This window comes from Rhipicephalus sanguineus, chromosome 3 (assembly GCF_013339695.2).
Source record: "Rhipicephalus sanguineus isolate Rsan-2018 chromosome 3, BIME_Rsan_1.4, whole genome shotgun sequence".
Lineage (NCBI taxonomy): Eukaryota > Metazoa > Arthropoda > Arachnida > Ixodida > Ixodidae > Rhipicephalus > Rhipicephalus sanguineus.
In genome coordinates this window covers 200,508,258-200,792,052 of record NC_051178.1, presented here as the reverse complement: position 1 = coordinate 200,792,052, position 283,795 = coordinate 200,508,258, and the positions used below count along the sequence as shown (strand labels likewise).

The window sequence follows — 283,795 nt, the reverse complement described above, 5'->3', positions numbered from 1 at the left end:
ATGCACTGCGTGCTACACAACGAACCCATATTCCTAAAGCCAATTGATGGCATTTCGATTCGGTTGTTGCGTGCGTATCAGCGCAACACGTCGTCATCAGCGCAATATCTTCAAAGCTGTGAACATTTTTTTTGCGCGAGACAGAACTAGACAAGACACTGTAAATAGTTTTGGACATTCAAGGTTTTGCTTCATCACCACATTCATCCTCATCATGAACACCTTCTCTCTCCTCTCTTTTCCACTCCCTCCCCTTTCCTAACGCTGAGCAGCAGGTCAGGAAATTGATTGACGCCGATCTCTCAGCTTTCCCCTCATAACAAACCTCTCCCTCTCTCTGTTAAGATGCCTGACTGACAGGCTGGTGAGTAGATTGCGTGCGGCGGTGTAGGTTGTTGTGCTGAAGCTTTGTTATATCTTCCGATGTGAAATAAAGGCTACAGAAGAGGACACGTATTCTACAACTAATTCAATATTTATTAAAGATTTATCATCCATGAGCGTTGTGGTAAACTAATTAATTAATTAATTCATTTGTACTTGCTTTCAATGACGTGATTTATGGTACGACAGATAGGCACACTGGACAGATAAAAAAAGGGGGGGGGGGGCAAAGTTTCATTGCAGTTCAAAAACCTGCGTGGTCATAACACTGCTCTTTAAACAGGCCAGTCTTCGCGCCCCATCGCCCCCCATGATCAGGTGATTAGGTGACGAGGGGGGCAGAAGGGGATGCGTACCCCCCCCCTCCTACCTCCTATGATTAGGAGGGCGGCACGCAGAGCGAGTAGTAACTATCGCATGCCATCGCGTGCTTTCTCCCATGATTCCTTCTCGTGAAGTCATGCGGGGTCGGCTCCCGTAAAATGGAAGGACGTGACTGTTCTCCGCAAAGCTGGCAATAATCAATGCAGTCGAACGTAGAGAAAAGACGCTGCACGCACGTCGCCGGTGCGTACAGCCTCCCAAAAAGCAGGCTGAGAATGTTATTGAAAAAATTACACCATTTCCCGCTAAAGAGGACCGTGAGGCGATGCGAAGCCGGCGCACTTGCACGATCGCGTTCCGTTGGCGTTCGTTGGGCATGCTACCGACCTCGCGTCGTGGAAAGCGAAGAGGGACGCTACCCGCGTCTTGTCTTCCCTCTAGCCTGGACGTTAATTCTCACAGGGCGAGCGGGGAACGCGGTCCACAGGCGTGCGAGAGGGGGGCAGCGTAGGAGAGGAGAGAGAGGGGAGGGGACGCGCATGCGCTGGTGCTCATCGTGGCGTTGCGCAGGAGAGAATTTCGGCATGTCTAGCTCGCGTTTCAGAGGAACAGTGGAAAGAGGGAGGGGAGAGGGGAAGTGGCGAGGGGTAAGGGGAGGGTAAGTGGAGAGGGGGAAATGGGGAGGGGAAGTGGATAGGGGGGGGAGAGGGTGATTGGAGAGGGGAAGGGGAGAGGGGAGGACAGGAGGAATGGTGAGGGGGAGTGGAGAGGAGGTGTGTGGAGAGGGTATGCGCATGCGCAGTAAGGGTGGTCACGCCGCACACCACCACCATTACCGGATTGAACTCCGCCATAAGATACTTCGCATCTAAAACAAGGCCGACATTAGTGCCAGTGCAAACTAGAGGCTTCCGGCGCCAGACGAGCACGCACAGCTGAGTATTAAGATGTTGAGTCGCTGTTTACATCGATACCGTACTTTATAACCTACAACTCGCGCCTGCATGTAACTCGCATATTCAACTGCAAAGCGCGGAAAAGTAAAAACTAAAAAAAAATTCCCCGAGTATCGCCGTAAGGCGCATTCCTTGCATTATCGATAAGCCATACCGTGAAGCCAACTTGCGCACCAAAATACGGTATATTCCTTAAAAGTTTTGTGTCTAATTATACGATATATAGAACTAATATCCGTGCTCTAGCGAGTTTGATGTATGTGGGTTCCACTGTAGTCTAAAAACTGTAACATTCATAAATTTGCGTAGCAGCGGTGTCGATGTCACGTGGCAGTGCGCAAATGATAGCTTCAACACAAGTTCAATTTTTCTAGTAAACTCGCATATTCAACTGCAAAGCGCGGAAAAGTAAAAACTAAAAAAAAATTCCCCGAGTATCGCCGTAAGGCGCATTCCTTGCATTATCGATAAGCCATACCGTGAAGCCAACTTGCGCACCAAAATACGGTATATTCCTTAAAAGTTTTGTGTCTAATTATACGATATATAGAACTAATATCCGTGCTCTATGCTGATTCTGTCTCTGGTGTATTCAAGACAAGACATGCTCCAACATGTATGAACAAGAATGGCACTGTTCTATTTTAATTTTAACAGCGAAGCTATTTAACCCTTTGTATCCCAGCGTCCACATATGTGGACAAAACATATCGCTGAAGTGGGATCAGGCTAGCCAACGCATTGCCTTAAAAATCGATTTGAAGTGTTCGCATTACTTCAGCATTTCATAAAAACATCTATATGTGTCAACTTCTGTGAACAAACAGCGGTAAGTGCGCACAGAACAATAGCGCTCCTCTCAAGTCGCCTGCAGCCTACATTTTTTGATACGTTCATTCCACATTCGCAAGAGTTTTTAAATTATTGTGCTCTACTCGGAAAAGGAAGGGTTTATCTTGTTTTTATGTGACTTTTGTTCCACTGTGAGCGACGAAAGTTTTGTAAGTTGAGTTGTCGCTGCGGCGTCCACGCTTGTGGAGGCAAGGCATACTGAGTTCGCGCAAGAAGATGATAGAATGCCACATGGTAGTAGGACCCGCTTCACTGCCGTGCGGCTCTGCACAAGACATTATCTGCAGTATAGCTAAATAGGCCTTTTATAGGTTGTTTAGAATTTTTGTGCTTTATTGGGGACGTGGATTAAGTGATGAAGACATACATGGCATAGTTTTCTAGCTGTCTAACGGAAATGAATGTTCCGATTTGGAGAGCACCGATAATTAGCACGTTGAAGCAGAGTCATCAATAAGCAAAGGCCTCTTGAACTGCTGATGATAAAGGCATTCGGTTTGCGCGTAACCATGAACGCATTGGTAATGATGATCGATGATAACGGTGATGACAAACACGTTGAAGTACAGCTGTGGGCAAGGAAACCGGCCTTGAGTGGTGATAATGATGGTGACGATGAAGGTGTTGAGCATGAGGATTAACGCGTTTATGATGGCGACAATGAACGGTGATGATCAAAGTGTTAATTCGGAGCCGTCAGCAAGCGGCCACGTGACGTTTATGATGATGGTGATGATATTAATAATGAACGCGTTGAACTGATGATGAAGGCGTTGATTATGGTAAGTCATGATGATAATTATAATGCATTGAAACAAAGCCGTTGGCAAGCAAACTTTCCATGTACAATGAAGAAGCATGATGGACCCCGTGTAACTGGCGTTCCCAGCGTCCACATATGTGGACACTTGTTTTCTTATAGAACTAACAATAAAATTTCAAGGTATTTGGTTTATTCCCACTTTCGTATGTATTGTAATTGCATATACGCAAGAAAATACTTACTTGCGCAACTGTATTGACCATGGGATACGAAGCGTTAAGCTAGCCGTAATTTGTGCGGCCGATAAGAAAACTGCCATCGTCATGAACGGGTATGTGCCACAGAAATTGGGCAAATCCCACTGCTCACCACTGGTTCTCAAAGAGAGAGCGAGAAAGCTATAGAAAGAAAGAGAAAATTGAGGGAAATAATGGAAATAAAGACATAAAAAGACACACACACACGCACACACGAACGAACGCACACGCACACACAAACACACACACAGAGGGAGAGAGAAATATATAGAAAGAGAGAGAAAGCGAAAAAAAAGAAGTAAGAAAACAATAATGAGAAATAAAGAAGGCCACCCAGCTGTACTCTTCCCTTAGGCTTGGCACGACTGGTGCCAAGCTGCTATACTACAGGGAACGGGAAAGGCAACGGCGGCTGCGAGAAGAGCCGCCCGAAGCGAGGGAAGCCCTACGACAGCGACGACGTGCCCGTAGATCTATGAGAGGTGCGAACGCTCGGTTCTAGAGATTGGACATCCGTGTCTTAGCTAAAACCTAGCTAAAGCCTAGCAAAAACCTAGACGCAACCAGATTAGACTTCAGAAACGTCCAGTTTTGCTTTTTCAAGCCTTGCACCAATTTTTTATTCTTTTCTCGCGCGCCTTCGAGCTCTCCCCGTACATTCCTGCTTATATGGCAAGTGCCTTAGGCCCTTGCGAAGCTTGACACGTATAACATCTCTTTTCTCCTCTAGAAGAGTACAAGAAATCGCTAAAGCCTGCTGATTATTTTTTACTAGTATCTGAAGCTCACTAAAGGGCACTAACATTGGTGTGGTTGTCGTGGATATCTAACTACATACATGTCATGTCGCAGCTTCTGATACCAAATTATTAATATAGCTTAACCAACCCTTCTTACGCATTTTAAAAACAAATTTTCATTCTGATCATAAAGGTTTTTCCGCACCTTTCGTTTTCTATGATGCTTTTTCTTTTACTTCAATGGAATTTAGTGCCTAATTCCATCCGGATACGTGGCTGTTACAGCTGCCCAAACTGGCGAAGCTTCGTCTTTTTAAGGAAGATAATGATTAATGTCACAACAGCGTGGGAAAGACGGGCGTGTTTCATACCGCGTTAATCATGCCTGCATCCTGATTGGAAAAATAATAAAAAGCGAGCAGGGAGGAGCAGGAAACCGAACGCCATCCCTCCATGCCCCCATATCATTTTGCCTCGACGAAGACAGATCACACGTTTCTAATTAGTTAATTGGCAGGACCGACGCCGAGTGATGGGAGTCTGAAAAAATGGTTTCCGCCTTTATGTTGAAGCGCTCTTGTCCATGGTCTAAGAAATACGATTAGAAAAGCTATCATCCTCAGTGAAAAAGTTAAACTGGTTAATTAATTACAGCAAGGCTGGACATTTGGGACATTTAATGGACATTTAATGTACATTTAATGGACATTAAATGCACATCAAATGTACATCAAACATGTGTACATTTTATGTACATACATGTACATTTATGTACAAATGTGTACATTTGATGCGCATAAATGTACATCAAATGTACACAAGGGACATTTAATGGCTGGACATTTATTTACAGCAAGGCTGGACATTTGGGACATTTAATGGACATTTATTGTACATTTAATGGACATTAAATGTACATCAAATGTACATCAAACATGTGAACATTTGATGTACATACATGTACATTTATGTACAAATGTGTACATTTGATGCACATAAATGTACATCAAATGTACACAAGGGACATTTAATGGCTGGACATTTAATTACAGCAAGGCTGGACATTTGGGCGAGCTGATGTGAATCCTTGTTGAAATGATGGCAGCGTGACAAATAGAGCGAACAGACACCATAAACTCCAACGTGTCTGCCTTTATCACTTACTCTTACCGCTGGACGGACGGACGGAAATCCATCCATGCGTACAGCCGCTTTCGGCGAAGTACCTGGCGTATTAATGATTAATTCTCGGTTACTCTTGCGAGCTATGTCATCATGATCGTAAGCAGCAGCAAAATCAAGTCTGCTACAAGGCGAGCCCAGCAGTCTTCTTCCTGTTCCCAAAGCTCAAGGGAAGTCTGAAAGGTGACCGTTTCGACGGGGCTCCAGCCATCCAAGGGGCTGTCTGTCCAAGAGTCCCTGAAAGTGGTCACGGCAGCTGACTTTCTTGGACCCTTTGAAGCGTGGGAATCGCGTGGGAAGCGGTATATCGACACCCAAGGAGACTATCTTGAAGAATTTGATTAATATGTACCGATCGGATCAATATTTTTTTTAACCAGAACCAGTCTCACTACGTTATGGAAAAACCCTGTTCTCCTCTATACCGCCCATTCTTCTTTTAGCAGCCGTTACGCAGCTCAAGTAGGCGGCCAATTTTGCGATGGTCACATTACCCAACGTGTCTTTCCTAATTTGTTATTTTTATACTAAAGTATAATATCATCTACTCTCTATGTGCATTACGAAACGGCGTACAGGTACAGCAGTCTGGATTAGACAGCGATCTCATTAGCGCTGAGGCTCGCGTCATTCGCAGAATGATATATAGCAGCGTACATGTACGCAGCCGTAGCTTCCAGCGTCTATGGAAGAGCGCTACATATGTTTCCTAAGCACAAAAACCACAATCCGTATGCACATGCATGGTGGATTACCACAGGCCGCTGTTAATCCCTTTTGCCATTTGGCACAAAGGTCTGCATCGGTTCTTTTTTTTATATAACAACATATATTTGTTCATTCGTTCGGAACCAGTCTGCAGCCGCGCTTTCATGCTTCGCAACAGTGTTCTAATAAAAATCATCAAGGGCAACAAGACAGAGAGTGAAAGCCCTTGATTGAAGCGCAGAGAAATCTGCCGGCGTATATAAAGGCGCCTACATGCAGCTCTGTAAGGGGAACCTTCATGAAAATCAACAGACAGTTAAGCCAAGGAGGGTACAGGGGGCGTTATTTGTCGTCTTTTCAATGTGCTTTAGACGTATGAAATCAATACGATTAAAGCAGACGAAAAGACAACTTGCCGCCGGTATAGGGACCGAACGTACAACCTTCAGATAACGCGTCCGATGCTCTAACAACTGAGCTACAGCGGCGGCCGTCCTCCCGCCCACTTTATCGGGTATTTCTTGTGCGTGTAAGCCTGGAAGTGTTAAGCCAGCGCGGCTCGCAGCCATGACGGCGAGTGCGGAACACTACTTTATTTTTTTGCAAAAGTGTAATCAGCTGGGCCCGTTGTTATGAATCCATGGTAGTAAGCAGCGCGAAAAACTAGACGACGCACACAGGAAGCGCACACAGCGCTTGTTCTTGTCATTCCTTTCTGTGTGCGTTGTCTTGGTTTTCGCGCTGCTTACTACCGTGACTCCTTTTTTTGCCAGCTGGCAAAAAAAAAAGAGAGTTCCGCACTCGCTGTGATACACAAGTGCAGAAATTCCTAAACAAGCACTGAAATTCATGCGCCTGTGTATGTCTTTGTTTCATGTCGTCCTTACAGCCGGTATTTGCTGCCATATATTATAATGCCCCTTGAAGTTCTCGGAATTGAAATAGTCTAGGATATATCCTCCCCTTAAGCTCCATGGCCCAAACAACTTTTTCCAGTATTCTCTCTCTTTTTTTTTTTCCCCTGTCGCCCAATTTACCCTGAGCGTGCAGCGACTAGAGAAATTGAAAAACGAAACAAAAGGAAATGTTCAATGGCACGCGTCGCTGGGCAGCGCCAGGGCGCGTAGAAAAAAAGAGGGCCCTTTGTAAACGGCGCACGTTTTCCGAGAGTTCAGCACCCCGAACTCGAGATTTCTTTTTCTTCGATAATATTAGCGTGGACGTGTTTGAACGTAGCCTCGTAACACCTACACACGTGCTACATCGCAGTTATGCTGGACAGGGAACATACTCGATCGTCACGAAATCTTCCGTCGGTCCCGTCGCAAGGGATTTACGCGCAAAGGGTCGCCGAGGACAAGTAGAGGAGTCCATATTGAGTGCTGATAATCTTCAGGGCGTGGACCCTCGCTACAAAAAAGAAACAAAAAGGCAAAAGAGAAGTTTATTTCTCGGAGTCGAAGCCCTGTCGAACTGAAAAGACCGACATATCCCGCCGTATATCCCGTACGTACAGGATACACTCTAGAACTCGAAACGAACTCGAAATTGTTCTTCTGCCACAGCAACACGAGAAACCTCGCATACCTACAGTCACTTCGAAGCTTATTTGCAATAAGAATACAAAACGAGCTCGAACGCTAGTTTCGAGTTTGTCCTGAGTTAAAAAACTGAGATGTTTCGAAGTGAACGCGAGGCTCCTCATGTTTCTAGGGCACCCAGCAAAACAAGTCACGTGCCGCGTAAGCTGTCCCTGCGGCACTCACGTTTTTTTTTTTTTTTTCTGGAAGCAATACGCCTGCAAGACGAACAAGCACCGTGAGATCGAAGAGTAAGCAAACATTATGCCTGCAGTTCCCCACTTTTATCTTTTAAAGCGCGTGGTGTTTATCGGTGTCATATATGAAACCGCATTTTTCTGAATGCCAGGCTGAATCCCTTTTGGCGACCGTTCTCCGCAGAATCTTCTTTAACCTTGGATATTGTTACTTGGTAGCGACGGACAGTGGGAGGCAGGCACGAAGACTACGTAATTTGGGGCAGGAGGTAAAAAAAAAAAGCTGGGTTATTTCTAAAGAAACCGAGATTGAAAATGTTAGAGGCGACCTCGTCTTCCATATGCCTAAACTTTCAATAAAGAAAATAAAACTGCGAAGTGTGCGCGCTTGTACTCATAAAAACAAAACAAACATCGCAGTAAAAGCGATGATACCGGCTGCACAGCTGGCCACCATGACATGTGTCGACCTTCAATGGTTTTCCTTCCTTACTTAGTCGGTATACTACTTATCGTGCGCGAACCTAAACTCCAGATCAATCAATGGTGTTCGCGTCAATTCGACGCTGTGCTATTCTGTTAGATGCGCCCGTACAAATCAAGTTAAAAACCAATACGCCTCTTTCTAGAGCATGCATTACGTGGGAAAATGGCGCATTCTAATCCGGCCACATCGCCTCCGCCGCGATGGAAAGAGAAAGGTATAATCATTGATATCTCGGTCAAGATTACAACCGGCGCAAAGGTTAATCAGCACGCATGCATTTCAGAAACTTGATGATGCCCACTATCTCGTTTATCAAATGGTGAATCACAAAGGCTTGCTGCGTAGCAGAGAAAGTTATTACGAATAAGCCTGCACCTTTATGCCTAATTTAGCGAGGACGGAATCTCTGCGTTACTATTAGCGCGGTTCTTTTTTTTACGGCGCACCCTCTCTCTCTTTTTCTGATTTTTCTTGCTACTATCTCGGGTATGCTTCGTCATGTTCGACGGTCTTCATAAACTCCGAGTTCGTGAATGCACGTTATGCAATCTAGCCTTCAACAGTTGCTTAGAAGCATATATATATATATATATATATATATATATATATATATATACATTTCTTGAAACACCCTGTGTATATATATATATATATATATATATATATATATATATATATATATATATATATATACACAGGGTGTTTCAAGAAATGTGTCCAACCTTCTCAAAAAATCAGGAAAATGCGATATTTGATTGCTGCCTTCAGAATTGGTTTTTCTGTAGAGGCAGGGATTTTAAGATGGCTAAAGAAATTATTTGGGTCTGTAATTAAAAAAGTTAAATTAATTAACTGTTTAATTAGTGGAGTTAGGGGGTTGTGTCAAATGGGAGAATTGAAGTTCTTCATGCGAGGAACCCAACCCAACTTTGAGATTTCGAAAAAGTGGCATCTAATAATAATTACGAAGTAATGAAATTCAACCAAATTCAATGGCGGAACCTAAACAGAAATATGGAAGAACGCAACTGCCATATTCATCTGAGACGTCCAAAATGAGTGAATGACTTTTTCTGTAGCGCCAGGCATCTTAAGTTGGTTAGAGGAATGACTTGAGACAGTAATTAAGAAAGTTAAATTAATTAACTTTTTAATTAGTGGAGTTAGGTGACTGTGTCAAATTGGGGAATTGAAGTTGTTCGTGCCAGAAACCGATCCCAACATTGAGATTTCGAAAAAGCGGCCTCTAGTAATAATTACAAAGCAATGAAATTCAACCGAATTCGATGGCTTTCGCTGTTGAAAGCCGTTGCATTTCGTTGAATTTCATTATGCCACAACAATTACTAGAGGACGCTTTTTCGAAATCTCAAAGCTCGGATGGGTTCCTCGCATGAAGAACTTCAATTCTCCCATTTGACACAATCACCTTACTCCACTAATTAAAAAGGTAATTAATGTAACTTTTTTAATTACTGTCCTAAATGATGTCCTTAACTACCTTAAGATTGCTGCCGCTACAGAAAAAGCTATTCTCAAAGCCCCGAGCAAATATCGCATTTTCCTGATTTTTTGAGAAGGTTGGACACATTTCTTGAAACACCCTGTATATGTCACTACACGCACAGTGCTGAGCAGAGGGAAGGAAGCATCAGGTGCGGCAAAGAACGCACTCTTTGGCAGACCGCATTGTTTTCGCAAGTGAGAGGCCCTTGATAGGCTTCGTCACAAAATTGGAGCAGCATTGATTCAAAAATTCGTCACAAAATTGGAACGCAGTGCCCATTCCGCGTGAAGAGACAAAAGATGGGCGCCAGTGGGTCGTGCAATTTATTCGACAGAGTGGAACACATTAAGCCCTGCTGATCCAATTATACGAGGTATAACCAGACCCAATCGGCTGGGAATCTCATCTGGTGACGACGCCGTTGCACCGGCCGGCTTAGCGGTCGCCATGCAGGATGCGCCCCAGGTGCGGATGCCAGCCCACGCGTAAGCTACTCAGATTATACCTCCGTCTAACATTTGTTGATCTTTTCGTTTTTTCGTCGGCTACCGCGAATGCGATGACGATCCAAGGGAAGGCGCTGAGCGAACGAAGAAATGGCTAGAGCGCCCGGATTCACTAAGCTTTTCGTTAGTGACAGCTCTTCCGGTGTTGCCCGCCCGTTCGTTTTCATTCCGCTGGCGACCCTGCTACGATCTTCCGACGATGCTGTGCCAATTCACACGGACCGCGCATGCGTAGAAACTATTTCGTAGCCTTCTGCGTCCGGGATTGTTGCACGTGTCGTACGGTCAGAACTCATGTGCCACATAAAAATGTGGCACGTCAATCCTGAGGGTGGGCGGCTACGCACAAAGAACTTTTGTGCGTCTTTTAATGGTAGCATCATCATCATCAACAGCAGCAGCAGCCTCTTCCATGTGCACCGCAGGACGAAGGACTATCCCAAAGATCTCCGACGTAACCTGTCTAGTGCTGACTCATTCCGTATCGTTCCCGCGATCTTATTCCTTTCATTATCCCACCTAACTCTGGGCCGCTTTCAACTGCGTTTCCCATCACTGGGTATCGATTACACCGTTCTCACTGACAATCTATTATCTACCCTAGCATTACATGGCACGCCTTACATGACTATTGAATGTGGTGGTGGTTGTGTGGTATATGTTCATCTGTCCTCGATAATAGTGGGACGCATGCACTCATTTTTTTCGCCTATTAACAAGGGGCCGAATTCACAAAACTTCTCTTTCGTAAGTTCGTCTTCCCATTGGTCGGACGGCTGCACTAATGATATGTCCAGCATCGTGATCGGCTGAAATATTATCTCACGAAAAATTTAGCGTGGGATGTCTTTGTGAATACGGTGCAAGAATAAGTTGCTCCGAGCTACCGCATCCTGCTGTTTTTGGACGACACTAAACCAGGAATAAACATTTCCTTTCCGCGTGTTTCATAACGACTTTCGACACAACCTGTCTGCGCTTCTTCGGCTAGGATCATCTTTTGACCAGGTTGGCATATTTCTCTCCTCTTGCTTCGAATACATTCGCTACTTCAGTACTCACTGATTTAACGACTCTTCTCTGCTCAATGACCCTTTATTTTTCAGTTCCTTCTCTCGTCCCTTTGATCCTTTCGTGCTTTTTTATTTCATACTTTAACTCTGTTTGCGACGCAATGGTTTCAAAGAATCAACAATGCGACTCGTGCTCATTAGGCGTACGCTCACGAAGCTCGCCTATTTCCAACAATCCGCCGAATATTGTTTCATATTCGCAATAGGTAATTCGACACGTACATGAAAACACGTCATGACTTTCTATTTTATTTTCTCTTAATATCGCTCACCGCTTTTGCCGAGTGCATTTTTCGCTAACGAGATGAATGCTTCGTTTATTTGGTCGTTCATACTTAAATGGCAAACAAGCAACATAAAAGAGCACAGAAGAGCCGTCCCCCGAGTTCTCTTGTTATTCCTTCCTTCTTTCTTTCTTCTACCGTCTTTCTAGCCATACCTAACTTCGCTAAGCTTTGATGCTCCTGTATACGCTGTTTTCGAATGAACTCTTGACGAACGGTCTCTAGAATGTCATAGGTCATCGATTTTTGCCGTGGATGTATTTTAAGTTTCAGTTCTTCTCCTTCAAGGCTGTCTAGCCGGCAGCTTTTACTTCTTTCCAATCTCTTGTTTGCTTTAAAAGGGTATGGTAGGTAACAATGTAAAAACCTGATTTTTTTATGTCGTTACTAAAAAAACAATTGGCCGCCATCTCGTCCTGCGAACGCGAAGGTCCAGCGAAGCTGTACCAAACACCACACATGCTGATGCGGGGGGGGGGGGGGGGGGGGGGGGAGTATATTTATTTTAGAGTAATGGTAGTGATAATCGCTTTGTGCTCGCTGTGGTAGACCGTGATTGGTTCCGCGACCATCTTCAGCACGACGAATTTTTTTCTTTAGTCAAGCATTGTATTCCCGCTGTTCTTCTGGTGTCCTTAATTTTCGTGGTCCACCCATGGCAGTATTAAAATGAACTGAACGAGTTGCTAGAGGGGTCTCCTTTTTATATATGAAAGAGGGAAACACACGCGGGGAGGAGGAAGGGTTTTGACGTCATACGAAGCCCTCGTGTGAAATTTAAAGCAGCTGGAACCTAATCTTTACCGGGAAAGCGTGGGAGGGTGTTCCCATTGTTCACACGCGCCTTATCATCCATCATGCAGTTTTGATGCTTGTTTTGTGGTTTCCTTTATTGAAATGAATACTGAGCTTTATGCTGTATGCTTGAGTGCAAAAAAATGTATGTCGTTTGCATTCAATTGTTAAAGGGCCCTTAAACCACCCACAGGTCAAAATTTAGTTGTGGCGCTGCAGTTGTGCACGAGTCTACAGCGAGTTACACGTGCGTAGTTAGACACAATTGCTCGTTTCGCTCTTTCCTTCGCTACACTGCGTTCGTCGGCTCGTCTGTCCACCTCTCCGAATGCCATTCATCGGCGTCCGAGGTGCAAACGCAAGGAGCGCGCGCATCTGCTGGCGGAGGAGCACGCGAGCGTCTATGGTGAGTACTGGGATTTGCCCAATTTCTGTGGCGCATAAGTGCTATAGGAGTTTTTGTGCTGACGGCACGAAATTCTCACACCAACGAGACGTATAGCTTCGCTGTAAAAATAAAACACAGTTATGAGCAAAGCCATGCAGTGGCGAGTGCGTAGGAGCGTTCGAAGACATTTAGAAATGGTGCCGAAAACTGCGCCTCCTGAAGGATGCAAGGGTTTATTTAGATGTTGTTTTCCATCATGATTTCGGTGTGTATGTATTTTTAAAATAAATATGGCCAGATAGTCATATTCTGCCATTTTAATAAGTTGTGATGGAAAGATTTCGCACCAGGGGTGAGTTTTGTAGCGTAGTCATTAGTTTTTTCCGTGAGTCCTTTCTGGGCGTGTTTTTTTAAATGAAATGGTGTTTTTTCTCAACATCACTTTTTCCGGAAAAATTTTAATTTTGATGCACTTTTTTTTAAATTGTCCGACCGATTACGTTGAAGCTTTCCGAGATTATACCGAAATTCCTTCAAAATAGTCTGAACCTAAAACTTAACGAAAATGTTTGTGTTATAATCCAGAAAAAAAAAAAGATTAATTGGAAAGTTTCTCACGGTGTGTGATAAGTGAGGGCAACAACTTTTTTTTTGGTGAGGTAATTGTAGAAACCCATTGTTTTTGTTAGGGATTAAAGCCATTACGGCTTGGCATTAATGGAAAAATTTAGCGGTCACACTGTCTTTTGTTTCCGAGAAAAGGTACATTAAATGTACACCCCAGCTTAATATTTGGTTCCTAAATTTAAAAAAGTAAGAAAGGTTCCAGAAAAAAGATTACGCCATGTGAAGGCCAAAAGAATTCTTAGTCGACATGCAAAATATTATAATAAAATGTATAAAAGTTTTAGAGATATAAAGCTAAAGTCAAGATGGGCCCACTTACCCTACCACGACCCTTTAAGGGGGGATGCGGGGCGAAAAACATGATTTTCAAAAAAAAATGCATTTTCAAATTTGAGTTGTTTTGGATGGATGGTTCATTATATAACATGCTCAGCAAGTTTGGTTGTCATCTGTACAGCAGAAAATAATAAAAAAAATTTTTTTTACCAGAGGGTGGCGCGAATTTGCTAGGGAGAGCGTCTCTGAAACGCCCCTTTCAAGACGCGGCTGCAAAGCAGGCAGGAAGCCGAACGCGAAGTGAATGCCCATGTTAGATTGCTTGTTGTCACAAACGAGCGCGTCAATAAAATGCGCGCGCGGCCACTTTCAAACGGCAGCGGGATAGCACGGCGACAGCCGCTCACCCAAGAAGCGCGAGCAACGAAAAAACAAGTATCAAAAGACGCCGACGCGCCTCATCTTCCTCGCCCACTAGCAGTCTCAGATCAAACGCCCGGCAAAGCCAGGAACTTTCTAGAAGAAAAGCATGACGCGACGCCGAGTGACGCCGCCGCGTGCAGAACTGGCAAGAGAAATCTCGATCCTTCCTTAGCCTTGGCTGTGCTGCACGCTGGAAAACGCTCCCGACGCTTCTAGAACCCGGGGGAGAGGAGATAAAAGCGGGCACCGGAGTCAGGGAGTCAGTCGGTCCGGAGATGAAGTTATGCCGAATGTGGCTCCGCCAGCCAAAGAAGACGTGTTTGTGATGTCGTGCGGTCAGTCGATCGTCGATCTGGAAGAATCGGATGACGACGCCGTGTGAGCCGTGACAAGTTACGTCGACGGAAGGAACAACGACGATGCGCGCTGGAGTAAGCGTGAGTGTTTCCTGGAAGAGAAGCATTCAAGTACCGTCCAAGAATTCTGGACTGGATACGCAGTTGAATATTCAGGACTAATTGTTCTTGAATAGGTTGTAATGCATGAGATTGCATTTGTAGCGCGTGATCTGTTTGTTTAGTTCCCGTTGTGTTAACACCATCTGAGTTATATTGTGAAGTTGTAACGGGTACCAGCCGAGTGTGCATGCGTTTGTGATGTTGTACTGCCTTAACTGAGAATATATTTCGTGTGTGTTATCGACTCTCGGCTCTGACTCGGTCTTTGGACCACAACCGGCGTTCGCTGGCGCACTAAAAGGACCAACTCTAAATTGTCCACGCTTTCGTGGTGCGTTTCGGGAGGCCGATAGGTCCGCCCTTGGAATCCGCCCGGCGATTGCCATCCCCGTTAACGGGACCAGTGACATTTGTTTTTAGCCCTTCTTTGTCACAGAAGACCATCTGTCGAGAGTACACTAGAGGACAGACAGACAGACAATGAACTTTATTAAGATAGTCCTGAGGAGCACCGCAGCCGTTCAGGGCGGCAGCGCCGCGGGCCGCTCCCACGAGGACAAACAAATAAATTAAAAAGGCACATATATTGAGCCGCGCGCCGACAGCAGAATCGCTGGAAAACTGGAACTGACGCTCAAATTGGCGGAAACGTATCACATGACCATCCGCCGCTGCTTTCGCGCCAATTTTGAGTTACTCCTGCTCTATTTGTGTGCCACTCGGCTTAGGCTTATATGTTCGTTTTCCTGGGAGTTCACTGCGATCAACGCGTGGTCCGTTTTGTGACCAACACGTGTTGTGAAAACGCAAAACTCACAGCTCGAAAGCTGCGAAAAATTGAAGACGATTGCATGAAATTGTCACACAACAGTATCATGTTGATGAGGAAGGCCGTATTTATGCAGGAAGTCACTTTGATAATTTTTTTGACCATCGAAATAATTAGCATGTTGTGAAATCTTTAAACTTATTTTTCTCAGTTCGTATATTGGTGGCGGTGGGGGGGGGGGACGTTCTTTTAGGAAAACTATCATATCCAAACTGCTTCGCCAAAATCTGCTTACGAGGTTCATTCTAGACTAAAATTTTGTCAGGAACAAGGTAAGGTACTTTTCTGATCCCAAAGTGGTTTCTAACACCCACAAGACAATCACTAGTCTGACATGCAGTGACAAAGAAAAAAAATAATATTCGCTTTTAGAGCGATGACATTTTTACAGAAATGTCATAAAAAATACGTGACTGGCCTTATCCTGTACTACAATAACCGGTCTTTGAATCGGCTAACAAGGCCATCGCAATAATCACACAGTTTCTATATATATATATATATATATATATATATATATATATATATATATATATATATATATATATATATATATATATATATATATATATATATATATATATATATATATATATATATATGATCGCTTGTTTTTAAGAAGGAGGGGGATGAAAAGACGAGGTCAACCAGAAGCGAACCAGGTTTGCTATCCTACTCTGGAGGAAAGAGAATAAGGGATGAGAGGAAAGAAATAAGGGTAGGAAGGTGTTATCACGTGTGCCAGTCCATTACACGTCGACAATCGATCCCTAAGCCCGGTCGATTTTAGTAGCTATACCCGCGTGGCTTTGCTGGACTGTGACGCTAGGGCCATGGTCGGAGGTTGTTTTATTCTTAAAAGGGTCTATCGTCTAATTGGTTTGATTACTTAATATACGGGGTATCTGGTGCGACTCAGTTTTCACAACATAATCGGAACTGTACCATTAGTTATTCCAATGCCGCCGGGGTCAGTCCTCGCATTACTGCCACGCCATTTCATAGGTTCGCTTTAAGGACACTGTATCTGGGGTCGGTCCACATTTATCAGTGAGAACAATACCGATAGAAAATTTTTTCCTCTTCTTACCTTCCCCCAATGAGGGGTAGCCAAGCGAACACGCAACGATGGTTACTTGTCCCGCCTTTTCTGTTTATGCTTAAGCATCTTTACAAGTGCACGCAAGGGTAAAATCAACAACAAAAAAAGGTCGTCTTTCTCACGAGCGTGCGTAACATTTTGAAAAGACCGCAATGCGGACCACTCCTAAAGGCGTCATTTTTAGCAACAGGCGCTCGAAAGCAGAAGCGGAACGAGGCACTTTTTTTCTCTCGTTATTTACAAACAATGCTACAAAATATGTCCCTTGTTTGGTATGACTCGCATTTTCTTTTTTATGTACGTTCAGGAAACAAACTGAGCCCCGCCTGAAGGCTTCAGCGTGGTGGAACCGTTCGGAATTACTTCCAGACCGTTTGCTGCCCTGGGATGTAACCACGTGTGAAATGGTTCTCAACGGGCGTCTAGCACAACAAAAAGTTCTAAAAGCACTTTATGCGTTCACTAAACACCGTTTACCTTCATTCGGAAGGCGCAGCGCTCCCCACGGGTTCTAAAAGGGTCGCATCGCCACGATCTGTGAGAGCTCTCCCTTTCTCTCGAAAGCGCAACGCAACGCCCGGCGTCTCGTAGGAAATAGTACTGCAGTTACAACAGTGTGTATCGCGCACCGGTGAGCACTACACTTTGGACTCGTTAAAACGAATGCAGCTACACACATACCACGGGGCTGTTCAGAAATTCCTTGATCCGGCCCAGTGGCTGCATTGTCATGATGAAAACAAATATGCAGTACACTAATTAACGCGCCGAAGCACCCTATCACGGCCTTTTTTTCTAACATAGTCGGAAGCTCCAACACTCACGTTCGTAGAAGTACTGTCTGCGTCGTCAGTACTACCGCTACATTCTAAAACACTTTTACCATCTGGCGTCTTTGCCGTTGCACAGCAAGAATCGTCGTCTATATTGCGAGCCTTTCTTTGCTTCAACGCCGCGGGCACCGTACTCTCAGGTCCCGAATGGCGCGCTCGATATCAGCGTGACCTAGCGTTGTTGACAGGCTAGCGGCGAGCACCGAGTTTTCGAGAAAGGAAACCCAAGCAAACAAGCCAGATGGCGATTATTGTTCCGCGGCAGAAAGACTCCCTAAACGGCGAAAGTGTTTATAGTGTACATGTTGTGCGGTGATCAGCATCAGGCCTGTAGCCAGGAATCTTTTTCGGGCGGGCCCACTTGCTGAAAACCTTGACTATTTAAGAAAAACACATATTTTCATTATTCACTTTTGGTAAAAACACCTACTTCACCAAAATTTCGGGGGGTCCCGGGCCCTAGCGCCCCCCCCCCCTATCTGGCTATGGGCCTGATCAGCATGTTGCAGAAGGTTCACACATAGAAACATACGCGAAAACATACGCTCCCCGTTGAGGCGACACTAAAGCGAAACATTGAATCAGCTTAGACAGATAAATTATTGTTTCAGAACTCTACCTTCATTAATTTCGCCAACATAAGATGACCATTAGAAGGGGAAATAAAGGTCAAATTTTCATTTCTTGAATATCGCGCCGGTACTTCAGCCCATGGACGTCAGAGTGACATCATGGCTTTCAATGTCATCGTGTGTATTTTGGCCGCATTGGTGTAAAAAAATGTTCTGAAAATGCTCATGTTAAAACCATGGGTCCCTCAGAACACAGTGTAAACATTTTCTACCGATTAACTATTAAGTAGGCCCTAGCAGACGCCGTAGCAATCTATGACGTCACGTTTCCAATAGAGACGGACGTACGTGCCCGAAAAAAAAAAGGAAAGAAGGAAAGGTAGTTTACCTTCCCTTTTAGGGGCTTTAATTCTACCAACATCTGTGCTCGCGAGAAGTCATCGCCCGGATAATGAAATTACGACAATCCAATACAGCTTAGTCGAAATTCATTTTCGCAGCTGTATACGGTAGTAGTGTGGGTTTTGAAATAGTCATCAAAACATATGACCCCTCGTTCTCCAACGTGATTCTTTCGAATTATTCTTCTCGATTGCGGTTCCCTTAGGCATACCATTGTGGTGAAAGCTTGACTCAACCTGTAGCACGTATACTCGCCTTTCCGACTTCGTGCAGACGCTAGGCTGGCAGCCTGCGCTCGTGTCAACACTCTTCCTTATATAATATACACATCTGAGTGCTTTGTTTTCTCAGGCTGTATGTGCGGCTAACGACCTTCGGGGCGTTTGCTTATTTCTAGAGCTATAAAGCAAGAAAGACACTGAAAGCTTAGAGATATATAGCTGGAGAAGTTAAGATAGCAACAGGCCAGGCATGACTTTCCAGGTGAGATTGCGAGGGGTGAGTGAAAATGATTTAAATAACAAAAAACAAAGATAGTACACACATCAGCACATACTCACACACAGTATGTAATGAAACAAAAGTGATTTAGTGAGTCTTATAAAGGTAGGAGGCACAGAATAGGCACAACAGTAACAACAGCTGCGATGGTGGGTTTATAGGGTTTAACGTCACAAAGCGACTCAGGCCACGGGAGACGCCGTAGTGGGGGGCTCCGGATAATTTCGACCACCTGGGGGTTCTTTAACGTGCACTGAAATGGCACAGCACACGGGCCTCTAGCATTTCGCCTTCGCCACAGCTACGACTGTTCAGCAACTAAGAAGGCCACGTATCTATACGACAAAAAACGACAGGCCTGCGCGGAAAGCGCAGCACAGTCCCAACGAAAGATGGAACAGCGGCCTTCCTAGAACTCATTGTAAACTCTCTTGGAGCTACTGGTACAAGTACACTTGCAAGGTACCTAGTACGCCATAAATCATAATTTTTGTGAAGTTATTATTCGCCATTATTCTTCATTCTGCGGAGAAGCGAGGCGTCTGCTAATCATCTGCAAGGCATTATGTGCACTTTGTTGATGCGGTGGGAGATGACGATGAAGAATTGTGGCTGAGCCCTTTGTAATATGTTGAAAGCTTTAAACGATCCACTGGTTACGTAATTGGCATTGTGCGACGCCCGGCTGTTATTTTACTCTCCTACCACGCTATATTACATATGTCAACATGAGAAAGAGAGATAGAGAGTGAAATAACTCTATTGAGACCCTGAGAAAGTTGCAGCATGGGGTTCTTATGTGCTTCCTTGGCATCTAATAAACGTACATTTGCGAGGTAGCCACTACGCTATAAATTATCATAATTTTTGTGAAGTAGAGAAGCAACCATGCCATTTTTCATCATTGTGCGGAGAACCGTGGTGCCCGCTACACACCTGTGCGCCATTACGTGCACTTGTTCTGTGCCTGATGACGACAAAGAATTGTGGTTGGGCCCTTTGTAATGCGTTGGAAGCATTCAACGGCCCACTCGTTGCGCAATTCGCATTGTGTGACACCTGGTTGTTATTTTGCTCTTCTACCACGCTGTGACGTAGTGGCGCCATTTGTGAATGGCGCGCGCACTGAGAGTGCGCCTTAGCGTGTTCTAATGTCGGCAGATGTCGTCTGTAACGGCACACGTGATGGCATGCAGCCAATCGCGTGTGCACGCGTGTCCGTTGTGTCGTCTTTCGAATAAACGGCCGCTGGCCGGCTCAGTCTTTGTCGGGCTTCCGCGGGCTCCGGACTCACTCACTTCTCCTGCTCGTGTCGCGGGCCGTGCCGGCGCACGTTGCGTCTCGCGTCCAGTCGTCGGGCCCTCGCCGTCGGTCACCGCCCGCCGACACAACACACGCTATATTACATATGTTAATGTGGTTACATATGTTAATGTGGGCTGCCACGCAGACGTAGGCCTGGCGTTTTTCTCTTATTTCGTGCGATAGCGGTTACGGACACCGGCGGCGGACAACTACGGCGCCAGAAAGGGCTCTTGTGATCTCATAACAGCTTTCGCTGTAAAAGCGAAACAGGCACGCGTCGCGATATAAGGCATCGCAGCCATGGCAAGTGCTTCATATCCAAGCTCGTCCGTGCCAACGCCAACGCTGTTCTTGCCGGATCCTTTCTGTACGCCACAGTGGCGCGTAAGGCATGCCGTTACGTTTACGAACTCGGGGACACCGACTCAGAACGAGGAGAAAGAAGCCGCGTCCATACGATACACCTGAGCGGCGGTAACGCAATATGGCGCCATTAGGATCGTCCCGCCCGCACCTTTGATTGCACCGCCCGCTGGATCGGATCGCGTTACAAACTACATTAAGACCTTAGCGAGGACACGTGTCCTCCACTGACGTTGGGACGGCCAACCAGCTCAGCGCCTTTGACAGCACAGTCTCGCACGATTGAACCAAGTGCTGTTGTGTGTCTCGCCTCCTGGGTCAGGCCACGTCACTCCGCGAGGATCCCAACTGTGCCAAAAACCGAACGAAACGTAAGCCGCAAAAAGATCACGTTTAATTTGGGGATTCAGGCTTCACTCGAGGAAGTAAGCTATGCTCTATATTGGCTTACGGTGATTCCATTACTTTCGCCAGAATATTATTTTTATGTTGATACAATTCTATGGCACATACGTGGAACATTTAGATTCAAGCTGACATTTATTGCTTCGTGAAACAGCTCACCCTGAGGCCGCTCAAAGTGGTAAGTAAGAAAAAAAACATTTCATGCTCCACGGTTCTTTTCTTTTTCGTAATACAGAGACACGCCTACGCAGTGTTCGTTTGCCGCTATCCCTGGAATCTTAATGCACTTGTGTGTTTCGGGATTATCAAGTTATGATACATGTGCGTCTACATCACGTATCATTCATCACATTATGTTAATACCTTGCAATTTCAAGCACAGTTTTCTTCGTACACATATGTGCGTTTGCTGTGTATCTCCCACTCCTGCCTAAAGTCTTTAATGACACTGGTAGTAAGTGTAATGTAGAATAAGACAGTAATGGGCAGCAGACTAAGTCGCTCTCCAGCACACGGCAAGAGCAATCATAGCATGGACGACTCGAAACAGCTAGTCGCAAAGCAGCGGCCCCGCGCAACATGGTGCGATTGACAATTATTGCAAATAATTCTGAAGTAACTTTATGCGTCACAAGAACTGTACTCAAGTCCGTTCAGCCACTTCACATTTACACTTTTATTACCAATATTCTTGCATCTCCAACTTTATCACAATAATAACGTCTGGGTTTTTACTTGTTAAAACCACCATATGATTATGAGGCCCATCGTAGTTGAGGGCTCGGGAAATTTTGACCATCTGGTGTCCTTTAACGTGCACTGAAATCGCACAGTATACGGGAATCTATTATTTCGCCTCCATCGAAATGCGACCGCCGCGGCCGGGATCGAACCCACGTCTTCCCGGTCAGCAGCCGAGTACCGTAAGCACTGCACCACCGAGGCGGGCCCAAATTAGGCTCTTAGAGGCGCCATAGATTAAGAAAACTATCGCATTATTCCGTACTCTGATGGTAGCGCATTTTTGTAGGCTGGTGTAGTTTATAAATGGACATCAGCTTTGCATGAGTAATGATATCGTTGCGAAGCGCGTGCAAACTGTGCTATTACCTCGAAGGGCCTACGACATTTATTAGAAAGTTCGGAGGAACGGGTTAGGCACGAAATTATCTCCCTGCGACGTGGTAAACGTGCAGTGCGGGAGGCTAGGACAATGCCCATTGTGTAGCCTCGTTAGAGACGTCCGGTGTTAGCTAACTAAGCGCTAATGATGTCAATAAGGAGGAGATCCCATTTCGTCGCACACAGACTTCATTAGCGAAGCATTCGGGCTCGTCTAAACAGTGTTTCAAACTCTCTTCGAAGGCATTCTTTGTTTTGTTTTTTGCTTTTTTTTAAATCTGAGATTCTTGCGCACTCGGTTCTGCCAAATCCAGACGCAAACTGTTCTTCAACTGTATAGAACCAGCCCAGAAAATTGCTTCAATCATTGAGAACAGATCTGTAATCAACCCGTACCGAAGTTTCCTAGAAATACCTTTTTTTTTAACTATATTTGACTGGGATCAATATTTCGTATAAAAAAAGGTGAAGGAGGCGAGTTGGCCCTTTGAGAATAATAAGTAATTTGAAAAAGTAAGAAAAATAATATGTAAGAACTGATCTGGTCGAAAAATATAAGCTTCATTACATACTTAGAGCTTAAATCTTATTCAATCTATACCATAAAATCTTGAACGAAGTGCATCTCTCCTGCCTGTGTACCTAAGAGTCAGTGAGTGTAGAGAGGGAGAGAGAGAGGCAACGGAAATTAAATTCAAAGGAGTTAAAACCTTGTGACTGTATCGTCCAATCACTGAACACCTAGAACGAACTCATTCATTATGGATCTTCTTCTCCGCGGTCAAAATATTCAGTTTTACTGCGATAGCAATTATATGGACAGTCTCGGCTGGTTCTTGCCGTCGCCGTCGCCGCCGTCATGCACCGTATATGTATAAGTATGTGTATATACATAAAAATCCCAAAGAAAAAATAATTCAGAAAAATGCTTGCGAAGCGCGGAATCGAACCAGCGACCTCTCGCTCCGCAGCGCGTGGCGCAAACCACTACGCCACAAAACGCAGATCCTTCAGGTAGCTAACGGCGAGCGTCATATACACAGCCTTAACCGCTGGCAGTACTCCGAGACGGCAGGCGCTTATAAGCATTTCTTCATTACCAGCGAGATGGCGCGAGGAGCGCAACTGGCGCATTTAAAAGTCGTCGGCCAGCTCGCTCGCTTCTTCTTATATTTCCGCAGGGAGAACCTTGCCCTTCCGCTGTCTGCTCGCGCGGTTATCACGTGGTGAGGGGAGGAGGGATGTTTCGAGCTTTCACCGTGATGTCCGCGCTCATGTTACGGAGCGTACGAAAGTCACTCGAGCTCAAGGGACGCCGCTAAACGAAAAAACAGAAGATGAGCGCGAGCTATCAAGTGTCACAGCTCGAAACTTGAAGCACGCTAGTTTCCTTCGCTGCTTCGGTCGCTTTTGCAACAGGAGCGCTGTTCAAACTGAGAGTATCTAATGGCGAGCCTGGCTTCGTATAGCATTACAGTTTCTTGCTATCCCATTCATTGCTTCGCCGCTGCGGCGAAACTGACTTTTTTTTTCTTCTTCTTCACAGTGAATAGAATATAACTGGTTAGAATTTTTTTCCGACGACATAAAATCAACTTTTCTCTCACTGCTTTTCTTTGAAGGCGATGCCTCCACAAATTCGAAATGTGACCATCAGCATTGGCGTCAACACGGGTGATACAAAAAATCATCACATGATCACGTCACCCTATGACGCCATCGTGACGTCACAGGTCGCCAGAATTTGTTCCGTCATGACATCACTATTACGTCACCTAACGTGACGTCACATCACGACATCATAGCATGATATGATCACTTGGTCAAAGGTGGGCCGATCCCGGAGGCACTGCAAAACTACGTGAGGTGCAGAAAGCTTCCAGTGCCTCCGATCCCGGAGGCAGTGCAATCCCACGTTGAGTACAGAAAGCTTTCGACTGAGAAGGAAAAGAAGATGGCTTTCGCCTTGGAGTCGTCTTACGCAAATGTATAAGGGACCATGTTTTCTTTAAATTTCTATAGTTAAAGCAAAATTTTCACTGACTTCTGTGGTCAAACGGCTAACGCAAGTGTTGCGCCATATAACTGTCTTCTCATCGTTGTTTTTCGTCGCCCAAGTGGGTCATTCCAACTGTATTCAAAAGGCTAGGAAGACGAAGAAGAATGTTCCCGGTAGCACGGTTGCAGCGTAGTACAGTCGTTAAACTGCTGCTGACTGCTGGCGTCATACTGCTTTCAGCGCGATGCAGTCACTTCTCGCCTTTCGATTACAGCGACGGCCTCTTCCTGGACACCCGAATTTTGATCGACACGCCGGGATGCAGAGTGCAACTACGAGAGCGGCATTCCTCCGAGCAATCAATGTCGACGCACAGCCACCAGGTATGCGTGGGCCGCGAGCCTCCCGTGCGCTTCGCCCTAGACCGCGTATTCTTGGACAGCGCCAGGCTGGACAACACGTACGGAATCCGATCGTTTCGCGAATTGTCCTGCTTCTACGCCCCACTGGACACTTTGGCATCAGATCGACGGCCGCGGCTGTTCGAAAACACGTGGCGCAAGATAACGACTAGAATAAGGCTCGATGCCGAGTACATTAAGCTTCGTTGCCTACACAATGTGACCCCCATCTACGAAGGCCTACACCTGGTAGCCAGAAGGCGCAACCGGTCAGCGGATGTGGAAACAGCCGCCGAGCCTGGAAAGAGGCACAGCGTTCTCGTGATCTCCGTGGGCGCCTCATCGCGGAGCGACTTCGAGCGAAACTTCAGGTACACGGCAAACTTCCTCAGACACTCACCGGACACGCGCGAACTGCGTGGCTACAGTGCCGTAGGTGCCGGTTCTTTCCCGAGCGCCGTGGCGCTGCTGGGCGGAATGACCGGCGGCGAGGCGTGGTCCCGTTCTTCCGGCAGTTATTACGACGACCTGCCCCTTCTCTGGAACGAGTACAAGAAGCGGCGCCACTGGACGCTCTACGTCGAGGAGACGCCATCCGAAGGTGCGTTTGTCGACCCCGTCGATCGGGGTTTCTTTCGCAAGCCCACCGACCACTACCCTTCGGCAATGGCCTCCCGGATGAGCGAACCCGACGAAACGGCCCGTTCTCCAGAGGCTGACGTGGGCATCTCCAACGAACAGCCTTCAGTGTGCTCGGGATACCGGCTGCGCAGTAAGGCACTGCTCGATTACGCCTCGGAGTTGATCAAAGCGGGCAATGTGCAGCCATTCTTCGCATTCATCAACCTGAAGGACTCCTCGCGGAATGGCACCAAGGCCCACGTCTTGGACAAGCCGATGAAGACGTTCCTCTCGAACCTCGAGAGGAGCAACGTGTCGTTCGAAACAACGCTCGTGCTGCTCAGTGATGTCGGAAAGAGTCACTGGGACACCAGGATCACTGGCGACGGCAGCGGCATGCCGTTCTGCTTCATCAAGCTGGCACCACTTTTAGTCAAAAGGTTTGTCAGCGTTTCGTAATTGTTACTTAAGTCACAAAACTGCATTTCGTGCCGTGTCACAGACACTCTTAGTATTATTCTAGAACGTTTCATCTAATCAACACTACAGTACAACTATGATGATAATAATTACCTTTAGTAGATCCATCTCTGAAACGGGGTGTCTACAGTAGCAGCGTAGCCTGTTTATCATAATAAGGTTTTAGTTATGATATATCGTCCTCGCTATTTCTTATGCTTTATTTATTTCTTTTTCATATAAGCCTTTGTTACCATAATGTAGTATTATCCACGTCTGTAAGGACTCCGGTTCTATCAATCTCGTACCTGTTTCTTTTTCACCTTGACTCCAAACGTTTCTTGCTTGTCTAAGCAATGACCAGGCAATACTTCCATCCGCTTTCAAACCCAGAGTCACCGAAAAGATGTGTGCTTTCCACTGGTCTTGCTGAGTGAATATCCTGTCGTTCCATTATAATATGCCGAGGGGTTTCGGGACGACAACTGCATCAGGTTCATGCCTGATTTTGTTGGCGAATATTTGTTCCGCTGTGTTTTTGTCCTGAGGCAGCTAGCATGCGCTTCAAATAGCAAAGCGCATCTCCCTGTACTATCACGCAATTATTGCCTTTTTATTTATTTCGCATTTGTAAATCTCTGCGGTATATTCTTGTTTTTAGCGTTCGCATTTAATTTGCTGCCTCTGTTACTCCCGCTTTCTCTTTTACAACTCCTGGCTTCTTATTTACACTAGAGAATGTCGACAAATCGAGATTCTCCAGCGCTGATCCTCGACAAAGGTGCTCATTGCGCTCCACAGACGCTCCACAAACGAACCTTTAGAAGCGTGGTTCAGTAGAGGGCCGACGCTGTGTTCGCCACAATAGAGTGCAGAGAATGCTTTGAGTCGAGGATTGTTTGACAATACGGTTGTTAGGCTTTCATAGAAGAAGAGCGAAAACAGCAGCACGAAACGACACACGCGCGCGAGCGCTTAGCAACGACTTGCAAAACGTTGTCTAAATGGCCCTTATATTCAGATTTCATTAGACAGGCACATTTCGTTGCTAGGGCATGGCCACAAAGTTTTTCAAAAGCGGGAGGGGGAGGAGGGAGTCAAGGGGGAGGGGGTTGTTAACCTCTGTTTATGTATGGTCGTGCGTGTGTTTGCATGTGTTCATGTATACCCATGCAAAGCTGAAAATTTCGGGGGGGGGGGGGGGGAGAGGCTGATTAACACCCCCCCCCCCTTGACTACACTAGTGCTTCGTTGCGTAGTTGCTATATAAAGTTACTTCGCAGACTGATCCAACAATATATATATATACTTTTTTGTTTCATGTATACCATCAGGCTTTTGCTTGATTGATTTGTTTGTGTAGTTTAATGTCCCAAAGCGACTCGTGCTTTCGAATACGCCGTAGTGGAAGGCTCCGGATAACTTCAACCACCTGTGGTTCTTCAACGTGCACTGATATCGCACAGTGCACGGGCCTCTAGCATTTCGCCTCCGTGGCCTAGATGAAACCTGCGTCTTTGAGATCAGACGATGACCGCCGTAACCACTGAGCCACCGCGGCGGCTACCATCGGGTTTTCAATCACACAATATGCATCAAAAGAAACGTTTCTAAGTTCTGTAGATTCAACTGTGAAAATCGAATGCTGCGATTAAATACGCAAAATAATTTGCAAAAAGCAAAGCTTACTGACGAATGGAATGCATATTCACAATGTTACGCCGATGAGATAACGGAATCATAAAATTTTGAGTGTTTTAGCTCATAAAGGCGCGTTGTATGCATGATAAGTGCTTTCTGCCTTTTGTAAACAATCTTTGCAGTAGTGCCACATATATATCCCTGTACATCCCACTCTGCCGGGCTCGTGGCTTCAAACTTCAGTTATATGTTATCCGAAATACTGAAATTAAAGGATTAAACTGTCAATATTTCTACATCGCAGCCGGCGCAACAAATCAATCCGGGGGAAGTCATTAGCGAATTGTCTTTTGCCAACGACGGGATCAATGGTCATGGGTAGCAAGCATGAAACGGCACTGTAGACTAATACACGTAAGTGTTGTTTTTCTTAGTGGCGATGGCGTTTGGAGATGGTTGAGTAAAAATGACTAAATTTGCTGCAAACCAGTCTATTGCCTTGCAAGTGTATTTGCACGAAGCCGAAAACTACCGAGTATTGCTACTCTATCGTCTGTAATCACTTTTTTTATAGATCTCAGACGGCCTCGACAGCTTGCCTAACAGAGCAAACACTTCGCAGGTATCCTTCGGCAGCCTCAAGTTTGGCCATAAACGAGCATCGCCTCACCACGCCCTACGACGTGCACGCCACGCTCGAAGCCTTAGCCATGCTGCCTGGCGAATTGAGCCTGAAGTTCACGCGCCGTGGCCGCAGCCTCCTCGCCCCAATCCCGGCTAACAGAACCTGCATCGACGCTTCTGTGCCCAAGGAGTACTGCGCATGCGCTGGTACATCACACACGAACTTTCCGCAAGTCAGCCCCGAGACGCTGTCGCTTGCTCGACGAGCTCTGGAATACGTCAACAATGCCACCAGTTCCCTGTCGCGACTGAAGAACCAGTGCGCGACTTTCGTACTTTGGAGAGTCGAGCACGTTGATGTGAGTCCAGTGAACTCCGGCGCTTCCACGCCTAGTACCACACTGCTGATGATTGTGTCGACTGTTCCCCGAGCCATTTTCTCTATCCGAGCTCGCACGGTCACTGCCAGCACTGAGGCCGAAGCTGGCAGAAGAAGCAGCACTAATCAAGGATATCATGAATCGGAGATAACGGACGTCGATAGGATTGACCGGTACGCGGATAAAGACTCCAAGTGTGTTCAACTTGTCAATCGCAAACTACGCAGATACTGCTACTGTAAGGATATAGCTCTTCAATCGACAACGTGAAGTAAGGGAGAGATGATACAAATACTGAAAGTATGCTACTGCAAGGATATAGCTCTTCAATCGACAACGTGAAGTAAGGGAGAGATGATACAAATACTGAAAGTAACTTCAAATGCTGTTAACTGTTTTTTAACCTTAAACAAGAGGTAGCTCTCCAGAGGAGCTGTTTGTGCCTTATTTTGCGGTTGAGTTTTTTTTTTTACTTTACACACTGTACCTATATAACGCAAGCGCTGTGAGCGCATGCGGATGACTTCGTTCGTTCGTTTCGAGTGTTCTGAAGAAATGAACAGAGCAAATCTGCAAGTCCAAATAAAGAGCTCTAATGTAGCCCATTACTGTTGGCAGGTTTATATAACGGTTGCCTGAATACTATGCCAGCGTCTGTGACGCTATTGGGGCACCAAATTTGCGTTGACTACGTTTCACCTTTACGCGTCACGCATTTTGATGTATACAACCCGTATAAGAGCTACGGAGGCTTGCAGGCCGGGATTTGCATCCATGAATGTGTGCGATAGTATTGTTCGAGAATTCTTTTTATAATGGCGAAACAATCGCGCAGCGAACACGCGCTTCTCTCAAGACCCTTTACGATACTTTAGTAACAATTTCTCACGAATCTAAGTTATCTCATCATCATTTCGTGCTGCGCGCAGCTCTTCCTACGAGTCCAATCGGCCTCGCTGATTGCTACGCGAGCTACACCACCGCGGCAGCATGTAATGTGATGAGCAAAGATACTCGGTGATATATTTCGGCACATATTCCTCGTAACAGAATGTGGTGCCAGAATAAACGAAGAAATGAGAGCAAGACGCAAGGTAAGGTGATGACTACAAAATCTGCAGGCACGTTGAGATCTCGGCTATCCCAAGACAGGATCAATTATGGCTACGAGTATGGCCGATGGCGATGACGGTGATAGTGTGAGCCTAAGGTCACACAGGGACAAGGACTTTCAGAGTAGCAGAGAGCAAGCAACTCCCAATACCTACTGCATTACCCGCGGAGGTTTAAAATAAACAGCGAAAATTACGTCATGAAGCCTGCCTTTGAAAACTAATTCCACATAGACGCAGCCCTTTAGCTGTTTCTATTTTTCTTCAAAAATACGTCGGCCCAACAATTTGACACAGAGCTTGGCAGAAGCCCCATGCACTTCATTCACGGCACATTTTAGCCGTTACGCAGTTGTTCAAGTCTCTCTTTAGTATTTTTTTCATCCCACCGTATGTTGATTCCCACCCAATAATTGTGTGCGATTACCGATTGTGTCACTCTATACAAAATACATTTATCATCTCCCCAGAAATACCCTTCTGCGGGCAGCCGACGTTACCCTTAAACTTAATTTTTTTTAACACGAAACTTTTATATGCCGGGGTCCCTCAAGTACTTCCGTTACGGATATGACGTTGATAAAATGGACGCCAACGGGTGAGAAAGAAACAAACCAAGAAAAAGATCCGCCGCTGGGAATTGAACCCACGACCTTGCGGCCGCGACGGTAAGCGCCTGACGCTCAACCGACTAAGCTACCTTGGCAGATGCTGGATATTTCACGAACGCGCCCTATATCTTTCACACATTCTCTCTCGCACGCTGCTCTCTGCTCGCGGTGTAGGTAGGCGGGGCGGGGCGGGGCAGTGCCGCCCTCTGTGAGAGGTGAAAAGAAGTAATGCGTCACAATCGACACTTACGGGCGCTTGGTTAAAGGTCATGGTTAAAGCGTCTCGATACCAGCGAGGGACACTGACCGCGCTGGCGTCGCCGAGGCACCCTAGACGCAGTTACGTTCTTTGCCTTTCGCTTCGTGTTAGTGTGCGCCGGCTCATCGGCGTAGTGCAGCTTCCACACGCACCAACGGGATTTCTCCGCCGCCGACTGCTTCGATTGCGAGAGAGAGAGAGAGAAAACATCTTTATTATGAGATCACCGACTAACAAAACTGCTGCAATATGCGTTGCAGAAAGGACACGTTTTCGACGGGCGGATATCGTGCCTTGGAGGAGCGAGACAGAGGCCAGAGGGACGCACGCGTTTGCGGCTCAAGCTGCGAACCTCTGCCTCCCGTGTTGCTGAAACGCAGTGTGGTAGTGTATGCATGAGAACAGGCGTCGGTTACCCATTGCTAGAAAGCGCACACCATGCCGTTTCTCTCCTTAATTGACGACGTTTTGAAGAAGTGCATATCGGGTACCAGTGTTGATTATGAGCTTGTTGATGTCATCTTTACGCGGTATTCACGATTCGCTGTGTCCAGATATATGTTCACAAGTTCAGCTACCACAACGGTTTAATCATGATCATGGGCGTTAGTCACCGCGATGGAGACATGCCACTAGGCGTAAACATGGGTGCATCCACGTCAAACGGTGCTATAGCTGCCAAACACCAATAGACATTGTAGAAGCTCTCATATATCACTACACAATAAGCACTACTTCTGTGAAGACACGTTTCACTTTCGTGTTATGCCGATTCCTATGACGGAGGGATCAGCCATGTCTTTTTTTTTTAATATGTGTCGAGCTAATGCGGTAATGAAAGACACCGAAAGTCCCCGTGAATAAATCACGTGTTCAGTCGACGTCTTCGGGCTCCCATTTTCCTCCTTGACTCAACAGTTCTGACTTCCCACTCGATGCTCCCAGTGATCAGCTCTCTTTACAAAACGTCGCACAGATTATTTTCATCGTCATTCAATCCCATTCGAAGAGAGATTTCTTTCACCCGATATGTGAGATGTTTACCTTATAGCAATTTAACTTATTTCCGGCATCGAATCTCAGCTTTTCATTATTACCTTATGTGAGGTTCAACGCTTTGTGCTATTTGTGAAAAACAGCCCACCTCTGTTTCAATTACTGCGCAAATATTGGGATGTAGTCAGGGCGCCTTTGATTTACAAGAGAAAAGCGGTGAGTGGAAATCGAGAATGTGAGACTACAAAGGAAATAATTGGAAGACACCGTGCTGACATTTCCTGTTTCGACAAACACTATTGTATGGTGCTGTCTCCCGGGGCGCTTTTCGAAAAAGCAAATCAGAAGGACGGGCACTATTTGTTCGCGTTTCTTCATTTTCTTCTCTCTCTCTCCCTGCCCCTCTTCATTTGAAGTTTACGCTGGCCACTGCTCCGCTCTGACATTTTACATGGAGAGATAAAATATCCTTGGAACACGGGTTGTCGCTGGAGCCAAAGTTTAGACAGGCGGTCTTGACTTCTTGAAGGCTACAACTGCAGTTAGTGCTGCGAATTTGGCGCTACCATAAACTTTTGTCGGCCGTTCGGGGACGGCTACCACGTGTCCCAGAGGAGCGGTTCCAGAGGAGAGGCAATATAACGTTAATAAATCGACGTTTTCTGACTCGTTCATAGTCGTCTAAAAGTATGACGAAAACAATTGGTGTAGTCATAATAACGTAAATACAAAGCTTTCGCATCGGAAAGTCGTAATAAGATGTATTTGCAATAAAATAGTGTAAATCACTCTCAACGGTCGACTCCTGATAGGGCGTGGTGCGATGACTGTATTAAAAAGACTCACAGGGTCCCTTATGCATTTGCCTAAGATAACTCGAAGGCAAAAGCCATTTTCTTCTTCTTTACCTTAAAATATTCAATCATGTTAAGCGCGGTAAAAAAATTGCAATAACCAGCCAAGGGGGCTAAAAGAATGATGGGAAAGAGCTCTCTTTCTCGTCTTCCTGGACACATTCGCCGATTTTTCCTACTGTTTACCAAGCTGTACTACCGGTGTCAAATGAAACATGAACAGCGGAGCGCGTTGCCCAAGCATTAGGAACTGTATAGTGCGCGCCGTCCTGTCATCACCATTGACAGGCCCGCACACCCGATTAGGCAACACTGGGTGATCGAAAGCATGAATGTGGCTCACGAGTGGCAAACCGCATGAGCGTATCTCTAATCATATGGGTACGAACTGTACCACGCGCACCACTGCTGGCGCTTCATTCGGAGCCTATGTGCTTTAACGTGCATCCAACTCGCCCACTCTATGCTAGCTGTCCGCAATAACCCGCTGGTCGATGATGTTATCAATTTTATTTTGTCGGCAAACATTTTGTGTACGCAGGTCCTCATGACTACGAGCAGTGTGAATTTTCGTTAAACTCAAGTCTGTTTACACAACGCTAACTTTTATTGATCGCACTTCGCTTCTAAAGCAGCGTAAGCTCTCTTTAATTCGATTGGCGGGACGTTCGCGCTTTCACGTAAGCTATTTCAACGTCATCCAGCCCAGTGAGTGACGCTACGAACTCGGGAGCATGGTCCTGACCGCGATGGCTGCGGGTATATAGAAGATACGTTAAATGCTAACGTTTCTTAACCTCCTGTAATGCTAGCAACCATCTAAATAACTAGCATTAGAAGAAAATACAGCTAGTAGTCGAGGAACGCCGTGCGACGCGAGCGAACTATAACGAAAATGCTGTTGTTCTAGCCAGAGCCTAGTAGACGACAATAGCCGAATCCCCGCCTTTGTGTCACCGGAGCGCCATTCGCAGCACCGCCATCGGTGGCGAACGAGGCGAATAGTTATGGGCCATTCCCTAAGGCTGACGTCACTCTCGTCGTCTCTTCACGGCAGGCGCCTGGTATTGACATGCGCTCCGGGCCAAAACTCATCGAGTAGTCTGTCTGGCAGTCAGCAGACCGCTTTCAGCTACTGAAGATTACCAACCCGGTTGTGCGTTACCCAATGGGACCTTCACAAAGTATTGTCATGTCAAACATCATGAAGTGCGAGGTCTGTCCTGTCCAAGCAGTAAACAGTAAAGGTCAGGCAAAGTTCTCGAAGTAATCACCGTGCGATTCGAGTTAGGTGAAAACGAGAAAACTTGTACTCGCAGAGCGGAACGTCTTAATGATACCTCACTGAAGTAATACTGATTGATTGATTGATTGATTGATTGATTGATTGATTGATTGATTGATTGATTGATTGATTGATTGATTGATTGATTGATTGATTGATTGATTGATTGATTGATTGATTGATTGATTGATTGCTTTTGGAATACAGGCTTCTTCACAAGCAACCATTCAACACTTGCTTCTTTGGTTGCACTTATAGAAAAAAAGTGAAATTAGAGCCCTTCTTGATCATAGCATAGCGAACTTCTCTAATAATATCGGCGCAAAAATGCGGGAAATACAAAATATCAGGAAAAAATCATACCCTGAGCCAAGAATTTCGGGATGCCGAAACAAGAGCACACATATCCGTTGCGTAAGCCTTTCGTAATGACCAAAAGTAGTGATGTATTGGAGATGCTAAAAAACTACACTAGTCAAACTATTAACGAACCTTATGCCGAAGATGGAAAATCAATTGTCCCGCAACCATCAATTTTCTGGCTTAACACAATCACTAGAAGAAAAAGATGGTTGATCCCTCCGTTATAGGAATCGGAATAACACGAAAGTAAAGCGAGCCCTTACAGAAGTAACAATGTTTACTGTACATTGACATAAGAGAATTTGCACAATATGTATTGATGTCTGGCAACTATAGCACCGTTTAACGTGGATGCACTCACTGTAATGATTGGTGGTACATATCCATCCCGACGACTAACGTCCATGTTAAATGATTACACAAAACCTTGTGGTAGCTGTAGTAGTTAACGGTGAACGCGTAATCAGAGAACGAGGTGTGATAGCCAGAAGAGCGTCGCATATTGGACGCAGAACTTGGTCGCCATCACGCGGCATGTTAAAACGTGATTGAACACCGCGGCCGGACTAGAGGGAAACGCAAAGCGCGTCGTGCCGCACCCCGGCCGCGATTTTAAATGCGAATGCATTTCTTAGTCGGGCTATGTCAGGCGTCCGGCGTTGTCCGCGGCGCCCTCTCCCATAGCAACAGTTGCGGGCGCGCGCGCTTATCCTCGCCCCTAGCAACCGGAGCATGTGGTGCGAGAGAGTGTAGGAGAGGGTAGGTGTAGTGCTTCGCCGCTCCTTCTCTCGCCGTTCGCTCTCTCTCCTCCCTGCGCCCCACTCTCCCGTCCGCTCGCGCCTCACTCTCGACCGTTCGCTGGCTGGGCGCCTCTCAAGAACATCCGGAAATGTGTGGTCGAGACGCCGCTGTGAAACGCCAACGCCGAGCCGAGAACGCTGGCGCCCCACTCTCCCGTCCGCTCGCGCCTCACTCTCGACTGTTCGCTGGCTGGGCGCCTCTCAAGGCGATGGCAGAAGTCGGTGAAGGCGAATATCTGACGGCAACGGTACCCTCTCTCGGCGTAAGAAATGCATTCGCATTTCCTCACGATTCCCTTCGGGGAGGTGGGGGCATTTTTCTCGGGGCGAGCGTGTGAGCGGGGAACGCAATGTAACAGCCAGGTCAGGCAGGCGCGCGTCGCAGGGCTATTTTTGGTTTGGATTAGCGTGATGCTATGAGCGAGGCCGACGCTTTTACGACACTTCGACTAATATCGCCACCTCGCGGTGTGTTAAGGCATTGACAAAATCGAACTTCTATTGAAAACACGCCGAATGGGACGGACGTGTAACGCGTTGCAGGTGTTAATCGCAGAGGCCACAGTAATGACGAATTACTTTACCGCTCCCAGAGAGCAACACAAGCCCGCCGACCGGGAGAGTGGTAGATATAAAAGACGCGTTTGTAAAGCCTCTAGAGTTTGTGACCGTGGCGCAGTGGATAGCGTACCCAGCATCTGTTGTCGCGGACCCAGCGGTCGTGAGTTCGATGCCCGTTGACGGAACTTTTTTTCTTTGTGATCTGATAGTGTAAATTTTTTCGACGTCATTTCCGTGACGGAAATACGTCACTGAAGTCTTGGTGGACCCCGGCATAAAACACTTTCGTGTTGAAATAACTAAGACACAGTGTGTTCTTGCAGGCGATATCCGATAATCAGCCTGCCTATCTTTGAAAAGCCCCAAATTTCTTCGGCCAAGTTCACCACGCTCGCATATATTGCTATAACTTCAGCGTTTCAAGTGTATTAAACCAGAGATTTGCCAAATTCATGCTTTTAACTTCAAGCCCCAGTGCAATGGCATATATTTAACCCAACATTAACTTTCACCTTTCGTCGTAAACACTGGCAAAAAACTCACAGGTTCGCTTATGCATCCGCCTCCGCCGACTCCAAGGCGGAAGCCATCTTCTTTTTCTTCTAAGTCGATTTATTGAATCTCCCGTGCCCCCTTCCGAAAGCCTTCAGCAACTGACGTGGTCTCGCTATGCTTTCAGGATCGGAGACATTGTAAGCTGCACCTCACCTTGTTACGTACTGCCTCCAGGATCGGCCCGCCTTTGACCAAGCAATGATGTCATGTGATGGCGTCACCATGTGACGTCACAGTCAAGAAGTATTTGTCGCGGCCGTCTATGAACTCGAGTCTTCGATCACATCTTTTCAACATCATTAGGGCCTTCAACGTCATTAGGGACTCAGCCATGAATGCGTCCAGTGATTATAGTCTCGTTGCAGTGTCATAACGCGCAACATTATTGACAAAATTCGGGTCGACTAGTAAGGAAAATTGTACATCCAGCGCACACGTGGGAATATATGTGGGGCAAAGCTTTAGAAAAACAAGTAATTAAACGATATGCGACTAATTTCCATTAGTAAAATTGCATTTACTTCCGTCCAGTGCAACGTGCAATGTCCTGTAATATTCAGGAGTTGGTATGGTTGCATTGATAATTGACAGCGCGGCAAAAACGACACGCGGAGAGAGTAAACTATTGGGTTAGAGCTGACTGTCGACTGAAGCTTAAAGTATGCTGAGACTTATAGAGACATCCATTAGTGGCACAGTAACTGATATTCAAATACGCGCCTTCTTGGTACGCATCGTTCCTTTTGATCCACGCAAATAAAGCTCCGCGTTAAGGAAAGAAAACCGCATCGAAATGATCGTACCTGAAGAAATTTTTCGGCGCTAATTGAAAGAGGACGAAGAACGCGCAAAACTATAGGACGCGTGCCAACGTCCAACTAATTTTATTTCACAGTGGAAAGATGACCTTAATAGTAGTCAGGAAACGTGGTGAACGTGCACGTGCCAGAAATTTGCGCCGATAAGTTTCTTCAGTTATTAACTAATACCAACTACCCCAAACCAAGATTCTTCCAGAACGAAATTATCGTAACGGCGATGTCCGTGAACGATCTCTGAGCTTCCGCTGGTTTCATTGCTGTGAAGGCGAATCGTGCATATCTTCGCAAAAATACGTCAACGGCGAGACGGCTATCCTTAATAGGGTTATATTTGCAGCTCATTCGTCGAGTGCGAAGACTCCGCAGTCAACTAACTACACACTCTAATAGCGCAAGCGAGAACGAAATAGAGCAAACCAGGCCGCCACCTGCTTTGCCTTTCGGAACCATGCATATCCGCAAAGCCTACTAACCATTCACGGACGAATAGCTAGTACACGCAGGAAATTGGTGGCGCGCTTTCGTTGCTGCTGCTACGGTTGTCCTCATTGACCCATTTTAACGCCTTCACTGAGTGGACACGAGCCCAGCATTCAGGAAGGATTGAGTCCGCATCGTCGGTGTTGATACAGTATATTGGGAGGAAACTCCGGCATGAGATTACTCGTGTGTGCGTAGTGAGCGCTGTACTACGAAAACATGTTGTTGAGCCGTATAAATATATTCTCCGCATTGCGCGGCGCAAAAGCCTCCTGCGAGAGTAAACACGGATAAGGAGACCTAGTTATAGGTTGAACCCCTCTGTCGCAAATACAGCCTTTGTCGCGGAAGACGACAGCATTATCGGCCTTCCTATTCATCGCGCCATCTTTTTATTTCGACGCGCTATCCACTTCGTTTCGCTTTATATACGGGTGAATCTCACCCAGCATTTTGTGTGCAGTCTAGCAGCGCCCCCGGCTCCGTCATTTTCACTTCGTACCGACAGAACGTATCGACTCGTCCCAGTAGCAGAACCTCCGTGCCCTCCACTTTATATATATATATATATATATATATATATATATATATATATATATATATATATATATATATATATATATATATATATATATATATATATATATATATATAGGCAGGTCAGCGCGGGTGGCGCCCGCTGCTTATAATGAGTTGTTTCTTCAACCCTTCCTCTTTCAATGAAAGCGAAGGGCCGCGCCACTTGGCGCGAACAGAAGGCGCGTGTCGGAGTCGATAGCGGGGAACCTCTCTGCATACCGCCTGAGTGTGCGCGGAATGATCCTCGAGAAACTTTTCATTGTGGCCGTGGAAAATGAATGGTTCCAAGTCGCTGTTATCGGCAACCGCTCCCTTTGCCTAGCGGATTTTCTTCATATAAATATAGACGTCGGACGTTTCTTCGGTTTGGACGCGTTGCTCAAAAGAGCGTTCCAGTTGCTGGGCGAGCGACGTCGTATCGACTCGGACGTCGTGATATCCCTTGTGACCTTCCTTCCTTTCTCGGCTGTTCTAGCATGCGTGGGGTATGCAAATGTATCTAGTAATCGATAAGGCGTGCCGGCCGGGATACAGTAGGAACAGGATGCTAGCTGGAAAGGTAAACTTGCACTAAATATGGTAATATGAATGGTGGGGCGCCGCCTCGTGGGCGCTATGGGGATCTGCTTTCCGCCACTGTCAGTCGGCACACGCAAGCGCACCGCTATAGTATGTGTAGGAGGCATGTACGCCTCCGGGTTTGTTGGTGTGTAGCGGGTTTTTGGGGGCAGTTCATTCATCTCATGTATGGCAGCTCATGGATCGTAGTCAGGCCTGTTGTGTTACAGTAGTGCGTCCAATCTGTCCTGTTTCAGGTTAAAGACGGGAAACAGCAAGCTTTGCACACAGAGTCCAACAAGCTGTGTTTCCCGGGAATGGATGTGCTGCCTGCACTAAACTTGTTGAATACGTTATTTCTTTCACTGCTAGCTTACGTAGTGAGGAAATTATATTCGACAGGTGCGTATCTCCGACCAAAATGAACGGCAAAAATTAAATCATAAGACAGTAGAGAAAAATTATCGGCCACTCTCGGCGAAGCTATTTATGAGTAAGCTAGTAAATCCAGAAAAATTGTGATATGGCTGATTAGTTTACTATACGTATAGAATATAAAAATATTTTCGCCTAACCATTTAAGCTTCAAGAAGAAAAAGATACTCTGCCGCAGCTGCGATTTCGCCCTCGTCGACATTTTGGGAAAATAAAAACATCGTGTATTAGCGAAAACACTCCTTCCTCTCCCGCCGTAACTAAGCTTATGCAAAGTGGTCAGAAGTGATCTGCAATGTCCCCTACTTTAAGTATAGTTGTTTTGGCGCGTAATACCCAAGAATTTTTGCTCACTCTGTTTGCAATCTTTGGTGGGACAGAAGAGTCCGAATTCCAGAATAGTCCGACAGCGAAGTTGTTGAAGGCTGTTGAGGATCATTTTCCATAGAGTTGAGCATATTCGCTGTACAATGATGTCAGCAGGGATGAATGTCAATTCTGAGCCCGTGACCCTCAGTGTACTTGTTCCGTGATCGGGCCACTTTTATTTCTTTCCATTGCATTGAAACGAAGAGCTAGTTTTACTGCGCGGTGCATTATTACCTGCCGAACTGGTCTTGATAAATTTCGATTTGAATACAGTCAAACCAGACTATATCGAACTCGGCTAAATCGAATTATCCTTTATATCGAACTAATTTTGAACACGACAATGCTTTAATGTAGATGCATGGAAAACTTTACCGCTACATGGAACAAAAATAGCCGGAACACTTACTAATATATCGAACATCGGGCAGTGCGAAACGCCCCAAGAAGTTGGCTTTCCCTCACACAAGGTTGGCTTTTTCTCACGGAAGGGGACTTTCCCGCATGCATTTGAGAGAGCGGGCGGTTTGATTAGGAAGGCCGTAATCTTATCGATACCGCATTTTCTCGCCTACAACCCGCCCATGTACATCCCCCCCCCCCCCCCCGAAAAAAAAATATAATAATAATGTCACGGGGTCGTGACGCTGACGAAGGAAGCAGTCGGCGTGTCCAAAAAGAAACTCTTTATTTGGCCGAAATTGCACTGATAGCGGCGAACAGAGCGTCGGCCGTCGATAATATCAGAAGCGGTACAGCGCGTCGGCTTTTATACATGTCCCATCGAACATTCCAGTGTTATCGCTGGTGTTAGCTCTAGACTATTCGCGTCCTATGCGCAACTTTAACAGAATGATCTCAAGTTATCGCGAAGCTTCTCAAACACTGCTGCGCGGCCTGCGCCGAGCGTTGCTTACAGTCTTTGCGGGTGAAACACGAATGCGTGAAAACAGAACACGCGTGAAAATAATAAGAACTAAAAAAAAAAACATGTGTTGCCCCAAGCCACCTTCCTTGCATTTATGGCGAAACTTGTAGCGCACACAGTGAAAAGACTCGAAGAAAGTGACGACAGGACGATGCGCGTCGTCACTTTCGTCGTCCGTGTCTTTTTGTGCGCTACAAGTTTCGCCATGTGCCACTACCAACAAACCCATTTTTACATCCTTCCTTGCATTATCATGAAGCAGCTCCGTGAAGCCAACTTGCGCACCGAAATTCGCATCGAAAGTACAGAAAATTATTTAAATGTTTTACATCGAATTATACGATATACCGAACTAACTCCCGTTTTTTAGCGAGTTCGATATATGTGGGTTCGACTGTCGCTTGCTGTGTATAACCTTCTATCTCGTGTGGGGTATCGTCAGTAATAAAAGGAGAGCCTATGAGTATAGCACGTGATCGATAACTTCTTTTTTAATCACGTCTCCGCTCATCCTCGAGTCGTCCCACGACAGCCCCGATGAGCGGGTATTGGGGTCCTCCGCAGCGAGCGGCGAAGTCGTCGTGCTCGGGGTCCCAGAAGCCGAGGCAGTTCGAGCCAGCCTCCTCGTGCACGGCGGCAACGAAGGACCGCGCCCGGCCCACGGACAGGAAGGACACGAGGGTGCCGGAGCCCCACAGGCGGCCCACCGATGACCAGCCGTCCTTGCTACACGACAGCAGCGTTGGACGTGAGAATAAAAAGGTTACGCAGAAACACAACCTTGATGAGCATCTATGCGAAGGAAGCCTTTTTTTTCTTAACAGCGGACCTGTTTAAGGTCGACGTTCAACCGTTCCTCTCGTACGCGAAAACTCGGCGCAGCTGGACGAGGGCTAAGCGAAGAGAGTTAGGAGACTTAGCATAGCATACCAAGGCAATAGCCAAGTCGGGAGAGGGGGCAAGTGTACAGCGAGAGGGAAAGCATAGCATAAGCCTAGTATAGTAAGGGTGAGAGAAAAGGTGAAGATAAAGTATAGTAAAGCAATGGAGTGTCACGGCAAGGAATGAGTGAGGCGAGGGAGAGGAGGAACCTTGCTTAGCTTTGCTCCTGCTTTGCTAAACCAAGCTCTTCTTCGCCTATAGCTTTGCACAACATTGCCGAGACTTCGCCTCGGCTCCGCTGGCCATTTAGTGTTTGCGATAGCAAAGCCACGCCTAATTTTCTTTCGTTCAGACACGGTGCACTAAAGCAGGACACGTGACATGTTCTACTTCGTGATATGCACAATGAGTTGATATATTTGTTTACAGACTACGAAGCGTCCACTATTCCGAGTCGTTTCTTTTCATCGCGTTCCTCAGCTCTCTCGATCTTTTCTGGTGGTGCAAATTGTACTTCACGAATGAGAGAAAAGGTCGGTTGCAGTCTGTTGCATGAAGGTCTCATAAGTCCACTACCATTCTTTTGCAAGTTGGCAGAGCAAAGTATCGATTAATAGTCATTTACAAAACTCATCTTGGTAATGGCGTGGTAGACCAGGCTAGCGATTTCTGCGCATTACATTCCCTTGCCAAGATGTGCGCGCGTCGTAAATCAGGTGAGTAAACGAGCTAATAACACACAAGAACGCGAATCGCACTAGTAATGCCCCAGGAGATGGTAGGTGAATAAGCGGCGTATGCAAACGCTGTCGCATCCCATCGAGGGAAACAAAATGCGAGACGTCTGTCGGCTCGTGCTCTCCGCTACTCACGAGCGAGACGCTACTGCCTCCTTCGTGTCAGCACGCCCAGCGAGCCCATTGCGTGGCTTGAAGCAGGCGCACCGGCAAAGTGTCATAAGTGTCATATGCGCTATATCTACTGGCATTTGATAAAAATTTCAGGTGCGATTGCCCTATTGGGAAAAGGGGGGTAGGCGAAGTTTTCCGTCTGCGTGCCTGACGTACTTCTTTTTCTTTCTTTCTTTCTTTCTTTCTTCCTTTCTTTCTTTCTTTCTTTCTTTCTTTCTTTCTTTCTTTCTTTCTTTCTTTCTTTCTTTCTTTCTTTCTTTCTTTCTTTCTTTCTTTCTTTCTTTCTTTCTTGACATCGCGCAATGCTCCCTCCTGCTTCTTTCTTCCATGCTGGGAAATGGACTCTCGTGCACGCGCTTAGCAGCGCAACACTCGAGTTAAAGGCAAAAACGACGGTCATGCGTTCATATCCAGGCAAAATGAAATGTGGCAGCCTGAAACGACAACTAACCTCGATAAAAGATCAGACTACCACATCAGAAACGCCTGATCGCCGACAAGCTCCCGATCGAGAGAGCATCAGTTATTGGAAAACTTGGGCGTTAGCCGTGCCCGTTAGCCGGATTGCTTTTTCCGAGCACAAAGAACGGAACAAAGAGGGAGGATTGATTGAGGACTCGTTTCTTTTGTTAGACACAACCTCATGAAACACTGAAACTAAGGAATGTATGGGGGACATGTTTTAGCCGTAGTACAGTCATGATGACATAAGTGGAAATGAGTTAAAGCGGACGAAAAATGAACTTGCCGCAGGTATAGCGACCAAACCTACAACCTTCGGATAACGCGTCCGACGCTCTATAAATTGAGCTACAGCGGCGGTCGTTTTCCCATCCACTTTACTGGGTATTTGAGTTCATGTAATCCTGTAACGTTAGCCAGCGCCGCTCGCAGCCACGACAGCGAGTGTGGAAGACTTTCTTTTGATGCTGTACTACAGTTGAAACATGCAAGTAATGTTCCCTATACGTTCCTTACTTCATTGTATGTTGGTTTCATTAGGTTAACAGACCGTTTGACGCTCAGGACAAGCTCACCTCGTCGCGGGCGTCCTGAGGAAGTGCGCTGAGCAGATGCGATCGTAGGGCACTAGCGTAGCGTTGGCTGCAGTCATCGCCACGCCGGCCAGGCTGATGGTGTGGCATGCGCGGACGCTCTCGTTGCCGGCCAGCTCGGCCAGACGGCTGTGCCACCGGAGAGCCTCGTAGTTGTGGTACGAATGGTACATGGCGGCTGACGAGGATGTCGGGTACGGGGCCGGAGTAACCAGCAGCGAGTCATGCCCCAAGGTGGCCAGCAGGCTGCGCAGTCGACGTAAGCTCGTCATTGTACCTCACTTAGGCACAATGAAAAAAATAAGAGTGACAGTACACAATTACTGAATTAAACTGACGTGTGTTAATACCATTGCAACCAGTCAGTGCATGCAGAAGAGAAAGAAATGTCATCTATAATACGAGAAAATCTCTGTTCCCAACTAAAATTTACAAATGTACTGAAAGTTAAAACAAAAGAAATTAAGGCAGCTTCGCACTAGGGGTGCCAAGCCTGAAGGAAGTGCGGAGCTGGCCGGCCTTCCTTGTTTCTCTTTGTTTTTCTCTTTCTTTATTCGTGTCCTTCTTTCTTTTTCTCTCTTCTACTTTTTTCTATGTCACATTTGTCTCTGTTTATTTCTATTCTCTCTCTCTCTCTCTCTCTCTCTATATATATATATATATATATATATATATATATTTCTTCTCGCTCTTTCTATTTTTCTTTCTCTTTCCTCTTTTTCTTTCTCTCTCTCCTCCACTTCCTCTTTCTGTTCCTTTCTCTGTCTAAATATTTCTCTCTCCTTTGATGCTCTTTGTTTTTCTTCAGTTTCTTTCTCGCTATTTATGTCTTTCTCCACCTTTCTCTGTTATACTTTACTTTCTCTCCTCCTCCTCTTCCTCCTCCTCACCCTCACTGCCCTTTTCCACCGCCTTGCTATACTATACTTTACAAGCCTATGTTATGCTCTGCTGCGTGCCTGGATAGCCGAGTGGTTACGATGCTCGCCTTCGGATCCTGGGTACGCGGGTTCGAATCCCGTCTCGTCAAGGATTCTTTTTCGCCAAGAATTTCTCTCTTTCTCTTTCTTAATATCTCTTTCTTTCCCTCTCTCTCTGTACTCGTTCTCTCTCCCATCAAAGTTATTGCATCCCACGCCGGAGAAATCGGCGCACGTGTTCTGGCAGCGAAGCAGAAGATGAAGAAAGAGGACGAAGACGGCGCCTGCCGGTTCATCTTCTGTCGACGCGAAACGACATAACGTAAAGCTTAACAGCTCCGCTTGTAAAAACCACGATGACGTCACAGGCAATCTCACCTGTCCGAAGCTATCTGTGTTGGCGGCAATAATTAACAAGAAAAATCAGAGGAGTGCATGACCTTAATTTTTTTTCGTTATTAACCGCCATACAAAGCCAATAGTCAAGGAAAACATGGGGAAATTTTCAAATTGTGTCTACCAATTTAGGAAAAAACGGACTTACCGACAGGTGCTCAAGTGAAACCAAGGTTTTTCGTATTTTTTCAGGAATACGAAACATGTTAGACGCATTGAATTGGTTGGTTTCATTATTGAGATGTTTACCCTGATGCACTTATTGACTATTTGTGACCGCGCACATGGATACCAACCACAAAAAGACTCGTTCTTGCGCCGCAGCCAGCGGAGAGGTTGCTTGACGCTACCATCGTTGTTGAAAACGTTCGAAGAACTTTTCTAGTGCTCTAGACCAGACAACTGGAGCGAAATCGGGACTGTGTGGAGGATGCTGCAGTACCGGTTGAGATGTATATGAGATGTCTGCGGTTGAGATGTATAATTTCAACCGAGACCCCGCAAAGCGCAGATTCTTCGTTGCACTCTATGCTGGTACACTTAACCAAGAGAACGCCCACTGTATGTCAAGCCAGACCGTCTCTGTGTAAACTGTGTGCGCGTTGGCAAACCTCACAACCTATAGTACTTGGTGTTGATGGTCTCAACAGTGAGATGAAAATTAGTGTACAAGATGTTGCATTCATTCAAAATCTTTTCGCCCTATACGTTTCACTGCTAATAAGGGCGCCTCAGCCGACATTGATGTTAGCATTGCTCGTGTAATGAGCACTCTTTGCGCTGATCGCCTGCCACTGATTCGATGTTGCAACGCTCACAAACCAGTATCTCATGAAGAGTTTACGAAAGTCTCGCTACATGGGCAGAAGAAGTTCAAAATTGCAAGTTTCCAGGAAGACCTTGCGGTCTCTAAGTGATCAATCCCAATAACGAGGGACTCGAATTCAGCATATCCAAATTCCTGTAAAGAGGATGTCGCTTGTGCAGTGGTATGTGGTCAGTATACCACGGCCATTGCTTTCTGCGGACCAAGCAATAAGATATCTTCCCCACGCATCAATAAGAACAGAGGAGAGCTACTTCGGAAATAAAAAATAATGAAGATTGACGAGGACTGCAAGCGAAAACAAGATTAGCCTAAGAAGTGCCGCTTAGACACAGCCCAGATAGACCACGGGAATGAAGTGGGCAGACATCAAACGGTGGCTTCATATGTGCTAGGAGAACGTTGCCGAGTGAAATAAATGTTCGTGGACAGAGTTGCCTAATTGATGCTGCGTTCCCAGGCGTTCCAGCTCATTCATCCCGAGCTGCCTCGCTGGGAATTTCCGCGCATTATGCAAATCCGCTAATACGGTGGCTCGTTGTGTATGTAGCCGAGCCGAGTACTTAGGCAGTCGAGACAGACCACTTGCTCACTACGTTTACTAAGTAAACTGATTAATGTACGCCTGTGGGTTTGTTTGTTTCTCGCATGCAGTACCGCGCATTCATTTACTAAGGAGCACCACAAACCGCATACGTATTCGACATTATAGGCACGCTCAACGTACTCGAGGCGTCAGCCAGAGCGCTCCAACTGCAGTGGCTGCGTTGACGTTAACAAGCCACATGGTTCAAACGACGGCAGTCTGATTGGCCAGAACTTCCATAGACCTTTGGGCTGGAGCACATAAAAATACAGATAAACTGTGCAGTAGATATGCATCGTGGATCCTCATCAGTGTCCATTACCTAAACGCTTTCAATTAAGTTTAAGGCCCGTTCTCCATGTGTGGAAATAGAGTCGGGCAATGTTAAGAGCTACCCACTTAGTGGGAGTCTCTAGACAAACACCAGCTTCGAAGCATCCAGGGATTTAAATTAAATAGAAGCTTAGTTTATATACGTAACTCTCATCGAAGGCAAACGTTGTCACCGCCATTATTCAGCGCAAGGGAACGCTGCAATCCCCGACTACGACCGACCTCACTACAATATGTAACCATTACAAATAGCTAAAACACCAGCGTATACCTATGAAATGGCAGCACGTCTTCACGAAACGAAGGCCTTGTGGCTTAGGAGAACTTGTACCAGTACTAGTTAATTTAACAAGCAGCGTCAACACGACTGCCACATGAAAGGTGTTACGGGATCAGCGTTCGTCCCTTCTTGTGTCCGCAGTGTCAACACTACGGTTGTTGCTTTATGGGTTAATAACATCATATCCCCAAACTAATCTGATTACCCACGTGCGCACGTTGAGTGCCTCGACCGTGGCAGAGTCCACGACGAAGCCGAGGCGAACACCGTAGTCCCGCAGTGCGGCGCGCAGGTCGGCTGCTAGGCGTGTGACGCGCTCCCGGTAGATGGCCGACGGCCTGCGCCAGTGCAGGTAGACGCAGCAGAACGACGTGCGTCGCCGCACGTCCAGCAGCCGCGCCGCAAACTGGCTCGCGCGCCACGCGCCGAACAGCGCCGTCAGGTCAGTGTCGGTCTGGCCGACGCCCACTGCGCCAGAACATGCATGACAATGACAATTGAAAAGCTCTAGAGGATATATGCCATTGCGTGGCCTGCCAAATACAACTAGTCCAACTGTGGCGTCATGATGACGTCATATGGAGACGTCATCACGTGATAATGATTTTTGCATCACTCGTGTTGACGCTGACGCCGCGGGACGACGGTCGACGCCGACGATCAATTTTCGCGTTTCATGAAGCATGTAAGGTTTTCGCCTTAAAGAATGACCGCCCAAGGCACAGACACGAGGAAGAGGGGATACACACGGAGAAGATACCGACTAACAAGTGCTGTATTTCACAGGGAACAACAGAATTTATATGCCACACAAACAAAATTCCAGCCAACGCGTGCAAATTTGTGAGCTGCACAAGCCGAAGAAGTTAATATATAATCAATATTTTTATGAAAAGTTTCAACTCAATTCACGCAGTGGTGCTGACATCATCAGCTTACCGATGCCAAGGTGTAATCGATAATGCTAATGAGTCTGTCAGCGCTCTTTTCTAATACATTGCAGACATGAACACCGGCCTTATCTCTTCGTACCGTATGTGTCTTACGTGCATCACCTTGGGTTGTGCATAAGAATTAAACCTAGCAGCGATAACGCATCTTACAGCTGCTCTATTTCGACGAGGCAGTAATGGTTTCGAGAGAGGCGCGTTGACCTACCGTTCAAGGTACCCCACCAGAAGTATTCAGCAGCAACCGTAGGGAAAGTAATATACCATTTCTTGAGTCTGAATTCTACAAAAAAGCAGCCTTCAAAATTGCCAAAGAATCGTACTGCTGTCAGCAGCCCGCAGGTCAACAGTGCGAACATCATTGAGAATCAGTACAGCAATCGAATGTAGCATCGTCATTTCTATGAAACGGAGCTCGCGAGCGTGCCACAATGTGTCCCATCGTCCACATATTGCGCGGCTTGTGGGGTTCTAATTGCCACATAAAACCCCGCTAATTATGGGGTTTTACGTGGCAAGAACCACGCGATATTATTGCGCGGCACGCCGTTGTGGGGGGCTGCAGGATAATTTCGACCACTTGGGCCTCTTTACAGATTTTGATAATATGGTTCTTGGTACTGGGGGTTCAACAATAAGGATTAATATATAAAATATGAAACTCACAGGGTCCCTTATGCACTCACCTAAGACGACTCGAAGGCGAAAGCCATCCTCTTTTTCTTCTCAGTCGATGTATTGATCCTGCCCCGCCACCCTCCGAAAGCTTCCTGCACCTAACGTGGTTCTCCACTGCCTCCAGGATCGGAGGCACCTAACTTGATTTTGCACTGCCTCCGTGATCGGAGCTTTGACCAAGCTACGATGTCATGTGATGATGTCATCATGGGACGTCACGTGAAGCCACGATGACGTCATGGTGACGTCATAAATTTTGGCGATCTGTGCCGTCATGACGAAGTCGTATGGTGACGTCAGCACCATACGACTTCACACGTCAGCACGTCAGCACGTGGCGTCAGCACGTGGACGTCAGCACGTGGCGATTTTTTGTATCGCTCGTGTTGACGCCGAAGACGGGAGACGCCGACGCGAAACGCGGTCAATTTCCGCTTTTGATGAGGCATCTAATGCTGCCGCCTTAATAAAAGCTTTTGGTACGGTGGTAGTACAAGCAGAAGGAACATCCGTTCACTCATACATTCGCCTCTTTACGCGGCACTGCGCAATTTGTGACCGATGACGCTATTTGCCGCGCGCCCAGGTGTTCCGTATTAAGGCCGAGACAGACGGTACGATTTTCCTTCCGATGCGACGTCCGACGCGGCGTTGCGGCAGCCAGAATGGTGGCTGTCCGATACTATGAAAGGTCACCACTCCGGCTGCCGCACCGCCGCGTCGGCCGTCGCATCGCATGGAAAATCGTGCCGTCTGTCTCACGCTTTATACAGATGACAATGTTACATTCTATTATGTCATCATGAGCAGATGTAAGCGTCAACGCATACCGAGAATTCGTACCTCTGACGATGATTGCGATCGGTTTGTGGGAGCTGGCTAACCGAGCAATGCTCTGCAACGCCTGCGTGTCTTCGGGCGCCGTGTTCACGGACAGGCAGCAGTAGGCCACTACGTGGCAGTAGGCGTACGGAAACGTGTCGGGACTGTAGCCCGGACGTCTGTTCTCCTCGTGGTACACGCACACGAACCTGCGTCGAGCCACTTCATATTACCAAGAATACGGTGGTTTATACGACACAAACCCGAATCTTGAGAAGGACAGTTCAGAGATGTCTGGCAGCTTGACGTAGCATCGTGTGGAATGGTACAAGAAACTCAATACAAAATCTGTGTCAAGCGCGGTCCTCCGTGTGCCTGAGTCACTCAACGACAGATCTTACGCATTCGGCAAAGACCACGCCTAAAACTCAGTCCCTTATGCATTCGCTTAAGACGACTCGAAGGCGAAAGCCATCATCATTTTCTTATCAGTCGATGAACTAATCCCCCCTCCCCCCACCTCCCTCAGAAAGCTTTCAGCACCTTACGTGGTTTTGCGCTGCCTCCGGGTTCGCCCACCTTTGAGCAAGCGAGGTCGTGTGATGGCGTCATCATGCGATGTCACGTTATGTGATGTCATCGTGACCTCAGGATGACGCCACAAATTTTGACGATCTGTGACGTCATTATGACCTCATATGGTGACGTCATAGCGTGATTTTTTTTCGTCACTTGTGTTGACGCTGACGGTCAATTTTCGCGTTTGATGAGGCATCTAAGCTTTTAGCCTTAATAAGTTCACTTAGATGAAGGTGTCGCGCACTATTTGGGTGCTTCCCAATTTTTGTCCCGAGTTCCAATTCACCTTCTGGCATTCCTGCTTGCCTACATTTTACGGGGGACAGTCTATTGATCGAACGCCCTTCAACACACCATTCCATGGCTTAATGTTATTCCCCTCTATAATGGAAACATCCATTCGAGAGTGAATTATTCAAAACTGGTCGAAGGACATTTTCATCGTCTCGGCGTATAATGGAAGGCAACTGGTCGCCTCACCCGCGGTACGCACGTCAATGCGACTCGGTGCCGTTAAACTGACGTTTACGACATATTGAGTTTGCACTGTCTGGCCTTTCTTGCACAATGGACACTTTTTGTAGATATCCCGCGAAACCCAGGCATCAAGGAAGTAGCACAGTTGGAAGTCTCCCTTGCTTTTTTTCGACATTTCAATACGAGTTACTTAAGAATGTCGTTGAGTGTTACGAAACCTATCCTGCTTGGAGGACCGTGCCACCTCCACAACGGATGATACGGAAACAAGCAAGGACAAACTGTCTGCGCAAGCGAACACATGCCGGCCAACGCTTCGTCCTACACGTCGTCTGGGGCTACCCATTAATTAAACATCATTCGTCTTTATTGTGAACGGGCCATGCCTCAGTTTTCCTTCTGTCACGCAGCATCAGAACAAATTATGTATTTAAATGGCTAATTTTTGTCTCGTGTAACCGAGTGTCGGCATAAATATGTCTTCCTCACGCGAATGAACATCAGTTGAGAGTCGGCGCTTGTGTTCCTGTGGCGTTCTCTGTTTTTGTGATATCTTGTGGTGCCATTTAAAAGAAATGAATCCTTACCAGCTGTCAGCTTTATTCAAAGGGACACTAAAGAGAAAAACGATTTTTCTTGTATAAGTAAACTACTATTTCATGATTTCATGATATCAAAAACACCACGCTTGCTGCGAGAAGACGCTTGGTTATCGAGAAAATGCGCAAAAAGAAAATGCGGAAGGCGACGCCACTTTGAAGTTTCCGCACCACTCACCATGACGTCATAGATTTTGACGGCGTCTGCTAGGACCTACGTAGTTCCTAATCGGTAAAAAGGAAGTACATTGTCTTCTGATGCAGCCACAGAGTTAACATACCCAGTATCGGGAAATTTCGTTGAGACAATGTGGCCAAAATACGAAAAAAAACACATTGAAATAGTGGCTCTTTAAAGTCTCAACCAGCTTAGTGGTTCTCTATAGTTTCGTTTTCTGCCCTATGTTACGTGCCAGTTATTCCTTGAAGCGGCACGCGCACCTGGTGTTCTCTGGTATGGCGGCACCGACCCCTGCGGCGGCGAAGTCGTCGGGCAGAGGGCGCTTGCCTTGGACCACTATGCCACGGACTGCGCCAAGAGCTCCGCCAGGGTGGCTTTGCCTCGCGACTCCAGCCGAGGCCACGGTTCCGACGCTGCGCATCGTGTACACCACGAAGAACGCGACCAGCACGCAGAAGGTAGAAATGGCCAGACCAATGACCAGGAAGAGCAGGCGCGACCGCGACTCCTGCGCGCCGACATTGCTGCCACCATCAACGCCGGCTCGACGAAGCCGGCTTACAGTCGACCTCGAGGAACGACCTCCTGTTTTGGCGGCGTCAACGCGTCGGTTTCCCTGTCCTTGCGCCACAGTCCCCTTCTGCGGCGAGCGGCGAGGGCTTCGAGAAGTCGCACAAATCTTCTTAGTCGGAGGTCCCATATCTCTGAACGTTGCCTTCCTCAGTTGCTCCTTAAAAAATGGTCCTTGCCCACTACGACGCATCGGCTAATAGCCTGACGAAGTAAGTATGATTCTTCGTAAGGACTGTTCCATTACGCCATCTGAGCCAAACTCATAAGTTATCTGTGCTTCCAAGCCATGGCTTTTCATATACTCCAGGTCTTGTGCTCTGCCGCTCAATATGTGATTATAAATCCACTCTCAGAATTTTGCGTGCTGACGTCATAGTGTCATAGTGGCATGACGTAATGAAACCACTTAATTAAACGGAGAAGGCCAGAAACCACAAAGGAAACTGCAAATGTGACGGCCAGAGCATCATAGCCCTACATAATGCCCACATAGGGCCCGATGAGTAACACGAGAGCAAAATAGAGTGTTAATTCCAGTTCTATTAGCAAAGGTGCTCCACTATTGCGGGTTTCGGCGGCAAGTACTTTCACAGTTTTAGGAGCTGGCTTGCCAGGTTCTTAAGCTGGGGCAAAGTCGCGCGGCGTAAGCGTAACCTTAGTTCCAGAGGTGACCGCTACAGGCGCAGCTCGCGCGAAAGTCTTCTTCCTCTTGTTCTTCGAGCGCCTTGATGATGATATTAACGCAGGCAAAACCACATATAGCATAGCCAACTGTAGCATGCGAACGCTCGCGCGAAAGAGAAGTCTTCTTCCTCTTGTTCTCGAGAGCCTTGATGATGATAATAAGGCAGGCGAAACCACATATAGCATAGCCAGCTGTAGCATACTGCCATAGGGATGCATTCGATGCCGTGTGTAATTTCATGCAAACCACTAAACGTGTACCATTTTAATCTTGCCTTCAAAAATACTAAAAATACTATATCTATCTAATCTCATCAAAATTGTTCCGATCAGGTTAATATGGCTCTCTGGAATACGAGCTCAATAGCATAATTTTTGAAGTCTTAATTTGATGTATTACTTATTATTGCCATTTCTTCTCTTACTTTTTTAAACATTTTTCATGCTTAGAATAAGATTTTAACTTTCAACTACGCATTCTTGGCCCATCCCCCAGAGTGGGTACGTGCCACAGAACAGAAGGCAAAACAAAAAAACAAGCAAAGGGTTCGCAAGGCAGCAGCAGTGCGGGCTCGCCGCCAAGGCCCTGCGGTGACAGCTCCCGAGCCCGCAGAAAGATGTCAGCGTCGTGCGGACCCCGAGATACAAGCCCGCGAAGCCCAAGCAGAGCGGAAGCGGCGGCAAGAGAACCTCGAAGAGGTACACACTTAACATTTTTACACCCTTAAGGGTGTAAAAAGGGTGTTAATGACATTAACACCCTTTTTTCATTGCACAACACCCTTTTTTCTTTATATACACCCTAAGAGAAGGGTGTGCGCGGAAAAAGGGTGTTAATGTCTTTCATAAGGGTGTTAATGGAAGAAGTGAAGGGTACACATTGAAGCACTAAGCTGCATCCATGCATGCATATTAAAATCGCGTGCATTGCGTAATGCATCTGTTGTTGTACTGCCTTTTCTAAGGTTACGATGTCAGTGACATTACGGAAACAAGGAAATGGTGGAGCCATTGGCACAATGTTAATTCTCGCGATATTTTATTTTCACATACGGTCCCTACGTGGGAGCGGCCCGCTGCGTGTTGAGACACGCCCTGCGGGACCGCAATAAAGTTTACTATACCATACCATAGACAAATGACGAAGTATCATTGCTTCACAAAATACTACAAACTCAAGAAAATGTACAAGAAAATCAGCAAACACTTTTTTTTGCACAGGCTCGAGGTGTGCCCTACCGTTTCATATTTTCCACTATACATATCAACCACATCAACATTTATACGAGGGCACATATACAAATGTAGAAGCAATTTAGAACAAAAGTTGAATTCATTACAAAAACTTTCTGGGTATAAAGCTGTAAGTGGGACAGAAAACATCCCGCTGGCATGAACACTTTTTGCAAGTTTCGGTATGAACACTTTTAATTGTTCGCTTAGCCAATAAGACGGACAAAAAAAGAATTACTTTGAACAGACCAAGATATAGGCTAATATAGTACAATTGTACATGTGGAATGTATACAACATAGAGCACGCAATTCTGACATACATAAATATGCATACATTACACACTGATGCATAAAGTTTCACGACCCACTTGTTTACGCGCGTGCAGTGGAAAATGTATCTGTGATATGAATTTTTCGTCCACAAACATTAGAGTAAGCCGAGGCCTCACTGAGGTCCATTAAACAAGATGGGACACAATTACACTTGCCTTGTGGTACTAATTAGCCAGCTAATGTAAACATTACGGAAGCTAACACTTCGATACCCGAATTCGTACCACTCATCCATGCAAGGGAAACCTGCAGGGAAATCATTATCGGTTCCATATACGATGCCAAAAACTGGCCGCACAATTTCTCCACGTTATTTCCGCACAGAAGCACTTGCAAAAGGTAAGCAAAGACTCGGAAGGAAATCAATGTCACCTTAAGGGGACACACATTAGTAACAATAATGTTAGCACCTCGCTACCGAACGAGGAAAATGAGAACATAGGCGTGCTCAGATTTCTCCATCAGGGGGGGGAGGGGCAAGTCTCACTGCACCCCCCCCCCTTTGCACTTTGTCGAGTCCTAAAGGAACAAAACAAGATCAACCATGGATGAGCCATGGATGCAAAAATGGAAATGAATCGATGGCGTGCTTCTCCCGACGGCCACCGGGGGTAAAAGTAGGAGGTAAATTGTGCTTCGTATTCACCATCGAAGGTCCTCGGTTGACATTATTGTCGAAGAGCATGCGCAGCCATAACCCTGCGCATTAAAGATGACGCGAGAGGTTCGACAGAGTAAATGTATGGGGCAGAATTGGCACCCCCTTACGGACTACTTGAGAAAGCGGCCGCACCCCTCCCCCCCCCTCCCTGCGCTCACCTTTGCATAAGAGAGTTCCTAGGACACCACGAACTCCATGCTTGTATACATGTCGCCTCACATGCTGCGCCGATTTAGCGCAGCGCGTGCATGACCGCGCATGCTCGTAAAACTTACGGCATGACAATAAGTGCAAGTCATATGCTGTAAACCCAATGATGGCTGAATGCACGGCACGGCGCACGCACTGCCAACTCCCATCCCACTGCTCAAGGGTGAGAAAAGACGAAGACTACGGCAACTGCGGGAGGGAGCGAGAACTACGCACGCTATGACATCGTATTTGAAGTGTAAGGTACACACACAGAGCGCTACTTTCAACAATGTTTACTTCGAAAACAGCACAGTTTATATGCCCATCACGCGCTGTCACAAGCGTGTGCGTACTGTCCGTCGTCGTTACCGCGCCTTACACTTCAAATATGCTAAACCAACACGCCCAGTCTGCCATTCTTACAAACTATGCCATCGCCTCCGAGATAGCGCACCTTCCATCTCGGAAGCCAAGGCTGTGCACTCCCTCCTTAGGGTGCTCCTAGCGCTCCTGGCGATGGAAACAGTCGGCAGTCACGTGATAGCACGTAGAATCACGTGGGGTGCTTTTAGCCTGGAAGCCGCGCCGGCCGCGCTATGCTGTTCGCGCTTGGCTGTGGTTGTGCGTCATCGTGCGGTATAGTTTGGTTTTCGTTCGCGTACAGCGATGTGTTAACTTATATGTTGTGCAGCTGTGATTGATATGCGCGTGGTGTGATCAAAGATGTCGCCCCTACGTTGTGCGTTAGCCATGCGTCTTCTCAGCGAAAGTGGCTGTACGCTGTCGAAAATGGATACGTCGAGATTCAGCCGTGCCATTGTGACGCCATTGTTGGCAGTATGGGATCTTATCATCACGAATGTTCCAGGCGAGTACCTGCTTTCTCTTTTATGTTGTTGTGGTTAGCGTTTGTGTCTTGCGTGAGATGTCATTGTATGTACGGAGCGGTTCACTGCTAAATGGAACAGGGAAGCTTGGCGGCCGCTTCCGCCTGCGACGAATTTCGCGCAGGCGCAGCACCCGTTGTTCTGAACTCTTTCGTCCTTTCTTTCTTTGCTGTCGCGCCGGCCGCGCTTCGAATCCGCGCCTTGTTCTCTGCCTTCGTGAAGCGAATCGTTTCAGCGTCGAAAGTGCGCCGACCGCAGTGTCGGGCAGCGGCTGTTACGCGCTTCATGTTACATTTGGCTGTGGACCGCTGCGCACAGCCATTTTGTCACTATACCTCAAAGCGCGTGTGTAATACTCGGATGTAAGTGAATGTCTGCCTGAGCTCGTACAATGCGGCGGGACACCTACCTAGGAGAATATAATGCAACAGGGTCGACAGTTGGGCTACTTTGGGACTCATAACGCCCGTGTTAAGCTGCACACGAAACAAGAAAAATATGAAAAAACTTACGTAAACGAAACACTCGCTGCCGCTGCTTGTTCGTGTTTTCTCTGCATTGTGCTGTTTCGGGGGCCCTTCCCCCCACACACACAAATACACACACATCATGATCTTTGACACGTGCAGTTTCACGTTTTCCAACCGGTTGATCCTCCCCTTTCGGCCTCTACCGCGCCCGGCGCAACTTATTTTGACGGTCCATGTTCTCAGCGTTATGGACGTTTTGCAGTCAAAGCAAATGAATTCGTGGAACGAACAATAACGTACAAAACTGAAATGGAAGTTACGTTTGTGTTTAGCACGCATCTCCCAAGGTTGCAATTTACAAACAATCGTTGCAATGTCAATTGCAAGCAATTTTTGTTCTTGTCTAACCCCATTTGAGGTCAGAACTGCCATGTCGGTCTTCAGATAGGTAGTGAAAAGAGGAGTGGGGGAGAGGTCCTGACGTTGTGTGGGGGGGCCACATAATACTGCCCCGCGGGCTTCAGGTTGCCGACCCCCTGCTGTAGAATATTCTTCGCACCCGCTCCTCTCCTATCAGAGCGCAGGTGCCGCGTTTAAGTAAGATATCACTAACACGTAATCGTTCCAAGCCTGCTAAGGTTAAGACGTAATTGCGACGAATCGCCCCTGTCGTAGTGGCTGGCCATATGCCTACCGGTTGGCGCATGCCGCGATCACGATTTGTCGCGGAAAGATTAACCGTGTCCCTCAACTCTTGATATGGCCGACGCCACGCAAAAGGTATTTCGTCCTTTGGGAAAGCGAAAGGCCTTGCGAGGGCCAGCTGTTTTAGTTTCCGCGACGGACGTGTACTTCGCGGTTCATCACAAGGAACGAAGGTGGCAGCCAATGACGGCCAGGCGCGTTTGGCTCGTCACCTATTTAATCCGCGCAGCACGCATACAACAGCGCTGTGGCAGATGGCTTCACTTTCTTATGGTTATAGGGCTGTGCTGTACTGGCAAGTTTATAGCTGGCCGTAACCGCGTTTTTCGTGCTTTCCGGTGTTTATCTGTAACGGCGTTGCCGCATGCATTCGCGCTGAAGTCAGACTTATTGATAGGCATTTCGCTTTCCCAAAGGACGAAAGACCTTTTGCGTGGCGTCGGCCATATCACGAGTTGAGGGACGCGGTTAATCTTTCCGCGACAAATCGTGATCGCGGCATGCGCCAACCGGTATGCATATGGCCAGCCACGACGACAGGGTATAGTCTTGGTTGGCGATTCGTCGCAATTACGTTTGTAGTGTGCACGTACCTCACAGGAGTACGGCCACTAGCGTGGGTTCGGACTTAGCGAGCCACAGGGCCGCGTCTGCCGTCGCCTCGCGTGAACTAGCGCGCCGCTGCACACGTACTACGTTCGAGCGCAAACAAAGGCGCCGAGCGTAGCGCGGCAAGTACACAGTACTGCTCTCGAAATCCGCAACACTTTATTGCCTGCGGCAACACCACAAAACGCAGTACAACGCCCGCTCCCAAAGGCGGCGGGAGAAGCAAAACAGGCTTAACCACGCCACGGGCGAAAGTACAACACAAAGGGTGCCGCGAGCACGTCTCCGCGGTCAAAAGGGCTCACGGGGACACGCCGCTGAGAGAAACGTTCCCTCGCGACTATGCTGCGTGCTCTCACGATCAGCGACCAAAACAGGGCCCGATCGCTCGAGCAAGGGCAAACTCCGCTCGCGTTGGCTTCGATAGGTACGGTTTCGGCGTAGTAAGACCACGCGCGAATGCACCGCACCGCTCTTCAGCCTAGCGTTCGGAAAAGGACAACGTAAGGTAAGTGCTCGCCGCTGGCGCAAGGCACCGTAAGCGAACTCCGTCCGAGCGAGCCCAAACAAAGGAGCCGACGGACGGGAAAGAAAAGACGGGCTTACCCTACGAGGTCCAGAGAGTGTCTCACTCGCCCGCCGCGCAAACGTCTTGCGAGACGCGAGCACGCGAGACTCGAACGTGGCGCCACCGTCGAGATCCGGCGCCGGGGTGAGGGGGTTTAACGTCACCCCCGCTCGCCCAGCGCCGTAGGACGGCGGAGGAGGGGAGCGACATGATCGGACATGAGGATGGCAGAAATAGGCGAAAAGCCCGCGCAATGGCGACGGGCAAGCCTCAATCCCCTCACGTTTTAACCTTAGCAGGCTTAGAACGATTACGTGTTAGTGATATCTTACTTGAAAGACATGAATGCGTAGCACTCAAGTCTTCATTTGTTCGAATTTGTCCGAATATTCCAAAAAGCGTGATTTCACATTTTTAGCCCAATATGCTAATAATTAATATATTATCGAAATACTCGATTCGTATTCGAAATTCTGAATACATGCACACTCCTATGTACTACCGATCAAGTACACAACTATAATTGTTATTAAAGGAAAGTAGTTGTTCGAGGGCTAGTTTCTTTGTTAGACAGCGCTTATTATTGTCTGTTGATTTCAATTGTTGCGTATATGACAGTTATTACAGCACAATATTTCGCCTAGGTTGATCACAGAGCTAGTAGGTGCTCCATATATTAAGTTTTTTCCAGCTCGTAAAACAGAAGCAGCTGTAGAAAAGGTTGACCACTGTGTGCGCCTTCTTTTTTTAATGCACAGGGAGACCAGTAGCGCCCATAGCATCAGCTTTGTTCCCTTTGCCGTTTGTTCCCTGCGCAACTAATTATGCATGCAATTACACTGGCACTAAATTTTATGCACTGTACAGGACATTATTCTGTAGTGAACAATATACTGTAGCGAACGGGTCTGGGGAAGTAGGTGTGTATTCACGTTGTATTAGTGCTCGAGCACACAAGGACACAATAAATAGCGGGAACGTGTTTACGATTGTGTTTGCGCTGTAGTACAAGGTGCATATGCAGTACACAGTCACAATGCATTTTATTTTTCAATGCAGGGTGACATTCTTGCAATCCCTTGTGCTCCATCCACTCACAGCGGTATTTCAGAGGTGCCATATGTTGCATCAACTAGACAGTGGTGTTCCAGTGGGTCCAAGTGCATCTACTTGCGGTTTTGCAGATTTCCCCTACCTCGAGCTCAAACGTGAACAATTTCTGTTAAGGACAATATAACGGCTTGCTGTATGAAAGCGCCCGTTTCAGTTTTGCACTTTTTAGTACAACGGGCGATTTTCGGCATCTGTTTGCTTGAATTATATTTTTTGTGTTGATATAATGCAAAGGTCTGTTAGTTTTCGAGCAGAGTAAGAATGTTTTAGATTTTTTGACTATTCAAGACATCTTAATAAGGAATTCATTATTTTAATTTAACAAATCATTTTCAAGTATCAGGCACCCTCATTGGCAGGTTCGATCAGCTTATGTTTGTTGTCAAAGTGCACATAACACGAATTTTGTTGTACGTAAAAAAAGTTTGATCATTACCCATGCCTGTTTTTTCCCAATTTTTCATACCTTTCTGTATCACAGCATACAATAAATATTTTATGTTTTTTGAAAATCAAGTGTTATGTTTTGCAGACCAGTTTGACTGGATGTGGAAGCCATATTAAGCATTGCTTTGTACATATGCTCGTGCATGATGTTGTATATACATATTTATATGTGTGTACTACTTCTGATTTCATTTCATGATCCTTAATATGCAGCACAAGTGGGTGATGACCGAATTTGAAGCTTCAGATGAACACACGAGGCTTACGCATGGATCACTGCAGATTTCACTAATTCGGGGTGTCTTTCCAACCAAGCCCTCCTTATGTGAGCACGACCTTTGCCAAACCAATATGAAGACGCGTTTGTGCAAATTCGGTAGTACACCCCGAATTAATGACATCCGCAGGAACACATGCATGACTCCCTTTGTGACCACCTAAAGCTTCTGTTTCGGCCATTACACATGACGCGAAAGGAATCGTGTACACCCTTCCGACGCCCATACAAAAGGGTGTTAATACGAGCTAACACCCTATAAAATTTTTGCTGAACACCCTTTCTTTAGGGTGTTAAATTAACACCCTAATTGAAGGGTGTAGTCAATAACACCCTAAGGGTGTCCGTCTGGCGACAAACCGATTTACACCCTTAAGGGTGTAAAAATGTTTAGTGTGTACGGGCGCGAGATGCAGCGGCCAAGCGCCGAAAGCGGTCGCTACCTGAAGTTGGTGGCGCCGACGCACGCTTCAAGCGCGATTTCCTCGACCACACGTTCGGCCACAGCTGCAAGGTCTGCGACCGCTTGTGGATCTACAACAACCTGACCACAATCGCTACTATAACAACGTGTGACGTCTTTATATGACAGTAGAGGAATTGTACGGAGCATTCATGGTTTACCCGAATATCTCCGAGCCAGCTCCTCAATCATCATTCACTTCGTGGATATGGCGTGATTTTTCCCCTTTTTTTCTGAGGGAGCCGGCTGGCTGGCTGGATGGCTGGCTGGCTGGCTGGCTTGCTTGATTTTCCTGGCTTGGCTTGGCGTGGCTTGGGTTAGTTGGCATTTGTTAAAACTATCATCCTTATGACTTCAAAATCGTTTAATTGCTGAATATCTCCGCTCAAGTATATGCGAACAAAAGTTTACCTGCGAATTTATTTTAAGTTATTTGACGTCTTCTTGCGATGCTTCTTCTGCCAACAGTAAGGTTATCGATAAATAACCTCGATACCCAATGAATAAACAACACAACTCCCGATAAATAACGAGTCGAAAGACGAGCGCTAAGAATCATTACCATTTGCGTATGCAGTCACACCGCATAATTCATCTTTCGTGTAATAACCAATGACATATTGTTGAGTCACTTGGCATAGTCGTGGATTTTTCTGGCCACGTGCGATGTTTCGGGGCAGAACCGCCCTTCTCATGCCACAAACTCGACATCTTAACTACCAGCTTAACTAGCAACCTTCTTTTCGATGGATACCTCACGGAACACTGACATTTACGCGAGTAGTTGATATTTCTAGGTGGTAGTCAAGAGTTAAGCGGGTAGTTAAGACTACCCGCTTAACTGGCAGTGGTCCGTGAGGTATATAATGTTAATATTTCGCGTATTAAGAACACTCATCGGTGGATGACAACTACCAGTCTGTTTAAGAATTTCAACACAACGTCGTGAGATGTCAAACAACGTACGCATCTCAAGCGTAGTAGAGAAACGCTACTTACTTTCCAGGAAGCTGAACGTAGTTTCATTTCATTCCGTTTCCCTTTTTTCATGGCACCTTAACGTAGTCATCCGCGTCTTCTTGGAATGGCGCCGTCGTATATCATGATATCCCAATTCAAACTTTCAGTCGAACTGAAAAATGCTGCTGTAAATCCGCACAAAGTGCATTTTCTTTATTTTGGGCGAGCACTGTAAAGCTGTAGCACCTGCGAGAGTCCCATTTTGGTTCGCCAAGACGTACGCTGCATTTTCTGCTCAACGCGCTAGTGCCGCCTCCGTATGACAACTTGTTGCTTCGTAAAATCGTTTCTGTTTATTTTTCCCTTGAGACAATAGCAGCACTTGCAACTTACACTACTGTATGGCGAAAAAAAATGAGATAGTGAAAAGAAAAATCCAATTAAATTCCACGTAGAACCGAGCGCCGCGGCACTGGGAAGTCGGAAAAACGTTAGCCATGATGTGAGCGGTGCGTCGAGTGAGAACAGCAATTTCACTCACCCGTCGGTTAGGCAGTAAAGTGGAGCCATGAATAATGGCACACTGAAGTCTACAACAATACTGACGACTGCGGTCCACAAGTTTACAAAAGAAAGCGCCTAATTAAAGATAACTTGCGTGGACGGAATTCGGAGACTGAAGAATGTGTGAGTTGCTATAACCAGCCAGGAAATGCTACACAAAGCGTGCATTCCCAGATACGTGGTTGGGCTGCATGGTAAAACGTATCGAGTGTGAGCGGTTTAGGCATGACAGAACTACACGCTGGCGATAACGTAATGTTTTTACTACACAGAAAGGAAAACGTTGTAACATAGGGAACCTATACATGTTGTCGGCCCGCTATTTACGAGACGTATTGCACTTGCTTCAATGTGGATCGACCGAGGACAGCGTGTTTACCTACCTTCATTGAAAACAGGCTCGCGGTATATATAACGGGTTCTCGACATATCCTCTCAGGAAATGGTGTCATGAACACCCCCGCAACGATAATCTGTTTGGCTGATGCGCTACTCTTTCGTTACTCACTTCCCTGACACTTATTCGATGTTTATTTATTTATTTATTTCGTTTCTTTGTTTCTTATTATTCGTAAGTTTTTGGTCGTGCGCCAACACCGACCTTTAGGAGGCGATGCATATGTAGCTTTTATTCTCACGGTAATACCCTCTTATCTTAAAATGGACTTTCATGAATGTGTAGTAGTTTGTGCAAGTATATTAGGCCTGCAGAACCAGCAATACAGCCATTCAATACAACCGGTTTTCTTTTGTTGTTTCCCGTAATACAGGCAATCATGGGCGTTAAGTATTCTCTCTCTCCCGTTAGCACGCCTGCACGCGAGTTTCGCCTCTGTAGCGCTGTTTTTGCATAGCTAAACTTCAGCAGCCTGCGGGGACATCAGGATGTACTTCTATTTTTTTTTGTCTTAATGATCAGTCATCTATCACGTATTTGTTTGAGGTGTAATCATTGGGTAAACTAGTTAACCTGTATTGGTGGCGATTTATGATTCTGAGTATTGTAATCTCAACTAGTGCGATGACTTCGGAAGCGTTGCCTTTGCAAACTCATCGTTAACCTATGCGCGCGTCTTCGTGGTATCGCAACTAGCAATATTCTCTGCGAATTTATTTGGCTACATTTTAACCACAATGTTTAATCAACGAAGCCTCATAATGAGATCATTTTCACAGTTTTGCACTCCAGTAAGTCACCATCTCAATAACTCCGCAGTACAATGTAAAAAGCATTGTTCAGTCTGATGACTAACCGTCCATTACAGTGTGTGAACTGTTAACATTGTTAAATGTGATGACATCAACATTATCATCCTCTGGGTTGATAATCTGTCCTGGCCGGAGTAAACGCACAGCTTATACAGCTCGTTTTTTTTTTCTTCAGCTCGGAATATTTCTGTAATGTTAAACACATTAAGCTGAGCAAATATGTCGAATATTTATTCTTCGATAACTCAAGAGGAGTGGTAGCTTCCTGCAATATTTCGTAGCTTCTTGCAATATATCGTTGGCTTGTTTTTGGTTAACTTAGAGGCCTTGAAGATCTGGTAGTATCCTTGCTGTTTTTAGGAAAGGCGACTAGAATTTTGTAAGGTTATATTTAATGAGTTTCGAAACTGAAAAAAATACGGTTAGCTTGTAAAAGATAGGGGGCTTTATGGTTAAATGCGTTAAACGTAATTATTCCAACAGCTTGGTTTTGTAGTACTTGTAATGAACATAGATGAGTCATGTAAGTATTTCCCCAGCAGGTAATGCAGTAGTTAATGTGTGAACGGACAAATGAAAAATACAACGACCGTAAAATGTCATGCATAAATATATATTGCGAACTCAGAAGAACTCGGATCCCGTAGGCAATCTTTTGTTTTACTTTGGCTATGTGATTAATAAACTTTAGATGGTTGTCTAGTTCTACACCTAGATAATTACAAGAAGAACTTGCTGGGATAGGAGTGGCTTCGCGAAAAATAGGAGGAATGGGGGGAAGTGCCCGGTGGCTAGAGGTGAATAAAACAAATTTTGTTTTCGATGCGTTTACGTGTAATTGGTTAGTTTTGCACCATTCCAGCAAATTGCGCATGTCTTTGTTAATGTTGGATGTGAGAGTTGTGAGACATTTGTCTGAGTTGATGACAGTGGTGTCGTCTGCATAAAGTATATATTTAGAAAAGGAGAGACAGTTCGGCAAATCATTCATATATAATAAGAACAGGAGATGACCTAATATGGAACCTTGGGGCACTCCAGCATTGGTGAACATTGTTTTGGAATTAACACCTGAAATAGTTATTACCTGAATTCTGTATTTTAAGTAGTTCCAGGGCCGGTCCGGTAATTCCTAATGATTCAAGCTTGTGAAACAATGTTTTACGATATATTTTCTCAAAGGTCTACAAGTACAGAAGCAGCATATTGACCCTCATCAACTGTAAGTATTATGTTAAATTCCAATGGCAGAGTCGGAGCAGTGGATGGACCTGCGAGCGAGCACTCGACTCTGGCGTAGAGCAACGCCTCCAAATCCGCGATTGGAACACAATACGAGCCGCTGGAGCAAGCATGGGAGCAAGGAGGAAGCGGAAGTGCTCGAGTTGCCCAGAATCCCTTGCGTGTAGTTATTCCATTCTGCTAACTCCACTGTCGAATTCCCGCTCGTACACGGCAGTTTCAGTGTCGCTGTCACTATCCGATGAATCGCTTGCGCAGGAACTGGCGTTTTCTGACTCGGAGCTGTCGCTATCGATCAGTGGAAGCAATGCCGCACGATTTGTCAAGACGCCCATGTCGTCCGCCATTACTGTCAAAACACGCGACACCAGCAGGGCCCCGAGCTGGAAAACATGTTAAAGGAAGTACGTCACGCCGAGTTCCGGTCCACTCCGCCGATTTTGGCGGAGCAACTTTTTCTGCTCCACGGAGTAACTCCCGCTCTGAATCCGCTCAGACTCTCCCATTGGAACGATTGACTCCCGCCCTCACTCTGCCATTCGAACACACTTGCTTCAAAAGGAGCAGAAAAGCTTGCTCCGACTCCGCCATTGGAATTCAACATTAGTTCATCTGTTAGTGCAATAAGAGCAAGTTCTGTCGAATCATACCCAGGAATTCGGGACATCGCTTTTAGTTCACCTTTTTTCACACCACGTGGCGTACGGACTTTCAACGTTCAAAATTCGCGCTATGACGCTTGCCGTGATCGCGCGAATCGAGAAAACCATAACACATAAAAAATGCACGACGACGATATCCGCTGCAACCAGCGAGCGCGAACCTAAATCGACGAGTGATAACCGCAGCGCGTGCCACGAACGGCTTGGTCCGCTCGACCGTGACTCAGCAGTTCTGCTGCAATGAAAGGGGGCATATACAAGTCGTTTGGCTGTGCCTGATAACGACGAACTCTCGAAAGAGCGTACTGCCCTTCTTCTCATCCCCTGCCTCTTCAATATATTTCGTCCGATTATATTGTTGTTGGCTCCCACGGGTTTCTTAAAAAGTTCTAAAGCAAGAACGTCCTTTAGTGCTGCTGTTTTTGTAGTGTGAAAAAAGCTAACTTCCACAAAATAATACAAGCTTGGGAGGCAGTGATGACGATCGCGGGTTTCAAAATGTGTAGACAAAGGCTTGCCGTCCCTAATTTCAGTTGGCCTCAATTTATGAATTCAATATTTTGCACTTTTACAAGACGTCTTGCCGTGTTATATTCGCTGCCCACGGAACATTTTTTTAAAGCTCAATTACCAGCAGAGGTAAAGCAACAATACCTTTGCAAGCACAATACTGTTCAATGATCTTCTTAAAAAGAATCATTTTAATAAAGTCACCTTAGTTTCAACAGCGCTTTTTAGTTTTTAAATAACATAACTAAAGACGCCAGAATGCACCGACTTCATTATGCTCATGAGATGCTACCCAGGCCGCGTTTTCCTCTCCGCTAAGTGTTGGTGAAAGAGGGATGAAACAGATTAGACTGATATCAAGTATCGTGAAACCCGCCTTCTTGTTTGACTGCCTATGCCGATCTGCAACCCTTCAGGGTGGTCTAGTGAATAAGGTGCTCGACTGCTGATCCGCAGGTCGCGGGATCGAATACCGGCCGCGGCGGCCATATTTTCGATGAAGACGAAAACGCTAGAGGCCCGTGTACTTAGATTTATAGGTGTATGTTAAAGAACCCCAGGTGGTGGAAATTTCCGGAGCCCTCCACCTCGGCGTCTCTCATAATCATATCGGGGTTTTGGGAGGCTAAACCCCAAAAATTAGTATTATTATATTATGGCTGGTCTGTAGAATTGCAGGAGGTCGCGGCTTGAAACCCGGTTTTTGCGGCCAGTTTTATTCTGGACAAGATAGCTTGTTTCTATTTTTACATGGCAAAGTTCGTTAAAAAGTCTCTCGTCAGGACCCATTTAATATTTTCATTACGAGTTGAAATCTTTTGCTTGTGTGAGCAAGGGACCTGGAAGGTTCTCGAAAAGCCGTTTTATTTTTTATTCGCTGTGTCGTGCGTTTGTTTACAGATAGACAGCGTAGCAACTCACGAGGCGATGTTTCTCAAATAGTGGATTACACTTAAAGTTGTTAAAGGCAAGCTGAGCAACCTCCCACGAATATCTTTCTTTTTTTTTTGGTCAAGTAGTTCACTGTTGAGCGTGAAAAAGCGCGCCGAGAGGGGACAGAAAACGAAAAGAAGCACACATACACATCGCTAGTGTGTGTGCAACTCTTACAATAGCGGGTACACCCCACAATAGTGGGGTGTACCCCCTATTATAACAGTTGCAAGGCATTGAACTGCCCTGTTACCGTGCTGCCAGAAGGTAAACATTGCTGTCAACGCAGGCCTTGTCCGCCTCGGTGGAGCAGTAATTATGCTGCTCGGCTGCAAACCGGAAGGTCGCGAGTTCGATCCTGGTCGCGGCGGTCGCATTTCGATGAATGCGAAATGCTAGGGGCCCGTGTACTGTGCGATGTTAGTGCACGTTAAAGAACACCGGATGGTCAAGATTTCCGGGGCACACCACTACGGCGTCTCACATAATCATATCGTGGTTTTGTGACGTTAAACCCCAGATATTATTAACGCAGGCCTTACCTATGCCACGGCGATGGTCTGCAAGTCAGTAAGCGGAGTTCTTTCCCTGCATTCCGTTACGTACCGTAGGCAATGTACATACTCTGTTTTTCTTACGTGATGAGCCCCACTTTTTTTCCTGTGTTGGTTCGTGGCGCTCCTACAGTGGTCGCATTGAGCTTCTCGCAATGGGAGCTTAACTGAAGCCACGTACTGCAGTCAATGACGCTGAAATCAGTGTGCTGCAGTGCGCGACTCACATCTCGCAGAAAGTGTGACCCCCCTCTTGGAGGCATGGCCTACTTTTTTATTATTTTCATACTTAGTAGACACGATATTAGCCTGCTAACCGACGGACCGAATTTTTCAGAAATCTTACGTGATGAAATTCTTCGGTTTCCTCGCATCACTCATTGCCATTGTCTCAATCGTACAGTAATGCCAATAAACACTAGAGTGTGCTAAGTAATATCATTAATTAAGGCGGCAGTGTTGTATGGCTTGTGACTTCCAAAGCTCCTAGTGAACCGGAGAGCTTGGAAGCGTGGGCTCGTGCCATACCAAGGAAAGATCGAAAGCGCACGCCTCGTGACTACGTTTGCGAGAAGTATATCTCGTAGACAAAGGCCTATCATTCGTAGAAAAAAAAACGCACTGGGCCCCTTATGCATTAGACTAAGACCACTCGAAGGTGAAAGCTTTCCTCTTGTCGTCATTCGATGTGTCTGTTCTGCCCCACCCCCGTGCAAAAGCTTTCTGCACCTAACATGGTTTTGCACTGCCTCCGTGATTGGCCAACCGATCACAGAGGCAGTGCAATGCGACAATGTCATGTGATGAAGTCACGTCATGTGACGTCATTATGCCGTCATAATTACGTGATTTTGGGAATGTGTGACATCATAATAACGTCCCGTAGTTATGTCATCACTACTTAGATTTAGGTGCACGTTAAAGAACCCCAGGTGGTCAAAATTTCCGGAGCCCTCCACTACGGCGTCTCTCATAATCATATCGTGGTTTTGGGACGTTAAACACCAGATATTATTATTATTATTATTAGTTATGTCATCACGTGATGATTTTTTGTTGACGCCGCCAACGCCGTGGAAGCAATTAACTGATAAAGTGTGGCGCTGCTGAGTAGCGAGATCGCGTGTTCTATTCCCTGCCACGGCGGTCGTATTCCGGCGGGGACGAAATGCAAGAACACATGCTTACTTAGGTCTGTTAGATGCACGTTCTAGACCCCCGGGTGTTTAAACCTATCACAGAATCTCCCACTGCTGCTTGGCGATAATGACAATGGGGTTATGGCACGTAAATCCCCTTAAATTATTATTGTTTACGTAGGAAAGAAGTGTTAATTTCAAGGGCTCGTTTTCTTTGTTATACACAATATTAATGAGAACTAACAGACAATAATGCCAAGGAAAGTATAGGGGATGTTTTTAGTAGTAAATGTAAGGTAATTGTGAAGAAAGAAAAGTGGACGAAAAGATAGCTTGCCGCGGGCAGGGACCGAACCTGCGACCTTCGAATAACGCGTCCGATGCTCTACCAACTGAGCTACCGCGGCGGCCATCCCCCCGTCCGCTTTATAGGGTATATATGTGCATTTAAACGTGGGAGCGTCAGTCAGCGCCGCCAGTAGCCATGACGGCGAGTGTGGAACACTCTTTTTCTGCCTGTTGGCGTCACGTAGCACGTGAACTTATTACGAGCGGGCAGCTGACCAATAATCCCTCGCATACTACCTGAAAGCATCAAGTCTGCCAGAACGAGACCCTCGCTATGAATGAAGGAAAGAAGTGTTAATTTCAAGGGCTCGTTTTCTTTGTTATACACAATATTAATGAGAACTAACAGACAATAATGAGAACTAACGACATTATTGTCTGTTAGTTCTCATTAATATTGTGTATAACAAAGAAAACGAGCCCTTGAAATTAACACTTCTTTCCTTCATTCATAGCGAGGGTCTCGTTCTGGCAGACTTGATGCTTTCAGGTAGTATGCGAGGGATTATTGGTCAGCTGCCCGCTCGTAATAAGTTCACGTGCTACGTGACGCCAACAGGCAGAAAAAGAGTGTTCCACACTCGCCGTCATGGCTACTGGCGGCGCTGACTGACGCTCCCACGTTTAAATGCACATATATACCCTATAAAGCGGACGGGGGGATGGCCGCCGCGGTAGCTCAGTTGGTAGAGCATCGGACGCGTTATTCGAAGGTCGCAGGTTCGGTCCCTGCCCGCGGCAAGCTATCTTTTCGTCCACTTTTCTTTCTTCACAATTACCTTACATTTACTACTAAAAACATCCCCTATACTTTCCTTGGCATTATTGTCTGTTAGTTCTCATTATTGTTTACGTAGGCCGCTTGGGGCAACAACAATAATGCGTGAAAAACAACCCCGTACACACGCGTCATCATTAATGCGGGAGTGTCACGCACAGAGTTCTGCCTAAATAATATTCTGCATGTTCCATCACAAGCATCTGCTTATCAATAATTCGGAAGTATCCATGTGAATGCGCGCATGGATACTTCGGAATTACGCATCCTCTTGCCGCAGGATAAAAAAAAATCGAGAGAGAAAGGGAGAAGGCTATGATATTCCTCTAGTCTTGCTTGCTTTATTCGCTAGGCCATCTTCTGGGGCTGCTGTCACATCCGAAAAGCTACAGCGCAGTGTATGTGTATTTTGGCGGTGTACAAGTAAAGAAATGGCTCCTCCTGGTCTCTCTCTCTCTCTCTCTCTCTCTCTATATATATATATATATATATATATATATATATATATATATATATATATATATATATATATATATATATATATATATATATATATATTGCAGTGAGATTGCAAGTTGTGATATCCACAACCAGACTAGACGCTTAATACGAGTGCGGTTTAAACCGATGCACCATGGAGAAAATAAAACAGGTTGATTATAAATGCTTCAAGCTTTCATTTGTGGTAATTCAATTTACATAAACCAACACTCTACCAGTTTCACGCCTTAGTAATTCTACTACTACTACTACTACTACTACTACTACTACTACTAATAATAATAATAATAATAATAATAATAATAATAGTAATATTATTATTATTAATAATAATCATTATTAGTAGTACTAGTGGCGTTTAATGTCCCAAAACCACGATATGATTATGTGAGACGCCGTATTGGAGTGCTGCAGAATTATTGGCCACTTAGGGTTCTTTAACGTGCACCAAAATCTAAGATTTCTTCCAGTACTTTTATATACGGTTTGTCGACGCCCTGATTCCGTTGTGGCTGAATGACTGCTGCCATCTCGACCGAATCAAATACCTTCTCGTAATCTCCGACGGCTACATACAGGGGTTGGTTATATTCCGCGCATTTCTCTATCACTTGATTGATAGTGTGGATGTGTTTATTGTCGAGTAGCCTGTACGGAATCCTGCTTGGTCCTTTGGTTGATTGAATTATAATGTGGTCCTAATTGTATTAGCTATTATATTTTTAAATCACCTGTAGACAACCGACACTAAGCAGATCGGCATGTAATATTTCAAGCCCTTGACGTCGTCTTTGTTATGAATTAGGGTGATTTCAATATTATTCCAAGATTCTCGTACCTTCATCGTCAAGAGACACTTTCTATACATGGTGGCCAGTTTTTCGAAAACAATCTGTCCACCGTCTTTCAACAGATCTGATGTTACCTGATCCTAACCAGCGCCAATTGCCTCTTTGCGTTCCCTCTAAGGATTTCTTCCCATGTCGTTACTGGTGGGTTGTCCGATTCCTCTGGCCTACTAATATACTTCTTACACTCTTAAAAAAAAGGGTGTCTGTACTGACTACCTTTGGGTGGTAATCGCCTCGCTACACATATGATGACCTTTTGGGGTGTCAAACGACTCCCTTCGTTCTTCAGACCAACGACTCCCTTCTTCACAATTTGGGGTGTCAAACGACTCCCTTCGTTCTTCAGACCAACGACTCCCTTCTTCACAAGCAGAGAGTCTACGTTACTCCCAACGCAGGAGTCTACGTGACTACCTTTTATTTCCCGCTAGTGCCTCTAGGTAGTCAGGGTGACCCCTTTGCCATGGTAACGCTGACCCCCACTGGAGCGTTCCTTTGACTCCGTTGTCCTTAAGGACAGTGGTGTACACGACTCCCTTGGCAAGAGTCAGTGTGACCACTTCGTGGTACTCAATGAGACACTCTGCAACAAATAATGCGTTTATTTTTCTTCTTGGTCGATATTGATGAAACTTGCTGAGTTTAGGTTTACTTGTGTGGCGATTTCAAATATGCAATTATCTGGAAAAAAACGCAGTTTTTACACATAAAAATTTCATGTGTCTTGATGAGCAAGCCTTTCCAAACTTGGAGTTACAAAGTAAATCGACATATCGCTATAGTTAGGGAATAAAAACTGTATGCAATAGTTTTAAAGGAGTTTACTGCGCTGTTCTGGCATAATGTTCATGAACCCACTAGCCCACATACGAACTCGCGTTTTAAACCCATTTGAGTTAAAAGTTACGTAATATTGAACTCTCGTGAGCGAATCACCAGCTAGACATACACTTACTGGTCAATGTTCAGCATACTATGACTATTGTTAAGTGGGTTTAGGACATGCATTCTGGTTATGTTGCATACAGTTCCCATTTCATATTATTGTGATATGCTTACTTTGTAACTCGTGCAGGCCTAACATGGCACATGAAATGTTTGATATACTTAACACGACATATAATAGTAGAAAAATATTTGCATTTTCAAAATCAGCGTACAAATACACATAAACTAAACAAGTTTTATAGAGATTGATCAAGAATTTCAAACGAACTTCAAATCAGAGCGAACACCATTAGGGTTTTTATCTGACAATCGACGAAAGTTGGTGCCGCTACCTCTTGTTACTCAACAAGGCACTTCCACCGGGTTTACTCAAACAGGAACACTGTGGTGGATGCATGACAGCCGCAACAAGTTTTTGTAGCAACTTTACAGTGCTGCACTCGATTCCTCTGGGGGAAATAAAATACTACTCGAAGTTTGTATAGATGAGTCCCAGAACAATTTCCGCTCGCGTAAAACAACAAAAAATGTTGATTCTAGAAGAAAGTAAGCCATGCAACACGGAAACAGAAGAGATGCGGACAGCTCAAACGCTAGCGTTTGGTTTGTCTGTGTCTTCTCTTTCACGTCTGCATGCCTTCATCCTATAAACAAACTGAAATTTCTGCGATTCGTAAAATTATTCTTTGAATCGGTTTTAAACACTTCATGCCATTTCATACATGTTCACATTGTAATGACAACCTACTGTTTTATCAGTCAGCACCTAAACTATAGGCACAACATCCTGCGAATAATGCGTAGTCCTTAGCCACGTCACCACAATTGTTAAGCATTTTATATATATATATATATATATATATATATATATATATATATATATATATATATATGTGTGTGTGTGTTTGACATTTTTGAGCGCGCAAAAGAACAGGGACGAAAAACGACGCGGACACAGCGCTGACTTCCAACATATGCTTTATTTTCTACAGTGGTACATATATATATATATATATAGACAACAAAAAGCAACGCACGCAGGTGCATTGTACAGGAAGGCTTCATGTAAAACCACAAATAAGTATGCATGATAAGCAATCAAACAACATGATACCGGATTTTTTTCTTCTTTAAGAGATCAAGCGGTCATTCCTGACTACCACTATCGTCTAGTCACCCTGTGGGCCTTGCTTAGAAAGTCTAGTTCTTTTTGGATAGGTCAATTGAAGGTGCACTAATGCACATGTCTCCCAAACTTGCAATCTTCGCCGCTTCAATTATCTCGCGTGTTGTTTGTGCCTGGCTCCTTCCTGTCGCAGTGCACTGCGAATACATGTGATCGCACCCACACTTCCTGCAGTGGAAAGCCACATGTCCCACACCTCCAGTTCGCACGTTATTTGCGTGCTCACGCAGCCTGTCATTGGCACACCGTCCCGTCTGCCCTATGTATTTCTTGCCACAGGACAGCAGTAACTCATAAACGATGTTGTTCTCACATTTAACAAAGCTTTCTTTGTGCTTTTTTTGGCACCTGGGTTTTTCAGAACCACTGTAGGAGGCCTTGCACAGATTATAAAGCTTGTTTGGTGCTGAAAGGACGACTCTTACGTTGGCGTTGTTTCCTATCTTTTTCAGCCTATGTGAGACATCGTGAAGGTGCGGTATGACGGCGCATTTCTGCTTGACAGGCTCCGTTTCTGGTGAAGCCTGCTCCTCACCCTCGCGAGCATGTTTGACAGTCTTGAGAAGACCCTCCGCCACAGATGTGACGACATACTGAGGAAACCCCGCCTTTTTCAGGCAGTCAGCTTGCGCCTGGAAACTACACGAACACTTGTGAGGACATGAGCGGCGAAGCGTATTCATTAGGGTTAATTTTGCAATACCCCTTTTAACTAGCTTGGAGTGGCCCGAAGAAAACGGCAGAAGCGGCTTATTGGCCCTAGGCTCGTACGACCAGCAGACCTGGTCTCGCTCGAAGAACATTCGTAAGTCAAGAAAACGCAAGGCGTTGTTTTGCGGCATTTCATGCGTGACTGCGAGCGGTTGCAGGAAACGCGTGAACAGATCAAGTACGTTTGAAGAATCATTGCCAAATTCGCCTGGACTTGATTCTAGAAAGACAACGTAGTCGTCTACATATCTAAACACCTTCTTTACATTTGTGCCTGTTAGCTCTGTTTCTAGTTTCTAGTAACAGGCACAAATGTAAAGAAGGTGTTTAGATATGTAGACGACTACGTTGTCTTTCTAGAATCAAGTCCAGGCGAATTTGGCAATGATTCTTCAAACGTACTTGATCTGTTCACGCGTTTCCTGCAACCGCTCGCAGTCACGCATGAAATGCCGCAAAACAACGCCTTGCGTTTTCTTGACTTACGAATGTTCTTCGAGCGAGACCAGGTCTGCTGGTCGTACGAGCCTAGGGCCAATAAGCCGCTTCTGCCGTTTTCTTCGGGCCACTCCAAGCTAGTTAAAAGGGGTATTGCAAAATTAACCCTAATGAATGCGCTTCGCCGCTCATGTCCTCACAAGTGTTCGTGTAGTTTCCAGGCGCAAGCTGACTGCCTGAAAAAGGCGGGGTTTCCTCAGTATGTCGTCACATCTGTGGCGGAGGGTCTTCTCAAGACTGCCAAACATGCTCGCGAGGGTGAGGAGCAGGCTTCACCAGAAACGGAGCCTGTCAAGCAGAAATGCGCCGTCATACCGTACCTTCACGATGTCTCACATAGGCTGAAAAAGATAGGAAACAACGCCAACGTAAGAGTCGTCCTTTCAGCACCAAACAAGCTTTATAATCTGTGCAAGGCCTCCTACAGTGGTTCTGAAAAACCCAGGTGCCAAAAAAAGCACAAAGAAAGCTTTGTTAAATGTGAGAACAACATCGTTTATGAGTTACTGCTGTCCTGTGGCAAGAAATACGTAGGGCAGACGGGACGGTGTGCCAATGACAGGCTGCGTGAGCACGCAAATAACGTGCGAACTGGAGGTGTGGGACATGAGGCTTTCCACTGCAGGAAGTGTGGGTGCGATCCCATGTATTCGCAGTGCACTGCGACAGGAAGGAGCCAGGCACAAACAACACGTGAGATAATTGAAGCGGCGAAGATTGCAAGTTTGGGAGACATGTGCATTAGTGCACCTTCAATTGACCTATCCAAAAAGAACTAGACTTTCTAAGCAAGGCCCACAGGGTGACTAGACGATAGTGGTAGTCAGGAATGACCGCTTGATCTCTTAAAGAAGAAAAAAATTCGGCAGATCCCACGTACCGTGGGAGTCGATGCTATGCGAAGCATGCGGCGGGAAGGTGACTGTGGCGTAGTTTTTTTACTGAGCGACACGGTACAAAACGACGCTAAAGATTTTTATACATTTTATACGCAAACATATATGTTGAAGAGCCTAATATGTGTTATGACCAGTTTACGGTTGGGTAACGCTGCCAATCGCAACGTGGGTATCATAATCCTCGGTCAGCATGAGGCCATCGCCCAGCCTCGTCAGAAATGAAGAGGACACTGCGTCGTTCAGGCGGACGAAGTGCACTTTACAGTGCGGTGATGTGGATATCATATGTAACTTTCGTTAATGTATTCCTCCGGCGTCGAGCAATGCTTCAATATAGCTTGCTGAATCATAGGAATACAAACGTAATGTTTATTAGACTGCTATAAAAGCGGAGCCAACACTGGAACCACAGACGTTAATCTGATATGACGCCTGTATCGTAGGAGTACACATCGTAAGAGTATCATGTAGTGTTTATTGCTTTCTTGTAAAATTAGATAGCAAGCACCACAACCACAAGTGACGTTGCACCGGTATTACCCTGCTTAGGCTGTTTTTCCAAACCAGTTTATACATCTGGCATGGCTCAGTGGTAGAATACCTGATTGCCACGCAGAATGCTTGGGTTCGATTCCTGCTGGGATCCTAATTTTCATTCTTTCCATTCGTCGAGTCAACGCTGCTGACGTTGGTCTTCCTTAACGCTCTAGCGTTTAAGTTACCAATGTCTGTCTCGCCTTGCCTAGGTAGATATAAACTGTCAATTACCTGTGGCGCATACCCGTACACCGCAGCCCGGGGTAAGCGGGTATGCGCCACACGTGTATAGTGGAAAGGGTTTGACGACGTACGCGACAGGATTTTCACATTATTCATGTCATGACCCGACAATCATATTCGTCAATTCCTCTTACCCTCCCATGCCAATTTTGGTCTACATCAAGTTAAGGAGGCGATCATGAGAGCACCCAGGCGTAGACGGCTAGATAGATAGATGGATAGATACGTAGATAGAAACGCTCAAAGTGCCAAAGGTTCGCTAAGAAATGCTTCGCATTTAATATGAAATATGCACGTAATGGGCAAACAGTGAACCCAAATTACCCGAACCAACGCGAGAATTATCGACAATCACGAGCAGGCCACGACGGCGAGTATATATTTCTTACAAAAATTGAGTACCATACAAGACAGAAAGGAAGCCGGGAGGCTTGAAGCGATGCGAAATCGTTGAACAGGGAATGCCGCTAGAGGCAATTCTTCGGCAGGCTGCTTGTCTTCGTCAGGGCAGCAGCATTGCCTTGACGAAGGAAACTCCACTTGTAAAATTCGGCAGATCCCACGTACCGTGGGAGTCGATGTTATGCGAAGCATGCGGCGCGAAGGTTACTGTGGCGTATTTTTTTATTGAGCGAAACGCTACTAAATGATGCTAAAGATTTATTAAATTTTATACGCCCACATATATGCTGAACAGTCGCATATGTGTTATAAATCAGTTGTTTACAGTTGGGTAACGCTGCCAACGGCAACGTGGGTATTAGCAACACCAGAAGCGGTAAGCTGATATGTAGTACTTGTCCGTTATCGTGGAGAAAGCACGCACGTTTCACGAACCCGTGTGCATGTGTGGAAGGGGTTCCTAACAGTTCTCGAACAAGGTCATCATCACCGTGATCAGTGAGCATTAGACGCTGGTCATAACTTGTTATCGAATCCAGTCGCGATCACGGTGGTGAGGGCTCCATGTGTTGTGAAGTATGAGTTATAGTACAGCTGTTAGAAATCGTGAATGCCTTAATCATTTCCTCGACAAATTGTCTGTCCATAGAGCCGGAGACATGTCGGAATCTGAAGTCACCCATCGCGTTGGTGAGGTTTAGGCCGTTGACGCTGGTAGGCCGGGATAGGGCTACGTAGACCAACATGAGTGGATGGCGCTTGTCGTATTCGTAGCCTACCTGGGCGTATGTGAACTACGTAGCCTAGTATAAAAGCAGCTGTCAATCAATCTCTCATCATCCTCGGTCAGAATGAGGTCATCGCCGAGCCTCGTAAGAAATGATGAGGACACTGCGTCGTTCTGGCGGACTAAGTGCACTATACGCTGCGATGATGTGAATATCATACGTAATTTTTGTTATATGTATTCCTCCGGGGTCGAGCAATGCTTCAATATAGCCTGCTGAATCATAGGAATACAAATGTAGTGCTTATTAGACTGCTATAAAAGCGGAGCCAACACTGGAATTACGGACGTTAATCTGATATGACGCCTGTATTGTAGGAATACATATAGTGTTTATTGCTTTCTTGTAAAATTAGATACCCAGCACCACAACCACAATTGACGTTGCACCGCCATTACGCCTGCATAGGCTGTTTTTCCAAACCAGTTTGTAGACCTGGCGTGGCTTTGTGGTAGAATACCTGATTGCCACGCAGAATTCTTGGGTTCGATTCCTGCTTGGATCCTGATTTTTAATCTTTCCATTCGTCGGGTCAACGCTGCCGATGTCGGTTTTTCTTAACACTCTCGCATTTAAATTACCGATGTCTGTTCTCGCCGTTCCTGGATAGATATAAACTGTCAATCACCTGTGGCGCATAGCCGTACACCGCGGCCGGTGGTAAACGGGTATGTGCCACAGGTGTCTGGAGGAAAGGGTTTGACGACACACGCGACAGGATTTTCACGTTATTAATGTCATGACCACACAGTGATATTCGTCAAGTCCTTTTACCCTCCCATGCTAATTTTGGTCTACACCAAGTTAAGGAGGCGATCACGAGAGCACCCAGACGTAGGCGGCTAGATAGATAGATAGATAGATAGATAGATAGATAGATAGATAGATACGTAGATAGAAACGCTCAAAGTGCCAGAGGTTCGCTAAGAAATGCTTCGCATTTAAAAATCCGGTATCACGTTGTTTGATTGCTTATCATGCATACTTATTTGTGGTTTTACATGAAGCCTTCCTGTACAATGCGCCTGCGTGCGTTGCTTTTTGTTGTCTATATATATATGTACCACTGTAGAAAATAAAGCATATGTTGGAAGTCAGCGCTGTGCCTGCGTCGTTTTTCGTCCCTGTTCTTTTGCGCGCTCAAAAAGTCAAACATGAATTACCAACTTGCCGATGCCTACGCTCTCTCAATATATATGTGTGTGTGTGTGTGTGTGTGTGTGTGTGTGTGTGTGTGTGTGTGTGTGTGTGTGTGTGTGTGTGTGTGTGTGTGTGTGTGTGTGTGTGTGTGTGTGTGTGTGTGTGTGTGTGTGTGTGTGTGTGTGTGTGTGTGTGTGTGTGTGTGTGTGTGTGTGTGTGTGTGTGTGTGTGTGTGTGTGTGTGTGTGTGTGTCATTCCATGCCAAGTGTCCCAGACGTGGCGCTCGCACATCACAGATTTTGCTGATAAAATTTGTGCCTTTTTCCTGTGCCACATGGAGTATTGTGGCAAAACACTTTTGGTCGAAAAAAATTTTGACAATCATGGCACCCCCTCGAAATTCGCTTCTATTTATTAAACTGTACCTAATAGAAAAATTTGTATAAAATCTATTTTTGTGTGTTGAGCTACGAAACCGCGCTTGCGCTATCACAGAGGTTCTGTTTAGTTGTCCCATTCATTATTTCCGATTTTTTTTTGTGTTTCACTACCAGCTACGTAGCTTCAAAAACTACAAAAATCTTCAATGTTCGTGAATTTTTCTTGAGCTATTTGCAACTCACCCTAACCAATATTAATCATAGCCTGATTTCCAGGAAAGTGTATTTTAGTACAGAAATGTTTAGGGGTAAAATGTACTTCAAATCTTTCCGAAAAAATTGTGATATTTGAGAAAATGTACGATTTGTCACATGTTTGACCGTATTTTTCATACTGATGCGGTCAAAGTAAAAATCCTCGTCATGTGGCTTTTGATAGAAGACTTCATCGTTAAGTAACGAAGAAAGTCTAATCAAATCATTTTTTTTGTTTTAAGGAAGAAAATAATTTTTGAATTTGGCCCTCCGATCGCGCAGTGCATTTCATTTTGCTGCCACTTCGCCGCAAAGCACGTGGTCGCCCTTACAGCTGACACTCGTCACAGGCAGCGGCCAGATGCGAGATGCATGTCAGCGGCTCGTGAGTGGTCGAAAGTCTTGTCGCGCTGTCAGGGCGACGAGTAATGAATTTGCGTTACAATGAGCATTTGCTAGGCGGGCCCAATGGGAAATATGGACGCCCGAGAGCAGCATGTGGAGTCGTTGGCACAATGTCCTAGAGGGACGTCTGCACAACTAGCATACACATACTGAAAGAAATAATGCACACGTACACACTTCTTTCTCAGGGTATACATGTTGTACAGACGGCCTCTAGCACAATGTGCCAACGACGCCATAGGCTGCTCTCGGGCGTCCATACTTCCCATTGGGCCCGCCAAGCAAGCTCACATTGTAACGCGAATACATTACTCGTCGCCCTGACATCAACGTGACAAGACTTTCGACCACTCACGAGCCACTGACATACATCTCGCATCTGGCCGTTGCCTGTGACGAGTGTCAGCTGCAAGGGCTACCACGTGCTTTGCGGCGAAGTGGCAACAAAATGAAATGCACTGCGCGTTCGGAGGGCCAAATTCAAAAATTATTTTCTTCCTTAAAAGAAAAAAATGATTTGATAAGACTTTTTTCATTACTTAACGATGAAGTCTTTTATCAAACGCCGCATGACGAGGATTTTTACTTTGACCGCATCAGTATGAAAAATATGGTCAAACATGCAACAAATCGTACATTTTCTCTAATTTCACAATTTTTTTTTCGGAAAGATCTGAAGTCTATTTTACCCCTAAACATTTCTGTACTAAAATACACTTCCCTGGAAATCAGGCTATTATTAATATTGGTTAGGGTGAGTTCCAGATAGCTCAAGAAAAATTCACGAACTTTGAAGATTTTTGTAGTTTTTGAAGCTACGTAGCTGGTAGTGAAACACAAAAATTCGGAAATAATGAATGGGACAACTAAACAGAACCTCTGCGATAGCACAAGCGCAGTTTAGAAGCTCAACACACAAAAGTAGATTTTATACACATTTTTCTATTAGGTACAGTTTAATAAATAGAAGCGAAATTCGAGGGGGTGCCAGGACCGTCAAAAATTTTTTCGAGCAAGAATGTTTTGCCACAATACTCCATGTGGCACAGGAAAAAGGCACAAATTTTATCAGCAAAAGCTGCGATGTGCGAGCGCCACGTCTGGGACACTTGGCATGGAATGACCCTTAAATATAAGAGCTACAGAAAGATCACGAAGGTCCTGATACTGTAGGAAGGCATTTGACACACGACGTACGTTTTAGCACTATGCTAATGCTAAAACGTACGTCGTGTGTCAAGTACCTTATATATATAAGGTATGATATATATAAATATATATATTTAGCGGTGGTATGGAGAGTTCTGTACAGAACTGAAATACAGAAACACCGTCCAGAAATACAGCGAGACACATTACTGTCAGAATGAGTGAGATATGAAAAGCAATAGTTTCGCTAACATCGTTCATTACTGTCAAATGCGGCAATATACTAGACCTGGCATAAACATTAGCATAGCCAGCAGTCAGTTTTTATGAATAGGAATCAATGGCCAGCCATCAAGCACTTCTTTGCGACATCCATTACATATTTTATGTGGCATACAGCGCAAAACATGCAACATGTGTAGTTCTCATGTAGTACAGGATTCTCATGTAGTCATCTGAGATACAGGACCCCAATAGGTGACACAGCTTGCGTGCATGAGCTTGGCAGTGTCGTGTTCCCAGACCATGTCAGGGTCAGGTGGCATTCTGGCGAAAAGGACAGCAGGTTGCACTGATTCGAGACCACTCACGGACAGACCTTAAGCGTGGCTATTCCGAATTCTTGGACACGTCTTGACTACCTCGAGACACGAAGTTTCCAAGGAGGCTTCCTGGTCAAATGCAGCTGTAGAGCTTCAATGTGCAGTCTTGAAGCAACCTGAAATAGTCAAGTGCACAAAAATAAACACATGATGACAGACAGATCGATCACCTTTTAATCTGACAAGGGCAGCGCTCACACACCAGATTCCATGAAGTGTCATGGCAATGAACAAAACCAGGGATACTCATTAACTTTGCTGTACTTTGAGGGTCTGTTACTCCCTTAGCCAGCTGCAACTGTTTCCGCTGCATGACCTCCGTACAATTAGAAGGATGTTTTTTTAGAGAACGCATATTTCTTATCAAAATTGTATAATAGTCACGCTCAAGATGTTTTCGCGCACACACTCTATGTCAAGAAGGAAATAGTTTGCTGCAACTAAAATGGCAATGAAGAGATTAACAAAAACTCATTAATTAACTTTTAATTCCTGACCTGGAGGTAGTTGTTTATATTAGAAAGTTGTATCGCGTGCCAATTTATGGCATACACATTTTTTTTAATCGCGAAAGTTACACGTAATTCGTGATATTCATCCTTGAATTTCAAGGACGAAATCGAAACTGATAGCGCCTGACGTGCAGGAAACGTCGCTTCTCTGTTACGTAAGCTCGGAGCTACACGTGAAAAGAAGGTGATGATAGTTTAATGAAGGTGGGCCGAAGCAGAATGTGATCAGGAAAATCTGCAAGCATTCAGAAATACAAAAGTAAACAGCTTATTATTTGGGTGCGATGTGTGGTACTTATCTGTAAACATAGAAAGAAAAGGTTGATATTACTGCCCTTTCGGATGCGCGCAACTCGAAAGAAACAAATGAGCACCAAACGCCACATGCAAAGGTAAGGCGATCCGCTGACGCAAGTTAGATGACTTGCCAGTTTTCACGAAAAGGTACGACCACGACGCGCCTTCATTCAAATTTCGTCACTCCCTTGTCGCGGGCAGCTCCGGTCTGACGTAACAGAAAAACCGCGTTTTCTGTGTGCCGGACACGATCAGTTTTGATTTAGCCCTTAAAATTTCACAATAAATATCTCTACGTAAAACTTTCATGATTTCTGAAAAATGGGTATACCATAAAGCGGCACGCACTACAAATTTCTAATATAAACAACTGCCCTCAAGTCAATAAATAAAAATTAGTTAATGGGTTTTTGTTAATTAGTCCCGTCAACGCATTTTTTGTTGCGGCAGAATATTTCCGCCTCGAACTAGAGTACTACTGGAGCGTGACTGTCACAGAGTTTTTTTATAAAAGATATGTACTGTCTGAAAAAAAATCACCCTGTATAGCATGGCAGCAGTATTTTAATAATAATAATAATTGTTGGGGTTTGACGTCCCAAAACCACGATAAGATTATGAGAGACGCCGTAGTGGAGGGCTTCGGAAGTTTCGACCACCTGGAGTTCTTTAACGTGCACCTAAATCTAAGCACACGGGTCTAAACCATTTTTGCCTTCATCGAAAATGCGGCCGCGGCGGCCAGGATTCGATCCCGCAACCTGCGGGTCAGCAGTAGAGCACCATAACCACTAGACTAGCAGTATTTTAACGAATACCTGTAGGTCGCGGGATCGAGTCCCGGCCTCGGCGGCTGCATTTTCGTTGGAGGCGAAAATGTTTGAGGCCCGTGTACTTAGATTTAGCTGCACGTTAAAGAACCCCAGGTAGTCGAAATTTCCAGAGCCCTCTACTACGGCGTCTCTCAATCATATCGTGGTTTTGGGATGTTAAACGCCAAATGTTATTATTAGTTTAACGAAGAAAACGGCAAAATGTGTATACAGCTACACGAAATATGGCGAATGTACGACAAGACTAGGCTTGCCTTCACTGCCTTCTTTCTGTCGCATCATTGTGAGCGTGCCCTTCTAGTGCCTGGCTTCAGAACAGCTGCACGAAGGTGCAGCTATTCTAAAGGCCTAATGTGCCATTTTTTCTTCAGATCTATATCAACAGGCAAAGGTCTCGTTTTTCCGTTTGTCTGGAAGGACAACCCACCAGCCAGCGTTGACCAGTATAGAGGGTTGGGCGCAAACTCGGGCAAACTGTGCAGCACAAACATCACCTCAAACCTCAAACAATCGAGGTGATGAGAAGCGGTCAAACAAAAAGGAACAGTGCTGAAGTGACTTATATACATATTAAAAACAACAGCTGATTATGGCACGAAATTGGGACAATTAAGGTGCATTGTAAAAGAATGTCAAATGAGGTACCCTGCTGTAAAAAGTGCTAAATATTCATTGCAGACTATGGCGAATAGAATTCAAATAGGATACAGCGAGTGTTTCGAGGTATAATGACGAAGCAATAAATGCTTGAGATTTATGAGCGAAAAGCACAATGCGATTAAGCGGTGCTACATAGTGGGAGATCACGGATTAATTTCAACTACCTGGAGTTCTTCAACGTGCACAAATCAGAGGGCATGGGAGTTTCTGTATCTCGCCCCCTTCTAAATGCAGCTGCCGGGGTCAGGAATAGAACCCGCGTCCTTGGGCTTCGCAGCGTAACGCTTCCAAGTCCATTTTAAAGGATTTTTGTCCACTGCCCACAACATCACTGTAGACTGTATCTTTGTGTTGAAAATAATAACGAACTGAACCACGGCTGGTATAACAAAGGCATCCAATATCCACGAAACACAGCGTTTGAGCAGTATGTTTACTGCCATTATTACTAGCCGGTGTTGTGTTTACTATTAGGTACTAGCACCACACCACATTAGACAAAGCAAGTATCACAGGAGGATGAGGTTATGCTCGTATGCAGTTTGTGGACAAAAAAAAAAATACAACTTTGAAGTGAACTCACATTTACCTTTGTTGCATGATAATTTTTAGCATCATAAGATCAAGTCACCACTGTTTCAATTAAATGAAACCGTGCTACAAAAGCTATTGCATCAAAGTTTTATAGCAGTTACGCACGCACGCGCACGCACGCACGCGCACGCACACACACACACACACACACACACACACACACACACACACACACAAACAAGCAAACACGGCGAGAAGTTCGAATATGCAGCGAATAAATACGTATTAAACGTGTTTCAACGTCTGGGTAGCAAAGGAAAGAAACACTAAATTCTAGAGTTTCACGAGCCAAAATCATGATCTGGATATCAGGCATGTTCGGGCCGGGTGCATTAGATTGATTTTGATCAGCTGATCTTACTTACCCTTCAAATATATATCGGTGCAACGTTGCTCTACGTGTCACCACACTCGACTTGCAACCGAGATTTCAACTCGCAATTTCATGTTTTTCTGGCATGTATGGAATAAGGAAACACGATATTGGCGCGCACCACTCCGTTTTACCCGCTACTGGATAGTCCAGTGCGGTTTTCGTCGTTGCCAAGCCATTGAAACACGATAGCAAAATCCGTGCAACTGGAACATCAGAAAGACAAGTGGCAAAGCTACGTGTGAAGCGAATAAAAGAGTTGTAGGCAGAAGCCGGCAGAACTCACCTGAAATCTATAACGACCGTAGGAGCGTCGTCCACAGGCTTCGTCTGTCGGTGCCACTGGGATCCGTCATGCGCTGCCATCTTGCTCAGGCAAGTTCACGACGAAACGAAGCTTACTGCAGGGACTTCTCCGTCCGGAGGCTGCTTTTCCCAAACACTGAGTGACACTGCTTCAGCCAGTCACGGCAAGCGTGAGCCGACGACACGATACTACGCCACGAATGCATAGCACGGAAGGAAAGTCACGCAAAACGATCAGCCAGACACGGCAAGAGCGAGCCGACGATACGATACTACGCCACGAATGCATAGCACGAAGAAAGTCACGCAAAACAATCACTTGCAATCACGCCTGACGACACAGATTATTCTGGCGGGCTAAAGAACGACCACAACGAGACGGATCACGAACAATGCCGTCTAACAACGAGCCAGGCCAAAATGGCTGTCTCGTATTGATGGCTTCGGCTTTGGATTAAAGTAGCCTCCACGAACGCCTAAATGGTTTCGGTTTTGTTTTTGTGCTATAGAACACACATCCATGCATAGTTAAAGCTCTATTGAATAACATCAGGGTGGAGGAGGCGAAGCGTGCCCTGTGTGTGTCTGTAAGGGCTGTACGGTGGGAGGGGGCGCAGGTGAACGTGCATCCCCTGCTCTAGGGGCTAGGGAGAGTGCGGTGAGGCCGTGCGTGCGTGCCTAGCTGTGCTCAACGTTTGCTGAGCGATTTGGTGGCCCGCGCGGATTATCGTGAAGATATAGTTTAGCTGTGGCGGGCAGAAATGATGACCACGCGAGCTATAATTCTGGTAGTATTGTCGCTCTTTAGGAGACGCGGTAAAGCGTCGCCTTGATAACCGGTCTGCGCGGTTATCATGCCAGCTTTGCGGCACATGTTTTTACGGCCGTCGAGTTAGATGTGTTCCCGATCACCAGTGCGTTCAACACCATGCACGTCCATTTCACTAATAAATGTATGTTTTCTGCCATACATGCTGTCGTAGGAATCTACAAACCTCGCTTGCAAACGTGCGAAGATTCGCAAATTTGTCAGCGCTGCCATTGTTAAACGTTGTCATAACTCTGAATGTTTCGCTTGGGGGCAAGATTTTTTAAGAACCCTGTTTACTTGTAGACGTTTTCGAAGCGCCGTTTCAGCAATATCGTAACTGAAGCCATAACACAATACGTGCGTAATTCCACATTTTACGAATCCATGTTATATATTCTCAACCAAAATTTTTCGGTATACCACAAGCCAAAGCAGCGAACTGTATCTTGGTCGCAGCCAGTGAAGCTTTCTTTTTAAAAAAAACCCACCCTGTATATGCAGAACCATCACTGACTCCCTTGGAGCAAGGGAGTCATCTATTTCATTCAGGAGCGTCGACCAGAGCATTGTGACTCCCCTTAGAAAAAAAGGTGGTCATCGGCTGCCACAAAGAGAGTCAAGCAGACGTGACTCCCTTTTGACTCTCTTTTTTTTAAGAGTGTACGTTATCGTCCTCGTTGTCCCGGCTACTGTACAGATATTTGTAAAGCTCCTCGGCTATTTTCACTTTCCTATCCATATCGACAGTGACTTTGCCTTCCTCATCCCTTAGTGCATACGTCCGGTTTTTGCATGCGCGCAGTTTTCTCTTGACCCCTTTGAGGCTTCGTCCGTTCTAGAGATGACCAATAAAAGGATGGGACGAAGTCAGTCACGTGCGAGCCGGGTCGCGTGTTTGAGACCCCTGCCCTGCAGCAAAAATTAAATAAAACGATACAACGTGGCCTCCTAGATGAAGTCCAGGAGCGGTTTATGCAATTCGCGCATCCATTTGGAATCAACGTCCATCGACACTGTCGAAGAGCGCAAGGTGAGGTTGCGATATTTACAGAGTACTCGAGAGTTCTCGAGAGACTGATTAGACTGCGTGCGCGTCGCTCGCACCGCATATACATGTATATAACAAATGATAAGATTCTAGCGCCCTTCGTTGATACTAACTGCAGTTGTTGCATTTTAGAAACGCTGATTGTACCTTCACGTGTTTGCTCGCAAGTGAATGCATGCCGTAGATACGTGTAGTCGTGCGCAAGATGAGTCTCTAACACTGAAACTATCTTTGAAATACGCCATAACGGCTAAACACAGTGGGCAAGCGCAAAAGTGTTCATGACACCAAATTCTGAGGCGGAAAATTCTATGGCATTTCAATACGACACATTCGCATTAGTACCTTACAAGAATTCATACACTAAACATGAGTTCGGTGTTCCGCTCACATTATTGAGAACAGAACGTCGTGACGTCATCGGCACGCGATAACGCACATATCGCTTAACTGCTACATCCGATACACTTACGCTCGGCAATACCTATACACTGACTGTGTTATTCCTTTCACATTTCATGCGTAGATATACAGGCAGATGCGTTTGGATAAGTGTAGTCTTTTACGATGTAAGAATATTCAACAAGCCGCGACGTGTACGTTCCTTTCGTTTCGTGCTCCCACGGCACCAACGAGCCTCGGGCGACCGAACGGCCGGCTCGCTCGATGTACAAACTTTTCCCGTAGTGCGCCACGCTCCCGCGGGGCTTTCTGGGATTGCTTGAAAAGGTTAATTAGCATGAATATCGCAATGCATTCACCCTCTCTCTTTAGGCTATCATCTGATGCTTTGCAATCATATGCCTCAATTTATGTTTATCATATATCTGCACTTAATTATTAATTTCCTAAAACTATCAGCAGATTTGATTACTCCTTTAAATTTCAGAAGGGTGTCTTGAAGGCTCAGTTGGTACATGTTACTGCGTTGCAAACAGCGCAAAAACGGGGCGAAGGTTAAGGAACAAACAACAGAAGCGCTGTTCCTTTGTTCGTTAGCCTTCGTGCCGTTTTCGCGCGGTTTTCAGTGCAGTAACATGTAGCAACTGGCCCTTGAAGACACCCTTCTGTAATTTGTTTCTCTTACATCAGGCTCTTTTGCACCCAGTGTTTTGCATAACTCATCAATGTGCGAGCGCTTGTGTTGTTTTTTCCTTAGCCTTCGTCCAATTTTCGCGCCGTTTTCAACGCAGTACTCCTTTAAATCGTCACCTCTCGTAAACGTTTCTCCTGACACTTGTCGGTGACTATTGGTATCTATATTAAACGAATAATTATAATTGATTACGAATAATGATGTTTATGACTGCTAATAATGAATGATATTCTACTACTTCCCACCATTGTACTGTAACTGCATAGATTGAGATCTGCAGCTGCATAGATTAGATACTATCTATCTATTTTACTGATGTCCTACACTGACAGCTTTCACCCCTAAATTGAACATATGTTGAATTCATTGTCACCATTCATTAGTAATGGAAAGTGTACCAAGGTGCGAATGTAGATCAACATTAGTAAGATATTCTGACCGTGAATTCTGCTTAGCGGACCTAATTTAAAAAAATTTGCGCAGCTTGCACTGAGTCGCGCAAACCTGGGCTAGAGCAGAGCTGGTCGGCACTTGGCTGGTCCTGGCTTGACTAGACACACGTGCATTCACACGCCGATGCACGAAGTGTTCACGGTGTCACATTGGTAATCACGAGTATAGACTAGGTGTTGATCGGGTTCGATTGGGTATCGCTCGGCAGTCACAACACCAAATAGGTTAATTAGCTTAATCAGATTAATTTGAATAATTAGCGTAACAGGTCTAATTTGCACATTTGGAACTTGGTCTAGCTTAACTTGCATCGCTAGTCAAGCTAGGATTAACTATACCTTAATTAGCTTAATTGCGCTAATGATCTTAATTAATATAATCTACATACTCGAGGCTTCATCTCGACGAGCTTTCACGACAAGTCAGTCTAGACCTAATGAGCTAATTAACGTAAATAACACTAATTAGGCTAATTCATAATTAATATATTGGTATCGCTCGGCACCTCTTGCCGAGCTCGGCATGACTACGCACACTAGAATCTCAACTGGGCTTAATTAGGGCTAATTAGCCTTCTGGCTGTATTATGCTTGACTAATTAGTTTTCACCGTGCTCAACTAAACTTAATAACAATTGGCTATGATTAACATGGCTTAACTAGGTACAACTATGCTGAGTGCGCCGGCATAATGATGATTGTGTTTTGTCTGCATCGCGGGTAGTACAAAGCGTGGGCATAACTTTGCTGTAAAAAAATATAAATATTAATTACGCTGCAGAGCCCCTAAATGCCAACTAACAAAGATTCTAAATGTATTAAGCCTCTTCCTATATGCTTTCATTTGATGCATTACAATGTTATCGTCTTATTAATTTATTGACCATATACGCGCACTTGGCAACTGCCTACAACGATCACTAATAAACTATAATTGTCATATCTGGCATATCTTTTATTTGATACCTTTAATTGTTACGTTTCATAGATTTCCCCCCAAACTATCCCTGATTACTAATGATCGATAACTATCATTAACGATATTTGCATGTTACTATCTATCTTGGATGGTAATTTCATACATTGAATACCCATATATATCACGTACATATCCTTCTATACTGAAAGATTTCTATTATAACCTTAAAATTGGTGAATTCATTACAAGTGATTACTTATATGGTAAGGGTGCAAATGTGCATAATGTTGCTGAGTAAATCTCACTCAGTGTGAATTCTTGGGGGTCATTGTCAACTCTGTTAATTTTCCATAGTAATTAAGCTAAAAGACCCCTAATCACTAATTAGCAACCTAAGATTCTTATATCTTTGATTCTCTTCGTCTCCACTTCCATGTGATACATTACAACGCAATCCTCCGATTAGTTGATTCTTATTTACCCCTTTTCTATTTACTTCAAAGTGTAAGTATTAATAATGACAGAGTACAATTACCATATCTCTTATACCTTCGATTACTAATTAGCTATAACAGTACCTACTGCTAGTTACTTGCATGCGACAGGCATCTAATATTAATGGCGTGCATTGCAATGCTATATCTAAATATATATATAATGTACATGTCCTTCTATACAAATCGCTTTCACCAATAAGTTTTAAGTAAATTGTTAAATTCATTAGTACCCTTGATTACTTACACCCAGTGGAGCAAAATTCGTATCCGTATCAATATATCTTGTCAATTCTTACTTACTTTGAATTACGAGGAGCTATTCTCATTTTTGACCATCTGCCCTAATTAAGCTAAGACTTCTCATTGCTAATTATCAACTTAAGACCTCCACAGTATTCATACCCTCCATATCTTTAGCAGCTTCAAGAAAAACAAGCTTATATAAAAACACTGACATTTTCACCTGTTTTAGGGCAACCGTAAACACTATGAAGCCTATGCACCCCTATAAGGTGGTTTCGTTGCAATGCACCTTAGGCAAAAGTTCCCGTCGAACCTCAGAAACTTCGCTGACATCCGCCAAACTTCACAGGTACGAATATTGAATCATCGAGATTGGGTCACTTGAGTGATTTAAGCAGGTGAGGGCGCATTGTTTTTATATAATTTTTAAAATTATCTCCTATGGAGTTTCACATAGCACATAAAAGTGGCTCTCGAACCCAGGAAGTTAATGGGAATAAAGCGAAACTTCTCGCACTGTGGCGTAATGACTCCCATATTATACGGACGAAGTGACTTAAGCGTATATTGAAGCGTTACACTACAATAAATGTTTAAAGGTCGGTTCCCATTGAGTGACGCTGCCACTTAGCAGCCAACGCAACAGATAACGCTAGTTGTCGATGTCCCGAATTCCTGGACATGACCCCGGCCCAAGGCCGTATTGTTAGTAAAAATAATTAGTAAAGCGCTTTTCAATTAGCTTTTCAATTACTTTGCTGAAAAATGGTAGTACACGGTAATTGGAACAAAGTTTGAGATTGGGCTAGTTGGTAATCCATCTTCAACAACCAGCGCAGAACGGACAAGGGACTTGTTGGCTTTTCTGCGCATTTGTTCATTATGTATTTCGTCATGTCCGATAAGTGTTTTCTGCTCAACCTGTTTGCGATGGTTACTCAATTTTTTGTGAGCGCTCACGTGATGTGGTATGATGACATAAATACAAGTGCGTTTTTTCATTAAACTCTCATTTGGAAGACAGCGTTCGTTTATGTTCCCTTTCTTGTCCCTTGTCCGTTCTGCACTGGTTGTTGAAGAGGGTAATTGGAAATTAAACAGCGGTCACCCTTCTTAAAAACTGGTGTGGTCCTGCCTTGTTTGAGTTCATTAGGAAAACAGCCAGATTTGAACATGAAGTTTATTATATGCGCAAGATTATGAGTTATGAAGGGTGCGCGCCGTTTACCTTCGTGTTGTTTATAACGTTTCGAACTTATTGAGAGGCGTTGGAAATAAAAAGAAAGACTGGGCGAGGCGGTGTGATATGGGATTCTTATGAGCTGTCGTTTGTTGTTTCTCGCCGTAGAAGTCGGCGAAGGCATAGCTATTTCTTTGGCGGTGTTAAGCATTATTCCTGATGAACGCTTTCGGATATTTTTTTTTCATAATTATGTGACGTATTCAGGAAAGAGTTCACAATTTCCCATTTCTTTCTTATGTTTTTACCGCATTCCAAAATTTTCTTTTCGTACCTTATTTTCTTTGCTTGTTTCAAGTTTGCAGGAAGATTATTTGAGAACTTTTTTTAGCGGGAAGCCAGATCCTTGTTAAATGGTTGTCGTTTGGTTTTCATGTAAAGATTATCTTTTTTTGCGCATTAGGGCTAGTAGCTTATCCGTTAACCACGGATTACGAGGCGATGCGAATTTCTTTTTGCATTTGACTAGATGTGAATGACGATCGAAACAGGACTTAAGCATAGAGATGAGGAACGAGTATGCCTTTTCAGTATACACAAAGTGGAACACCAGTCAAGATTTGTCACGGTTTCAACGAATGATTGTTATCCAGTTTAGGTTTCATGCACGTGAATTTTTCGGGGATCTGGGCATAGTGAAAGTTCAGAAATATGGGACAGTGATCAGTAATGTCGGCCTTTAGCTCATATATGCCCAGTGTCCTACAGATAGTACGCTTCTTTGATGCACTCTAACCATCGCTATTTCTTTAATGTGGGAAAAAACTAGACGCCTAAAACACCGAAAGAAGGACGAAGAAGCACAGGGAAAGAGCGTCACTCGCAACTGGTTTCTCTTTCCGCTCTTTCCCTGTGCTCCTTCGTCCTTCTTTCGGTGTACTAGGCGTCTAGTTTTTTCCCTCATTACGATGAACCAACTAGCCCAGCAACAAGTACTTCTAAGCTATTTCTTTAGCTGATGAGTAGCGCCACCTACAGCACATCAAGCAGGCCTCATTGAGGCCTGCTTGATGTGCTGTAGGCGGCGCTAGTCATCAGCTAAATAAATAGCGATGTTAGAATGCATCAAAGAAGCGTCCTATATGTAGGACACTGGGTAGATATGGGTTAGAACGCCTGCATCAGGTGGAAATACCAAATTGGATGGGGCGTGATCAGTATAGTGTGCCTATCATTAGGAGATAGGGTTGGTATTTTATTTAGGCATTCATAACAAAAGCTGTTGAAGCAGTTAGTATAATGTAGATTATTAGAAGCCAGCGAGGTTTATATTGATGTCGCCGATAATTATTACATATTTATTTTCATTTGCTAGGGCTCCCATGGCATTAAAGAGAGCGGAGCAGAAGTGTGACGCAAAAGCTGAGCGATATATGCAACCAATTATCAGGTTTTTGTTGTCAAAAATGCTAAGGAAATCGTTCTTAAGTTCAATCCAGACATCCTCGCAATTAATTACGCTAAGAGCAAGACCACACCTCCTCGCATACACAATATCGGAGTGGATATACAATGCCGCACCTCCATGGCTTCTTGATGGACGATTATTGCATTCAGTGACAAAATTAGAAAAGCAAAACAGGTGTTACCATTCGCATTATGACGTTTAATTAATGCATCACTGTGGTTAAACTGTAGCCAAAAATTCAACGAGAATACTGTTAATTAGGACAAGAAGAAGAAGACCCGTGCATAGGTCGACGATGAGGTGACGAAGGCGGCATTTCCACAATCACCGCACGAGTTGAGATTGCAACAATCAGAGTGATAACCTGCAATCCATACAGAGTAACTAGTTTGCCCGATAACTAAGCCGCAAACAAATATGTGACAGAGCACTGATGATTCAGGAAAAAGAATATGGAAGAAATGCATTATGATGCTTCTGCAGGCTGCTGAAGTTTAGCTCTATAGTAGGAGCAGTATAGTGGCGGAGCTCGCATACCGACGCGCTAACAAGAGAGAGAGAAAAGACAAATACTTAACTTCCACGATTGCCTGTATTATGGGAAACCGCAAAAGAACACCGGTTTTGTTTTGAATCACTGTATCGCTGCTGGTGCAGTCCCGATACTTGGGCAATGTGTTACACATTCATGAAAGTGCAGTTTCAGATAAAGGGTTATCACCGTGAGAAGAGCTGCACATGCATCGCCCCCGAAAAGTCGAAGTTGACGCACGGCCAAAAACTTACGAATAATAAGAAAGAAAGAAACTAAATAAATACATCAACCTCGAATAAGTGTCAGAAGTGAGTAATGAAAGAGTAGCGCATCAGCCAGACAGATTATCGTTACGGGGGTGTTCATGATCTCATTTCCCGAAAGGATATGTCGAGAACCCCGCATATACCACGAGCCTGTTTTCAATGGAGATCAATAACCACGCTTTCCTCGGTCGATCCACAATGAGGGAAATGCAATACGTCTCGTAAATAGTGGGCCGACAGCATGTAGGTTCGCTGTACTATGTTTTCCTTTCTGTGTAGTAACAGCATTACGTTATCGTCAGCGTGCAGTTATGTCTTGCCTAAACCGCTCACATTCGATTCGTTTCACCATGCAGCCCAACCACGTATCTGGGAATGCACGCTTTGTGTAGCATTTCCTGGCTGGTTATAACAACTCACACATTCTTCAGTCTCCGCATTCCGTCTATGCAAGTTGTATTTAGTTAGGCGCTTGCCCTTTGTAAAATTGTGGCACGCAGTCGTCAGTACAGTTGTAGACTTCTGTGTGCCATTATTCACGGCCCTACTCTACCTAACCGACGGGTGAGTGAAATTGCTTTTCTCACTCGACGCACTGCTGATATATGTGTACGTGACTAACGTTTCTTTTTTTTTTTTTTCGGCTTCCCAGTGCGGCGGGGCTCGGTTCTACGTGGAATTTCTATGGATTTTCTTTTCACTATATCTCATTTTGTTTCGCCATTCAGGAGCGTAAGTTGCAAGTGCTCCTATTCGCTCGAATGAAAATCAACAAAAACGATTTTACGACGGGAGCGCTGGCGCGTTGAAATGCGTAACAAACATCATACAGAAAATGCAGCGTACGGCTTTGCGAAGCCGAATGCGTCTCTCGCAGGTGCTAAAGCTTTACAGTGCTCGCCCAGAAGAACGAAAAAGCACTTCGTGCGGATTTACAGCGGCACGTTTCGCCTCGACTGAAAAGTTGAATTGGGCGATGGTGCTATACGATGACGTTATTCCGAAAGAAGACGCGGATGATTACGTTAAGGTGCCATGAACGAAGGGAAACGAAATGAAACGAAATTATCCTTTCAATACATAAGGTACAACGCCGCGGAAGGTATGCAAATAGTTCAGCCAACATGACGCGTGAGTACGCGCGTCCCACGGTGGGCCCTCGTCGTTGTAAACGCTCGTGCGAGCCGTGCACGAGCCCACGCGTGATGCGTCGCGACCGGTTGCAAATAAAACACCGAAAAGCAAAAACAAGGAGACGCTATAAGCGGCCCAGAACAACTTATTGACAGCCTTATAACAGTATTTGTTTATATCTGAGGCACAACACCCCTGCATTTATTACTCAGCCTAAAGACGAAAAGAAATCATATTACTGGAGGTAAAATCATTGGATTATTTCTTGGTGCGAACGCATCTACTGCAAGAAGTCTCGCCAGATTCCACAGTGTTGCACCTGGTGTATGAAACGGAGTATAGTTAGCTACCTGGAAAGTAAGACGCGTCCATCTACTATGCTTGAGGTGTGTACTTTGACATCTCATGGCGTTGCGTTGGACTTTCTAACAAGGACGCTAGCAATCATCCACCGATGAGTATTCGTAATACAGCGAATATTAGCATTGTATACCTCACGGAACACTGCAAGGTAAGTGGGTAATCTTAAGTACATGCTTAACTCTTAACTAACATCTAGACATCTCAACTACCCGCCTGACTGGTAGCGTTCCGTGAGGTATCCATCGAAAACAGGCTCGTGGTATACCGGACTATCGACATATCCTCTCAGGAAATGCGAACATGAACACCAGGTAACAGTATTCTGTCTGGTTGATGCATTACTCATTCGCTTCATACTTTCCTGATATTTAAGCAGGTTTTATTTATTGATTTAGTTTCCTTCTTTCTTATTATTTTTAAGTTTTTGGTCATGAGTCAGCTTCGACTTTTCGGAGGCGATGTATGTGCAGCTTTTCTCACGGTAATACCCTTTTATTTGAAACTTTTTGCCAACCGGAAGTGTTTCTGGTTAACCTCCCTGCCTTCACCGTTTCTGTTTTCCTTCCTTCCTTCCTTCCTTCCTTCCTTCCTTCCTTCCTTCCTTCCTTCCTTCCTTCCTTCCTTCACTTTCATTATTGTGTAGCATATTGTAGAAGTATACTGGGACTGCACCAGCAGCGGTACAGCGATTCAATACAACCGGTCTTATTTTGCTGTTGCCCGTAATACAGGGAATCATGAATGCGGTTTTCTCTTTCTTTTTTTCTTTCTCTCTCTCTCTCGTTAGTTTGCCCGCACGCAAGCTTCGCCATTATAATGTTACTTGTGCGCAGCCAAACTTCAGCAGCCTGCAAAAGCATCATGATGCACTTGTCCCGGTTGTTGTTTTTTTATCATCAATTTTCTATTAAGGCGAAAGCCTTAAATGCCTCATCAAGCGCGAAAGTTGACCGTCGGCGTCAGCACGAGTCATGCAAGAGATCATGACGTGATGGCGTCACATATTGGCAAAATATGTGGCACACTCATGACGTCACTATGACTTCACAAGACGCGACGGCACATGACTACGCTATCACACAACATCGTGCCTTGGTCAAAGGTGGGCCGATCTCGGAGGCAGTGCAAAACCAGGTAAGGTACAGAAGGCTTGCGATTTCTCCGATCGTGGAGGCAGTGGAAAAGCACGTTAGCTGCAGAAATATTCCAGAGAGGGGGCGAGAAAGGATCATTGCATTGTCTTAGAAGAAAAAGAAGAAGATGGCTTTCGCCTTCGAGTCGTCTTAGGGGAATGTATAAGGGACCCTGTGAGTTTTACATATTTGTCTGAGGCGTGGTTACCGGGCAGACTAGTTCACCTGCACGGATAGCCGGATTCTCATTGAGACTGTTGTGGTCACAACTCGTGTGCACCAGTTGTGGAAGTACTGCCTTTGTCAGCTGATCGTTGACCTATGCAAAGCGTCTTCTTGACGTCATATTTAACAATATTCTCTGCGAATTTATTTGGCTACCATCTAACCACAGTGATGCATTAATGAAGCATCACAATGCGATCGCGCCCACATTTTTGCACTCCGGCAGGTCACCTTCTCAATAACTTGGCGGCACAATGTAAAGAAACATTGTTGAATGTGATGACTAACCTGCCATTACAGTATGTTAACGTTACTAAATCTGATGACATAAACGTCACCATCCTCTGGGATGGTAATCTGCCCTACTCAGAGTAAATGCACAGCTTATACAGCTCGTTTTTTTTTTCTTCATCTAGGGATGTCTCGAATATGTCTCGAATATTTATGCTTCGATAACGCAAGTGAAGTGGTCGCTTTCTGCAACATATCGTTATCTAGTTTTTATTTATAGACCTTAAAAATCCGGTACTATTTTTGCTGTCTCTAAGAAAGGCAATCTTATTTTGACCAGTAATTATATCTGTAATGTAATTAAGGTACCGTTCCACACTGCTCATCTATAATTTATTATACACTACTTGCGCAAGCGATATCCGTTATGAACTGTACTGATAAATGACCCTCTACAGAATGCAACACCTGCCAGTCGTTTTGTTCTCTTCTCCTTCGTCTTTTCTTAACTTTTCTCCTTTCACTGCCTTCACGCAGTGCACTAGTATTTTCTATTATTTAGTTATATAGAAACATTGGAAGCAGATGCGTATTCAAGGGGGCGGGGGATGGGGTTCAATCTCCGCCCCCCTCCGAAATTTTTCGATTTTGCATGTGGATATATACACGCACACATACAAACGCACGCAGGAACATACATAAAGTTTGGTACACCCCCCCTTCCCACCCGGAAAAAATTTCTGGCTTTGCTAGAGACGGGAAGGTAAGCTACGTTAGAACAGACTATCCCATCAACATGATATTAGTATTGAAGAAACAAACAAAAATGAGAGAAACTAGAAAAATACTAATAATAAAGAAAAAAAGTAATCACAAGCACTACATATGTATAATTATCCAGCTGTAAACATATCTGAATGTGTGTCGTGAAGCGTTCCAGAAGCTTGCTCCAAATGCTACCACCCGCCAAAAAAAAGTGATCAATTCGAGTGGAACTGCTGCCGCCATCTATTGCTCGTTCCTCCATTCCTACTTGCCATGGCATGGCCCTCCGAGATAGCACCGCGGCCTTTGGGGATTAAAGGTGCTGGCAGAAATTAGACGCACGTGGTCTCGAAGGTTATGCCAAACTAGCGTTGAATGAATAAATAGAAGGAACGTTTATTCAACTCATTCCCATTTTATTAATAGCATAGTCGCCACGGGCGATATAAAGCACGCTCCATTACCTCAGCTCAGGCATCCAATTCAGCTCATAATCAGAATTTCACGAAGTTTCAGTGATTTACTTGCAGACTACATTTTCACCGTGGTTAATTGGCGTATGATGCATGTTTTTTGTTGTAGAATACCACTTAGAATGCAAGAAAATGGCAGCATATAGAGGATGTGAAAACTGAAAATCGGAAGTCTTTTCTTGTTCCTAAGCTTTGTTCATAAGCAAGTCTATTATGTATGTGAGTGTGTGCATAGGCGTGCGCACAATGGGGGCAAGGGGGGGGGGGCGCAATGTTTGCCCCATACGTTTATCAGTTATGGCCACGCAGATTTCTGACGATGATTGCAGCCGAAGGCCCCTCACGTTGCATTCCAACAACTGTTTAATTCCCGTCTTGTGGAAGAAAGCCAGGGACCAAAGGCAGGTCATAGTGAGAAGCATGTCATCGCTTCAATTTATTTATTTATTTATTTATTTATTTATTATTTATTTATTTATTTATTTATTTATTATTGAATACTGTGGGACTTTTCAGGCCTATACAGGAGAGGGCGCACAAAATAAAGAGGACTTCATATGAGGAAAATAAAAAAGGAAAAATGCGCAGTACAAGGTAACCATAACAGCGACAACGGCAAAGAAAGAAAAAGCAATACATGAACCATGCATATAAGATTTTCAAGGGTGCAAAAAAATGAAAAGAAAAACTAGCATACATGTCAAGACAAATAAGAATGTAGCAATAAGAAGTTATGCACTAGGAACAAGATAACATGAAATACACACAGGTGAAAACTGTTGAACACGTCTAATAATGTGCAAGTACATGCGCGATACCTTGTTTTTTCATTTTATTTGCGCACTGATACCAGTGAACCTATTGAATGCATCTAAATGAGATTGCAGCAGCGACCAAAATGAATCAAGTGATTGAGCACTGACGACGTCATTCGGCAGGTCATTCCACAACTCTATAACTGCGGAAAAAAAAGAATACTTAAACGTGTGACAACATAACAATAATGGTCGTGTGCATTTCTCGTTGTTATTTCTGCTGGAGTGACGGTTCGGAGTTTTAGGTATATGTCCTTATTTAGATTTACTGAGTTGTTCGAAAGACGCAAAAGAAACTTCAGACAAGCCAGCTGTCGTCGGCTACCGAGAGTTGCGGCACGTGCTTGCAAGCGCAGCGCGGAAACACTCTCCTGCCTGGCATTCTTTGAATAAACGAATCTAAGAGCCCTATTTTTAATTCTTTCTAATACATCAGTCATGTTCTTTTGGTGCGGGTTCCAAACTATTGCTGCGTATTCCAGGACGGGTCTAATTAGTGTTTTGTTCGCTGTTAGTTTAAACTGAGGAGAAGTGCCAGTCAGTTTACGCCTTAAAAAGCCCACTTGCTTGAATGCTCGCGCAGATATCTGATCAATATGAACATCCCACTTTAAAGACTGCGTTGATGTGACCCCCAAGTACTTTACGGTATTCGCGTGTTTGATGTCTGCCCCAGAGAGGGTGTATTGTGAAGCATCCATTGTGAAGCATGTTGTCCTTTGGACTCGATCAACGGGAGGGCGGGGGGCACTGCGATGAAATTTTGCCTCTCCCCACTAATGGGGCACTCTGCGCACGCCTATGAGTGTGTGTGTGTGTATGTGTGCGTGTGTATTATTACGTAAAATGACACGAGGCTTGTACGTGTGTGTATTGCTTCGTAGCAGGGTACATATACACATATATACAAGCTGAAAAACTTAAGGTTGGGGGGGGGGGGGGTGTAGGTGCGTTCTGCAGATTTTGCCACGCGTGTCAATTGGGCAAATCATTCTACCACCGCAGCCATGGCATCGAGGTTGAGTGTCCGCTAACTCCGCGTCAGCAGTGAGAGCAAGTGCGTTGAAAGCTACGCTGCCACTGGTAACCCACATCGTCGCGCCGGAAAGGGCCCAGGTGCCAAGTAAATCGCCTCAAACCTAGGTACAAGGAAACGAACAATACCGTATGATGTAAAAGAAAGTATCTCTAAAGAAAGTATGCGCCGTTATCTTTTTTTTTTTTTCGCCTACAGAGGCAAGCGCAGATATGCCCCGATGGCAGTTGGGGTGGCACCGAAGGAGGTTGCCTGGGCGAGGCTATCTGCTAGATGTCACAACCTACACTTTTCTTTTTCTTGATTAGCATCTTGTTGTCCGGCTATTTTCGACAGCAGCTACCGCAGTTTTTCGTCAATTTTTGTCACTACCGCAGTAGTCTGTTCCACGCTGGCTGTTTACATAAGGGGAAAGCAGCGTTGTGTTTATTCATGCAGTGTGCTATTTGGAATAGTTATGGAGCCATAGAGGAGCTTGTAATTGCTTCAGGGCGATTCAAGTGATAAATTTTCCGCAAAGCAGTTCCGAGTAACTTCTTTCTGAATTTTTCTGCTTACCTCTGTATTAAAGTGACTTCCTGTGACTACCACCGGAGTCGATCACTCCCAGGGGATGGGTGTCACCATTTAAGGAAAAAAATTGCGGCAGCTACGCACTATTAAGTGCGAAGACTGAATAAACAGCGGAAGCAAGGTGTGTGACCGGGCTAGTTGGCGTTCCATAGTGACGTGAACAGCGCGTGAAACACACAAGAACGAATAACCGACGAGTCCTCGTCGGTTATTCGTCCTTGTGTGTTTCACGCGCTGTTCACGTCACTATGAAACAGTGGAGCTGGTGGTCTTCCGCTCCTCCTCATCCGCACATCACTTTTCCTCACCCTCACTTCCCTTTCCCATCCCTTCGCTATACTATACCATGCATTGCTATGTTATGCTAGGACCTGCTTGGCACATACTCGCTTTGTGTGCCGCATACCCGCCCAGTCTTGCGCAGACGATCACGGAGTTTTGCCAAGCTTAGATCCGCTGTTAAAACGAAACGAAGCGGGCACTAAACTAGATTTTTAGGATATTCCAGTTGAAAAATTTAACAATATTAACTAGCGACGTCTTCACAACCGATCGCATGTATTCTTTTGATGATAAACCCAATGGTGATCCCTGATCCGCCTTCGTAATCATGAAACGTCGGCAGCCAACGAGCACGGCCGCTGGATAAAAAGCGCACGCTTTTTCATCCAGCGGCCGTGCAACGAGAAGCGAACGCACAGAGCGCTCCCTCTCGCAAGTGGACTGAATAAGCGATGCGGCGTTGTGTGGTTACTCCAGCAGATGGCGCTTAGAACGAAAGCCGAAAAAAACTGTGTGCAGGTTTATGTTGATCTATGTGCAGGTCACTGGTGCAACCAATTTGTTTACCGACCAACTCAAACAAATGCTTACCGACCAAATCAAACAGCAAAGAATTCCCAGGCGGGGAACCTCAATGCAGAGGGACTAAAGAAACTGGTGCAGCCGTACAAAAACTGCTTAGAAGTTAACTGTGATTATGTAGAAAAGTGAAGTAGGTTTCCACTGAACAAATCCCGCCAATAAAAATTTTTACTTACGAATATTTATTTTATGGGAACCAAACGGCCCTTACTTTTTGAATAGCCCTCGTTTATATATATATATATATATATATATATATATATATATATATATATATATATATATATATATATATGGCACATAAAAGTAAGAAAAATTGGACATTTTTTGCCATTGACAATCCGTTATTTATGACGCGCTTTGTCGAGGCAAGAAAGAATGCAATTAAGCATTTTCACCTCTGACTTGCGTTCGGTAGCCGAATGGTGTCATTGCCTTCTGTTGTACGCCATGGTTCTTGGTGCCTCTTTACCCTCTACTCTCAAGTTGGTTAATTTATTGGCTTTCGGGTCCCAAAACGACTCAGGCTATGAGAGACACCGCATAGTGGAGGACCCCCGGTAACTTGAACTACCTGGGGTTCTTTAATATGCACTGACATCGCACTACATGCATCCACCGCAGCCGGAAACGAACTCGCACCTTTCTGCTGAGCAGCAATGCACCGTAACCACTAAGCCGCCGCGGCGGCTTCTGCTCTTAACTGTTCTTATTTAATGTTGGCAGGCACTTTCATAATATATGGTACGATTACTTCGGAAATGATGCGCTTCTGTGGCACAGCTGAATTAATTTCTTCCAGTCTCGCAGGTCGGAGGTGTTGTGTTGTTTTGCTTCGTTCCAGAACACCACTGCCGAACTCTTACGTAGGTTTTACTTGTGTTTTCGTGCTCTACGCTTTTGAAGGCCGTGGCTAATTACACAGCGAAGTAATTTGGTGAACTCTAAAGGAAATCGCGTCTTGAAATTCGTAACCTCGAGGAAAACGTAAAGCATAGCTCGGAACAGCCACACCCAGTGCATCTGACGTTCAGAAGTACGTCAGGAATTAAGACAACACATAAAGAGACTTTTCCGAAAAAACGAGAAACCTTAGCTTGAAAACCGAGAGATACAGACGCTTATCTACTGGACTAATACAGACATGGACGAATACAACCCCTGTCGCCGTTTATAGGATTGTCTATCCACAGTTTCTGGGCCCACATGTCTGCCCATTATTCGCCTTCTTGGCATTTGGGAAATGATGGAATGGCACTTTTGCATCTTTATATTTCCAGCGTTGCTCTGTCGACATCAATACAGTGCCCTGCCACCCCACCCCCACCCCTGGCGCCAGCGGTCGCTGGCGTGTGTACCGGAGAAAATGCGTCGCAGCGAGGCGCCGCGTTGCAACGCCCGTTTTGTGGAAATCATATCGCGAACAAGTGTATATACAGATATAGTTAGGTAATAGACTAAGGCCGAATTTGTTCGAAGCGTGCTCGAAGTGCCCACTTCGAAGTTTGTTCGAAGTGTGCATTGCCATTGGCTGAATGTATCACTATTATGTTCCACGACAGAATTGGCCAGATTTTTTCTTGCGACAATTTCGGGCGTAAGAGGTCTTCGTGAACACGGACCCTGTACAGAAAGTTAATATGAGGGAATAGTACAATCGCAGCAATGAAATTTGTAGCATCTAGAACCGCAAGTTAGTAATCGACGACCTCGGAAAACTGGCCTCCGCTCATCCAAAGAGATTAATGCCTTACTTCGTCGAAAGCCAAGCAGGATCCGTATTAACGAAAAGCTCGTACGCTATAATCTTCCGCAAGATCACAGTTCAGTCAATCCTTATACCGTACAGATTATAACAAAGCCGGTTAGCCATTGACAACGAGCACTTATGAACGAAAAGCTCTCTTGTATTCGGCACCAGATTCCAAAAAATCTAGAAAATCTGAGAAGAATGCCAGAATAAGCATTTATGACAACATACCAGCAGGCCAGGGCCTGCATTCGCAAAAACGTCTTACACTAAAATTGTTCGTAAGAGAAACTTTTCAGCCAGTCGCGCCGCTGGGCTTATCAGCTTTGATTGGACAATGCCAAAGAGCATTTACGAGCTTAAAAAATTGTGAATTTTGTCCCTCAATGCTGAATTTCAGAAAGCTGTGATACCATCAGTAATGCCGCGCATGGAGGAGAAACTATTCACGCGAAAAATGCCAACGTCCAGATTAGGCGATTCGCCCAATTGAGGATGCAGAGATAGACACGTGACATAAAAAATACATATATAGTTCGCAGCAACTACGTCCGAGGAACGGCAAACGTCAGGGGAATTATACAGCAAAGAAGAAGAACAACAACAACAAAACTTTATTTTCAGGGAAGGGGTACAAAAGGGGGTATCTCAGGATCATGTTGGCGGGCCTTAAAGGAGCACTGACACAAAAATTTCGCACCTTGTTTTTTTTTGTTGCAATAGATAGCTTATGATCCACTTATCACGGCTGCAAACCTCGTTTGCGCGAGTGCGCGACGGTTATTTATTTAGAGACGTTTTTAGAGCGCCCAGTCGCAGTTTCGGTTTCAAAGAGCACCGAGCTAGGCAGCGTCCTCCGGGGGCCGGGAAAACACAGCTGGCCACGTGAACACGCAACATTGTGACGTAGGCGGCGCGCGAGCGTGGATGCGGTGGGCGCCGAACCAGGTCAAGTGGCGCCAGCTATGGAGGATTAGAAACAACTAACAAACGCGTAATCTATGTCCTCCGAGCATTCGGAAGCGCCCATCTCGACTCGCTAAGCTTACAGCATGGATTATTTGACTATGGCTCTCAAAAACGGCGCCGAATCGGGACGAATACATTGCTGTCGAAGCTTAAGGACATGAATCTAAAGCAAATGGAAGCATCAGTTCGGAACTTACACGTTACAGAGCGCACGGCGGCCACTTGATAGATTCGAAGTGGACGACAACCGCTTTTGGCAGTGCTGCCATGTTTTTCGGAGGCGCGAATGCCTCGCCGGCGAAGCTTGCCGTGCAAGTTGGACAGCTCTCGCGCGTGCGGCGACGGCCGACGTTCTGCGGCACCGCGCCGTTGCGGCAGGCTTGCCGCTATAGCGTGAGCGGGCCATAACATCTGCCAACGGGCACGACGAGCGAACAGCGGAAGAGAACACAACTAGCACACGCAAAGCCGCAGGCACGGAGGAAGAAATGGCAGGTACCACGGCACAACCAGCCACCAGCCAACACAAACTCGTGACGTAGGTTTGTTTACACACACCCCGCGTTGATATCAGCGTCGCGAAGCGCCCGCATCTCGCTCAGTCGCGCGGCATGCACTTTAAAATTGATTTTAAATATGTTCTAGGCTATATTGGCCCTTGATATTTCGTAGACGTTGTGTACGGCTCCACATACATCTATTTCACTCATTATCTCGCCTTCGAAATTTTGTGTCAGTGCTCCTTTAAGTCCAGGGCCCCACTGGCTTGCGACAACTTGCCAGCTCGAACCCAGAGGTGCAATTAACGCTTCTGAGTTATACAGCAAAGGTTCAGCAGGAAACATCGAGACAGTTTCACGGCTTAGTGAAAAAAAATTTGGGGGCCGCTTAAGCTCCGCCTTTAAGAGTTGAACGCGATAGCGATATCCTGCCCCTGGTGCGCACTTCGAACACTACGAGTGTTTAACAGAATGCGCGCACTAAGGTGTGTGCCTTATGTAATGGGTAGCATGATTTAAACCAGAACTTTTTTCGAAGTTGCGATGCACCCACTACGTGGCCTTAAGGGAATACGCGCAGTAATGTGCGTGCCTTTTGTAATGGGTGGCTGTCTTTAAACCACCAAGTCGTTATGATATTGACATGGTGTGACGCCCGATGGCAATGTACGCTTGTACCACGCAATATTACTGCGATATTACATCTCGTACTGTGACACCTGTATACAGGACGCGTATTTTTGGGAAGTTTGAAAGTTACTTTCAGTGCAGCTCCAAGCAGAGGCGTGGCTGTGTGGTAGAACACCTGCTTGCCACGCAGACGGCCTGAGTTCGAGTCTCACTCGGAGACAACATTTTTATTATTATTTTATTTGCAGCTGATGATTGACAAGATGATTTTTCGCTCACAACCAACGGTGCCGACGCCGACGGCGGAATTTCTGCGGTACGAGCTCTTTAACGCTATCGCGTTAATATACGGCAACTACGGGCGCGATCTCTGTGCTATGAAGGCTGCCGAAAAACTTACCTGCGATATCGAGGAAGATAATCGGAAGCAAGTGATTGAAGGATCACGAGAATGATAAAAATAAGTGACGAAAACTTTGAAGACGGCGGACGCTAAAAGATGTGGAAATGGCTTTCTACTTAAAATTGATGCGCAAGCTTATGACATTCCTTCGCACAGACTGCGCAGGACAGCGTGAACACTGAAAGAGACACTGGCTGCATGTCAGTGCTGCAAGCTCAAAGAGTCAGGCACATACTGACATTACAAGTTCTAGCGTTTAATACAAAGCGCTGCAATCAGGAGTAACGACTCCCGAAAAACCTATCTCCTAGCTTAATCGCCATACACCCATCCCCCTCAACATATGCACATTCTTTACGAACACTGACACGGGGCACACGTAAAATATGGGAGCCGGGGTCTGCCTTCGCGCGAATAGCGTGCCTCATGGCGATGACCGGACATTAGCGACGAAGAGATGGCTTTATTGAGCGCATCCGCCTTTCTTATCCTCATCCGGGTATCCTCTATCCGTTAGCGAAGCCTGGCGACCACGAACGAAAAGTAAGGAAGGAGAAGGCCTAGCTGCAGGACCAGCGCCGAACACTTTTTTTGCCAGATTTATGTCTCCCGAAAGCCATAGTCCCCAAGAATCGGCAGCACGCGCGCGCGCTGTGCTCGGCGGCACCTATGTCCGTTTACGATCGCGACGAGCAAACGGGGGTGAAAGAGGAGACGGGAGTAATGTCCATTGTGTCCAGAAGACGGGACATAAAACACGCCGAAAACGGGGTTTCATCAGTGGGAAACAGTGAAGCGAAAGAAAGAACGAGGGACCAGGCAGAAAAGGTAAAATGCGTACAGAGCGGCGCGCACGGGATGCCTGCAATGGCTCGAACGTCGGCGGTGGCTGTGTAACTGCTCCTCTTCTTACAAAGGTGGCTTAAACACGCACACGCACACACATGGGTCGCCCGTTCCGCTCCCCCAGTAGCCATAAGCAAGACGCGGCGGCCTGGCGCGCGTTATAGGGATACGAGAAAAACTTAAGCGTGTCCGCCCCATGAAAACGCCCTTTCTTTATTGGATCTATCCCGTTCTTCCCAGCTACTCCCGGCTGGGGTCCATAAAGACCAGCCGGCCAAACAATACCGGCTTTACGACTGGCCTCTTTCGCTCCCCTTTCTTTCCTCCGCTACACGCTAAACGGAGACCTTCTGTCCTCGCGCAGAGTTACCCCTTGTTTGTCTGCTCTGAATTATACCTTTTTCTCTCGTAGTTGGTTTTGTTGCAGGACTTTTCTTTCCTGTTATCTTTCTCACTTCTTTGTCTCGCCGTGTCGGTAAAGGAGTGATACGCGTCCCTCGTCGGAGGGGCTGGAGTCGGCGTTTTATGGTTCTACCAGCCGGCACTTTGTTGGTGATGCCTCCGAGGCGTAAAATCGCAGGTGGGGGGACGCTTTTGAGACCGTAGTCCACCTCCCTTATTCCTACCCCGCCCTCCCCTCTCATACCCCGGAAAGTGATCTGGAGCACTTTAAAGACAGTGTACTCTCTGGAGGTTGTACAATGGAAAAGGAAATCACTGCCGGAGGGTGGCCTTTTCAAATTCTGCGCAAGTGCTTTGAAGCGAACAAACCTTTTCGGTTTAAGTATATGGTATAACATGCCGGTGAGGGCCCGGTTCTTTCTCATTGCGGCAACGCTTGTAACGGATGCGTGTAATGTGAGACCATATGAAAAGGACAACGTCGCAGTGCGCTACAGGATGACGATTACTCGCGTGAAATTGGATCTGGCGTTACCTTTGAAACGGAGGGTTATCCGTCGTGCGAAGCCACTCTAGATGACATCGTTTTCGGAGTATGCTTAAGTTGTAAACGGCTAGGAAGTGCAAAGAAAGAAAATGCTGCGCATTCATGAATTGTCCCAACCGGTCCTCTTGATTTACTTGTGCTGTGTTTTCACTCAGCGTGTCGTGGAACGCTCTACAAGCTTGTTCACTTCGCGAAACGTTAAATGTGATCTTTCTTGCAGCACGGCAAGAGTGCGAATACGGAGATAACAGTGCGGCTTGTGCGGTTAGTGTGTCGTCAAGCAATAAACTCATTTACAGATTGTTTTAATGCCAAGGTTCCTTCCTTGTGAAAAAGACGTGATTGACGAATGATCATAAAAAACAAGGACGTAGCATTCGAACCACGTTGCGCAAATACAATTTACACTTTCTGCCTCATTCGTTTGGTAAGCCCACATGCATCGTTTCCGTTTTGCTGATGTCGCGAGTTCTACGACAGCCACAACAACGACCAAGCACAGTCATGCTGCCGCATGTACGATGGCCAGCTGTGCAGTATATAGCAACAGACAACGAGACGTACTATTCATCACATCAATCTACCTGCGACATTTTCACTTCCTGCGGCGTCAACCATTCTTCGTTTTTCTAGTAACTTGTATTTCTCTTACCTCAGTTAACGAATTTTCCACATATTTCTTAGACTCCGTCATCTCTCATTGATTTGGCGCCGTCCTGGAGCCGAATTCGCAAAGCTATTCTTTCTAAGTGCATTTTTGCAATGGCTGAGTGGTTTCGGTAATGAAATTTAGAGCATAAAATCTTCTCTAAGATCTTCGCTTTCTAGTGTAAGTTGTTTCTGTGGATACTGCCCCTGGTCACTACAACTAATTTTTTTTTTCGCACAGCAAGTTCTGGGGCCATGATAATAACGCTGAGTGGTTTTGTAGTGACAGCAACAGGGAAGCGACGGCTGAGGCGATGGCAGGCCGACATGAACGCAGCTTCTGTCGAGACGCCATCGCCTCGGACACGTTCCTACTAACATCGTACAAGGCGCGGTGTGTTTTGGTGCCGTAAATCTCGAAGCCGCGGCGCGACTTCTATTTTTCGCCGGTTTCCATGGGGTGGCGCGAGGCGGCGATGAAGCCGGCAACTCCGTTCTATCGAGTTTCCCTACAAGGAGGTTCACGACCTAGCTCGACAGCTCCTTACTCGCCCCGGCCATGTAGGTATAACGTAAGAGAAACGCGGCCCCAAGGTCAAGCTCTGGAAACACTGCACCGGTCGTCAATTATAACAATAATTTGTGAGGTTTTACGTTCCGAAACCACGACAGGATTATGAGGCACACCGTAGTGAAGGGCTCCGTAAATTTCGACCATGTGGTATTCTCTAACGTGCGCTAACATCGCACAGGACACGGGCCTCTAGCATTTCACCTCCATCGAAATGTGATCGCCGCGGCCGGGATTGAAACGGCTACTTTCATGTAAGCAGCCGAGAGCCGTAAGAACTGTACTACCGCGGTAGACAGTCGTCAACACAGATCTGGCCTGGATGACGGTGAAAATACATTGTAGACAGCACGTAAGGTACACCGTGAAAAATAATTCACGAGAAAAGGCCAAACGGAAGTTCTTCGCTCAGTGACAGCGCCTTAAAATCACTCCTTTTAATCAAGAACGCGCCCCTACCACGCAAACATAGCAGTGGGACAAACTCAAAATTATATTTTAATCACGCAGTCTCTCTGCTTCCCAGCGTTGAATAACGGCAGTCGCGCATGTCTAAAGTCACACGTACTTTCTTACGCACATACTTCCAGATGTAATCGCTGTACCTTCTCTTCCTAAACGACAAACGCGCAACGAAACAACATTGTAATATAACATGCTGTCACCGTTTCAGCGGACTGTGTCTTGAAATTAATTTCAATGTTCACTTTTTATATTTCTCTAAAAGGTGATGGAACATGCGCGTGCTACTAAAACACTGTATACACAGTGCATTAATTTCTCAGTTCTTTCCTCTGGATTTGGGTAATTTTTATATATTTTTCACACTTATGCGTATTAGGTTACATTTATGAACTGGAATAATGACTGAGCGAGAACTTGTGGCGAATATGCGATGCGTATGGAATAAGTAAACTAATATTCTGCGCGACTATAGATTTAAAAAAAGCCCCCAGAATTGTCACTCAAAGGCAGCTCAAGCCAAATCACTATTTAAAGATATCTTGTTTCATAGCGCCGCTTTTTGCGCGATATTGGATAACAGAAGAAGTGAATCTCCACAGATATATGCCGTATTCTGGGCCCTCTGGCTTGAAATGGCATTCTCGAATGCATATTCATTCACTGTTGGAATGGCTAATAGCGCATCGTGTGAACTCTGCGGGTGTAGCGAAATCATCCCGCGCCTACCTTCTTTGCGAGTGTACCCACTTTAACGCCCAAGGAGCAGCTCTCTCAGCCGCACTATAGGTCAGCGGGATAACCGCCGCCCTCTGACAGATAGCAAAATTTCAGGGCACTAGCCTACCCGGACGTCAACGCGAGCCGCTATGAGGGCGTTGCTGCAGTTTTTTAGAGAAACAGGACTGAACGACACGTTGTGACAATTCAGTGACTATACGTTCATGTGTTGCTTTTAGACAGCGCTATTGCCACGACATTGTAGTGTAGTTACACACTCTCTCCTCTTTCATTCTTTCGCACCCCGTTTCCCCTTCCCCAGCAGAGGGTAGCTAATTAGAGATTTACCCTGGTTAAGTTCCCGTTCTTTGCTCTCTCCCTTTCTTTCTCTCTCTGGACCTTCTAGAAGAACCACGTAAACAGGATAAAATAGCGATAGCAGAGAGCGTTCCAGTCTTACCAGCACGAAGCATTGAGCCATAGAAGAGCAAACGATTTCAGCGTTAAGAAGTTAAACAACCTGTCCTTTCTGCGAGTAAATTTATCGAGTTTCCTCGTGGCATCCCGGGGGGCTCGCTGCCAACGCTTGCGCTAATCGCCGCCGCCGCCGCCGCCGCCGCCGCCGCCGCGTGCACAACGCCGCGCCCCAACCACGCACACATTGCACAGATCGCATCGTGCCGTCGGGAGTGTTTGTTTTTGTAAAAAGCACACCGGAAACAGCAACCTACCGAATACGCGGCTCTTCTCTACAGGCCGAGGCACGTGACACTTGCGGTGACGTCACGCGTGGCCTTGCTGTAATCAATGGAAACAAGGAGCAGCCGAAAATAGCTCCTAACGAAGGAGCTTCGTGCGGTATCCCTTTGTGATGCTTCTGTAATGTAAACTGTTCATTTGCAAAATCTCGAAAGCGGGCAAGGAACGGCATATGGGAGGCTTAAGTGGGTCGCCATGTTGCGCGCAAGTGATGACCGCTCCTATCGAAAGGAACAACAAAAAAAGTAATAGTATGCTAGATGAAATAACGAAAGTGCACCGACCGAATAAACGTTCATAAGTTTGTGAACAAGGCTTCCGTATGGAAGTCGAGACGTCTTTTCTTTTATATTTAATTTATGGGTGTACTTTCTTTCTTTCGCCATGTTTCATCCCGATCAGACTGGTTTCTGTCAAACTCTCGATTTAACAGAATGCTCGTACTTTCATGCCTTGATTCATAGAATTCCCGTACTTTTTCCTCTCGCCTCGCTTGTATTCAAGACCTTTAAAACCGCGGAGCATTGCGAAGTCTAAAGCTCGCCTCAGTTATTCAATGAGTGAATTATAGCTGTTCTCACTTTACGGCAGACAGCCGGAAGGTTGGTTGTTGAATTTGGTTGGTTGGGGGGAATTCACGTCCCAAATCGACTCAGGGCTATGGGAGACACCGTAGTATAGCGGTCTCCGGATAATTCTGACCACCTGGAGTTCTTTAGCGTGCACTGAAACAGCACAGTACACGGGCCTCTAGCATCTCGCCTCCATCAAAACGCTACAGCCGCGGCCGGGATTGAACCCACGACTTTCGGATCAGCAGCGGAGTGCAGTAACTATTGGGCCACCACGGCGGCTACAGGATGGGTGGGTAACTAGAAGTCGCAAAGGGGGTAATTACAGGTCTAGTAGCTGAACTCTTGAGTTCTGAACAGTTCTTCGCGCCTTCCCCAACAATTTGTTTTCCAGTATCACGCTTTTGCACACCTTCGTCATTCACCGTTTCTTCGCTATTAAAATGTCCGATAATGGAAAAGGCTAAAAAATTTAAGGCAGCTTCGTGCTAGGGGTGCCAAGCCTGAAGGAAGTGAGGAGCTTGGCGGCCTTCCTTGTTTCCCTTTATTTTTCTCTTTCTTTCTTTCTTTCTTTCTTTCTTTCTTTCTTTCTTTCTTTCTTTCTTTCTTTCTTTCTTTCTTTCTTTCTTTCTTTCTTCTTTTCTTTCTTTCTTCTTTCTTTCTTTCTTTCCTTCTTTCTTTCTTCTTTCTTTCTTTCTTTCTTTCTTTCGTCTCATTTCTCTCTGTCTTAAGTGCGGGGCACTTTAGGGGCCCAGCCTGTCGTATGCCGTCATCGTATGCTGTTGCTTGGCGTAACGCAGGCAAAACTACGAATAGCATAGCCATCTGTAGCATATTGAGAGCGCGCTCGTGGCAAGAAGTCTTCTTCCCCTTGTTTTTCAAGCACCTTGATGATGATAAGTTCGGAGCACTTTAGGGGCCCAGGCTGTCGTATGCTGTCGTCGCTTGGCTTAACGCAGGCAAAACCACGTATAAAAATAGAAAAAAAGAGGAAGCAAGCGAGAAATAGAAAGAGAGAGAAAGAAAGGCAAGAAATTGGAAGAAAATAGAAAGAGAAAGCAAGAGAAAGGAATAGATAAAGAGACAGGAAGAAATCAATAGAAATAAATAGAAAAAATAAAGGCAGAAAAAAAACGGAAAAAGAGAAAAAGAAAGAAAGAGAGAGAAAACCGAAGAGAAATAAAGAAGGCCGCCCAGCAGCGCTCTTCCTTCAGGCTTGGCACCCCTAGTGCGAAGCTGCCTTAATTTTTTTGTTTTTTTTTTCTCTATTTCTATTTCTTTCCTTCTATCTCTTTCTCTTTATTTCTTTCTCTGCTTCTATTAATTTTCTGTCTTCCCTCTATTCCCTTCTCTCTATCTCTTTCTCTTTCTATGCTATGATTTACTCTCCCCCTCCTCCTCACCCTCACTTCCCGTTCCCGCCCCCTTGCTATACGATACTAAACAAGGCTGTGCTATGCTCCGCTGGCGTGCCTGGATAGCCGAGTGGTTACGACGCTCGCCTTCGGACCGCGGGTACGATCCGAACCCCGCCTCGCCAAGAATTTCTCTCTTTCTCTTTCTTTCTATATGTCTATTTTTCTCTCTCTGTACCTGTTCTCTCGCCCTTCAGAGTTGTTGCATCCCACGCCAGACAAATGGACTCACGTGTTCAGGGAGCGAAGCAAAAGAAGAAGGCGACGAAGAGGGTGAAGAGTACGAAGAGAGCACGTGCCGGTTCATGATGATGAGAGTTTTCTGTCGACGACTAACAGCATGATGAAATGCTCAACAGCTCCGCTGATAAACGATCCTTAGTAACATTCTAGCGTAACAGCTATTGTGAGTAGAGCACTGCACAGGCCAAATTTTACGGCCCGGGCCCGGCCCGGGCCTGCTTTATGAAGCCCGAGCCCAGCCCGGACCCGTGGTTCCAAGCGCGGGCCCGGCCCGGCCCCGGCCGTACATGACCGAACCGAGCCAGAGCCCGGCCCCGGCCAGTGATTCCAAGCCCGGGCCCGGCCCGGGCCCGGGCGTACTTGACCGTACCCAGCCCGAGCCCGGCCCGTCGTTCCAAGCCCGGGCCCGGCCCGGGCCCGGGCGTTCATTACTAAACTAATCCAGGGCGCGCTCGTTCATGACCAGGCCCGACCCGGGCCCGCTAGAGGATATTAGTTGTTGATGATGATTATTAATGATGCCGTGCGCTTTGTAGCGTGCGATCGAACGGAAAATCCGGTGTGTACATGCATCGAAATGTTGCTTTGCCTGCGGTGGTAGCTCAGCGGTTAATCTGTTTCGCTGTTAAGTCCTAGGACGCGGGTGCGATTCCCGCGGCCACGGCGGCAGCAATTTGATGGGGGCGAAATGCAAGAACACCCGTCTATATACTTATCTTTAGGTGCACGTTAGAGAACTCAAGGTGGTCGAAATTAATCCGGTGCCATTACGGCGTGCCTCGTAATCATATCGTAGTTTTGGCACGTAATACCAAGGAATATAAATGAAATGTACCGTATGTGTCAAACCTAGAATAAAAGACCGAAATCTTTATTCCTCCCATGGGAACAACCGCGATCTGGCCCATTGTTAATGCTGTTAATATATATATATATATATATATATATATATATAACTATATATATATATATATATATATATATATATATATATATATATATATATATATATATATATATATATATATATATATATATATATATATATATACACACGTGATCTTGCGTGTTTATAAGGAAACCCACCACGATGTACTTGTTACTTTGACAAAGTCTGGTCCAGCAGACGAAACGTTAGTGAAAATATACAGTGCCAATCTATATCTATACTGGTGAAAAAAAAAATAGCACTTCAACTGTTTTTCTATTTTTATTGCTAAGCTTTACTAAGAGCCAGCTCTTTGCACGTGTCACTTCAGCTTAGCACAGTATACCTTAGAGCATGCAATGCATAACGTTCGCGTGTGCTCGAAGACCCGACTTACCGAGTCCGGCCCGGCCCGCAGCCTCAAGCCCGGGCCCGGCCCAGGCCCGCGGCTTCAAGCCCGAGCCCGGCCCGGGCCCGCACTTTCACGCCCGAGCCCAGCCCGGGCCCGCCGAAAAACGCTTCGGACGGCCCGGCCCGGCCCGGGCCCGTGCAGTGCTCTAATTGTGAGTACTCTCCCTCCTCTGTAACTGCGTGAAACCCATTTCGGCAAGGACTACCGAAAGGTCAACGGGCCGCGTAACATGAGTGCGCCAACTCAGTGCGACACTAAACTGAAAACACGCTGCAAGTACATGCATATACATGTATAATTCCTGCTTTGTATACGCAGCAGGCTCCGTGTATATATGATTCGACCACCATTTAAACTTTGATTGCGAAAAGGGAGAAGTCTACACAAGAATCAAGACATTCTGTAAGGTGTCTGCATTCTACAGACTGTCAACAAAAGTGCAAGTTGTAAGGGAGCCAAACGGCCCGAAACAAGGGCCCAATAACTGATAGACGTAGTTTTGAGCTTATAAATGGCGACACGGTTTCGCACGCCGGACACGCACTTTGTAGTCGTGCGAGACACACGAGAAAGTGTGTGTAAGTGGAGTGGGGGTCCACGGCCACGGTACATTCCACTCGTGCGATCCATGCTGCTGTACACGCCTGACAGAGACCTTAATGGCGACCGCCCGCAAAGGCGTCAGAGCGGCGGCGCGAACAAATTACAGGTCCTGATCGCGTTTGTCTGGGTGTGGCCGCGGCTACGCCGACCGGCGCGACCGTGGGACGCACGAGTGCTCACGCTGCTCACGGACCGGCAGTCCGCACGAATAAAGAAAGCGGAACGCGGTGCGTCTTGCCCAGTGTGACTTACCGGTTCTTACAATGTGAATCGTTGCGTTCGAATGCATCTTCCTTAATGCGCAAGCGTTATGTAAGGCTGCTTTTCTCAGAAAAGCGTTCATCCGTCAGTGCGTGAGTCAACGCGTTATGATCCACAGGATTACATAGGGTCTGATGAAGATATGTATGACAATGTCATACTACTGCAGCAAGAAAGAAGGACAATACAGCCGCCGCAGTAGGTAACGATACTATACAATCCATGCAACAAGTAACTATATCATACAGTCACCGCGCATGGTTACCGCATCGACTAGACATACTCGTAGGGCGCAAAGAAACACGAGGACGCGGGAGGAGACACAAGGACACAGCGCTCTCGTGTTTCTTCGCGCTAAAGCTTACGATATTCAGTATCAATTAGCCCACCAGTCGGTTTTTATTAGACATACTTCACATGCCAGTACTGGTTAACGTTGCCTAAATGCAAAAAAAAAATTATGGCAGCTTCGCACTAGCGGCGCCAAGCTTGAAGGAAGAGCGGAGCTGGGTGGCCTTTCTTGTTTCTCTTAATTTTACAGCGAAAGCTGTTATGAGATCATTTCAACGGCCGTTTTTGGCGCCGTAGTTGTCCGCCGCCGCCGCCGGTGTCCGTAACCAGTATCGCTCGAAATAAGAAAAAGAAACGAAATAAGAAAAAATTTCCAGGATGGAACGGGGTTCGAACCTGGGCCCTCTGCGTGGGAGCCTAGTGTTGTACCTCAGAGCCATGCCGGTGCTTGGAACTTCTTTGCAAAAAGACGCTGTACAGGCTTCATGTCCAGAAGGAACCACATTAACATATGTAATGTAGTGTGGTGTAAGAGTGAAATAACAACCACGCACCACACAACGCGAATTCTGTAACCAGGCGTCACACAATGCGAACTGCGCAACGAGTGGGCTGTTGGATGCTTCCAACCCATTACAAGGGGCTCTGCAATTATTCTTCATCGTCATCAGGCACAACACCAACAAAGTACGCATAATGCCTTACATGTTTTTAGCGGGTACCACGGCTCTCCGTTGAATGACGAAAAATGGCATAGTGGCTGTTTCCCTACTTCACAGAAATTATGATGAGTTATAGCGTAGTGGTTTCCTCGCACGTGCACTTGCATTGGTTGTCAAGGAAGCCCATAAGCCCATCATCCATTTCCTCAGGGTCTCAATAAAGTTCTTCCGTCCTCTCTCTGTCTCTCTTTCTCACGTCAACGTATGTTATATTGCATGGTGGGAGAGTTAAATAGCGACCGGGCGTCACACAATGCGAATTACGTAACTGGTGAGCCGTTTAAAGCTTCCAACCCATTACAAAGTGCTGAGCCACAATTCTTCATCGTCATCAGTCGTCACGTAAACAAAGTGCACACAATGCCTTACATATGTGTAGCTGGAACCTCGCTTCTGCGCAAATTGAAGAATAATGGCGTTGTAGGTGCTTTCCAATTTCACAAATATTGTGATTTATGGCGTAGTGGGTACATTGCTAGTGTTCTTGTATTAGTAGCCCCAAGAGAGTTTACAACGGGCTCTAGAAATGCCGCTCTTCCAGCTTTCGCTGTGACTGTGCTGCGCTTTCCGCGCAGGCCTGGCGTTTTTTTTTTTTTATCTTTCTTTCTTCCTCTCTTTCTCTCTATTTTCTCTCGTCTCTCTGTTTCTACTATGTATTTTTTGTCTCTGTTTATTTCTATTTCTTTCTTTCTGTATGTATCTTTTTCTCTTTTTTTCCCTTTCTTCCTCTCTCTCTCTGCTTCTTTCTCTTTTTTATCTTTCTGTCTTGCTCTCTGTTTTTTCCTATTTCTTTTTCCTGTCTGTTTCTTTATCTCTGTGTCTCTCTCTTTCTATGTCTTTCTCTGCCTTTATATCTCTTTATGCCTTTATTCCCTTTATTTCTCTCCATTTTTCTCATTATCTCTCTTTCTATCTTTCTCTTTATCTCTCTCTCTCTCTCTCTCTCTCTCTCTTGAACGTGTTTCACGGGCTCCACTTCGCCGAGCAGAGTTTTCGCTTAACGCTCGCACCTGCTGTACTCGGTAGTGAGACTTGCCCAATTCCTGTGGCGCATGCCCGCCTGTGGAGTTTTGCACGACGGAGCACATGTTACCGATAGCTTAAACAGCTTCGCTGTTAAACACAGGCCGATGAAATTCGCTATGACGCTCTGGTTCGGACACGTCCCAGAAACAAACATTAGCAAGGAAGCTAATAGTTTGACAGCGACAACACAACTGCGACGGATGCAGTTTCGCGACAACAGTCACATACCACTACAGGAATCGAGCAACGTCAGACTGTAGTAACAGCTCTTCCGCAGTCGTCGTATTAAACAGTCACCGGCCTCTTGGAGAATTCTTTGTCCACTTTTGGTCAAGTAAGCGTTTATGATCTCTCCTTTTATTGCATCTATCTTGCTCGAAAAGTACGACGGTCTCTCCGCTTAGCGAGTACCTCCTCGAGCCAATAGAGAGCTGCGAGTGCCCACCTTCCATTTGAGTTTCTTGCTCCGCAGCACATGTGCAATTCATATCCTCACACGTGCACGCCACATAGAGAGTCATCATTCCTATAGCGTGCTCCACTGTGGCGCCTGTAATGTTCTATAGCGCGCCGATTTCCATCGGCCGAGTGTTTGCCAAATTGAGATGAAAAAAAAAAAAGAATAACAGTCCCCGAGTCTACAGTTTCCTTCTCACTTCCACTGTTGGACGTGTCGTCGCGCGTGCAAGAAATTGCGTAGCAAGTTGCGGCGCACAAATCGCATTCATGAGGCGCTAAAACGCGTGTATAGCGAGATCACTTTGGCGTGCCCTTACGTAAGCCTGACGAAGTAAAAAAAATGAAATCAGAAAGGAATGGGGTGGTGTGTCGGTAAGTTCTCCGCCCTGAGGTCATTTGTCCGTAATTACAACTTACAGCGATAGAGTTTTTCTCTGACACCATTTGATGAAGCAGAGAACTGTGTATAAGCGTTATATAAGCTGGACAGCTTGCACGCGATGTTCGCATAGTAGAACGACAAAAACTGTGACCAAGCTACATGCCACAGTGACGCGCCGTTGCTGGCGTTTTGTGTGCCAAAACCACGACTTGACTATGAGTCACGCTGTAGTGAGAGATGCCGGATTAATTTCGACCACCTGGGATTCTTTAACGCGCACCCAAATCAAGGCACAAGGGTGCTTTTACACTTCGCCCCAATCGAAATACGGCCGCCGTGGTCAGGAATCGAACCAGCGTCCGCGTTCTTAGCAGCGCTCCGCCTTAGCCGCTAAGGTAGCACGGTGGGTAGTGACAGGTCTTTCAGCACCGGACGCTTAATACGTTCAATCGCAGTAGAAGCCTATATAGCACTCGGTGAGTCATTCGCTGCGCTGCGGTGCGGGAGTACTATAACATATTCAATAGGCCACTGCCACGCGAAAAGTTCAGCAAGGCCTTAATTGACTTCCTGTGCGATGACAGTTCGGGTCGGCATTCTAGCACTGACTGTTCGGACAGGGGTCTGTAGTCAACGGGGGCCAATATAGCAGCTAGCGCCAGTCTGTGCGCACTGTAGCGAAGACAGCGACAAAGAACGTGTTCTATCGTTTCTTCGCTGCCGCAGTGGTTGCAAGCTGCACTGTTTTCCATGTCTTTCTTCTTTTACACGCGCCTGCTCTTCTCTGCGTTTTCCTTTCCATCTGTCTTTCCCCCTCCCCTTAGTGTAGGGTAGCAAACCGGATGCTACAATTCTGGTTGACCTCCCTGTCTTTCTCTCATTTCATTATCTCTCTTTCTTTCTTCGCTGCGCTCTGTATTGCTCGTAGATACTCGTCGATACAAGTGATTAATGAAGCACACCTACGTCCGTAAATCAGACCTACGTATGATTCTTTTCAGCTATTTTTCTTTCTCTCCGCGGCAATATTTAATGTCAACACCTCGTTTCAAGCGCGGTTGGACTATGCGCCGCGATTTTTTTTTTTCTTTTACACCTTTACGAAGTAATCTTTGTATCACATTGGTGTGAACTACATTTTCGATCGTCACTTGTGGCAGCAGCAACGTGTCATTAGTTGCGCAGATATGTATTGGCGGAAATTAACATTGAAGTTGGAAATGAGACGCTCGACGTAAACGATCTACTAAATTTCACCTGTCATATTCTGTGTTTCCGCCAAACACTAACACTGACCGAGGGAAAAGTACGATGACAGGTAGTCTTTTTATACGTAATAAAATCAGGCCGAGATCTTTCCAATCGGCTATTGCAAAGTGCTTGGTGATGCAGGCTATACAGCCTTGTGACAGGGTACAATCTCCGGACGCGAGAATGCAAATCCCCTTGCAATTGATAATGTAGTAATCTAACCTTTAAGCAGAGCAACCACCTCTGAGTGTGGCACGACTTGTAACACGGCCAATCACCAAATCGACATGGACTAACGCCTCTGCGTTCCGGAGCTGCTACTATGACAATAGCATTGACGTATTCAGAAAGGTTTTACCGAGCAGTTATAAGAACTTGTAGAGAGAAGCTGTCAGCACACGAATCCTTATTCTGGCCATAATTACCCTCACTCCTAAATGCCAAGACTGCTAGACGCCAGCAGTTACGACTGACCAGGAATCAAGTCCATTACGTCATCCACCCTCAGCATACGTCATCCGTACTCGCCCTATAGTGCTCACGCGCAGAAGTCACCAAAGAGCCTGCATGCCGAACATAGAGGAGGTCTCATGGGCTGTCAGAGCACGTCGTCATCATAACTTCATCTCAGGCCAATTGTCACCACTTTCAAAAAAAAATATTTTACACCGTCATGGTAACCGCTGCCGCACATTTCCGATGTTAAAGCCTTTGCTTTTATATTAAACAATACCGAGCATAACTACCTGTGAATGTGTCCAATATCATATCCAATTTTCCTTTACAGACCATGAAATCACGTACTGCTCTGAAAATGGGGGCGCATTGCTACTCCGTCAGCAGTGTCTGAACAACGCATCCCGTCGGTCTCTCGCTGGCCAGCGTTGCCACATTCATTATGCGGAAGCCAAAGACCGAATGAAAGCAGCCACGGAGACCGGCCTGAAGGAAGACAATCTCTGTTACCTGCCGCCCCAAGACCCACACGTTTGTCCAGTGCGGCATATCCAACGACATATTTCTCAATACCGGAAGAGAACGCGATGCTCCCACATCGAATGGCAATGATGAACAGGAAAGACAAAAAGTCCCGCGAGTGTACACCTCTGAATGGTTTCGGTGAGTGGGATGTGTATATAAATACGTACGAGCACGTATACGTGCCGAGTGCGACATCGCCTACAGAAAGTAAACGACGCGGTGGACACGCATCCGTTGGGGTCTCTCGACGTTATCGTTGTCCGAGCCGTACGTGACCGTAATGGTGGTGTGGCGCGCCCGACGGTGTATGAGCCATAAGTTTCCGCGTGTCCTCGACGCAGCGTGGGCACTATCACCCGCATGAACCCTGTAGTAGACGCAGTGAAGAGAAAACGATGTTTGTGTCTCGGAAAGATTAAAGTGCAGAGACTGCTCTACACGACTTGAAGCACATAGCTAAGTCAGTGCTGCGTGACGTTCCCCTCCAATGTGGGTGTAGTTAAACCTTGGGGCCGGTGTTTGCGAGCTTTCCTTAACATCATGGACTATAGAGTCGACTTTAAGACAGTCGAAGTCGAACCGTACTCTGTTGCAATTCGCAGTTTGAACCCTCCTGGTTATGCGCGGAGAACGCTGCTATGCATGCGAGCGCATTAGTTGTACTCTCTTTCCTTCTTTCTTTCTCTATTCTTTTCCTCCTATTCCCTCTCCCCTGTGTAGGGTAGCAAACCGGGTGCAACCTGATTAACCTCCCTGCCTTTCGTTTGCCGGTTGGGTACGGGCTAGTTGGTATTCCATTTCGAATGTGACTACAGCGCATGTGAGGACAACAGACCGACGACAGACCGTCAGCGCACGTCTTCGTCGATCTGTTGTCCTCACATTTGCGGCAGTCACATTCGAAATAAGAAAGCAGCATATACTACAGGCGCAAGCGGATATGGCTTGTCAGCGACGCGGACAGCGCGGCGTTCGCTACATTCTGGCGCAAGGTATCGCCGGCATGCACGATAAAGACGGGACCTCGCGCTCTCGGCTCGCTCGGGTGGATTTACCGACGGAGCGAGTTACGTACCGGCTTTAAGACCGTCTCGAATTCGGCCCACCGTTCGCCTCGTTTCTTATCGCAGCCAAACATCGCATCTGAGTAGCACGACAGGATGCCTTCGGACCGCGTCCCGCTTCCACTCGCACACTCTGCACATTCTTTGCTCGCCATCTCTCCCTCTCTGCTGTCGTCCAAGTCGTACGTTTCTTGGTTTTTCTCAACATGTCGGATTTTGTGGGTACGAAACCGAAAGAAGTGATAGAGCGGTGAGGAGGTTTGATTTGTCGTCTCTCGACGGGCCTGTCCTCGCTGGAATCCACGAACCGGAAGGAGTTGCTGCCTTCTGGGGATGCGCACTCGGCATCTCTCTTTTTCGTCGTCAGTTTTTAGAAATTCGTGCTCCGTGCACGGATATACTAGTTGCTGCGTGCTGTATCGCATCTTGAGAGCTAATGGTTGGCTAGTAAAGTTAAGCAAGTCGTTCATCCTTTCAGCACTGACGGCGCGTTACGGATACAACCGATACCCGAGTCGTCGTATGTTTGATTTTGTCGTCTTCCATAAAGATTAAGCCCCGCATCATCAATCCTCGCTCGCCGTTCTCTCTAGGATCGCACTCTATGTGGTGGAATAGGACAGTGCGTGTACTAACCGTGCCCCTGTCGTATATTTCTAGAATGCGAAATGAGAACGATGCGACGTGGGCGCACTTCAGTGCACCATGTTTAATGCCAAATGTCGGACATTGCAGTTTAAGAGAACTTATTCTTTCTAGTATTGTTATACCGGCTAATATATTACGTCAAGCTCTTCGGGTGACCGCCTTCATATATATTCAACTGCTCTCAATACTAACCCTAACTTGACGTCACTGAGCATAGTTTCGATTGAGTTTATCACATCACTTATTTCCTATGCAGATAAAATAAGTGAGGTGAAGAGATATAAATAAAGCTCAAGCATGATCTTTATTTTCACTGAGGCATTTAAACAGGCTGTATCATAGAAGTCAGTTTCCAACCCGGTATAGTTCTTCCTTCGTTTTCACTGCTAACCACAGACGCGTCACAAAGCCAGCACAAAGCAGCGACTTTCAACATAACAACACACCTATACTTATAGACGTGAGCATAGAATGGTGGGGGGAGGGGGGGGAGGGGGAGTGAGGGAGGCAGGGGCGCACTTCCCGCCCCAAATCATATAAAGGGGGCACCAATTCTGCCCCATACCTTTACTCAGTCGGACCTTTCACGTCATTTTTTAATGCGCAGGGTTATGGCCACGTATGTTTTTCGACAACAATGGCGGCCGAGGGGCCCTGATGTTGCATTCAAAGAGCTGTTTACCTCCCACCTACATCCCTGGACAGAGGGGGACCAATGGCAGGCCGTTGTGAGAAGCACGTCATCACTTCATTTTCACTTTTGCATTCACTTCGGAGCTTGTTTTCTTTCGGCCTCGGCCAGAGGGAGTGGGGGTGGGGAGGCTTCGGCGGAACTTGCCCCCCCCCCCCCCTCTTTACAGGAGAACCCTGCGCACGCCTATGCGTATACTCATTCGCATTTATGTGTTCGACAACGTCGCCATAATATCGTGATATATCATTCTTCGCTGAGGGTCTTGTCAATAGCGCGTTCAATGACCGACTAAAATCTCAATAAAAGTATAAACTTTCGTCTTGCTTCGTATCCGTTGGCATTTCGTTCTGGTCCGATAGTGTCATTCGAGCTAGAGGCAAGGCTTTTAAATCCGAGCCGATCCACATACACACGGTCGTCCCACGCACGAGGTGTCAGGACGACGCCCGGCGCCGGGCATTACGCACCCAAATGAGCGGCAATATCGGCCGGTATTGCACTCGCGCCCACGTGCGCGTCGATGCTGCCCGAGGCACGCCCGGGCGCGACACACGCTGTCTGCCCCCCCCCCCCCCCCCCCTGCACACTACCTCCAGCTTCTTGTCCAGCCGGCTATCGCTTCTTTTCTCCTCCGATACCCTGGGTTGTTATGCGGGCTCCTTCCTCTTGTTTCGAGTCATTCCGCAGCGTCTGCCGGCGACGCGAGTGCCCGGCTGATGCTGGGCTCGATGCCTGTTCGACGAGAAGAACCACTCGAAGTAGGGGAGCATGGTCGACAACTCCGAGACCTTATCAGTGACAACTTTTGAGGACGTGAGCGCTTTCGGCAATAAACTCCCCCCGTGGAACGCGCGCAGAAGGCGACTGATGTGAGAGAGGAGGAGGGGAAGTCAGAATACGCGAGTGAGGAAATGTCCACACGACTATACCAGGACGCAGGAGGGTGCAGGTATGGCGTAAGGAGCCTCTGGGCCGAAGACTCCATCCACGGTGAAGGTGAAAAGAAAAACAGCTCGCTCAGATAACCTGCGCAGAACACTTCGCGATGACGGAGAGAAGGGCTGGCGGAGAGGATGGACGAAGGTTCAGGTAATGTGGGAAGGCTGAGGAGGATCCTCCCTCCCTCTCAATTTACAGGCAAACAGCAATGTCGTGAGAGATGACGTCTGTCGATAACCAACGGTGGCGGGGCCCTCCGCAGTGAGTTGTGATGGTGGGAGAAGGTTCAGACTGGAGAAGAGGCTAAAAGGGAATGGCTGCAGACGGGTGTCACGTACAAGGTTTAATCGGGGAACAAGTGCGTTCTGCGCCGGGGTACACATGTCTACGTGGCTGCCTTCTCTCGTTCGCCAAGGACGAACGAACCTCTCCGTGTCGATGCGTGGAGACGACAACCCTCTCGCCTCCTTTGCCTGTACCTGCTAGAAAGAACGTGCTGTAGGGAAACAACCGAGCCCCCAGCACTTTATGGGGGGGGGGGGGGTTCGAGGGGGGGGGGGGGAGGTGGCGCTAAGCAAGCACGCGACGGTGGTGATAGCTCGGAGTGAGAGGAGGGCCGTGAGACGACGACTGCATAAGGGGGTCGCGCCGACGACGTTAAGGTGTCATCGCGCACGGTGTCAACGCACTTGGCCCGATGCCCGTCAGGCCGGCCGGCGCTGATCTTATCTGTGACCAAATTGAGCTCTTAGGATGGAATTATACTGTCCCGTCTAGAAAGGGGTGGGAAAAAAGGCGACGACGTGTTCTTCGCTTTCATTGGCCTTCAGAGCTCATATGCCGTGGCCAATAGAAAGCTTCAAGACGCGACGTCTTCGCTCAAGCTCCGCCACACGTAAGGAACGTATGGCATAATGTGTTCGGCTTATATAATTGCCAACTCTCGTTACCACTGACGAACAGCTCTGTGGCATAAAAAATACTGAGGAAACCAATATCACTGACACGTTATACCGAGTTATACAGAAATGAAGTGCTACTTCATTTCAAGTAAAGAAGATGGCCTGAAGCCGTACCTGCGAAAAACTGCAGTTGTGCTGTATCTTTCGTTTATCCGGCAAGTTGTGGAATAATATAATTAAACCCCGTGAATTAAAAACATCGTTGAAGTGAGTTTTGGACCGCACTGTATTTTGTTCACTCCATCACAAGTATATCGCAGGTCAAGTATATATATTTTTTGTAGCTATTTCAACACAAGAACCTTGTTCCCGCTTTCGCGGTCAATTCGTGAACTGCAAGCGCCGTAAATAAATATTAGTTGTGGCAAATAACGCCTGAATGGTATCTATTACTAAATAATTCTCATATAATTTTCAACGTCGCATTATTAGGTGCTTGTGCTTATCTTTTGTTTTGTCATGTCTTTTTGACAACTACAATGACCAGAAATAATGTACTCATGCTGAAAGTGGCAGAGCGTGTTCTTCAGAAACCGCACAAAGCTCACTTCTTAAACCACGCCTTTGGTGCAGACATTTATAGGTCCCATAACATTCTTGCACTTTTGCAGGAGCGGACCGTCACCATGAGCCTGTGACGTCACATCCTGCCCTAGCCCTACTTTCTGTCGTTCTGCGCCATTTTGTCGGCTCTCCGACCAGATTACTAAAGCCTCTCCGATTGGCTTAATGTGTCGCCATGCAGAATTCTATAATTGCAAATGATTTCTGCGGAATCCCGTAATGTGGCGGAAAGGGTTAAGAACTAAGAGGCTTTCTTTCTGAGAAATCCGTATGGATTTCCTTGTGGCTTCGTTCTACAAACGGGTCATTGTCAATTGTCCCTTTCTTAGAATTCTATAATATCATGGAACTTGATGACGCACGCAATAACACTCCTAGCTGCACAGTGACGGTCTAACCAGCGATTAGGGCTAGCAAAAATGTTTGCCGTCGTTGTTTGTACCACCGGAGTAAATGTCGACTCCTGTCGACACCATGAATCATGAAAGCCCCAGTGAGAGCTACTTAATGCAAGTTCTCTAATTTCACCGGGACATTTACTGTGGCTTGAAGAATACCGTATAACGACCTCGTACAAGAGCTGCCTACTTTTATCCTACCTTCCGCTTTAGTTTGCATACATTTACGCACCGCTGAAACGGCAGTTCACGTATGACCAAAGAGAGCAAGCTTTAGTTTCAGGACCTTATCTTCGAAAGAACAGTATGTGAACGTCCATTCGTGTGTTCATTTCTACCTTTGTGAATGTTGAAACGTTTACGATGGCAGCATATCACGTAAGAGAAGAGTAGTAGCCGGCGCCGCACATAGGCACCAACCTCTCCGTAAAGAATGGGAAGACGCTTAAGCTTCGCATTTAAGAGTAACGCGATAGCGTTTCTGGTCTCATTCTCGTCGCCTTCTCATTCGTTTGCCATGCTTCGCTTCGGTCGACGACTCAACCGTGCTTTGAGGAAAGGAACGTCTGTGCAAGCGACATCTGCCGTTGTAAACTCTCCTGGGAGCCTACTTCAACTACAGCTGCGGAACCCGCCACGGCGGTCTAGCGGGTATACGGTGCTGGACTGCTGACCCGAAGGTCGCGGGATCGAGTCCCGGCCGCGGCGGCCGCATTTCATTTCGATGGAATCGAAATGCTAGAGGCCCGTGTGCTTAGATTTAGGGGCACTTTAAAGAGCACCAGATGGTCAAAATTTTGCGGAGCCCTTGACTACGGCGTCCCTTACAATCATATCTCGGTTTTGGGACGTAAAACGCCAACTCTCTTAACTATACAGCTGCGAACCACCCACCACTCGTCTGTAAAGCAATACGCGCACGTACGCAGCTGCACGGATTGTTGATGCTGCGGCTGATGATGCTGATTATGATTATGATGATGATTAACCATTGGTGAGCCTTTTATAATCGTTGGGCAGCTTCAAACTACTCACTCATTACTGCAGTTCACATGGTTTGACGGCTGGTGCGATTCTACGCTCTTGCCACGCAACATTACGTCTGTCGACGTGACTCCTCGCCCGACGTAACGCCTGCATAGGCCCTCTTTACAAAGCAAAGTGCGGGAGCGGTCTAGTTGATATTCCATAATGTTTAGGCTTCAGCGCAAAAAGGTGCACTGCAGAAAAAGAAACGACGAGGACAAGCGCTGACTTCCAAGTATGCGCTTTTATTAAAGGGACACACAATTATATACCTGACACACGCGATCACAATCATATCTGCCTAAGCACGAGGGTGATAAAACAAGCTAAACCCAAAAAGCAACAAATTACGCAGGAACACTACGTGCCCAAGAACTTAAGTAAGCCAGTTCTTTTTCTATTAAGGCGATAGGTCGCTTGCTGACGCAGCTTCCATTAGCTATCGCCGTTGCCTCAATCATGATCCTGGTGCTATCGTTAGGGTGAGGGGCTAACCCTGTTGCTTTGTAAAATAAAGACATGCATTTGGATTCCGAGCAATGAGCCGCCAGGAAGCCATCACTGCCTTTTTTTTTTCAATTCTTGATTCTGTTCAAGCAATCGCACACTCAGGCATCTGCCTGTCTGCCCGACGTAACTTTGACCACAGGACAATGGTATGTTGTATACCAAAGCCTTTCGAAGGCAACGTGACTCGGTGCTAGAATACTTGACTGCAACGCAGAATGCCCGGGTTCGATTCCGGCTCGAACCCTAATTTTTACTATTTGCATCCGTCGAAATGTTTCGCTCACAGGCAACGCCGCCGCCGCCGACACCGCATTTTCGGCGACACAGGCTCTTTAGCGCTATCGCGTTAATACATTTATTTAAAAAAAAAACACTCTGGATCACAAAATATCAAGGTCACATGGCAGTCTCCCCGGAGGACCTACGGGCGCGGTGGTCGACCGCGCTGCTCAGTTCGGAACTGACGGACCAACTTTGGGCCGTCCAGCGAGCCGTGGAGGCAGCGCGGGCGCAACAGCTCCAAGCGGCCATCTAGGCGGCCCCAGGCCCGGGCCTTCCATTCGCCGAATCTTAAAGTTATTTCACTCACTCACTTTATCGCAGATATTGGTTTGTATATGGCAGTCCATGGGATTCTTAAAACTCTTTGCCAGCAGCAGTGCTCGAAAATAGCTTTCTTTTTCTGATTTTAATATTTTCTGTTACATCATTACAGAAAAAACCATGCCATTACCCAGACGTATTTTATTCTTAAAACTAACATCTTTTTTTTACAATCCTTGAATGTCCACTCATTGCTCTTTTTCTCGCTTTCTTTATTACCTCCAGAATGAACGTCTTTAATTTATTCATGCCCCCTAACCACTAAAGCTGCTACTAAAGTAGTATGCAAATGGCCCTTGCACCTTTCAAGAACGTCCCTGGAATGATTTTTGTTAAACTCCTTCAAGCGAAAGTGTCAAAGGACAGGAAAATAATTGCAAAACTGTGAAATTAACGCAGGATACCAGTAAATGTACCTTTTATATATTCTCTCCTGTAAGATGCCGAATGAGAACAAAAGAAAATATATAGATCATTCTGGATGAATCTCGACTGCGCCCATATCAGCAAAGAAGCGGAGAAGCTGACAGAAATGGCAATAAGAACATCTGTAATCTACATATTGTTTAGTACCCTGCATTATGCAATCCTTAAAAAACCTCCCGGCAGTCCACTAAAAGAAAGTTAGCCTGCAAGTTCATTACAGTTACGAATTCGGCATGCGGAGAGAGAGAGAGAGAACGAAGCAAATAGAGGCAGGGAATTGAATTACATTCGTACTTCAAATCAAATCAAATTTTATTTCAACATACATAAAAGTGATGTTGAGGACCATGAACTAAAAGCCAGCAAGGCTTGACGTTGTCTATGGCCCCATTTTTCGGGCAGCAAACACACTATAAAACTGAATCTCACATTCAGAACTGAAATAATACATGAATATACATACCTAAAAATACAACAAATGGCCATCGATACAATACGAAAAACTAGAGAGCAAGCAGAAAAAAAAACCAAGAATATTGCACTACATAAACAAACTTTATGGTTCGAAATATACGAAACTCTTCATGCCATAGCATATACAAAACTTGATACGCAAAGTCACAAATAAAGAGAAAGCGGAATTTTCATGCAAGAAATACACCGCATCATAAGCGCTAGCATATAAACACTAGAAGTTGCATACATGTTTATTGTATCGTACAATGTAAAGAGTTGTATTATGTTTTTTGTGTTTATTGATAGGGTAGTCTAAAACGTAGCATCTGATAGCCATAATTCGTTCTAGACCTCGGCAGTTCCCATATTTCAGAGCTCCTTGTATTGGCAGTTTTATGTGTTGGCGTTAAATTAGAAATACATTTTAGGGTGTCGTTTTTTTAATACTGTTCTTATAACTTCTTATTATTATATGATCGTAAATGTTGGGCATTGGTAGCAAATTCAGTTTTTCGAATAGAGGACTAGTTGGCGTTAAGTTAGGGACGTCTACGGTACAACGCACGGCTATTTTCTGCATTCTCTCTAGGGTATTGATGTTAGTGAGTGTCGTAGCGCCCCAGACAAGCTGACAATAACTGATGTATGATAGGAACAAGAATTTGTACAATAGAAGTTTAACACTTTCTGGATGATAAAAGCGCAACTTGCATAGTATTCCAGTCAGCCGAGAGAGCTTGCCTATTACCATTTCCACGTGAGCATTCTATGATAAATGTTGCTCAAATAAAACACCAAGACATTTAAAGGTAGGTACAACTGGCAGAATGGAGTTATTAAGATGTGAATTTGTTTGAGTAGCAACGTTTCGATTTTTTGACCTAAAGAGTACGGCCTTTGTTTTATTGACATTTATTTTTAACGAGTTCGCGGTGCTCCAAGATGATCATTTTGACAGCACTTCGTTGGCTTTAATCATGACATCCTCAGCATCTTTTGCGGTTACGAGAATTGTAGTGTCATCTACAGAGATAATAAATTATACGTCATGATCAATACTCACTAAATCATTAATATAAATACAGAAAAGCAAGGGTCCCAAAATACTTCCTTGTGGTACTCCTGAAATAAGTGGTTTCAAATCGGGCGTGTGACTATTTAAAACTACTTTTTGCATGCGGTTCTGAAGATATGATTTCATTAATTAAAAAAACACCTCGAAAGCATAAGAGTTAAATTTTTCTATAAGTGTGGTATGATTTATGCAGTCAAACGCCTTCGAGTAGTCCACAAAAATGCCCAGTGTACATAGCTGACGTTCGAAAGATTCTAATATGATTTCCTTTTGTGCAAGAAGGGCAGTTTCTGTAGACTAACCTTTCGTAAAACCAAATTGCATATTTTTCATTATTTTATGCGTTGTTATAAAGGATGTTATACGGCTATGAATTAAGTTTTCCAGCGCTTTTGAAAGAATTGGCAACAATTGATATCGGCAGCAATTGATATGGCAGAATTGATATCGGTCTATAGTTACTTAAAGCGTTTTATCCCCGCCGTTATGCAACACTATAGCTTTAGCAACCTGCAGGCTTTTTGGAAAGGTACCATCAGATAAAACTAGATTGTAAATGTGTGCCAGTGCAGGAGTGATGGCATCTAATGCGTACTTTGCAGGTCCAATTTCGAAACCATCGGCATCGCAACATTTCTAATTGACGAAAATGTGTCAGTTATTTCCTTAGTTGTCGTAGGAGCCAAAAATGCAGAATCGCTGGTCCGCGAACTTAAAAAAAACTTAAAAGTGGGGATCGTGAAAACTCTTTACCAAACTAGTAAAATACTCGTTAAAAGCTTCCACTAATTCCTTTCCTGTTACATTTCAGCGTGACAGCGCACCACAACAAAACAACTGGACTAAAAGGCGAAGAACGAACGACACACACAACGAGCGCTCTTCGCTGTCGTTCTTCGCCCTTCAGTCTATTAATATTATTATTATTTGCTGTAATGTAAAAGGAGATGGTGGCGCACAAATAAGGCGCCGGCTGCTCCTTAGCCCTTCAGTGGAGATCGAGCATACAACACAAGAAAAAAAATGCCAGGCCTGCGCGGAAAGCGCAGCACAGTCACAGCGAAAGCTGGAAGAGCGGCATTTCTAGAGCCCGTTGTAAACTCTCTTGGGGCTACTAATACAAGTACACTAGCAAGGTACCCACTACGCCATAAATCACAATATTTGTGAAATTGGGAAGCACCTACAACGCCATTATTCGTCATTGTGCGCAGAAGCGAGGTTCCAGCTACACATATGTAAGGCATTATGTGCACTTTGTTTACGTGACGACTGATGACGATGAAGAATTGTGGCTCATCCCTTTGTAATGGGTTACAAGCTTTAAACGGCTCACCAGTTACGTATTTCGCATTGTGTGACGCCCGGTCGCTATTTAACTTTCCCACCATGCAATATAACATACATGGACGTGAGAAAGAGAGCCAGAGAGAGGGGGGAAGAACTTTATTGAGACCCTGAGGAAATGGATGATGGGCTCATGGGCTTCATTGGCAACCAATGCAAGTGCACTTGCGAGGAACCCACTACGCTATAAATCATAATTTCTGTGAAGTAGGGAAGCAGCCACTATGCCATTTTTCGTCATTCAACGGGGAGCCGTGGTACCCGCTAAAAACAAACATGTAAGGCATTATGCGCACTTTGTTGGTGTTGTGCCTGATGACGATGAAGAATTATTGCAGAGCCCCTTGTAGTGGGTTGGAAGCATCCAACATCCCACTCGTTGCGCAATTCGCATTGTGTGACGCCTGGTTACAGAATTCGCGTTGTGTGGTGCGTGGTTGTTATTTCACTCTTCTACCACACTAAATTACATATGTTAATGTGGTTCCTTCTGGACATGAAGACTGTATAGCGTCGTTTTGCAAGGCAGCTCCAAGCACCGGCATGGCTCTGAGGTACAACACTGGGCTCCCACGCAGAGGGCCCAGGTTCGAACCCCGTTCCATCCTGGAAATTTTTTTCTTATTTCGTTTTTTTTCTTATTTCGAGCGATAGTGGTTACGGACACCGGCGGCGGCGGCGGCAGCGGCGGACAACTACGCCACCAAAAACGGCCGTTGAAATGATCTCATAACAGCTTTCGCTGTAAAATAACATACAAGTACATGTAAAATAAACACACGAGCGCACATAAGTATAATGTCCGAAAGGCAATTAGTAATGCCACTGATAACGTATCTGGTCATCACTGGATCGAATCAGCACATACGGGCAACATAGAAATCAACACGTCTGGTCATTACGGGGATGAATCCGCACATGTGGATTCATCCCCATAACAGTCGACACATAATAGACTTCAGCACACGCCAGGGGCGTAGCCAGAAATTTTTTTCGGTGGGTGGGGGGGGGGGGGGGTTCAACCATACTTTATGTATGTTCGTGCGTTCGTTTGTATGTGCGCGTGTATATATACGCAAGCAAAACTGAAAAATCTGGGGGGTGTCTGAACCCCCACAACCCCACCCCCCCCCCTCCTTGGCTACGCCACTAGCACACGCATATAATATGTATCATATAATGGTATATATAATAAGTAGGACATACATATAACAAGTGACTTAATGTAATATGAACATAAATTTCTTAATAATTGCCAGCAACGCCCGTCTTTAAAAAAGCGGCTTTTGAAGCTTACGTCTGTAAAGCTCTGGTTGGCCACGGGCCCAGACGTTTTTCTCATACTTCACGGTCTGCGGTCTAATGCCATTAGTTCCGATTTAAGACGGGTTCTCGGTGTGTCATGATGTTGGCAGTCCAGAATAAGGTTACATACATCTTCATGTACAAATCCACGTTCGCATTCGGGAGTTTCAGTTCTGTCAATCTTGTGTAAAAAATGTTTGGTGTATTTTTTTATTTATTTGTTTATTTTCAACATGTTTCATGTCAAGGGACGGTACGGCTAAAGGCAGATTAACTGCCTGACACTGGCCCTACCACCCAAGCACTGTTCAACAGGGTTTTGAACATATCAAGAAATTATGCAATAGAAATACAGACCGCGGAAGCACTAAGAGAAAAACATGACATAGTACTATCAGCAACAGTTGACGACACGGTGTATGCGGTGCCTAGCCTTAACCGGTGAATAAGTGTTATGGTGCGCTGTTACAATGAAGTATGAACCGATACTTGGTATGGCAGGCCATATTTTTCATAGCTGGGCTATTACGTCTGGCAAGTTCACACTTCGAGTTCCTGTTGTACGCGTAAGCATCCGGGGTTCTCGGGGCTCACTCTGGAAATAAATATTGTTTTCCTCGAGAACCTATGCTCAGCATATGGACGAAAAGTAAATATTGAAACTGTGAATTGAGTGACACTTGCTAACCATTGAGAAAATTTGCCCATGACATACATGCTTTCTGCAAACAACCCTGATAAAACGCGAGATCTATATGTGATATTCTGTGGCGTTGGCGAACAGAAGGAAAGAGCAATTACTTTGCGTGATTGTCGTTTCTTGAGAGTCATTAACAAACTCTAGCAGAATCATAGGTCGGCAAAAGCGTTAGAGCTCACTCAGACTCACTCAACAAACATATTCTGTTCTGAGGGCTCACTCGGACTAAGACTCATCAAAATATTCCTCAACCGGACTCGCTCCGACTCAGACTCACTGACCATTTTCTCAACTGGAGTCACTCGGACTCAAACTCATCAACATATTAGTCAGCCGGACTCACTCAGACTCACGGCTTGACTAGAGTCTGAGTGAACCTGAGTGAGTCGACTCATGCGTCCGACAGCGTAAAACTAACTTTTTTCGATCTTGGTGTCAATGCTCTTTAATGCCAATATCTCACATAATCGGTGCTTTTTGATACGTCTTTTGATCGTACACCTTCAAATGCGAGTTATCAGTAATCCAGTAATCCAATAAGGACATTTTTATGAAATATCCGACTCAAACGAGATATTTTTATCAATAAGTTTTCGTCAAAGAGTTTGCGGGGGGAGCTCATGGCACCCCTCCCAATTCACGTATCTGACCAATAAATATCGGGGTTGGCGCATGAACCCGAGTGCCTTGAGATATGTGTGAATAGACTTGAGTATAAACATAAGCCGATATAAGGCTGACAGTAATGCTGAACATGAGTTGATAGGATCAAATGTCGGCAATAAAAGGTGGAGCTCACTCAGACTCACTCAAGAAATATATTTTGCGCTTAGGGCTCACTCGGACTCAGACTCACCAATATTTTCCTCTACCGGACTCCCTCGGATTCAGACTCACTAATAAAATCTTCCTCAGCCGGACTCACTCAAACTGAGACTCAAGGGCCGATCTGAGTTTGATTGAGTCTGAGTGAGTCAGAGTGAGTCGACTCATGAGTGAGCTTGCCGACCTATGAGCAGAAAACTAAAACTGTTCTGCTCGTGCGTATCGCGCACAAGCGACAATTAATGTCGTTTTTGCGGCTAGAAACATTTTACCAATTGTAAAAAATACACGCGAAGTTGGGGATTATCGAACCCTCCTTATATCATCTCACTCTATGAAGGCATTTGCGTGAATAAATAAAAAGGACGCTTCATAAAACCATTGCTGCTTAACTAAGAAGGCTTATAGAACTTCAGTGAACTACTGTAACAAACAAGTTCACACCATAATCCCAGCGTCACGAAACGAGAAAGCTGCTACTCCAGTATTTATATTTCTATATGCAATCACGAAATAAAGCGCATCGAATATGGTTTGGGACTTAACGCTTTCATTAACCTGGACAGATGAAACTCTTGCGAGAGTTCTGTAGTTCCGTGAGCCGATTTCAGAACGGTTCATATTTTTTGTCGTGTCATCGCTCGTCTTACAAATTATTCACACACTAGGTCTTCAAGGGGCTTTTCGTCAACAAAGTTATTGGTAATGTGATGATTTCTGTTGTCATCTCCTCTTAAACAGAGCTGTAACAAATAGCCATCTAGTCTGCTTGATATAATCCCGTTTATCAACATCAAATGAAATCTACAGCACTTTGCTTACTCTTTACCTTGTCTACTGTTTACTTGCTATTTATTATGCGAGCATTGGTCATATTTATATCTATTATATCAAGTTTGTCATACCTTAACACATTTCTGTTCATAAAAACCTCTGTATCTATACTGCACATGAAGATATGCATGTAACGAGCCTGGCTTATAACTTTTTCTTCCTTACGTCACTTCACGTAGCTTACTTCAGTTACATTGCGCGAACTGATATAGTACCCCACAAGGCATCCACTTTATTGGACCGGATAATGGCCGCCTCATAGTCCCTATTCTTCAACAGGTCTTCTTCATTCGGCAGCACTAGCTCTTGAAACAAATTACAATATGCATAACTTATAGGTCCCTCGGTAGCCAGTTTCCAACCGTCCTCTAAAAATATGGGCAGCTTGCGCTAGTGGTGCAAGTCTTGGCTAAGAGCAGAGCCGGTGGCCGACCTAGACAACCTAGATGATTCGCAAGGTCTTAATTAGCATGGTTCAGATTATTATAGAATTAGCACGGTCTTAATTAGTAATGTTCTAATTATCACTATATTAATTAGCGAGGTATTAATTAGAATATTTTTATTTAGTGTAACCTAATTAGTATGATTTTAATTAGCAAGCTCTTCTCTCTGTTTATTTCCCTCCTTTATCTGTTCTGTGCTTCTCTTTTGTTTTCCTCAGAATGCACACGCATTGAAGAAATGCCTACATTGTGCATCCATCGTGTCAACCTCATTGTGTGTGCTGGCCACAAGCCTTATTATCCGCCAAATTACTAGGCGATACATAAAAATGTGCTATAACTATCCTCATGTCTCGAATGTACGTCGCCAAGAGCAAACTGCATTTAAGTCAATCCAAAAATGAAGAAGAGGACGAAGAGAGCACGCGTCGGCCGAGTTATTGCGCTGCACGCGCTATGCGCAGCTATGCCTGGCAGGCCGCTCATAACGATAGTTTTCTGGACACGTCAAACGGTGGAGCGAAGAGCTTAATCAGACTGCTGTTAAAAAATCAAGACTCTCCGTTTGACTATTTCGTGTAGCATCCTTACGCGTAACGCTGTCCCTGTTAGCATAGAAACTCGAATTCTGTTGGTGACAGCCGTAGTAGTACACTTACACTAACAGGTCTAGTGGTTTAGAAGCATCTCGAACAACCTACACCACACGAACACCCCGCTAACCGTATATTACAAACACACACAGACCACCTTACTGCATTCGCAAACTGTAATGGATATTCTGACAGACCATTTATTCTATAGAAGAACCATGCCTACGTGAATTCTCTAAGAAACAAGTATGGTTTCGCTTCCTTCGAAACACATATCCTACGGAAATACGTCCAAGGCTCTTTCATCTGTTTGCCGCTCAGCATTACCGGAATCCTTGTGAAGGTCATCGTTCACTTGTTTTCGTCGACAGCGTAATGGCTTGACTGCAGCACTGCGAATTTCTGCTAGTAACTGTCTAGCAGCATAGGACGTTACGTACGAACTACTGAGCTAACTCATATTTCTACGAACAGTTTTAAACTTTCCATGTCCTATTTCACTTTTAACACAGCTGCTAACTTAATGTCGATGTGATATATCGAATTATCGCCGAGGTTTAGGGAATACCTTGCCAAATTTTATTCTTCGTAGTGCACAGACCATTAAACAATCTCCCATCACAGGTATGCCAAAAGGCTGATCAAATGAAATTCCTATTTGACATGAAGGTAAAAGAACAGAAATATTGGTAGGTCTTTGTATTGTATCATGTGCAATGTTCCCAGTCTGCTTGCGGGCGTTGTTGTCAGACAGTCGCATGAAACGAGGCTGAGCTAAGTCATGCTTTGTCGTAACGCTTTATGAAACTTTTGCAGTATATGGCAAGAATTAGCCTGTTCGCACAGTCTATGGAAAGGTGAGGACCTCCTAATCCTGGCACTCTAGTGCTAACCGCGTCACACACAAAAAAAAATAAATTGCATGTTCTCCCGATGGACACCGAACTGCCAAAAAGAAAGAAAGCAAAACGATGCAGCACCTCCATATTAAGCTTCCAGCAATTCCGGCGCCACTACGTAAGCTTCCAACACTTTGTAAGAGATCCACACCATGCTAATTGACACGGCTTACGAGAAGCTCGCCGTTTTTAGTCGGCTTGCGTAAGCCCGGATTCCGCGTTATGTAACACGAGAAAGTTCGAGAGCTGGCTGCTCTCTTCATCTCTCCCCATCCAGTGCGGGCTTGTATACTTTTTCTTTCGTTGGAGTAACGCTTGAGAGAATATAAGAAAAAAAAAGAAAGAAAACACGAATGGTGGGCAGCCAGCAGGGCCTTGTGTATGGGCACACTCTCACCCATAAACTCTGCTTAAGCCGTGCAGCAAGAACAAAATCTCCAAAAAGGAAAAACACTACTATCGTGGAGGTGGTGTGGGGGGAAAACACAAATCGGCCGCCCCGTGACGCGATTGGTGAAAGGGGGGAGCGCCAGCGCCCTCTCGCCCCAACCTCCATTGGTGGGCGGGCTGAACAGCGCGCGCGCGCGTCTGCTACGGCGGCTCGCAGACGACGACGCGCTTTTCGGGTGCGCCATCGACGTGCGGTCCGGGCACCGTTGCGCGATTTACTTTCGGCTATGGATGACTGCGGTGAATTCGGGGTCGGAAACCCGGCAGCGCCGGAAACCTGACGCAAACGAGAGGACGTGAGGTGTGTGAACCCGGGGCGGACACGACGGCATGGGCGTGAGACCGGGCCCTCTGCTTGCGGTCTGGTTTGGGCTCGTCTGCTTCTCGTACCGGCCCGCGCACTGCAGTTGGTGGTAAGCGAACTCCCCACGCTGCATCTTGCATGCCATTCACCGGCTTTCCACTGCAGGTTTCGACCGCATACGTCGAACACGAGAAGTCACGGGAGCTGTTCATTGTTTTCAGATTAATGTAGTCGCTATAGTGCATCGCGCCGCAGTGATACGTGAGACGTAGAACTACACGAGTGAACTCCTTGGTAGTGAATCTCCCCCTCTCCTAGCGTGCAGTGAATGTTGTTCACGTTCGTTCTTCACTTGACTGCGAGGATAAAGAATTCACTGAATAACATCGATAACAAGCAAGTGTCACAGAGGAGAGTATTTCAAGCAATACAATATGCCTCTTGTCAGAGCTCGATTTCAGCATGCGACATCCCTGTTAAGCAACTGTATATCCCAAATAATATCCGGTACGCAGACATTCTCTTGCACGCATACTGAAGTCAGGCGGATAGGATATGCGCTCTGGTATTTCTGGAGCGCTCATTCATAAAGTCAGTGATTCACTCTATAAGTCAGCAGGCCTCATCGAAACTTTGTGAACAACTTTTTTGTGCCTGTGTGTGGATGTCACTGTATGTGCAATTCGTGTGTTTGTGTGATAAATACATACGCCATGATTATCAACCAGTAACTGAAGTAGCAAGCCACAGAATCATCTAGGCTAACATCACCAGCATACCATTCGTTTGTATGTGTATCATTCGCAAACGCACATTTTGACAGTCCACTACGGGATACAGAAGCAGCGCTTTCGTATGGTGACATAAATAATGAAATGCTTTAACAGCTTTCAGCAAAGCAGCTTTTCAGCGACACTCTGTTGACAAATTCAAATAGCCGATTTTCGAGTTTTGAAAAAGTGGCCATCATACGAACAGCAGCCTTGTTTACAGCAGCAGAGATCATGCGCTAGGCAAACTTCGAGCGGATTACAATTTTTCATTCACCGCAGTGACGTCAATTCATAGAGGAGTAATCAATACTAATTTACTTTCCTGCATCCTATGCGAGGAAGCTTGTAACAATAGAAAATTGACTTTCAATGTACAAAAAGACAACATTGTTGCTGTCATAAACATCGATGACGTATTCTTTACAGGTAATTCATATAAGATATATAGACCTTTCTGCATAACATCTTGATGAATACTACTGAGCTCGCAAGTAACTTTCTTTAATTTCCAGTTCTCTTCTCCAGCTAGGTGTGTAATGTGATATAAGTCGATTAATTTTTTTCATGGCAAGCCTACTGACACTACACTATTCATATCCCTGGTGTTCAAGTTAAAACATCTCAGTCCAGCGCCAACCATTCAAGTTTGCATCTGTATCATCCACAAAACGATGCCGCGTAAAGCGATATCGGCATTTGGCCATTTAATATGGCGTAACGCGGAAGCTAGCATCTATTTATAAATTAGTTACCTCTCGCCAAACGTCACAGCAGTTTGAGCAGAGCCCTGCCAGTACCCTGTGTGGGACACAAGTAAAATTATAGGGTTGAATGTGTTAACACATGTGTATTGTTTGCACGGCCGCATGGTATATATGTAACAATATATGTTTATGCGTTTATTTTTCGCCTTTTCGAATTATGTGTTTTGTTTTGCAATTTACCCCTCCTGCTTGGGCCCATGTGGGCCTGCAGTATGTTGTAAATAAATAAATAAATAAATAAATAAATAAATAAATAAATAAATAAATAAGATATGTATCTTGCTTCTCAATGAAATCAGTATTGCTCTTTTTTTTATTTTTGAGCAGTAGCCTCCATTTAATGCGCTGAATTACTAGTTTCATTAGAGAAGGCCAGACAGGATAGGAACAAATGCGTGTTTCTGAACGTGCGGCCACTTCATATTAGCGATTTTTTAGTACTGCGTGCGCAAGAACGCCACGTTTCGCACAGAGCGCATGATCGCAAGCACTGCGCACGCTCTATAATCGAAAGGTGGCGTTCCTATGTACGCAACGACGATACATACGCAATACTAAGACTCGCTGATTTTTCTTTCTGTGTTCTTTCGCCTGTTCGTTACTGTTTCTTTTCCTAGTGTCACGGGTTCTGTGAGCCGAACGCATGTCATACTGAATAATTATCTCAAATAACATTTTCTAAACGTTTATTACATATATAGCTAAATACATAGCATCGTTCTTAAAATAAAGAAAAACAAATATTGGAAAGGAAAAAACGTTAGAAATACGCGACATGACGAACAATCTACATGGATTTCGTCAGAACCATGTGGAACAAAGTTGTGAATTAGTTAAATCAGATTTCCAAATGAACGAGAAACAGTGTACTATAAGTTCGTTGAAGCAATGAGCGAACAGTTTAGGACGTGCACATTATTTGAACACTGCAATATTACAAAGTCCCACAACAAGTAATAACAAGTTGTAAAAAAAAACGAAGGAAACAAACACAACTAAAACGCTGACCAAATAAAGGTAGTGAAATAAAAAAAACCGCCATTAGGGTACAGATACTGTGCGAGTAAACTATGTGTTTTAGTGTTTGTGCAGTGTCTACATTTCCCCCCTTTGTAAAACAGTTTCGACTGTGATTTCAGAACAGTATAAGGCTGCTTTACTCTCAGCCATATTTACTCTCAGCCATACCTAATATGTTAAACAACAAAGAAAAATAAATTTGACATAGGACTGAATGTGAATGTCGATTGCATGAACCTCTTACCCCTTGTGTGATGGGCGACCGTCCCAGTTATCAATGCTGATGACCGTATACATACAATGTTTGTTTGTGAAGTATTCGTTGGTGTACAGTGCTAGTCGACATTTATTATTTTTTTGCTTTTGTTTTCTTTTTACCAGTGAATAAATCTGAATTCCGGAATACTGGATCTAACGAACTTAGACCTAATATAATCAATCACTCAACCAAGCGAGTTTTAATTGCACCCATTTGAGTTTCGAACAGGCATACGAAGGTGGAAACGCACAAATCATCACGGTGCAGTAACTTCTAAGCCATGTTGACGTTCCTCATCCTTGTCTATGTGCACGTATCATATCATCATGAATGATGTCATCTTCCTGAGGCTTTGCGAGCGAGCTGTCAATCAAGTAAAAGCGTTGGTACGGGCCTCTGCCACAAAAGTTGTGGAAGTAAACGAACTTTTCGCGATATCTGTGCTTTTCACGAGCACGGGTTCGTGTAAGCGCGGAATATTTCGAGAACGCAAGTTAATACGCGAGTAGGGAATGGCAAAATGTACAACTACAAATTAATAATAATGATCCCTGTGTGGTATCCATCCCACTCAGTACGAATTAAAGCTCTGGAACGCATTCAATCAAGCGCTGCAAGGCATGTCTTGGGGGCGATACCATCGATTCGACAGTGCAACGAAAAGAAATCTGTGGGATGGCTTCCTCCAAACGAACGCCGCAAAAACATTCATGTCAAGCTATTTCACTCACAATATACAAGAATCAAACTAGTATCACGGCACCTTTATATCTGCATCCCCCGCATTATTTTTCATCCCGAAGAGGTCAACACTTTAGAGTTAAGGAGTATCTCCCCAGGACAGACCTTTTTAAATCTTCTTTCTTTCCGCGCACAATATAGCACTGGAACTTGTTACCGTCTGAAACTGTGAACCAAAAGACTTTATTTGTAATGCCACTGGCGCTGCGAGTTTTCGGTGAATGAATGAAAAGCTCACAGGGTTCCTTATGTATTCACCTAACACGACTCGAAGTTGAAAGCCATCTTCTTTTTCTTCTCAGTCTATGCATCTATCCTCCCCCTGCCCCCCTCCGTAAGCTTTCTGCACCCCACCTGGTTTTGCACAGCCTCCGTGATCAGCCCACCGTAGACCAAGCGAGGAAATCATGTAATGACGTCATCACGTGGTGTCACGTTATGTGACGTCATGACGACGTCACAAATTTTTGCGATCTTTGACGTCATATTGGTATGATATGGTGACGTCATCACGTGGTGATTTTTTGCATCACTCGTGTTGACGCCGCCGACGCGGGACGCCGAGGGTAAATTTTCGCGTTTGATGGGGCAGCTAAGGCTTTCGCCTTAATAAATGCGTAGGAAGCGTAGTATCTGCAAAGAGCAGCCGTCATATCTGCGTTGACAAGACTGTTTGTTGGCCTAGTTGGTACTTGCTTAGTGACATATTTTAGCCGCGAAAGAGCACGTGCACAGAGTACAGAAACAGTCCTGTCGTTGTGTGTTTCTTTGCCCTGTGTATGTGCTCTTTCGCGGCTAAAATATGTCACTAAATATCTGCGCTGATTTCGGTGACCCACGATTCGCACACTTCTCGCGCACACGTGTGTAGGTGCAGACGGAGACGCGCGTGTCTCGGATTGATTTCCGAGCGTTGCCCGACAACGTGCTCGCTCGCTTTGCGCCGGAAAGACACGACCGCATTGCTCACCTGCGGGAACATCCCCGTAACGACGGCGGATGATTCATGCGGCGCAAATGACGGCATTTCTAGAAAGGCGCCCCGCTTTTGTCGGCACTGCGCACGTAGCCCATATGCATACCTATAATCATCGCTGGGGTTTCACGTGCTAAAATCACCATGCGATTATGATGCACGCCGCAGTTAGGGGTCTCCGCATTAATTTCGACCACCTCGGGCTCTTCAACGCGCGCATAAATCGAAGCACACGCTTGTGCTTTGCATTTCGCCCCATCTAAATGCGGCCGCCGTGGCCGGGTATCGAACCCGCGCCCTCAAGCTTAGCAGTGCGACCAGCGTTGACAGATTTTGGCTATTTTACGCCAATTTGGCTACCTTTTTCAAGCCGATGGCGGGAGAAAAACATCTTGGCTACTTTTTTGCTACTTTCTCGTTCCCTCGGTATGGACCAAATTATCAATATATTGTGAGTCTTTGTGACGTCGCAACCACTGACGTTTTGAGTATGCAGTGTCCGAACATGGCGGCCAAGGCGCGTTTCCAGCTCCGAAACAAAAGGCATTTACACAAAACAAAAGGCATTTTATACGTGGCTGGGAATACGGCAAAACTATTGCATGAGGCTTCAGTTTGCAGATCACTAATTGCTGAACGCGACTCCGCATCCAAGGCACTCTGCACTCATCGACATTAGCAATCTGATACCTGACAAACTGCTGGCGCCATTTTTTATAACTTGGTACGGACTGCGACTCAGAAACATTTAACTGTCCAGTCTTCGTCGTCACGCGAGTAATTATTGCGAAAGTGACTACAATTAATGCTTCGATCACATCAACTGTGATTTTTATTGTCGTTACAAGGCTGTTACTTCTAGTTCGTTCAAGGAAAGTGATGCAAGTCACGTGAAGAGAGTCATTTTTGCAACAGCGCAAGAAATTTCGTCATGCAGAACACAATTATTGCTAAATTCAACAGTTTATGCTTGAATCACGGTAATTATGATAATGGAGGGTTCATGCGGTACTTAACCTTGTCACCAAAAGGCTTTTGCATTTGGTCACTTATATGAAAACGGATAAGTTGTTTTTACTCACGCGTGGCTACTTTAGTCTACTTTTGGCTGCTTTTGCGGTTCCTGGCTCAAGTTGGCTTCTTTACGACTAGTTTTATTCCAATTTCATGGCTATGTTTTGTCTTTTCGACCTGAAAACCTTGAGCGCGACACCTTACGTGCTAAACTGTCACGGCGGGTATGCATACCTATAAAAATGCGCGCTTGATTATAAAAAGTGATCTCGGCCTACTACGGCCCCTGTTAGCCCGTTGCGCGTGAACAACGGGGGCCGAACTGATTGAGCGCTTCTTTCCTAAGTACTTCTTTCTCATTGGCCGGACGACTTCGCTAATGATATGCCTGGCATCAGGATTGGCTGAAGCGTAAGACGTTTTTTTTTTTTTTTGCGTGTGAGCACGGGCCCAGATTCCTATAGAGAGAGAGCTCCCGTACAAGCCGTAGTGTAGAAGAAAGGTGGACCAGTTGGTAGACGTTCGCAGTGGCTTGTGTAAACGGAAGCATGTCCTGTCCTGTCTGGTTGTTCTGTGTTTGATGCATAAAAGAAAGAAAGAAAGAAAGAAAGAAAGAAAGAAAGAAAGAAAGAAAGAAAGAAAGAAAGAAAGAAAGAAAGAAAGAAAGAAAGAAAGAAAGAAAGAAAGAAAGAAAGAAAGAAAGAAAGAAAGAAAGAAAGAAAGAAAGATTCCTATCTCGGTCAATGTAGCAGCTATTTTAGATGTCACTGCAGCCGGGGAGTCAAACTGCAACTTTGTGAGTAGCAGGATGTCATAGATGCTAAAACAACGCAACGATGTTTTAGGGGCGAAGCTCCTTAAGGCGGCACCCGTTCGTCCCTCGTAGTAGTGCGTAACCAGTCGTAACGCTAGTACCAGATCTTGACCTCCAAGGTGGTGCCGGTGGGAGATTTTTCCTGTGCGTTGTTGAACAATAAAAAATTCGCAGCGTGCGCGTTAACTAAAAGCCGAATTCTTCTGTCTCTCATTCCCCATTAGCAGCCATTGGCATGTTCCAGTAGGAAACGTTAGTAGAAGTAGAAGTGTAAGTGTTAGCTAAAAGCCGACTTCTTCTGTGTCTCATTCCCATTAGCAGCCATTGTTTACCTCCAAGGTAGTGCCTGGTGAGATTTCTCCTGTGCGTGATTAAACAATAAAAATTTTGTTCAAAACGCCGTTGATTGATGAAATAAACCAACGAAAGACGCCAGATGTTTTCTAAAAGCAAAACGAAAGAACATCAGATGTTTCTAAAGCAAAACGAAAAGACGCCAGCTGCTTAATGAAAGACGCCAGGTGTTTTCTAAAGCAATGGTTTTCTAAACAATGAAAATTCACAGCGTACATGTAAAATTAAAGTGAGCTGCAAGTCGTCATAACTCATCGAACCTTTAGTATAAACGCGCCCGATCTCACGTCGGTGATGATGTACTGGGCAGAATTCACGGAAGATTCACGGTTTACCGATGAACCTCCGCAGCTTCGCCCATTCATCATCATTCACTCCGTGGATATGCTGTGATTTTTTTGTTCTTTATATTTTTGACAAATGAAAATTATTAATCGGCGCTATTACTAATAGGGAATGATCTTTCTGTTACATATTGCATGAACCCTTTTTGTCATTATTTAATGAAAGTAGAAAACAACACATGACGATACTAGACATAACAAGAATAGTGGCTAGTGCTTGGAGAAACGTAAGGAAATCACTCCGAGACTTACTGTACACTGTGTAGGCACTGAATAGCTACGGTGAGCGTTTTTGTCAGCTATAAAAACGCGGTTAAACTTTACTTTGGCTTTTGACTCTCTGCTGAATGCAGCCTGTGTAAGAACTCATGAAGTGCCTGCGGCTGGTGTGAGAAAAGCGTAAGAACGTGCAAGAGGTATGCAAAAGGCAATCGCAACGTTGCGCCACTGACAAGAACGTGATAACGCTATCAATCATTACGCCGTATATGTAGCTTGTCTGTGTGCACTGTTTGTCTTGCCGTGAAACGCGCCTAAATGTGGATTAGAGGTGTGCACGGGCTCCGGGTAGCCCGAAAGCCCGACCCGGCCCGCGGGCCGGGCTCGGGCGAGCCGACGTATTTTCACCTCGGGCCCGGGCCGGGCTCGGGCTACTTGGAGTTTTATCGGGCCGGGCTCGGGCGCGGCGCAAAGCCCCACTCAAGCCCGAAATATGGAGAATGAGCGGGAACTGTTTTCCAGCACACATACAGCGCCTTTACCGCGACCGGGCCGCTTTTCCTTTCCATTCGCTACTTTAAACAAAAGGGGAGCAGGTAAAGCACTGCCTCTGTTGCACTCCGACAAACAGAGAAGTAACACCACCTGAGCGGCGCTACGAGACTGTTCGCGTTAGATTTAAGGCCAAATCCCATATGAGTGAAAATGCACGCGACAGCGACCCGACGTAGATCGCCTTCGTGCGAGCTGACGCTTGCATGGGCATACACGTGACGGCTTTGGCGAGCGAACACCAGTGTTGCTTGCATGAGGCCATCTACTTGTAATTTGTATTCTGTGTAGTAGAGACTGTTCGTCGTGTGTCGTTTGATAATATTTGATATGCTCAATAAAATGTCAAATTACCGGAAAACGATGTTTTGTTTTCGCAGCGAACCTTCAAAAAGCCGGGCCGGGCCGGGCCCGGGATTGTGTTTTCGTACGTCGGGCCGGGCCGGGCGGGCTCGCAGCCCTTTGCCGTCGGGCTCGGGCGGACCTTCGACAAAGTCAGCGGGCCCGGGCAGGGCTCGGGCTCGGAAATTAGGCCCGTGCACAGCTCTAATGTGGATAACAAAGAAATCTCAGTGCTAACGCTTTTGTCTTTCGTTGGGCGTGCAAACACAGACACAACAGAGAAGTCACGACAGCGCAAACGACGACTGAGCTGTAGATTAGCCGCCGACTAAGTTGGTTTAGGTACTCATGTTAAAAGACTGGGCGTGCAAACACGCCATCTTTTAACATGAATACATACAAACTAGCTCAGCTATCTGTTATTCGAAACTTTTGTCTTTGTTTCATCCCGGTATCTCTTGAAATATACCTTGAAACGGCGTACACAGGGAGTACACAGGAGACTTTTTACTCCATTTCAAGGTATATTAGTGCACCTTCATCATAAACTAAAGCAATTAGAAGTCAGGGCTAGTCCTGTTCCCTTACTTGTCCGTGTTAATGTCGCGCAGTTTTTTTTTTTTTTTACTACGGATACGAACCAACTCACTTGTATTCAGACACTAAAAAGAATACAAATGTTCTTAGGTGGACCAGTTGGTTCATAAACATTACGGTATAACAGCTCAGAATACGGGACAGTGAACACACAGTTCATTATATCGCAAATTACGCTGTTTTGACATAATGCTAACAAGAGTCGTCAACATTTTGTCAACGTCGCTTCCTCTCTTTATTTATTTCAAGAACAACTAATGTTTTCGTCAAGTTAAATGCGCCTATAGTCTTGCCTGTATTCCTTATTAAGCGATCAACAGTCCCGTGTACCGTTGTGCTGCTGCCACGAGAGGTCAAACATTGATTGCGACACAAAAATACGTCCGTCAATCCGCCAATCGTTTCTTAGCGCCGCACCGAAGTCACGACGCACAGCTTCCGGGGTCTGGGCTGGGGATAAACGTAAATAAGTGCGCGCCATGGACACCGATCGTTTACAGCGACAGGTATGCTTGGAGGCTTCCGGAGGCCGCAGCGCACAGAAACAATCGATGATAGTACAGCTTTGCGTTCTTGCTTTTTAAACAGTGTGTAACCTCGTTTTAAGAAAGCAACCGCGCAAAGGGCAGATGACACACTGCGAGCGTAAACTTTTCTTTAATCTTTGATATTGCAATCCTCCGCTAAACTCGGTAGCTTCGGGCTGTGTCGAGCAACGCGCTAGCCGCTCGGTATGCGTGCGCGGACAGCGCACATTTTACAGGTCACGGCATACATACACGCACGCTTTAGAGGATTACAGGCCTGTTGCGGCCAAGTCTCATCACTCAATGGCTCAATCGATTCATTCGTACTACTTCTTTTTCTCTCTATCTATATTTCATTTAAGTACGCGTTGCGTAAGCTGTGCAGTATACGTGAAAGCGAGGTTAGAAGGCGAATGCACTCCGTGTGCTTCTGCGTTGAACGCCGAACCCCCCCCCCCTTTTTTTCCCCCTTTATTTTTTGTTTTTATTATTTCGTGCCGCACAAGTAAGATAATGGGGCCTTGGAATTGTCCTTGCAAATATGCCGCTAGTTTTTCTTGCGCTCTGTGTATTTTTTTCTTTTCGCCTTATATTTCTTCCATGTATTGTGGTGGCCTTAAGCGTATAATCCGCGTTAAGCACATAGGAGTAAAGACTGCGCACTGGAACGTCTATATCTGAGGATCAGTTCTGTGGATTAAAATCGGGAACAATATATACCGGCCCTGAATTGTTTCTATCCTCTTTTCCCTCTCACCTCTCCCTCCGCCCCCCTCCATTTTTTAATTTATTTCTTTTTCCTTCCATCATATCCACGCTTTCAACATAAATTTTCCTCGTAGATTTCTGTTGGCAGTCAAACGCTAATAATAACTGTTGGAGTTTAACGTCCCAAAACCACGATATGAATATAAGGGACGCCGTAGTAGAGGGCTCCGGAAATTTCGACCTCCTGGGGTTCTTTAACGTGCACAGTCAAAGGCTGTCATTTCAAAAAGTGAAGTACACTGTTGGCGTTCACGTACTGTCGATATTATTATGCCAAACATTGCGAGCTTACGGTTCAGAGGGCTCAATGTTTCATAATTTTTTCTTGAAAATTGAAGAAAAAAGATTACCTGCTACTCTTTTTGGTGAGCGCTGACTTGCCGCATGTGTAACTCTCTTTAAATACACACGTTAACTCTCATTTGGAAAGTCCTGCCTCTACACGAAAGTACACCGGTCAGAATAATACGACGACATGATGTAAACTGTTGCATAGCGAGCACATTCGTCGAAATGTACTGCTGAGATTTTAGCGCATGCCGCCTATTCAACTCATAAATTGGGCACACGATGACTAAATCGAGATACAGAAGAGCACGCAAGCATTGTGATAATATCACAGAGCCGATTGTCTTACAGCACAGCTACTATGCTCGAGGTTGGCCGCGTGTCGTAGATAGAAAAGTGTCATCGTGAACTGGCACGCGCTCTCTTCGTCCTCTTCTGCTTCGCTCCCAGAACACGTGCGCCGATTTGTCCGGCGTGGAATGCAATAACTCTGACGGGTGAAAGAACGAGTACAGAGAGAGAGAGAGAGAGAGAGAGAGAGAAAGAAAGAAAGAAAGAAAGAAAGAAAGAAAGAAAGAAAGAAAGAAAGAAAGAAAGAAAGAAAGAAAGAAAGAAAGAAAGAAAGAAAGAAAGAAAGAAAGAAAGAAAGAAAGAAAGAAAGAAAGAAAGAAAGAAAGAAAGAAAGAAAGAAAGAAAGAAAGAAAGAAAGAAAGAAAGAAAGAAAGAAAGAAATTCTTGGCGAAAAAAATTTCTTGGTGAGGCGAGATTCCAACCCGCGTATACCCACGATCCCAAGGCAAGCATCGTAACCACTCCGCTATCCAAGCACGCTATAGCACAGCATAGTTTAACCATGTAGCACAGCCATGTATAGAACAGTATAACAAGGAGGTGAGAAAGGAAATTGGGGTGAAAAGAAGAGATGTGAGGGTGAGGAGGAGGGAAAGACGGAGGGGATACCGAGTGCCGAGAGAAACAGATAGAAAGAAAGAGGAAGAGAGCGCTACGTAGAAAGATTGGGAAGAAAGAGAAAAAAATAGAAGGCGAGAGAACGACTACACAGAGAGAGAGAGAGAGAGAGAGAGAGAGAGAAAGACATAGAAAGGAATAGAAAGAGAAAAATAGAGAGAAAGAAAGGGAAGAAAGGTAGAAAAAAAAGAGAGCAAGCATAGCCATGTATAGTATAGTATAGTATAGTATAGTATAGTATTAGTATAGTATAGTATAGTATAGTATAGTATAGTATAGTATAGTATAGTATAGTATACCAAGGGGGTGAGAAAGAGAGAGGTGAGAGGGTAAAAGCCTAGCCAAAGCCAGGACCAGCTAAGTGCCCACCAGCTCTGCTGTGACCGAGCCCTGCGCGACTTAGTGCAAGCGGCGCTAATTTCTTTTTCTTTTTTTTTTTAGTTTGCATATAATTTGCTTAGTAACTTGCTTTCTGGACCTGAACAATACTATTGTTATACAACGCACAGATGATATGCGTTTTCTTAGCCTTGGTTAGTTGCCCGCGTCCTGGTAGAAAATTCAGTTCGTGCAGTTTCATATCTTCGATTCGACACCATATAGTATTCAAAGTGCTACATAAACGATGTCGTTTTTGAGGCCACGAGACAAAAGTAGTGGCGGGTATGACGGTATGAGTGAGTATTGCCAATTAACCAGTTAACTTTCCATAAGTTTATAATTAAGAATTAATTATCTACGTTAAAGTACGGATAAGAATGACGGCATTGAAGCTCATCACTGCGCAGGGCATGTGGCTTACAAGGAACCTTGGGAATAGGCGTGCGCAGGGTTCTCCATCAGGGGGGGCGAAGGTTCATCGCAGCGCCCCCCCCCCACCCTACTAAGTCAATGTATGGGACAGATTTTGCGCCCCCCCCCCCCTCTTACGTGACTAGAAGGGTCAATGTACGGGGCAGATTTTGCGCCCCCCCCCCCCTCTTAGGTGATTAGGGGAGGCGGCTGCCCCCCCTGCCCCCCTGTGTGCACGCCTATGCCTTGGGATCAATACAATATCCATTTTCGAACTGTCGCAAAATACGAGAGTTTTTCGTTTATATTTGTCTCGAACATTACAAGAATTTTTAGTTGTTTTACCCTTAGTTTAAGGGAACGTCAATGAACTGTCTTACAAATTTTGAAAGGAAATGTTGCTAAACTAGTGTTTGGGTTACAATGCCTGCTCAGCGTACTGCATACCTTGAGCCCTTGCCGGCTTCAATTCTGTAATTTCTCGTCTCATAAAAGTAATCATCGATAGGTTAACATAAGTGATTTTTGTTAATTCTTCACATGAACAGCGATTCTAACATACATAGGGATATGGATTATCGCTGGTGAAGATGATTTAAAAATATATTAAAACGAGATTAACTGGACCTCACGAACAGCCGTCGGCAGGAGGCCAGACAGCAGAGTCGAAAATCTGTCTCTCTCTCTCTCTCTCTCTTTCATTCACTCTAACTTCTCGAGCCACGCGTACGCGGTGTCGCCGACATACTGCCCTGCTCTTTTTCCTTAATATGTTCATCGCACTGAATTTGTGACAACTCTGGTTCTACCTATATTAACTTTCTTGTAGAGTGCATTTGGTTCTTGGGCTCGTGGATTTCATATCTGAATGGCATTTCTCTTTCTTCCTTATTGACCGAAGTTAACGATACCTATATCTACGAATACAATGTATATCGGTGATATCACAAAGACCACATGAAGATTTTCTTTTATGAGGCCGCACTCATGATCGATCCTTCTCGAGAACAAGTGTAGCTGCGAGAAAACGATTGACCGCCTTCTCTGTGAGTGTCCCCGTTTCACTGCGCCTAGAAAATAGCTCACAAGTGCGTTGCATAGACTTGACAGTCACCCTCTGTCCGGTGAAGGGGTCCTGGAACACTGGCTGAGACCGCCTTCAAGCACTCAGCACAGTAGGCTCTGAAAGAGTTGTTGCGCTTCCTGCGGACAACTGGTGTTAGGGATAGACTTTTTGCAGTGTCGTACTCTCCTTTCCTTTTTCTTTTTCTTTTTTTTTTTTGTGACATCTCATTCCTGTTGTTCGCTTATCCCCTTTTTTCAGCACAGTGTAGCTTTTTTTTTATTGATATGATATATAAGGAGATGTTGGCGCACAAGTATGGCGCCGGCTACTCCTTAGCCCTCGAGTGAAACTTGAACACATATCTTAAAGTAAAACATACAAGGCAGTTCATGTAAAATGGAACACTCGGGCACATATATGCAAAAACACACTTATAGGCTATAGCTGGTCTGAAAACTAGCTAATTTCCCCGTATTTCCGTCTGTTTCTTCCCTACCTTCCTCCCTCAAGAACAATTTCACTTTCTCGAACATGTCACACAGCGCGAGGCTCCCCACTTCAGCAACTTTCATTCAGTCCTCATGCGATTTGCCCGCCAACGCACGCTGGAGACGGTAGCACCAAGATTGACCGGCTAAGAATACGATCAGACGAGTGGCTGACAAAACGAAACACCATGTAAAGACAAGAAGGATTAACACTGTATCCACGATGGTATCAGCTTTTTCTTTGCTACAGTTTCATGTCGCGCGAATAAAAAAAGAATTAAGGCAGCTTCCCACTAGGGGTACCAAGCCTGAAGGAAGTGCGGAGCTGGGAGGTCTTTGTTTTTCTTTATTTTTATCTTTCTTTCTTCCTCTGTTTCTTTCCTTTTCTCTCACCTCTCCGTCTTTCTATGTCTTTGCTTCTCTCTCATCTCTGTTTTCATTGTCTTTCTTGTCTCTGTTTATCTCAATTTCTTCCTTTCTCTCTCTATGTACTTCTTTGTCTTTCTTGCTCTATATTTATCTTTCTTACCCTTCTTTTTTTTCTCTCTATTTCTTTCTTCCTCTTTCCTTCTATCTCTTTCTCCCTATTATTTTATCTTTCTGTTTTTCTTCCCTTTCTATCTGCTTATTTCTCTCTTTGTTCCTATGGTACGCTTCTTTATTTGATTCTCTCTCTTTCTGTCTTTCTTCCCTTTCTTCCTCTCTATTTCTCTTTCTTTCTATGCTATGCTTTACTCTCTCCCCTCCTCCTTTCCGTCCTTCTCACCGTCACTTCCCCTTCCCGTAACCTTGCCATACTTATGCTCTGCTAGCGTGCCTGGATAGCCGAGTGGTTAGGACGCTCACCTTCGGATCGTGGGTACGCGGGTTCGAATCCCGCCTCGCCAAAAATTGCTCTCTTTCTTTCTCTCTCTCTCTCTCTGTACTCGTTCTCTCACCCATCAGAGTTATTCCACTTGCGCCGGAGCAATTGGCGCGCGTGTTTTGGGAGCGAAGCAGAAGATGAAGAAAATGACTGAGGGAAAAGGAGGACGAAAAGAGCGCGTGCCGATTCGTGATGATGATAGCTTCTGTTCGCACTACCCGGCGCAACGAAAAGCTTAAAGAGCTCCGCTCTTAATAATTGCAGTTATGTCCGCGAGCTTATTGAAAATCGCCCACTCGTTCGAGTGTTAGTGACTTTGCACACTCGCCGCAAGGACACCTGCGCGTCGAGAAGGAATGACACAATGGCTTTCGAAAATACTACGTGCCGTGATCGGCGTGCATCCGCCGAACATGTGAAAGCGGAGCGGGCATTCGACCCGGCAAAGGTGGCTGAAATCCGATCCCCTCGTCGAAGGAATACGTCTCCATATCAGGGCGGCACGTGGGACGACAGTGGCTGCTACTGTAGGGTGCACTGCACGCAACTCGCGCGCGTTCACATTCTTTTTCGTGGTTAGGGCAGCACTTGCCTCGTTGTACCGTATTAAGCTCTACCAGAGCGTGCAAAACAATGTAATGACAGCGTGGAAGAATGGAGTGTTGCGCTGGCATAATGCACTTACATGTTCGCTGATGGCGGCAGCTTTGCAACAACAGTGAGCCGAGGATCAGATTTCGCTCGGTTCCTCTCCGACTGAACACTAACCACAACTAACTGGTGGTCGGTCTTACTTGAGGTATAGTTACAGGCTGCCCTATGGCCTGCTGCAGATGCGGTAATTGTCGTTTTCACGGTGAGTGGACACTCAACGAAGGCTCATTGAGAGGGCATCAATCTGCATTCGACGTTGCGAGGTGTTCTCCCTTCTGCCTACCCCAAATCTTGACAGCTTCAGTGATCTGATGAAAATGGGGTGCGACTTCCGGAATACTCTTTAGTAACTCGTTCTAACGTTGTCTATGTGCAAACAATAAAAACTTCTGGTCAATAGCACACTATAACGCTTCTCGACAATCCGCCTGAGTTGGACATTTCGTATTGTCGGTCGTCCGACCTCGGTGACAGTCGAATCACATTACGAAGCACGTTGACAGCGCTAAGTCAAGACGAAAAAAAAAAATGAATTATAGAAAGGGTGTTGGTTGTGCTGTAAACCTCCTGTTTTATGAATGTCCTCCCTTACATTACCGTTCCTGCAACATTTTTAGGCAGGTGAAGCGCGAAAACACGGGCAATGAAAGGGCTGAAACATACAAAGTGATATATACTGCCCTATAGTGTATAAACAGCACTTTGCATGTTTCAGTCCGTTAATTGTCAATGTTCTCACGTTTCACCTGCCTGAAAATGCTGTCGTACGCCAACTATCTCGAATCCAGACACTAATGCTTTTCTAGGCGCAGTGGTCTGGATTGTCATAGGTGTATGTCCCCGACAAGATAAGTATCCATTCAGCTCTTGAATTCAGCACTAATGGTTGCACAGAATTTCCCCTGCGTAGGGTAGACAACCGGACATGTTTCTGCTTAACCTCCCTGCCTTCTCTCATTCGTCTTCGTGCTTCCTTCCTTTTGCGATGATATAATCACTTAGACGTGGCGACAGGGCAGACAAAAGGGACACGAGGAACGAAGAGACGCGGATAGCATGTTCAACGAATAACTCCGCTCTCAAAATTTCTCCTACACACAAATCCATTGGACGCGCTCGCTCCGATTTAGATGCACGGTGGAAGACCGAACGTTCTCTATGGTTAAAATAAACATACTCCGTTTGGGAGCAGAACAGCACTAAAAGATTGGCGTATGCATGCGGCAGAAGCAGCTACGCCCGCATATGGGGCTGCCCTCTCTTGGAGCGTCGGTAACAAAATTTCTCTCCATTTATTACGCGTTTGAGGAAATTCCAGGCTGATAGAGACACATCCCGGTCTCTAACTTTCAGCGCTTTCATTTATTTTAATGTCTTACGATCGCATTCCGGCAGATACGGCCTCAAATTTAGGGTCGGGGAAGAGCACGAGTTGCGGGCATGCATGCGAGTCACGCCTCCGCCTTTCAAGCGCACCGCACAGACGCACAAATGAACGGACAGTGCAGACAAGGTGCCGAGTGGCCCGCAGAAAACCAGTTAGATGAGTTTAGGCTCGAAGGGGGAATACGAGAAGCGAGGGAAACCCGAGATAAGGCGCGACTCCGACGCGCTGTGGGCCGTAAAGGCAGCGTGCGGGGTGCATGTGTGCATACGTGCCATACACATGTTGAGCGCGTATCGGACAAGCAGATCATCTACTCGGACCGGAGCACGCTGTGCGCTTACAAGATGGCTCGGCGGGCGGGTGAGGAGGAAGCGAGTGACGTATTTCTCGGTCTATTTTTGTGCACCCCGCCGGGAGCCGGCCTTAATGCCACGATGATGGGCCCATTCTTGTTTCCCTCGGAGACTTTTATATGCCACCTATTAATTCTGTCATACGACAGGAATGAAAGAAATAAATGGGAAATAAGACTTACTATCGAAGCGTTATTGTTCTTGATGTGTTATGTTGTTAATTATGTTAATTACTTGTTGTGAATCGTGAATAAAACAGTGCTTCTGGTTATCTCTTTTCTTTTCGCATTCTTTTATTATTTCGTGCCTTTTTGTCTTTGTGTTTTTCAATATCGATATCATGAAAGCTGGCTCTATAGCGTAGCGTATACCTTCCCAATGCAATCGACTATGCACTCGACAATGCAATTGACTGTGGTTGTCAGGGTAATCTAACGCGTCTCTTACACTGCGTCTCGTTATGTCGTGCGAGGAGCAGTGTGCAGCACACTTTCGCGTTCAGTGTTACAGAGAGCGTAAGAGGCTGCCGATTTTTCTTTTTTGTTTCCATTCCCGCTCCTACCTTTCAATGTACTTCGCATACCGTGTCGTCGTCTCCTTTAAAAGGACACTAAATTGAAACATTAAATCAGTTTAGACAGATGAAGTTATTACAGCAGAACTCTGCCGTCATTAATTTCGCCATCGTAGGTTAATTACGAGCAGAGAACATCAAGGCCAAAGTTTCATTTTACAGCGAAAGCTGTTATGAGATCATTTCACCGGCCGTTTTTGAGGCCGTAGTTGTCCGCCGCCGCCGGTGTCCGTAACCAGTATCGCTCGAAATGAGAAAAAAAAACTAAATAAGAAAAAATTCCAGGATGGAACGAGGTTCGAACCTGGGCCCTCTGCGTGGGAGCCCAGTATTCAACCTCTGAGCCATGCCGGTGCTTGAAACTGCTTTGCAAAAAGGTCCAATACAGGCTTCATGTCGGGAATGAACCACATTAGAATATGCAATATAGCGTGATAGAAGAGTAAAATAAGCACCAAGCGTCGCACAACGCGAATTCTGTAACCAGGCGTCACACAATGCGAATTGCGCAACGAGTAGGTTGTTGAATGCTTCCAACCCATTACAAAGGGCTCTGCCATAATTCTTCGTCGTCATCAGGCACAGCATCAACAAAGTGCGCATAATGCCTTACATGCGTTTAGCAGGTACCAACGCTTTCCGTAGAATGACGAAAAATGGCACAGTGCCTGCTGCCCTACTTCTCAAAAATTACAGTGATTTATAGCGTAGTGGGTTTCTCGCAAATGCACTTGTATTGGTTGCCAAGGAAGCCCATAAGCGCATGATCCACTTCCTCGGGGTCTCAGTAAAATTACAATGATTTATAGCGTAGTGGGTTCCTCGCACGTGCACTTGTATTGGTTGCCAAGGAAGCCCATAAGCGCGTGATCCATTTCCTCGGGGTCTCAGTAAAGTTCTCGCCCCCCCCCCCCCCCCCCGTCTCTCTCCCACGTCAACGTATGTTATGCAGCATGACGGGAGAGGGAAATAGAGACCGGGCGTAACCCAATACAAATTACAGAACTGGTGGGCAGTTTAAAGATTCCAACCCATTACAAAGGGATGAGCCATAATTCTTCATCGTCATCAGTCGTCGCGTCAACAAAGTGCACATAATGCCTTACAGACGTGTAGCTGGTGCCTCGCTTCTCCGCAGAAAGACGAATAATGGCTTAGTAGGTGCTTCAAAACTTCACAAAAATTGTGATTTATGGGGTAGTGGGTACCTTTCTAGTGTACTTGTATTGTAGCCCCAAGAGAGCTTAACGGGCTCTAGAAACGCCGCTCTTCCAGCTTTCGCTGTGACTGTGCTGCGGTTTCAGCGCAGGCCTGGCATTTTTTTTTTATTTTCGCGCTCAAACTTCGGCGCGTGAAAGACAATATGACGACACGAATTTCCAAGTCGTATTGCGTGCTTTGGCCACATTGGTTCAATTAAATTTTCTGAAACTTGGTTTCTGGTTAACCTCCCTGCCTTCTCTTCTTATTCCTTCATTCCTTCTGAAACTTGGTATGTTAAGACCTCCGGTCCCTGACAACACAATGTAAAAAATTTTTACCGATAAATGATTACCTAAGCACTAGCAGACGCCGTCAGAATATATGACGTCACGGCGAGATGATGCGGGAACTTCAAGGCGGCGTCGTCACCTGTATTTCGTTTCTGCGCGTTTTCTCGCTTGCCAAGCGTCTTCTAGCGGTGAGAGTAGTGCCTTCGGTATTGTGAAATTCTAATTTACTCCCTCTCCTCCTCCTCCTAATTTACTAATACGAGAAAAATCGTGTGCCTAGTGCCCCTTTAAGTAGGCCGGCTGATGACAATGGGTCGCGCAACGCACTCTCGCGAAGGTCTGCCGATAGCGAGCGACGCTCTCTTTCTCGTTGGCGCGGGAGACGTCGTCGCTTATCAGCTTTTTCAATTTGCCATAAATTACGACAAGCCCCCCAGACAGTCGCCGCGTATACACGCGCGTGGGCGAAGATAGGAGGCGCTCTCGCCGTCTACCGGTGTTATAAGTGCGCAGACGCCGCGACGGCTTGTGCACGAACACACGCACGTACTCGCGCGTCACAACGTTCAAAACCGCGCACGCCACTTGGTCGTAAATTGCCCTATCGCGATGGCCGTATCGCGCCCTGCAAGTGCATCCACTCGAGCTGCACATTGGATTCCGCTTTTAGCCGCGCCCCGTGGCTTTGAACGCGGTCGAGCACACCGCTCTCGAGCACAACACGTCATCGCGCGCAGCTACCGCCTCCGTGCGTGTGCGATGTGCCCGTTCGTTCGCAGGTATAACTGCCTCAAGCAACGCTAGAACGCGACAAATGAAAGAGAGTGAGAGAGAGATAGTGGTGCGAAAGGGACACTTGGCCCCTTCTTTCCCCCAAGCCACACCAACACTTGCCCTCCCCCGCCTTGATGCAACACGGGCTTGCACCCTCCAAGACAAAATCTTGCCAACGCCCACGGGGAGGGGGGAGGGAAGGAGGAGGAAAATTTATCAAGGTAAAGAAGCTGTGAGATCGGCCTGAATCAAAGTTCCCACCTGCAACTCAGCGTTGGGTGAGAAGATTGGGTGTGAGAGAGAGAGAAGCTGCTAATTATGAGGATAGAGATGATCGTTCATAATTATTACTACTTGTTGTTTAGGAGGTGTTAGCGCTTTTATATAGCGCCGGCTATCCTTTTCACAGACAACAGGAGTAGTGACTGACCCACGGGCATGCCACATCTCTGATTGCCTTAAAACTCCCACGAGTCAGAATTCGGCAATGCCAAGAGCAACCCAATTCACGCTCGCCTTTCTGTTGTAACTCGCGCATGTCACGATCAATAATGCTATTTCTTAGATAAGCAATCGGGGTTGGAACGGAAACAACTGTCGGAGTTTATATTTAACAATAATTTCATTCTATTTACTTATTGTTGTTGTTTCTTCGCGTTTTTAGGAGAAGAAATAACCTCAATACTCAGGCAAAAGAAGAAAGAAGCTTTTGAACGTGACAAGAGCAGATGTTCAATGGCGCTACTCGCTTGCCTAAGTATACAAACCAACCCGCAGTCGCTCAACAATTGCGGCGCCAGAGTTTCCTCTAGTAATTTTCTTATTACGCAAACCCAATGATGGAACATGTGCCCCGTGATCAAGCGACGCCCGCTGAAACGGAGCGCCACCAGATCTCGGAGGCCGTTGTGGACAGAGATACTCCGAACGCACCTCCTTCCTTCAGCTTGGGCTATTGTTTCACCGCATACCAGCAACAGGTGACAGCGCGCGAGTACGGCCGAGCATCGCTCAGACAAGTCGTTAGGCGAAAGTGCTCGCCCAGGTCTATAGGCAAAGCGGAGAAATGTCTGTACAGTGCCAGAAGCTCTAAATAGACACTAAAGAGAAAAACGTTTTTTTTTTTTTTTCTGATATTAGTAAGTTACTCTTTCACAATTCCAATATCACCACGCTTGCCGCCAGAAGACGCTTGGTAAGCGAGCAAACGCGCAAGAAAGATAATGCAGGTAGCGACGTCACCAGAAGTTCCCGCACTAAACACGGGATGTCTTAGATTTTGACGTCGTCTACGTAGTCCCTAATAAGTAAACACGAAGTACATTGTCCTCTGAGGGGGACATAGACCTAATATACCAAGTTTCAGGAAATTTCGTTCAGCCAATGCTGTCAGAATACGAAAAATATGCTTTGAAATCCGTGACTTCACGCGCTTAGACTTTGGCGCGAAATTAAAAAAAAAAAATTGTTTCAAACTGCGAAAAGTTCTTTACCTCGCGACACGGTTGGAGTATTCAACGAGAAGCGAAGCCGGGCTAGCGAATGAGAAGGCGATGCGAATGGGGCCCAATAACGCTATCACGTTGCATTCTCGAAGGTGAAGCTCAAGCGTCCGCCAAGTTTTTCCTCTCCTCTCTGTTTTCCGTGTATGTCTTTTTTTTTCTGTGTTTATTTCTCTCTACTTCTCGGTCGTTCTATCTTTCTTCCCTTTACTTCTAGTTCTCTCTCTCCATTTCTCGCTTCTTCTTTCTTTCTATCGCTTTCTCTCGCTCTCTACTTCTTTCTCTTCCTTTTTTCATTATCTCTCTTTCTCTCCACTCTATTTCTGCGTTTCGTTCTCTCTATTTTTCTCTTTCTGTTTCTTTCTATGCTACGCTTTACTCCCTCCCCTCCCCTTTCCCTCAATTCTCTCCTCCTCACCCTCGCATCTGTCCCCCTCACCCGCACTTCCCATTCCCACCCCCTGCTGTACTATACTATACTATGATGATGATGATTAATGGGGTTTCGTGGCGCAAGGGCCATGGGATACTATACTATACTATACTATACTATACTATACTATACTATACTATACTAATTAACTGCAAAAGAAGCCACAAAATGTCGAAAACGAAAAAAGCAGAGCGGCAGAAAACAGAGACAGAGCGCAGAGACGTGGCACTAACAACTGGCATTTATTTCGGAAAAACCTTCCCCCCCAGACCGTACGACGCATGCGCGGATGACAAACAAAAACCAAACAACCCAAAAGCCAAAAAGCACAAACAGCTAATCTAAGCAGATCACGTCTGTGCTAGAAACAAAAATTCTTTTCTGGTAAGATAAACCGAAGCCGCGCTAACGCATTTGTCTGGTCCAAGTTTCCAGATATGGAATGCCTCAATAATTTCCCGTTCTCGCTGCGTCTTAGCCTTACCTAAAATTGTCACCTTATCAAACAGAGGCGAACAACCACACAACTTACAGTGCAGCGGCAAGTTATCACCGGTGCCCGTGGGTAGAAGATTTTCATGCTCCTTCAACCTCTGCTCTGCTTTTTCCGTTTTCGACATTTTGTGGCTTCTTTTGCAGTTAACTAAGTATGTACCAACTTGCCCAACAAGCAACTCTCCTAGACTAGACTAGACTAGACTATACTCTGCTCTACTCTGCTCTGCTAGCGTCCCTGGTTAGCCGAGTGGTTACGACGCTCGCCTTCGGATCGTGGGTACGCGGGTTCGAACCTCGCGTCGCGAAGAAATTTGTTTCCCCGAGAATTGCCCAATTTCTCTATTTTTAGCTATCTTTATTTCTCTCTCTCTGTGTACTCGTTGTACCGCGGATCAGGTTATTGCGTCCCGCGACGGAGTAATCGGGGCACATTTTCTGGGAACGAATCAGAAGATGCCGACGATGAAGAAGAAGGCGAAGACAGTGCGTGTCGGTTCATGACGGTGATCATTTCTGTTCGCAGCTCACAGACTAACGGCCGCCTTAAACAGTTCTGCTGTTATAATGAAAACTTGACACTTATTTTCTCCTCTATCAATAAACCTATGATGGTGAAATTAATGGCATTAGAGTTCCTAGAGCACAATTTATCAATCTAAATTCATTGTTTCACTTTAGTGTCCTTTCAAGGTAAACACTGTGGCTACCTTTCAGTGAGAGTGTGCCGAGGAAGCCTCTACTATGGGCGCCACAGTACTGTTCAATAAAAGAATTAATTGGTTGGTTAATGGTGTTTAATGTCCCAAAGCGACTCAGACTGTGAGAGACGCCGTAGAGAAGGGCACCGGATAATTTCGACACGCTGGGTTTCTTTAACGTGCACAGATATTGCATAGTAGACAGGCCTCTATCATTTCGCCTCCATCGAGATGTAAACGCGGCCGGGATCGAACCCATATGTTTCGGGCCAGCAAATTCAGAATTAATGTAAGGCCAACCACATTGAAGGCTTCCCAACTGAGGTAAAGAACGTTGCAGTGTTCCGGCTTATGAAGAGAGGCAACTAGAAGCCAAGTTTTTGAAGCAAGCAGCCTCGACACTCGTTCGCAGTGTAGCTCACTCCTGACGCGCTGCGATCAATCTCTTTGAAGTAAACATTGACACTGACTCACCATAGAAAGCGTTGTTGGAACCCAGTGGGGATCCTGCCCGCTATTTGTTATAGAAACCAATTCGATATATATACATATATATATATATATATATATATATATATATATATATATATATATATATATATATATATATATATACTGGCTGAGGTTTTCTCTTATGAACAATTCTAGCGAACACGTCCTTTTGAATGCGGGATCAATGAATACATCGCATTCGCTACCAAGTAAGCGGCATTGTCACAAAAATTGTTGTTGAGAAATCGGAAGAAAAGCAACAGAAAGAGTGCTAGGACGCAATAAGTCGGACATTCTTTTTTCTTCGCCATCGAATAGAACTGAAGTGCATAAGCACAAATTTACTATAGTGCAAAGCTTGTTTTTTTTTTATTACCTGATTACGATAAGTAGACACGCTTCAGAAGGTTGAACACCGGAGTGCAGGAAGCTGTTTTAGAGAAGCTTAGGAACCTTTCCCCTGCCTCCAATTTTCCAACCCTCCATTCTCCACACAACCATCCACCAGAAAAGAAAAAAAGAAGAATCCAGATGCGGAAATGCGCTTGCAAAGACTCGGTGAAGTGAGGTAAGCTTCAAAGAAACACTTAGCGTAGAGAGGAAAAACGTCGGTCGTGTGGTTTATTTCACTCGACTTTTGGCTAACCCTGCAGAAAGGGGATTTTTAGCCTTTTTTTTTTCTCTCGGCCGCACCTATCGGCCACCCACCAAAAATACACCCACTTTACCGGGAACTGTTGCCACACGAGCCACGCCGCTGCCGTCCGTCACTTTCACCGACTTGTTCCTGGCAACCATGGCAACGGGGCATGGTGAACGCCGTGTCAGCGGTGAGACATCGCCCCAAGAAACGACGGGCCTCCAGTACTATAAGTCATCTATGCCAAAAAAAAAAAAAGAAAAGAAAAACTCGCAGAATCCCTTATGCATTCGCCTAAGACGATTCGAAGGGAAAAGCCATCTTTCTTTTCTCACTCGATGTACCAATCACGCCCCCCCCCCCCCCTCCGCAAGAGTTCGGCACCTAACGTTGTTTTGCACTACCTCCAGGATCGGAGGCATTGCAAGCTTTCTGAACCTCACGTGGTTTTGCAGTGCCTCCGGAATCGGCCCACCTTTGACCAAACGACGATGTCATGTGATGACATCATCACGTGACGTCATATTAACAATTAACGACAAGATTAAGTCATAAAATTTGATGATGTGTGATCGTGATGACATTATATGGTGACGTCATCGTGTCATTTATTTCATCACTCATTTTGACGCCGACGCCGCCGACGGTCAATTTTCGCGTTTGATGAGGCATCTAAGGCTCTAGCCTTAAAAAACACGTTATTTTCAAATTGGTTCAAATTGTTTCTCCTTGATAACAGGGCGCGATTATAATTGGACTTTTTTTTTTTCGGCGAGCCAGACTTTACCGGATATGCAGCGATCGTTCGCGCTCTTCGAAAAGTTCCATGCATATGAACAATCTGCTCATTCGTCCCTGATGCACCACATGTGATTTCAATGATAACGTTGTCAATGCGAAGACCGTTTCACAGCAAATGTAGAAACGGCTGTTCAGTTAGTGATGATTAGAAAATATTCCATTTCATTGCGGCACTCATCCGTTGGTATACAGCGTAAAGGCGCTTCGTCATTGTCTTTCGTGACAGCGGATTACTTCCGTGGGCAAAACATGAAGCTTTCCATTCTCGATTTGTAAACAGCCAACCGAAAACCACAAAGAGCGAAATAGTGGACACGTCTTTGTTCACAACGTTGTGTCTGTCTTCTTCATTACATTCCGTTGTTGCATTGTTTGTTCCGCTTCGTCATGCACAGCTATCTTTGCGGCCGATTTAGGAAGTGAAAAGTTATGGCGATTTAATCCAACGCATGTACAGCCGCGTTCAATATGACTTGCAACACGGGAGCACGTGACCTCACAAGCTCAAATACTGCCCATTTCTTCAACTTGCCTTTATTTCCGCAACTAAATTATATTTTCTCATTTGGGATCATCGCAAGTGAAAGGTTTATTTGTGGAAATAGGTGCTAGTGGAAGCCATGGGCGATCTTTGAGCTTGTGAGGTCACGCACTCCCGTGTTCCAAGTCATATTGAGCGCGACTGTACTGTTCGTTTGGTTGGTAACAACTTTATTGATGGTCCTGCAGAGCTTTCGCCGACCGGGCTTTAGGTCTCCCACGTGGGGACGTCGAGGCCTTGCCTCACCGCCGCCTCGCGGGCCTGCTGGACAGCCCAAATTTGAAAAAATTTTCTTCACTCATGAATACGCACCAACTCGCCCAACTAGCTATCTTACGACTGTACCGTCTCTACGGCCAACTTCTCCCGTGCTTATGTCGCCAGACACATCCAGGTTTGGGCAACATTTGGTCAGACGAGTCGCCGACCGGGACGTTCAACTCGAACGCAATGAAACGTCTCTCGTGATTTCACTGGTATCTTCACGCTCCAAATACCGAATCATACAGGGGCATCCCGCTAGCCTTCTCCGGGCTTCCCTTATGGTTGTACGTGCACGGTACACAGAGCGAGGGGGTGGGGGGTAAGAGGGGGGGGGGGGACGTCTTGCACGAGCAGCGTCCATCTCACCGCGGCGGTGGGGCAAAGGACCACCTGCGCAGCGAGCGCCGTGTTTTAGGTCGTTCTCTGAAAATCCGCCCACTCCCTCGGACAAAGCGGCCAAAGCCGGCCCTTAGCCACGCGCGAGGTGTGAATTTTGCCGGGCCGTAATTACAGGTTCGGCGCGCGCCCGTCCGACGCCGCCTCGCATCGGCCAACAGCAGGAAGTGCTGATCGCTCAGTCACGCATCGCAACATGCTACGTCGGGGCCCCTATGCCAAAGACTGGACTATACACACCTTCTCGAAATGGATCCTCTCTCGCGTAAGAACACACCACCGGCAAAGCCGTCACTATGTCTGCCTCTCAATTTAGTTCTGTTTTCAGGTTTCACCAATGATATGCGTTTCCTGGCCGTGGCCTGTGGGAGCCACTGCGTTAACTAATGAGTGTTTTGTGTCACTGCGCAGTCACGCCCCTTCAATCGTGGCACGCCGTCGCTCTGCAGCTGACATTCCGTGAGTCTAAATTGGCGACCGGAGCTCAAGGTCGAGGAGTCGTTACGAAGTCGTCCTTCTCTGCAATACGCAGCTGAAATGCGTGTCAGCCTGCTATTTGATGCGCTACTGCGTGATGAGCGCGTTTATGTGGGTCCACGATTCGCGTTATGCGCGGCATAACAATCGTCTTCAGCGTTGGGACATAGCGAACACGTAAGGACAGCTCGCAAGAAACTGAAAAGCGAGAGTAATTGCGTTGAAGTTGGCGAACTGGATCTAGAGCAGACGACGTGTGATTGTAGAGACATATTCCTGCAGAGTGTTTTTTCGTATTAAAGACTTTGTATAAGCGATGAACCTAGCAGCATTCTTTCGGAAAATGTGAGATATTCGTAACATTGGACTTCACAGTGAGTGAGTGAGTGAGTGAGTGAGTGAGTGAGTGAGTGAGTGAGTGAGTGAGTGAGTGAGTGAGTGAGTGAGTGAGTGAGTGAGTGAGTGAGTGAGTGAGTGAGTGAGTGAGTGAGTGAGTGAGTGAGTGAGTGAGTGAGTGAGTGAGTGAGTGAGTGAGTGAGTGAGTGAGTGAGTGAGTGAGTGAGTGAGTGAGTGAGTGAGTGAGTGAGTGAGTGAGTGAGTGAGTGAGTGAGTGAGTGAGTGAGTGAGTGAGTGAGTGAGTGAGTGAGTGAGTGAGTGAGTGAGTGAGTGAGTGAGTGAGTGAGTGAGTGAGTGAGTGAGTGAGTGAGTGAGTGAGTGAGTGAGTGAAATATGAGAGAATGGCCATGTCATCACAAGAGTATGCTTCGCTAAAGGCAATGAAAGAAATGCTTTAATGAAAGCTCTAATATGAAGTGTACTGCAAAAAACTTTACTTGCGAAGCGTCTAAACGCAAAGTATTAATGTCATAGCGTTAAAAAACTCGTTTCACAGAAATTCCGTTGTCAGCGTCGGCGGCGGCGTGGTTGGTTGTGAGCAAAAAACAGCAGACAATACAATAACAGACACGACTGCAGCAATGTCAAGACAGTCGACACGCCTATGAGTAGTTACACCCCTAAATTTCCTTTAGGTAAGCCAGGGGCTCAACCGTGGAGAGCCAGTCAGGAACACAGTCTTGTTGTTTGAGTACACCAACGTACTGACCAATGCTTTCGCGAAAAAGCACGCGTGCAGGTCCCCTCTCCTGTCAGGGTCGCAGCAGAAACCGGCCATTCTAATCCGCCATAGACAATGGAGGCCAAGAAGCATTATTAGATCGAAAGTCAGCCCATCCTCATTTTCTATTTTTAAAAACCTGATTCTAAGTGTGAGTAAGGGAACGAATGAACGAACGAACGAAAGAGGAACTTTATTGAAAAAGACCAAAGGGATCGGGATCAGGGGTGGAAGCGAAGAGGCTCCATCTCTTCACCCCGTCGGTGGCTCCACCCAGGTAGGCACGGGAAGATGTAGCTCCTCCGCTACGGCAGTTCTTTTTTTAGCGTTCTCTGTAAAACGTCCCAGAAAGAGACCCCTTCCCAACAATGCAAAAAATATATGATCTATTGCCTCTGGCTTTCTGCAGATAAAACAGTCCGAACCCCACGGCATATAAACTCCTCGATCTTCTAAGAAAGTCCGAACCGGCAAGGTGCCCGAATGTAACTTAAAGAAAAAATATTCTTGCGCTTGCCTGAATTTATACAAATTCCACGGAGCCACGCCAGTGCTTGAAACTGCTTCGTAAAAAAACGTTTTAAGAATGTCACGTAGTGGGAGGAGTCTCCTTAATGCGCGTATTGCTGCGTGGCACAATCGCAGAATCGCACCAGGTGTCAAAACATGTGTATTGCGCAACGAGTGGGTGGTTTGAAGCTGCCCACCCATTGCAAAATGTGCAGCTGCGCAGGTGCGCGTAGCACCCTTACGGACGCATAGGGGGTACTTCGCTAATTTGCAAAAGGAAGAATTATGGCGAACTGGTCACTTCGCAACTGTACTTGCAGTAGACATTCTAAGATAGTTTGAAACGGCCAATGCTACGGGCACAGGCTTTCCTTGCCTTGTGGCACGGTTGAAGGCGATGCGAATGGTGTCCGTCTACGCTATCGCGTTCTGCTCTTGAAGACGAAGCCCAAGCGCCCTCCCAGTTTTTTTTTTATGTTTTTTAGTAAAAATGCAGCTTGAATATAGCGCAGCTACCGTCTTGAAGATACAATCAGTTGGAGTTGGATTTCAATGCAACAAAAACTAAACCAGAAAAGACGCCAGTTACCTGCGTCCAATAATGCAAATCAACTCGTTCTGCGGGTTCAAAAAAAGAAAAAAGAAGGGGGAAGAAAACTCACCGAGTTAGCATTCGGAATAACGAAACAAAAGCACGCGCTCGCGCCCAGGTCGGCCAGATAAGAAAACTGAGATGTGCAGGGCAAGGTTTTGTGCCCGGCTGCCTACACAACCAGCGTGCACTGCACGCCGTGCCGCGAGGCGGCGGCCGAGACTCGACCAGCTGTGCGCTCGAACCACGCCGAGCATACCGACGCGTTGAGCCCGACATGGGTCAGCGTCTCGTTCTTTTCTTTTCTCTCCTAAATCAGGAAGAAGCACCGGAAACTGAAACCGCGCCCCGCCCGCCCGCCCGCCCGCACACACACACACAACACACACAGGAGCGAATGCCGCTACCGTCTGCCAAGCCCGAGCCGCGTCAGCTTGCCGTGCGAGTCGTTGTTCGAATAGAGGTGTCTTCCCTGCAAGCCGTTTCGCAGACTGACGGCGGTCTGTCCATATGTACACGCGTGAGTGTGGTGGCACACAAGCCGCGTCGGTAACCGGCAGCGCCTATCGCTGCAGTCGGCTCCTTGTCCTTGAGCTACCATCAACATCGAGGCTGGTTCGCACAGGCAGTTTCCGACGTTGGCGCTATCTGGCTGAATCCCTCCGCTCAGTGCGAAACAAGCCAGACGTTTATTGTAGACGTGTGATCAGGAGACAGCCGCGTGAACCAGCCCCCTCCCCCGTCCTATTCTCGTCTTCTCGACACCCATTGTTTCTGGATGTTCACTCAGCAAGAATCTTGGCCATATTTGCAATGCGCACCCAATGATAATGCGTCGCGATATCCAATTGTGTCGTCCCTCGATACAAGGAGAACGGCTTTCGTCCTTTTTAACAGCGGATTAAGCTGGACGTAAGGCCGTTAAGGCGCAGAAAGCGGGTACGTGCCAAGCAGCTTTCAGCATAGCATAGTCATACATAGTATAGTATAGAAAAGGGGTGGGAAAGGGAAATGAGGGCGAGGAGGAAGGAAAAGGGGAGAGGGTAAAGCATCGCATATCATCGTAGTTTAGCAAGATAATGGAAAAGAGAAGGGAAAGAGGGAAAGGAGGAGGTAAGGGGATAAACCATAGCATAACCATGTACAGTATAGCATAGCAAGGGGTGGGAAAGAGAAGTGAGGGTAGGAAGGAGGGAAAGGAGGAGAGAGGGTAATATAGGAAGAGATAAAGAAAAATGGAAGGAAGAAGAAGAATACGTAGAAAAATATAAAGAAACATGAAAGAAAGAAGAAAAGGATGAAGAAAGATGGGGAAAGAACTCAATTTGCGTTCGCCAGGTGCTGGCGCTTGCTTGCCGCTGTTTACTCAGATCGCACAGGCGGGCAACTGACTTCATTTTTTTATTATTTCTTCGCACTTCTACCCGCGGAGACCGCAATCCAACTCGCCAGCCAGCACAGCTAGCGCCCATAATTTCAACATAAAAAAACATTAAGCACCTTGCTTCCTTTGTTTCTCAAAAGCGTGGAGACAAACGAGGTCCGCTTAAGCCCGGCCCATATCGCCCCGCTCTCACAGTTTTGCTATCGGGTTTCCCCACGACGAGCTCGCGGGCCGCCACGCTGCGTTCGGGTCGCACGCACTCGAATGCCGTGCGCGCCGAGCCAGTCGCGTGGAAACGAAGCTCGGGACGGCGTTTTTCCAACCGGCGCGGCGCGGTGGGAGAGATCGGGGTACTCCGCCGCAACTTCAAAGCCAGCAGCAGCAGCAGCACGTGCGACGGTTTGTGACATCGCAAGCAGCGGCAGGCAGGCAGTAGCGGGGACCGGTGAAGTGGCGTCGGCGGCGAGCGCTACCACAAGGGCGGGCCCTTGTGCCGTCGCGCGTGGGAAGCGGGGGTAGATTGGCTTAGCCGCGAGTGCGGGCACCGAGAGATCGCGGTCCCAGATCTCTTTTTCCCGATGATCGCATCACTGCCGGGTCATTAAGAGCTCTCCTGCGGCCGCGGGAAATACGCGCTGACTCCGCAGCCGGTGCCCGCGTGTGTACGCAAAAAAAGGATTACCGACCGACCGGCAGTCCGAGCGTCCTCCTTCCCTGTATCCGATAGGAGGCACGCTTTCGTATACTTCTTTTTCCGCGACCATTCGAGTGAGCCCGCCTCCAACTCGAACTCGTCGCGTCTTCCCTTGTTTAGCCGAGTTGGGAGTCTGTTTTTTTCCTCCGCGAGTCCGGCGGCAGACGTGGGCACCTTCGGAAGCCGAAGGCGGACACCGTGCGATCTGGTTTTGTGGAACGCGCTTACGCGGATGGCCCGTCGTAGCGTGGCTGCAAAAGAAGTTGGTCGACCTTTTCCTCCTCTTCAGCGAGCTCTGTTTCAGCACACGAAGCACCAGGACTGTCCGCTGTTCCGCTAACTGCGTAATTCCGAGTGAATCTGTATCGCATCCCTCTCACTGTTACCGGTTATTGGCTCTTTACATCGTTGTTTTTCTTTTTTCTCCTGGAGAAGATAGTTCTTTCTCGAGAGGAAATTGTAAGCTGCGGCCGAAATTCCAGCATTTTAGGAGGATATTTAAACATCAGCTTTAATGTTTTACAGGGCGAATCATCAAGAGAGAGAGAGAGAGAGAGAGATAACTAACTTTATTGCGAATAGGCAGACGAAAGCCCTTGTCGTCCCCAGCTGGGTCTTAAGCTGGGTGGCTTCCTCAGTTCAGGGTGTCCCAGTCCTCTCCACCAGGCTGGCCGCTTTCTATCAATCAAAACGGGTACTCATAACTTGAGCAGATAAACCGTGACAACTGATATCTAAGCTCTTCAAAGAAGCGAAGTGACAAGCTGTGGTGCCTCCGAAATAACCTCCGCCGGCACGTGTGCCTATGCTTAAAAATATGAAAAATTTGTGAACATGGCGTGCTGCTGGAGCCGACGTTTCGACAAGGCGACTTGTCTTCTTCACGGCTGCAACTAGAATTGAAGTTGCAGTTGCAGCCTTGAAGGAGACAAGTCCGCTTGTCGAAACGTCGGCTCTAGCGACACCCCGTGTTCACGTATTTTTAATCGCTTCAAGCTTCTACCTTCCCCTGAACTCCTCTCTTTTTTTTATGCTCGTAAATAGAATTTCATGTCATTCTACTTGAACATATAAAAGAAGGAACAAAATAAATTCCTTGCAGCATACAAATACCGAGAAGTAAATTAATCCAATAACTTGGACCGGGTAAAAAGCCAAAACATATGAAACTGATGCAGTAAAAAAACACGCCGTAGTCTTTTCATTGCTGTCTAATGAGAGAGAGAGAGATAACAAGGTATCACAGATACATTTCCACTAGTGTTCTTTTACAAAAAGTGCTACTACTATACGAACGAAAAAGATACAGTAAGCGGTTTGTAATGACGTAATAGCTTCAGAACTGAAGCAGCCACAGAGACCTCAAGTCGTGTCGACAGCAAACCGCGAGGAGCCGCGATGACCGGATTTTGCGAAAGCCCGCTGAGCCGCAGCGCGTGGCTGCCGTGCGGCGAAGGCAACTTCCGCGAGCCACTCAAACCACTTCGCTTGCGCGGAGGTGAAGGGGGCGGCCTCGTACTGGCGTCGTGTTCGTGATAGGGGCGAAAGAGAACCACGAGCCGTTTTGTCCCACGGAGTGCTCGCCTTTTTGACATTGCGCCCAACGTTGAGCCACGGCGTCGCTCTTAAAAAATAAGGGGAAACGGAGGACGACGGGAAAGGACCGTGTAATCTTCGACGACTCCTGCGTGACCCCTCCCTGCTTCCTGTTCTCTCTTATGTATTCCCTTTTCTCCTTCCTGCCTCAGCGTCAGTGAACGCGACGCCGGGGTCACTGCGTCTCGCTGGGCGCTCCTTTTTTTTCTTTGTAACCGCGTTACTACGTGGAGCGCAAAATGCGATCACGGCCAATTGGATTAACGCATGGGAGAAAGGATGGAGGCCATCACGGCGTAAAACGGGAGCAGAGGGACGGTTGACAAAAAAAAAAAGTAAAGTAAAGAACTTAAAGTGATAAGAGAGGGCGACATAAAAGCACAGGACGGGAACAATTTTGCACGGTATGAGGGCGTAACGAGGACAAAGGGCAGCTTGTGCATCGCGCGAGGAAATATCGGCTTCCTTGGTCGGCAGCGCGACAGTTTCGCACAAAGAATGCTCGAGCGGCCGCTGCCTGAACCGCGTCGTCTTGTCTGGACGAATCAGAGCGTGCGAACGCCTTTGTACTTTTAAACTAAGTTACGTCGGTCACTTTACATACCAAAACTCCTCATAAATTAAGTGCCTTGAGTCTATTTGCCATTGTTTTTTAGGAGTAGTCAGTTTTCTGGCGGCCGTCTTTCACACGTATCGTAACCATGTTCGTTATAATCTTTCCGAAAAGGCGTTGTCAAATACGAAAGCCCCCATTTGTCACCACCTGTGATTCGGTTCTATATAATGGTTATAGTGCTCGACTACTGACCCGAAGGTCTCGGGATTGAATCCCGGATGCGGCGGCCGCATTTCGATGAAGGCGAAATGCTAGAGGCCCTTGTATTTAGGTGCACGTTGGAGAAGACCAAATGGCCAAACTTTGCGAAGCCCTCCACTACGGCGTCCCTCATAATTTTTAGGACGGTTTTAGGACGTAAAACACCAATAATAACTATTACCTGTGGTTTGAGATTGGCTACGTGATGCGTGAGCCGTTGGGCTGCCATTATTCCTTAATCGCGTCGTTCTCGTCAGGCTTTAACGTCTTCGCTCACTCGTCGCCATCTTGGCGTCATCCGTTGCAAAGCCGACCATGCAGTGCCTTGAGTCGTGTCAGCGTCATTACTGCCGTCTTCGTCGTCCTTCTTGTAACTGAGGTTTTCAGGCCAGCAACCTACACCACCGTTTCGTGTGCTCTTAGAGCTTTCATTTGAACAGCATCTTTCGAACTCTGTGCATTATAAAGATCATCATCATCCCCATACGACAATCGTCTTCACGCCCTACCTCGCTCATTCCCTGAAAGCCCTTTCCCCGGCGTGAAGCAAGCAGATGCCTGCCATCCTATATGATCATGTCAAGGGTTACAATCGGAACGCTCCCATCTGCTACTGCAACCCGGCCTTCGCTACAGTGACGAGACCAGCTATGACCGCTGGATACATGATAACAGATTGCAAAAGACACTGATCCACCTCATACAAACCCCGGCCTTACAGCACACATCTAATACACAAACTCACAGAATATTATGCCTTAAGGGCAAGTCTATCGCAATATAAAAAGTAACAGCCTAGAGACCCAGCTTCTAGGCTGCGGTCTCCATCTTCTGACATTAAAACTTCTCTCTCTCTCTCTCTCTGTCTACGTGTGTGTGTGCGTGTTCGTGTGTGTGTACATGTGCGTGCGTGTGTGTGCGTGTGTACAACAACGCGTCGCCAGATTCATAAACTTTCGGCGATGTCCGCAGTCATCGCACTTTCTAGCAACATATCTTTCGCCACGAAACATTAAGTTGAAGCTGCACCACAGAATAACGCTCAAAAGTAAACCTCGAGACATCAAACGCACTTCATCAGAAGCAAGAAACCGAATGTTCGACATAGGCACGCTTCTTTCTGCGCGAGCCCTCTCTCACGATGCTTCGGAAACATAGGAGGACTCCCGAGCCCGGTTGTATTTTTAACCTCGACCGTTTTCTACGCGGCGTTATCAAAGTGCGGACCGTGCCGAAAGGAAGCCCCCAAGGGGACCCATATTTTTCTTTGATTTCTTTCTTTTGCTCCTTAGTCGACCAGCAGAAAACAAAGGGCCGGCGCTCGCCCAAGCTTTTTTGTCTCCGGGAGGAGAAAAACACGCAGAGATTTATGTTCGGCGATTTGTGAATTCGTTCCGCTCCCCCCTCCTCCTTAACATGGCCGCTGCCTTGGTGGCGTTTCCCTTTTAGGAGTACGCGCGCGGCACAGAAAGACCGGGCGCGGTAATGTGAGCGTATTTATTCTCCGGCTGGGGGACCGAGCGGACCATAAGTCGAGCGGGGTCGTCACGCTACAGAAGCTAGAAGAGAAAAGCCTTCCGAGGTCATAAGAATGTGTGGCGAACGCACCCGTCGTTAAAAAGAAAACGAAAAGCTAAGATGCACCGTATAATGCCGGCTGGTGACAACAATAAGGCTTTGGCTACAGCTGTTTCAATGGCCCTGGTATATACTGCGCAAACTTGTCGCTGCTCGGACGCTGGGACAGCGAACCATGCTGACAGGATAACGACGCAAACGGCACTCTGGCGGGGGCCCTCGACGTATCCCGAAGACGGCTGTTACCGGACAGCGCGTTCTGCTCGTATTTTATGGCTTCGGAGCTCTGGAGAATTAATGGTGAACTGAATTACCTGTTTTTTAATACTAAGATCAGCAGGTTTAATGTGTAGGAATGAAACACAGCTGGAGTGAACGGAATGGTTTTCTACAAACGTTGTAGTCTTAGCACGCCACTATTTCGACTGTGCCTAACAAAAGAAGTACCGATTTGTTAGGTTAAGTTGAACACTCAATATATTTTTCTCGTTACCCATCTTTATCTAATTCGCATGTGACTGAAAATCAAGGCAGATGTTTCTGTTGAAAAGAGAGAAAGGTTGAACGCGTTGCAATAAGCCTTGACTGATCATCAAAATAAATAAACTGATTAATTAACAACGAATCCTGCGCATTAGTGTGTAACTGTGTCCAAGCATCGTCTTCTTTCTTTTCACCTCAGATTAACCAACCTTGACGGCTGGGAGTCGAACTCGAGACACGGCTAGTTAGTTTCCGGGCCGCGGTGGCTGCATTATGGCTAAGCCCTAATCCGAAGCCTCCTACTGCACGATGTTCATGTCAGCCCAATATGCAGTTTCAATACGCCGAACCGTACCCTTTGTCATTACGAGTCAAAGCGTCAGTATAATGACCAAGCATGTCGATTGTCGCAGGCTGCTGGGCATGCCGAGCACGTACCAGAACATGCTGACGCTGAAGGCGTCGGCGCACTCGGAGAACTGTCACAAGCTCCGCTACCAGGTGAAGGAGAACCGGGACCTGTGCGTGCTCAGCCACCGCGCGCTGCAAACGGTGAGCCGCGGCGCCAAGCTGGGCATCGACGAGTGCCAGTTCCAATTCAGGGCCAGCCGCTGGAATTGCACAACCTTCCACAACATACCCTCCGTCTTCGGGGGAGTGCTCAACGTCAGTGAGTACACGCGCCCTCTTCTGTGCGCTGTAGAACATTACGTCGATACGAGGAAGGCAGGTACAGATCGTTATTCCAGTGGCTCGTTCCCGTGCGCTGTTTGTATTTTGTTTAGAGATGTGATAACACCACATTTGGATGCAGTGGTCGCTTGTTTCGCACAGAATAAATCGGAAGTCAAAGGGGGGGGGGGGGGGTCAATTACTCTTTTTGTATGTTTGTGAGTGTGTCTATATGTGTGCATGTATATATAAACATGCAAAATTGAAAACTTTCCGGGAGGGGGGAGGGGTTGACATTGCTTAGAGAGAGAGAGAGAGTGATTCGTGAAAGAAATGAAAAGGGGCGCTATTTTCTGCCTCCCGTCGCGGGGGCACGGCGACATTGCTTAGGTACACTTCGTTTTGGGTTGACATTGCAGGGGGGGGGGGGGAGAGAGGGGGGTGCACTACATGACATTGCTAATGTGCCCACTGTAGTGCGGAAAACACAGGACTTGCACGTTTAGACGAGTAACTTAGCGCCGTGTTTCGTCGACGGGTGAAACCAATCTGTCCTCCAACGCTGCGGCAACTCGACCATCGCGTTGAGCGCATCACCTTGGTGCAACCTACTTAATGACATGTCACGGCAGAGGCTTGAGCATGGTTTGGCGTGTGACCGAGTAGCTATGATTTAGATTGCGTATTTGAATATGCTAATGACCCCTGAAGTGTCCACCGACAGCTTCTCAAACTTCTTTAAGGAGAGCTTAAACCGAACGGGACCATATGCACTGAAACGTACGTGCAGACTATAGTCAGAAAAAGGCGTAAGCTTTCTACGCACATATTCGACTATAGAGCTCACATACGTCTTCCTTCACTTGATATTGTGCCCTTGTTTGACCATCCGAGGGAATGTAAAAATAACCGACATTCCTTCCGTATACGTCCCGCGACTGTGGCGCTCGTTTAGGTCCTTACAGGCTCTTTTATCCGTGTTTTCTCACGCTAGACCCGAAGCACCAGCCAAGAATGAGCCCGCTCCTCCCCACTCTAGCCGCCCCAAAGAACTTCCTATCTCGCTTACGGTCCATGGACCGAGCCGTGCCACGGTATGCGCCCTCTCTTCGCGACCGTAGCTGACGTGGCCCCAGCCGGAGGAGACCACGACGACGTCCCCGGACATTCCTTCGCGCGGTACCACAGCGGCCGAGCTGCCGGCATACCAGCCACGAAGGGCGCTCTTTTGCATGCCCGCCACGTTTTTTTTGGGGGGCGGCAGAGACACGGGGCCACTTTAGGGTCCGCTATCTTTACGACCAGGGGCCGAAGCTTGTCCGACGCCCACGGCTGCAGCGGCAGTGATGCAAGCATCGGCGGCCGATTATCGGCGAGGCCGCGCCCGCACTGCGGGCCAAGAGGGCGGCCAGCCGGACTGTTGGCGACGGGCGCTGACGCGCCGCTTGTAGGCGACGGGTGGCTTTACGACCACTGGGAATGCCGCGCGTCTCTTCCGCGCCCAGGAGAAACAAAACGAGAAGCCGCTGCTGCTGCTGTTGCTGCTGCTTGCACCGATGTGCTCACCATTCGTATATATCAAGGGTCTCAAACACGCGGCCCGCGGGCCGCATGCGGCCCGGGGGAATTTCGCTAGCGGCCCGGCCTGCACATGACTGTCTTCGTCCCATACTTTTTTTTTACTAAGGCGAAAGCCTTAGGTACCTCATTAAACGTGAAAATTGACTGGCGCCCCACGTCGTCGTCCCCCGTCGGTGGCGTCAACACGAGTGATACAAAAAAGTATTATGTGATGACGTCATCATGACGTCACAGATCACCCAAGCTTGACGTCATCGTGACGTCACGTCACATGACGTCATCACACGACATCGTAGCATGGTCAAAGGTGGGCCGATGACGGAGGCAGTAGAAAACCATGTTAGGTGCAGAGAGCTTCCGGTGGGTGGCAGTGCAGGATCAATGCATCAACTGAAAAAAAAAAAAAAAGATGCTTTCGCCTTCAGTCACCTTAGGTGAGTGTATAAGGGACCCTGTGAGTTTTTTTTTTTTTTCTTAAATATGTTCATAAGGTTGACAAGTTCTACAGATTGGGCAAGTTGGGGCATCATAATCTCGTTTCGCGATAGCGCAGCTCAGATTACACACGAGGGAAGAAGGCTCATTTCTTTCCTTGCTGTTGTCTCTATCCTTCACGCTCAAACTGAGCTGCGCTAAAGCAAAACGATATTATGTCCATGAGCTACACTGACGTGACTGGTCGCAAGCAATTTTTTTCGTGAAGCACTCCATGCGGTCACCATGTGTTGAAATATGACCGTGAAACAAAAACGTATATATTTGAGAATCGTTGTTACATTTTAGTCATTCTGGAGATCGGCATCGACTTGTTGTCCCAATCCTGACGCCAAATCTCCTTCAAAAATGACTCGAAATACGGGAAAGGCCGCCTTACGAATGGCAACGTTAGCTGACATTTTGTACAAACTACCTCCCCGCTCCTACCTTGTATACTACCCCCCCCCCCCCCCCCCCCCCGGGTTATATCTCCTTCCGCGCCTACCTTCTGCACTGTTTACGGTACCGGCCATATATTGCGGGACTAAATTTCGTGACTGCGTCCCGTTAGCCGAGGTGAGCTTTAGACGTCTGGTATGTGTTGTCTCTGTATATGTGTCTCGCTTGCATTGCACGCAACGCGTGTCCAAATGCTGTAAAAAAAATATATATATATACCGTCGACACGCTCGCTCAACACTTTAATGAAGAAACCCCGCATGAAGTAATCTCGGTCCGCTGACGGGAGAGCCTTCTGTATTTACTGGTCAAGTGCATTACTGTGTGGTCTGTGTGATTATAATCAAACGAGTTGCAAAAACGCGTCTGAACTGCTACATACGAGCGCACAAAATTGTCCTGCTCGAGCAATTGTATACAGAATATCCAGAAATAACTGTCAAGCCGAGTCAGCTGTATACGCTCCTGGAAAGGCAATTCAGTAACATTCACAGTTCACGGGGTCTTCACGCGTACCACTGGAAGAAATAATGATAAAAGAAACGTAGTACCGAAGGAACAGTGATGAAGCTGTCATTGTTCTTCTAAAACAGCCTCTTTTGATGCCGCAATATATTGTAGCGTATACGTGTTGCAGAAAGAATTTAATTCCGTTTTCGAACAGCTTACTGCGCTAAACAGACGATGTCCAACTAGCCCAAGTTTCCCTTCTTGTGCAGCTTAATTCCGTAGTCGATTAAAGTAAACATTCGTACGTCAGAGTGATTACGTTCAAGTCACATATTTTGTAGGTATCTGAAGCAATTGCCGAATTATCAGGATCTGACTCCCGTATACAGCGTCTGCTAGTCAAAAATGGAACGTTCTTCAGATGGCAACGTTTCCGTGTAATGCTTGGAATGTAGGAATAAATGAATGTGGCTGTGCCATTTCAACGTTTCTTGCGAACGAGTTATTACAGCATACTAGTCAGTTCCTACAAGTTTACAAACAGAATATTCGGCGAATAGCCTCACTTCTGACCGACTATTAGAAAAGTTTGGCTCAGCACGCTGCCCTTTACTCTTAACCACGCATTTTTTCTTCCTGTACCGAGCACTGCCAACCTGTTCGTTCAAGAGAACCCAGCAAGCACGTGCCGCACGATCTTCTCGCGATTACGTGAGAAAATACGTAACGCGACGAAATATGTAGCAAAGCCTCTCGTCCCAAATATAAACAGTGCCCAAGCGAGCAGAGATGAATGCCACAGGGTAGAGCTTCTTGCCCTTCCGCTCGCGCGTAACAGCTGACGCACTCAACGATCTTAGTTGGCATCTGTTTACTCTTCAGTGGATCATAAATCTAGCCCAGTGCAACCAAGTCGCGCGTTTGACCAGCGGGACGCAATTGGCCCGCTGCCGCGTGTTTAGTCTGAAAAGACCCCGGGTTCGTCCGGTTCCTGTCTTCCCCGTGCAATGTGCAGCCTGCCTTCCCTGTGCGTGCCTCCGTTGCTTTTCCAGACTCCATAGGTTGGAGGGAAGGAGCTGTCAGTATTCTCTGCATCACGCATGGTGAGCGAAGCGTCGTGTGCCCTTAGGGGGCTACACGGCAGGAATGGGATGTGGGCTCGCCTCCGAAAGCTCATGGCACTGAAAAACTTCGGCATGCACCTGCTAAACCCGGCTCGTTTGCGACGTACTCACCGGTGTAGTTTGCTCCATTGTCAGTCCTGATTGATTGATTGATTGATTGATTGATTGATTGATTGATTGATTGATTGATTGATTGATTGATTGATTGATTGATTGATTGATTGATTGATTGATTGATTGATTGATTGATTGATTGATTGATTGAAAGTCATTTATTGTGAAATGGAGAGGCGCAGATCCTCTGAGTACAGGCGGGACGTTGCCAGGCTTTATAGGACATAACACAGGAAGGTAATAAGTAAAGGAGACTTAGAGTGAGCAGTGCTAGGACGGAACAAGAAACGTGGCAAACACGGAGGCCCTTTGAAATTGTTGTTGTCGTTCCTATACCGTCCGTCTCTTACGTCGAACACAATTTTCACATTATCCCCTTGAGGCGCAATGTCCACAGATGTGAACGCAACTTGTATGTACCGGCTCTTTAGACTAGCAGCCAACAAAGAGTGATGTAACCCGCCCACAAAAGTTTACGGAAGGTGGGTTCCACTGAAAGTGCGAATTTCTGCTTTGTCAGCGCACGGCGCTTCTAACCTGGCAGGTAGCTGCGTATGTCTCAATAACTACTGCAGAATGGAACATCTATTTGGAGGCTATGTTCTCAGACAAAGCGGGAATATGGCTTTATCGAAAATTTCGTGTTCCGCAAGCTTTTTTGGGGGGAGGGGGTACACTGCGCATAGTATGAGTTGAACCTTCTGTATAGTCCCTGTGTCTTTACTTATCCTTAATGTGCTGCATATGACTGCAGCCAATCATTTTGTTGAACGCACAATACAACGTTTGACAGGTCGTTCGACGTGCAGCGTTCAAGGAGCAACGTCAACAGTATTTTTCTTTGCTCAAAATGAATACAACCAGGAACAAATCGCACAAGCATTTTGCGCCTAATTTTTATGCAAAAATGGAACGTGCCTGATTGTAGAAAAATTAAATATTTAATTACATGCTAATTATGCCTAATTGCTGAATCTCGCTCAAAACACGTTACTTCATTTTTTTTTGGAATGTAATATCGACTGCCTTAGAATAATGTGTGGATTTTACACGTTTGTACACAGCCCATCATAATCCGTGCCTGAAGAGGTTGTGAGTGGTAAATAACTCTGTCTACCAAGAAAGTCCAACACTGATGGGTTGGAACAATGAAGAAAAAAAAACATTCGCTATACTACTAAAAGTACCACCCATGAGGGTGCAGTTGACTCCCCACTCGTGGATTTTAAAACGTTCCGGAAATTTGTCTCCTTTTATTACACTGTCGGTGAGAGTTCGTCGGGACGGTTTGTTTGTTCACATAGGTAGCCATTTGAAGAACACTTTTCTGCACCTCTGCGACATGACGTGGTGCAGGTGTGTGGTAACCAGGGTGTCGGAACGAAATGTTTTTCGTTTCGGTTTTAGTTTTGTTCCACCGCAAAAAGTTCCGTTCCGTTTCTGTTCCGGAACGAAAAAAAAATGTTCCGTAACGGTTCGTAACGGTTCGTAACGGTTTTTTACGCAAAAATTTGAAGTTAAGGTAATCATAAAAAATATTGGATTTCTGATATAGTTACTTGCCCTGCTCTTTGGAAAATGGGACCAAGGTAAAACACGTTCTTCAGAGGAGCGGAAGCAACTGTACCACGAATTCCTACCAACTTTCACAAAGCAGTATTAATTTCAAAGTCATAGTATTTGTTTTCTCAAAATACAAATAGGATTTTTTTAGTGGGCTCAATGCCTTGTGTCAAGGGAGTGAGCACGATCTCAGAAGCAGCACGTCACTGAGTGTACTCTCTGATCTTCGAGACCGCTGTTCTGATAAAAGGGTCGCCAAGCCTGTGCGGAACACGCCGCACGCACAGTCACAGCGAAAGCTGGAAATGCGGACTATGTAGAGCCTGTTGTAGATTCTCTTGGGACAACTAATACAAGTACACATGCAAGGTACCCACTACGCCATAAATCATCGTAATTTTTCTCAAGTAGCGAAGTTACCACTATGCAATTTTTCGTCATTTTTTTGAGAAACGTGGTACCCGCTACACATCTGTCAGGCAGTGCACTTTGTGCTGTGGCTGAGCACTTCGCAGTGGGTGGGAAGCAGTGTTGCGAAATGGGAGCCTCCATGTCATTCCAGTTCCATTCCGGGGAATTAGGACTTGCCGTAATTCCATTCCTTTCAATTCCTCGCAATGTCAGTAATGCGACGAAAGGGGCTAGTTGGTTCATGTTGGCTTGGTGATGCGCTTACGGTAGGGACACGTTGCAAAGTATGCAGGACACAGTGTTAACAGGACGAACGCAAAAACTTAGCCCATTCCCACTCCGGGAATGGCCGGGCAGTTCAATTCCATTCCTGTAATTCCTCAAAGTAGGAAAGGCATCTTGATAGTTTTATCTAGTTAAGAATGAACGCCCAATAAATCTGATGCCATCAGACGCATTACGAACTGCAAAAGTAAGCAAAACACGTTACCAAGGTCGAGGGATCGTAGCTTGGTGACATCTCGTGCAGTACAACCTCCGTACTAATTCCCATAGGGGCAGTTCTTCCGCTACCTATCGTATTTGCATGGTCAGCATGTTTTAACGAATGGTGAAGTTTAATAATGTTTAAGCTTAAATGGGGTAATGCTAAAATGATAACATAGCATATTTTTATGCTGAAAAAGTAGTATTCAGAAAGACTAAGCAGTTTCAACACGCGTCTGGAGCGGTCGTGAATATGGAGAAAACTAAGATTTGGTTAACGGGGAACAAGACTCTCTAGATCTGCTGGTATTAGTTGGAAGAGTGCACCTCTCGGGCACCTTGTGCCTTTGCATCGAATACGAAACACAAGGCCGCACTGCTCGTCAGCACTGATGGTTGTCAAGCGCGCCTCGCAAGCATGGATGGGGTGAGGAGAACTTTCTGTGTTAGCCTGTGCGCAGGTATGCAATGTCTTCTTTGTCGCAAAGGTTATTTACGTCTGTCAGGTACTAAACTGCTCGTGCGATAAAGATCAGGTTGTGCATACAGTATTCGCCACTTTCGTGTGGGGGTATCAATGCGAACCAACGCGAAGGGGTAGTTTGTTTCTCCCTTCAGTACCTGCTCAGATAATGCATTTGTTTGTACACTAACTTATGCCTCTGTTTGTAGTAGGCGCGTTGCTTATAAATGTATCGTGCTTGTAATCAGCCAAGTCATTTTAAAAATACTGCTTTGTTGTTAAATTCGAGGCTCTGACTTACTAATGTTCGAAACAATGTGCTTGATTGGGCTGGTTGGTTCTGCATGGTAGACGACGAATAGAAACAGCGCTAGACACGGGACGAGAAGAGGACACATACACGGCGCTGACCTAACAACCAATGTTTATTGCAAAAACGAGTGCAATATATAGGACACAGGTGTCTGCGCAGAAACACGGAACATACACAAAAGTGCACATCCATGTGATAAGGCCAAACTGCAAACATTATCAAGAGCCTGTCAAATCAGTGGACCTCAGATATCTAATTTCACAGCCGTGAAGCGAAATTGAGGGTACGCTAACACAAGAAACATCATGCTGTTGAATGTGAAAGGCTTCGCAGATCTCGCGTTCGCGCTGCTTGCTATAGCGCCCCATGACCACACACTTATCGAGAATCGGCCGACAACCACAATCTTTACAGTGGTCAGCCAGGTGGCTAGGAACAGAGCCTTTCAGAGCATAAGAGTGCTCCCTCAGCCGATCATTTACGCATCAGCCTGTTTGGCCGATGAAACAGCGCCCACAAGTGAATGGTATTTTATAGACAACAGCTGAAACACATTCCACATAGCGCGTAGCGTGTTTCTTAGTGCATGCTTGTTTCTTAGGTCCATCACTGTTAACCCTGCGGCACAGCCCAGCCAGCTTGCCGCGTGCGCAGAAAACAACTCTTACACCAATTTTGCCTGCAACTTTCTTTAGCCTTTGCGAAACCTCATGTACGTAGGGAATAACCGCCGTGCTAGAGTGAGGCGTGATACGTTGGCTATGGCTTTGTCTGTTATTGGGCACTCTTAGCGACTTAAGGAGAGTCTCGGCGATGGAGGTTAACATGGGCAGAGGGTCCTCTTCTCGTCCCGTGTCTAGCGCTGTTTCTATTCGTCGTCTACCATAACGTTCGAAGTTTGAAAAACAGCACGTAGACGAAAACGTGCTCTATTTTCGGAAAAAGACGTAATTCCATTCCCATTCCATTGCATGCAAAAGGCGCTTAATTCCATTCTCATTCCATTCCTCCAAGCGTTGTCCCCATTTTATTCCGGGGTCGCGAAATTGTGGAATGATTTCGGAGTTATTTCACTTCTGGAGTGGGAACTCCCCAACACTGGTGGGAGGCATTAAACAACACACTTTGCGCCATTAGAATTGTGTGATGACTGGTTGTTATTTTACTCTTCTGCCACGCTATATTACATACGTAAACACGATTCCTTGCTTGACATGACGCCTCTGTGGAGTATTTTTGCGAATCAGATACAAGCACCTGCGTGGCACTGTGGTGAAAGACCCGACTGGCACGCAGAGGGCGCGGGTTAAAATCCCATCCGACTCTAGAAATTTGTTTGTCATTCAATATTTTCTTATTTCACACGATAGCGGTTACGGACACCGCCGGCGGCGGAAAACTATGGCGCCAAAATCAGCTGTTGTGATCTCATAACAGCTTTCGCTGTAACAAACTTCAGCGCCGACAATGCCCTGTCCACTTTGGCCTGCGTGAAAGGCGCGCAAACATCCACTTGTGTTAATATGAACATCTTTGGTTGCCACTGTTTTCGTTTTTCGCACAATTTAAACATATCTTTGCTTTGGAATTCCTGCCTGGGGTACGTGCTAATACTGTACCCTGAGATATGCTCCCATTGCACGAGCTCAGTTGTTCCGGATCGCGAAGCTTTCTCGTGAACCGAAGAACGATTGAAAAAATTTCGGTTTCACTCCGGAACGAAATAATATATAAAGTTTCGGTTACGTTTTCGTTCCGGTCAAAAATATCGTTTTTTTTTTTTCGTTTTTCGTTTTCGGTTTTCGTTCCGTTCCGACACCCTGGCGGTAACGTAACCGCATCTGTCTAAAATGCTTACTGCAATTTCAAAGAGAATATCTCCCTGCGCCTCTTGAACCAACCTTCTGTAACGGGGTACAATAAACATGTCTGACCAAATTGGTTACTTGTTGGCTAATATTTGCTAAATGATGGATACTGTTGGCTAATGTTCGATATTCACTGTTATAACGGTAACACTGACTTCATTCAGCCTCAATTCAACGATTTAGTTGACCATTAATTTAAGTGCAGAGATATTAAAAGCATTGAACATTGACGTTCTCCGGTTTTTCTTCCATTTGCCTCGTAGAGTATGCATGCCAAATAATAAAACGCTTTCAATCAGTCACGACTTCTTCACAAACACATGAATGCACCAACGAACGTAAGCGAACGCACACGCAAACGCACGTGAGAAAACAGGCGCGAAACGCGAGGGAAAAGGGTGAGCCATCATAGAAGATATTGAGAACGCTGTGGCGTGCCGCCGCCGATGACCAAAAGAGGAAACAGCCGGATGAAAATGCGTGTGGCCCGCGCATACGTCGAGACGTCGGCGAGATTTCGAGCGAATGACGCAGCAGATAGTGTGACCGAGGCCGCTGAGGTTTATTTGTTGCTCCACGTGGAAACCTCACGAGGGCCTGTGAAAGATATTCATCCCTCGCTGCCATCGGTTTATTATGGCCCCCACCCTCGCACCCCGCCTTCTATACGGAGACGGCAGCCCACAGCTCTTTAGTCGAGACGCCGAGCGGCATCAATGGGAAAAGCAGAGTCATAGGCGTGCGCACAGGGAGTGGGGAAGGGGGGGGGGGAGTGCAGCGGCCGCCCCCAATAACCATCTAGAGAGGGGCGCAAATTCTGCCCCACATATTCACTCAGTCAGACCTGTCCCGTCATTGTTTAATGTGCAGGGTTATGGCCATGCAGGATATGGATGATAATGGCGGCCGAGAACTCCTTATATTGCATTCCAAGAACTGCTTGCTTCACACCTTTACCCCTGGAAAGTCAGGTACCAAAGACACACCACCTCCATCCCGATGAGCACAGTCAATGCCACAGAAGCTTGAGGTGCGTTGCTCTAATTAGAAAGGGATGTAAGACTGGGTGAGTTAGCAAGTGTAGCGATGTGGGCTTGGTGTATCTTGAAAGGCAGTAGCTTAGCGCCCATGTGTCCAGTGTCTCATGCTTGTTGTCCTCGTCTTCACCAGCGCTAAGCTACTGCCTTTCTGGGTGAGTTACTTAACGTCCATACTTACCGCAGCGCGAAAGGCGGATGCACGAGGCAAAGAAGACCACAGGACAAGGCACTGAAGGGCAGCGCGCTGTCCTGTGGTCTTCGTCTTGTGCTTCCGTCTTTTGCGCTGCTGTAAACATGTGCCTCAATTGGAGACAGAAAGGAGGTGCACCCTAACAAAACGGACACATTTGGGCTAGTTGGTAAGTGCTCACCTTGGCGGAAAAGACGCACAGACCGACGCGGACGACAGAAAGGAGGATTCAGCTATTCGACAAGTTGCCTCAGTGCGTGTTTCGTGAAAAATTACATGGGGAAAACAGAGGCTTTCGAAGGGCTAACCTATGTCCAAACACCGCTTAACTTCGGCTTATGCTGCAAAGCTATTCTATAATTTAGAATGGCAGGGCAGTAACAAAGCATCCGAATATTAAAAGGAAAAGTTGACTCCATCTCGACGCAACCAGTGGCTGCTTGGCGAGCGGCAACCACAGGAGGCATGGTCGTTGGTGCTGCAGCCGTTGTACTCGGATTGTTTAACGTCTCTTTCTTCAGCTGTCCTTATCTTTCTGCATCCCTCTCTAAACCCTAGTTCAGGGTAGCGAACCTTCCTTAACTAACCTCCCTATCTTTTCTTCGTTCTGTCTCTCTATACAGTTTTTTTTTTATGTTCCTGGCGTCCTGTAGACTGACAACTGAGGTGTTTCGTCTACAGGCCACCTTACTCTCAGTGAAAACACCTGACTTCTCTCATCGAGACGCAGCTTTGTCATCAACGTTTCGCCTTGTCACTCGGTGAAAGCCGAGTAGGAAGGGCGTCCACCGCACGACCCTCCCTCTCTTTCGCGCAGCGTCATCGACACGGCACCACTCACCAGCCGTAAATGAAAAGTCGTATACAGAAACGTCTCTCGCAATCCCCTCACGCGGTCTGCCCCACCTCTCAAATCCCCCGGACGAGAACATGCCCGACTACGGCACTGCTCGTCTATGTGGCCCAAACCCTGCACCCCTCAGACGGGCGGGGAAGCGAAGGATGGCAGATCCGCGCATTGCGAGTCACGAAGCCAGCGCTGCCGACCCTTAGCGGGTTTCGACTCCTCTCCAGATTAAAAGCCCTGACCGCCTGCGGAGCATCCGCTGCTCGCTTAACAACCTTGTCCCCATCGCCTCGGGGCGTTTACTCGTCCCCCCCCCCCCTTCTTGTTTTTGAGCCGCAGAGATGAAGCAAACCGCGATATCCTCCAATGCATTCACCGTTCGAATAACGTGGCGACGGGGAACCGGCCTCCTCTTTGGGGATGAAGCTCGTAAAATGGGGACCCCCTTCGTCGCTCGCAATGAGTCCCCTCGGCATACAGAGGTGGCTTCGATCCCGACTCGACGGGCGTTGTCGTTCGCTGCTTGGGCGTGCGGTGCAAGCTTAGCAGGGTTCGGGTGCCAAGTCGCCAGAGAAATTGGTTTCGCTCACCGACACGCGCGTTGAAAGGTACTATATTACCGTGTGTTATACGGTTGTCGTTAACGGTGGGGATCTTTCCGCGTGTCTGGACAGGGTCTCAACTTTATGGCTTCGCCGGCGACGCCTAGTGGGTACGCCGTTTACTCTCACTTTCTTCAAAGCTCACACGCTCTTTTTTTTTTCTCGTAAAACTACGCCTTCTCCAGTCACACGCTTTTTCTTTTTTTTTCTAACAGTCAAAACCGACGACGATACTTCCCACGGTTTACTGTCGTATGTTTCATCACCTGCCATTTAGTTTTCGTAGGTCGCAATGACTTCTACGGTGACGCTGGTCGCTGCTAGCCACGTAATTGGAATCTGCTGTGTTTCTATTTCTGTTATAAGGAACTATTTGTGAGCGTTTATTCTAACCTGAGAACGTTCAGAGCAGTGGCGTAACAAGCTGGTGTAGTAAGCCGTGCGCCATTTCATCTGGCTTCGGTTGGAGTAAATTAGCAGTTGAAGATATGCCCGCGCAACGTGTTTCTGAGAAGATGAAAGCTTTCTTGAATTTCAACTTTTATTCACCTATCGCGCGTTTATTATTATGTTTAATTTTTGTGCAGGTGGCACTCTGCAGGTGATGGTTTCTTTACCGTCTTCTGTTATTCACGTGACCTGCATTTCACCTCTTACCGCATAATTGTATAAATTCTTTCAGCTCAAACTCTCTGACGGCTTATATACCCAGCCTATGGCACGAACAAAGTCCGCAAGCTGATAGTATGGTATAATGCATGTCTCTAGTGAGGTATACTGCCACATCCACTGTGTTTCTACCTTGTCGGTGCAACCGCTTTAAATCCTAGAAAGCCGCCTTCTCAGCCGCACTAGGCCAGCTGGACAACCGCCCTCTTACAGAGAACAAAATCCTAACCCTGGCCTACCCGGTCTTCAGCACCAGCCGCTCTGAGGCCGCTGTTGCGGTTGAATGACAAATTCTGACTGTTCACAGAAAATGTTGGTCTGTAGTAGTACTTGGACGGTGCTATAGTCATGACTGTTTTGTTTATTTTGTCGCCCCAGTACTTTGACGCACAGACGTCGTTTTCTCATTCATTATTTTACACCCCTTCCCAAGTACAGGGTAGCAAACCGAAGACTTCCTCTGGTTAACCTCCCTGTCTTGTACTGCAAGCTGGGGCGTAGCCAGAAATTTTTTCGGGGGTTTCAACCATACTTTATGTATGTTCCTGCGTGCGTTTGTATGTGTGCGTGTATATATACGCAAGCAAAAATTGAAAGTCAGGGGCTAGCCAAGGGGGGAATGGTGAAGCCCCCCCCCCCCCCCTCCACCCCATGGCTAGCCTCTGACTGCAAGACTGGGACGGAAAAACGGTTTGGGGAATGCAGTCCCTGATGGGCTCTTCTTGACGCGTGATCTCGTACAATTCTGACCGCAGAGCACAGTGACCCTGTTTCTCTCCCTATGTGCGCAGTGAGCCGCGAGAAAGCGTACGTGTACGGCGTGTCAGCTGCGGGCGTGGCGTACAGCATCACGCGGGCCTGCAGCAAGGGCGAGCTGAACGAGTGCGGCTGCGACAGCGCCATCCGGCAGCGCAAGCCGCGCGGCTCCTGGGAGTGGGGCGGCTGCTCGGACGACATCGGCTTCGGCGCACAGTTCAGCCGAAAGTTCGTGGACGCCGGCGAGGACCCGGCCACGGCGTCGGGCCTCATGAACCTGCACAACAACGAAGCCGGCCGGCGCACGCTGCGCCGCAGCATGGAGACCGTATGCAAGTGCCACGGCGTGTCCGGCTCGTGCTCGGTGCGCGTGTGCTGGCGCCGGCTGAAGCCGTTCCGCGCCGTGGGCGACGCACTGTCTATAAAGTTCGACGGCGCCACGCACGTGCACATGACGCGCGCCGGAACCAGGGCGGGCGGCCGCAAGCGCCGGCCTCGGCTCCGGCCCGTGCTCAGGGACGTCAAGAAGCCCGGGAAGAAGGACCTCGTCTACCTCGAGGAGTCGCCCGACTACTGCACGCGCAACGAGACGTGAGTGGCACGCTTTTACTCTCCAACTTACACGTCGCCCTTGCCTTCTAAGGAACGATGTATCGGAACATGGTGTATGAAAACAACCGTGATCTGTGGCGGCGCGTGGTGACGTCGTTTTAAGCACCCATTTTGCACAATTCTTATTGTCACGCGCCAACATCTTCGTCTACTTACTTTGTCGCGTAGCATTTCGGCATGCCACGTACTGCAGCTTCTTCCAGCCCATCGCGAAAATATGTCCTTAAAGCTCTTCAAACGAAAGATTGTTGGTTGCTTACAACCGTACGAGACACTGCCCACCATTCTGTTCTATACGTCTGTCACTGCATCTAAGAGTTGATATTTCACTCGAACCACACAACGCTGACGGTGTTCTGTAGCTCAGTATTAAGCCCTGGTCCGAATGAACACGATTGCATCATGGCAACAAGAACATTTTGATAGCAGCTCGCAGCTTTCGTACAGCGCTCATGCGGCCCCGTGCATACCTTACTTGGAGACGAGTTTTTCTCAAGGAGGGCCTATAGCGAGCGCGCCTTGGCGCCGCATCAAGAAATAGAAACCGCGCATTCCTCCGTGACGAAAAACAGAAGAGCAAAGTAGGATTCCAGCGCTATTATCAGTTTTCATCGGACGCAATGCAATGGCCCGTTGACACTAATCCTTCCCGGGCAATAAGCAGAAAAGATTCGTCGATCATTGGCGGTCGAATTCCTCTCTTGTTTTGACACACCGATATTTATGGCGTAGCTCTCTTTTTTTTTTTTTTTCTCGGCCAGCGAAGCTGAAATGAAGATGGGAGCGGCCCGAGAATCACACGACTGCCTCGTCGTCCTTCTTCGAACCCGTTTCAAGAAAAACGAAATAAATAACATCTATAAAGGGCCGTGCGCCTGTCCTGGCCGCTAAGTCGTTTCAAAGGCCTGCAGAGGTGTGGCTTTGCTGGCAGAGTGTAACGTCCACGTTTGCTTCGTGGCTTAAAGAGTCTTGTTAGCGGTGATTTAATTGCCTGCACCTTGTAAGAGGCGTCCAAAAGTATAAAAGGGAACGTGGTTGGCCAATCAAGTTGACGATGTGCTATTTCAAACGGGCACTCTTGAGTACAGTCAATCTTCCATTTCAGTCATACGCTGTGGGCAGTCTGCGCGAGAGCATTACACTTTGTTTTGTTCATGGAGATTCGAAAGCCTTCCTGTGAATGAAATAGCTCGAAAATGTATGCACATGAACGCAGCCCACACTTGTTATGGTCTAGGCGTTCAGTAAATGGTTGGTTTTGGTTCGTGGGTGAAAGAATTACTCGGGCAAAAAAAAAATAGCAAAGCAATTTTGCGGCTGATAATCTACAGTAGATTACAACCTAAGAAAAAATACAAGCACCGCCCCCAGAACTGCGGCGCACCTGTCATTCATCTCTGCAAGAAAGTCATGCTAGGTGGTTTCCGTTGTAACCACAAGTAACTTTTCGCTGCTAATGTAAGTACTACTCACATTAGTGATTAAAAGTTCGTTGTCCCTACTTAAAATATTACGTTTCCCCACGCAGTGATGTCGGAGTCTTTGCTGAAATTTGCCTGGAAGTTCAAGTTTTTTTCACCAAAAACCAGCGACACGAACGTGTTTCTGTATGGTAAAATCACCTACCTGAAATTCGCCAGAGGTGCTTCACGTCACAGAAATGAGCAAACTCAATTGGATGGGGCATCTATGCAAATTTTCTCTGGGTGGTACAGCTACGGCTGTAGGCGGAGCTTACATTTACTCTTAGGTTGTAACTGACTGTAGGTTCCCTTTAGGATATGGCGTGACGTTAACCTTTCATACTAGAAACTTTGTGAATCTTAAGACTGATTAGCATTAACAGACAAAAGAGGCGCGCAAATTTATAACCAAAGAAGCTTGGGTGCCCGTCCAGAGAGCCAATGAAGGTATTGGGATGAGCTGGAAATATCTCAATAGTATGCAGTTAAACGTGGCCGAGGCAGGCAGACTGGTGATAAGTATAATACTCAGTGCACTACGTTAGCCGAGGGGCCTCATCGTCGAACCACGACGGCAGTTATTAATTCTGTGCCTGAACTTCCCGCAGAAAATAAAGAGGCCTAATGTACATTGATTACAGATTCAGTACTGCTATCAATGCCTCTGTTCCCTAAACAAAACATATAAACAGGAAACTTCCCAAGCGAAGTTGCGATTCGTACAAGAATTCTGGGATTTTACGTGCTAGAACGACGATATAATTAGGAGGCAAGCCGTAGTGGGGGACTGCGAATTTATTTTGACCATTTGGGGTTAATTAACGGGCGCATAAATATACGTACACCCCTAGAGAATTTTAACGGCGAAGCTGTCGGTAACTTGTGCTCCGTCGTCAAAAACTGTCATCATCATGAACCGGCACGCGCTCTCTTCATTCTCTTTAGACTGAAGCTGTTTAAGGTATCGGTAACTTGTGCTCCGTCGTGCAAAACTCCTCAGGTTGGTATGCACCACAGGAATTGGGCAAGCCCCACTACTCAGTACAGCAGGTGCGAATGTCAAACGAAAACGAACACGTGAAAGAGAAAGAGAGAAAGATAGAGAGAGAGAAAAAAAGCGACAAGAAGAAAGAGGAAGAGAAAAATAAAGGGAAGAAAGACATAAAAAGATAGAAAGACATAGAAAGAGAGAGAAACAGATAGAAAGAAACAGACACGAAAATGTGATTTAAAAAAAAAACAGAGCAAGACAGAAAGAAAGAGAAATAAAGAAAAACAAAGAAAGAGATACAAGAAACAGAGTAAATAGAAAGAAAAAAATTAAAAATAAAGATAAACAACGAAGAACACCCAGCTGCGCTCTTCCTTCAGGCTTGGCAAGTACAAAGCCGCCATAATTTTTTTTTAATAATATCACGCGAGCGTTGACCCCAGAATATGATAGCGCCTAATATAGGCGAGAAGTATAGACATCTGCTATACAAGCGCACAAAACATTTTCATGAGCGGACGCCATTTGTTACGCTCTTTACTTGAAGATAGATCCATCCTGTCAACCTTATGTGCGCGATCGAGTGTTCAGAAAGCTCGTGTGAAGCTGATCGTCGTACCGCTGATCTCGTCGCTTCTCACTGACATTAGACACTACCTGGGGTCCTGGGGTCGACGCTGGTGCAATATTTAAAAAAAACTGCAAGGATGTACTTCACGGGTGCTTTTACATTTTGCCCCAATAAAAATACGGCTACCATAGCCGGGCATGTAACCCTACTCCTCGAGCTTAGCAGCGTGAGATCTTACCAGCAAAGCTACCACGGCGGGTGGTGGTGGTGTTGGTCTATTTATTACACCCAAAAAGAGTTACCTTTTTCATAATCCAGGAGTGTATTTCCCCACGCTGCATATTCGCCCAACTAATGGCCGCACCTGTCGTGCTTCAAGCGCACACGAGGTCCTAGTTGCACGTGCTGGGGCTTTTCTACTAGGGAGCTTTAGTATAGCGGAAAACGCTCGCGTTAGCGTGCGTTTCAACGCTAACGCTAAGGAGGAACGCGCTGCGTGCCAATTGGTGGTACTTTAGTACAGCGATAGGCATTCCCGCTAACGCTAACGCAATCACATACGGCGCAATCTATATAGAAACACTAAATGCACTGTAGAATCCACAAGTGCGCCACTACATCGAGTTCATCCAAAATCACCGTTACTGCACCATGGCTGCGCCTGTGTTATCGCCGACAGCAGATTCGTGCACTGCCGCGGAAAATGTCACAAGGGATGCGAATCGTGACAGATCTCGGCTTGACTTCTGACCGTATTGCCGTGTCTTGGAGACAGGCCATGAAACAGGCTGGATGGATGGATGGATGGATGGATGGATGGATGGATGGATGGATGGATGGATGGATGGATGCTATGAGCGTCCCCTTTATAACGGGGTGGTGACAAGTGCGCCACCGGGCTCGACAAATAAAAAAAAACGTTTTTCTTTTTTTTTCATGTTGCCCTAAAGCTTCTACTGCGATTAAATCTATCTTACTACAGGAAAAAAAAACGTAAATTCTCAGCCCACTTCTCTGCCCTTTACGGCAGAATGTCCTTATTTTTTCCAATATTTAGTTTTGTCCTTTCTCTCTAATGTTCTGCCACCAATATTCTAACCGTCTCTTACTTATTTCAATCGCGGGTGTGTTCAGCTTTCTATTGTTGTCCATAAACCCAAGGCTTCATGTAGGCTCGTTCCCAAACGTACACCTGGGCGGATATCTCCACATTCAATCAGAACATGCTCCGCCGTTTCCTTATCCTCCCCACAGCATGTGCATTGCTCTTCTTTACTGAATCTCGCTTTATAACTACGCGTTCTAAGGCAACCCGATCTCACTTTAACAGTAAAGCGCTTCCTCTTGAATTATCGTAAAATGCATCTCTCCTTATTTCGTTTTTGCCCTTTTGGTAGTTACCCAGAGCCGGTTTTTCCCCATAGCTGCCGTCCAGTAAATCCTCTCCGCCTCTCAGACTTTTCGCTTAACGCTGTTTGTTGACATATTGCTTACACTGCCAGCCGTATATTTACTAGTGTGCCTCCTAGTTATTTTTCTCCACTGTGTGTCCATGCTCTTCCTATACGAATAACGGAACACCTTCTCTGCTCATCTGCTCTCCTTCATATTCCTTAGCCTCTCTACGAACCTTATTTTGCTCTGAGCTTCCCTCGCCTCAAAACTTGCCCATCCCATATCGCCTTTACAACCTCATTTGTCGTCTTCCCGTGAGCACCCAACGCGAGGCGTCCCACAGTCCTTTGATTTAGCCTACATCCATTCCCAATTGCACCCCTGACCTCATGCACACCATGGAGTTCCCAAAAGTAAGCCCCGGAACCATTACAACCCTCCACAGACCTCGAAGCACCTCGTACCTATTGTATCCCCACAACGCTATGTGATTCATTATTGCAGCAGTCCTCTTTCCTTTTGCTGCCGAGGCTTTTTCCTGCACCTCCATGTACGAGGGTGGTCTGAAAAGTTCTCGGCCTGATGTAGAAAAAAGCGTTTTGGACCTTCAAAATTATTTTTATTTTTCAACAGTCTCCTCTCAACTCTACACACTTGGTCCATCGATGTTCCAGGGTCAGGATTCCGTCCTTAAAATGACTTTGTGGAAGTTCTGAAAAGTACTCATCCACAGCAGCAATCGCTTCTTCATTTGATGAAAAACATTGCCCACCAAGAAAGATTTTGAGTTTTGGAAACAGGTGGTAGTCCGACGGGGCCAAGTCAGGAGAATAGGGTGGGTGCTCCAACAATTCGTACTTCAAATCGTGCAATTTAGCCATTGCAAGATGCACTTTGTGCACCGGTGCATTGTCTTGATGAAAGATGATTTTCTTCTGCTGCAAACCTGGTCTTTTCTCACGAATTTTCTGATCCAATTGAGTTAAAAGGTCAGAATAATACTGTTATGGTTTACCTTTTTCAAGATAATCCACAAGCAGAATGCCTTTAGCGTCCCAAATAAACAGAGGCCATCGCCTTTCCTGCGGAGGGAACTGACTTGGCTTTCTTTGGTGCAGAAGACCCGGCTTCAGCCCACTGCTTATCACCTACCGCACGGTACTCAAGCTTCTCCATGCCTTACGGTGCTTCACACTACACCCACTGTGATCGACCGTCAAAGCCAAAGTGCTAATCGGAACTAGATGTCGTTTTCATCTGAGACTTGCAGAGACTTGTATGAACGTGCACATGAGTGCTGCAAGTTCTAGCTCGCGTGATTCTTATTGAGGCCGAGAACTTTTCAGACCAGCCTCCTATCTATCACTCATTTATCCATACTCCGAGGTACTTGCATTCGCTTACCCTCGGTATTTCTTGGCCTTGTATTGACACCGCCTGAACACAGGGATCATTGAATACCATCAATCCACATTTCGTTACACTAGTCCAAGAGCTTCACCTTCCCTTCCGCATATATCCGCCAGCCGCTGTATATCATCTCGACTGTCCACAAATAAGACGATATCGTCCGCATAAGATAAACCGGGAAGCTTCTGGTCAATCATCACGCCGCCCTGTTTATGTGACAGATTAAAATAAATGTTGCTACCTTCTAGCGGTTTTCCCATACTCACCATGTAGATCATGAATAACAGCGATGACAAAGGACATCCCTGTCTCAGCCCCTTGCTAGCATTCTTGCTAATATCAACGTTCTCTTTGCGTCGGCGAATGAAGACAGCGTCGTCATCTATGCGCGGCTACAGCAAACATGAGCGTACATTGTAAACAAACCTTGTTAAGCCTTCGGCACCGCTAATGTAATCGACAGTGGTTCTCGAAAACGGAGCTGTTTTATCGGCAGCATACGTCTGATGAAGCATCACCCCTCAAATCTAAATCAAATACGAGCATTATTTGCAAAAATTGAGCTCAATAACACAGGCCGACGACTCAAAAGGTTCGAAGTGGACGGCTCTCGCTTCAACAGGCGTCGCTATCTTGCCCTACGTGCGTGCGTTCTCTTGCGTGCGTTAGCGTTGAACGCTATATTCCGGAAATAGCGTACGCACGTAAGAGCTCAGGCTACGTTTACGTTCTGCGCACGCGAAGTTCGGAGCACGCAACGATAACGCTAAATTCTTGCGTTTGCTGTTTTCCTCTACTATGCGTGTTTCTGTGTCGAGAGAGCCGAGTCTACATTTTCCGCGTCGTAGCGCGAGCAAACTGCGTTTGAACACGCTGTTTTCAGAAGGGACTAGTTGCCATTAGTTGGCCAATGCATCGCAGGAAAGCTAGCTTTACAATTACGAAAATGGTGTATTGTGCAACAAATGTGTAACATGAACACTGCCATTAGCTGCCATTATACAGTGATGACACGTTGGGACAGGGGACGTGGCTTACCCTTCTTTTTTCCTGCAGGCTAGCCGTGCTGGGCACCACAGGTCGCTCGTGCAACAACACCAGCTACGGCATGGACGGCTGCCGGCTGCTGTGCTGCGGCCGCGGCTACCAGACGGTGGTGCGCGAGGTGGACGAGAAGTGCCACTGCAAGTTCGTCTGGTGCTGCAAGGTGCAGTGCCAGACGTGCAGGGTCACCAAAGAGGAACACTTCTGCAAGTGAACTGCGCGCGCCATCTTACTATCCTCCTCCTCTGCGGGGCGGCTCTAGTCCCTGGCACACACCCGCCGCCGCCGCTGCCGGACGCGCCGTAGACGTGCGAGGCAACGAAAGCCAGCCACACGGACACATGGGAACGGAAGAAGGGGGAGAGCGCCTTGTCTCGTGCGTCGCACTCGAGCAAGCCAGCGTACCACACGGCAAGCGCATGCGCGAAAGGAGCGAACAAGTGGGCTACGCTGGAGCGACCAATTAGGACTATCCTCGCGCATCAGAACTTGCTCTGACGATGCAAATGTGAAGCGATCGTCAGACAGGCGGGCGACAGTTATAAACGAAGGGGTGAACGGTTTGAGAGAGACTGTCAAGCATTCGCGGAGAGCCTGCTTTCTATACAGACACGTATACGCGCTTCCCGTCTGGCGCACTAGGGCAGTTTGCTGGAAGCGTGAAAAGGCGCCATTTTAGTTTGATTGCTTGGCTCAGGCCACGGTGGCTAAGGTGAACATTGCATTACCTGACGCAGTGCATTAACCTCTGGCTCTCGTGAACTAGCTTAAGTAGCTGCGTTGCGCAGACGTTTCTATGACGTATTATGCCGTCGTGAGCATGCTTAGCGAGAACCGAGTGCGTGCCTCAGTGTGCTATCATCGATGCCCACCTACGCCAAAATGAAGCTCTGCACATGCACAGTTCCTTTGTGGCGAGGTTATTTTACTATCGCGTCATCGGTGAGCGCCTTCGACGTAGGTGCACTCATGACGCGGTGCGCACAGTGGCAAAATAGTCTCGCCGCTAACGCTCTGCGCATGCGCTAAGATTTGTGTTGGTGTAGGTGGGCGCTGATATCACCGTGCACGTAGAGTTACTGTATATGCTACCTTTAGCTCTCTAAAGGTAGCGCGTGCACGCAGAGTTATTGAACATGCTACCTTTAGCTCTCTAAAGGTAGCATGTTCAATAACTCTGCGTGCACGCGCTCCCGTGTTCACGCTAATCGTGCTCACAATTGTACCTTCTTCGGCTTTCACTGAAGATCTGCTGGGTCAACTTAAAATGTATTTAACGACTAAGTCGCCGGAAGTGCTATACGGGCTCGTTGACGATCCAGTAAACGTAGCGTTTGGCAAGCAAGGAAAGAGCCATAGTAACCGTTGTCACGCTGCATTGTGTACATACATTTTCTTCGCATGCGCTTGTCTGTAACGCAATTGTGTTCCGTTGAATTTCGCATGCGAACCCTGGCGCCGACGGCTCCAGCGTGCCGTCACTAACCTCGTGGTACATTCGTGTATTTAGATCCTTTTGAGGCAGGAACAACCGCAATGAGATTGCAAAAATATATTTCCTTTATGGGGGGGGGGGGGGGATGGGGGGGGGGGGGGTTAGTGCTCCATTTCAGCCAGCTCTATAGGAGCTACGTGCAGTCAGATGTTGCCGCAGGCTATGACGTCACACATGCTGACGCAATAATTTCAAAGTTCGATCGGCCTCTGTTTTTTTTTTGTTATTATTATTACTGTTGTTCCTGCAATCTTGTCAAATACGAGCCCTCTGTTCTCTTGTAAATGCTATTAATTAACTACTCGAAAAGAGCACTTTATCAATCCGCTTGAACTTAATCCTCCTTGTAATGTGCCATTCAATATTCACGAAGTATCCTCCATGCTCTCGCGAATTCAGATGTCTGCGCCATCGAAGGGAAAATCATTTATGTTAGTGCGGCTGTTGCTGCTATGTCTGGAATAGTTTAGTTTGCTTACGTGACAGGATACTGAGCGACAGCTCTAGCAAGGCGCGCAATACATATTGATTGTTGCGAACACTTACGCAACAGGAATCGTGTCATCTTTTTAAGACGTTTTCATTGCAGACACCCGGCGTGAAAACATGCCACATGTACATAATATCCCTGCGAGATATGTAATTTGGCTTATCGAGTTGGCGGTGACGTCAACTCGATAATTCGTGCTATTCCGAAATAGGAAGCTGAAGTGAACACGCATGAAGAAGACGGAACAGCACCGCCCAGCTCTTGGCCAATCACCAGCGCTGAGCTATGCGCTTGTCGTCACCTGCAAAAAACGCACCATCACCCAGTGTGTGGCCACCAAGGAAGTATACTCTAATTCACCCACACCGAATCGGAGAATTTGTCGCCTTGGAAGACGCATAGCCACTTCATTCTATCGTTCATCTCGCGTGTGTCACAGTGCATCGTGCCATGGACGCGCGCATTAATCATGCATTAGTCAAGAACCCGGCCTGCAGCGCGATTGTTTTATGTTACACGAAGCCGTCTCCTGGCAACTTTCATCTGGAGATCGTTCGGCCATTGACAGCTGCCATGGTATATAATTAGCGGTGCTGCAAAACTGGACAATTTTTTTTTTTTGGTTTGGCCAAAGAAAGAGAATCCGTTCGGCGTATCTTTCGGATCATCGTGTGTCGCTTGCGTTACGAAGTCGAGCGATTGATCAGTGTCCGTTTATTGACCTATATTAGTGAGTATTTAGAAGTGACGTTGCGATTGTCAAGCTGATCGCCCATTTCAGCCAGCGGCCGATATTGGCGACATTGGTGAACTGGTGTCATGGCAGCCAGTGACGAAGGGTAAAAAGTGTGTAAAGAATCATGAACTCTTAGGTAATGCGGCCCGACTCAGGGCGCATTCTGCTGTGTAAGGAACCCGTGCTGATGCGTAAAGGATGTGCAGCTTGGAAAATTACAAACATTGCATTCAAGTCAGCCATCTGACGAAAATGACCGCAATGAAAATAAACAAACCTATAGGTATGCAAGGCAGTGCACATGTATACAGGTTCAAGAACGTAACTGCGGTTAACGTAGGTGTACATGCTAAAAACATTTCGCGAATGTTGTTTGTTTCTCACTATACGAGGTCAGGTTATGTTCAGTGCAGCCAACGTTTTCTTGTCATCGTGCTATGAATTAAAACGAGCATTAGAACTCCCCGATTTTCCAGCGACCAAGGGGGCTGTTGAGAACAACCAACCGTGGCCGATTTTCAATGTCCAGAAGTTTTACTAATGAGAATAGCATTCTCTTTATAACTGTAGATGCGATAGGAGCTTTCAGTGTGCATCGTCACCAAATCATGCATCTTTCTTTTCGTAGCAAAAGCAGCAAGTACTGTCCCAACGGTTTCTTGTTAACCATACTTTTTTCTATGTACGTTCAACCCCCCATTGTCGCCATTGACATAGTTTTAATTTAAGTGACTCAAGGTAAGAGCAAACTCTCGTTAATGGCGTCGACACATCCTTCCAACTGCACATTTCACATTTTTTCGACCACCTAATCAAACAAATCACTCCACTTCTTTCTATAGTGACTGTATAGGGAAGACCAATAAAATTGCTGATCATAAACCATTATCTCTCACGTGTTGTCGTCGTTATTTCTTTTCCTTGCAAAAACGCCTTCTTGGGCAAAACCTATTTAGGTGGACCGCTTGGTACATCCTCGAATGGGAAGAAAGCAACGCAAGGTAGGACAAGACTAACTCGAATAAAGTGTCACCGGTACCTCGCCGAACAGCTTTCTTGTTTTTGATGGGACAATGCGCTAATTTTCTATAGAGAACTTATGCAGTACTTAATGCTTCATTTTACTTAAGAGAGTGGCAGAGGGTGGAACGATTTCACTTTAGAAGGGCACCCCATTCCCACATGGGCTGATTGTACGCGCACGTGTGTGCACGCGTGTGTGTAGCTTATCACCAGGTAACTCCATTGAATATTTGTATTTGTGACCCCCTCCTCCCCCCTCCCATAGCTCTCTACCCTCTGGATATGAACCCTGAACCGAGGTGAGTGTACCGCTATGCGTAATGCACGCCTTGAATTTTAGTGGATTGGCTAAGAGAGTTCAGAAAGATCGTCATTCAGAATTTATTATGACATCTGCAAAACTTAAAGACTGTGGTCCATGGCTATAGCAACACGCATGTAGCTAATTACTAAATAAACGAAATGAAAAAGTATACTGCGCAAATAAGTTGTGACAACCAACGGTGTGCACAGCAGTGGCGTAGCCAGGAGGTTGCACACTGGGCTCGCCCCCCCCCCCCCAAAAAAAATGCCCCCAATTCCTCGAAGGGAATCGTGAGGAAATGCGAATGCATTTCTTGCGCCGAGAGTACAAGGCGTAGTAATTTTAATGGCGTAAAGCTGGACACATCGACGCGCCCAAGTGTCTCCCTTTTGGGCGCCTCTTTCAACGAACGCTTCCTACGTGCGTTTGTAATCACCTCAGGGATGTTGCCAGCACCTTCAATGCAGCACAAACGCGTTTAGAACGCACTGTTTTCAGGCTGTGCCAAGGCAGCACAAACGCTACAAACGCGTTTCAAACGCACTGTATTGAGGCAGTGGCGCAGGGAGGAGAGAGAGCGAACGGCGAGAGAAGGAGCGGCGAAGCATTGCGCCTACCCTCTCCTACACTCTCTCCACACACGCGGGAGCTCCGCCGAGCTCCCGCGATGCGAGCGCCCTCACACGCCAGAGCGCGCTCCTCCTCTCCACTGACTCTCCGCTACTCCGCCCGCACCACCTGCTCCGGTTGCTAGGGGCGAGGATAAGCGCGCGCGCCCGAAGCTGTTGCTATGGGAGAGGGAGTGAGAGCGGAGAGGCGCGCGGACAACGCCGGACGCCTGACATAGCCCGACTAAGAAATGCATTCGCATTTAAAAAGGAAATTTCTGCCTACGCCCCTGGTGCACGGGGTTCTCCTGTGTGTGTGTGGGGGGGGGGGGGGCAAAGACAACATGCTTCAAAATGGATGGAAAAATGAAAATGGAGCGATATGACGTGCTTCTCACAATACATGGCTGCCTTTGGTCCCTGGGTTTCCAGGAGTAAAGATGGGAAGTAAGCGGTTCTTGGAATGTAGCATCAGGCGCCATTGTCGTCAAAAACCTTCGTAGTCATAACCCTGCTTTTTAAGCAATGACGGGCAGGTCCGACTGAGTAAATGTATGGGGCAGACTTGGCGCACCCCTCCACTTTCGTGCGCATGCCTAGGACAACACCGACAGCGACATATATGTAGATGGTAAGGAAATGACAAGGCACGTATGCGAGTGCGGTTATTATTAAATGCGAAGCATTTCTTAGCGAACCTCAGGTATTTTGGCCGTTTCTATCTATCTATCTATCTATCTATCTATCTATCTATCTATCTATCTATCTATCTATCTATCTATCTATCTATCTATCTATCTATCTATCTATCTATCTATCTAGCTAGCTAGCTAGCTAGCCGCCTACGTCTGGGTGTTCTCCTGGTCGTCTCCATAACTCATTATGCCTATACCAAAATTTCCATAGCAGGGGATCAGTGTATGACGAACGCGATTCACTGACCTTGACATGAATAACTCAAAATGCCTTTCGCGTACGTAGTCAAATCCTTTTCCTCAGTCACGTGTGGCACATACCCACGTACCACAGTTCATGTTTTGCGGGTATGTGCCACAGGTGATTCACAGTCTCAATCAACACATTAACGGTGAACATATACATTGAAACGCAAGGCAAGTGAGGGAGCTGATGACAGAACACCCCTGGAAGACGCTCGAGTGCCATCCACTCGTCCACTTGGTCCGCAAGAATGACGCAGTGTTCTCTTCGTTTCATACGAAGCTGGGCGGTGGCCTCATGCTGACCGAGGGTGACGTCAGATTGATTGAGAGCCGCTTTGTGACACGCGATGAAGCCGCCGCTAGGTGCCCTGACGGTATACGGCTATACTGCAGCAATGCGGACGACGTCGACCGCGACGTACGTTGCCTCGACGCTTCGGACAAAGTGTTATGTCATCCCGCATGCGATAACATAATTGGCTATAAGAACGAGCCGGTACAGAGGGATGCCCTGACCAAGGCGGCCAATATGAACGCGAGTGACATGGGTGGCCTGCCGGCCTCAATTAGAGCACTGCACGGGCTCGGAGCTGCCCGAAAACCCGGGCCGGGCCGGGTAAGGTAGTTTTCACGGCGGGCCCGGGCCGGGATCGGGCCTGAAGCCGCGGGCTTAGGGTCGGACCAGGGTTTGAGGTGGCGGGCTTGGGTCGGGCCGGGCTTGGACTTGGCTTACTTCTTAAGATTGTTCCACATACGTTGTGCACATATATATGTTCCGCATATTTTATCCCGAAAAAAACGCCAGGCCTGCGCTGAAACCGCAGCACAGTGACAGCAAAAGCTGGAAGAGCGGCGTTTCTAGAGCCAGTTGTAAGCTCTCTTGGGGCTGGCGTAGTGAGTACCTTGCTAGCGTACTTGTATACAAGTACACTAGCAAGGTACCCACTACCACGGAGCAAGAATTCTTGATGAGGCGAAACTGCACTCGCTCGGGCGTCCTAATATAGTCACGGAATCAGGCACAGCGCTCATGCGCCCTCTGTCGTGAGAGTCCGTTAGCGGAGAAGGAAAAATGCGCGCGTACCTCTCAACGCGCTCTCCGACGAAGCTCGTCGGTTCAAGGCCATTCGTCGCCGATTCGCTGTTCGCGCTTCACGCCCGAATGGATGTGTTTTTGTGCGTCCTCGCCGGTTCCAAATTTTAACGCGACAGCGTTGAAGAGCTGTTTCGCACAAATACCGGTGTCGGCGTCGGTGAGGCTAGCAATTGAGAAGGCGATGCGCACGGGTCCCGATTACGCTATCGCGTCCTACTCTTGAGGGCGAAACTCAAGCGTACTCCGAGTTTTTTTCGGTAAATTAACGAGAAAAATGGCGTCACATACAAGAAAATTACCAGCGTGATATACTTTGTACAACGCGAAATCTATAATTTTTGATAACGTGAACTCAATGAGTTAGGTATAATTTATTTCAATGCATGATGGGACTACCCTATATGCCATCAATTCAGATTTAGGTTGTTGCGGCGGCCGCATTTAGATGGAGGCGATATGCTAAAGGCCCGCGTGCTTACATTTAGGTGCACGTTACAAAACCCCAGGTGGTCGAAATTTTACGTTGTCTTATTTTGAGAACAGCAGACAAGTAGCTGGGACAGCGCGGAAAGATTGAAGGCACGGCGTCTCGTAACAACACTGGCCGTTTCGGTTTGTCAAGGAGAACTTCACCACCAAGCTCGCCATAATAGCGCCGCCTGTCTATGTCACTGTCCGAGAAGTGCTTCTCGCAAACGTAGTCACGAGGCGTCAGCTATCGGTGTTTTCTTGGTATGGCGCGAGCTCACGCTTCCAACCTCACTGGGTCACTAGGAACTTTGAAGGTAATTACCTTCCCCTTGAAGGACGCGCACCTACTGCTGCAGTTCGGCACGCAACATTTCCGCCCCATCCTGAAGAAGCACTGGTCTAAGTCTGCAAAGATATCTCCTTTGTCGCGGCGTGAAAAGCGCGCGCAAACATCAAGGAGTCGGCGCCGCCGGCGCAACGCGCGGAAGCCACTGAGAGCGCTAAAGAGAAAGAAAACCAGCAAATCGCGAAGGGAACTTTCCCTCCCAACTTCCCAAGGCCACCTACGCATGCGCGCGCACAACATGAGAGCAAGGAGCGAGGGGCGCGTGCATCGGTGGCAGAAGTCCTCTGCTCAGGGGTCACTGCTAGGAGTTCGTTTCAAGCGCTGTACGCATAGGCGTATCTACCGGGGGGGGGGGGGGGGGTTGCTAGCCCCCCACCGAGAATTGTTGGGGGGGGCGGAGCCCCCCCCCCCCCACTTTCGACAGTGGTTATTGTCGGCTGCAGGCTGGGAAACTAGCAAGTCAGGCAAAGTTTTACTTGAACGCAGAAATAACATAATTTTATAATAAAATTTGTCCTACGATTCTGCTGGGACGACTGTCCTCCGTGTGTCACGACCACGCACTGTAGGCTACCTGCGGGGCTGGCTGCCTATTCTATGCTTGCGCGTCTTGCGCTGGAGCATTGCAGAGGAGGCTATCGCTCAGCAGGGGCTCGATAACATTACATCAATCTGTCATGATTTTATTTTTTTCTGCCTGGCCTGATATTTAAGTAATCCGCGACGCAAATATGGGCCGGAACCAGTAAACGTTTTATAGCCCGATCAAACGCTCTCCTCTTTCAGTAAATTCACTTTCTTTCTTTGAAAACGAATAGCATCACCACTGCTCCATATTCAAGCTGCTGTGAATTGATGAGTGTGCAGAAGTGTCCAGTATTTTAATTGTGTCTAGCCAGGACAGCTAAAATAGCTTCCCAATTTAGTCTCCGATTGGCCTGCTTCACTTGGCTTATCATATGGTAGCCTGCAGCGATTGTGGCGGCTTGTAACAAGGCAGTGGACTCAAGCACATTGAGAAGCCCAGCTTTCAAGTTTGCCCTGTTACTTGATCTGCCTCGAAGTCTGGGTCAGTTGGTACACGACGCTGAGGCAAAAACCAGTCAAAAAAGACGCCGGACAAGGGGAAGAAGTGACACACACAACGATCGTCGTGTGTGTCACTTCTTCCCCTTGTCCGGCGTCTTTTTTGATTGATCTGCCTCATCAGGGAGATGGTCAGCGTCCACGGTTTTCTGGGCTAAGAAGGCTGCCTACCTGCAAAGGATTGTGTCTGTTCTTAATAATGCTTATTTCTCTCTCTACCTCTTTGTCAGCAACGATGAGTTCACAGAGAGTTGTACATACGCAAAAACAGCTCAGTATCGTTATACAACAACTGAAAGCATCTATCATACATATATGAATCCATCTCGCCCGCTGCTATAAGCAGCCGCTGCCAATGTGATTGGCGGGCAGCCTTCTTAAATTACGTTCAGAAAGAGACACTGTCTGGCTATTCAAAAAAAAAAAAAGTTATTGTTCAGCACGCTAATGTGCTGCTTATTGTTCACACTTCATTTTAACGCCGCGAGTTTTTGCAGACTTGGGACGTCGCGTAACAAGGAGGCGATTTTATGGCACATTGAAAATTTTTGACGAATAGAGAAGAACCAATGACAAACAATACACCGTATTGAAAATAGTTCGTTATTATTATTTTTAACGCAGTCATGCGTACGTGGTAATTACGCGGTGGATCACTTACACGTCATTTGTTGCGTCGTTTTACGAGCAGGTGCTGTGAGCATGACCCAGAAAATGTCGACCACTCATTAACAGCTAACGACCTGTACAGGAGGAAACAATGCGGGGTAGTTTAACGTTATAATCGCCCACATTTTTTTCAAAGAAAATTCGAGCTTACACAGTTTACGTAAGCTGTTTACTTGGAGGAACCGGAGGGAAGGAGTATAGGGCCAGTTCACCGTTTTTTCGAACACCCGCCACCCAAGCTGGGAAATGTAGGAGGGCAAGGAACGAAACCTAGTATATAAATTCGTAGTCATTTATAATCTTATAACTAGAGACCGGATTTTAGGCAAATGCCTATTTTGTTCCTTGCGTTCCTATCGCGCCACTTTGATAAATGAGCATGTATTAGAGTAACAAGAAGGGCTTTTATAGTGTTTTTATAGTGCCTATAAATGCCTATTTTTGGCGTTTGTGCCGAAATGTTTATAAATGCCTGTAAATGTTTATTTTCAAAGTTAGCTCTTATGTAAACACTGTTTAGCCTTAAGTTTCGCTTTCAAGTGAGAGTGCAGTTTGAGACCGTTATTCATGTTACCCGGCAACACTGACTGTTCGGAACTGTTTGGAATTCAACCTACTCCTCCAGTTCAGCCAACTTCCGGAAAACCATGCTAGCCGCAATGACGTGGGACACGCCGGCGAGAATTCGCCGCCGCACTGACATGGCGCGAGCGGTTGGCGAATGCGAGACCACGGAAATGTCGTCAGCGGAAAGGAGAGTGAAGAGCAAAAAGATAGAAAAATGTGACGTGCGCAGGCTTTTGTTTTGTTTGTAATTTACTTTGCGAGGTGTTCACTGCAGTAGCGTAGCCAGAAATTTTTTTCGCAGGAAGAGGGTTCAACCATACTTTATGCATGTTCGTGCGTGCGTTTGTACGTTGCGTGTATGCAAAACACATGCAAAACTGAAAAGTTTCTGGGGGAGGGGGGAGTTGAACCCTCCGAAGCCACCCTTCCGTCCTTGGCTGCGCCAGTGGTTCACTGCCAGCGGAGAAGTTGGCTCTACGTGATTCGACCCGGCCAATAGGAGGAATCACTCCCTTCTGGCCATTTAGCGATCTGGCTAGCTGCTCCTTCTCTGCACTTCTCAGTCATGTCGAAAAGGCACTCAGGAGTGTGTTGATTCGACAGTGGACACTTGATTCACCGTGCAAAACACGGGAGAGACCGTGTTCTGCTAACCGTGCTGGACAAAGCACTATTGTACGGTTATGTTCAATTGTTGCGCCTTTGTGCCATCTTAAGTAATAAAATTTTTGTTTTCCTGTCGTAGAGGTCGCGCACGTCTTCGTTTGAAAATATTCGCATTTATGTGAAAATTTCTTGTGCCTATATTTACGATATTGGAGGCCTGGAATGTTGTTTTCCCTGCCTATTTTTGCCGAATAAAACGGGCTTTTTTAATGCCCATAAATCAGGCCCTTATAACTATACACAACCGGCTCAATGTGGTTTGCTTAAGTATTATTCGACTGAAATTGGTCTTCATCTTAAGAAAGACTTTATAGGAGAGGGCTCTAACAGTACAGAAATTGGCACTCGGCTTATCCTGAAGACTTCTGCGAGTACCTTGCTTTGTCAGCCACATGTTTTGTTTAATAAGTGAGAATTTAAGGTACTAGAGTCATAGCAGGTTCTTCATACTCATCGTATCTACAACGCCAAACTAAGACTGGGAAGTTTGCTGATGCATTGCTCAGATGATCAGGTTAAATTTGGGTGTACTTTTTAAACTTCACGGTAATATTTCCAAAATGTTATTAAATACTGCTATTGTCGCGGTATAGCGCGGCCCAGCCCGCACCTGTTTGTGCAGATTCTTCCTTGATTTAAAACAAACAGTTTTGAAAAGCAAGTCACCATAATATATATATATATATATATATATATATATATATATATATATATATATATATATATATATATGGCGGACAGAGTGAGCGACGCAACACCCCCCCCCCCCCCCCCCCCCCCCCCCCCTCGCGAACGAGTTGGTACGCCACTGGCTGTACGACCTCTAATTCTGGCAGTATCGATTAGGATCTGCAGCTAAAATATCTGTCATACCTACCGATTGATGTTACAGACAGAAATCTTAGAAATTTTACATTTTACGAGGCGCTATCACGATTTTTATGCGTCGCGTCCACAGAAGAGCGTGTAGATGATGGCAACTAGAGTTACTGTATATGCTACCTTTAGGTAGCAGAGTTGCGCATCTGTCTTCCAACGCCGCTAGCAACCATGCATTGTGGAGAAGCTGCCGCTTGGGCCGGTTTATCGCCGGTCTTCGACCCACCAGACAGGTTAATCGGCGACACGGTAGGCATGTCGCCTGCAAAAACGAAGTGCGACTTCACCGCATAGCTGTGGTTGCTAGCCGGACCTATGCGCTACTCTGCTACCTAAAGGTAGCATATACAGTGATTCTAATGGCAACAGGCCGAAAGCGTCATCTGTCGTGCTTTGGCGTAAACCACATTCCGCCGTGACGCTATCGCTCCGCCCTCGCGCGCTGCCGCGGCCTGGAGATTCACCTCCTCAAATACTTCTTTCTCCGTGCAAACTACGCCATAAATCACAATTTTTGTGAAGTTGGGAAGCACCTACTAAGCCAATATTCGTCATTCTGCGGAAAAGCGAGGCACCAGCTACACGTCTGTAAGGCATTATGTGCACTTTGTTGAAGCGACGACTGATGACGGTGAAGAACTATGGCTCAGCCCTTTGTAATGGGTTGGAAGCTTTAAAAGGCCCACCAATTATGTAATTTGCATTGGGTGAAGCCCGGTCGCTATTTCCCTCTCCCGCCTTGCTGTATAACACACGTTGACGTGGGAAAGAGGGGGGGGGGGGGGCGAAGAACTTTATTGAGACCCCGAGGAAATGGATCATGCGCTTATGGGCTTCCTTGGCAACCAATACAAGTGCACTTGCGAGGAACCCACTACGCTATAAATCATTGTAATTTTTGAGAAGTAGGGAAGCAAGCACTATGCCATTTTTCGTCATTCTACGGAAAGCCGTGGTACCTGCTAAACGCATCTAAGGCATTATGCGCACTTTGTTGATGCTGTGCCTGATGACGATGAAGATTTATGGCGGAGCCCTATGTAATGGGTTGGAAGCATTCCACAACCTACTCGTTGCGCGATTCGCATTGTGTGACGCCTGGTTACAGAATTCGCGTTGTGCGACGCTTGGTGCTTATTTTACTCTTCTACCACGCTATATTCCATATGTTAATGTGGTTCCTTCCCGACATGAAGCCTGTATAGGGTCTTTTTGCAAAGCAGTGTCAAGCACCGGCATTGCTTCGTGAGCTGCAAAGATGCGATTCTTTTCTGGGATGTCCTTCAGCAAACTCTGCAGAAAGAATTTGAAATTAATTCGTACACTATTCGTTATTTGATGCTAACACCTCTTGATGAAGTGCCGTACGATATGTTCTTTGTTATTGGTACGCACAGTTCGTGGAAGACGCGAATGCAGGACCGTAACGCAGAGCCGATCACCTCATCACGTATATATTTCACCCGAATGGTTATTAATTTAAAAGAAGTTTACGACGAACTTGATTTCATACCGGAATGGTACACAATCTTGGTGAGGTGCTTAGCCTCGCCACATTTTCTGTGCAGCACCTGATGAAGAACTCTCCCTGGAATGAAGGACTATAAGTTAGTCTTCCAGTTTTTGTGGCAGTGCTTGTACTTTCGTTGTCGCTAAGTGACTGTAGTAGTGTAACTCTGTGTTATAGACTATTGTGATACTGTGTACTAATTTCATACGCATTCTATTAAACACCATGATAAAAAAAGACGGCATGGCTCAGAGGTTGAATACTGGGCGCTCGCGCAGAGGGCCCAGGTTCGAACCTCGTTCCATCCTGGAATTTTTTTCTTATATCGTTTTTTTTTTCTCATTTCGAGCCATAGTGGCTACGGACACCGGCGGCGGCGGCGGACAACTACGGCGCCAAAAACGGCCGCTGAAATGATCTCATAACAGCTTTCGCTGTAAAACGCTTATGTGGAGCAAGGTACTTGGAAAAGTTTTATGATGGACAATCACTGACCTTCTTTTGCTTCTTGCATATGGAGCTTCTTGATTTATCTGAAACGGGCGAGCTAAGAATAAGTAGACCAGGCCCTTATATAGCCAACATCTCACTATTCTTTGCTTTGTTAATTGCATTCGCTATTATTTTATATCCCAAACGTTATTTCGTAATCGCAGCAATAAATATAATATAATAAATTCATATCCATCAGTTATCACCGGACGAGCGATCACAGAGCTCCGAAGCGGGGCAACGTTCCTGATAGCAGTCCACTGAAATGAAAGGTCTGCGCACAGTTCCAGTGGTCATGTGATGAGACATGGCCATGCACAGCCTACTTTGAGTGCGCACTTTGTTAACGTCGGAGCTTTCGTCTTGTCCTGCTATATATGGTGCTAAGGCGCCCGCCGAGGGCGCAGGGAAGCGCGCGATGCCGAGACCGACCACGTGTGTGTGTGTGTGTGTGTGTGTGTGTGTGTGTGTGTGTGTGTGTGTGTGTGTGTGTGTGTGTGTGTGTGTGTGTGTGTGTGTGTGTGTGTGTGTGTGTGTGTGTGTGTGTGTGTGTGTGTGTGTGTGTGTGTGTGTGTGTGTGTGTGTGTGTGTGTGTGTGTGTGTGTGTGTGTGTGTGTGTGTGTGTGTTTCAGCTACGCGTCCCCATGGCCGTGTCGGCATAAGGAAAAGTGGGGGAGCCGACTTACCGTAGTCGTGGCGCCTGCGCGTGCTTTCGCAGAGTCCTCGAACCGCGCGAATCATCGTCGCCAATTTGGTGTTTGACGCGCATGGGACAGATGAACCAATCACAACACTGGAGGCCGTAGAATGTGAGTGAAGCACCAATGTGCTAACCACCGAAATCCCGCGCGGTGGCCTCCCACTGCAGATGAATGGTCTTGGGCACCAACGTAACGGTGGCGAAGTTACCCTTTGGTTCTATCACTTGGAAGTGAACGCCTTACCGCGTGCAGCATACGCTTCCGGCGTTTTATTGGTTTATGTTCGCGCGCTCGCCGACTGCGAAGCTTCGGCCCAAATCCTGGGAATGTTTTTCTCGTCACGTTGTATTTAGCGGCTGGCTCGAACGTCCCTTTAGCATCTCGTGCATGCGCAGCCAACAGCTATAGGCAAATCTGTCTTTTTACACCCGGTTGCGTGGTTGGCGGGGAAGAGGACCGAAACGCAGTGGACGCGGGTGCGGCAGTGGTGCCTGTTGGTGCCTTCGATGGTTGCGCATGGGCAGGAATACCTCCAACATGCGAGTTATCTCGGCGGCTATTGGTCTATAATTTTTATTATAGTTCAGTTCGACAGCCGCCGCACCGATAACGTCTGTCATGCAATAAACGATACGCGTACTACATCCAGAGCTACACTGTTATTGCACCCGCTGAGCCGGCCCTCGCCCCTACGACCGCGGTTGACTTTGTTCCTATTTTTGTAAACACAGCAGTGCCCTCAAGCGCTTGGTGGAACGGCTCTTCAACATTGGAAACGAAGTGCTGACGAAAAAAATTGGCCGCGTATCTGCGTGCTTCGCTGCAAATGTCGTGTAAAGACGATAGAAGAGGCGCTGTGTGAGATATGGACGCCATCTGGCAATACGTCGGGAAACATGAGTGCTGTGTTGCGTGCTGGTAGTCCCGGCGCAGCAGCAGGCGAAGACCTTTGTAGAGAAACGTCCGCACTCAACGAGTACTCTCCACACACTCTTTTATTTACACGTCGCCTGGGTAAAACAGGAACGCCAGAGCGGCGCCCACAACCGGCAGCCTGAAGGCCGCCCACAACGCTGCTTTTTCATTTTTTAAACATTTTTTTCCACCTTCTTGGCCTTCTCAAAACTAAAGTTTTTCAACACCAACCCATGGCATTCGTACAGTGCAATACAGAACCGAAACCGAAACACAACAATGAGCTCGTGCGAAGGGCACGGAGGAAGGCAAATTTCAGCGCAGTCGCATTTTCAGCTTTGTTGAAACAGCGCTCACTAGACGACGACGAAGTAAAAGAAGGCACACGACAGGCAGCGCCTGTCCTGTGCCTTCTTTTACTTCGTCGTCGTCTAGTGAGCGCTGTTTCAACAAAGATGAACGCACACCAACTCGCTCAAGCTTCCATTCTTATGCATTTTCAGCGCAGCTTAAGAAACTAGTGTCCTTAAAATTACGTATGTATGCATTTTCTATTAAAGGAACACGCCACCTAATAATTACCTAGCGATGTTGTACCTCAGATATGCATGATATTTACTTTTTGATCGACAACGTTCACAAGTATGAACAGCCGTACCAGTTCAAGACGGCTGGCCCTTGGGCAAGTGGTTCAACTTTGGCCGAGTGGCTGAATCGAGGGACGTGCCGACAAACAGAAAGACAGACAGACAGAAAGACAGACCAAAATTTCTGCGTTTAAGTTCCCCAAGAAAGACTATCGTCTTTAAAAACGCCAGGCCTGCGCTGAAACCGCAGCACAGTCACAGCGAAAGCTGGAAGAGCGGCGTTTCTAGAGCCCGTTAAGCTCTCTTGGGGCTACAGTACAAGTACACTAGAAAGGTACCCACTACGCCACAAATCAAAATTTTTGTGAAGTTGGGAAGCACCCACTAAGCCATTATTCGTCATTCTATGGAGAAGCGAGGCACCAGCTACACGTCTGTAAGGCATTACGTGCACTTTGTTGACGTGAAGACTGATGACGATGAAGAATTATGGCTCAGCCCTTTGTAATGGGTTGGCATCTTTAAACGGCCCACCAGTTATGTAATTTGCACTGGGTGACGCCCGGTCGCTATTTCCCTCTCCCGTCATGCTGTATACGTTGACGTGGAAGAGAGACGGAGGGGGGGGGGGGGCGAAGAACTTTATTGAGACCCCGAGGTAATGGATCATGCGCTTATGGGCTTCCTTGGCAACCAACACAAGTGCACTTGCGAGGAACCCACTACGCTATAAATCATTGTAACCTTACTGAGACCCCGAGGAAGTGGATCATGCGCTTATGGGCTTCCTTGGCAACCAATACAAGTGCACTTGCGAGGAACCCACTACGCTATAAATAATTGTAATTTTTTAGAAGTAGGGCAGCAGGCACTGTGCCATTTTTCGTCATTCTACAGAGAGCGTTGGTACCAGCTAAACGCATGTAAGGGATTATGCGCACTTCGTTGATTGTACGCCTGATGACGATGAAGAATTATGGCAGAGCCCTTTGTAATGGGTTGGAAGCATTCAACAACCTACTCGTTGCGCAATTCGCAATTGTTTGACGCCTGGTTACAGAATTCGCGTTGTGCGATGCTTGGTGCTTATTTTAATCTTCTACCACGCTATATTGCATATGCTAATGTGGTTCCTTCCCGACATGAAGCCTGTATAGGACCTTTTTGCAAAGCAGTTTCAAGCACCGGCATGGCTCAGAGGTTGAATACTGGGCTCCCACGCAAAGGGCCCAGGTTCGAACCTCGTTCCATCCTGGAATTTTCTTCTTTTTTTTTCTTATTTCGAGCGATACTGGTTACGGACACCTGCGGCGGCGGCGGCGGCGGCGGCAGCGGCGGCGGCGGCGGCGGCGGACAACTACGGCGCCAAAAACGGCCGGAGAAATGATCTCATAACAGCTTTCGCTGTAAAACAGGTTCGTCTGTCGGATACGAACATCGGGATGCTACTCTTGCTGAGTGCGAACACGGCACTTTACTAAGTTGCGAATACGTATCCTGGGCATTATTTTATACTCACACTGCAATATTGAATCAGCACTCGTTAAGTGCTTATGTATTGTTCCTTTCGATGCGGTTTCCTGTGCAAGAAACGTATGGAAATTTTACAGCGGAAGCTGTTATGAGATCATTTCACCGGCCGTTTTTGGTGCCGTAGTTGTCCGCCGCCGCCGCCGCCGGTGTCCGTAACCACTATCGCTCGAAATAAGAAAAAAACGAAACAAGAAAAAAATTCCAGGATGGAACGAGGTTCGAACCTGGGCCCTCTGCGTGGGAGCCCAGTATTCAACCTCTGAGCCATGCCGGTGCTTGAAACTGCTTTGCAAAAAGGTCCTATACAGGCTTCATGTCGGGAAGGAACCACATTACATATGCAGTATAGCGTGATAGAAGAGAAAATAAGCACCAAACGTCCCACAACGCGAATTCTAGAACAAGGCATCACACAATGCGAATTGCGCAACGAGTAGGTTGTTGAATGCTTCCAACCCATGACAAAGTGCTCTGCCATAATTCTTCATCGTCATCAGGCACAGCATCAACAAAGTGCGCATAATGTCTTACATGCGTTTAGCAGGTACGACGGCTCTCCGCAGAATGACGAAAAATGGCACAGTGCCTGCTGCCCCACGTCTCAAAAATTACAATGATTTATAGCGTAGTGGGTTCCTCGAAAGTGCACTTATATTGGTTGCCAAGGAAGCCCATAAGCGCATGATCCATTTCCTCGGGGTCTGAGTAAAATTACAATGATTTGAAGCGTGGTGGGTTCCTAGCAAGTGCACTTGTATTGGTTGCCAAGGAAGCCCATAAGCGCATGATCCATTTCTTCGGGGTCTCAGTAAAATTGCAATGATTTATAACATAGTGGGTTCCTCGCAAGCGCACTTGTATTGGTTTCCAAGGAAGCCCAGAAGCGCATGATCCATTTCCTCGGGGTCTCAGTAAAGTTCTTTGCCCCCTCGCCCCCCGTCTCTCTCCCACGTCAACGTATGTTGTACAGCATGACGGGAGAGGGAAATAGCGATCGGGCGTCACCCAATGCAAATTGCATAACTGGTGGGCCGTTTAAAGCTTCCAACCCATTACAAAGGGCTGAGCCATAATTCTTCATCGTCATCAGTCGTCGCGTCAACAAAGTGCACATAATGCCTTACAGACGTGTAGCTGGTGCCTCGCTTTTCCGCAGAATGACGAATAATGGCTTAGTAGGTGCTTTCGAAGTTCACAAAAATTGTGATTTATGGCGTAGTGGGTACGTTCCTAGTGAACTTGTATTAGTAGCTACAAGGGAGCTTAGAACGGGCTCTAGAAACGCCGCTCTTCCAGCTTTCGCTGTGACTGTGCTGCGCTTTCAGCGCAGGCCTGGCATTTCTTTATTAGACTATCTGAAGCGCAGTATTCTGACTGTGCACTTGAAGAGTGACGTGGAAAGTGCCACATGTGTTGCACTTGTAATAGACGAGCACGAAAATTGCAGTTAGACATGTCTGTAGTATGGCCGGTGGTCTATTAAACGTTCGTCTAGGAGGTTTCTTTAGATTCCTTTTATCTACATATAACCTGCTGCTGGCGATGTAAAATTTGTAAAATTTATGTAGCTCTATTTGAGCTTTACGTTGCTCACTTTATTTCGCCTCAGGATTATCCGGTAATGACAGGCACTATATTTTAAATAAAAATTCAAATGTAACGTTAATGTAACGACACGTTCCAATTTTCGAAGTGTAACTGGAACGAGTTCCTTTCTCATTAGAGGAACTTGTAACGGGAACCCGCTCCAATATTTGGAAGGACCGAGGAACGAGCTTTCGTTCCTCTTTTAGAGGAACGTGTACAACACTGCAACATCGTTCGCAAGGCACACACCATTATAATATCGAGAAAAAAAGAGCACAGTACAAACCGTACATAACATGTATGCACTGCTGAAACTTGCAAGGAGAAGTCCTCAAAAAGGAGTTTATAGATTATATTAGAGAGTGGCGCGACGTTCGGCAACAAGAGAAATAAAGGGATGAGCTGGACAGCTGTATACATATGATCTTTCTGCTGAGGTCCACACAGACGTCCGAAGTTAGCTCCAGTGGTAGAAGAGAACAACGGTCACCGACGCCTTGACGTTTCGAAAGGCTGAATTTGTGTGCCCGAGTGGCTAGCGCAAGCAGTTCAAGAAACTTTAGCGCGGAAGGATATCTGATGCAAGAGCGCATGGCGTGCTTACAGCCGCGGAATCTCTTGATAATTTGACTTTTCGCACAATAACACGTGAACAAATGAACTGCAAACTCTGCCACAAAATCTTATAGACTGTATAGCAGCAGTGCGATATATGAAAAGAATGCTATGACAAAGTATTTTTCTTCCTTTCGGCTGTTCATGCGTATTTCGAAAAGTGCACGTGGAGCACGGATTTCGCTATAATTTTTTTCTAGGTTAGCGTATTTATTTTTCTTGCGGTGGCAAGGTGTTCAGTATGCTGAAGACGGGGGTTACATATCCAGAAGGGTGCACGGTTGGGTTTGATAATAGAGAATGCTTTAAATTTTAGTAGAGAGCACAATAAAAACAAAGTGAAGAGGGCGTTTTGTTCTCTGTCTTTCTGTTCTTATTGCGTTCCCTGTTGAAACTTAACTCATGCTGCAAATCAATTTTCTTGTTGCAATATCTGCTACCAAACGCTCTTGATTATTCCAATTGTATCTGCAGAAAAAATAGGCACAGTATACCGCTGCCGAATAACCGTTCATTGTACCCAGTATGTCTGGTGAACCGTTACCACAATGAGACCCTCTGGTACAAGAACGCGCCAACAAAACGTAAGATATTTGCAATTTAAAACGCCTTGCTGTCGATTCCATGTTCCGGCAACATCACCTATATTATTGGCTCGGTCCCCTGTCGGGCCAGGCAGGGCCGGGTAAGTGAAAATTTTAGATGCGAAGCAGCTCTTTGACTAGCCTGTGTAACGCTGTCCCTCCGTCCGCACAAACGCGAGGCAACGCGCATCCCTCGGCGCAGGTCTTGGAGCGGTGCCAAGTAGGTCACACTGCAGCTGGGCGTTGACGTCACGCTCCCCTCGCACGCTTCCCTCGCAGGTGCGCGCGTACGTCACTCTCTCCCTCACCCGCCGGAGCGCCCGCAGCTGCCGGCTCCAACACCCGCTCGCCTCCCGTGTCTGCGTTTCAAACAAACGTTTACACCAGTAAACGCAACACCGAGTTTCGCTTCAAACGAATCTTCCAGCGCTCACCGCAGCACCCGCGTTAGCGCCGTTCAACCCGTGATGCCACCCGTGCGCAACGCTGCTGCTTCGCATCCCATCAGGGTTCCCTTCGGGGACATGGTCCAATTTTTTTTCTCGGGTTCGGGCTGGGCCCGGGTCTCGCTTTTCGGTCACCGGGCCGGGTTCGAGCGGGTAAACTTCAATGAGTGCTGGGCCCGGCCCGGGACCAAACCGAGGATTATGGCCCTTGCAGTGCTCTAGCCTCAATTTACCTGAGAATCGGCAAGCCGTAGATGATCACGGCCAACATCGACGTAAGCGACGGCCTCGTTAATGGAAACATGAGCACGTTGGGGTACATCGAGCGTGACGATACACGGCAACATCTTGCGACGGTGGCTTGAATTTCCAACGTCCACGGTAGGCATTGTCGTCACAGGCAGGACGATGCACATCACTACCGCACACCCTCAACAGAATTGAAATGAGTGCGGGCCCGTAGGATTGCGAACCACCCCAACCACAACATACGCCAGAAAAATATCTCGTGTAAGAGGGCACAGTGTCCTCTTGAGCAGGCAAACGCCATAGCTACATATACGTCACAAAGGGCCACATAAGCCCAGGTAGTCTTCGGATACGATAACCGCCATCCACTGAAGTTGGTCTACGTAGTACTTTCAAGGGCATCCAGACTCGACGGCCTATACCTCACCAACGCAAAAGGTGATTGCAGGTTCCGACATGTCGCCGGCTCTCTCGACACAGTCTGTGGACAACATAACCCGGCTAGCGAACAGGCCTCTAGGCAACGTCTTGGACCTGGCTACCACCTTCATTCGGTGCCACAACCACAACCACAACACTTTACGCTCGCCGCTCTCAACGTCTGTGCACGCGCACGTGCACGACCTCGAAATAGGCGCTCTGCTCACAGAAATTGGTGCGTTAGTACTTCCCGAAACCTGGAGCGATGAGCCCACTGCAATCACGGGATTCCAATGTGTCGTCCACCGCAAGCGGCTTCATGGCAGGTGCGGCGGCGTGGGCCCATATAAGAACACGGCGATGCGCAACTTCAACGTAGAATTGGCGAGGTCGGCGTTGCGCACATCCGTCACAATTGTGAGTTTTCGAATAGGGGCCCCAAAGAAAAAAGCGTCGAGGCCACTGCGCATGCGCGAGACCCAAACAGTGTTTGGGTTTTGCGTTGGGGACTCTATTTCTCGAATTCAGCGGGAGCCCCAAAGCCTGCCTCAAAAGCTTTGCGTCAAACGAACATGACGGCACTGCCACACCCAACGAAGCGACGGCTCTTGGCCAAGACTAGAGTGACCTAGAATAGAGGGAGTGTCCAAAGCGCCGCAGACCCTATTCGAAAACTCTTAGCTCCTTCTTGACCCATAGCGAGCACACGCAAAGGGTTTTGGGGCCCCTATTCGAAAACTCCCTAATAGCAAAGATTGCGCTCGCCGCCATCTACGCGAGAACTGCCAAGAACCCCTTCCACACATGCACACGGGTTCGTCAAACGTGCGTGCGCTCTCCATCATAACCGACAAATATAAGCACTACCTATCAGCTTATCGCGTCTGGTGTTAATGTCCACGTTGCTGTTGGCATCGTTACGCAACTGTAAACAACTGGTTATATAACACATGTGCGACTCTTCAACACATGTGTGTGCGTATATGGCGCATGTGGGGAGGGGGAGGAGACGCCTCCCCCGTGATCTGAGCGGAGCGCCAAGTCAGCCCTATATCTTTGTCGGACCTGTCCCGTAATCGTTTAATGCGAATGGTTACGGCCATGCAGGTTACTGACAATAATGGCGGCCGGCCGAGGGCCTATGATGTCGCATTCCAAGGATGGTTTACTTCCCACTTTTACCTCGGGAAGCCAAGGACCAAAGGCAGGCCGTTGTGAGCAGCACGTCATTGCTTAATTTTCATTTCCGCATACACTGCGAAGCTTTTTCTTTCGGAGAACCCTGCGCACTCCTATGCACTCTCATAACACAATTCATATGTTGATTTTTGGTGCAATTCAACGCATTCTGCCACGCAGTTTTACATTTGCTAACGTAACACCTCACTCGACATATGACGCCTGTATATCGTTTTTTACCGAAGTAGCTTCAAGCACAGGCGTCGCTGTGGCAGAATACTTGACACCGACGACACCGGATTTTCCGAGACACGGGCTCACTAACGCTGTCGCTTTACTGTGTCGCAAGTGAATCAAGAAGTGCCAAGAAACACTGACCCTTTATTTTATGTCCGCCAGTTCCAACATGCACACAGGTATGTAGGCACGCCCAAATCAAGGCGGCACACCCCTTCCTTTTCTCCCTATTAAACTCCCGGAGACACACCTAAGTTCCAACGTAGACGTGTGCCTTGCGTTAGGCCTGCGCGACGCTTTTGTCCGCGAACAGCGCCTGCAGGGTGGTGTTAGCTCGCCTCCACTGGACGAGCGAGACGGAGAGCACGCAGAAGCGGACGCACCCAAAGGCCACCCAGAGGACGGAGAGCACGAACAGGGCCGAGGCGAGCGAAGCCTGCGACAGCCGCGACTCTGGGTGGTACTCGAAGAGCGCGTACAGCCAGGCCATGGTGAGCACTCCGACGTTGCCCACGCTGAAGATGAGGTTGGCCAAGAACAGCGTGGCGTCCTCACGCGTCTCGTCCTCCCAAAACCAGCGCCACAGCGGCTTAGTACGGCGCCGCAACGGGTAGTGCGCGCCGCACGTGGAGCACGCGGCGGGCCCGCCCTCGGGGCCTGGCAGATAGAGCAGTTCCTCCAGGCACGACCGGTGCACGAACGCGTCCGCGCACCGGCACGGGCATCGGAACAGCGGCTCGTCCAGGCCACCGCCGGCTTCTTCGTGGCAAAGTCGGCACGACACGTTGATCGCCGCCGTCTCGATTGGCCCCGACGTCGACGTGCTGCCGCCGCTGCTGGTACTGCTGCGTCTACCGGTGCTGACGTTGCTTCCAATCGTCGCAGCACCTGCACCGTCCACGACGTCGGCGTCACTGTCCTCGTGGGTGGCGGTGCGGTTGCCGTGACCTCTCCTCTTCCGCTCGACCTTGCTGACGTGTCGCTCCTGTCCGCGGCTGGCCTCGTTCGGCTGAGGTCCGGCGCTGGGCGGCGCGGGCTCGCCCATGTCAACGTTCTCGAAGAGCGCCATCGACTCCGAGGCCGACTGCTGCATTGGTAGCCGAGAGAACGCCAGTGCAGGCTGAACCCGTAGCGGTCAGGAATGGAATGCCCAGCTCCTTCGCGTTGTTTCTTCCTCGTGCGTTGTCCTCGCGACCCGCGTTCGAAAGGCGCTCGTGCACGTGGCGCGCGTCCATGCGAGCGGGTGGCCACGATCCCGGGGCAGGTTTATTTGTTATGAAAGAGAAGATGAAGCGTTTTTACAAATAAGTTATCTCGTGAGGCGCTTGAAATAGACTGATGCGTCCGGAAAGTGTAGCTGTGAGTAGGTGTACCGCTAACTTTGAATCTATGGACTTGCTCTCTGTACAGTCGCCATTTGTCCAGCTACTCGTGATGACCTCACCCTCTGCCCCTCCCCCCCCCCCCTTTTATTTCTCTCACTTTTTTGCCTTTCGGTGACGGGCTAGCAGATGCACGCGCGTAAGGGTCTTTCCTTTCTGTCTAGCCTCGCACGTCACCGGAGGGCTCACATTGTTGTGCAAATAAAAATTATTATTATTATTATTATTATTATTATTATTATTATTATTATTATTATTATTATTATTATTATTATTATTAGGTGCCGTTGCGGTACGTTTGTTAAATGAAGGCTCTATTAGAGCGCAGCTCTTGAGCGCCCGCTGATGCTGAAGGATAACGATGTGCCCGTTGTCGCGTTTCGTGTCGCCGGCGTGACCAAGCTAACGATTGGTACAGGGTAGGATGACCGAAAGCTAACGCGGAGAATGAATGACCGTGACAGCGAAGAAAGCGAAAGGAGAAGAGTGTAGGAAGGCACAGCGAAAGCGCGAGGAGGAAAGCGAAGGATGAGAGTAACGACCGAGAAAACGCAGCGGCGCGTGAACGAAGGTATGTCTTCGGCGGCTCAGCTAAGGCGTCCATTTGCCAATGTCTTCGAGATGAGCGCGTCCGCCAATACCACAGTTGGAAACGACGCGGTGCATGAGCGCATGGGTGTCGGCAGGGGCACTTGATCAGCACCTGCCCCACGAACGGCGCCCCCCCCCTCCTCCCTAAAAAAAAAATTCCTGCCAACGCTCATGCATGTAATGTTTCTATTCTGTAACCTCCCTTCTAAAGTAATATAATATTTTATAAAACCACGCAATTCTTGGCCAATCCCCCACAGTGGGTGTGAGCCACAATTGAAGGTGAACAAGAACAAGATCATGCATGTAATGTACTAGCGCCTGGCGCGATTCTACGCTTCTGCCACGCAATATTACATGCGTTAAGGAGACTCTTCCCACTACATGACATTCATATAATATTTTTTCCAAGGTAGTTTCAAGCAATGGCATGGCTCTGTGGTAGAACACCTGCTTGCCACGCAGAAGGCCTGGGTTTGATCCTCACTCAAACCGAAGTTTTTTATTATTTGCATCTTTCTTGATTTTTTGCTCACAACCAACGACACTGACACCAACACCAGAATTTCTGCGAAACGAGCTCTTTTACGCTATCACATAATATTCAGAACGTGTGAAGAACCTGTCAATAACGTTTCACATCGTTCAAAGATAGGAAACGGAGCAATGCCCTGTACTGTGACCCTTTTTTTCAGTGATGATGGAAGGCTCCCAAAACCCACACTAGCACTGCATTGACCTACAGTCGATAGCTAGAAGGTGCTGCCCTACATTTAGTTTCATAGGAATCCTTAAAAAAGCAAATCTGGAAGCACAGCTATAACAATGCCTTGAAATCGGTGTCTTCCTTGAGAAGTGCCACACTTCTATTAGCTGATGCTCTCTCTAATAATTGAACAACAGTCACCTTCACTCATAAAGAAGTGACAAGACAATACCCCTCATGCTGTGTAGCTAGGACAGCAGAGCATAATACCAAAGGCGCTGCATTTACCACAAGTGTAAGGTACAATGTCTCCTATAAGATGTGGTATAGTCGCGCTCAATATGACTTGCAACATGGGAGCGCGTGGCCTCACAAGCTTTAATATCACCCATGGCTTCCACTATTCCTTATTTACACAAGTAAACACTCTTCATCTAACTTGGGAATAATCCCAAGCAGGGGCGTAGGCAAGGGGGGGGGGGGGGGGGGGGTTGGGGGGTTCAAACCGCCCCCCCCCCCGAAATTTTTCAGTTTTGCTTGCGTATATAGGCACGCACACATACAAACGCACACGCAAACATACATAAGTATGGTTGAACCCCCCCCGAAAAAAATTTCTGGCTACGCCCCTGATCCCAAGTAATAAAATATAATTCATTTGTGGAAATTCAGGAAAGTTGTAGCCATGCGCCATTTTTAAACTCGTGAGTCCATGCGCTCCCGTGTTGCAAGTCATATTGAGCGCGACTGTACGTGTGCCCCCTGTACAAGACATTGGTGTTGGATTTTTGCACTTGGTTCTATGTCAAATGAAATCCTGCTGTGTGAGAGTCAACATCGAGTGACTGACTATAAAGTGTTAGTGCTGAAAGTTGGACTAGTTGGTTTTGACTTGAATCCATTTTACCAGCGAAAGTAAGGTAGCAACAGCGAGCGTCCTATGGGCGTATTTCTTTCTCCCTGTCTTATTCTTGCTGGTAAATAAGGCAAATGTTCAGGGGAAGATGGAAGCTTGGAGAGATGAAAAATTCTTGAACATGGGGTATCGCTGGAGCCAACCTTTTGACAAGTGGTCTTGTCTTCTTCAAGGCTGCAACTGCCTTGAAGAAGACAAGATTGCTTATCGAAATGATTGCTCCAGCCACACCTCGTGTTCAAAATTTTTTCATCTCCTGCTAGTAAAATGTATTCAAGGCTATTGAAACTTCATGCAAGCGTTGGTACTGACACAGGACACTGCCTACCAAGGTTCAACGCTTGATGACCTGCTGTGTTTGTATGATGTGAGGCAATCACCATGTAGAGAGTAGCGCAAAGTATGCTTGCCTGCATGCTGTTGTGTACCCAAGGGCTGGCTGACCACCTGTGTTGAAAGGCGGGCAAGTTGGTATAGGTTCATACTGAAAATTGGCAGCGCAAACAAACGGGACACAGAAGAGGAACACAAACCTGTTTGTGTTCCTCTTCTGTGTCCCGTTTGTTTGCGCTGCCAATTTTCAGTATGACCACCTGTGTTTTCCATATGTGCCTCCGTAGAAGTGTACTTTACTGTAGTAGTGTTCCTTAGGATGTGCACTTTGCAGCACCTGACCATTTGGCATTATCCATGGCCCTCTAATACGGGATGTATGTACTGAGGCAGCAGGTGCAGGAGTTGGGCTGCGATTCATTGCATGCTGGGCACTTAGTGACGACACTGTAGGTGCTTGTAGTTGTACGTCAGTGACCCTCACGGTGTATGGGTAACTACAGGTCTTATCATTGATAAGTGTACAAGCTCCCATGACTGTCAAGAGGCCCCCTCATCAGCAAGTGCATTAAACAGCTGCCTCATGCCCATGTGGAAAGTGAGGGCATTTGGTCAACTATCAGCAAAGTTTTGTTCTACCTCACGAACTGCCAAACACCAAAGCTAAGAATTAATCATCAAAAGTCGACTTTAGCAGGCAACACATACAACGGCAAGGAGAACACATTATGTAACTTCAGCTCACTGTAGCAACATAAGAGTATTCTAGCGTACCAATAAAATCATCAGATGTCTGGCTTGTCGAATATATAAGACAAACATATTTATATGGAACAATCTTGACTGTGTAAGTAAGCACAGGTCCAACAAACCGTTTTGTTGTTTGGTCAGCAATTTTTTTTATACCGTGCAAATATGTTAAAAAGCTATTAATTTAGTACCATAAGTTCTACGAATCGTCTATGAGCAAACAAGTGAATGTTGCAGTGATCTGCCTATGTATTGTGATAGAATACCAGACTGCATCAGTGACACACACTGCCACATATGCCCACCTTGCATGGTGAGAATGACAGCTGCGTCATGACAAGTCCTAATGTGCATTAAGAACTACCTCATGCCACGTGGTTCGTATTCATGAAGCACTTAGTTTGCTAAATAACTTCGGCAGTTGTTTTATCAAACACCTTTAGTTCTTGAAGTGAACTAGTGCTGTTATAAAAAGCTAAAAAAAATGATCTCATTTGCGTTTTTTGTTACAGTCATGTAAAAGTGATTAAAACCTAGGAAAGTGCCAGCAGTGAGCTAACCATTTACTTGCTCTACCAATTCCTGATCCAAAAGCTCGTCAATAATGCCGCTGAACACGCACTCGACTTCTTCAAGAACACCACTCAGGACTTCACCCAAAATGTCACTCGTAATACTGTCAATTACCGACCACGGATCGCGCGTCGCGTCGAGTTCAAGATGCGACTTCCAAGTCGCCCGTCTTTCGAACTGTTTCCTGTACAATTCCAGTTCTGCGATTAAACTCTCGGGCACATCAAGTGACGTGGTAAGTTTGACACGAATCACCTCCGCATCGTGTCCGTTTCCGTGCGCGACGCAGGAAACGCGACGGTCCACTTTCCTACTCTCGACGACTGGGCCTGCCCATGTCACACGTCGACGAATGTCTTCCAATGGCCTGAACACTCTCTCTTTCCTGACGACACAAAACCGTTCATTCGGCTCCGGATTCAGCATTATCCGGAACCTGTCTCGATGATGATTCTCCGAAGCGCATTCGGGAGCTACCGCAGTCGAAACAGTCTGCGTTTGCGCGCACACAGTCAGCACGTCGTTTGCGCGACCCGTTTGCGTCTCCGGAGATTTCAAGCGGGCCACACAGGCGTCAGAATCGCTCTGAAGCCGCTCTAGCTCGCGGTAATAGACAGCTAGTTGGTCCGACAAGCTCCGCAAGCAGTAGGCGGGTGAAGATGCGGAAACTTTTCGAATCGGTACTCTTCGAGGTGTAGCGTGAGCTGCAGCCCGTCGCTGTGCCGTCGTCGGTCCGGCCGTACCACCTTGTTTGCACCGAGGTTTCTCCACGATATTGTGCTGGACGCAGTAACGCCTCCATTCCTCCTGTTCCCGCAATCGTAGAAGTCTGTTTTTCACCCTTTCGTGAAAGTTCTGGAGAACGACCAGTGTATCTGGAGAAACTGAATAGCTCATTTTAGTCAGCGCACTCTCGTATAAAAGTAAATTTCTAGCTCAAGCATATCAAGAACTTCGACGTTCCTCTAACGCAGTACTTCGCAGAGCGAGTTAGTTCAGAGAACGCGATTATTTGAACTTCGTTGTTGCCGTGGAAACACGCGCGCAGCCAGCGCAGCACGTAGCACCATCCGCTAACAGGGCTGCAATCACTTGCAACAATGTGTTTGAAAATGCTGGCAGCACTAGTTGACTATTTTATAGTACCATCTGACACCGTAACTACACATGAGCGTACATTCTAAAATAACATTTTGTGTTCCTAATGTTGAATATTAATATGTTATTTACAAAAGAATTAAATAGTTTGAGGTTGCCTAAGGCTTTTCCGGCTTTTGGGTGTTGAAGCAAGTTTCGAGTGCTTGATTCCACTTTCTGTTTGGTCACATTGACGTTCTCTCGGTTTTCTGGCGTAGTTCACTGGTTCACTACGCCAGTTGAAGCAATGCATTGGTGGTAGGAGTACTGTACGTAAACTCTGTGTGTGTTTCCGGGAAGATAGAGCTCTTTAATGAAGTGTCTATACAAAACGAGGAAAGCGCTAAATCAGTAGGTTGTAGCAGTACCGTCGCACGACGCGCTCCGTGCTGTTTTTCCTGCTCAAGCGACAGCCATGGACAAAAACGCAAAGATACGGGATCTCCTGGCAGAGATATCGAAGTTCAACGCACAGACAGCCGGTAGAGACAAACTGTTTCGGTAAGGAATGACGCTGTTGAACATTTCGCGCAGATTTGTCGATGTGATCGAGCCCATTGCATTCGCTGCTCTTATTCCAGGCTCCTGCAGTACAGTAGTCGCTTCTTGTGGTACTGGATGCAGAAAACGTCAAGCCGTAGGGACACCGTGGCCCGCCTTCAGAACCTGGAGGTGACGTTCAGCTCGGGGCGAAGGCGTGAGTTTTCTTTTGCCACATTATGGCTAATTATAAACGTAAGATTCGCTGACATTGCTATGGCATTGGCAGCCCTCGCGGGACGGTAATGAAATGATCGGATGGGATAATCATTTCGCAACATCACTTTTGATGACAGTGTAAATGTAGTTCATAGGCAGTATGCGCAAGACAGCGTGCCTACTTGAGTACGCGGAAAAAGAGCGCCAGAGGTGATAGTGACCTTCGGCTGTTTCGGGTTCCACTGTTACGCGCATCACCTGTTTGTTGCGTCATCGCAAGTCCGATCTCTCCGGTCCAATATGAAAGACCTTGACTTCAGAGGTTTGCAAACACTTGAAGCGAGAAGTCTTGACACGGTTTGGCTCCACGGATTGCAAGCTTGCCTACAGCTGCTATTTGTGCTTTGCAAGGAGACAATATTGGTTTCGTGCTGGCACTTTATGGTGAAGCGCACGCATTACGACAGTGTGTTTCAAATGCTTGGTTTAATGAATTAAATCAAGGGCACCTCTGCACACTCAATCAAGAGCACACTTGCAGGAAGGCCCTTCCCCCGTCAGTTCTACTCGTGAAAAGAAGCTTCCAAAGAACAGGGGAATGTTCTGTAGAAATTTTGTTTGCTCTACAATTTACTGAGTTGTGACTTCACATCTTTGTAGAATATACAGGCTGTCTCACCCAGTTGTAGGTGAGCTGTACTGCCTATTCCAGTGTTGCCCTGGATAAGTAGAGATACTGTGTTCTGCAGGAATAATTCTATCCAAACAAGGCTACTGCAAAGGGTAACATGGGGCTAACCATGTTACCCTTTGCACCAGCACCAAATCGGGTAAATTCACAATGTCATGAGGACAAAGGGGACGTATGATTGTAGTCAAGGGAAGAATGGTTATGACAGGTACCATATGCACGTATAAGTACAAGAGACATATAGCTACACTTAAGAATTCTATGCTCCTTTTGTTAAAGTGGCACATAAACAGGTTCTCAACAATTGGACAAGAATGGGCTCACACTTAGTTGTACATGGAGAACTGCTGAATTGAAGAGAATTAAACAAATAGAAGAAGCTGTTCTATACATTATGTTGATTCATTAAGAGGTTGGGGCTCTTTATGGTATGCTCATGAGCCAACATGACATATACAGGTTTGCTGTAAAAATTTTTGAAGACAGTGTCTTCATGGGCCTCTTTCACCCAGATGCTGTCATGGTGTATGATGAGTATTTCTGATTGAGTTCAGTTATTGTACTTATTCACATATACCACTAGCACTGGCTAATGTCAGCTAGCATTGGCCAGTGATGGGTGAAATTGGCTTACAGTGGCAAAGCCAGGAATTTTTTCCAGGGCAATTTTATCTGCATTGAACAATTTGTAGATTCAAAAGTAGTCACATGTATGGCACCATGAACAGCTCCAGCAATTTTTTGTGGCACTCCCTGGTCCAGCATTTTGGTGACAACTTTTTTATCGTTGAAGAAAAGCACCGTAGCAAAGCGAATTCCCGCCTTCAAATGCTGAACTTTGTAGGCCGGTTGTGGCCGACTGTACAGTGGGGCCTAAGCAAGAAAATGTGTTCTTGCGTCATTCTATGCTAGCTATGCTGTGGTGGACAAGAGCAATGAAGGGATCAAGAACCTAGTGTGTCACTCCTTGGCTGTGCCCCTGTAGAATTGTGATGGCCAGTTATTGTCGAATGTCAGCTGCTGTTGCCATGTGGCTGCAATATGTAGTATAGTATTAGTTATCCATGGCTATAAAACGAATTGCTTTTTGTTCAATTTCATTCCAATGACTGAGCGTTCCACCAGTATTTTTATGTGCATTACGAAGATGTATTCACTGGCGCTACTTTCTATGTCAGCCATTACAGTATTAACGAATAATCCGGTTTACTGGAGCTTGCAGTTGACGCACATACACATCATCATGAACCGGTCGGTTGAGATAGAAAGGAAGCTTTGTTGTAAGAAAACACTACTGCTAAGTGCAACAGGTTCATTTAGGTACAAGGTAAATACCATTTCAGCGTAAGGGGGAAAGAACGTGCTGTTGTACAGAGAAACCATTCTAGCTTCAGCTGCATTAACATGAGGCAATACATAATGACATCGGGCATCTGTTGTTTGCCTGATAGCATCTCACCATATGCCAATGTGTTCGTTGTTGCAAGGTAGTGTAACTGTGCTCTGCTTGTAGTGATGAGTTTATCTATAGATTTATCAAGTTTTAACTATGATAAATGTAGAGGAGGGTCAAGGTATTACAGAGCAGCACAAAAATGTAAGCCTTTATTTATTTCTATGAGTTAGAGTGGCTGAATGTCATTATGTTAGTTTAGTAGAGGCATCAAATTCCTGCATTCTTTTTGGCCAGAGACATTGTGCTGTGGTATTCTGCTTTAGTGCCTGCTACTTTTCGCTTGCCATGATTAACCACGTGCATGTTTTTTTGTGTTTCTCAGTGCTGCGGCTTGGGCGCTTTTTGGATGCCCTTCATGGTGCAACCCGCACAATCAACCTTCCGGATGTGTCGCTGCGTCTCAGCCTGACCATGGCCCGCATCGGCAATGCTTTTTACATTCTGACGGACAACCTGGTTTGGCTTCACCAGGTTGGCTTGTTGACATTGCAGCGGTAAGATTCCTGCAGCAGAAATAAATTGACACTTATGTCTCTTGCGAGGACATGTCGCATCTGCACGTATCATGAGAAGTGATGACATTCTGTGTATACCACGACATCCTAAAAGTATGAACAGACATTTTTAAGTCCTCTTTCTGAGTTAACTATGCACTGAACAAGACAGCAGTGTGAATCACCAACAGTCACGATGACAGGTAACCAATGTTATGGCAGTTTGTAGATGCGAAGTATCTTATGGCGGAGTTCAATCCGGTGGTGGTGGTGGTGGTGGTGTGCAGCGTGACCACCCTTACTGCACATGCGCATACCCTCTCCACTCACCCTCTCCACTCACCCTCTCCACTTCCCCTCTCCCCCTCTCCACTTCCACTCTCCCATTTCCCCCTCTCCACTTCCCTTCTCCCCTCTCCCCTCCCCGTTTCCACTCTTCCTCTGAAACGCGGGCTAGACATGCCGAAATTCTCTCCTGCGCAACGCCGCGATGAGCACCAGCGCATGCCCGTCCCCTCCCCCTCTCTCTCCTACGCTGCCTCCCTCTCGCACGCCTGCCGACTGCGTTCTCCACTCGCCCTGTGAGAATTAACGGCCAGGCTAGAGGGAAGACAAGACGCGCGTAGCGTTCCTCTTCGCGTTCCACGACGCGAGGTCGGTAGCATGCCCAAAGAACGCCAACGGAACGCAATCGTGCAAGTTCTCCGGCTTCGCATCGCCTCATGGTTCCCTTTAGCGGGAAATGGTGTAATTTTAAACAACAATAACCCAGGTTTGTAAAGAAAAATAATTTTGTTATTCCACTTGAAATGCCAAGCTCTCTTGTGGAAAAGCAATTGGGAAAAGTGCGCTTGTGGTCTGTGACAGCATTTTAATTTCTTGTAGACACATGTATCGAACTATGCTGATCACATGCTCACTGAAAAAAAAACAGAATATATTTGTAATTCAGTCAAAATTTACAAGATTCACCTGCAGTATTCAATTTTAGGTTACATCTGCATGCATAAAATTTTTTGAAAGATGGGAAGTTGGGCTTATTGGTCAGCGAAGGGCCCTTCGAAAGGTTTGGGCATTGCAAACAAACAAGCATGGCACGTAGATCACTCAGTGATGATCGTGTCTGCAAATTATGGTTGGTTTACGGGTTTTAACGTCCCAAAGTGACTCAGGCTGTGAAACACCTGCACGGTGTGAGAACAACCGAAGTTTAAAAGAGAAGGCCATGGTGCCCTTTTATTCGCAGAAGCAGTGCTTCTAGAGAAGTGAAAGGTAACACACACACACATGCCTACGTCACAGGCACTCCTCAAAACTTCCACAAACTGTTTGAAGTTGTGGATCAGCTGCGGAACGCCACTGACCATAATATGTGCCTTCATTTTTTCATCTGGTGTAAAGCGTGCAATGCCGCCACTGCAAGGGCAAGCAAAATATGAAGATATTTGAAAAAGTTAGTGGGGTGTGCATTTCTACGATATGCTCTCTGTTCTCCATCACATTCGTGTGTAGAAGGAAGCTTCACCACATGTGGGTGCTAGCTGGAGCAAAGAGGGAGAGTGCAAGCTTGCCTCCAATTGGCACTGTAATGAACAGTTCAATTTCCTCCTAACATGACAAATAATGAACCATTTTGAAAATTTGTTTCGGTAAAAACACTCCCTAGATGGCACCTTACAACTTCCAATGATTAATCAAAATTTTATACGATCGTCCCAGCAGATTCAGTACCTTTAGGTAGCATGGGAGGGTTTACTATAGGGGTAATGGCACGAAAATTTTCAGTTATCGTTTTTTTTGCGTCTAATGAAAGGCCAAGCCCTCAAGAGCCTAGAAAAGGTAGTGCTAAGCACAAGTGCACCCTGAAAAACTAATTGCAGTATGTTTTTAAAAACTAGTTTCAGTTCCTACTGTACCCTGACATCACAACAACGTATGAGCTTCTCGTCATGTGCTCGCACAACATAAGTGACGTTTCCACGGCTGCTCCGCACCGTGGCTCCGTTGGTGATGCACAAGCAGCCATTTTGAATGTTTTGGTGACGCACAAGCGGTCATCTTGGAAGTTTTGGCCATCTTGGAAGTTTTGGAAGCTAGCCAGACTGCTGCGTGAAGTCACCAGAATTAGCCATTAGTAATTAGCCTGACATCAAGCTAGTGTTGATATTTTATTTTTATTGAAATAAAATATCTTATCAGCATTTGCTGAGCTTCACACTTGCTCAGAACCGTCTCTGCATACAGGAGATTTGTATGGCAGAGTAAACTCACCTTCGAAAAAAGGTGTCAGTACCCCTTTAAGGCTTATGTTTCATCAGTGAACAGGCTTTGCGATATTTGGTGAGACCTGGCGATACTTCGTGAGACCTTGTCAGCGGCGGTTTTAACACGAGTGATGAGAAAAAAACTAAGTATAATAGAAGCTCATCAAAAGTCATGTGATGCTCAAGTGAATGAATGTGGGTCCATTAGTGTACGAAAAGTCGCATGACCTCAATGTCGCATAAGATCATCAATGATTGTACCCTGTGACGTTGTCTTCATGTAACATACAAGCAAAATTTGGGACAATATGGTGTCATCTGATGACTTACACACGACATCGTTGCTTGGTAAAAGGTGGGCTGATTCCAGAGGCAGTGCAGCTCTGGTGCAGAATGCTTTCCTCCTTGAGGGCTGGGTGGGGAGGCGGGGGTGATATCAGTACTATAGACCGAAAAGAACAAGATAGTTTTCTCCTTCGAGTTATCTTAGGCAACTGCGTAAGGGACCACCCGAACTTTAGGTCATCTGCCGGCTTGTCAGAAGGCCATATGCTATGTAACACCAGCTGACAACAAAGAATGTCCTATATTCACGCCCAGGTCTATTAATGACTTTGGTTAACACTCCCAGGAATACATGTACAAAAATACGCAATGGAAGGAATCGCTGCTTCCGTAGCTCTATTGGTAGGCATTGGATGCATGGTTCATTGTGGGTTCAGACACCACTGACAGCAAGCTGCCTTTTATCCACTTTATTGAGCTCCCTTTATGTCATAATTACTGCGCTTCTGTTAAACACTACAAATAGTGCCTCCTATGCTTTCCTGTGTGTCATTTTTTGTCGGCTTAACTTTATTAGGCTGGTACATTGCTAAATGACGTCCAGACCTTCCAAAAACGTGACCGCCTGTTTGTGCATTTTCCAGGTTATGCGGAATCGCTTTGATGCCAGTATTGCCTGCTTGAACCACCACACACCAAAAAATATGTGCCTCTTCTGCCATCATAAGCAACCAACTATTAGCTTTTTGCATAGAGTGTGCATGCATTGTTTCTGGTGCTACGGCACTTGAAGAGTGTTCTTGTCATTCAGAAATACTAGTACTACTTGCATCTTTCATTACTTCGTTGGTGTTACCTGAATGACATGTCTGTTACCGCATTATCTATTCTTCCACACCAAGTGCAGCCATGCTAGCTGTGCAGGAGGACAGCGCATACATAGGCCACACGCTTTATCTTGGAGGTAACCTGTGGTGTACACAAAGGCTGCGTGAACCGAGATTGCTCGTGACTTCCTTATTTTGAAGAACGAAATGCCATCGCCGCCACTTGTTGAGGGCAGATTGGCTGTTATAGTCAATGGAGTATGGAAGGAAAACTGTGTGTCCACGTCACAAACTAACAAAGGGCCACTTGTGGAGTTAAACGAGCCACCACAATCCACAGCCAGATGGAGAAGGAAACAGGCACTAGCAGCCTCAACATTATAGAACTCCAACAGCATTGCTGCTCCATTTTGTTTTTTTCCATGAACCCAGTTATAAAAATGGAATTTTTGTGGTATCTGCATACTATTGTTATAACTGTGCCCACCTATCGCTAATGCTTAGAGTAGTGATCATGACAACACGCTTCTAGAAATCTTGGAAATTGGTTAAATTTTTACTTTAGCTGCAATATGGAAAGGATTACACTGTGGTGTTTAACGGTGATTTCAGTGTAAGTGAGGTTTCTGTATCGGAAGACGAAATGCCATTAAATCTGCAGTTTTGGTCAGCTTTCATTTTTGCATTCTACTGCAGTGTGCCTCTTCATGTCCAGACTGTTCTCTACGAAATGTAGAATTTCAAGCTGTCTCCTGTTCTCGTGCAGGGACGCCTGGAGCCGCACAAGCAATAAGTTTTGGCTGCTGGCCATTGTGGCCGCACTGATACGCGATCTAACTGAGCTGTACCAGATACTGCCTTTGCTGTTGGCTGCACCGTCCAAGGGGGGCAACCTGAGGACCTCGCTTCGCATGCTGTTGGTATCGGCGAGCTACCACAAGGCACTTCTACTTGACCTGGTCAAGAACATCGCAGACCTGTGGATACCTTACACAGCATTGGGCCATGCCAAACTTGAACCGGGGACGATCGGGCTGTTGGGTGTTATTTCCAGTGCAGCTGCTATTTTGCCCATGCTGGACTCGACATTCTCGCTCAGCCCAGCGTGAGTGTGTGTGTGTGTGTGTTTGTGACAGGTATTCACTCCTGCAGATGTAAGTAAATAGTGGTTGTGTTTCACTTAGCGGAACATCTTCTGAAAATGTTGAGCTTTGGGACATCACTCGCCATTGTCATTTGCAGTACTGTGAATGCCAAATGGAAGCTCCTCCATTGTGGTATTATCTTCAGAACTACATAGCAGTGTGAAAATGGCAGCTTCACCAGCTTCCATTGAAGTACACAATCATTAATGTTGTCTTAGGAGCTCATTTGCTAGCACTATCAAATGAGATTAACTTTCACTGCTAACACTGTCAGATGAGATTTATGTTTGCTAACATTATCAATATGAATTCCTCCATTATGTTGTGTCATTAGCCATAAGGGCACATCGTGTTTGCGTTGTTATTAAGGATGCGCTGTTGTTAAAAAAAAGTGACTAAAGATGTGAAATCTCTACATGCACAAGTATGCGCTTTTTGATTACATACTCAAAGGTCACACAGGCATACCATAACTACTGGCATTACTGAGTTCTAGATACAATTTTTTATCTATATAAAGTTACGACATATTTGCAGTGTCATCCTTGAATTACATTTCTTTCTCTGCTTTACGATCAAGAGTAGGTCTGTTTTTTTTTAAATACTGCAGCACAATAAACAGACAAGGTCGGAATGAGACGACAAGGACATCTCATTTCTTCTCGTTTCATTCTTGTTCATTTATTGCGTAGCAGTATTTTGAAAAAAAAGGTACCAACATGCCCAACTTACCACTTTAATCAAGAGTGGGTTTAGACGTAGAAGTTTTTGCCATTGTAGACGTGGTGCACGATATACATTAGAGCACTGCACGGGCCGATTTTTCCGGCCCGGGCCCGGCCCGGCCCGAAAATGCCATGCTCCGGCCCGCCCGAGCCCGGCCCGGTGTTCTTAAATGTGGCCCGTACCCGGCCCGGGCCCGAAAGGTTTGGGCCCGGCCCGGCCCGGCCCGGCCCGGCCCGGCCCGGCCCGTTTCAGCTAGTTATGCCTTGAGCATAAAGGAGGCACTGTCCAACATTCGGTTATTGTGAAGATACCTGCCGCACAAAATATATTTTCTAGAGAGTGTTTTAGGAACTTCTTACTTTCACTGTCACGACTTGCACTGGTACTGTGTATACTTTCAGTGAATTACGCGCGTAACACTCTTGCGAAATGATTGCAGGGCAATATAAAATATAATTGGAGTCATAGCTGGCACTTTCATGTACGCACGCAGTGCTAACAACGCCATCTCATTTTTGCATTTCAAAGAACAACTACAGAATATAATACCTGTATAAATTGGAGAAAAAAAAGCATGGCAGACATTTTTAGGTTGAGTCTACATCAACTGCATACGAGCTAGGGCTGTTGAGTAAGAGAAGCAAGTCTCCTGCAAACTTCATCTATTGCACAATGCAATGAAAAAAAAACGTGCTCTAGCTGCTTCTGGGAGGATTACACCAGGCTGGGCAGCGTTACATAAATTAAAGCTGTCATGTCGACTCCTCGGCAGGCAACTGCACCCAATCTACACTACGTTTTCGTGCTCAAAACAACAAGGTTCTTTGTCCCACCCTTCTTCCTCGAGTCACCGCCACCGCAGGGCCATAGATCTGTCAAAGCAAGGCACACCCGTTAAAGGCTAACTCCGGCGATTTTTCGAGGTCGATGGATCTCAGTGAAATTCGCTGGGTACGTTCCTTTGCACGTTTCCGTCATTTGTGCCAAATTATATACAGGCTTGAGACATGCGCAGATTGTTTGCAAATGAATTTTAAAGATTGCCTGCAAACGCCCTCCTGGCTTCCCACAATTATTGGCAACATTGCGTCTGTGACGTCAGTGTTGGCAAGGTGGCGGAAGTGACGCAGCCGAGGGCACCGCTAACTTCGGCGTTTAGGCCGCTACAGCGAGCGTCTGCTGTGCACAAGGCGACAGACAGCGTTGGTTTGGCCGGCGCTTCGCTGGTCGTCCTGGCTGTCACAGTTTTCATACTCCGCGCCGGCGTGACCGGCATGCCTTGCACGACTTCCGGTTCGTTCGTAACAACGTCTACGTCATACGTAGACAGTACACTCGATTGGGTTTCGGTTTCGGTGTTGCGTTTTTTTGCTTATTTAAAATTATTCTCCAATTTGCCGAGTATTTCTGCTATCGGGCCCGTAACAGGAGCGTCTCAGGAACATAAAAGCACCATTACTTTGACATGGCCAAAAAATCGCCGGAGTTGGCCTTTAACGAGCGAGCCACCGTCCTCGTGTCAGACGTGTGTACAGTAACGGTGTGTTGAATAAAGGGTGCTTTAAATAAAACTAATCAGTCTGCGTGTTGGTTACTCCCAGACTCCCGGATCGCTTCTCTAGCCTGATCACTCCAGTTGTGAGCCACACTTGGGGAAAAGAGTATCTCTATGGTCTGGCGCCTCACCACTAGTAATGGCAAAATCAACAGCGGCGTTTGCCCTGTGATAAGAGTCGCTCCGCATCTTGCACTCAAAATGCACGAAAAACAGCTCCTGAGATCTTAATGACTCACAAGTCGCGTTGGCCAGTCCACGGGCATGCGAGCTTAGCTGCATACTCGAAATGTTTCCCTAGATACGAACGCGCACATCTTATATACACTAATCTAGGCAGTTTACCGTTGCTTTCCTTACACGGTACCCAAGAACGTCTTTCACTCACTATAATGGCGGAAACTTATATTAGGCGTTTCTTGAAATCTCGTGTAGCATACCGATTGAGCAAAATTGTAGACGTCTTGTACTGTGCAATTTCTGTGCACGCCAATGCACTCCAGGTTGTTTAAATTACCCGGAGCCCTCAAAGACGGCGTCTCATATAGCCTGGGTCGCTTCGGGAAGTTAAACCCCACAAAACAACAAAAACAATGCCACACAACGTACACACGCAATTATACATATACGTATGTGACCCGGGCCTAATACGGGCCTGACTCGGGCCCGAGCCCGACCCGAGCCTGAAGATCATGGGCCCGAGCCCGGCCCGGGCCTGATCCAACAACCCCTTACCCGGCCCGGGCTTTCGGGCCGGCCCGGGCCCGTGCAGTGCTCTAATATACATACACACAAGACACCAAACAGGCACAAGAATAACTGCCTACTGCATGTTTCTGATGGTGTGCTCGATCTACCATTGCATCAAAGCACCAACTCCTGCAATGTGTACAACAAGATGCCTTCTTTCTGAGGTGTAATCTAACAAATTGTGTTCTATCTTCATCTTGACCATGAAACATCTGTAGTACACCGTATCATTTCATGCTCTCTTGGCAAATATTTTGGCAAACAGCCAGTGCTTACCGGAAAAGCATAACAAACTGCAATAGAGCACATAAAGAAGCTGCACACATGCAGTAATCTGTATAACAACTTATGATTTATTAAGCAAATGCGTGATCATATGTCTCGTGCATTAAAATTTCCATGCATCTAGTTGTGGAAGTAGAAATAATGGCTTTGTGTTGCTACTGTCATCCGTAGCTTTGAGGAAAATCTCAGACTTGGTAATCCTTTGCCCACGTTGACTTTCAATAGCAAAGCACAGAATGATTGTCTCTTCAGTTCTAGAGCCTTTGCTTGAAGTAAAATACTAAAATATGCCAAGCAAGAGATAACTGGTATGTACAGTTAGCCGTTCTGCTACCCATGCAAAAAATAGTGACAGCATTTTTATCTGTTTAAACACTGGGCCTATGTGCTGCCTTTGTTCCGAGGTGTGTGACATGTTGTATGCATTGGGAATTGAGAAAAGAAAAGTTAATGTAATAGAAAATAGGGAAACCTGAGAACACAGTACAGAGGGCTGCAGCGCAGACAGTTCTTGCGTTTGGTTGGAGAGACAACCATCACTGAAACTTTGCTGTGGGTGACTATATGGTACGAGAATTTGCTATTAAAATTTATTTTCAGGGTATTGGCCTGGGCAGAGGAGTGAAGCAATACTGGAACTGAGAATGGCAGAAAAATTATTCATGCACAAAGAAAATGCTGACCGTGTTTTGCAGTGTGTATTAATGAGTCATTGTAATTTTATGCATCGCTCAATACTGAGATTGAGTGTAGAATACTCTATTCTAACTTGAACGTTGGATAGCTCAATGGAAACTATGGAAGTGGACAAAACTTCAACACTTTGTACTTCAATGTACAGTTTCTGAAGGACTGTTTTTAAACATGTGCGCAAAGAAAGCAGATCAGCGTGCTGTAACACTGTGCCTTCAGCTTTCCACACATTTGCTTAGGGTTGGATAGGTTTTCCACATGATTGCACAGGAATGATTTTTTAAAACCGTTCTTTGCCGAGTATGGCTTCAAGTGCCAGAATGTATGCAAATGTTAAAAGTTTGCTCCGTTTGAAATACTGACTTTGGCATACCTGTACAAACCTTCCACTGTGCATAGAGAGACACTGGTGGCAGGTACACTCGCAAACAGCAGACATCATCCGGTCAACTTTCCTGTCTTTCATTTGCTCTTCTCTCTCTTTATATACATATACTATTATATCCAATTTTACTGGTCGCTTGACCAAGCGAGTGGCTGTAGCTTTTCTTCAAGCCATTGACCTACTGCTTTAGAGTTGTGACTGCATGACGGACTTGTATATATGCACCTGCTGATGTTATCATCGTCCATCATTCTTTTTCCTCCCCTTACCCAGTACAGAGCAGTAGGCCAGCGAAACTTTTACCTCAGGCTGACCTTTTTGCAAAAAATCCTCTTTCTCTCTGTTTCTAATCATTATATGTTTTTGTGTTGATTAACGACTGTAATAGGAACACCCGAGGACTGAATAAGATACAGCGAGATTTCGTTTGTCTGCAATTCAGGGAGCTTCAAGAAAGCTTTAAAACTTGCAATGAAGAAAGGGTGTGTGACCTTGCTATCAATATGACTTCATAACTAAAGTGTTTTAGCTCAGCAGTCGTGGCTCACTCAGCTGAGGCCAGTGTAATTTAAGAATATGTACTCAGCCGCTCAATGGGAACACTAGCGTGCAGATGCACAACACTCGTGTGAGCAGCTGAACGTAAAACTCTGCTTTTTGCTCTCCTACAGAGCATTTTGATGAAGCACAGGGGTGTAGCCACTTAGCTTCTTTGCCATTTTGTGATCAAGCTGACTGCGAGTTGCTGACGCCCCCAACTGGTGCAATAGATTAAAGAAAGTGAAACCTAGACTGTTTCCTGTGCTATGTGGGATTTGAGCATAAGAAAGCGTAAGTGACACTTATGTAAAACAGTCTGCTGTGGAGTGAGTGTTGTGAATAAGTATTTTCTGTGATGTGTTCAGTCACATGATGTTTCACAGTGCTTGTTTGGACTGACACCTTTCCAGACTTAAAAAATATAGAAAAGTGGCCAGCTGAAATGTGCTCTTTGTCAGGCTGCTAAGACATTGCTTACACATTTTTGCACTGTTCAGCATGGGTACCCTAGTTACTTTCTCATTACTGGCGATGAAACGCACTAGGTCTAGCATATGTCACTTGAAATGAAGCACTACTTGGTGGCAGATTGTGATACCAATAGTTGGGAGCACAGGACATTCTTTCGTGCCAGTCATTGAAGCCACTTGTGATCCCAGTGGTTTGTTGCAGTGAAGATCAGCAATAACATAGCGTAATTTTTGTTGTTGTTTTCTGTGAATAGCGTCATGTGTTCTAGAAACTTCATATGTGCATTCAGGTTCAAAATGTGCCAGAAATGTAGCCAGCTCAAACGAAAATAGTCAATAAAAATACCTCAATATTGCATGTATTTGTTCACTCGTCTCATTATGCTCAAACCGCTGCAATTAAATATTTGGCATGTGTTGAGGATAAAAAATTTGAAATGTACGAGTGCTTGAGAATGCGAGACATTGTGCCTTTCAATGAAAACTGACCTTTAAACACTGGCATTTTTAGACTGTTGACATTATGACAGTGGGTCTTAGCTATAATAATGTAGTGTTATTGTATGTCAAGGTTAAGAGGTTGCATGCGACTTTGGCACTAGCAAGTGGATGTTAAAAAATGCAGGCCCTTTTTTAAAAAATACTTTTTTAAAAAAGTGCCCAAAAGAGATAACCTGACTATTTCTTCAGCAATGCTCTATCCAAGCCAGTAGACATTATAAGTGCATGCAAATTTTAAAACTGGTTAAAATTTTTCTTTCAGGATTTTCCCAAATGACTTTGTACTTATATACATTTGGCAAAAAATTCAAGCCAGTAGACATTAACAAGTGCATAAAAAATTTTTAAAACTGGTTAAACTGTTTCTTCCAAAATTTCCCTGTATTACTTTTTAATTATACACATTTCGCAAAACGCCACAATTTCTGGGTCTGCCAGCTTACAACAAGGTGCTTTGGCACCGCACTTATTGAAGGCCGCGCATATGCAAATTGCTGCAAAGCAGTGTGGAACATCCTTGTATTTCATCATTAATGTGCACTGAATTGGAACATAGTGACTTTTCATTAAATATTTATTGATTTTCATTGCATCTTATTAGGGGTAATCATATTGTCTCATTTATGCTACCATAAATACTAGTTTGCAAAAAGGACTGTGTCTCATGCTGAAGTGTTTCCTGAAAGATATGGTATGCTACATTCACATTGAGGGCATACTGCACAAAATACAGGGTCTGTCCATAAACTAACAAGACTGGGTCTGGTAAAAAGAATTTATTGATCCAATCGGTGCATATTATTTAAATTCTTCAAAATAGATTTCATGGGTGTCGATACACCGTTAACAATGCAATTTTCACGCTGCAAAAGCTCCCTGAAAATCAGCTGCTGCAACCTCGCTCGGAGACTCTAACATCTTGTTGGATGGCGGGAACATCATCGAAACGGTGGCCTTTCCGGTTTCTCTTGAGCTTTTGGAACAGCAAGAAGTCTACCGGGCTCACAAAAGTGCGGATGTAGACCTGATACAACCCTGGTGTGAGCCTGTGTTAGCATCTGATGGTGCAGATTACATTTGTTTGTAATAACAGTGCAAAATTATTTTGGTTTGTGAGATTCATGTAATGTTGTGCAAAGCTAGAACAAAAGGCACAGCTCTCGCATGTTTTTAAAGCTTCTGCAGATTTTCATGCACAAAATTTAAGAGTTTATGCAGACTGGGATGCTGCGCTTCATCTGTCCATTTAAGTGGCATTATACATGCTGTGACAAATTTGCTTTACTTTCAGTGTGTGTATTAATACAACTTTTGAGCATGGAAATTTGCTCAAATGTAGTCAGTGACATGCAGTGCACATATCTTCAGCCATTCCCGCCACTATATACTACTGTGCAGCATGCGGCTACTGCGTGACTTTTTTTTTCCCCCTTGAACTTGCGTTAAGACATTAAAACTTGTGTTAGTCCCCAGCCAACTTTTCAAAATTCTGTCATCATACAGTTTCCATAGCTAGCATAGTCATCTTCCCTGACGTTATGTGCATTTTCTGTTATCAAGAAAACTGCACGAAAAACGTGGATGAAGGGAGACAAGAACGGCACAAGCGCATCTTTCCCTTCGTCCACGTTTTTCACGCAGTTTTCTTGATGATGGAATACCAACTCGCCCAACAGTCCATTCTTTGAAGGTGTATTTTCTGATAGAATAAAAAATGACTGTGACTTCCTTTTTTTTTCACATTTTACAAAGCAGCAAAAATCTCGAACAACAATTGCAACAGTTACATGCATATAATTTGGGAAGGCATATGGTAGCCAGAATTTTTTTTTTTTTTTTTTTGGGGGGGGGGGGGTGTATTGAAACCCCTCCCCCGACTACTCCAGTGGTTTTCAAGGACCGCTGCCTGGGTGTCGCCATAATCCCCTCTCGGTTGTGGCAATATGTGTGACTCTACATCACCACCACTTCCCCCCCCCCCCCCCCAAAAAAAAAAAAAAAAATGCACTGCCGAGGCAGCGCCGCCAGCGTGCATCAGCTCTTGCACTCCCATGCCACAGTCCATAAGCTATGCGCTTCTCCTCTCCGTTGAGATGGTCTGTTGTTTACATTGCTGCTAAATGTAATTGATTATAAGTTTTTGCGTGCTCTGGGCCTCTGACTATCAACACCTTATGAACGCGCATGTGAAATTTAGTATGCTGCAAATATGATCATAATATTCGTAGAGCAGCAACAGTTAGCTAGAGAAATTAGTTGCTGTAAAGCTGCTTCAAGGTCGCGGGTTCGTATCTCAACACGTGGAAACGAAATTCCGGCGCGGATAGAATAAATGACCATGCGCGGAAATGAGTGCACTGCTGCACCGGTGCCCATCCCACCGCAGTGAGGCGGAAGCAGTTAGAACGGATGAACATATAAAATTGACAAAAATTAACCAATAATCAATTAAACTTTAAACTTTACTTTTAATTCTAGTTTCCCGGAATCTCGTGCCTTTCTAATATGTATAGAATAAGTGGACAACGCTTCTCCTTGAGGCAGCCTTAGGGACAACTGCAAAAAAAAAAAAAAAATGATGCGTTATTATATATTTGAGATTGCCGATGAATTGAGATGGTCAATTAGTCGTGCAAACAATAAGGTTCTCGATTAAGACGGTTCAGTGATGTAGTGCGTGATGCACTGTTCCATTAGAATGCTAACGAGGAAAATAAATTCGCGAGAGTAGCTACTGCGGTGCAGTGTAGGGGGGAGCCGCTTTAATTTATGCCTACAAGGTCAAGAGCGGAGCGCACGCACTCTCGGTGCGGAACGCGCCCCCTACGAAAGGAAACAAAAACGCCGTCCGATCCGAGAAGCGGGAGCGAAAAGCCTTCCACCATACTTCCTCTCTCCAGAATCTCTTGTCGCCGTGGGCGGCGGCCATATTGCTGGATGTTGGCCTTGTTTTTTGCTGCTCTCCGGCCGCGGCGTCTGGCCGCTAACCAGCACAAACTTAAGAAAGCGTAATCAGTGGAGTAGCCATCGCCGTCGAAAAGCACCGCTGCTCGGGGCTTCCGAAGTGTGACCGTGCTCTGCGTCGCCCAATATCTCGTGTCCGTTGCGCCGGGAAGACTGTCCGTCACCGGAGCCGGCGGCTACTCGGCACCCAACGAAGAATCGGTGCCCCCCAGGCGCCCAGACAATCGAGTGAAAGTGGTGCTTGTGCGACACAGAATATAGGATTTGTGCTAGCGAGTGCACCACAGACTCCGTCGTGGACCCACGATTCTGACCTGGGATAATCGAGGTCGGCTAAGCCTAAATGTGTTGACTTTTGATCTGGATGCCGGCGGCGAGCAGATGGAGGTAAGCGGCCACTTTCCTGACTCGGGGGTCACCGTCGCTGTAATGATGCCCAGCGCCGCGCTAGCCGCGCTCTCGTTGCATTCAAATCGTTGCGTTTGTCGACCTCTCGTGAGACTGCGGCAACCCTAGCTATCGGCGCAACGGAATTGTATTTTTGCTTTTTCTTTTCGTGCGGTCGAAATATTGGAGTGCGAAGAGAACTTAGGTTTTAGCTCTCTTTTCTGCTCTCCGCTTTCGCTTAAAACAGCTGAGCGCTGCGCTCCTCTTAAAAAAAAAAAAAAAAACTGCAGTGTATGCGCGTAGGTATGCAACGCGCCTTTGATAAAAAAAAAAAAAAAGCGGCGAAAGCTCGTGATAGACGAAACAATAGTCGGATCGCCATGTTTGTCTTTACTTGTTTTTTGTGCATGTTTGCTTTTCATGTTCGCACGTCTCGCCGGTCCTGAGGAGGCGGCGCTAGGAGTGGGGGAGGGGCGCTGGAGGGGGAATTAGTAGTCATTGCAATTGGCGACGAGGACTTCGATCGAAAAAGACTGCGATCGAAGACTGCGGCGGCGCTGCCGCTTTGGAAACCTACATAAGAGTTCTGTGTTTCCGTCACAGGCGGATAGCTCGCGGTCACGTCCGTGGGCCTGATTGTCATTCGTAGCGTGTCGTTCCTTGTGGTTGCAGTGTTTCTCGCCGCCTGCGGCATTTACGAATCTAATTCGCGCCGAGAAAGCGGTTACTAATACGAAACATGGCAGAATTGACGATTTTACAGTGATATTGGGCGCTTCGTTTATGTTCATTACGAGGTGGGCGCGAGATTTTTTTTCACGAAGATGAGAGCAATGAGAGATCATTGCGCGAGGAAATGGGTAGGTGCCGCCATCTACTAGTGCGTGGTACGGCGCCTCCGCCGTTTTTCTGATAGCGATAGGCTTGTTGAATGTGTATGTATTTGACGACGGCGGGAGGTGTGTGGGGGGAGAGGGAACGAACTCGCCGGCTCCATTGGCATGGCTTGGGACATGTCTGCACTTGCGAGGAGGAAAGCAACCCAGGCTGCCGAAGCGCTGGTGCCTTCTTCCTCGCGTCGCTTATTCCCTTTCCTTCTCATTTCTTTTTTTGTCGTGTACTGGCGCGCTCTCCCTTCTCGGCATCTCTTTGTTCGGTGCGATCCATGTGTTCTAAACCAAGCAGCTGTCGGGAGTTGTACGTCTGCATTGAGTGCATGCGCTAAGAGGTTCCAGGCCATTGTTTTAAGAGTCAACGTTACGTGTCTTTGGCGAGTCGCGCCAATCGCAGTGCTGTTCAAGCAAGCAGTCGATACGATCACGCCGTGCCGTATCTCTAAGAAGAGGGATGAAAAGATAGCGGACCAAATCTTAATCAGTTGAAGAGATTAATAAGTTTTTTGTATCGTGAACGCCGGCACGTGCGCATCGTAGCACCTCTCTGGCGGTAACGTGTGTTACGCCTAAGGACCACCGCGAAGGAAAGAAATAAAAAAAAAGGATTGCGCAATAAAAACAAAACAAAAATGTTCTCCCGCGGCGGCGTTGTCCATCGCCGTCGTCGCAAGGCAGCTAGGTAGCAAAGAGAAAGAAGGGGCGGCAGACGAAAACCCGAGACGGTAATTAACGAAAAGTTCGCCATTTTGAAAGCGACACGGCGCGTTGGGGCGCGATTGAGGTTCCAATTTGTTATTTTTTCGGCACATCTACGCCTTTCTTTTTAAAGTTACTCTCGCGAGTGCATCGTGATGAAAAGTGTGAGCGATCCGCAGAAGCGAGTGAGCCAGCCCGTTCCGGAGAGTCCGGCCGACGGAGCGCCATCCAAGTAAGCTGATGGCTGCGATGCCTTTAATTGAAAGGTCGGCTCGTCAGCTAATTGTTTTGTCGAGCGTATTCTGCCGATTTGTGCGTCGTTTTCCATCCGCGTCGTGTGCTGCGAGGTCACTTTGAACGGTTCGTCTACTTTTTGACATCGCTCGAATGTTTTTGGCGCGTTGGGGCCGTCCGTGCGGCCGTTTTCTACGCGAAGTGCTGGGGCGCTGATACAAATGACCGGTCGGGTCAGCGACCCACGGCGGCTTGCCGTCCGCACAGGCTTACGTTGTTGTCAAGATTAACATATTTAGCGCAACATTTCCGATATGCTCCTAACATCGGGCGCTGACGGGTTCCAGTGGCATCGCGTGTCTTTTACCAAGCGTTGTTTTATATTAAAGCACCGTATTAAGAACAGGCCCGGTTTCACGTCAGCACTGCGCCGGTTTCCGATTCCTCCTCGCAACGAAGCTTTCGCACCGAAATATGCGTGTGTGTCGGCACCCAACGACAATGAGTCATAAGCCGCAGTTGTATTCACAGTGAAAAGCTCGTGGTGACAACGACTGCGGTAAATGTTTCAGGGTCACATGGCCATTTATAAGCCACTTTCGATTCCTCACTGTCAGCTTTGAAGACACCTTTTACGAATCGAGTGTTTGCGCTCCATTCGGCGCAGACTTGATTTCCATGCACGCACATTGGTTGTGAAGTAAGCACGACGGGAGAAAGAAACAAACGTCTGGAAAAGTGCGTGTCGTGAAGGAATCCAGTGTCATCCCTTCCGCCGACCGCATTATTTGTCCGCCCTTTTATTTCTAGGACGCGCGACGCTGGTAGCGCGCGCGGCAGCGGATTGTGCGAAGCTGTGCGGTCGTCGTGTTTTTGTCTCTCGGGCCGTCGCATCCACCGGCGACGTTTGCCCAACACGCTTGGGCGTAGTGCGTGACCTACAATTCGCGTAGGCCGCCGATTCGTTGCAGTTTCAGCGCGGCGCGGACACGGCCGCTTTTGCTGCTTGAGCGAGTACGGCTCGCACTGATGGTTGCACTTCCGCCGAGGCGAGTTGCTAACGCGCGCGATCGTTTTTGCAAACCGCATCACGAACCGAGATCAGCCTTCACTCGCTACAGCGGGATCCATGCGGTCGACAGTAGTAAACATGCCGCCTCTAATCTGTTGGCATGCCAGCGGGCTCTTTGTGCGAGGTCCCAGCACGGGGTGTAACGTATGCGCACAGCTGTCGTTTTGCGTCACCGCATTGCTGCCACGGGTTCTAGGTAGATGAGTGATGATGATGATGACATTCCGACGGCGGTCGCGGGAAGTTATGCAAGTGCAGCTTTCGTGTCATTGCGATTCGACCCCTTACTTTGTATATGTATGCACACTATCCTCGTGACCATCCGCTGGTTTTTGTTCCTCGCCACTGTGCTTCCAGGCTACTTTGGTTTCTAACGAGTTCTAAACGACTGTATTCACCACCCTTCCTGAGCTACCTTTATATACCAAAGCTCCATGAACGGAGACTCGTGTTTGGATCTGCCTCTCAGTACACTCTGGCAAAGGTGTCCAAACTCTCTCAGCAGTACTTCTTTTTCTCTTGCGTGCCACACATAGGCCATTTCCTTGGGTGAACAATTTATAGCTTTGTGTCCCAAGCAAGGCTTGCCAACCTCAAAAAGAAGTGTGTACATGGCTCCTTTAACCTCCATAAAACTGTCACCTTTGTTCCCTGTTTCTTGGTTTTCAATAGCGCAATTTTTTATCTACTATACTCGTAACTGACACCAACATGTTCTAGCGAGTAGAATATGAGCACAACCACACTGCTGAGCACACAGTGTGTCAATCTAGTCACTTGCCACTTAAACCATGCAGAGTGTCTGTACTGTACTGCTGTGCAGTTCATAATGGTTTGAATTCTGTGCATGTAATGTACAGTGCAAAATTGTAAAAAGTGCGTGCATGCATCTTGCTCTTCGTGCAGCTATTGCTCAATACTTAGTTAACAGCACTTGTCGTTGGTTTGGTGCTGTTCAGTTCAGTTAATCTGATCTGCTCCAAGTTGCCGTATTCCATACAGCCAGTAACTGTGTAAGTGCTAGCCAGAGCCCTTAGACAGGGGCCCAGTTCATTTCCTCATCTGCTTATCTTATCCTTATCTACCAAGCCCCTTTTGTGTGACTTGGCATCAAGCACGATGCGTTGCATTAGCTCTAGGCATTCTACCCACTGGCGTTAAGCCGATCAACCTCTGCACTTTAGTCAGTCGTAACCACAGTGGGAGTTACAGGAAACCTTAGCAAATTCAGAAACAAAAGATTCTTCATTGATCCGTTGTCTTAGGCTGACGTTGGATTGGCAGTGCACAATGAATGAAGCTGTCTCTAAAACGCAAAGCCAACTTTCGTTTCAACTGGCTGAAAAGAGCCATAGCTTTTGCTGCATTTTACTCTGGCGCCCTGCATGATGAGACAAACTATAACGAATGTGATGATCTTAAATATTGTCGAATATATTCGCCCCATTGCTTGGAATGCCCTCTCTTCTGCAGCAGAATTAAGTAAAAATAATGAACACAGCCTACCATTCATTGTTACTCTGTTTTACTGGTGCCCTCTCACTATTTATTCTTGCATGCCTGTAAAATGCAAACAAAATGGTTTGCATGAATTGATAGCTGAGCAGATTACTACAGGTGCAGGACCTGCATATCATGTGATTGCAGGAAATGCCTTCCTCATCCTGCTTGTACAAAAAAAAAAGTGATGATGTATTGACCGAAGAAGGGAAATAGAAAGTCTAATTTGCATATGTTTAGCTTTATTGTGCACTTGCATAAATACATGTCGCACCTCTGAATCATGTAGTCTGTGCTTGAAGTCTTGCCTTTGTAGTAAGCCACCATTTCAGTTCTATAGAAGCTGTATTGTAAAAGCAAGCTCTCACCTAGTTCATGCGACGGTGAGAATGCTGTTCAGACTTTCTGTACTCGATAACATTTCAGCCTTTGTCAAGTGTTCGTCTCATTTTGCATATGTAATGGCCCCCCTCCTTTTTTAGTTGCTCACCAGACTTTGCAAGGTAGGCTTCTTTGACAGTTGTCGTGAAACAACAGGTGGTTGGGAATTATTGTCTTGGAAGTCTGGCTGACAAGGTGACTTGCGCAGCTGTTCTGATACATTAGTGCTATAATAGGTGTTTTAAAGACGATAGTCTTTCTTGGGGAACTTAAACGCAGAAAATTTTGGTCTGTCTGTCTGTCTGTGTCTTTCTTTCTGTTTGTCTGTCTGTCACCCGATTCAGCCACCCGGCCAAAGTTGAACCACTTTCTGAATGCCCAGGCATCTTGAACTGGTACGGCCGTTCATACTTGTGAACATTGTTGATAAAAAAGCAAATATTACACATATCTGAGGCGTAACATCACTACATAAGTATTAGGTGGTGTGTTCCTTTACTAGAAAATACATAGATAAGTAATTTTGACAACCCTAATGTTTCTTAGGCTGCGCTGAAAATGCTAGTGTTTCTTAGGCTGCGCTGAAAATGCGACGCTATGAGCCAGATGCGGGGCGGTTCAACATAAAGGAGTAGGACTCGTGTAGTACGGCCGGCACAAGACTATTGTCTTTCGACGACATTTGCAGTGAAGCACGCAGATACGCGGCCAATTTTTGTTTTACCATACTGCTAACTGCTCATGGCTCTTAATATATTTTTTGAAACATTTCTCTTAGTTTTAGTTGCACAAATAAATGCCCATAGACAACTACAGATCGAATCCCCTTATTATGTTGTACGACTTCATTTAGCCGTAAGCATTTAGTTGTCATTGGAATGGGGTGGATTCAGAACTGAATATGTGCCCACGGCTTCACATAAAGTTTAAATTTGGTCATGTTTTTTTTTAGTTATAAGAGATTTAAGGATGGTACACGGAACTTTAATATACCAGAACATGGCTCAGTAATGTTGCCAGAAAGCGAATGGTATAGATTGTTTAGGTGAGCAATTTGATCACAAAGTTATTTCTTAGAACAGCAATTTAGACTTCTGACTTAATCTTAGTGTTTGTAAACAATACTTTTCAAGCACCCTCTTTTCATGCAAAGCACATCTCTTTTCATGCAAATTGTCATGGGATTGACAAGAAAAGTAGCCTAGGCAAACTTCACGCACAAGTCACATGACATTGAAACCCAATTTTTGTGAGAGTTGCTTATACTCTAAAAGCATTTCAACCCAATGGGCACTTTTCTGTCACAAAACAATAACCGTTATCTGACTTGCATGGATTCCCTCTCTTATGACGGCATATGATGTGGTATACAGTTATACAATGTTGGTGTTAATCTATAAACTTTTTCTAGGGTGTTCTTTTTAACCATGACGCTATGTATGTTGTTGCAAAGCACTGCCAGAGACAAAGCTGAGGATAGGACTGAAGGTGATGCTTTTATTCACTCAGGCCTTTTCTACAATGTGAATGCCTTTAAGTGCGTTGCAAATGCCCTGTGAATACGTCTAAAGCCTCTTTTTTTCTTGTAACAAAGTGAAAAACATTTTGTTGTGTGCATGTGTTTTAGTTTGCACTGTGCAGTTTTCTAATGTGGTTGATGTCGCCTTTCATAGAGGAAACAGCACAAAGCTGGGAACAGCACGCCACAAAACTTAGTTTAGTAAAACTCGGATATCCTTTATATTGATCGTTAGCCCTGTATTACTTGAATCTATTGGAATACTTCCTGTAGTTGAGTAAATTTCACTGCGTATGAGTTTAACATGCATTACCTAATAAAAGCATTATGAAACAGTAACAGCGCGATATTCTACATGGGGACACAAAAGAAGAAACACAGACAAGCGTTGCGTTACTTCTCTTGTGTGTCCCCGTGTAGGATATCGTGCTTTTACTATTTCATAATGCAAAACCAACTAGCCCAAAGCTTCACTTTACTAATAAAAGCGTCTGCGCTCGATGTTGTTGCAGGGTGGCGGCATGGCAGCAGCTCTTCACTGCTAGAAAAAGTGACTGCTGGCAGTAGGCTAGAATCATGGAGACCAACCCTTTTTTTCGAGGGATCCTCGGCCAGGCTCTTCCACGACCTCTTCTCAGGCCACCTCCTGAGCCAAGGTAGGCGGTGTTTCTGTCTTATTTGATGCTTTTTTGTTCTTAATAGAAAGTTTTGTGGGTCGCCTTGTTTGCGTTCCCTTCAGATCTGTAACATATATTGGGCACTGATGTGTGTGCTATGAGCTAATTCCCCATACTCTGTCCCTCAGACTAAGCAAGCAAGACTGAAGTTGTGACATGGCACACATGGCAAAGGCACACTTGAATTTCGAGTACAATTGTGCTTTTGATCGATTGACATTAGCTTCTGTATCAACCTGCACTATCGGATTATTGTGGAACAGTAGTGAAGATGTAGGCTAGAGTGTAATTTGTTTTCGTTTAGGGTATGTCTTGTTGTCCTCGCTCTGCAATAAAGAATCAGTATTGCATGCGTATTCCCGCCCTCTAATTTTTGGAACGCAGGTGTTTGAAAAGACAAGGGCAAAAAAATACTTTGTCCGTTTGTTGTTTGTCATGATATCGAAGGACGCGATGTGGTGGTGGAGGAGCAGCACAATCTGCACTAACTTTGATGGTGTGGTTTCACAGAAAGGAAGCCACATTGGCTTCCACACTGCTAATCTTTTGCTGCTCGAAGTATTTCAGTTAATAGCGGATGCATAATATGCATCTGTCTGAAATCTGACAACCCTGTTGCTATACCTGCATGTTGCTTTCTAATACACTCAAGGGAAAGCTGCAGTAGTAGTGCAGCATACAAGAGGACTTGTGAAAAGAGTCACACATTCTCATATGTTTTCGCTCAAGCTGAAAAAGTGGAAACAGAAACGTCCAATTTACAGCAACAAAATGGGACAAAATAAATCAGTGAATGTTCAATTTGGCTTATGTCTTTCCTCTTACCTTTCTCCTTTGGGGAAATGCAAAGCAATCGCATGTGGTAGCTGCACCAATTCAGTGTCTTTTCTTAGAAACTGAAAGCGCTATCAAACACTGCCAGAATACTGACTCTTCCTGAAGCTCAACCACATAGCCTTCGTTTCATTGACATGTAAAATTCTCCACAAGTATAGCCGTTGGAGCATATGGACACTGTGGAAGAGCTTGTGGCATGGGTTCGCGGAGTAGACTAGTTATTAGAAGTTAGCATTTCTTTATTTGAAAAACGTGCTTAGCTTAACACCTTTGCCCCTCACCAAATATGCACCCAAGTTTGTCTTTTTCACAAATTTTTCTATAACTACCAGAAACTTGAATTGTTAAAATACCAACGTTACACTTATTTATGTACCCATAATAACCCACTAGTTGCCATGGTGTTTTTGCCTCCTCATGTAATGTCTTAGCCATGGGACTTTTGAGGTATCCATGATAGTAATAATGATAATAATAATAATAGGTTCATTTTTTATATATTATTAGTATACCAGCCATGAAGTGTCTCAACGTATTGTTGTACCTTGGAGTTAGGACTCCTGCCTTCTTTCCATAATTTAGAAATGCTAGCGACCAAACTAGGGTTAAGCAGCACTTAGCAGTTACTCTTGATCCCTTGTGATGAACTGCTACTTATCTTATGACCCTTTGTGTTGCTTGTTGCATGTGTGCCTTATTCCCATGGGTCGGCAAAAAAATTGGAGCTCACTGACTCACTCAAGAACTATATTTCGTTCTGAGGGCTCACGCGGACTCAGACTCACTAAAACTTTTCTTGACTGGACTCACTCGGACTCAAACTCACTAGCACAATACTCAGTCAGACTTACTCAAACTCAGAATCACGGCTTGACCTGAGTCTGAGTGAGCCTGAGTGTCAATGCTCTTTAATGCCAATATGTCACATAATTGGTGCTCTACGATACACCATTTGATCTTGTACCGTCTTATACGAGTTATCAGTGGTTTCAATCCAGGGAGGAAATTTTTATGAAATACGTAACTCACACGAGATATTTATATCATGAACTTCCTGAAGAAGAGTTTGCAGGGGGAAGTCATGGCAACCCTCCCTCCTCCAACTCATGTCTCTGATCAATAAATATTGAGATAGCGCATGAACACTAGTGCATTGAGATAGTATATGTGAATAGACTTGAGTATAAACTTAACCCTGTATAAGGCTGGTAGTAATGCTGAACATGAGTAGATAGTACCATAGGTTGGCAATAGCAAGTGGAGCTCACTCAGACTCACTCAAGAAATATATTTTGTGCTTAGGGCTCACTCGAACTCAGACTCGTGAATATTTTCCTCAACTGGACTCACTCTGACTCGACTCACTAAAATTTTCCTCAGCCGGACTCACTCGGGCTCAAACTCGCCAAACTATTACTCACCTGGACTCACTCAGACTCAAACTCACGGCCCGATCTGAGTCTGAGTGAGTCGACTCATGAGTGAGTTTGCTGACCTATGCTTATTCCTGAAGCATTTGCCCCTTGCAATTGTTAGCAAATGCTGTTTGGATAATTTACATACACAGTCTAAGCACTGGTAATGCCCACCGAGTGTTGTATGTTCCTTATTGGAGAAATAGTACGGATCTTTTGAAACTTTTTCACCTAGTGGTTTGTCATTTTATTTAGACCAAAGGGTTACCCTGATCACATGTGCCCTTGCTGTGCAGGAGACGCCATGAACGACCTGAGCCTTCCACCATTGCCTTGGATTCGATGGAAGTTGAGGATCTTTCTATCAAGTGAGTGCGTGGTGCATGCTGTGGTACCACTTCTGCTTGTGAATTTTGTGCAAACATTGTGCGATTGTCTTTATCAAAACACACAGTGGTTTACGGGGGGAAATGGGTGGGTGGTGGAGGGAGGCTTACCGCATCAGTCGTAATGTCATTGCCTTGTGACGAAAACAGTGTTTATAGGATATTATAGACCTTATGCAAAATTGCTGCCATCTGGCGGCCGCCGTGCGCGTTTCCGCCATGTTCAAGGCTAAGCGCCTCCGCATGTGCACACACGGAGCGTGCGTATCAACGTGTGGCGGCTGAGAGGAGCGGCAATGCCACCATATTTTATTGTGCCGTGTTGCTCAGATTGAGAAAATTGCGTTGCTGAAAAAAAAGGTTTGCAGAAAACTAACCTTCATGTTATTAGATTTCCTCACGGCCGACGAGAATCAGCAGATCGTTTCGTTGCTCCGGCTACTGCTTATGACTAACGCCGTGTTTACGCTCGCCGTTCTTAATATATGCGGTATGTGACAGCATCGGCACTCATCAGAGAACACTCTTTCATGTCATGCCGGAACGAGACAGTTTTCGCGCCGTGTGCTTACAGGCACAGACAAACCCGCTTCGTGTACGAGCTTCAAAGCTGCATCGTGGCTAATCGCGCATGCCTGCGCTGCTGTTGACATTACCTTGTTTATTGCATTGCGATAACAATTACATGTTAGACAGGTAGCTCGTGCGCGTCATTGATTTTTCAGCGAACGGACCGATTGTGCTGCAGCGTGTTCTTTGTAGTTTATTTTCGATTGTGGAGTTTAACAAGGTAGTGTTTGGTGGGATGCTTTGCTTCACTATGCGTATTTTTCAAGCATTTGATGTGGTATCACTGCCCGATTCAGACGGGTGGCCCGGATATCCTGGCCGCCCCCCACCCCTTAGTACTTTTTTTTTTTGTTTAATTTATACACCCAGAAGAACACATCAGTTGCTCCCAAAAGCTGATCACCCTTTGGAAAAGTCCTGTATCCACCCCTGTGTGCTAAGAAATTTTGACAGGTGCTTCAAGTGCGTGGCACTTTTCTTACGAAACTAAAAAAATACTATTCCGGGAAATGTGCTGAATTCTACCGTGGGTGCGCTACCGCTGGTGGTTTCGCAGGCGTTCAGTCGGCGACACAAAGCTGCCTTGCCGCTACGGGTTGACATTGTAAGGCACCAGTAGGCCCCGAAAGCGACGATGTGCACGTGATTTTGGCGTATCGTGTTGTATAGGAACACATGTCTGAATGATATTCAATAAAACACCAGCTGCATCGACATCTACTGCTTGGAGACACACTTTTCATGTTCACTTTTTACGTGCGTGAGATGCTCAAATATCTTACATTTTAATCGTGCAGTAATTTTATACATAGCATACGTCGGTGACTAAAGCTGCGAAATAATTTTTATTTAAAAAATAAAAAGGAGGACCACGCCTTTAATTTAATATTAGATGCACAATACATCATCTTGACATAGACTGTCCCTTACGAAATACGTTTTAAATTGGGTCTACAGAACTTTCTTTCCGTCATCGCTGTGCCTAGCCGTGTCGCGCGTTAACGCTTCTTCTCATCCATCCTATACTACACGCATGGTATTCAGATAGCTAACAACGCTTTATTCGCTACATTGAAAACAGACAGACCAAATTTGTAACCTAGCGCGAAGTTTCATTCTGGACGACGGCAGGCCTACATGTGACTCGCGGTGTCAAACTTTTATTTTCTTCTCGCTTTGAGGCAGTTCTTTACACGTAATGACCGTCAATGTAATAACTAGGAAATACCGGTAACGTGTACAGGCCTTTACACACTCGTCGGATGTTTTTATGCCCCGATTTCCCACTATCAAAGCAGATACAAGCAAGAAGTTATAGCAGCGACAGCAATACGATTCGGCCACAAGCCTCCAACATGGCGCCGAATGGGTAGCTTCGTGAAACCTCCGACAGATGGCAGCAATTTTGCATAAGGTCTATAGCTTTTTTTCCAGGTGTGTCAATAAATGTTAATATGAGGCACTGTGTTGTGCACTCAGGAAAGAGCCTGTGCCAGCAGTGGCTCCCGTACCGGCAGCACCATTGCCGGAAGTGGTGCGCAGCTCAGGAGGGCGGCGCAAGGCAGGCTTAGGTCCCCAGCGGCTCGGTCCCGAAGACGTCATTGTGCTCTCGGACGAGGAGAATGGTCGCCTCAACGGGCACCGACTCGTCAACGGGGCCACTGGTAGCAGTGGCTGGCAGATGCAGCCTCCGCCACAACCGCCCCAGACACCACTTTCCCAGCAGGAGCTGGCTGCACGCAGAGCACTGGTGCGAAGCCTGCGCCAGGAGTTGCGCAATGAGGAGATGAAGTTGGTGCTGCTCAAAAAGGTTGGTGTGCTTCTGTGTGCTCCACTTTTAATAGTCTTCTTTTTCTTGTACCTGCACATTTGCAGTCAATAGCAGCAGAAATGTGCTGCTACTGATTGCAGCATAAATCTTGCAGCATTTTGATTACACAGCAAAAGTAGCGTGGTAGTAAACTAGCTTGTATAGAAATAGAAATGCACTGTGTGAACAGCAGTGTGCCGTGATCCGCAGGTAACGCATGAACACTGTGTCTGTTGTGAAATTCCATGTAAACGGCCGGTATCATCATCCTTCAGCAACAACAGTTGACCAGCTAAAAACAGACAAGTGGCTCTCGGTTTGCAGAATTTCCCAATTCCTGCACACTTATTACGAACTGCGCTTGTGAAAATAAATGAAAAGTACTCGGTACACACGGCCACTGTGGATCCTTGAATCGCACAAATTTCGAAGTGTGTGTTGTGATGATGAGTCTTCTAGCACTAATGCGGCAGGCAGTGGCCTCATTAATTTGAAAATGCAGTCGAATGTTTCTTCTCTAAATCGTTGAAATATGTGTTAATGGAGCTAAAATGGAATCAAGTTGGGTTCATTCCGATAGATCGCAGTACCTAAAATGCCCTTCGTGAAACCCCCGTTTCCATGGAAGCCGCTTCGAGTATACCTACACTAAGATCTCTACATCGACCTGAAAGCAGGTTGTTACATCAACAGTTCCTATCACGGAATTGAGTTAGAACTTCAAGTTGAAGCCAGGCTGTGGGTTGTCACTTCAGGCAGAATTGTGGCAGCTGTACATATGGCATATTTGCATAGACCTTCATTTCATTTAGCTGGATAATATGTGTAACGTACGAGTGACTTTCACCTTTCTTGACTGACCTTGCCTAGACGGAGGAGTGGTGCCACCAACCCTGCCACCGTCTATTACCTGAACTTTCGTAACAGATGTGTTACCTTTGGCAATGCCACTAGTAGAAGCTCAGATATCTTGATTTGTGCAGAATAAATGCATAGGGAGCTTTCTTCAGGAATTTGTATATAGATTAATTCATTAAACATTTTCCATTAAGGGGCCTGTAAACTTAACTGCGCATGTTTGAATTCCTACACAGCAGCAAAAAAAAAGTGCTCAGAAAGCATGGTCACAGCACAGTAGGTTCCACCCTGCCGTTAGTCTGACTGCATTTGTTTATGCCTCAGGTGCGTCAGAGTCAACTGCTGCAAAGGCAAGAGCCAGCACGGCCTGCAGCCCCAGCTGCGCCACCCAGCATGCCATCAGCCCGAGCGTCAACAGTGGTCCCAACTGCGGCACCTCCCCTGGCGCCCCCACCTCGAAGTGCCCCAACTGTGGTGGCCAATCCAGGCCATAGCCTCGGCGCGTCGGGCAAGATGGCACTGAGCAATCACCACCACCATCATCACCACCACCACCATCACCACCACCACCACCAGCAACAGCAGCAGCACCACCATCAGCAGCCGCCACAGACACATCAGGGGTCCAATAGCCGAGCCACTCCCGACCTGGTGGGCGTCAATGCCAGGGTGAGTACAGGTAGCAACATGAGCCCCCAACTTGCAAAGGCAGCTTAGTCAGGCTATCTTGTCAGCCTTGAGCCAGTACTTTAGTGTGCCAGTCTTGTTTGCAGCCATGGCAGATCTCAAAAGTTTGTTTCACCGCAATACAAAATTTCCATGCACTGAGCCATACCAAGACTTGGAAAAGAGCCACTATGAGGGGACAAGATTATATACACAAGCACCTGTTGTGCCCTCTCAGTAAAACATCACTGATAGGTCCCCATATTAATTGTACTACTACAGTCGACGACCGATAATTCGGACTCCACGGGGAACGTAAATAAGTCCGAATTATCGAATGTCCGAAAAAACGAATGCGTCAGAAAAAAAAAAACTTTTATTGACACTTCAGGGTCCCGGTGGGTTGTCAATGCGTTGCTGCCTGCACTTCCGCTTACGTGCAACCAAGTCCGCCTGTATCTCCACCAGCGTGATGTGATCGCTGTACGATGACGAGCTGGTTTCGTTCGTGAAGGCAATGCGTCTGTGCGGCGCACTTAGCGGTCACACAAAGAGGCAACATGAATGGCGGCGCGGCACGTTTGGGTTCTTGCCTACGCACTACGCATGCAACTGCCCCAGGCCACATGCATTATCGAGCAGTTGACTGAAGGTGCTTATCGTAAGGCTTGTCAGCGATTGAGCCGTACTGGCGCGTTTGCCACCTGCCGCCATCACGCCTACGTGCATTTCCACTGCTTATCCGCAAAGACATTGCTGCACGGCGCCGTGATAGCGGCCCCTTTGAATTTCTGGTCCGCTTCACCCCATAACACTTCGGCATCGCGACAAAGCTGACTTTCGGACTTTGCTACTGTCGTAAACAGGTCGACTCGCGAAAGCGCTGGTTCGAACCTACGAGATGATAGATGCGGCAGAGGTGGGGGCTTCAATTATTGCCTTTCGGACCTGCAATTTGGGCAGAAAGTCCGAAAAATTGGACGCCGAAAAGTTCTAGCGTCCGAAATTTCTGACGTTCTTGACCATTGACGTCTATGGGGCTGGTGACGGTGCCGCAAAAGTGTCCGAATTTTCGAGCATGTCCGGAAAATCGGGTGTCCGAAAAATCGGCATTGACTGTATCTGCCGCGTTTCGTTGTCGTCGGCGCGGCCTTCGGCGCTGGGTGTGAGGGCACTGTTGGCGCCATTTAACTCAGATCTTTTGATACAGCAGAGTGTAAAATAAAGCAAGTCTCAAGATAAAAATGAACGCGCGTGCAGAACGCTTTACCGCATACGCATTCGACAAAATGGCGGCGATAGCAGCGCAGCACGGGGATACAGGAACCGGAATGTAGGATGTTCGCGATGTCGATACGATTTCCCACAGTGGACCAATGCCTCCAAGATCGGCGTTTCCAATCACAAATCTCTGAGGCGTAAAGTAGCGATCGAAATAAAGCCTCATAGATCACCAATTATCTTTCGTTTTGATCTCTGAGGCCATACTTTGTATGGTACGGGTGCCGGAGGAGACAATGGCTGGCGATTCGGCATGCGCGACAGTTTCGGACAGGGTCCAGATTATCGAATGTAGATCTCGCAGCTGTCCGAAATATCGGTCGTCTTTACACATTACTTCTATGGGATCATCTGTGGTGCTGCGCAACTGTCTGAATTACCGAGCATGTCCGAATTATCAGTGTCCGATTTATCGGTCGGCGACTGTACTAATGATTAATATCTAGTTGCGACGAACCTCCGACACAGTCTCCATAAAGCCTGATGTATTTGTTGACTGCACTGCAGTGGCTTGTTGCACGCTGTGCTTGCCGGTTAGTGTGTTCTGCAGTCACTTTTATTCCCAAAAGGGGAAGTAAAACAGCATGCATTAGTTTTTTTGGGTTGCTCGATTTTTCGGACGATCTTGCAGGTCCCTACAGAGTTCAAAAAATCAGATTCCAGCTGTACACGGGGGTGACAGAAAGTTGTCCTTGAGTACTGCGAACTTGAAGTCAGAAGGGCAGTAGTGGGCAAGTAATCATAGAGGTGGGCAGTCAGCCTAAGTGGTGGGCGGCAAAACCACTGCTGCCCACTGTGATGAAAACCCTGTTTACAATGTAGCAGAATGTGTATCAAAAAGGGAAGGGAGACCTGGTTGAAGGCAGCTGAAGATTTGGGGGAGTGGTGAGACCAGGAAAATTGCAGTCATGTGTGATGGTTCTCGTTGATGTAATACTGAGGCAGCTTTTGATTTCTGAGAAAGACTATCACTCCTGCAGTGGACTTCACCAGGGGCTGCTGTTTGCAGTGATGAAGGGAAATTTCTCTTTTAATGTTTTTTTTTTTTTTTTTTTTTTTTTTTTTTTTTTTTTTTTTTCAGCTTCGCAACCAAGGCCCATCCCCAAGCAGTGCACTCCAGGGGAGCCTGAGCTCTGGAACTGCGTTGCGGGCTGGTAGTAACAGTGCAGGTAGTCTTGGACAGCTGCAGCAGAATGTGCTCAGATTGCCCGCTAATGCAGCCAGCACTGTGGGCATCAACAACATGGCTGCTTCGCTGTCCCGAACATTGTCCCATGGCTCACAGCACTTCAGTGGCAACCACGCAGCTCCAGGAGCTCACCAGGTTGCCAGCACAGCCAACCAGCCACCACAGCCTCAGGTACATCAGGCACTACCTTGTGAACATTTCGAGGAAGTGTAGATGATGCTGCCTTGAAGCACATGATTCAGATATACTGCTTGGTGCAGCAGGAAATTGTGCAGGGTTGTCCCCTCTCAAGGGGGGACGCGGGGATTAAGTTGCGAAAAATGGAAAGAAAATCGATTTTCGGAAAATCTCATTTTCAGTTTCTGTAGCCCTTTTTCTATCTAATTCCAAAATATCTTTGCTGAAAACCACGTAAAATGCTATTAAAAATTGTTGCGCCCGCGGAGGTGGCGAAAATTATCGCGGAAATTGCAAAAAAAAATGCATTTTTCAAAAAATTATAGCTCCGCAATGGCGCGACCAAGCACCACCATCTACGGCTCGTCTCAAAGAGCATTTCTCCGTCTTCAAATTCGCCGCCTCAGCTGGCTCCTCCATTTCAAAAAGGTTAACAGCGCAAGAACGATTAGGAAGGGACGAGACAACAAAGGTAAAGAGCGCTGACTTCCAACTAGTCTTTATTTCGATAAGAAGTGCATATATACATGGCAAGGGAGAGGGTGCTAGACAAGAAAAGAAAAGAAAGTCTAGCGCCCTCTCCCTTGCCATGTATATATGCACTTCTTATCGAAATAAAGACTAGTTGGAAGTCAGCGCTCTTTACCTTTGTTGTCTCGTCCCTTCCTAATCGTTCTTGCGCTGTTAACCTTTTTGAAATGAATCCACACCAACTTGCCCAAGCGTCAACCCGTGGCTCCTCCATTTAAGCGTCCCTTTAAAGTGGCCTCGCACGACATGGCGGCGGCGAACTTGCGAATGGCAGCATGGTGTGCTTGTACCGCAGTCAAGCAGATAGCTGCAGATGACTGTGATAAGGTTGTCGGCGACAAGTCATAATAAAACTTTCATCGCTGGCCACCACCTCTCCTTCGCTCTTTTCCGATGCTTATCCGTGAAGGCATTGCCGCAATCTTGCGCAAGTCATAATCATTGATCGTCCGGTCTCTGCCATTACTGAAAAGATGAAAGATGGTTTACGGTGCATTGTGGAGTCAACGAGTTGAAGGGCGCAGTGAACTTTTGTGAAACAAAAATTTATCGCAGTTATCGCTTCTTGCGTTCCAAGGCATTGTTAGGTTCATCGTAGGCAGTCATAGCTGCAGAGAATGCTGTCTGCAAAGGTCGCTGTGCGAAAACTGACCACGAGGCTTCATGATACCTCACTCTTTTCCTCACTGCCATTCTGCCACCGAAAAAGCACCTGGAAAATGGGTGACCTCGCTCGCAGCGTCCGAAATCTGCGTATTTTTACTGCGACAGTGTCTGAAGTGTTCGTTGTAAAAGTAGGAGGCTTTGAAAAATCTTCCCGATATGTGGATGCAGTTTGAATGGGTGGCGTAGGAAAATCATAAATGCAATGAAATATGGTCGTTGTAACTGATAGATGGTAATATCTGGGATCATTATAAGTGGTTTCGACAGTATGTGCACCCCAGAAAGAATAAAAAGTAAGGAAGCAGCAATAGGCAGGCATTGCAGTCTGCTTAGCCACAGGTTATAGGAAGGGCAAACATTGTTCTCTGTTACAAAAGCGCCTTGGAGCAATTTTTTTCTAGGCATAGCATTTCGTTAAAAACACTTCGCAATCACTCCAGTGTGCTTTCAGTTTTTGAGAAAGAGACGTTCCAGGATTCATCTAATATTATGGACTACTGCAGATGGAAAGAGAATTCATCCATGGGCTTGGAAGAAGAAGTAATTAAAATTTTTACTTGCAGGGAACACCACCAGGCCTGTCGTCTGCAGCTGACAACCAGAGCCCTGCACAACGCCAGGCTGCAGCCAAGTTGGCTTTGCGTAAGCAGCTAGAAAAGACGTTGCTCCAGATTCCACCGCCTAAGCCACCTCCACCAGAGATGCACTTCGTGCCCAATGCCAGCAGCCCCGAATTCGTGTACTTGCTTGGACTGGAGACTGTTGTGAGCTTCCTGACGGACGGGGAGGCAAGCTCACGCGCTGCACCCCCCGAGCCATTTGCGTGCAGTCAGTGCGGTCTGGACTTCACGCCCGTGTGGAAGTGGCAGGACACTCGACGTGCCGGTCGGCCATCAGTCATCTGCGAGGCCTGCGTCACCTCGAACCTGAAGAAGGCGCTCAAGGCAGAGCACACACACCGTCTCAAGACCGCCTTCGTCAAGGCCCTTCAACAGGAGCAGGAGATCGAGCAGCGCCTCGCCAGCGGCGCGGCACCGTCGCCTCCCCCATCATCGACACCTCCACCTGCCGCACACTCGCCGCGGCTGGGAACGGCAGCGGGCAGCGGCGGCTTCCTGCCCAAGCTGAGTGCTCAGCAGCTGCTCCAGGCCCAGCAGCTGCAGCAGCTAGCATCACTGCCTGGGGCATCTCAGCACCAGGCTGCAGGTGGTACACCTCAGCCGGCCCATGTGCTGCCCTTTGGACCCCTTCTCGCTGCGTACTCGTACCAGATGCTGAGTGCCGCCGGTGCGGCAGGTGCGGCAGGAAAGCTGCCTCCCGCGGCAGACCTCCATAGGCAGTACCTGCTAGACATGATCCCACCACGATCGATGGCTCAGGGCTCGCTCAATTGGAAGACGTGATGACACAACCTTTCCAGCTTATGAGTGATGTTGCCCATTTTCTTCTGGAGGCACCTCTGGAGCACATCAGCGACAGTCTCTCTTTCCCTAAGGTACTGGCTATATTAGTGGGTGGGTTGAGGTGGTGTGGCTGCGGTGATCGAGAGGTGCATCGGCTGTAGAGCTGCGGTTGTGCCCAGTCTGTAGTCCTGTCTGCCCCGATGGTGGCCCACAGTGCTGACTTGTTTCGAATAGGACAACTCGGGCGAGACAGCCCCCCCGTGTGGTGGAGATGATGCTTTTCACACACATTCTCCGTAAAGACTGTGGCAAGAGGGACTTCTTGCATATTTGTCAGTGCAAACGTGCACGTGTTAAGGACATTATTGCCTGGTTTCTTATTGTCCGTAAAGGCAGTATTTAAGCTCTCTAAGTTCTTTTCTTCCCCTTCTCTGCCGACCTTTTCTCTCTCTTCACATTTCTTTCCCATATGTGTGCGAGTATATATATGTGTGTGTGCGTATGCGTGCATGTGAGCACGCGTGTGCATTGAAGTCTTCATGTCCGCACTTGCAGTGATGGGATACTACAGTGCTGCGGGTGCCGCTTTGTTTTTGTTGTCACCACGCAAAATACCCGGAGTTGGGGCTGTGGAAACCAGTTAGCCTGGGACTAAGGATTTTGTAAACGGAGATTCTGGATAACAGCTTCAATAAAGGGTGATCCAGTGGAGGGAAACCCTCCAAAACCTTTGTGTTGCATTCCTTCTTAATTGGGTCAGTGTGACTCTGCCAGTTAGGGCTAAGTGATATTAAAAGTGCTGTACTTTGAACAACCTTCATGACTGCTATATATAGAGAAAAGTTGTACCAAAGCATTTGCATTCGCTTGGCATTTTAAAGAGAAGACCAAGGCTTTTGTATCCACATTTTAAAATACCACGGCATTTAAAGGGACACTAAAGGGCAAAACAATTTTTCTCGCATTAGTAAAGTAGTCTTCCACGATACCAAAAACACCACGTTTTCTGCGCGAAGACGCTTAATAAGCGAGAAAACACGCAAAAAGAAAATACAGGTGGCGACACCACCTTGGAATTCCGGCACCATTTGCCGTGACATCACATATTTTTGACGGCGCCTGCTTGGGCCTACGTAATTCCTAACCGGTTAAATCGAAGTACATTGTCCTCTGAGGGGGCGAGAGACTTGACATAACGAGTTTGTGGAAATTTCGTCGAGCCAGTGGCGCCAAAATACGTTAAATGCTCTTTGAAATCGTTTACGTCACGAATTACAAAATTCGGCGCAAAATTTAAAAATGAAACTTTGAACTTGGTTTTCTTCTCTATAATAAACCTATGGTGGTGAAATAAACTACACAAGAGTTCTCTGAGCACACTTTATCGATCTAAACTATTTCATTGTTTCTCTTCAGTGTCCCTTTAATATCGGATACTGTGGTTAGGGCATACATAAATTTCAGAAGGGATGTTTGCTTTCTCTTGTGATGAGTGATCTTTTTACTGAACCAATGCAGAAAGGTTTATGGGCCACTCAACCTCATTTAGTATTTTTTTTACTAGGTTCTCTTTATTTGAGCTACAGTGTTGCTTTGAGCTGCCACTGCGACCTGACTATATGGAAGCTTTCTAACTGCTGACTAATCCGTGGCCGACTTCATGCATTTGCGAGTAGCGAAAGGGCGTGGATATGTTTCGCAGCGCTCATGTTGTAAACATAGCATTGCTTAAAACTGTATGTCACTGTTGGTCATTCATGGGCTTTGACATGGAAAAGGTCATAGCGCGACACTGACACTAGGCACAGAGTGCATTCACTAACTCACACTGAAGTTGTCGCCTCCAGACAAGTCTAGCTTTGTTACAATGTTATCTGACACGTCAATATGTTTTTTACTTTTAATGTTTGCTATTAACAGTTTTTATTATCACATCGTAAAAGCACACCATAGAACTGTTACTTCTTTATTGCATTTAAGCTTCAAAGCAAATCGTTGAAACATGATTTTGTAGTCTTGTAGCACCAAAAACCACTGACCTACACATACAATGTCACACCATGACTGTGGTGACGAAAGTGGAGTGCATTGAGCACTCAATTAGGAAAGTGATTTCACGACATTAGCACTGTCAAATGCATCTGGGCTGGCTGGCACACTCAGAGTTATGATACGGGACTGTCACGTCTGCTTTTGGTGATGTGGATAGCATTTTTAAGACATTTGAAGCTGTGTTGTAATTGCTGCCTGTATTGGACGGGTGGCATAAAAGGTGCTGTACTTATTTTCGGTGCTCCGTGGAAATTCAGGGCATTTTCGAGCTTCAAACTGTAATTACAGACTCGACAGCTACCTAAAGAAGCTAAAAAAGAAACCGCAGAAAGATTTTAACTTCAGCTGCTTGAGCGCTTAGTAAGGAACGAGGCTCTCTCCTGCACTCAGTATCTAGAAAATTTTGTCCAATTTTTATCATTTCCACAAGGTCAACCGTGTGTGTGGTTTTTTGTATGGTTGAACACTTTGTGTGCTAGCCACTGTGCACCTAACTCGTGACTACTCATGATGGTTGGCATATATTGTAAATCAGACTGGCCAGTATGATATGTTTATTGATCTGGTTCTTGCACTAGGCACTGTACAAAGCACAATGGTAAAACTATAACCTCTTGGAAAGCAAGACGGTATGCCAGGAAGCTGTGTGAATCTCGGTTACCTGAAAGCTCAGTAGTAGTCAAATGCCTGATGTAAGAAAGGTAAATTGATCAAAAGTGCACAGAAATCAGTATTTGACCATCTAGTTCTTATTTTTGCAGGTGACACTAAAGCTAGCTCAACATCTTATTTGTTATAGTTGGAATTCAAGTGTCTTTGTTGCATGCATCTTTGTTTACTGCACTCAACATTATTGTAATGGAAAAGGTAAAATGCATGACGTCTGCAGGCCGTGAGCTAAATTGTCACTACTGACAAACCCCACAGTGGCAATAGTTCACATGATTACGTAAAGCAGTGAGGAAAGATAAGAAAGGTGAACAAGTGTAAGTTCACTTGATTATGTCTCGTTGGAAAATAAGTCTGTAATGAAATGCCAAATGTAGCATAAGTTCGCATTGCACTCGGGCCATGACTTCTAGCTCCTACTGCACCGTGGCCTATGCTTGTTCATAGTAGCGGTTCAGGTAAGAAAGGCAAGCACAGTATTTTCTCTATACGCCCTCATTATGGAAAAAAAGAAAAGACTGCAACTGACTTCTGAAAACAGTGACCCAGAAGCGAGACGTGACAAGCTATGACTTTATTTCAGCAGAGAACACCTTTTTCGGACTCCTCGTTTCGTCAGGACGAGCTGCCACAGTAGTTGTAGTGGACTTTATCGAGAGTGATCAGACTCAAATCTTATCCCAGCGGAAGGGTCCAGGACTCCCATAGCCTCGACTGTTTCCAGAGCACAGTGGTTGGTTGGACAGGACAGAGCAGTATCCCATTAAGACTGCTAATGGGGGTAACATATTATATAGTTGGCCCCAGGTACGCCAGGTAGTAACGTACAAGTTAGTTTTTGTCACAAAAAGCGCATGTGGACACTGGTACAACGTACTGCAACTGCTGTAACAGTGGTGTACCATTTGTCTGCACACCAGGGGGCTTGGGGGTGGGTTCAACCCCCCCCCCCCCCCCCCCCGAAAAAGGTTTCTGGCGACGTCCCTGCCGCACACGTCTGTACTCGCGCCAGTGAGTGACATGCCTTTACTCTGGTTAGGTTATTGTCGCGTGGGATAGTCTTATTCTGAATCGGTAAAAGTATTGTGTTTTTGTGCAACGAGTAGTCGGAAAGCAGCTGAGCAACTCCATTATGTATCCCCATGCGCCTGTATGCCAGATCCCGGTGCTGGAGCCACTCGAGTTACAGCAGCAGGAATGCCGATGATTCAGATGCCATGCAAAAGTTTGACTTCATTTTGTAGTGTTTTGAAGTTTCGACAAAGATGCTCCTGACCCAGAGTCCTTGCGTCCGACACCATCTCACGAAGGCAAGTCAGCCCTTGTCGAAACAATGACGGGAGCCTGAGATAAAATAAAGCCTGGTAAAAACAAGATGCTGACAATTCATAAATAAAATTGTTTACATAAGAGCATTTTAGGTGCGAAAGCTTATTTGAAGCCCATAAAATATTGAGCCAGTTATTTCTACAATTGCTAGCGCCATCTTGGCACAGCGTTTTTTTCGGCGCAAGAACGATGCTTATGCGCAGGTCCAATTTTTTTTTCTGTGCGAATCTCGGAGTCTCTAAAGTATCGCGTCTGGTCGCGTGGCGTCGCTGTGATCTGTCTGTTCTGTGTTTTCAATCGCACTCCTGTAAAAATGGCGGACGTTTTAGATCTCGACGGAGGCGCAGAAGAATTCGAAGTTGATGAGGAAGGAGACCGTGAGTAATAAATTTGTTTTAGCACAAGAGTTGCTTGGACACTCGAGTTAGGTTTATTATGCACGGCAACTTGGTTTATTGTTCCCTCAGCCACCGTGGTAGGCAAACTTTCGTGCACGCGCATGGCTGTGGTCGAAGTTTACTGGTCGACTTTATTTTTAGCGTGATTTGCGTCGCTTTGTTTATTACTGAGAAATGATCGTACTTAGGCCAGCGTTGTTACGTCCCTGTTAACCATGCTATCAATAGAACCAAGGTGCTGCTAGTTTGGCACTTGCTTGGAACCTCCGCAGCAACTAATTGCGGACGCACGGCCGAAGTGGTCTCTTTTAAAACAGCAATATATAGGTCTGTTTGGTACTCCTTCATAGTTCTTGCGCTCTGTACGGAGCACTGGTGAGGAACAAAGACACAAGTTGATACAATAAAGCTCCCTTCTCAAGAGCTTCTGGCTGTAGATTCGTTGTAGAAGTCGAGTGTTCGATGGAAGCCCGTCTGGTCGGGATCGAACGTGGAGCAATAAAACGAAGGACACCGACCAAAAGTAATCAAGGAACAAAAGTAAACCAAAGTGATCAAAGTGAACAAGGCTTCCGTAGAGAAGCCGAAACGTCTTTCATTTGTTTTTAGTTATTTTGGTCGGTGTCCTTCGTTTTATTGCTCTAAGCTCGAGTTGTAGCATGAAATTTCCCGTTCCCACGGGTTCGTTGCCGTTTTCATGGTCTTTGTGATCACATTTCGCTACACAGCCAGAGGTAGGCTGACACACTCATCAAATTTAGTCATTTGTTACACTACGAGTCATGGGAAGTGATACGTTCCCGTCGATTGCGAAAAATACAGCGGAAATGTCAAAAGTACTAAACAACACAGGCATTAAGCTTGTATGCTCTGACATCTGATGTTACGAACAGTTATGCACGTGCCTTTCAAAAATGCATAGAGCATTCAATTGATTTGTTCTTCTTTTTTACAATGCAAAACCGTTGTCAGATTATGAGGCACACAATTGTGGGCGACTAGGGAAGAATATTGCCCACTTGGCATTCTTTAATATGCCCTAAAAACAAGTACACATGCGTTTCTACGTTTTGCTTCCTTCAATATTCGGCTAATGTGGCCTGGAACGAAACTCATGACCTCACACGTAGCGACGTCGCAGCCACATAACTACCACTTGGCCTTTACATACAAATCTGTATGTTTACTACTTGTAGATTTAAGCAGATGGTCAAAGAATTATATTCAGTCCACTTGGCTGTACTCAGATGCCCCAAGCGGTATTACTTAAATGGTGGATTTTACATATATATTCCAAATCATTGACTCATCATTGTAGTAGCAGCGTAGCGTTGTTCGTAAACATTTCCCACCATCAGCAGCTGTCACGTTTCAACTTCACAACTTTTCATATTTACCCCTGTGTAGAGCTATTTCAGTTCTGTGCTGGCTATCATTTGCTTACTAGCCATGTGATTTTTTGTGCCTTCAATGTCATTGTGGCTGCTGCCAAGTGCTTATCGCATAATGAGTTTTGCGTGCCCATCCTTTGCAACAGTCAGGTGCCTCTCCAAATCTTTGCTGTCAATGAGGAGCCTATATAGTGCTTGGCAAATAGACAGAGCTAACAGTTTTTTGGCAATGAGTGTTTTTATATACTTGTGTACAAATTTGTGCACCCCCCCTCATATACACTTGGTTTGTTCAATATTCCTGTCATAAAATTACCTTTTGCCATGCATGGACACTTCATATGCACCTTGTATCGTCATTCATGAAAAAAATTAATTAGATTCATCTATTTCTAATGCATTGTTGAACTTGGCCATCTGCTGTCATAGTTAATGCTGACAACAGTTTAATGTGCTTCTTACTGGCTCCAGTTTGCTATTTTAACTGCTATATTGTATGGCATTACTTATCCTAATTGTGCCAAGTCATTTATGGCATTTATGCATTTTGGTATTTGCTTTTAATTTCCTTATTTAATGCTTGTAATTGTTCATGTATAGTCATTTATTGTACCATATTGGCGTGCTTTACCACGCGATCTAGCATAACATTTTTATGTTTTTGTACCCAGTATTTGCCTTTCTTGAACTGTTGTTTTATTGCGTTTCTGCAAGAAATTGATTGATTTATCCATTTCAGAGAGCGTGCAGAAGCTCAAAGAGCGGGCCCGCAAGAGGAAAGGCCGAGGATTTGGTTCAGGTATGCAGCATTAAAGCTTTGTGCCCATTGCGTGCACCTGTAGTTTTGCTTTTGCTGAATGGCCTTTGTCAACGTCTTCTTGCAGAAGGGACTGCCAGAGAGGAGATCCATGAATATGATGCAATGGACACTGATGATAATGATGAACCGGGCCCACAGAGGTGTAAGTTGTAGCCTTTAGATTGACTTTGTCGACCTGCTGTCAACTTTGTAGCATCCATATCGCTGGTGTCGTGTCTAAAAAGTAAAACAGTGGTGTCAATATATTAAAGAGAGATGGGAACAGATCCTGTCATGACCTTTTCTGTAACAATGTTCCTTTGTATGTGTGCCTTTCTCTCTCTCCTGATTGTTGTAATATTCTGAATTCAGCTCAATTAGCCATGTGTAGGTTCTGCAGTGCTTGGTGCTGTTACCTTTCTGTTTACTGCTTGAGGTGACCGAGGGTTCTTATTTTTCAAACATTGCAGCGGTTGAAGGCTGGATTTTGTTCGTAACTGGCGTGCACGAAGAAGCACAGGAAGATGACATTTATGAGAAGTTTGCCGAGTATGGAGAGCTTAAGAACCTGCACCTCAACCTTGATCGCAGGACAGGATTCCTCAAGGTGAGTTCTATTCACTTGGCTCTCAGTAATGTAAAGTAAAAAAAGCCAGATTGCTTTGAGTTCTGCTGCTAGCACGCGGTTTTGCGAATTCTATGAACTGCGAAAAGAAGCAGTCTTTCATCCATAAAGGTAATAAATCTCCAACGCCTCCTTGAAGCAAAGGTCCAGAGACTAAAACTTTTATTTTGGTATTGACCGTGCGAACTCCACCTCTTCATTGGATTGTAATTTAATGCTCGCAGAACTGGAATGTAAGAGAAAATGAGGTTGTCTGTGTCCGAGATGGTTTTTTGGTATTCTTCAGTCCATGGGGAAGCAAGCTCAATGAAGTTGTACGTTAAATATCTATTTTTTCAGCTCACTGGCATTCATATACTCATGTTGTCAATAGGCGTTGACTACTACTCGCTGGTACTTAACTGCTCATTGGCACTAAACAACTACTCAGTGGTACTTAACAACTACTACTTAGTGGCACTTAGCAACAACATGATTATACATTCTGTAACTGTTGTCTGGAAAATGTACTTTTTTCTTTTGTCAAGGTTTCTTTTCTCCTATGTCAATAGAAAAATAGAAAATTAGTGGGATGAAAAGGTATAATACATGGGGTTTCCTCTGTGGCAAAACTAGCTTTTAACAGGTGTAAAATTGCATATTGATAAGAATCAGCTTAACAAGTTACAGAAATGAAGTCTTCTTGGCCTGGCTTTCCACCAAGGCAGGCATCATTCAGGCCATTGTTCCTTTTTTTCTTCTGAAAATTGGGCTACCAGTGTTTGTTTTTAAGCCGCTTCTCTACATTATAGCTGTTGTGCTGTTGTTCGAATCTGCTGCAAACTAGCCATTTGCTATTCAAGAACTTTCTAATTGCTACTGGTCTCCACAGAGATCACCGACACACTCTTCAAGTTGCGCGTCTTGTTGTACCGAACAGCACAGGCTCTTACAATCATTGCACGGGTCGTCGTCATCACTGTGCTACTGAAAGCACAAAGGGGCATATGCTTCATTATACTGAAAACATCATAGCCAAGCTATGCTTGCTTTGCAGCATAACATGCTTGAATTGAGATGTTTTCTTTATTCGTTTTTTTTTGGCAGATCAGTTCTTTAGAGATCTGCAAGGTGGAGGAAGTTTTTTTTAAAAGCCAAAACAAACACCTGAGAGTAGTGTAGAGCTTATTTCTTGCCCTCTTGCAGGTTTCTGTATAACTGGTCTGCCAATGTTCATTGTCTCTGTGCATTGCGTTGAACAGTTAATTTGGCCTTGCTGTGTAACCTGCTTGCGTTCTTGTTAACTTTGGTGGTAGAGTTCCAGCTTCATTTTTTGCAACGGAGCAAGTTTTTCTACTGTGAAATGTTCATGCTGAAAAACATAAATTGTTTCTTTTGTGGCACCCTGCTACCCTTAGGTGGACGTTTCATCTGTAATTGTGCCATGCCATGTTGTAGCATTTTTTAAAGTGTTGTCTTATTTCTTTCTAAAAAGACAGGGCGTGCAAACATGGACACAAGAAAGAAGTCAGGACACCACAAACGCCGACTAACAACTGAATAGATGCACAGCGGTGGAAAAGAAAGAAGGCACGAAAACCTATCTGCGCATGCCCAAGCAATAGGCGAACCTATCAGTCCGGCACGCGTGGGGGCCTACGCGAAAGATAACTGTTAAGGCATTTGATTTCATCTTTATGCAAGTTAATCGATGGTTGGCTCACACATGCGCTACCACTATTCTCGATATGCCATGCCTCAATCATCAGACGCATTTCTTCATTGCTGTGTCGATACAAAACTGCGCATTCATTGAATTTTGGCATGCCCTTACAATCTTGACAATGTAACGATAGATTAGAGGGTGAGCCTCCCGTTAGTGATCTTTTATGTTCTAATAATCTCTGGTTAATGCAGCGGCCCCTCTGTCCTACGTAGAAGCGGCCGCAGCTGAAAGGAACCTTATACCCCACACTTGTACGGCAATCAGTGAATTTGTTTGTGTGTTTTACGAAACAAATATCGGTTCGCTTCTTGTCTTTTACTCGCTCATTCTTCCTCTGCATAGCGGCACATATCTTACCTAGCTTATTGGCAGCCGTGAAAACAACATTAACGCCGTATGTCCTTCCTACTTTCTTTAGCCTGTGAGATATGCAATGAATGTACAGTATACCTTCGACACGTTTCTTCCTATTACTTTCTGCAACCATGCTATATTGATAGGTTCGCCTATTGCTTGGGCATGCACAGATAAGTTTTCGTGCCATCTTTCTTTTCCGCCGTTGTGCATCTATTCAGTTGTTAGTAGGCGTTTATGGTGTCCTGACTTCTTTCTTGTGTCTGTGTTTGCATGCCCTGTCTTTTTAGAATGAATACTTACCAACTAGCTCAGCTCTTTGTTATTCTAAGTTGTCTTATTTCTTCTTTTGACATAGGGATATGCCCTTGTAGAGTATGAAACCTTCAAGGAGGCCCAAGCAGCCATAGATGCCCTGAATGGGGCAAAAATCCTGGACCAGGTGATCAATGTGGACTGGGCCTTTGTGAAAGGACCCACAAAAAAGTAAGTAATAGCCTTGATTTTGCCCCGAAGATTCATTCTCTCACTGTGCTCAGTAGTTCAGTACCCTCTTGCTTCTACCCCGGTGTTAATTTTAGCTTTTTAAAAGTGTTCCTTCTACATTTTAGACACTTGCATATAATTAGGGTAATAATTTGGCTTCTGAGGGTTTCCTTTTCTGCATGAACAAAAAACAGAATTGAGAAGAATTCCTAGGAGATTTCCATCGTGGATTTTTTGTTTCTTTGGGAGGGTGAGGGGCAGAATTGGAAGTATGGCTTCTCCCAGTCACACTGACATTGTGTAAATTTGTTTCCCTCACCTCCCAGGCTTTTCAATTTAAGGGGGCCAATGTGTGCCTTTAAACCTGTGTTTATTTTTGGACTAGAATTGAACGAAATTTGTCTTGCTCAGCTTTTTATCACTTGTTTGAAATATGTAATTGGTTTCTGGCAGTGGCAGCCAAATATACAATGTTACTTAGTCAATTCCCTTACACGGCTTTTCAGTGACTTTGCTTTCTCAATTGCAAGAACAAACTGAGTGGTCAGAGTGCTGAAGAATTACTCTAGCTGATGATGCCGTTTTTCTTGCTCCAAAGTCCTTTGCCAAATTATCATTTCCTAGTATTATAACAAATAATTAGCCAAAATATTAAGTTCACATCGATTTATTTTACAGTGAAGTGCATTGAGAACAATAGAATTGGCATCATATTTTTGATATCAAAAACAGTTTATATATTGAATTACTGATATATAGAACTCATTCGTCATCCCCTTCAGATCTGATATACCCAGGTTCGACTTTCTCTGTGTGCATGTGTCTGTGCATATGTAATTATCTTCTTAAAGGGACAACAAACTAAAAGACTAAATGAATTTAGACTGGTGAATTATTTTTTGAGAACTCTTACTCTCATTAGCTTTGCCTTTATTGGTTTATTATTGCAGGATAAAATGAACTTCAAGGTTTAATTCTTGAATTTTGAGCCACAATCTTAGCAGCTGAATGTCAATGTAATGTCCAGATTTCACTATCTTTCTTTTTTTGCACTTTGGCTACGTTGAGTCATCAATGTTTTCGTGAAATTTTCCGTGTTAAATTTCTGGCTCCCTTAGAACGCATTCTTTACTAATTTACTTGTTTGTATATACTGCAGCAACGTAAGTGCGGTATTGCAGGAGTGAAATTATGCATTGCTGAAGATAACTATAAAAGAAAGAAGAAAGAAACAATAAAAGCCTTTACAACATTAGTGATTTTAAATGCTAGTTACACAATCGGATTTTCAAGGAGAGTACTGTCTAGAGTCAATCATTGGGAGTGAACGAATGCAGCCAGGCATGAAATTTAATAGTCTTATTGTGCCAGTCACCAGTAACGAGGTATGTGAGCTTTCATAGACACGGTCAAAATGTATGTCATACGTATGGTTGCCACCTTTCCTCGCAAAAAAAAAAGAAAAAAAAGAAAGCCCCTTCGAGGAAGGGGGGCGAGTTACTGGAGATTAAGGTAATGTCGAACAATAGACACTATGTTAAGTCTTTGGCATGCAGTGTCATTTAATGTAACATAACCTTCCTTGAGCAAAACAAACTTAAAGGAACACTAAAGGTAAATGTTAAGTCGGTGTTGAGTGTTGAAACAGCGGCGGTCCAGAAACCTCGTAGTGCTACTTTTGTGCCAAGTGCTTATTTTGAAATAAAATCACGTTTTAGTGGTCCACATTGCGTTAGTGCACTTCAAGTCACCCTCCTGAAAGCGGTCTTTCTGACGTCACTGTTGCTGTGCCCAACATTACCTGCTTTTACTGCGCGGCGGCGTGCACCATTCGGGCATCCGGCAACATCACATGCATGATGCATGCGGCATTTTGTCGAACTTTCTGTCTGAGTGACTTTCACGATCGTGCAGAACACATGCGGCAGTATGCGATGTCGAAACTACCACTGAGACGTGACAGCGTGAGCGAAGCTGTGCGCCGGGCGAAGCGCAGTTCGGCGAAAACTGAACCTTTGAACCATGCGCGCCGTTCCCCATGGCAACGCCAAAGAGGTTCTTTTTTCCACGAATCAAACAGAAATGAACAAGCAGCATTTTATTACGTCTCTTGATGCACGGAAGGTTCTTTTTTTATTGCAGCTAGTTTGATTACTAGTGATTAATTGTAGTCGGATGCTCTTACGTCATCAGGATCATTTCCAAAATGTCCCACTCGTGGTGCATGTCGTGTAATGATACATTTAGCTTAATTTCTCGGTAAGTAGGGCACTGCTGTTGATAATATTGCCGTTTTAGACATTGTCATACATTGAGCTTTCACTTTGACATAAATTGTTATTTGCCTTTATTGTCCCTTTAATGTACATGTACATAAAAACACAACAGTGTGATAACCTAGCCTAATTTTGGCATAAAAATACCTGTGATTGGAATGACGCTTGTACCAAAAGTAAGTGAGTTATTGGTTATTGCTCTAAATGTGCTGCACTGGAAAGGAACCACGCATAATTTGACCATAAAAAGCTCTTCCTTGAGTCTGAATCCACCAGGCCAGTAACATTGGTTATAATCCGCAGACAGAAAACTATCATCATCATGAATCTGCGTGCGCTGTGTTCAGCCTCTTCGTGCTCTTCATCTTCTGCTTCGCTCCCAGAGCACATGTGCCGATTTGTACGACATGGGATGGAATAACTCTGATGGGTGAGAGAACGAGTACAGAGAGAGAGAGAAAGAGAAATTCTTGGTGAGAGAATTCCTTGACGAGGTGGGATTTGAACCTGCGTGCCCACGATCTGAAGGCGAGCATCTTAACCACCCGGCTATCCAGGCACCCTAGCAGAGCATAACATAGCCTTGTATAGCATAGTATACCAAGAGAGTAGGAAAGGGAAGTGAGGTTGAGGAGGAGGGGAGAATGTAAAGCATAGCATAGAAAGAAAAAAGAAATAGAGAAAGAAATGGCAGAAAAACAAAGAGAAAGACAGAGAGAGAATCAAAGAAAGAGAGAGAAATATATAGACAGAAAGAGATAGAGGAAGCGAGAAATGGAGAGAGAGGGAGAACGAAAGAAATACAAAATAAACAGAAACAAAGAAGACAGAAAAAATAGGGAGAAGAGAGAAAAAGAAAAAAAAAACCACAAGTGCAAAACTGACTTAATTTTTTCATATATATACATACACGTGCAATAATATGCTCTATTCCAGTGGTCGCTACACTTGAAGGTATCTTAAAAAGAAGTTGGCTAATAGTGTAAGAGTTTTGGTGATTGGGCAAAAAATAGTTACCGGCGTGGTTGTTGAACTGACGCTTATAAAACGCCCCAGAAAAAAAGTAATTGCAATATTATGACAGAAAAATCTTCCATTTGCTGCTGGTCTTAGGTGTGGACCAGCAACTGGCCCCGTATCTAAGAAACCGGCCAGGCCGGTCTAAAATTGTACAGGTGGCAGCTGTAGTCTGTAGTCTTACGCTGAGTTGCTGTGGGAACCTCAAGGTGTAGACCTCACGGGAATTTTCTTTTTGTGTGTTTTCGGTCTTGACCCAAGTGTCTTATAGCGGCAAGAGTGGTGCTTTTGGTAATGTATTACAGGGCAACTTACTGGTACGAGAAATTCTCACCCCACCACGGTGATCTAGTGGTTATGGCGCTCGACTGCTGACCCGAAGGTCGCGAGATCGAATCCCGGCCGCGGCGGCTGCATTTTCGATGGAGCCGAAAATGTTTGAGGCTCGTGTACTTAGATTTAGGTGCACGTTAAAGAACCCGAGGTGGTCGAAATTTCCGGAGCCCTCCACTACGGCGTCTCTCAAAATCATATCGTGACTTTGGGACATTGAACCCCACATATTATTATTATTATTATTATTATTATTATTATTATTATTATTATTATTATTGTTATTATTGTTATTATGAGAATATTCTTTTTCTTTTTGGTGTCTCTTTAGTTCAATGTAGCGACTTCTAATGGTTTTTTGTGCGGTAATCCTCCAGTCTTTTTTTTTTTTCTAGCTTCCATCATTATTTAATTGTTGCATTATTGTTTTGCAGAAAAAGAAGCCATCGTCGCAGGGACCGGTCATCTGACAGGAGGCGTCGTTGATTCATGTCCAAAAATGATTTCACAGTTCTTTTTTCTTCGTGTAATAAGCAAGTTTTTTTTTTAATTTCAATAAAAACATACTTCTGTCACCTCATATAGTATTGACTTTTTCGTGGTACTGTTTTGTAGACAGGTTCGCAGCAACAACACATTTCATATTGCTCCATGTAGTTCTAGGTAGGGTGCCTCGATGCCAGCGTTCCTTTGACAGCAATTGACGTCTCTGTTGCCATATTGTGTCAAACAGTGCACGAGGACACATGTGCGTGTGTTGTGCTGTCACGTTGTGTAACGTTGCCAGTTTACCGCATCCCTACGTGTTCCAACACAATATGGTGGCGCATATCATCTCCCTGTACGAAGGAACGCTTGGAATCGAGGCACCCTAGTTCTGGGTACCTGAAAACCTGTGCCCAGTAAGGACAGGGACAGTTGGGGTGGCCAACTCACAAATATTTCTTTCTGGCACCTCTATGCCACCTACTGCCCTGGATCCTCCTACGCCCTTGATAAAAATAAATCATTACCTGGTGTCCCAACAAATAGCAGTTTTAGGTTTTGTATACCTAAGCTTAGAGGATGCAAACAATCAAGCCATACTGGTTTATAAACCCAAACTGGTATATATACTGCTGGTATGCATAAATTGGTATATAAACTGGTTTATATAACAACCCAGACTGGTATGTGGAAGAAAGGAAATGGAACATGGCAATTTGGGTATTCAAAGGTCTTCTAATTTACGCAAACGTGCAAGATATATACCTCCCTGCTGTCGGGGAAGTTATTATTTTAAGCTTGCAAGGAGTAGAGTCTGTCTTGTCCATCATGCTTTTGCTACAACAGCTGTCAAAACTTTGTTGTGTCCATCCCTCCCATTATGCTGCTGTCATTGTCATTAGGCAATCTCATCCTCAGCTTCACCTTCATTCATTGTGTCGTGAAAGTTGACGCTGTTGTCATATTATTGGCCACGGAGAAAGTCCAGACTGTGAAAACTGCAGCTTTGGAAACTATGAAGCACTGTGGGCTTGCTCGCAGCACTTCTGAAAGAGAATCGGTGTCTGGTTCCTTGAGCATACATTAAAAACTGACTGCTTTATGAAACTCTTCTTTTGGGTCGACAGCAGAAATGCTCTGCATGCTAGACTGCAAAGGTCATTGTGGTTTTTTCACAAGTGAACCGGTTGTGCAGCTGTAATAAAAGTTTCATTTTTTTTCCATTTTTTGATGGGCATCTACATCCCTTTTTTTCCCACTTTTCCTTACCCAAGTGATGAGTAGCATATTGGACTGCAGTACCAGTTCAGGCTGACCTCTCAACTTCGCTCTTGTGATATTTCTCCGCATGACGACATGGAAGCCAGAAATAAACTATATCGAAGCGTTTTAGTTACAGCTTTAGACATTAACCATTGAGCTATTGTGGAGCACTTGTGCTTGGATATTTGTACACCACAAGTCATCTGTGCACATATTTCGCAGGTCTCGAGAGTATTGAAACAAGTTTCTTATTTTTCTACATATAAACATTTTTTTATAAAATGCACTTAGTGAGGAACTTGTTCTTCGGATGGCTGTGCCCAGAGTGTCGGAACGGAACGAAAACCGAGAACGAAAAGCGAAAAAAACGATATTTTTGACCGGAACGAAAACGTAACCGAAACTTTATTTATTATTTCGTTCCGGAGTGAAACCGAAATTTTTTCAATCGCTTTTCGGTTCACGAGAAAATTCCGCAATCCGCAACAACTGAGCTCATGCAATGTAAGCATATCTCAGGGTATAGTATTAGCGCGTACCTCAGACAGGAATTCCAGAGCAAAGATACGTTGAAATTGTGCGAAAAACGAAAACAGTGGCAACCAGAGATGCTTATATTAACGCAAGTAGACTTTTGCGCGCCTGTCAAGTAGGCCAAAGTCAAGAGGGCATTGTCGGCGCTGAAATTTGTTACAGCGAAAGCTCTTGAGATCAAAACAGCCGAATTTGGCGCCATAATTGTCCGCCGCCGCCGGTGTATACGTGACCGCTATCGCATGATATAAGAAAAAAATTAAATGAGAAACAAATTTCTAGGATCCGCGCCCTCTGCGTGGCAGTCGGGTCTTCCACCACAGTGTCACGCTGGTGCTTATAACTCCATCGCAAAAATACTCTATATGGGCGTCATGTCGGGCAAGGAATCGCGTTAACATATATTATACCGTGACAGAAGTGTAAAATAACAACCAGTCATCACACAATGCTAATAGCGCAAGGAGTGTGTGGTTTAATGCTTCCCACCAGTGTTGCGGAGTTCCCACTCCTGAATTGGAATGACTCCGGAATCATTCCACGTTTTCGCGACCCCGGAATGAAATGGGGACAACGCTCAGAGGAAAGGAATGGGAATGGAATTAAGCGCCTTTTGCACCGAATGGAATGGGAATGGAATTATGTCTTTTTTCCGAAAATAGAGGACGTTTTCGCCTACGTGCTGTTTTTCGAACTTCAAACGTTAGTAAGTCAGAGCCTGGCAAATTAACACTAAAGCAGTACTTTTAAAATGGCTTGGCTGATTAGAAGCACGGTACATTTATAAGCAACGCGCCTACTATAAACAGACGCATAAGTTAGTGTACAAGCAAATGCATTACCCCAGTAGATACCGAAGGGAGAAACAAATTACCCCTGCGCGTTGGTTCCCATTGATACCCCCACCCGAAAGGGGCGAATACTCTATGCATAGCCTGATCTTTATCTCACGAGCAGTTTAGTACCTGACACACGTAAATACCCTTTGCGACAAGGAAGACATTGCATACCTGCGCACAGGCGAACACAGAATGTTCTCCTCACCCTATCCATGCTTGCGAAGCGCGCTTGACAAGCGTGAGGGCTGACGGGCAGTGCGGCCCAGTGTTCCGTATTCGATGCAAAGACGCTTTTGTCAGCATAAAAATATGCTATGTCGTCATTTTAGCATTAACAGATTTAAGCTTAAACGATATTGAAACACCACCATTCGTTCAAACATTCTGTCCATGCAAATACTATAGGTAGCGGGCGCTGTGGGAATTAGTAGGGTGCTTGTACTGCACGAGATATGTCACCAAGCTACTATCCCTCGACCTTGTTAACGTGTTTTGCGTACTTTTGCAGTTCTTAATGCATCTGATGACATCAGCTTTATGGGGTGTTCATTCTTAACACGATAAAACTACCAAGATGCCTTTCTTACTTTGAGGAATTACAGGAATGGAATCGAACTGCCAGGCCATTCCCAGAGTGCGAATGGGCTAAGTTTTTTTTTTCATTCCGACAAATTTAAAGGAATGGAATTGCGGCAAGTTCTTATTCCGCGGAATGGAATTGGAATGGAATGGAGGCGCCCATTCCGCAACACTGCTTTTCACCCACTGCAAAGTGCTCAGCCATAATACTTCATCATCATCAGCCACAGCACAAAGTGCAGATAATGCCTTACAGACGTGTAACGGGTACCGCGATTCACCGAAGAATGACGAAAAATGGCATAGTGGGATCTTTGCTACTTCAGAAAAATTGCGACGATTTATGACGTAGTGGGTAACTTGCATGTTTACTTGTATTAGTTGCCCCAAGAGATAACAACAGGCTCTACAAAGTCCGCTCTTCTAGCTTTTGCTGTGACTGTGCTGCTTGTTTCACGCAGGCCTGGCTAGCTTTTTATCAGAACAGCGGTCTCGCACATCAGAGATACACTCAATGACGTGCTGCTTCTGAGATCGTGCTCACTTCCTTGACACAAAACATTAAGCCAACTGAAAAAATTCGTATTTGTCTTGTGAGAAAATAAATACTATGACTTTGAAATGAATACTGGTTTGTGCTAAATGGTAAGAATACGTGGTACAGTTACTTTCACTCCTCTGAAGAACGTGTTTTAGCCTTGTCCCACTTTCATACAAAAGAAAAAAGAACCGTTACGAACCGTTACGGAACGTTTTTTTTTTTTTTTCGTTCCGGAACAGAAACGGAACGGAACTTTTTGCGGTGGAACGAAACTAAAACCGAAACGAAAAACATTTCGTTCCGACACCCTGGCTGTGCCCGCTGTGAGAGCTCATTACTGTTGTAGCAAATGAGTTGACAGATGGAGAAATTGCCATGGACAACTACTTTATGAAAGACAAGTTTTCTTTGCCTCTTTCTCCCACAGTTTGGGTGCTGATGGCTCTTTTGCATGATTGGCTGCTGCCAGATATAATGCAAACTGAGGCGGCCTGAGTCTGCAGGCGGCGTACTAGCCTGTTCAATATGACCTTCAACATATGAGTCGTGGACATAGCAGACTCCTGGTCAATGTGGCAATGCTCTAGAAGAATGCAGAGGGGGCATCGACATTGCCGCAGTGCACATACCACCTGCTTTGTGTTGTCTTTCTGTTGCCTTCTTGAAGCGATAGTGCACCGATGCCATTGACAGTATGACTCAACCATAATGACGAGGGTAGCGATGCAGGCTGGCTGGTCTGTCACGCAGCGGTGTGTGTGCGTGTGTACTTTCTTCCTTTTGTCCTTGTCTTTTTGCACCCACATCCAAGAATCAACCATACTGTCATTCGTGCACTCAATCATTCATGGAGCAAAACGTCGATGATGCAGTCCTTAAATTTCATTGTTGTCACTGGTATGCATTCTTTGTTCATCATGCCGTTATCGTCATTAGATAGTAACGCCATTGTCATGCATCACATCCGCATGTTCCAAATGCAACAAGGCTATGTTGAGTGTGGTGTTATCTGGTGAAAATGTGTCAAACGTTACTGTGAGCTCTAAAGCTGCATGTGGCCACTAATATTAGCACTGTACTCAAATACCAATCAAACCATTGCTTAAACACATTCTCACAGCACATGAGCTCTGCATTTTTTAAAAAATCTGTTTAGTGCATGCTACAATCAACAAACTTGACCTTGGAGTGCCTTGACCAGTTTATTATCCACTTAAGCTGGCTCTTGTGATGACTTCAAAGATCACATGTGCACATCCACTAAGAGGGGTTACTAGTTATCTAGGCTAAGTGAAGTTGGAATGAATCTCCAAATAACAGAAACAGAAGGAAAAAAAACGCCAGGCCTGTGCGGAAAGTGCAGAAGAGTCGCAGCGAAAGCTGGAAGAGCGGCATTTCTAGAGCCCATTATAAACTCTGTTGGGACAAGTGCATTGGCAACGTACCCACTACGCCACAGATCATAATTTTTGTGAAGTTGGGAAGCTCCCACAACGCCATTATTCATAATTCTGCGGAGAAGCGAGGTACCATCTTTAAGGCATTATGTTCACTTCGTTGATGCAACGGCTGATGACGAAATATGGCCGAGCCCTTTGTAATGGGTTAGAAGCTTTAAACGACCCACTAGTTATGTATTTCGCATTGTGCGACACCCGGTCATTATTTCATTCTCCCACCACGCTATATAACATACGTTAACGTAAGAAAGAGAGAGAGGGGGGAAAGAACTTTATTGAGATCATGAGGAAATGGATCATGGGGGCCTTATGGTCCTCCTTGGCAACCAATAGAAGTGCACTTGCGAGAAACCCACTACGCTAGAAATCATAATTTTTGTGAAGTAGGGAAGCAGCCACTATGTCATTTTTAATCATTCTGCGGAGAACCGTGGTACCCGCTAACAGCTGTAAGGCATCATGTGCACTTTGTTGATGCTGTGGCTGATGATGGTTTTAAGAACTATGCCAGAGCCCTTTGTAATGGGTTGGAAGCATTCAACAACCCACTCGTTGCGCAAGTAGCATTGCGTGACGCCTGGTTGTCATTTTACTCTTCTACCATGCTACATTACATATGTTAATGTGGTTCCTTCCTTACATGAAGCCTGCATAGGGTCTTTTTGCAAAGCTGTTCCAAGCACCAGCATGGCTCTAAGGTAAAATACTGGGCTCCAACGCAGAGTGCCCAGGTTCGAACCCCGTTCCATCCTGGAAATTTTTTCTTATTTTGTGCGATAGAGCTTACGGACACTGGCGGCGGCGGACAACTACGGCGCCAAAAATGGCCCTTGCTGTGATCTCGTAAGAACTTTCGCTGTAAAAAAAATCTCGCTGCTAATCCAGCAAATAAGTTGCCTGTATTAAAAAATAAAGCTATCAAAAGGTGATAAATAAAAAAATTCAAAACAAGAACCTCATTATTACCTGTCTTAATCTTTCTTTTCTGCTGTGTTCTTTTGCCATCATTTGGTGCGAACCCCTACTTGCTATAGCTGTGATTGGCACAGCAGCAAAAAATGCTGAATTTCACGCCCAATACAACATATTGACTATCTTGTCATTAAATGCACATTACTTCATAGCCATGAACACATACAGTGCTAAACGTTAGTCCAGCCTTTGCAGCATTGCCTGCTGTCACGGAAATAGAAGTATAAACATTCAAGCACATTTACTCATGTCTTTAATGTTACATTTGAGCTGACCAGTACAGCAGTTTTATAAGAAATCTGTCACATACACAGCGTATGCTGACCATCTGTATTTCATAAATACATGTACTACACAAAGCACAATGGCTCTTCCCAGTGCACAAACACTCATTTTGACTAATACTAGAAAGATTCGCAATTTCCCAGTTCTTTCCTTCAGTCACATCACTTTCTGGCAGGAGTCACTCAGGTCACACGTAATCAGGTCCACTTTTTCGCAGCCACAGGACAAGTAATCTGCAAGAGGTTTCTTTTCATCTGCGCTTTGCACTGCTCGAGAAGAACTAGCACACGATCTTTCCTCAAGTCAAAGCCAAAAAAAGAAAAGAAGGAAAAAGCCAAACTCGTTTACCCTGTCACACGTCGTTCCTTTGAAAGCAGCAGTCGGTGGTGCTGCCAGCAGTGCCACGTCACAAACAGCTTGTCTTATAGCCACTCCACAAAAAAAAACTAAACACCTTTTAACAAGAATCGGCTCTAACAAAACTACATGACTTTGGGATCAAGCATCAATGCATGCAGCATCTGACAGGAGTGCATCAAATGCAAGCTTGTCTAAGGTCCTGCTTTCTGAAAAGTGGCACATTATAACTTTGAAGAAGAAAAAAAGAAAGGAATTTATAGAACTCTGGTATAGTTTAGAAAGTTAGCAGGTCCGTGCCATTTCTCAAGGTGGGGCCGAGCTCGGTTGCTGTGACGGGGGCACAAGCTGATCCAACGCTGCATGCAAGGCTGTCACTTTGTCGTGATCGGGGCCCAATTTGCCTGCCAGGTCGTCAATGGCCGCATGCAGTGCCTGCAGTCGAGCACCGACTTCCTCAGAACCGACCGCGGCAGGTGTTGCTGATGGGAGATCCCCGTAGAAGCTGCCAGGTGATGCAAACACCGGAGCCGGCTGGAGCGCATGTAGTGAGAACGGCTTGTGTTCGGATGATGGCACCTCTTGCGTCACAATAGGGGCAGGGTAGTAGACAGTGGCCTGGAGCACCTCGACGCTGCGCGCAGTTTCTGGTGAACCCGGCAACCCCTGGTACTTGTGTCCCGAGAGGTCCTGAAACCGGTCCCGGTCTGCCTCCACTCCATCTGCTTCTGCTTGTTCTCCCTCTGTTTCACCGTCCTCTTCTTCTCCCTCCTCCTCGTCCCCGTCCTCATCACCGGAACCTTCACCACATTTCTTGAGCCGCTTTGGTGTGTTTTTTCTGCGTTTAGCCACGTTGCGGTTGGGGCTTTGCGGAGTAATGACTACAGACACGGATCCAGCAGGGATGATGGCTGGACCATGCTTCTCCTTGAGGTGCCGCACCAGGTTCCCACGAAGTGTAAACGTGCTGCTGCAGTCGGGACAGCGGTGGGGCTTGCTTGTCTGATGGATGGCCATGTGTGCACGCAGGTTGTGCGCTCGAGCCAGGCCCTTGCCGCAGATGCTGCACGAGTATGGCTTCACGTCAGCATGTGACACCAGGTGCATCTTGAGCGTCTGGGGTTGCGAGAAACGCTTCCCACAACGTTCGCATCCGAACCTACGCTGGGCCTCGTGTATGAGGACATGCCTCTCCATGTTGGCCTTAAGAGAGAAGGCCCTGCCGCACACGGGGCATGGAAACGGCTTCACGGGGCTGTGAGTGACAAGATGATTGCGGAGGTGGTGCTCCTTCATGAAGCGCATGCCGCAGTCGGGGCATGCAAAACGGCGCACCTGTGTGTGCACCAGCATGTGGTCCCGCAGCTGACTCGGATACTGGAATAGCCGCTCGCACACCTCACACTGGAGTCTGTGTGCTGGCGGTGCGGGAGCACCTGTGCTTGTACGCAGCAAAGGTGGGGGATGATGCTTGGCAACATGCGCGGAGAGGTCACTCGGAAATGCAAAGCGCCGGCCACAGATAGCACACGGCAGGCAGCTGCCGCCGTGAGTCACCAGGTGTCTCTTCAGGTGGGTCACCTGCAAAGGCACGAGCGCTTTAGAGAAACGCGAAAGAAAGCAATGGGAGCGACTGGCAAAACTGTGTGTGCCTTTTCCCGCATTAACAATCTTAGTCACTTCACACACGAGCAATTTATTTGCACAAGGATGCACAGTTATGCCACAAAATTAAAAGAGTTCAGGGAGGCGTTTGAACACCCTGAATTAACTCCCTGGCTACACAACTGCACTTACGGCAAGAACTTTTTCACTAGACGGTATAACAAAACTTGTAGGTGCATTGGCTATAAAGAATACATATGCCACGTTATATTTTTTGTATGCAGAAAAATAGACCAAGGCTCATCCGTGGCACATAATATAATTCTGTCAAATCAGTTGGTTTGCTCAAAGAGGTGAGTACTACTTGCACAATAATTGTAGTGTGACCCTACCTATTTAATACAATGAGAACTTGTTGAACTGAGAATGTCGCTGGAGCCAACGTTTTAACAAGTGGACGTGTCGTAACTGTAATTGTAAAGTTGAACCCAAGCAGTAGTAAAATCGTAGTTAATTGGCAGAGGTATCTGTGCTTAGCACTGGTTTTTATACAAAAGTCCTCAAATTCTGTGATGAATCCATCAAGGTTCTAGTAAACACTTTTCGGCACTGCGTTTGCTTGCAGTAGTGAGAAGCACCAACCGTGATCTGAGGGGAAGATAACAGGAGAGTTGTCTACCAGCCGTGTTGGTGGATCAGTAGTAATTGTGCCACCGAGAACATCTTCACCACTCGGAAAAGTACCCAAACAACAGCACCTGTGGTGTCGCTATTGTGCACCTTGGAGAGTATGCCTCCTAAGAGTAGTTTACGCAAAAAGGGTTCCAGAATTTCAGCACTACAAGTTGGGGTCTTGACACCTTTACGGAGCTAACCTTCAGCCTCGATGCACACAGGGAGAACCTCTTACCTGGCATCCAACATGGGGCGCATTTGGCAACAATGCTTATTTTGTGGGTGTGAGCGACTACCGACACTCCATCATATTAGGACAACAGACATGTTGGAATTCCACGATTACTTCATGTTGTTGGATGTGGCAGAATGAAGTGAGGAACCTACGGCTAATGCGGGAGTATTGTTCAGGCAATCCAACGATTTTCGGATTTTTCGTGTGTGTGCTGTGGTGTGGCTGCAAGAAATAAAGTGGCACAACAATCAACTAAGACTCCACTGCCTGATATATTATTTGCTTTTTTGCCCCATATTTATCGATTACAAAAGGCAACTTTTGCAGAACATTTTTCACCAGTGCATAGTTTTGGTTTATAGGAACCAAAACAATTAAAACAATTGACATCTACGCAATATCTACTTGGATGTCTTGCCTGCCAAAGAATTGAAGAGGCTTGGCTACAATGAAATACCTTAATTGATTTAGTGCTTAAAACAAAGATTTCGTCCCTAATTTTGTTGTCTCTCAACTTCCCATTTAAAATTTAAAATCTACTTCCACCTAGCAAATGTAAGTAGTTTGACACCCTCCTCCTCCACTCATATGGTAACCGTTCAGAGAATACAAAAGTATGGTAAGTAAATGAGTGGCTGTTTATCAGCCTAATACTACTGTTCAATCGGCCCCAAACAGTCCTGCACGGCTTAGGACACTGCCAATTTATTTGCACGATTTTTTTCTACGGTTACCGACAGAAATATTCCACGGCCGCCATTTCGCCTACGATTCCAACTTAGTTATCGAGAGGCTTCAACTAGAAGCGTTGACGACAAGGTGAAGGACAAAAGAGGAGGAAACACGTTCCATTTTAGCTGCTGTTCATTTGGGTAATGCACCCCAATAGAGGCAACACAAAAATCAGACAGCTACACACAACCCACTCTGTGCTTATCAGTTTCATAGTGCAGCTGATACCGACTCACCTGCAGGAAGCTGTGGTCACAGTGCGGGCACCGATGCGGCCGCCGGCCTTCGTGGATGAGGAGGTGCGTGTTCAGGTGTGCCTGCTGCTTGAATGCTTTGTGGCACACTTGGCACTCGAACCTCTTCACGCCAGAGTGGCAGAGCAAGTGGGTCTGCAGGTGGTGCTTCTGCGCGAACAGCTTGCAGCAGACCTCGCACTTCCACGACCTGCCGTCCCCCTGCGAAGGCACGACGGCAACCACCACCGGCGTCGCATCTTCCTTCAGCTGGCAGTAGGGATCGTTACAATAGCGCGGCGCTATCACCGCTGTGCCTCCAGAGTCCGTACTCGAGTACGAGTCCGCCGTGAGCTCGCCGCCGCGTTGTGTGACGCAAAGCGCTTTCAGCTTGGGGTCGCCGCCGCCGCTGCTTCCGTCAGCGTCGACAGAAGCCGAGTTCGTCGCAGTGCTTGTAGGGACGACGGGAGTGCAGCAGTCGCTCCCGTTGCCACTCGCCACTGTTCCATTCGGCCCGGCGTCTTCTGGTTTCACGACACCGTCAGGACCACCGTTGAAATCTCGCACCACCACAGCGGCGGGCGCAGCTGAAGGGGCCGCGACGCACACGGAGATGCCGTTCTCCGCTGCCGGCTCCGACGGGCACAACATGATGCAGTCACATTTGCCAGCAGGCGGAGGCGATCCTCAGCCACGAATCACGGTTAGCAAACTGCAGGAAGCCGTCGATACCCGCTCACTTGCGGCGCAGCTTCCCGGGTGAAGCGGCCGCCAGCGCCCTACGAGAACGTCGGCGACTTCTTCCGTAGAACTGTTGGCGTCTCGATCATGGGGTGTGCCGTTTAGAGCTGGTAACTTCACTTCTTAATATGCTGAAGAGGAATGTAGGAACTTGTTCAAGGCAGCGTACCAGCGCGTGGCCCGTAATCGAACGCTTAGCTTGCGCCTTTGCATCGACTGTTCCGAACAGTTGCTTGTCGCCATAGTGGTGGAACTGACCATCGTCGTAGCCGACAGCGCCGTCACAGCCACGACTGTACGGACAGTGACTTGTTTTGCAAGCTTGCCACATACTTTCTTTAGCAAAAGAATATTTACGAAAATTGTAATATGGTAATTCTATGCTAAGGAAACCTCGTGACATATCATTGCTACAGCACGTTTTGGTACGTTCAATGAAGCTATAATATTTTATTTTGTTGCAAGTTTGAGCTTAAGCAAATAACCAGTTTATTTATTTACAGTTTTTACACAAAAGTGTCAATAATCTTGGCCTCTATTTATTTATTTCCAGTGTTGTGCCAGAAAAACAGCGCTTGTGCTCGCAGCGCCTCGTAGTTTACCGCGGCTTTTAACTTTATGTTTATTTTTTGCAGCCGATCCAGGCTGCCCCGAGTTGTTGTGCTTCGCTGTGCGGCACAGAAATGTTTAATATGCTTCAATCATATGCTGTGTTGAATGTGCCGCTGCGCTAATTAATTGCGCCGCATTTTGCATACTGTGTTTGAGCGGGACGCCGTGCTTTCGCCGTTAAGCGCACCTATGACATCGAGGAGCTCTTGGCTGCGTAACCCAAGCCAGCAGTACTGAGGTAATTTACTCGGCTTTAATTTGCTGTATTGACCCACGGGTTTTGGCTCCCTCAGACTACTTTCACCCTAGAATAACGCTATGCAGCAGCTTTTGTTCTTGTAGGAGAGATGCTCTACATAGACTACGCGTCAGCCGCGACCCGAAACGTTTCACTGATTGTCTTCTTTTGTTATTCCACGCATCTTCAGGGCGTTCTTGAAGCTCTGTTGAATGGGCGCATGTTCCCAAGCAATTACGCTGTCAAAGTTGTCCCTTTATTCTGCATGAAACATGTGTTTCACGTGCAGTTGTATACTCGAGAAGGCAATTATATGTGCGCGTCTCAGTCATCATCTAAAATATGTAGGTGATCTCATCGTTCTTGCCATGATGTAAGCTTCCTCGTTTCCCAGTTCTCGTTAAACTCAAGAGTGGGTTGAATATTTGTTCATAGGTTGTACTGGCGACAGTAGCGTCATGGGAAAGCTCGCGTTGCGGAAGCGCGAAGCGAAATCGAACGTGCAAATGACTGAGCGGCCGTTTTAGGTTAGTTCCGTGCCACTATAAATGTCGCACAGATACCGTAGCGAATTCTAAAAAGCGTTCACTTTCACTTGTTTAGATATTACTTACGATTGATGATGCTGGTTCTGGAAATACTAAGCTTAGCTGTTTGATAATTTAGAATAAGCTGTCAAATTACTTGGGCTTCTCACTGCGCTTTTCATTGCTGCTCATAACTCTGGAAAAAAAAAAAAAATCCTTGTTTCTTGCGCATAAAAGCTCATACATTCTGCTGCGTTTACTTATAATGATCAGCTTGCATGTCATTAGATTGCGTTAACTGTAGCTTTTTAATTGCATGCATATATCCAGATCACTGAGAATGGGACTTCATAGTGTAAACATGTATTCTATACTTGCGGTGTTGTAACCTTAA

The 283,795-nt window shown here is 46.1% G+C and overlaps 8 protein-coding genes across 11 annotated transcripts; 5 read left to right on the top strand and 3 right to left on the bottom strand.

The window, feature by feature from the left end:
* Positions 1 to 24,562: 24,562 nt before the first annotated feature.
* Positions 24,563 to 28,929, top strand: LOC119386251 (uncharacterized). Its single transcript, XM_049414274.1, has 2 exons — positions 24,563 to 25,662; positions 27,897 to 28,929. The coding sequence occupies exons 1-2, from the start codon at positions 24,563 to 24,565 to the stop codon at positions 28,594 to 28,596; spliced, it is 1,800 nt and encodes a 599-aa protein (XP_049270231.1). The 3' UTR covers positions 28,597 to 28,929.
* Positions 28,930 to 40,383: 11,454 nt separating this feature from the next.
* LOC119386250 (uncharacterized) lies at positions 40,384 to 192,476 on the bottom strand. Its single transcript, XM_037653579.2, has 3 exons — positions 192,347 to 192,476; positions 42,723 to 42,986; positions 40,384 to 40,618 (listed from the first exon to the last, which is right to left on the bottom strand). The coding sequence occupies exons 2-3, from the start codon at positions 42,911 to 42,913 to the stop codon at positions 40,384 to 40,386; spliced, it is 426 nt and encodes a 141-aa protein (XP_037509507.1). The 5' UTR covers positions 42,914 to 42,986; positions 192,347 to 192,476.
* Positions 135,321 to 192,566, top strand: LOC119388099 (protein Wnt-1). Its single transcript, XM_037655730.2, has 4 exons — positions 135,321 to 135,610; positions 171,195 to 171,451; positions 184,902 to 185,457; positions 192,365 to 192,566. Exons 1-4 carry the CDS (start codon positions 135,528 to 135,530, stop codon positions 192,564 to 192,566), a joined length of 1,098 nt encoding a protein of 365 aa, XP_037511658.1. The 5' UTR covers positions 135,321 to 135,527.
* A 22,498-nt stretch (positions 192,567 to 215,064) lies between these two features.
* On the bottom strand, positions 215,065 to 215,877 carry LOC119386249 (uncharacterized). Its single transcript, XM_037653578.1, has one exon. It carries the CDS (start codon positions 215,875 to 215,877, stop codon positions 215,065 to 215,067), a length of 813 nt encoding a protein of 270 aa, XP_037509506.1.
* A 5,520-nt stretch (positions 215,878 to 221,397) lies between these two features.
* On the top strand, positions 221,398 to 234,795 carry LOC119388098 (peroxisomal membrane protein 11B). Of its 2 annotated transcripts, none has more exons than XM_037655729.2 (5): positions 221,398 to 221,673; positions 221,754 to 221,869; positions 224,341 to 224,512; positions 228,655 to 229,818; positions 232,087 to 234,795. In XM_037655729.2, exons 1-4 carry the CDS (start codon positions 221,588 to 221,590, stop codon positions 228,995 to 228,997), a joined length of 717 nt encoding a protein of 238 aa, XP_037511657.1. In that variant the 5' UTR covers positions 221,398 to 221,587; the 3' UTR covers positions 228,998 to 229,818; positions 232,087 to 234,795. The 2 variants fall into 2 exon arrangements, with proteins under 2 accessions (XP_037511657.1, XP_049269779.1); XM_049413822.1 differs by having other exon boundaries at positions 221,409 to 221,654.
* Positions 234,796 to 237,757: 2,962 nt separating this feature from the next.
* Positions 237,758 to 257,780, top strand: LOC119388097 (transcriptional repressor p66-beta). Of its 3 annotated transcripts, none has more exons than XM_037655727.2 (7): positions 237,758 to 238,289; positions 245,100 to 245,243; positions 247,813 to 247,884; positions 249,952 to 250,282; positions 251,465 to 251,809; positions 254,169 to 254,447; positions 256,214 to 257,780. In XM_037655727.2, exons 2-7 carry the CDS (start codon positions 245,164 to 245,166, stop codon positions 257,051 to 257,053), a joined length of 1,947 nt encoding a protein of 648 aa, XP_037511655.1. In that variant the 5' UTR covers positions 237,758 to 238,289; positions 245,100 to 245,163; the 3' UTR covers positions 257,054 to 257,780. The 3 variants fall into 3 exon arrangements, with proteins under 3 accessions (XP_037511655.1, XP_037511656.1, XP_049269777.1); XM_037655728.2 differs by lacking the exon at positions 237,758 to 238,289 and adding an exon at positions 239,916 to 240,113; XM_049413820.1 differs by lacking the exon at positions 237,758 to 238,289 and adding an exon at positions 240,219 to 240,241.
* A 3,578-nt stretch (positions 257,781 to 261,358) lies between these two features.
* LOC119388096 (RNA-binding protein 8A) lies at positions 261,359 to 271,006 on the top strand. Its single transcript, XM_037655725.2, has 6 exons — positions 261,359 to 261,480; positions 263,632 to 263,691; positions 263,777 to 263,854; positions 264,162 to 264,298; positions 266,734 to 266,861; positions 270,922 to 271,006. Exons 1-6 carry the CDS (start codon positions 261,417 to 261,419, stop codon positions 270,971 to 270,973), a joined length of 519 nt encoding a protein of 172 aa, XP_037511653.1. The 5' UTR covers positions 261,359 to 261,416; the 3' UTR covers positions 270,974 to 271,006.
* Positions 271,007 to 277,396: 6,390 nt separating this feature from the next.
* On the bottom strand, positions 277,397 to 282,286 carry LOC119388095 (zinc finger protein 366). Its single transcript, XM_037655723.2, has 2 exons — positions 281,287 to 282,286; positions 277,397 to 279,384 (listed from the first exon to the last, which is right to left on the bottom strand). The coding sequence occupies exons 1-2, from the start codon at positions 281,932 to 281,934 to the stop codon at positions 278,110 to 278,112; spliced, it is 1,923 nt and encodes a 640-aa protein (XP_037511651.1). The 5' UTR covers positions 281,935 to 282,286; the 3' UTR covers positions 277,397 to 278,109.
* Positions 282,287 to 283,795: the final 1,509 nt, after the last annotated feature.

Coding starts and splice junctions, on each gene's coding strand:
- LOC119388098 (XM_037655729.2), top strand. CDS start 221,588: ATGGACAAAAACGCAAAGATACGGGATCTCCTGGCAGAGATATCGAAG. Junction 221,674..221,753: donor GGTAGAGACAAACTGTTTCG/GTAAGGAATGAC, acceptor CTCTTATTCCAG/GCTCCTGCAGTACAGTAGTC. Junction 224,513..228,654: donor GGCTTGTTGACATTGCAGCG/GTAAGATTCCTG, acceptor GTTCTCGTGCAG/GGACGCCTGGAGCCGCACAA.
- LOC119388099 (XM_037655730.2), top strand. CDS start 135,528: ATGGGCGTGAGACCGGGCCCTCTGCTTGCGGTCTGGTTTGGGCTCGTC. Junction 171,452..184,901: donor CGGGGGAGTGCTCAACGTCA/GTGAGTACACGC, acceptor CTATGTGCGCAG/TGAGCCGCGAGAAAGCGTAC. Junction 185,458..192,364: donor TACTGCACGCGCAACGAGAC/GTGAGTGGCACG, acceptor TTTTTCCTGCAG/GCTAGCCGTGCTGGGCACCA.
- LOC119388097 (XM_037655727.2), top strand. CDS start 245,164: ATGGAGACCAACCCTTTTTTTCGAGGGATCCTCGGCCAGGCTCTTCCA. Junction 251,810..254,168: donor TGGTGGGCGTCAATGCCAGG/GTGAGTACAGGT, acceptor TTTTTTTTTCAG/CTTCGCAACCAAGGCCCATC. Junction 254,448..256,213: donor ACCAGCCACCACAGCCTCAG/GTACATCAGGCA, acceptor TTTTACTTGCAG/GGAACACCACCAGGCCTGTC.
- LOC119386251 (XM_049414274.1), top strand. CDS start 24,563: ATGTCGACGCACAGCCACCAGGTATGCGTGGGCCGCGAGCCTCCCGTG. Junction 25,663..27,896: donor GCACCACTTTTAGTCAAAAG/GTTTGTCAGCGT, acceptor CTTTTTTTATAG/ATCTCAGACGGCCTCGACAG.
- LOC119386250 (XM_037653579.2), bottom strand. CDS start 42,913: ATGTACCATTCGTACCACAACTACGAGGCTCTCCGGTGGCACAGCCGT. Junction 40,619..42,722: donor CTCAGGACGCCCGCGACGAG/GTGAGCTTGTCC, acceptor GCTGTCGTGTAG/CAAGGACGGCTGGTCATCGG.
- LOC119386249 (XM_037653578.1), bottom strand. CDS start 215,877: ATGCAGCAGTCGGCCTCGGAGTCGATGGCGCTCTTCGAGAACGTTGAC.
- LOC119388096 (XM_037655725.2), top strand. CDS start 261,417: ATGGCGGACGTTTTAGATCTCGACGGAGGCGCAGAAGAATTCGAAGTT. Junction 263,692..263,776: donor AGGCCGAGGATTTGGTTCAG/GTATGCAGCATT, acceptor GTCTTCTTGCAG/AAGGGACTGCCAGAGAGGAG. Junction 264,299..266,733: donor GCAGGACAGGATTCCTCAAG/GTGAGTTCTATT, acceptor CTTTTGACATAG/GGATATGCCCTTGTAGAGTA.
- LOC119388095 (XM_037655723.2), bottom strand. CDS start 281,934: ATGTTGTGCCCGTCGGAGCCGGCAGCGGAGAACGGCATCTCCGTGTGC. Junction 279,385..281,286: donor GTGACCACAGCTTCCTGCAG/GTGAGTCGGTAT, acceptor GTGCCTTTGCAG/GTGACCCACCTGAAGAGACA.